Source organism: Martes martes, assembly GCF_963455335.1.
Source record: "Martes martes genome assembly, chromosome: 7".
NCBI classification, from domain to species: domain Eukaryota; kingdom Metazoa; phylum Chordata; class Mammalia; order Carnivora; family Mustelidae; genus Martes; species Martes martes.
This window is the reverse complement of record NC_137894.1, coordinates 133,758,580-134,034,500: the sequence shown is the minus strand read 5'-3', so window position 1 is coordinate 134,034,500 and position 275,921 is coordinate 133,758,580. Positions and strand designations below refer to the sequence as shown.

Sequence of the window (275,921 nt, the reverse complement as noted above, 5' to 3'; positions counted from 1 at the left end):
GGCAGAGAGGCAGGCAGAGAGAGAGAGGAGGAAGCAGGCTCCCCGCGGAGCGGAGAGCCCGATGCGGGGCTCGATCCCAGGACCCTGGGATCATGACCTGAGCCGAAGGCAGAGGCTTTAACCCACTGAGCCACCCAGGCGCCCCAGGTTTCGATTCGTTTAAGATGCTTCGGTCCCCCTTTGCCAAACTGCTCGTTTTTTAGGCGGGGACAAATGATGCAATTCTATCCTGTGAAATACGAGCAGCTCTTCTTAAACCTTAATTCACGTGAGCAAGGCTCCCATGCTAGAGCCTCTTGATTCACATGCCCGCTTTGCCATTTCCTAACTTTGTGGCTTTTTAACCCTTGGTGGTGGGGGGGCGGGAGGCTTCAGTTTCTTCAGATGAAAATGAGAGTAAGAATGGCACTGCCTCACAGGGTCGTGGTGAAGACCAAATGAATTATTCATGCAAAGTGCCAGCAACCCGCCTGCTCCGTAAGCAGCTGTATGGACAGAAGTTACACCCTAAGCCCAGTTGTCTCCAAGTTTCTGTGGATCACGAGTCCGGGAGGTGCTGGCCCCCGTCACCCACTGCAGCAGAGGCGTTGGCCGGGACTGTGGCCGTCTCCTGGGAGACCTTCCAACTGAGATAGAAGCCACAGTGTTTTTATAATCTTGTTTCAAAAGGGGCGCCCCATCCCTTCCGTAGTATTCTAGTCATTAGAAACAAGCTCCCAGTCCCAGCCTGCACTCCAGGGCAGGAGGTGACATGAGGCTGTGAATTCCAGGAGGTGCCTGCGGCAGCCATTGTCACCTTCCTTTACAGACACAGAAAACAAGTTTATACTTTTTTAAAAAGATTTATTTATTTTTATCTTTTGTATTTATAAAGATTTTATTTATTTATTTGTCAGAGAGAGAGCATAAGCCACGGGAGCAGCAAGCAGAGGGAGAAGCAGGCTCCCTGCCGAGCAAGGGGCCCGATGTAGGACTCGATCCCAGGACCCTGAGATCATAACCTGAGCCAAAGGCAGATACTCAACTGACTGAACCACCCAGGCGCCCCTAAGATTTATTTATTTTTATTTTGAGAGAGAGAGAGAATGAGGGGGGAAGGGGGAAGCAGGAGTGAGGGCCAGGGGGGCCAGGGGCGGGGCGAGGCAGAGGGAGAGGGAGAAGCAGACTCCCCACCCAGCAGGGAGCCCGAGGCAGGACTTGATTCCAGGCTCCCAAGATAAGGACCTGAGCCAAAGGCAGACACTTAACCAACAGAGCCACCCCAAATGCCCAATACTTTTGTTACTTCTACTTTGCATGTTATCTTTAAATGGTAAAATTCTTCTATGAGATCCAGGCTAAAAGAAAAAAAAATCTTCCGTTACATTCCTTGTCCCTAACTTAACTCAGTCACGTATCAGAGTAATGAACACGGGATTCTTCTCTGTCCATTCTACAGGCTGCCACGGGCCCTCTCGGGTTTTATAACCAGCATATGTTCGGCCTTTTTGGAGTACAGCCCTAATTGCTTCCGCAAACTCTCTCTGCTCCAAGCAGTAAATGCCCGGCTGCTTTTCGGTTTCCAATTCCCTTCTGATCTAGCCTCCCTCCTTGTGAGTGGTCTTTTAGCAGAAGCAGTAACCCCCCAGGGCCCCTGACACTCCCATCCCCACAGGAGTGGGGAGATTTCCCTTGTACCGCCCAGCTTCTGGCTTTTCAGACACTGCGCCTTCGAGATGCTACAAAAGCTTTTAACATGTGCATTCCTTTTATCTAATGTATCCCATTTCTAGAAAGGTCTCCTAAGAAACTAAGAAGGGATGTCCACAAAGAATGGGCTAAATTTTCCATTGTAATCCTTTTTATCATTGTGAAAAAGGAGAAACTACATCAGGGCCCAGTAGCAAGAGGCAGGTTGAGGAGATGACACCATGCCCAAAGGGTCATCTACTCTGTAGCCGTTAAAACAAAATCGTGTTGGATGGAGCCCCACGCAATCGCTGTTTCTGTAGGTCAAAACTGGTTGAATTTTAGTAATTTCCTATGGTTCCGCCTAATGGAAGGATGTTTTCTGGTATACAAATACAAAACAGAGTTATCTTCGGGTGGCAGAATTATGGGCAATTTCATCCTTAAAAAAAAAAAAAAAAAAGTTAGTTCCCGCTTTTCTCCAGTGAATACTTCCTATTGGTGCAATGTTACAGAGTCTTAAAAAAAATAGTAAGAGATAAATTCCAAGAGGCAAACACTACTCACTTATTTTTTTTAGTTAGTAATTTATAATGCATTAGGCAAAGCAGGGGTGAGGCAGCTTCTCCGCAGGGAACAGACAGGCCACTCCTAGCCAGCTGGAGGGGACTCCGCGTACTCTAGGAGGAGGGCCTAGCTTGGGACACTCAGCAGACGAGTTCCGTCTCGAAGTGACTGATCGCCGTTTGAGTCTAACTGAGACCAGCACAAGTAAAGAAACGTGCACGTCTAGGGCGCCCGGCCGGCTCAGTTGGAAGAGCAACTGACTCCTGATTTTGGAGTTGTGAGTTCGAGCCCCATGTCGGGCAGAGAGAACACGTAAAATAAATTTAAGACAAATAGTTTCAAGAAATGTGCACATTCCTCAGAACGTCTGAATTAGACACTTGCTCTTTTCTCCAGGGGCACTGGAGAAAAGTCTTCTTCTTCCGGCACTGGTCCGGGTCTTGTTGTGGATTCTCTCCCCCAGGCTCTGCCCTGGTTTAGGGCGCTGACAGATCGATGGCCAAGACCCAGACGAACCAGCAAATCCCATTTGCACGAGGCGAGCATGAGACGGGATTTATTACGGCTCTTGGGATATTTATTCTAGTTTTGTTGTTGCTGTTGTTCGATTTTTAGTTTGTTTTTTAGTTTTCTAGTCTTCCTTACCAAGTTATCGTTTCCTCCAAATAGATCCATCCCTTGGGGGAGGCAAGTGGACCGGCCGTCCCGAGCCCCCACTGAATGGCAGCCCATAGGGGGGCTGCGTCTCATGACCTTTATGTCCCATCTATGGGTAGCCCTGTGCCCAAATTTCCTTTTTCTATTTTCTTCCCTCTTTCATGTTGATGGGTTTTTTCCAAATGGGTCTGAGAAACTGGCGTGTGATGCCAATTCTCGTCTTAGAGCGGGGCATGAAACAGCCGACTAAGTTCTGTGTTCGTGGCTGGGGTTGGCGGTGGGATGGCAGGCCAGCTTTCTGGTTGGGGGACCCTCAAATGTCAAGAGCTGGAGGTCTCCTCTCCCAGGCTGTTCCGTTCTTCCAGGGAACAATCCTTTATCTACTTACTTTCCAGAAGCCAGGTGGGAAACAGAGCCCCAGGGCCTCCCTGTTTGGAATGCAGACCCTCGTCACTCTCCTGGTTTTCAGTCAACTCCACACTGTGTCTGGTGAGTCAGGAGCATCTGTGGTTCCAATTAAACCCGTCCACAGAATAACACCCCATCTCCTGCCCAGGTGAGCAGCAGAGGGTAGAATGGGGGCCCCAGGTGTCTTCTAGCTCCTTCCATTTGACTTATTCCTTATATCGGGCAAACTCTGAGTAGCTTCCGGTGCCCCGATAGCACAAACCTGGGGACTTAAAACAACAGAAATGTATTCTCCTGCAAACCTGGAGGCCCAAAGTCCACACTCAGTTACACGGGTCCCAAGTCAAAGCATCGACAGGCTCTTGGGAAAAATCCACTCTTTGGCTCCTTGGCTTGCATCTTGGCTTGTGGTCACACCGGTCCAATCCTTAAGGCCACCATCATCAAATCTCTCTCTGGCCCTCTCTTCACGTGGCCTTCTCCTCCATGTCTGTGTCAACCATGCCTCCCCTTTCCTTTTATAAGGACGCCTGTCACAGTATGTGGGGCCACCTGCACAAGCCGGGATAGTCTCCCTGCCACAAGATCCTTGGCTTCCTCACATCTGCAAAGACCCTTTCCCGGGTAACATTCACAGGTGCAGGGATAACACCTCTGGGGTCCATCATTCCACTGGTATGCCCTCTGTTCCCAGTCCTCCGTCCAGACCTTGCGTTCTTCTGTCCCTACTGCCTTTCATACCTTTTGGAAGGTCCATGTGGGGTGAAGATTTGCTTTCAGTTGGCCCCCCTCTGCAGCATGTAGCTTCCTCTGCTCTCCCAGGTCCTCAGGCAGAGTCAGACACTGTACGTTGGGTTCTAGGCCATTGCCGTAAAGCGAGCACCGCAATAAAGCGAGCCAAGTGAAATGTTTGTTTCCCAGTGCATGTAAGTTACGTTTACACCATACCAAAGTCTATGAAGTGTGCAGTAGCACGATGTCTAAAAAAAATTCATACTTTAAAAAGACTCCATTTTTTGCTAAAAAAAAAATGCTAACCACCATCTGAGTTTTCAGCAAGGCGTAATCACTGATCACAATTGCCAAAAAGCAAAACAAAACCAAAAAAACCATAATAATTAAAGATTTGAAATATTGCTGAAATTACCAAAATGCAACAGAGACCTAAAGTGAGCCAATGTTGTTGGAAAAACGGCGCCCATAGAGGCTTGACACTGGGTTGCCATAAACCTTCAATCTGTTTAAAAAAAAAAAAAAAAAAGGCGGATCTGCCAAGTACAGTGAAGCATAAGCGCAATAGAGCGAGATCCGCCCGAACTTGTCCACGGTCCAAAAATGTATTGACATCTTACGGTGGTCTGAATGCTGACATCCTGAGCCCCAAAGGTGACAGTGTTAGGAGGTGGGACTTTGGGGCGGTGATTGAGGTCATGAGGGTGGCGCCTCACGGATGGGATGAGTGCCCTTGTAGGAGAGGCCCTGGAGAGCTCCCTCGCCCCTTCCTCCACATGAGGACACTGCGATGCAGAGGAAAGCCCTGGCCCAGCCATGCTGGAACTCCGACCTTCGCCTTCCAGCCTCTGGACCGGGAGAAATAAAGGTCCGCTGTTCATAAGCACCCAGTCTGCGGTCCTTCACTCCTCTGACAGGGGGGGACTGCGGCACACTTCTCGGCAGGGGATGCACCACCACCCCCTCCTTGTTCTGGTAGGCTTACACTTGTTTTAGTCCTTGACTGTCATTTTGGATGGGTTTCAAGTGGAAATAGATATAAACATGTGTGCTTAATACACAATGTTTAGCCAAATGTCTCTCCGCTGGTTTTAAATATTTTTACAGATAGCTTTATTACTTCTTCCATTTGTTACAATATTTATTTGCTTGTTTTCAGAATAGAATCACACTAAGGACAAGATGATGGAATGCTAGGAATCACACCTCTTAGCTAAATTCGATGGTCAAAATTCAAGTCAACCTTTATCGTGCATGCATTTTTGTCTTTACATACTTTGTACCTCTTTTTCTTTTTTTAAAGATTTTATTTGTTTATTTATTTGAGGTAGGGGGGAGATGGGGAGAAATTAGAGGGAGAAGCAGACTCCCTGCTGAGCAGGGAGCCCAATGCAGGACTCTATCCCAGGACCCTGGGATCATGACCTGAGCTGAAGGCAGCTACTTAACCAACTGAGCCACCCAGGCACCCCACTTCGTATCTCTTTTAAAAGAGCTATTTTTCTGGGGTGCCTGGGTAGCTCAGTGGGTTAAGCGTATGCTTTCGGCTTAGATCATGATCCCAGGATCCTGGGATCGGGCTACTGGCTCAGCAGGGAGTCTGCTTCTCCCTTTCCCTCTGTGTTCTCTCATTCAAGTGAATAAATAAAATCTTTTAGAAAATTTAAAAATAAATAAAACAGGGACGCCTGGGTGGCTCAGTTGGTTAAGCAGCTGCCTTCGGCTCAGGTCATGATCCCAGCGTCCTGGGATCGAGTCCCACATCGGGCTCCTTGCTCCGCAGGGAGCCTGCTTCTCCCTCTGCCACTCTGTCTGCCTGTGCTCACTCTCTCTCTCTCTCTCTCTCTGACAAATAAATAAATAAAATCTTTAAAAAAAAAATAAATAAATAAATAAATAAAACAGCTGTGTTTTTTTTAAGATTTTATTTATTTGTTTGACAGAGAGATAGAAAGAGAGTACAAGTAGGGGAGCTGCAGGCAGAGGGAGAGGGAGAAGTAGGCTCTCTGCCGAGCAGGGAGCGTGATGCAGGGGTTCAATCCCAAGACCCTGGGATCATGATCTGAGCCAAAGTCAGCTGCTTAACCGACTGAGCCACCTAGGCGCCCCTAAAACAGCTATTTTCTTGTAATGCCAATATCACATCTGATAAAATTGTCAATGACTCGATCCTCTAATATCCAGGTCATTTTTCAAATTTCTCTGATTATCTCAAAAATATCTCTCACAGGGGTGCCTGGGTGGCTCAGTCGGTTAAACATCCAACTACTGGTTTCAGCTCATGATCTTAGGGCTGTGAGATCAAGCCTGTGTTGGGCTCCACACTTAGCACAGAGTCTGCCTGGGATGCTCCCTTCCCTCACCCACGCTCCTTCCCTCATTCTCTCTCAAGTACATAAATAAATAAATAAAATCTTTAAAAAAAAAAATCCTCCCAGTTGATCTATGGGAATCAGATCTGAACAAGGACCACACACGGCCCTTAGTGTCTCTGGAGTCTCTTAGCTAAAGGGGCCCCTCCCCTTCCCTCATGCTCTTGCCTTGTTGAATCTCCAGTTTTGAGAGGACACAGAAGAAATGTACTTATATTCCCTACATCGTTCCAAAATGGCTTTGAGACAACCTAGCAGAGCGCACTAGTCTTTGATAGAAGGACATGTGGGTGTGATTCGCGGGTCTCAGAATCAGCTGGGTCTTGCTCAGACATAAATTCCAGCCCCGGACATTTCTGTCCCCACCCAGTCCTTTTACTCTCACGTGCAGACTTCTTCAAGAGGCATCTGTTTTCCACCCAAGGACCTTGAGTAGTCCTATCCAGGCAAAGTTAGTTTGGGATCAAATGCTATCCAAGAGAAGGCAGAGATGCAAAATACCAAATTCCTCCCGTGGGAGCTCCGGGGCCCAAGGGATGGCTTCCCTGCTGCGCGTCCTTATGTTCCCATACAAACCACCTCTATGGAAGGAACATCCAAGGACCCTCCCCTTGAATGATGGTTTCAGAAAATGACCGAAACATGCATGGGGAAAGCAGGAGAGGGGGCTCCCAGACCTCCTCTTTATATTTGAGGGTCTGCGCTCTGTATTAGTTTCCAGAGCCGATGTAACAAAGTGTCACGCGCTGGTGGCTGAAAACGACAGAGATGCGTTCTCTCACAATTCTGGGGGCTCAAGGGCAAGATCAAGGTGTCCCCAGGTCCGTGCCCTCCCGGAAGTCTCCAGGGAAGCATGTGCGTCACGTCTCTCTTCCAGTTTCTGGTGTTAGCAAGGTGTTCCAGCTCCTTGCTGTCCCTGAGCTTATCAACGTACGGCTCCAATCTCTGCCTCTGTCGTCATGTGGCCTATTCCCTTGTGTGTCTCAGTTTTCTCTTCCTTTTTTTTTTTTTTTTAAGATTTTATTTATTTATTTGACAGAGATCACAAGTAGGCAGAGAGGCAGGCAGAGAGAGAGGGGGAAGCAGGTTCCCCGCTGAGCAGAGAGCCCTATGTGGGGCTCGATCCTAGGACCCTGAGATCATGACCTGAGCCGAAGGCAGTGGCTTAATCCACTGAGCCACCCAGGCACCCCTTTCTTCCTTTTTAAGGAAAAATATTTTAGTTATTTATTTAGAGAGCACATGCAAGCAGGTGGGAGAGGCCGAGAGAGAGGAAGAGAGAATCTGAAGCAGACTACACACTGGCAGGAACTCTGTTCAGAAAGGACATGCTGTCATTTCCCCCAAATTCAGGACAGGTCACGTGGCCAAGTCCGTGGTCAGCGGGACAGGGAGGCTTGGGGTGGAAGAAGAGAGAAGGAATCCCTCCTGGAAAATCACAGACTCTACCACATTATGGCAGTAACAACAGAGGCCATATGGCAGCAGTGTCCTTTCTGGTCTGGTTCTGGGCCAACTTCTGATCTCGTTTCTCCAGCCAGTTCTGCCAGATGCCCGGTAGCCTTTGGTAAATTCCTCTGAGGCTTCCGTTGGCCAGAGTCCGCTTCCTTGCCTTGCAACTAAGAGTCTTGAATGAGATGCAGAACATGAGCTCCCTCCGGCCTTAAACGTGGTTTGGTGGCCGGGGGCCGCGTATCTCTCAGCGCTCCCCGCCCCCACCTACCTGCTCTGGGGCTGGGACTCTGAAAACCGTACTCCAGAATCCTGGGCCCTCTGACTTTCTGACAGATCCAACCCGTGGAGAGAAAGACTGGCAGGGAGGAAGGGAGAAGGGACATTTTTGCTGTTGCCCGGTGCTCCTGTCTGTGCTGTCTTGGCAACAGCGGTCGGTGCCCGCGGATTCCTCCCGCGCCCCTGAAACTTCTCCATCCTCACAATATTCCCGCAGTGGCTGGGCAGTGCCCCTTCTTCAGGCTTGTTTTCCCGATGGGACTGATGGGTGACGGGGTCATCTCCGATCACGATCCCAAGTTAGGCACCTCCAGCTTGTGACATTGCTGGGCGTTGCCCTTGTTGGGCGGTCCCTGGTGAGAGCCCGACTCTGTCCCACATGCAGATGACGGAGGCATCTGTATCCCGAGTTTTCCCTCCAAAGCGGTGAAATTCCAGCACACCCCCTGGGCTCTGAAGGCCCCTCACATGCGGCCCTCCTCTCTTAATACCTATGCACAAAAGCCCCGCTTTCTTTTCTTTCCTGGTGGACTCTCATGGGCCAATAAAACTAGACACTCAGTCATTCCCCGCTGAAAAACTGGTTTCCCTTGCCCGGAGGGCTGGAAGAATTCATTCTTCATCTCCCACTGGAAAGAGGAGGGACATATTTGGGAATATTGGCACTGGGGTCTGTGCTGGAGGTGAGGGAGAGTCTTCCTTCTTCAATTGTATTGACTCTTTCCAAGGCAGGGATGAAAATGAAGACATTTTCAACAAAACTGACATTTCCATATTTAAAACGCTCATATGCTGCCTCAGCCTTAAACTAAGCTAAAAACTGCAAACAAAAAGTCATAAACGTTAAATGAGCAACATTAAATCAAAGTGATGGGTGGTGATTTACTGGCACTGAATCACTGTGAATCACCCGTGTGGGGGTTTGATGGGGAAAAGATGTCTTTTCGACTTGAGTTTTGTTTTGGATAATGGACCATTATTTGAATCACTGACATTATCACTGTTGATTTTTCTTCTGGTTTTGAGTAATAAACTCCATTTTAACCACCTAGTCATTATTTTAATGAGCCAATCCATTTAATCGTGTACCCTCCAAATATAATACAGAGAGAGGGGTGCCTGGCTGGCTTGGTCGGCAGAACCTGCAACTCTTGACCTTAGGGTTTTGAGTTGGGCTGAGAGCCTACTTCCAAACAAAAATCAAACCGAACAAGCACAAAATATGATACAGAAAATATTTCATAGCATTCAATGAGATTTCTTTATGAACTTTACTGCTAGTACATTCGATAGGAAGGAGATTAGAGTTGCAAAATCCATCATTTCCTAGAACCATGCACTTTTCTTGCCATCTTTCCCTATTTGAATTCTGGTGAGATGTTTGTCTTCAATGATACTGCATATTGATTCATCTGCCGTGAACATGACCTCCATCCGAATGGAAAAGCAGGTTTTAAAACTGTGAGGTGAGGAGCCCCTAGGGGGCTCAGTCGGTTAAGCGTCTGCCTTTGGCTCAGGTCATGATCCCAGGCTCCTGGGACCCAGCCTCCGGAGTTGAGCTGGAATCCCTGCTCAGGAGGGAATCTGCTTCTCTCTCTTCTTCTGCCCCTCCCCCCTCCCTCCTCCTTGTGCTCTCTCTCTGTCCAATAAATAAATAAAATTCTTTAAAAATAAGTGAATAAAATTGTAGGTGGCCCTTGGTTCTGGAATGGTCATCCAGATGACCCTAAAATGAAAACACAACATTTGAAGCTTTTAGTAGAACTCATAGACCCCCTCCCCAGGAATATACCTACAGACTCCAATTTGAAAAGCTCCACCCTGAGTTGGGAAGGGAGAAGGTTAGGATGAAAAGAGATTGCTCAGGGGCCCCATGAGCGGACCATGGAGGTGTCCCCTGCTGACTCACAGAAGCAGCTTAGGAAGACCCCAAGAGATGGAGGGAGGTGGGGGTGAGTTTCCAAGGACAAGAATAGATAGATACCTCCTATACATGTGAGGTCAGAGGTGGCTTCCTCCAGGCAGCCTGGTGCAATCCTGCCCAGAGTGGGACTCCTTTTGGAAGTAAATAACATGAGATATATGATTGCCTTTTCATGGTGCTTCCTGGAAACTTAAGATGCAGACTTCTTAAAATCTCAAAAATCAGGAACTAGAAGATTTAAAGAAATCCAGGGCAGCACAATTATATTTTATGTGAATTTGAATGATGATATCTGAAATAGTGTAAAAACATGAATAAGGCCTCATGTTATGCCCCATACATTGAAATGCAAGACCCCAGCCAATTAAAAAATTAGTCAAGAAGCCCTTAATTTGGGGCACCTGGGTGGCTCAGTTGGTTGGGTGACTGCCTTCAGCTCAGGTCATGATCCTGGAGTCCCAGGATTGAGTCCCCCACTGGGCTCTCTGCTCAGCGGGGAGTCTGCTTCTCCCTCTGACCCTCTCCCTTCCCGTGCTCTCTCTCTCTCATTCTTTCTCTGTCAAATAAATAAAATCTTAAAAAAAAAAAAGAATCCCTTAATTTCAAAACTGGCGGGACCGGGGCCTGGACTCTGTTCATGAAGTTGCCACAGGGTGGCGCCAGTTCAGCAGAAAAATTGAAATCCCTATCCTGAGCCGGCAGCAGGCGCTGTTTCAAGCGTGCTGGAACTTCTGAGCTCAAGTGGTCTCGCAAGTGCAGAGGCTGAAAAGCACATCACTGTGCTCATCGCTTTCCTGGAAAGGTCAGCTGAGATAAAGGGCTATGACGAAGGACGGTCACTGCGATAGCTCTTCTTACTTGTTTAAGTGTGAGCATTTTTGCAAAATAACGGAGGTGGTGCAGAGAGCAAATGTTCCTGGGGAGCCTGGCGGGCTCAGGCTGTGAAGGGTGTGACTCTTGATCTTGGGGTTGTAAGTTTGGGCTCCACATTGGATGTAGAGATTACTTAAAAAAATAAAATCTTAAAAAGTCCAAGGATTTTGGGTTATGGACATTGGGGAGGGTATGTGCTATGGTGAGTGCTGTGAAGTGTACACCTGGCGAGATTCACAGACCTGTACCCCTGGGGCTAATAATACATTATATGTTAATTTAAAAAAAAGGAGGGGCACCTGGGTGGCTCAGTGGGTTAAGGCCTCTGCCTTCGGCTCAGGTCATGGTCTCAGGGTCCTGGGATGGAGTCCCAAATCGGGCTCTCTGCTCAGCGGGGAACCTGTTTCCTCCTCTCTCTCTGCCTGCCTCTCTGACTAATTGTGATCTCTGTCTATCAAATAAATAAATAAAATCTTAAAAAAAAAAGGAAAGAAAAAAATCAAAGGATGATGTCAATTACACTTCAATAATAAAAATCAAAAGACAAAAATTGTTTAAAGGTTCAGTGGAAGGATGATATTATAATGGTTGTAGAATTTGGGCTCTGAGGATCAGGCCCCCAACTTTAGAGTTACTCTCATGGGAAAATTATTCTTGGCTTACTGAGTTGCAAATGATACAAGTCTCTGGAGACCCATTATTGTTAGGGTACCTGGGTGTCTCAGTCAGCTAAGCGTCCGACTCTTGGTTTTGGCTCAGGTCCTGATTTCAGGGGCTCAGGTCCTGATGTCAGGGTCCTGGGATCCAGCCCTGCTTTGGGCTGCATGCTCAGCGTAGAGTCTGCTTGTCCCTTTCCCTCTCCCTCTCTCCCTCTCTGCTCCACCTTCCCCTTCATGCTGGCCCGCGTGGTCTCTCTCTCTCTCTCAAATAAATAAAATCTTTGGGGCACCTGGGTGGCTCAGTGGGTTAAGCCTCTGCCTTCGGCTCAGGTCATGATGCCAGGGTCCTGGGATCGAGCTCCGCATCGGGCTCTCTGCTCAGCGAGGAGCCTGCTTCCCCCTCTTTCTCTGCCTGCCTCTCTGCCTACCTGTGATCTCTCTCTCTGTGTCAAATAAATAAATAAAAATCTTAATAAATAAATAAATAAATAAATAAAATCTTTGAAAAAAAAAGAAACACATCGTTGTCATTACATGTGATGGATCAGATTCTGATTCCTAGGAGTAGATCAGCTCTGCTGGAAAGGAAGCCCTGCCCTCCTAGAAAACCCAGTTCACTCCAGGATATGCTAGAAGAAACAAGCCATTTTTAAAAGTTTATTTATTTATTTACTTAAGTAATCTCTACACCAATGTGGGGCTCAAACTCACAATCCTGAGATCAAGAGTTCCGTGCTCTTCTAACCGAGCCAGCCAGGTGCCTCTAAACAAGCAGTTTTCTAGTCCCATTTCATAGTTATATTAGAGTCCCACCTGGTTTGGTTATTCACCCGTCCACCTCACAGGTGATCTCATCAGTGTCTTTCTTTCCTGCAATAGATAAGGAAGCTGAGGCTCAGAGAGGTTAATTAATTTGCCCAACACTCCACAGCTGGCAGTTTGTGGAGCTGGGATTTGAACCTAGGTCAAGCTGACAACCAAAGCCTGCTTTGTCCCTCTATACCAAGGTGCCACGAAGCTATGCCAGTGCTGTTATCTCTGCCATCAGAAATTCAGTAGGGGGACTCCCGGGGGGTCCCAGTCGGTTGAGCGACAGCCTCTTGGTTTCAGCTTGGGTTGTGATCTCAGGGTCCTGAGATCGAGCCCTGCGTCGGGCTTCACCCTCAGCGTGGGGTCTGCTTAGGACTCTCTCATCCACTCCCTCTGCCCCTCCTCTCTGTGTTCTCTCTCTCCCTCTCAAATAAATACATACATAAATAAATCTTTTAAAAAAAGAAAAGAAATTCAGTAGGAATGAACTGGTGTCTCTGTCCTTGCTGAGGGTGGAGGGAAGGCATTTCTCAAGACCATATCATTGCTTTCATAAACTGTTAGGACATTCAAAGTGTCCTTGGGCAGGATGATTTTAAAGATTATTTAAGTAGAAGTCACACCTTCCTTTCAGACATAATGTCACCAACTGTGGTTAACTGAGCAATGGCATATCTATGAACAAAACTTCGGTGATTCACTTGGAAGGTTTTATTTTAGCCGAGTCAGCAGCCTGGTCATTTCAAGGAGTCAAGGAGAGGCTGATGTAGGCAGGACAGAAAGGGTAGAGACCTGTGACAGAGCAGGAAGGTCAGAAACTACAAATTCGGGGCACCTGGGTGGCTCAGTGGGTTAAAGCCTCTGCCTTCGGCTCAGGTCATGATCCTGGAGCCTGCTTCCTCCTCTCTCTCTGCCTACTAGTAACCTCTGTCTGTCAAATAAATAAATAAAATCTTAAAAAAAAAAAAGAAAGAAAGAAACTACAAATGCTCCCCAATTCTTTGGGACATTGTAATGCTATTTATCCATCCACTAACCAAACACAAAGAAGGAAGTGAAGGCATGATATCCCGGATAACATTCATTGCCAGATAACACCAGCATCTGCCTTGTAAAACAGCAGCACTCTGACTGTGTGTGTGTGTGTGTTTTTAAGATTTTATTTATTTACTTATTTGACAGAGAGAGAACGAGATCACAGGTAGGCAGAGAGGCAGGCGGGGGGGGGGGGGGGCGCGTGGGGGGCGGGAAGCAGGCTCCCCGCCGAGCAAAGAGCCTGATGTGGGGCTCGATCCCAGGACCCTGGGACTATGACCTGGGCTGAAGCCAGAGGCTTAACCCACTGAGCCACTCAGGCGCCCCTCTGGCTGTGTTCTTAATTAAAATAAATGTCAAACGGTAGTTGGATCCCCTAAGTATGATTATAGGGGACATACACACCACGTTTTTGTTTTCAACATGCTTTTACATCTGTTATCTTAATTTATCTCTGCACAACCTCCCTGCCCCGAATAAATTTTTATTATAGCACTTATCGCCCTCTAGTTAATGTTTAGTGTCTACGTCCATCTCTCCTGCTGCTTTATGACCTTCAGGGCAGAGATCCTGCTGTATTTATGCATCTATAAAGCCCGAGCACTTGGCAAGGCACTGGCTAGGGCTTGTTTTCTTGAGAAAGATGGAAGCCCACTGGATGCAATTTAAGCAAAAAGGGGGCTCTGTTTCAAGGACCCCAGGGCGGGGGTTCAGCCACGGCTCGGAAGAACAGGAACCAGGCTGTCTCGCTGGTCCGCATCTCTTGCCTCCGCCTCCTTCCCACCTCCTCCGTGCAGAAGTGTCTTTCAGGGCTTCGCGGACCGCTCGGCTGCAAACCTGGCCGCCGGCACCTCCGGAACTTGGCCGTCGGGGACCCCAGAGCCCCGTCACTCACTGGGTCCCACTCTCTAGACTCCAGGGGTCGAGACTCTGATTGGCCCAGCCTCGGTGAGGTGTTCCCCTCTTGTCCAATCAACTGTGGCCAGAGGGGTGTGGTCCAATCGCGGCAACCGGGTTGTTCCTATGGTAACCATTGGGCAAGGGCAGGAAGGAAGGAGGCACAATTGCCTGAAAAAAGGGGAAGGGGCGGAGTAGCCCAAACAATAGGAGGCCACGTCCCGTATATACTTGGTGCTCCATAAATGCTTAGCGAGCCGGCTGGCTTGAAGTGGTGCAGGGTGCTGCCTTGTTCTAGTTGCCCAGGCACCGTGAGCTCTTCCTGGCCTCAGGGCTTCCCACCCACTCTCTCCCCCATGGCTCTTGCCCACCTGCCCCCGGCTGGCCTGCCTGAGTCCTGCTCCTCCTTCTCGGGTTCTACATCGGGATCCCCCACCTCTTCAGATGGAGTTTCCTGACCCCCTTCCAGAATATCCTGCTCAATTTCTTCAAAACACTTACCACTTTGCAGTTCCGTGTTCACGTCGGGCCTTCCCCCAAAGATTCTAAGTTCCAGCGTTCCCAGAGACCCCAATTACTCCCCCACGCTGTGGAATAAGACACGCAACGTGGGGGTCGGGGACAGCAGGGGAGTGAAGGTCCCATTAGGGAAAACTCTGAGAGATGGCAGGGAGTTTATGGTCTCCCCCTCCTGCCACCCACGACAGACCCTCAGAGGGCAGAAGGGGAGACCTGACCCCAACTCTAGCCTCCTATACCCACTGCTTGGAGAACCAGTTCTGTGGGAATCGGTGTGGGAGACCAGATCTGGGGCCAGCCAGCCTTATTTCAGCCGTGGGCTGTTCCTGGAGCAAAGCTCAGACCCCCCCGCCCCAACCATAATGTCCAAGGCAGGAAGGGCCTCTCTGCTCCGCAGCACCCTCGAGGGCTGTCTGCCTGATAGCTCTGGGAGGCTGAGCCTTCCCAGGGGGCCGAACACCCTCCACATCTCAGTCTACCAAGATGCGCTGGGAGTCTGCCCAGCACTCTGGGACCCCAGGTAGAGGCAGCCTGGAGGTTCCTTCTTCATTACAAGCTTTCCGCCAGGTAGACCCTCTCCCTTCCCCTGGGGAAACACTATCCTGAGCAAATCACCTTCTAGAGGACAGTCGGGACTTACCCAGAGGCCCAGGTCAGAGGGTCTCTCCTAGGCCATCGGGTCCTGGGCCTCAGGCCTGTTTTTCTTGCCTGCCTTATCCATCCCACTGTGACACCACGCCTCCGTAGTCCTGGGCCTACGGGGGTTAGTTCTCATTCAGCCCCCAACAGCCTAGTAGGAGCAGTCACCCTGCACATCACACTCGCCATACCAAGAAATTGTCTAAGTGCTTCATGCTTATCGAGTCCTTTCATCTTAAACAGCAAACACCCTCTGAGAACAATGGCTAGATAGACCTTGACTGAAACCCACTTTGGAAAATCTGAATGTGGACTGGGGATTAGACGACAAAAAGGAATTATTTCTCACTTCTGTGAGTCATGAAAATACTATTGTGGTTACTGTAGGGGGGAAATGTCATTTTTTTCTGCATAATGAATAATTTAGGGGTGAAATTCAACGATGGCTGTGCTTTAAATAATTCAATGACAACTAAATGAAGCAACTATGGCAAAAAGTTACACATTGTTAAGCGTAGGTAGTGGTATATGGGTGTTCATTAGACTACTGTCTCTACTTTTCTATACATTCGAACACGTTACATAATAAAGGGCAAAACATGTTTAAAAGGACATAAGTAGTATTAGTAATACCGTTTGACGGACTAGAAAGCTGAGGCTTGGAGAGGTCGGATGGCCTCCTGGAGGTCACAGAGCCTGAGGGGCGGACCCGGATGGAGCCCCACGATGCCCGTTCCAGCGTCCACACCTGGAGCATGCTCAGTAAGCCTCCGTTGAGGGTTACTGCAAACAGCAAAGGATTCAAGGGCTTTGGCCATCCCGACTTCAGCCTCATCCCTGGAGTGCATGGTCTCCTCTGGGCCCCAGTTCACACCCCTAGGGCCTTGCACACGGTTTCTGGATAGACTGGGCCCCTCCCACTCCTTGTCTCCACGAGGGGAGCCAGAGGGACCTTTCCGCAGCGTGATCCTGACCCTGGAACTACCCTGCCTGAAAACCTTCCCGAATTTTCCACCTCAGGTCACGATGCTGCTCTTGTTGTTTTATCTTTAATTTTTTTAACTTCTCTGAATAAGTCATAACGCAATTGAGAATTCAAAAAATGCGAAAGAAAATATAGTAGGAAATGATTCCTCTCCCCATCCATTCAGCCACCTGGTCCCTCTGCCTGGAGGCTGTCACTCAACCCGGTGTCCTGTGTATCTTTCCAGAGCTGGCCCATGTGTACAGACGCAAATAGGGAGGGGGCCGAGGAGCAGGACCCTGTTCTGCTCCCACTCCCACCCCACCTACCTCCAAGCAGAGGAACTCCGCTGGCCTCCTGTGTGAGATTTTATCTGACGGGGCTCTTGGTGCTAAGGAGGGGTTGAAGCCACTGACCACATCAAGGATGGCATCCCCGGCCCTTCTCCTGCCCAGCCCATCCTTCCAGCGGCACACTGTCCCCTCCCAGTCAGCTCAAGTTCTGGCCATGCCAAGCTACTGTCGCCATTGTGTCCTGCGCTTTCTTGCCTACCGCTTTGCCTGTGGTATTGTCAGAATGACTTGCTTTGGGGCGCCTGGGTGGCTCAGCGGGTTAAGCTTCTGCCCTCGGCTCAGGTCGTGATCTTGGAGTCCTGGGATCGAGTCCCGCATGGAGCTCCCTGCTCAGCAGGGAGACTGCTTCCCACCCCCCCGCCCCTCTCTCTGCCTGCCTCTCTGCCTCCTTGTGATCTCTGTCTGCCAAATAAATAAATAAAATCTTAAAAAAAAAAAAAAGAAGAATGACTTCCTTTGCTTTGCCTTTCTTTGTTTCTGCATGGTGAGTTCATTCTTTAAGATCTGTCTCAAACATCTCCTCCTGTGTCAGCGGGACCCAACAAGGTTCCCTGCAACTTTGCGTTGAAGACCCCAACTATGTATTATCTCCACCCCCACCTTGCTCGGGAGGGTCCGGAATCTGAGATTAGCTCAGCGGGGTTGCTCTGGCTCGGGGGCTCTCACGAGGCTGCAGTCAGGGGCTGGCCAGGGCTGCAGTCCCTTCTGAGGGAATGACGAGGGCAGGAGGGTCCACTTCCAAGCTCACCGACATGGCTCTCGGCAGAAAGCTTCAGTTCTTGGCCGCATGGACCTTGTCTATAGGGCGGCTCCTGACGGGACAGGTGGCTTCCTTCAGAGCAAGTGACCCAAGAGAGCGAGACGCAGGATACCCAGGTGGAAGGCGCGGTCTTCCGTAGCCTAATTTCATGTTTCGTATCATCACTCCTGCTTTATTCTGTTGGCCACACAGACCAAACCTGGTGCGGCGCTGGAGGGAACGACACGGGGGTGTGAGGACCGCTCGGTCACAGCTCCCTGTCACAGTCCCCAGGGCGTCCACACTTGGCACATACGTCTTGCCGGGCTGTCCCCACTTTGTCTCACTGTCTCACTCCCAGATCCCAAACTCTTTTTGCTGTTATTGTAGTTGTTGTTGTTGTTTTGAGAGCAGTAGTTAAATTGTACCCACTTTCCCCTTTATTTTTAGCCTCAAGTCTGGCCTGATATAGAGTATTTATTCCATAAATCAATGCTGAAAGCGTGAGTGACTGAATAAATGAGTGAATGGCCATCAGACTGGAGAAGAGAGCATGAACTATCACATGAGAAATTTCCCCCATTTTCTGCCAGTTGCTCAGAGCCCACTTCCTCTTTCTCCGAGTACTTCTCCTTCCCTGACACCCCGCGGCAACAGCGTCAGAGGGGTGGGCGCCGTGTTGGTTTAAGGCCGTCCCGGTTCCTCCTCACGGCTGACTGGGCCAGGGCCGGGCGCCTGACCCGAGCCTGACCAAGGGATTCCTTCCCCAGAGACTGAACCTGGGACCGGGAGAGAGAGCAAGCTTCAGTGTGGCTGCTTTCTGTCGAGAGGGGCCTGAGAACTGGAAATTGTTGGCAACGGCAATTCTTGGCCGCGTGGCCCTCGGAGCAGAGAAAGCCAGTCTGCCACGTGGGGAGGGACGATGCCAACGGAGGGAGGAGAATGAAGAGAGAAGGGGGAAGGCCAGCCCCTGTGGCAAATGCACCCCAATTCCTGCTCCCGGTCTGATCTGAGACCAGACAGCTCTAGTTTGGTTGGTAACTGTAGCTTGGTTCCCACAACATACCTTTATGTCCTTTTTATTTTATTTTATTTATTTGAGAGAGAGCACGCGTGCAAGCTCACACACAAGCAGGGGGAGGGGCAGACGGAGGGAGAAGCGGACTCCCCACTAAGCAGGGAGCCCACTGCAGGGGCTCCATCGAAGGACCCTGAGATCATGACCTGAGCCAAAGGCAGACGCTTAACTGACTGAGCCCCCCAGGCCCCCCTTCCCTTATGTTCTTATAAGAAATGGGGTTTGAGCAACCGTGTGCCGCCGCGGACTCGCACTGGCTCATGAAAGTTTCTGCAACATATGTCTCTGACGGCATCACAACGGTAGCTTGACTAAGGTCCCACAGCGTGTTTACGCCACAGAAAGTGGCAAATGCGACCAATCGGGGCTCCCTCACCAAGAGCTGGTTATTAAACATTTGCAAGCACGCCACTAGGTTTAAGACCATTTCAGGGGTCTCTGTAACTTACAGCCCAAGGAGTTTTTTCGGACTACGTCATCTAGGCAAACTCCTACTCATGCTTCAGAACCCCGTACATCTCCTGTGAGAAGCCTCCCCTGGTGTTTGCGAGAAGCTAGTTCTCTATGTCCTCATGGTACCTAGGAGACATCACGAGACAATCCGGAGCTCAGAGTTCCGTGACCCAGGCCAGGCGTAAATCAGACACCCCACCTAGGCAGTAAGCGTCAATTGCCTTGGAGTGAAGTCCATGTCCCTTAGCATGGCAGGCTGGCCGCCCAGCGGAAATCCCCGGCCTCCCTGCTTCTCCAGGCTCTTTCCTGCCAGCTCCTCCCCTGCCCACCCCATCCCTGCCCCATCCCTGCCCCATCCCCAGCCCTCTGCCTCCTCCACCTATATCCCAGAGTCCCCGCCCCACAAGTGCACAGTGCCCCGGGGAATGTGATAAAGATCGAGGACCTTCACCCCAGAGGAAACCACAGGCGACACATGCATTTGCATCTGGTGTCAGGAGATTCGTGGACAAATCTCTTCTTTTCTCCGAGGCCACTCCAGGCTCCCACATCCTGTGCGCCTCGCTTCCCACCAAGCACAGTTTCATCTCGTCGCCTCCAACGCCTCCACCGTTTATTTATTTTTGAGTCTTTTGCTATCCTGGGAGTTTCCCTGGGGAAGCAGCTACTATTGTCTTATGAATGCCTACACAGGTGACTGCGGGATGTCAGGTGCGTCCTGACAGCCAAGTTCTAATCGTGAGATCGGGCTGCAGCTGCAGACACAGCCCGCTGTCTAAGCACGAAGGTGCGTCACTGGGGATGACTTCAGCACGGCTACGGGGAGAAAATGCCAACCCAAGGCAGGGACACACGTGGAGAATGAGGAGCAGGGATGGCTGGAGCCCGCGTGTTCCTGGCATTGGTGGCTCAGGGTGTGGGGGCACCTGGGGCAAAGGAGGAACCATGGGAAGAGCCTGAATTTTGGGGTCCTAGAGATCCGGGGTCAGATTCTGGCTCTATCACTAAGGCTTGGGACCATGAACAAGTCACTTTGTGTCCAAGCCTCCAGTTTTCTCTTTACTGAGTCACTGTTAAGATGAAAAGAGACAACGTATGTGACGTGCCTCGGTTACAGGCAATGGTCAATAAAAGTCAATGTCCCCTTTTCCTGTATTCTTGTCACGTTGGTCCCACGCCACAAAAGCAACTCTGTCAAACTAAAGCCAAACATCATGGTTGCAGGGTCGTGGGATCAAGCCCCACATGGGGTTTCCCTGCTCAGTGGGGAGTCCGCTTCTTCCTTCCCTCTGCCTTCCTCCCTGCTTATGCACTCTTTCTCACAAATAAATAATTTTTTTTTAAGTGTATATAGGGCTCTTGGATGCTCAGTCATTAGGCGTCTGCCTTTGGCTCAGGTCATGATCCCAGGGTCTTGGGTTTGAGCCCCACGTTGGGCTCCTGCCCCAAGGGGAGCCTGCTTCTCTCTCTCTGCCTGCCGCTTCCCCTGCTGTACACGTACACACACTCTCTCTCTGTCAAATAAATACATATCTTGAAAAATAATAAAATAAATTTGTTAAAAAGGGCCTCTTTGCAGGAAGGGGCTGGAGGCACAAAGCCTGGATGTTGCTTCGACACTAGCCCCAGGTTGGGGGTTCTTTCCCCACTAGGGAGACTGACGCTCGAGTAGCTGTTCTTTGAGGGTATCCAGCCAACTCCCTTCTCACCCTCTGACCCCGTCCTCAGTTACATCTACAAGAACAATACAATTACCTGTACTATTGTGTTGGAGGATTTGCATATATTATCTCTTTTAGTTCGCAAAGCAATATTAGGGGAGGCACTGGTGTGGTCCCCATCTCACAGATGAGAATACTGAGTCTTAGAGAAGTGACAGAACCTGCCCAAGGTCACATAACAAGAGTCAAGGCCAGGACTTGAATGCTGGCCGACCAGCTCTCCTGTCCTTCTTTGGCCCTTAATTCCTCACGTCACCTTCACCTTCACCTGTCGGCCTGAGGCTTCCTGTGTTCTGGCTAGTTCTGGCGTTGTTCAGGAAGTAAAACCCCGGGCTCACAAAACATGTCAATGCCAAGATTTTTATTGTATTTTTATTTTTAAATTTTTATTCTTTTTAAAGATTTTATTCATTTATTGGACAGAGAGACAGTGAGAGAGGAAACACGAGCAGGGGGAGTAGGAGAGGGAGAAGCAGGCTTCCCACTGAGCAGGGAGCCTGATCCAGGGCTCGATTCCAGGACCCTGGGATCATGACCTGAGTTGAAGGCAGACGCTTAAGGACTGAGCCATCCAGGCGCCCCTCTGCTCATTTGCACATTTGCCCAAATGCTCCTTTTATAATGTTCACAGCATGAAATAAATTCACAGATAATGAAATTTCCTTAAGCCCATTCTTTAAAAAGAATCAATAGGATATACTGTAATTTAAAAGAGAAATAAAAGAAAGTTAACATTGAGTAATTTCACACGTATTTTTAACATAGAAATGTTCTGGTAGGGGCGCCTGGGTGGCTCAGTGGGTTAAAGCCTCTGCCTTCGGCTCAGGTCATGATCCCAGGGTCCTGGGATCGAGCCCCACATCGGGCTCTCTGCTCAGCAGGGAGCCTGCATCCTCCCTTCTCTCTCTCTGCCTGCCTCTCTGCCTACTTGTGATCTGTCTGTCAAATAAAAAGATTAAAAAAAAAATGTTCTGGTAGCAGTCTGTGTCACACAGAGGTATTATAGATGGGACATGACACAGAGGTGACGTGTTGACTCAAATTCCACAGGGATGGGATTTCCTAAAAACAGTGACCAACTCTTGGTGGAGTCCCAAGCAAAACAAAGTATAACTTTCCCTCCATAGACACGGTTCTTGGATTCCTGGAGATGCAGTGAGTGATAACTCTGTGTACCAAGTCGTTTGTGCTTCATTATAAAACCAAGTTAGGGTCCAAGCTCATATTATAGGTATATTATAAGCAGATTTTTCACCTACATGGATTTCGGTTGGAACATTCTAGAGTTGCACGAAGGGAGTTAGTCTTCATCCCTTCATCCTTCCATCTGTCTTGTGCATCCAAGAACGTCTGGTGTCCCTGACACCGGCCACCTAAACGTCTACTACTGTGCTCCCCCAGGGGGACAACCCCGGACATTTCCTAAAATGTCCTCTAGGCGTCGCTGCTCTCCAGAGAGAACCGTCGCGGGGCCTCCGTGTTATTTTTCTTGGTTTCCACCGTTCCCTGATCTTGTAGGCTACATTATTTATTTTTATTTTTATTTTTGGTCTGTGTAGTGTCTGTTTTCAATACTAGAATGTGAGCTGCAGGAAGGCAGGGCTTTGCTTCTCTCACTGATGCACAGCCAAGGCCCGGAACAGCGCCTGGCGTCCGCGGGCACTCAGGGAAGTAGGGAACCTAGGAGTCCTCTCCAGGATCACCCCAATTTCGGTCCCTAGACCTCTGCCTGCAGTGTGTTCAGGATCAGCTCAAAGAGGATACAAGATTTGCTGGCCAGGGGCGCCTGGGTGGCTCAGTGGGTTAAAGCCTCTGCCTTCTGCTCGGTTCATGATCCCAGCGTCAGGGGATTGAGCCCCGCATCGGGCTCTCTGCTCAGCAGGGAGCCTGCTTCCCCCTCTCTCTCTCTGCCTACATGTGATCTCTGTCTGTCAAATAAATAAATTAAAAAAAAAAAAAGTTTTGCAAGCCAAAGTTGACTTACATCCGGCCCCCCACTTTGTACAACATTGAGATTTTTGGTTTTGTTTTGAAAGATTTTAATTAATTAATTAATTAAGAGAGAGCGAGGGGTGGGGGAGGGGTGGAGGGTGAGACAGTCTGAAGCAGACTCCCTGCTGAGCCCGGAGCTTGGGGAGAGTTGGGGGGGACAGGGAGAGGGGCTTTCAGTCTCACCAGGCTGAGATCGTGACCTGAGCCAAAACCAAGGGGCAGTCCCTTAACCTGCTGTGCCACCCAGGCGCCCCCAACATTGAGATTTTTAAAAGTGACCACCACCGTCCCTTTCTTGGCGCAAATCATATTTTAAGCATAAGAACAACAGTCAGTGATATTCACTAGATGCTAATCACATGACCGGCATTGGTTAAGATAAGGATTCTCTTTTCTGATCTTCTGGGAAATCCCTTGAGTGAGGTCCTAGAGTTGTCCCCATTTTACAGATGGGGAAACTGAGACTCAGTAGAGAGGCTGGCCAATGTTCTCAATGCCCCTCACCCATCCAAGGGTGAGGCCTGGGCTTTGAATGCCAGACATGCCCAGCCACATGGGGAACCACCGAGCTATCTTTTCCTCTTGAAATGCTCTGGGCGGCACAGAGTAAAAAGTCTGGCTCAGGACCCAGAGACCTGGGTTCCAAGTGTTGTCTTGCCACCAACTTGCCATGTGACTTTGGGCAGGCCCCTTGGCCCTCAGCCTCCTTATCTGACCTGCAGCTACATCCACAGCCGTGTTGCTGTCTACCTCAAGGAAAGGACATTCAACTCTGCCTTGAGGAGGTCAGGGGAACCCAGCGGGGCCCAGGGGGGCCTGGAACTGGCCCAGGGGGCAGGAGGCAATGGAGCCCTTCTCGCATGGAGATAGACCAGAGGGAAGGCGGGCCGTGGGCGGGCTGGCGGGCTTCTCTCCGAAGGGGGGCCCAGAGGGCAGTGGAGCTGGGCCGGGTTTCCCCGAGTCCCAAGGACACCTGGTGCTCCTGACCGACGGTCAGAGTTCGGGAGAAAGGCCAAGGTTCACACTGCAGAAGGCAGAGAGGAGGCTCCTGGAGTGTTCCTAGTCTTAGGTTAGAAGATAAAAACGATTGAGTCCACCGAGGGAGCTGGAGGTTGGACATGAGAAGTGCTTTCTGGAAGTCAGGGTGTGGACACAGAAATGGGGAGCTTCTGGGTGAGGAGACACGTCCGGAGAGCCTCCAGCAGGAAAGGTCCTGAGGGGCCTTGAACATCCCTGAGGGGCTTTTCCTCAGGGATGACAGGAAAGAAGCCGCCCTGCCCCTCTTCCACCAAACCCTCTGGGCCCAGCGCCGCCTGGATATTTCTGGCTCTCCCAAAAGAAAACAAATCTTTACCCACTAATGTAAGCCGGCAAAATCTTTACCCAACTAAACAAACAAACCAGCTCTTCCAGGCCTTGCTTGCCCAGCTTCCCGAATATAACATCAAGGACCATGCCCTTGGAATCCAGTCCACTCAGATAGTCCCACTCCCAGGAGCAGAGGAGGGACTAACCCCAGGTGGCCGATAAAGGTCACGTTCACACTGAGGGGGCTTCAAAGATTGAATGGGGGTCTTCAGGGTAGGGTTGCTTGGTAAACTGCAGGAGGCCCAGGAAAATTGGAATCTCCTACAAAAACCAAATTTGAAAGAAGTGCAAGTTTATCCTCAGATGCCTCAGTGGCTTAGTTAGGTAAGTATCTCTCTCTCTCTTCTTTTTTTTTTTTTTTTTTTAAGATTTTATTTATTTATTTGAGAGAGACAGAGGCAGAGGAAGAGGGAGAAGCAGACCCCCAACTAAACAGGGAGCCCGACGTGAGGCTTGATCCCAAAACCCTGGGATCACAACCTGAGCCAAAGGCAGACCTGTAACCGTCAGAGCCACCCAGGCACTCCAGCATCTGACTCTTGATTTCGGCTCAGGTCTTGATCTCAGGGCTGTGAGTTCAAGTTCCGCATTGAGCTTCGTGCTGGGTGTTGGGTCTACACACACACACACATGCATACATACATACCTGCATATATTCATACATAAATAAATGAAATAGAAGTATAAGTATATCCCACAACCTATTTGGGACATACTTATACTAAAAAAAATATTCACTTTGTATTGGAGATTCAAATGTAACTGGGCTTCCCATATTTTAATTTGTTCAGTCTGGTAACCTTGGGGGCTGCATGTAAATAAATACGGTAAGCAAACAGGGGTTAACCAGAGTCCTTAAAACACTTGTCAGGGAAGGACCTCCCTGGTAATTCAGAGCTTCGGCACATGGTTCATTTACATATGAAGCCGCGGCCTCATTTGCACTAGAAAAAATAGACCCTGAAATGGCCGCTCTGAGCAGGAATCACCATTTTAAAAGCTTCCCGGGAAGCCCAAGTCAGCACCAGCCTTTGGAAATGCCTCTGACGTCGCTGCTGAAGGAGGTTGACCCGTTATTCCCCCTCTGAGGAGTTATTTCCAAGGACAGCACCATGGGGAGATTTAGGGATGGAGATGCCCAGCACGATCTCTAACATTGCTCAGACGTGCGTGGCTGTGTGTACTTCAGCGAGCTGCTTGCTCAGCCCTCACAGTAAGACCGAAAACCGGGGGAAACTCTGGAGTCCCATCTGGAGGAGTCCAGGCAGAATGGTGGGTCATTAAAACTAATGATTATTAAGGCTGTTCCAGCAAAGAAGGTTGTTTTTTGTTTGTTTGTTTTGTTTTTTTGAAGATTTACTTATTTATTTATCTGAGAGAGAGAGAGAGAGAGAGCGCGAGTGAGCGTGAGCTGGGGAAGGGGCGAGAGAAACTCAAGCCGGATCCACACTCGTCGCAGAGCCGAGGTGGGGCTTGATCTCATGACCCTGAGATCACGACCTGAGCCAAAACCAAGAGTCGGAGGCTTAACTGACGGCAACCCCCGGGCATTCCCCAACAAAGAGCATGCTTAATGAATGGGGAGAACAGGGGACAAAGCATTAAACAAAAAAAATTGTTAACCTGTTTCTAGAGAAGATGCTGGAAGGGAAATCCGTGCAAACTGTGGCTGTTCGTTTTTGCTCCCACGGTCTCTTTTTTTTCCAAAAATCCTTTACTGAGTGTGTATTAAATTTTATTATCAACGAACAAAACCAAACTGGAAAGTCTTCTCCAATCCTCCTTTTCTTCCCAGATAGCCATGTGGAATCCAGAATCTAGAGGCCTACACTGTCTGTCTCACCTACTCTCCCCCCTTTCTGCTAAACTCAAAGGAATATTTAATAAATGCCTCTTAGGTACCAGGTCCAGGCCTGCAGCAGAACAGCTGGAATCTGGAGTTGAGAAACACAGAAAGCCTACCCTGGGGGGTGTTCCGCCCAGTGCTTTTATGTAGCATCTGCTAATTACCCATGCTAGACTCCCCTCCTCAGGATGCCTTCCAGGATAGCCGCTCCTCCTGTGCCCATAGAGCTCCCCATGTAGTCATCCGATTTTCCCACTAGATCATGAGCTTCCTGAGGCCAAGGGCTGTGTCTCTTTGCTCTGACTCCCCGGAGAGTGTGATAACCTCAGGAGAGGTTTGTTTGCTAAATGAATGCTTCCTCTATCCCACACACGCTTGGAGTTCCTAGCCCACGTTCCTTTGCCATTTTATTTCTCTTAGTCAGCGGCTTGCTTTCTTCAGGCCTGGCCCCACGTAGCCTCCAGAGGGCTTCCCAGTGCCCCATAGACAGACACGAGAAAGGTGAGGCTTCCTTTCGCCTCGCCCCGTCAGCACGTTCACGTTCATTCTCCGACTTGCGTCAATCCACCAGAAGTCTCGGACAAGCAACCGGCTGATTGATTGTTCAACGACTCTATAACCGCGACTTTTTACAGGATCCAACGTAGCAGAGTTTGAGGGTAAAAACAGGCGTCATTTAAGTGTAAAAAAAAGAAAAGTGGAGAACTGACAAACAGTGTGACCATTTGGAGCAGGGGTCAGCAAACCTTTGCTGGCCAGGGCCAGATGCAAACATTTTGAGCGCGGCAAGCTGTCCGGTGCCCGTGGCAATGATTCAGCTCCGGAATTACGGTGGGAGCCGTGGCTGTGGACAAGACAGAAGAGAATGGGCGGCTGGGTACCAAGAAACCCTGATTTAGGGGACACTGAAGTCCTCATTTTGTGTCGTTTTCACATGTCATGAATTCTTCTTCTTTGGATTTTTGTCCCGCAACCATTTAAAAAATGGGAGAACCAGGGGCACCTGGGGCTCAGTCAGTTAAGCAGCCGACTCTTGATTTCGGCCCGGGTCACCCTTTCAGGGTCGTGCGATCAAGCCCTGTGTCCAGCTCGAGGCTAAGCATGGAGTCTGCTTGGGAACCTCTCCCTCTGCCCCTCCCCCCACTCACTCTCTCTTTCCCTTGAATAAATAAATAAATAAAATCTTTTAAAAAATAAATAAAAATAGGAGACCCATTCTTAGATGCTGGTCTGTACCAAAACCAGCGGTAGGCAGGGTTTGGATGCAGGGGTCAGTTCCAGCCTCTCCAGCCGCTTATTCTGACCTTGTCCTTTAGCCTCTCAGCCCCTCCGTGTTGTCAGGTGTCAGATGGGAGGACTTGGCTGTGGCCGCAGCAACGCTCCTTCAAGATGATCCTTAGGAGAATGAAGGGGACCTTTGCGTGTACGCAGTCAGGGCCTTATAAATTCCTGTGTGGTGGCTAGTTCCCTTTTTGTTTTTTTTCTCCTTCCAGCACATTATTTGTCTATTTAAAATTAGGGAAAAAACCCCATATTTTTTAAATTAAACTTTTTATTTTGGGGCGCCTGGGTGGCTCTCTCTCTCTCTCCAATAAATAAAGTCTTTAAAAAATGTTTTTTATCTTAATTCCGGTATAGTTAAGACACCGTGTTTAAAACGTTGGTTTCAGGTGTATGATGGAGTGATTGAACAATTCTCTACATGACTCAGTGTGCGTCATGATAAGTGCACTTGTTTTTTTTTTTAACCATAAAGAACACTGGGTAGCTGATTATAAATGATGATGATGATGATTTTATGACTCATTTCTACCCCCCACCTGCAACGTGCTGGGACAGGGCACTGGTTCTCAATCCCTACCTGCATCCCACCTGCGTCCAAATATCTGTGGGCTAACTAACTGACTGTTTCATTTCTTGTATTTCTTTTCTTTCTTTCTTTTTTTTTTTTTTAGAAATTTTATTTATTTATTTGACAGACAGAGATCACAAGTAGGCAGAGAGTCAGGCAGAGATAGAGAGGAGGGAAGCAGGCTCCCTGCTGAGCAGAGGGCCCGATGCGGGGCTCAATCCCAGGGCCCTGGGATCATGACCTGAGGCGAAGGCAGAGGCTTTAACCCACTGAGCCACCCAGGCGCCCCCATTTCTTATATTTCTTTACGTTGATCGCAGCAACAGACGATTTCAAGAACGGCAGTCTTCATCTCATTGCGCGTTACCATCCATGAGGCCTGCAAGAGGCCGCTCTTACCTATTTTTTGACTCCGACTCTCCCACCATGTAAGAATTCTGATCCACCGGTCTGGGGTGGGGCGCGGACAGTGGTATGTGCTTTCAGAAGCTTTTCAGTGATTCTAACGTGCAGCCAGGGACCCATGGAATCGTGTTCTGTTACAGTTGCCAGTATCTTGCAGGTCAAAGTCACCCACGGACCAGTGGCGGCCGGCCGCGCTTGCTAGAAAAGCGGGGTCCCCGTCCCCCACCTCCAGGCCCGCTGGATCTTTGAGAAGATTCCAGCGGATTCCTGTGCGCGTTCAAGCTGAAGAAGCACGTTGCTCTGGTGTCATGTGTGGCTCCCCCTTCCCTTTCTGCAAGTGACATGTGCTCCAAAGTGGTGTTTGAGAAACACGGCGCTTTCGATGAAATCCGATTTTCGACGCAAGCGGAGCGGGTCCTGGTAAAGCACCAGCAGTTGAGGACGTGGGCTATGAACTTGTTTTTCCTTCTCTCTCTCTGTCTTTTTTCCCCCTTTTTCTCTTTTTTAATTTAGGTTTCTGGTAAAGCAGTTCTCTGTCTGGCAGAGTCCAGAGGGCGGGCCTGTGCCAGGAAAAGCAATTTAGGACTCGGGAGGCCACCAGGGGCCTCTTTCCCCATGACCCCGGAGAGTGGACGTCATTGGGGCTCACGGGGCTGCCAAGGGTGGGCTGTGGATGGCATTTCTTAATATAGTTAGTCAATAGCTATGTTTTCCAAGTGCCACAGAGGACTAAAGGAATGTCACTAAATGTCTGGCATGGAGGGGACAGATGGTTTGCAGAGGGACAGTTCCCAGGCCTTGGAAGGAGAACAGATATCGTAGAAGGGGGCTTTCATGGAGACAAATCCCCACGCATGGGCCTGGTCGCTGCTTTTTTTTTTTTTTGGACCACTGTGGCTTTGGACCCGAATCTAATGGTGTGGGCAGAGAGCTAGCACGGGCCGAGGAGGCTCTGGCCTGGCCATCCTTGGAGCATGGCTTCGCTCAGCTTTGCTTGTCTGCCTTTCTCCCTCTGCCTTGGTTTGTGGGCCTGGATAAAGGGCGTGTGGCCGCAGAGAGCTGCATTTCGAAATGGGATTACGTGGGCTTGTTTCTGTATTTCCTTCCTTCTTTCCCCTGGAGGTCTTGAAAAGAAGGTTCCCGCCCTCCACCCCTCTTCCTACAGTAGCAGAGAGGAGCAGGAAAAGCCCAGCATGGGGTTCGGGCCCCCCTCTGCCACCAATGCGTGACTTCAGCGGGGCATTCGGCTCTCCAGGTGCTCTTTGGTTGTAAAGGGAAACCCAAGCTCCCCTCTTCACAGGGCGGCTGCAGAAATCCTTCCTGCAAAGTACCAGGGAGCTCTCTGCAGACCACACTGCAGGGACTCAGCACCTGCATCTCCTCTCAATGACCATTTCTCTCTCACTTTTTCTTTTTTTAAGATCTTATTCATTTATTTGAGAGTCAGAGAGAGCATCAGAAGGAAGAGGGTCAGAGGGAGAAGCAGACTCCCTACTGAGCCGGGAGACCGATGTAGGTAGGACTCGATCTTGGGACTCCAGGATCATGACCTGAGCTGAAGGCAGTCCCTCCACCAGCTGAGCCCCCCAGGCGCCCCCCAGTGACTATCTCCTTCCTTGTGTCTGCTCCCTCCCACTAGAGCTGCAATGCCGCTGTCCGTCTCTCCTACCCCACTTTTCCTGGGGGTGACAGCCGACTTTTTTTGCAACCTCTGAGGAAATCGTGGATTCGGGCAAAAATATCGAATCAAAGGAGGTATGTCACTGGGGCGCCTGGGTGGCGCTGTCGGTTAAGGCTCAGACTCTTGATTTCGGCTCAGGTCCTGATCTCACGGTCGTGGAATCGAGCCCTGTGTCTGGCTCTGTGCTGGGTGTGGCGTCTGCTTGAGATACTCTTATCCTCACCACCACCCTGTGTGTGTGTGTGTGTGTGTGTGAGTGTGAGTGTGCACGCACCTCCCACCTCCAAAAAAGGTGTGTCAGCAAGGGAATGGACAACATAATTGTGGCATATTCACCTGATGAAATAAGACAGTAAGGGTGGAAATTCTTTTTTTTTTTTTTTAAGATTTTTATTTGTTTATTTGACAGAGAGAGAGACCACCATCAGGGGGAGCGGCGGGAAAACAGAGAGGGAGAAGCACATGCCCCGCTGAGCAGGGAGCCCGAAGCAGAACTTGATCCCAGGACCCTGGGATCATGACCTGAGCAGAAAGAGGACGTTTAACTGACCGAGCCACCCCAGGGGCCCTGGGAGAAATTCATATACATGACAGTATGTTGTGTATATACATATATATACATATTCATATACACAACAGTATGTTGTGTGTATACATATATATACAACAGTATGCCTCTCACAGAGAATAGGACACCATGAGGGAAGATGCAGAGAAATCCAGAAGGTTGCCCTTTCGCAGGACAATCAATCTAGTCTCTTTCACAAGGTGAACTGGTCAAGGTCAGAAGAGATCAGGAGACGTGACAACCAAAGGCAACGTGAAGTCTCAGTTTGGATTCTGGTTTGGACAAACCAGTTGTAAAGAAAACTTTGAGAGGTAATTAGGGGCATTTAAATATGAATCGAGTTTTAGATGTAAGGAATTGATTTTCATGGGGGCGCCTGGGTGGCTCAGTGGGCTAAGCCTCTGCCTTCGGCTCTGGCTCTCTGCTCAGCAGGGGGCCTGCTTCTCCCTCCCTCTCTGTCTACTTGTGATCTCTCTCTCTCTGTGTCAAATAAATACATAAAATATTTTTAAAAAAAGAAAAAAAAAGAACTGTTTTTCATGTTTTATTTATTTTTAAAAATTTTAAGTTTTTTAAATTTATTTTTATTTTCTAGCTCTTTTTTTTTTTTTTTTTTTTTAAAGTAGGCTTCCCACCCAGCATAGAGCCCAATGCGGGGCTTGTACTCACGATCTTGAAATCAAGACCTGAGCTGAGAATGAAGAGTCACTTAACCGACTGAACCTCCCCGGTGCCCCATATTTTATATGTTTTAAAGCATCATAATGCTAATGTGGTTCTATTAGAAAATGTTATTTTAAAAAGATGCATACTGAAGATGATTCTGATTCATTTTCAGCTTGGTGAAGGTCAAGCCAACCCACAGGAGGACATTTATTTTCAACAGGGAATGGACATTTACCGGGAATCTCCTGGGTGCCAGCCCTTTTTATATTTTCTCATTTCTTTTTTTTTTTTTAAAGATATTATTTATTTATTTGGCAGACAGATCACAAGTAGGCAGAGAAGCAGGCAGAGAGAGGAGGAAGCAGGCTCCCTGCTGAGCAGAGAGTCCGATGCCAGGCTCGATCCTGAGCCGAAGGCAGAGGCTTTAACCCACTGAGCCACCCAGGCGCCCTATTTTATCATTTCTTAATAGTCATGCGATTTTCATTTTTGTAACTATTATTCGTTTAAAAAGTAATACATGTTTGATGAAAAATTCTTTGATTGCCAAACAAATATACATTATTCATTAAATGTAATACATGTTTGATGAAAAATACTTTGCCGAACAAATATACGGGGTAATACGAGACCCCTCTCACTGCAGGGACCTTGTTCTCCCAGTTCCTCTCCCCCAAGGCAACCACTGCCCATGGTTTCTTGTGCACCTTCAGAAGCAAGACAGTCTCCATCCACACAAACATACATACGGAAGTGTGGTCCCTACTTTTTTTACTTGGTGGCAGCCTGCCATCTACACCCAATTACACTTGTTTTGTTTTTGACTTAACGTATCTGAGAGAGTCTTCCACACTCAGCTGAGGGCCACCGACGATCTCCCATTGTCAAGTCCAAGGCCACCCCTCTTCCCACTGTGCCACCGGCTGACACTCTTTCCTCCCGGACCACTTCTCTCATGTGGCTCCCAGGGCCAGGACTATCCTGGTTTTCCTCCTCTTTACCTCCGTTGCTGCCTTCTCTGTTCCTCCCTGACCTCTGAACGCTGTCATACCTCTGAGGCCAAGCCTTGAACTTTTTTCTGCCTATACTCACACCCTTGCTGACCTCACCCAGGCTCATGGTTTTCAGTCCCATCTCTGTGCTGACCACTCCTGATTTTATATCTCTAGCTTGAGTCATGCTCCTGAACCTTATCAATTGGTCTACTTGATGTCCCTCAGCTGTCAGACACATGTCTCCAACCTAAACTGTTCAAAACAGGACGCGTGACATAATCCCTGAACCCTCGCCTCTCGCTGCCTTCCCCATTTCAATTGTGGGCAGATCCATTTTTCCAGCTATCAGGCCCCAAACCTCAGACACCCATGATTTCTCTCTAGTGTTCAACCCCATATCCCACTTACCAGCAAATCCCACGGATTCTTCCTTTGAGCGATATCGGGGAAAGTGACCACGCTTCCATCCTCCCCTGCTAGGGCCCGGGGCTGAACCACCATCCTTCCCTGCTAGAGTACTGCAGTGAACCTTCGCTGTGTCTCTCCATTGTTCTTACGGCCTCACCCATCTCTCCTGCACACCGCCGCAGTGTCCGAGGGGAAACCAGCAAGGTCCTGTGTTCCTTCCTTCAAGGAATCCTGTCTTGTTCAGAGTAGAAGGCGTGCATGGTGTCCCGGGAGCCCGGTGTTCCTCCCTGGTCTCTCTCTGGGTTTTCCTCTTACCCCCTCTTTTGCTCATTTTGCTCCTGCCAGACTGGCCTCCCTACTCTCCCTTGTTAACACCCAGGCCCGAGGCTATGTGAGGGCATCTGCTGTTTCTCCACCTGAGCCCTTACCCCAGATACCTGCACCACTTGGCCACTCACCTTTGTCACGTTTTTGCTCAAATGTTGCCTGCCAGTGGGATCGCCACTCAATTAAGATCCCAGTCCACGGTTTCCTGTCTCCGTGAGCATGCCCTACTGTTTGCCCGTAGCAAACAGTTTTTTTTAAAAGATTTTATTTATTTATTTGACAGAGAGAGAGATCACAAGTAGGCGGAGAAGCAGTCAGAGAGAGAGGGAGAAGCAGGCTCCCCGCTGAGCAGAGAACCCGATGCGGGGCTCGATCCCATGACCCTGGGATTCCTGACCTGCGCCGAAGGCAGAGGCTTTAACACACTGAGCCACCCAGGCGGCCCTATTTTGTACATTCTTTGTCCACCCCAGGTAGACATTTTTCAGTTTTCATCACTCTGGTGACCCTAGTGTCTAGAATAGCACAGGTACACAGTAGGGGCTTAATAAATATTTAGGGAATGAATGAACGAACTGGTATTATTCTATTTCATGATGATGATGATTTCAATGAAGTAGGCTCCACACCCAAGGTGGGGATTGAATTCACGACCCTGAGATCAAGAGTTGCATACTCTACCGAGTGAGCCAGCCAGGTGCCCCCCTATTTGATGATTTTTTTTAAAGGTTTTATTTATTCATTTGACAGATAGAGATCACAAGTAGGCAGAGAGGCAGGCAGAGAGAGAGGGGGAAGCAAGCTCCCTGCTGAGCAGAGAGCCGGATGTGGGGCTTGATCCCAGAACCCTGGGATCATGACCTGAGCCGAAGGCAGAGGCTTTAACCCACTGAGCCACCCAGGCGCGCCCTATTTGATGATTTTAAGGGCTGCAGAGACCCACTGTGGGGATGATGTAGGAACAGCAGGACGCTGGTGGTCAGCACTCATCAGGCAGGTCTGATACAGTCCTTCCTTAATTTAGCTCCTTTACAAATTTATAGTCCTTTATACATTTACACTAATTTAAACATTTTTTAAAGTTTTTATTTATTTAACAGAGAGAGAGAGAGAGAGAGAGAGACACGTACACAGTGAGAGAGGAAACACAAGCAGGGGGAGTGGAGAGGGAGAAGCAGGCTTCCCACAGAGCAGGGAACCCAATGTGGGGCTTGATCCCAGGACCCTGGAATCATGACCTGAGCCAAAGGCAGACCCTTAACAACTGAGCAACCCAGGTTCCTTTTCAACCATTTAAACTTCTTAATGATTTTCTGAACTAGGTTTGATAGTCACTCCCACTTATTTTATTTTTAAAGGTTTTATTTATGAGCTAGAAAGAGAAAGCAAGTACGGGGTGGGGGGGGTGGGCAGGAGAGACTCTCAAGGGGACTCCCCACTCAGCACCAAGCCAAGCCTGCTAGGGGGCTTGATCTCACAACCTGAGATCCTGAGCCCAAATCCAGGGTCAACGCTTAACCATCGGAGCCACCCAGGCACTCTATTTTATTTTTAAATTATTTATCTTTGGTGTCCCATTTAATAGATTATAAGACCGAGGCTCAGCCAGATTTATTAATCTGCCCATAGTCACACAGATAATAAGTGGTCACCGCAGCTGGCTGCATCTGAACTAGCGTGTTGAATTACTTGTACCGAACCGGTGCAGGATGGGTATAACCAGGACTTTCTTTCTTTTTTTAAAAAAATTATTTTTATTAACACATAATGCATTATTTGCCCCAGGGGGTACAGGTCTGTGAATCATCAGGCTTACACATTTCACAGCACTCACCATACCATAGCACGTACCCTCCACCAATGTCCATAACCCAACCACCCTACCCCTACCTCCCCACCCCCCCAGCAACCTTCAGTAACCAGGACTTTCGTAACCAGTCTACTACTAATACACACCATCTTATGGTTCTCAGATCAGGAACACCGGGCTCACAGAGGTTAGGAAGATTGCCCAATGCCCATCAGCCGTATCCTAGGTCTGAAGTCTCTATCACTTCATTGTCTCACTTTCTAAAACCTGCGTCTCCTCCAGAAGGACTGGGATTAGGAAGGTTTCCCAGGGGGCCAACCTCTACTCCTTGGCAGTGCCCTTCCTCCCCAATGCCCTCCCTCTACCACAGCTCCTCTTCCAGTTCTGGAATAATCCTCTTCCAGATGGCCCCACGACTCAGACGCACAATAGACCATTTAATCCCTTAATGGTCCATCTGCCTCCCAGAGCAAATGTAGACGTCTCCAGGTTCCGGTTTGGGTTCTGGAGTTTTCCTACTTTCACGTCTTACCTCAAGAGAGGTCAGGGATCGCCTGGGGGGACTAGGGTGACATCCATTTATCCGATCACTTTTTTTTTTTTTTAAGATTTTATTTTTTTATTTGACAGAGAGAGAGAGAGCACAAGTAGGCAGAGAAACAGGCAGAGAGAGAGGAGGAAGCAGGCTCCCCGCCTAGCAGAGAGCCTGATGCGGGGCTCTATCCCAGGACCCTGAGATCACAACCCGAGTCAAAGGCAGAGGTTAACCCACTGAGCCGCCCAGGTGCCCCTAACCGATCACTTTTTAAAAAAAGATTTTATTTATCTGAGAGGGAGAGAGAAAGAGAGAATGCGCACAGGAGCGTGGGAGAGGCAGAGGGAGAAGCAGATGCCGAGTGGGGAGCCCGATGAGGGGCTCGATCCCAGGACTGGGATCATGACTTGAGCTGAATTCGGCCGCTTAACCGACTGAGCCACCCAGGCGCCCCTATCTGATCACTTTCATGAGCACTTCTGCGCAGGCCGCTGGTAGAAGTGATTTGACTTCATCTGAAGCCAAACCGAACCCAGACTCTCAGCCAGTAGGATATACTATAGTGTTCAGACGCTCACAGTGGTAAGAAAGACAAAAACACAGTTCCTGCCCTCGAGGGGCTCACAGTGGGGGACAAGCATGAGTCAAGTAAGAGTCCAAGTGTGATTAGTCTCCTGGTCATTGAAAGTGTAGGAAAACTAGATGGTTGAGATGCCAGCAAGGGACCCCTGGGCTGAGAGCTGGTGGATGACTTCATAAGCAAAAAGGAAGAACATACCAGAAAAATGGACCGAATGTAAGGGCCCTAGGGAAGGCGGGCATCCCAGAGGCTAAGATGGTGGGGGCAGATTGAGGAGAACTCTGTGGGAGATGAGGCTGGGAGGTGGTGGTCTTGTCAAGGACTTTTGGCTTTATTCCAATTATGGCGGATTTGCTTTCTGAACCCTGTTATGGCTGAAGAGTAGAGAATAGTCTAGAGGGGACTACAGGGGGCAGACAAGGAAGGAAGGGTTGGTAGGCTTTGTGGTTACTCAAAGAGGTGCAGGAAGTAGTAAATTGAGAAATATTTGCCCCAAGGTCATGCCCCTCCCTGGGGTCAACTCACATCCAAAGACCGATCCATTGGGCTGCAGTGGGATAGGCGAAATGGTTCACTCCTTTAGTCCAAGTGGGACCGCTGTGGACGGTGGTTCTAGCGCCAGAACCCACCCTTCCACGGGATGACCAAGAACTGAACACAAAGATAAAAACCAGAGAAATTCCCATTTTTACTGGAGAGGAGGACTGAAGCCAGCACCTGCCCAGGAGTCCAGAGAAATGTGGGTGGATCCCTGGTCCCACCAGTGCATGGGGGGGATTTGGCTATACCTCCAGCAGTGACCCACTTCTCAGAACCCGTCTGCCCCTCACTCCCCAGGCCTCCTACCTCCAGAAGGACGGTGAGCCAAGGTAAGGGGGGAGGCCCCTTGGCCCTGCGTTGTTGGTCCCAACTCTCCCGCGTACTTGCTCAGTGACCTTGGCGAATTCCCTTCCCTCTCTGGGCCCGTTTCTTCATGAATAAGAAAGCAAGATGGAATCATTAGTGGCTCTTTTGGGGGCAAATCACAGAGCCATGGTGTGTAAAAAGCCTTCGTGTACCCAAGTTCTGGCGGCTGCAGGGGTTCCGGAAGCCCTGGGGTGGGGTGGGCTCTTAACTGGGCCTCAAGTTAAGAGTCCTTGGCTGAGTCACTAGCAAGCACGGTTTCTGGAGGCCTGCTGAGGACCAGCCCGTCACCCCGTTCTCATCCTCACTGGAGTCTTAAGGCAAGCATGACTTTCCCCACCTTGAAGCTCGGAGGGCTACAGTGACTGACCCAAGCTGAGGGGAGCTGAACGAGGACCCCCAGGCCGGGTCTTTCATCATGTCTCCATCTCCCCACGCCCCACAACGTCACACATTTTAGACCTCACAGCCACTGCACTTTCGCAGTGTCAAGGGCTCTCACGAGGCAGGGCTTATCTCTTGCGCTAAGAGGGAGCACCGGAGGCCCAGAGAGGCTCAGGGGACTGCAAGGTCACACAGTAAGTGCACATTGAGGTCGGAGGTGCAGGAAGTGGTCACGTGTGATCACTCCCCAAGTCCCAGTGCAGACCAGCCTCTCCTAGTTGCAACTTGGAAGACCAGCCGGAAGAGGGGTGGGGGAGGTTGTAATTAGGGGAAGAAGGCAGGCCCCTAGGTCTGGGCCTTGAAAGCATGAGCCCAAGTTTGGTCAACGAGAGTGTCATTCCTAACAACTTGGTTCTTTCTCTCTACCTCGGTTCTAGCTGTTCTCCGTTCTCAGGCCTACCAAATCTTCCTTCTTTTCCCAGGCCAGCTGAAAGGTCTCCCCCTGAAACTTGGAGCCCCGCCCCCTTCATTCATTTTTCCTGCCTGAGCCTGAGACGTCTTCTCCTCCCAAACCCGGAGCTCTTTCAAGGCTCCAAGAAGGCTGGAGGCTCCCCTGGCTCACAGGGCGTGGGCAGGGCAGGGCGGGGCCGGGCGGGGCCGGGTGAGGCAGGGTTAAAGGCACTGAGGCGACCGCAGACTTGCACTCTGAAAGCAGTGGGTCTCCTGGAAGTGTTCCAGCCTCATCTTACATGCTTCTAGCTCCCGCCCCGTCCCCACGCAGTTGAAGGGGACCCGGGGAGGCAATCAGCATCCTAAGTCTGAGAAGACCCTGGGTGTTCAGGTCACCACCCCACGGAGTCCTCCTCCCCTCACCCCTCCGCCGCCCTGGGCAGGGGTCTGTCTCCTCAATGAGATGACCTCATTGAATGTCCGCATCCGTCCCCCACCCCCCGCAACTGCAGTTCTACTGAATTACTCAGGGTGGGGGGGGGCGCTGAACACTGCTGGGGTACAGAGGTGCTTTTGATTTAAGAAACTCCCCCGGGTCAGGCAGAAAACGCCCACAGCATGACGCCTGTTGCCCCTTTAATAAGCAACGACCCCTGGGCAATGGCCGCCCTACACCCAGTCCCGCGCCCTCCGTCCCGAAGCTCACCGGCCTGAGCCCGGACGCAAACACGCCGCAAACAGCCAGGCCGGCAGAGCGCGGCGCCTTTAAGAGGCGGCGAGCGACGCTGCCCCCTAGCGGCGGGAGCTGCGGCGCTTCCTCCGCCCCGGCGGGGTCCAGCGGGCCGGCCGGCCGGGTCAGCGCGGCGGCGGCGGCGGCGGCGGCGGCGGGGCCGGGTTCGGCGGGTGGGCGGGCTGCGCGCGGGGACGAGAACTAGGAGCCGGCAGCGGCGGCGGCGGCGGAGGCGGGTGAGGATGGCGCGCCGGGCCGGGCCGGGCCGGGGGGGTGGGGTGGGGGTGGGACGCGGGCGGCCGCGTGCGCCCCGCCGGGGTCCGAGCGCGCCGGGAAGGGCACGCGCCCCGCTCGCGGCGGCGGATAGCGCCGCCCGGGGCTCGGGGTCGGGGCCCGCGAGCGCGGGCTGGAGGGCGGGGAGGAGGAGCCTCGAGGGGCGCGGGGGGTGGGGGTGGGGGCCGGGCCCGCGCCGCCGCGGCCGCCGGGGGGCGTGCGGCGCGGGGGGTCGCTGGGCTCCGGGGACTTGCTGCGGCCCCGGCCCGGCGCTGGCGATCTGGCGCGCCGGCGAGCCCCGCGGGCGGCGGGGGCGTGGGCGGCGGCGGCGGCAGCCAGTGGCACGCCGCGCTGAGCGCCGCTCCCTCCGCCCGGGCGCCCGCCCCGGCCCGCCCCTCCCGGCAGGACTGCGCGCCCCGAGCCCCGTTCCGCGTCCCCGCCGCCGGAGGAGGTGCCCGCACGCTCGCGGCGCGCGCCGGGCCGCCACACTCGGCCTGTGGGCGATTTCCTCCGGACCCGAGCTCCCCGCCCGAGGAGGAAGATGCAGACCTTTCTGAAAGGGAAGAGAGTTGGCTACTGGCTGAGCGAGAAGAAAATCAAGAAGCTGAATTTCCAGGCCTTCGCCGAGCTGTGCAGGTAAGGAGGGACGGGGCTCCGGCGCCCGGGGACCCCCGGCGCCCGGGGACCCCCGGCCCGAGCCCGGCTCAGCCTCAGCGGCTGCTTCGGGAAGCTGGAGCGTGCGGGAAGGAGCGGTGCGCGGGCATACTGAGTCGAGCGGCCAGGTGGCTGTGGTGGCCGCCGGCTGTGCTCGAGGGGAGCGGCGGCCAGGATGGGCGGTGTGGCCGGGACCCGGGCTCTCAGGTGCACGGTGACCCACCCCCGGTGGGGAAAACCCCAGCTGCCCAGAGCGCGTCGGCGGCGCAGCTAAAGGTGGCAGAGGGATCTGGGCAATCGGGGAGTCCACGCTGTCTGCCTGTGGCTGGAGGTTACTTTTGGATTGGAGTGTTTTTCTTCCTTCGTTCCCTTCGTGGAGAAGGGCGCTGTTTGTACGTTTGCGGACCACCTACTGTGTGCCCCGCGTGTGCAGCCCTTGACGCTGTCATTGCATGTCGCCGGGTTGAGCCTGTGTGCGGCGAGTAGCAATTCTTGGCATGTATGTGGTGATTTGCTGTCTCATTAGAGCCTCGCACCGGCCTTGAGAATTGACCAGGGTGGTGATTCTGGGCCACGTGTCTGAAAAGGGAGAGCTGATCTGCAGAAAGGTGGGGTCCCCCGCCTCGGCTGTCCGACTGGGGTCCCAGAGCAAGGGAGTGGCTGGTGCAGAGGAGGTGGGATAAATGTATGTGATGTAGAACGGCCTTCCTCTGTCTGACGTCCCCCCTGCCCCCCCCGTGCCCCCCCCATGCTGGTGATCAATGGTGGGGATTCATGGTGTTTTAAGAAGATCACATTTCTAGTCTATTACAGAAGCTTCCAGTCTTGGATCAGGTACACCTCACCTTGCTCTACAACCGTGGCTTTACCGCTGGGAAGCTGTTAGGTAAATCCTAAGAGACTCTGGCTCCCCAACCCTTTTGCAAAGTGTAGGTGGAATCCTTTTGTTTTGCAGTGTCTCCTCTTGGTAGATTTGATTGTTGAAAGTGTGTTCTATTTGCACTTTTGCCCCCGTTGGGTCCCCAGACGTGTCGCAGAATCGAACAATTGGGTTTCCTTATCTCCTGGTGTGCAGAGTAAGTGGCAGGTCTGAGCCGGTCACTTGCCAGCCTGTGGCACCTCCGTGCCCCTCCTGCCCGTCCCTAGGGCCTGTTGCTCCTTTGCCCTGGGCACAGCTCCTATGAAACAGCTCCTGGCTCTGCATCCTTTGGCCTGGGGATGGAGTTTGGCTGCCATTTCTCAGGCTGGCTTCCTCAGGAGAAAGCAAGCTTTTCATGGGTGGTGGGGCATGCCAAGCCGCCCGGGAATTCAGGAGGAAATCAGGAAATCGGAGGAACTTGCAGCTAGAACTTTGAAAATGGGTCCTAGGACTTTGGAACCTTGAAAAAGGACGCTTGAACGTGGCACCACAGATACACACACACACACACACACACACACACACACTTATGGAAAAAGTCCCCGAGACATAGGAGACGTGGAGAAGTCCCTTTGACATATCTTTGAAGCCCCATGCTGGTGTGAGGTCCCCGAGCTCCTCCTGCAGTCATCTCAGTCTTGGGAAATCCCAGCTAATACCTTGCACCCCTTTCTCCTGAGGTCTGTCTGTATTTGTGTCATCCTGTGTCTGCAGCTAGAGCACGAGGCTTGTCATCTGGCTGGTATGTTTTGCTCGTTAATTAGGAGCCTCTTGCAAAACACTTCCAGCCCAGACTCGGGGCTGGGTCTTGCCGCTGGACTTGGAGATGGCCTCTCCCTCCACTCGGACTCCCCCGGCCCTTAAGTGGGGCCAGAGGGGCGTGCAAGGCAAGCCCTGAAGTCAACCATTCTGGGGGAAATCCAGCGTGGAGGGTTAATTTCTCGGAGAAGGTTGTGGTCCTCGGAGTCTGGATGCCTACTTCTGGTCCTCGGAGTCTGGATGCCTACTTCTGGCCAGAATATTGGCTTCAGAGAGAAGACAGAAAGCATCTGGGCCATTCTAGAACCTCAGGAAGCCCCACTTGGGTTTTCATTAGAGCAGCTCTAGATATTTATCACTTAAGCTTAAGAAGGAAAAGAAAACACCAAGAGTTTTCCTTCTTTTATTACTTTCTGGGAGGCGCCCCCTGGTGGCCACATTTCTAGACCGGGTGCAGGAAGCTCCCTTGACGGGTTGATCAGAGCCCTTTGCTGCTGTTGTGTTTGGTGTGAATGCTGGTGTGATTTTTAGTGGCCCAAGAGGAGACATTGTCCTGTTTTTGACCTTCACAACCTGGGAGTGCAACGCTCCTGTTTTGATGGATGATGAATTGCCCGTGACTTTCTCATGAGAAAGTCCAGAAATGTTTGAAAATGGTTTGAAGCTCTGCTTGAATGTTTAGGGCAGTCCGCGCCAGAGAGGAGGGCCTGAGCGGACCAGATGGGTTGTTTAGTTGAATGTCAGGCCTTGTAAAACTCTTAGAACAGGAAGGGATGTTGGGGATCATGTTATCCAGCTCCTTTGTTGTCCAGATGGGGAGACAGGCATGAGAGGGGCAGCTTCCAAACTTCTCTTCCTTTTGTTGAACTTCTAGAACGGGCCCAGCCTGGGGACCCGGAGACCCCCACAGAAAGCCCTTTCTACTTGGGCACCCTCTTATCTTCACAGGGGTCCAGCTGCTGCCCTGTTGTCCTGGGGACACTTTTCTTTCTTTTTTTCTTTTTCTTTAGTTTTTTTGAAAGTTTTTTTTTTTTTTAAAGATTTTATTTATTTATCTGACAGAGAGATCACAAGTAGGCAGAGAGGCAGGCAGCGAGAGAGGGGGAAGCAGGCTCCCCACTGAGCAGAGAGCCCGATGCGGGGCTTGATCCCAGGACCCAGAGATCCTGACCTGACCCAAAGGCAGAGGACCAACCCACTGAGCCACCCAGGCACCCCTCTTTTTTTTTTTTTTTAATTTTAAAGGATTTTTATTTATTTATTTGAGATAGAGCAGGAGCGAGCAAGAAAGAGTGCAAGCATGAGAGGCGGGGAGGGGCAGAGGGAGAGGGAGAAGCCGGCTCTTCCCTGAGCGGGGAGCCCTACAAGGGGCTCAGTCTCAGGACCCTGGGATCAGGACCCAGGCCAAAGGCAGATGTTCAACTGACTGAGCCATCCAGGCGCCCCCTGAAGACACTTTTCCTTGCAAAGCTGAGTCGTGCCCTTAGCAAGTATGTAATGCCTTGTTCTGCCAGAGGGCATCGCATGTTTTTGGCGGCGGTAGGGGGTTGGCACCTGGGCCTGCCAGGATGTATGTCTGGTAGGCAAAAGGGCGCACCCTTCACACCCCTGGGGCACCTTGATGGGATGGCCCTTTCTGACTAGTCAGCAGATGGGCCTTTGACTCAGCTCGTTTTTCGTGGCACTGTTTGTTCCTCTCATCCCTCTCGGTGTCATCCCCCTCGGGGACAGGGCTGTGGATGAGGCTCTGGTTGTGCTCTCTTTCCTTCCACCGTCCTCCCCGCCCTTCTGCTGGTACCAGAGCAGCCTCGCACTTCCCTCACGCCCTCTCCTTGTGCCTTTTTCAGGATGCCCAGGGGGGGACTTCCTGGGGGAATCAGAGAAAACCAGTGAGTGGTTGGAAATGTTGGGGAGGTGTTTAATTTTTAATTTTTTTAAAGTTCTCTACCGCGTCTTGTGTGGACATGCTGGCCGGCCCCACCCCTGTGTTCCCTCTGTCAGTGTCGTCCGTGTTCCTCCTCCATGTCTTTGGCCTCTCACCCTTTTCTGTCCCGCGGCTGAACCTGTGCGGGGGGAGGCGGTGGAAGGTCACCGGGCTTCCTGAAACATCTCGGTATGAGCTGTGGGTGGCCCTCTGTCCGTCTTTACTGTTAGGTCCGCGGCCTTTGTCATGCGGTCCTTCCAGGCACTTGGTCTCACTTCATGCCCCCAGCGGCGCGGGGACCGAGCGGTGGGGATGCTGGGACCTGGGGAGGGTGGGGAAGAGACCGCACAGCCCGTCAGCTTTCCGGGGCCCCGGTCCCGAGGCCTCTTCACCGGATGACATGGCTTCCTTGTTAAGTCTCTTCTCTGCCCAGGTTAGACTGGGGCTTCCTAGAGCCTCCAAGAGCAGAAGGTTTGTGGGGTTCTCGCCCTAGAGAACCTTGGAGGCCAGCAGGACCGACGAGGCCTGCAGGAAATGGGTTTTGGGAGCAGTCTCAGACCACGTTCTTGTCGCGGCCTTTCCCACCAGTTCCCTCAGAAGGAACGGGGCCCCGCGTCCACTGAGGCTCAGGCTTACCGAGCATCTTCCGGAGGCTTGGCCTGAGAGGCAGCAGGTTCCGGGGCAGCAGGGCGGAGCCCCTTGCCCTCATGGAGCTGGGAGTGTGGTGTTCACAGTGACCTGGCCTGGGAAGCCTGCCAGGGAGGGCTTGGGTGCCATCAGGCCCTCCCCTCACCTCCCACTACGTTCCTTCCTTTAAAAGGGGGCGTCTCGACGGTCCCTTTCTGCCGGGATGGCTTAGCATTCTGGGCTCGGAATACTTACAGGAGATTCTTAGGGAGGGGAAGGAACACCGTTGCTAGGGTGTAGTGATGCTGGTCTGGGGGTTGGTATTGCTCTGTCTCAATGTCTGGGTGTGCCCCATTTCAAGGGTGTAGGGGTGGGAGGAGGGACTGTCTGTGTGACCTTTGCCCCAGCGCCCCGAGACTGTCCCTAGCTCAGCCTTGCAAAGAAACGCTTTCTCCCTGCCTCCAAGGGGGGAAAGCCGGACTTCCCGTGGGAGAAGCTGTCCATCTGGACAGTGCCGTCTGTGGGTCCCCAGCCTGATTCCACAGCAGACCACCCAGGTGACACTGGGCCCTCCGTGCCTCAGTTTCCCCTAGGCAAAGTGAGGATGTTCGCAGTTACAAAGCTCAGGGTCGTGTGCGGGAGAGGAGTCAGGACGCAGGGCCGGGGCAGTGAGGGCCTGCGCCTCTGTCCACGGTGCTTAGTCCTGCCGGAGCCCGCGGCTGTCCGTGAGTGGGTCAGTGCGCCTCAGCCCCCTGATGCCTCCCCAGTCCGGGATCTTTGGCATTTGTAGGTCTGGTGTTCTCGGTCTGGGCCGTTTGTGAGAGACCCCGAGTCCCACTGTGAGTGCTGCCCGATTACCCTACTGGGTGTGGGGTTTGTGGGGACGTCAGACCCGGCTGAGGTGCAGGGATGGTCCTGTTTTCCTTTCACATGGGCGGGGAGGCAGGGCTGCTGCCCTTGCCTGTTTAACACAGGAGCACGACGGTCCTTCCTTTTCTTTTCCAGAGTTCGCACATTCCAGAGGAGTTTGTGCTGGGTTTCCTGAAAATGCTGAGTCTTCAGGAGCAATTGTGTTACGATTTTTAGTAACTTCTATTGTTTCCTTTATCTTTGTGAATGATTACTCCACGTATATGATACAAAAATAGCAGAGGACTGCAAGTACGCGCTGGAAAGTCTGCTTCCTCCTTGTTCCTGAGTTCCCGTCCCTCGGGGACCCCTGCTGCCGGCTGCCCCTCCCTCTAGGTGTGCTGTGCGGAGGGGCACACGCGTGTTCTAGCTGCGGCTCATTTCACGAAACCCCGTGTCTTAGAGAAATAGCACATCTCTGCTTCATCGGGGGGCAGATCCGTATCACCTGCCTCGTTTCTTTCCTGGCCGAGTGGTCCCGCTGTCCTCACGACAGACCATGTCTCTCCCCTGCTGAGTGGCCTCCGCCGGTGGATTCAGTGGGACAGCCATGTGGGTGCCCGTGGCTCGATGAGGGAGTGTTGGGTCAAAGGGCACAGGCGGTTTACTTTTTCTGGGGCTTTCTGAAGCTGCTGGCAAAGAGAGGGGGCCCGCTAACATGTGACAGCGAAGGGGAGGGCCTGTTACCCACACCCTCCCCAGTGCAGCCCCGCGGCAGACGGTTTGGATCTTGGCCACATGCACGGGTGGGGTGGGACCGTAAATTTGTGTTTCTCTTTTGCTGGTGAGACTGATTGAGACTGATTGATGTTGTGGGGTCTCTGGCTTCCGGGCAGAGCTGAGCTTCCTGGGGCTCCAGGCTGGGCCCCTCCATTCCTCACCCTGAGGCCGTCGTGCCTCCGCTGTGTGTCCCCCGCGTGGGTTGGCAGGCTCGGGGCATTCGGGTAAATGCTGAAGTGAAGCGCCTCACGAGGGCAGTGCCTTAACAGTCGCAAGTAAATAGGGTTTCTGTTCCCACTCACGTTGTGAATTCAGCTGGTAAGCTAGCTCTTTGTGGAATGTTCTGGTACCTCCTTTTTAAAAAGTAAAATTCACTGTAGAAAGCAGATCATCGCTCAGGAGCCACTGTACAGACTCCCAAGAGGGAGACCCAGGCCTGGCGGGGTGGGGTGGCTTGTCCAAGGTCACACCGTGAGCTGTGGCTCCAAGGCCAGTATGCCCTCCCCACCCCCCGCCAAAGTCCCTTTTTGAACAGCCCTGCCTCCAGAGGTGCCTTGCAGAACAGCCCGGCCGTTCCCCTTGGGCTGTTTGAATCGGGCCCCGGGGCTTTGTCTTGCCTGCTGCAGGCCTCCCTCAGCGAGCAGCTGCCCTGCGGCCTGCACTTCCCCAGCTGGGCCTCACGGGCTGGTTTCTGTAGGCCCTTCGTGGTGCCAGGCGAGGACTGTGACAGCTCCCGGATCGTGCCCTCCCCCCACCCCGCTTCTGGGACTCAGAGGCTGGCTCTGTCCCTGTGTGTGGGGACTTGAGGACCGCTCCTCTGAGGCCGTCCCCGGCCTGCCCTGGGTGGCCGGAAGCCATCCCCTCCTGTGGGACAGGCCCGCTGGCAGAGCGCACTGCTAAGCCATCGGCTGCCCCTGGAGGGGGAATCCGGACACACAGTCAGGCGAGGTCCCTCCCCAAGACAGCTTCTGAGAGGTGCCTGTGTGTGATCTCTCTCTCTCTCTCTCTCTGAAGAGTGTGTTCTTTCTCGTTTGAGAGCCGTTCTGTAGAGGTGGAGACCTGCGGTGGTGTCCGCTTCTGAAACCCAGGGTCTCCGATGGGACACAGAGTAGGAGCCCAGAGGAGTACCTCTTAGGGGAGGAAGGAACTGACTGGTGAGTGTTGGAAACCTTTTCCGTACCAGGGAGGAGCTTCATTCCTTCATTCTTTTTTCCATTTACCATATCCTGAGCAGGCACCCGGACAGCCCCGGCCACCCCTTGCTGCGTGCTGGTCCCTGTCCTCAGGCACCCGCATGCTTGGTGGGGAGATGGTGAAGTCGGCGCACAGACGCACTTCCATGCTGCACAGTGTAGTTAGTGCCGGGCAGCCTGTGAATGGGAGAGCTGCGGCAGGGGTAGCTGCAGCCACTTTAGCACCCTGTGGTCAGAGGAGGCCTCTCTGGGGGTAATGTTTAACCAAAGAGGCTGAGAGCAGTTTCTCTGGGAGCTGAGCGAGCTCCGGGGTGGGTGTTGTCTGCTGCTGAGAGGCTACGTCCCCCCCGGCTGTCTTTTTCAGAGCCCTGGGTTCTGTGTGGACCGTGAGCAGCTGGTTTCCACTTCAGGTGGGAACAAGGAAGGCAGTAGAGTGTCCTTGGTATCCTTGTTCACTGGTAGTGTGATAGGGGGCCGGGTGGGTGGCCCTGGGACCTTCTTCCCACTTGAGGCTATAACCACGCTTTGGGGTCCCTGGGGGCCGGGGCCTGGAGGCTACGTGCTTCCCCCCTGGTCCAGCCAGGTCCAGCCTTTGTGTTCAGGAAGGAGCTGCTGTGAGCCCTGTGGGTGAGGGAAGGGAGGGGAGGCGGGGGATCCCACAGCCCTGATGGGTGAGCCCTAGGGCAGCTGATCTTTGCCCTTTCCCAAAGCTCGGGTGAGGCCTCAAGGTGGGGTCTTGGGATGGGGGAGGGAGGCCATGACAGCTAGCTGGCTTTAACACACATTCACCTTCCTCTGGGCTGGTGTTTGCTCATGTGCCCAATAAAAGAAGCACCTGGGGCACTGGTGGAAACTACATATCCTTCAGCCCACCCTGTCCTCTTTCTCAATCTCCGGAGCAGGGGTCTGGGAGTCTTCTGTCCACAGCAGTGCCCTGGTGATTCTGCTGGGAAGCCCAAACGGGCCTTTCCCTGAGTGTGTTACTAGGGTCTCCCCCAAAGCTGTCAGGCGTGTTTAATGCCGAGTTAAACAGGTGAGAAGGGGTCCCTCGAGGACAAGGCCTCTCCAGGAGGGCATCCGATTAGAAGGTTCCCCGGCCCGTCTGTCCTGGGAGCTCAGCGGGCGGTTGGCTACCTTTTGGGCAATCCTCTCTCCTCTTCGAAACCTTGCTTGCCTCTGGCTGCTGGCTAGCAGTGAAATTACATACAGTTGGGTCCTGAGGCTGGACGGTAGCTAGCTTTTGCACAGGAGACAGTCCTAGGGTATCACAGGGGTCGTCAGGCCCGGGCTGGGAGCGGGGGCAGTGGCCCGGCCCGTGGGTCCCCACTTTGCACTTTCCTCCGCACGCCTGTTGGGGTCGAGTCAGAGGTCTGCACACCTGTGGTGCCCGAGCCGTGAAGCTGGGACCTGGGCCTCATCCACACAACCCTACGCTTTGGGTGGCTGTTGTGATGGTCCCCCCCCAGTCCCCAAACCGGTGGCTCACGTCAGAGCGGAGCGAGAACCTGCCACAGGTCAGGCGCTATTGCCGATGGGGAGTCTGCCCTCCCAGGGGAGGGTGGCATGTCTCCCCGTGCCAAATGGGAATGCCATGGCCTGGGGAGGGGTGCCGTGACCCAGCTGCAAGTGGCAGAGCTGGGGTTGATGCTGGCGGCCAGTTGACTCCTGCAACCATGCCGTGGCTGCTCTGTCAGGGGGCTTTGGCCCCCAGCGTGAAAGTCGAATCCAGGTACCGCTGGGTTGACCACCATCTCAGAGGCAGACCAGGGTGTTTTTTCTGAGCATTTCCTGTGGACAGTTAACTGGGCCCAGAGGGGTGGTGGGTGGTGTGGATGGCAGTAGACGCGGAGAGCAAGACTTGCCCAGCTGGCTGGAGGTGACTGGACAGGCCTGCCTGAGCCCCGCTCTGCTGTCAGGTGGGCCTGACACAGCCACCTATCGGGCTGGTGAGGACGGCAATCCCCATTCTCCCCAGGAGGCCACTGCCCTGGCCCTCCTGCCTGTCCAGCCTGGGGCCTGGGGCCTTTGTCGAGTCTCTCGGAACCCCCAGCCTGGGGCAGACAGGCAGCCCCCACCGCCTCCCCTCCTGATCCTTTTCTGGTGTGGGGGTCCTGCTGTGTCAGTGACCAGGACCCGCCTCCCGCCTCCCCACTAGCTGCTTCCTGAGAGGGCTGGGGGGTGATAGGTGGCACCGAGGTGTGCGGCTTTCATTTCTGCCTTCCACCCTGTTTGCGTCCAGCGGTGGAGGGCTGGGGCATGGGGGTGAGGAAATATATGGGCCGCCCCCCACCCCGAATGTCTGGGGCGGGCCCAGCCGTCTTCTGTTTAAACAGCTCATTCCCTCAGCAGCCACAGGACGGTATTTACTGGGTGCCTGCTGCATGCTGGCCAGTCCTGGGTCGTAGGGACCCATACAGCCCTGAGCCCTGTGGAGCCCGCTCTGGCCCCGGGGACAGCCCCATTTCTCCTAGGGAACATTTGCTGGGCTGCGCCCCTAAGATGGGAGCGTGGTACATGGGGTGCAGCTTGTGTATGGTTCTCTTCTCTTCTCCCAGGGCCCTGTGGAGACCTTTGGAGAGGAGAGAAGGAGCACGCTCCTGCCCTCTTAGGATCCTGGGTGTCTTCATGAGGAATGTTCAGTGCTGTGGGACTGTTGGTTTCTCTCTGGGCTCCTATTTTTTTTTTTTTTTGGGCTCCTATTTTAAAAAAAATTTTTTACTTTATTTATTTTTTTGAGTAGTAATCTCTATGCCCAGTGTGGGGCTTGAACTCAACAACCCTGAGATCAAGAGTTCTGTGCTCTACCGCCTAAGCCAGCCAGGCCTGCCCCCCTCCCCCCCGCGCCCTGCCCCCCTCCCCCCCGCGCCCTGCCCCCCGCATTGGTTTCACTTTGGATGGATTTTCCCTTTGCACCTCACCCATCTTTTTTTTTTTTTTTTCAAGATTTTGTTTATTCATTTGACACAGAGAGAGAGAGAGAGAGAGAGAGAGAGCGCACGCGCACATGAGTAGGGGGAGGCAGGTAGAGGGAGAGGGAGAAGCAGACACCCTCTGAGCAGGGAGCCCGATGCGGGGCTCGATCCCAGGACCCTGAGATCATGACTCGAGCCAAAGACAGATGCTTAACTGACTGAGCCACCCAGGCGCCCCTGCGCCGCACCCATCTTATAGATGGGGAAATGAAGGCCCGGAAAGAAGATGTAGCCCCACGCTGTAGAGCTAATAGGAGGGGCAGCTTAGATTTGCACTTGGCCTTGCTGACACTAAAGTTTATTTTCTTTACTGTTCTATTCTTTTTTTTTTTTTTAAGATTTTATTTATTTATTTGACAGCTAGAGATCACAAGTAGGCAGAGAGGCAGGCAGAGAGAGGGGGAAGCAGGCTCTCCACTGAGCAGAGAGCCCGATGCGGGGCTCGATCCCAGGACCCTGAGATCATGACCTGAGCTGAAGGCAGAGGCTTAACCCACTGAGCCACCCAGGCGCCCCTACTGTTCTGTTTTTAAAGATTTTATTTTATTCTTCAATCTTTTTCTAAAGATTTGTTGCAGGGTTCTTGAAAAGAAAGGGAGGTCTGACCGTACCCTTAGAGGGCCTGTTCCTGCCTCTGTGTGAGCAGCTGGCCGGGGGGTGGAGCTCCGGGCGGGAAGGAGTTGTGCTTCCTGAGGAATCCGCCCCAGTCCCCTTGCCCGCACCTTGACCTGGGCGCAGCCAAGCTGGGGCCTGTGCAGAGGGAGGTCCAGGGCCTGCTTCCTCACTGTGCTGGGGAGGAAGGTCCCGGCTGGAGCCGCTGGGCCTCGCGAAGGCTGTCTGTAAATCGGGAAGTGCCCCCGCGGGGAGGAGGGTGCTTCCGCCCCGGGTGTGGGGGGGCGCTGTTGGGGCCCCGCTGCCCAGAGGTGCTCACTGGCCTCTGCCCGAGACCTCGGAGTCAGGGAACAGCTGCTGGGCCTGACATACCAGCTGCTGCCTTAAGGCTCTCAGTCCATACACGAAACAGAGGCTCAGAGGAGGGATCTGGGAGCCTTTTCGGGGTCCCTAGCGGGTCACTGCCGGGGTGGGATTTGAACAGCCTTCTGCCTGAGTCCAGGTGTTGGGTGTTGCTTTCGGCAAACGGACCCAGAAGACGGGAGGATGGCTTTCGTTGGGTCGGTGCTGGTTTCCAGCGCCTCGTCCTCAGTACCCTGGGTCATCAGTTTTTCTCCTTTTCCCTTTCAATTTCGTTTCGAAGTCCCGCTTGCCCAGAGGCAGGAAACTTAGGCGCTGACTCAGTTGACAGCCGCTCAGCTGGGGAGGCCGGCCGTGGTTCCGGGTGATGTCCGGGGACAACGTGTGTTTTGGTTGGTGGTGGGATTTGAACCCTGGTTTGGCCTCTTACTGGATGGGTGGCCCTGGGTGCCTTTCGGCACCGCTCTGGGCCTGAATTTCCTTCTTTTTAGGAGTTGGCCTCGTGCCTGTGCCCAGGAGGCTCTCGGCGTGCACACTTCCCCCTCCTTCCTCTGGGCCAGAAACCATCTTCGAGGGAGAAAGGGGGCTGTCCTTTGCCCCCTCACCTGCAGTCACACCTGTAGTGTCTGCCTACAGGTGATAGCAGAGTACAGGTGGTCTGGTGAGGTACAGAGGTTCACCGTCTTGGAGGAAGAATTCTCCAGAACCTTCGAGCTACGAGGTGTCTTTGCAGATGAAGATTTAGGGTTCAGAGTGGCTGGCCTGGCAGGTTGGCGCACGCGCCCTGTGGTGGCCGGGCTGGGGTCCCAGCTCCAGAGCCCATGCTTGCCCCCCTCCCCACACCCCTGCCTTTGGCCTCCCAGGAACCATGTGTGAGGTTGAGGCAGGGTCTGTTCTGCTCTGGGCCATCTGGGTCAGCCATCCCCGGCCACGATGGGCTGTTTTGGTCCTTGGGCCCAGACGGCTGGGGTCCCTCCACCGCCACCCTCCTCTGTGGTCTTTCCCATCTTTCCTCCTGCCTTGCTGGGAGTGCTGAAGGCCAGCTGTTTGGATTCTGGAAGCTCCGCTGGGAAGGGTAGGGGCGTGGATTGGCCCCTCCTTCCCCGAGGCAGCCATGTGGGATGTGGGCAGTTCTGTGGGTGCCTGTGTACCAGCAGTGGACCGGGGACTCTCCTGAGAGTGAGACCTGTGGACCTGGCCGTGTGCCTGCAAATCTGTCCCTGTTGCTGGAGGCCACCCTGGCAGCTACGTCCTCCCGTCCTCTCCCTCCTCTCTCAATCACTGTTGATAGTGACAGGATGAAGTTCATGATGAGCACTGTTGATTGGATGGCTGATTCCTACAAGCCACAGGGATGTATTGGTTCCTACAGAAACCTCAGTGCCAGCCGGGCTCAGTAATGATGACGCTCTGTAAGTGGGATCTCCACGGAGAGTTCTGGCTTCAGGGGCTCAGACGATGTCCCCGGACCTGGCCTCTCTTGTGCTGCCTCCGTTCCCAGGCTGTGTGGCTCCAGGTGAGACTCACACCGACCTTTATCCCGAGCCAGGCTATGTGCTGAGTTCCTGGCGTGCTCTCTCGTGTGACCTAAGCCCACTCCTGTCTCCTGTCAGGGGAAATGGGGGCGCAGAGGGGCTGGGGAACTTGCCGGGGTCACACAGCTAGCAGGTGGCAGAGCTGGGATTCAGACCTGGCTACGCTGGCTGGCTCCAGGGCCTCCCTCCAGCGCAGGTGCAGGTCCTAAGAGACCCAGGATTAGTTCTCATTGGCCCTGATCGGTGAGCCTGAGCCAGCCCGTTGTGGGGGCCGGTGAGTGTCCTTTTCCTTACCACACGGTCTGGGTGTGGGCAGGGTGGACCCCGCACAGGAAGTTGGGGACTGCTTGCCGAGCAGACTGTCATGGGCACTGGGAAGTCGGGGGTGGGGGGCAGGGGTGCTCCCTGCTTCTGGGTTCCTGGACCTGCTAGGGTGAGGGGGGGCTGCCTTCTGCCAGCCTGAGGGGTCACACACGGTCTCCTGGGTCAGGGCACTGCTCCTGAGAGGGGAGCGAACAGCACCCCCACAGGTCAGAGCCGCAGGCTGGGCCCCTGGCTCCGTCTGAAGAACAAACCCATGGCCAGCTGGACACAGGTAGATTCTGGGGGCCCTGGGCCCAGGGGTCTGACCCTGGGTGTCCTGGAGAAAGGGCTTATGTAATTTTGCCTTGAGGGATGGATCTTGATGGGGCTTTGGGGAAAGGCTGCCAGTAGTCCAGGGTGAAGGCTGACATCCTCTGTGCCCCGCTGTGCTGTGCGGAATGTTGGTGTTGGACAGTGTTTTGGGGTGAAACAGTCCCATGTTATGTAAACTGTTACTGATGGCCTTGTCCCGTGCATGAGGAAATGTTTAGAAGGCATCTTTCCTTCCCAGGCCAGGAGCCTGTCGCAGTTGTGAGCTCTCTGATTGAGGTTCTGGAACTAGAGGGGACCTCCTTCTGTCCTGGGGTGGGGGGGAGCGTGGGTGCTGCGCCCTTAGCTGACATCCTGGCCCTCCTGCTCCTGGGCAGGCCCAGTGCGGGAGGAAGCACCAGGACGAGTTCCGCCTGGAAGGGGGAGGAAGTGAATGGTGAGTGTCCACACCCAGGCTTGCACACCTCTGGGCCCCAATCCTGAGGGCCCCTGGCTGAAGGGCCAGGCTGGAGGCTGGGAGAAGGCTCGGGATGATGGGGCCCAGTTAGGGCTTGAGGTCCCTCCTGGTTCCATCTGGAACCAGTGAGGAAGTGGGGGCTGTTGAGGAGCCAGGGCCCGTGCAGCCCAGAGCTGGTGCCCTGCCTGGGTGTTCCAGGATTCTCAGAGGCCAGTGGTTCTTTTCCGTGGTGTGGCATCCTGAGGTGGAGAGAGAAAGGTGGTACTGGGGGAAAGCAGTGGAAGGGAGGGCGGTCCTGGGCACTCTGTTTTGCTGTGCCCACCGTGGACAGCAAGCAGGGCTGGCCTCATCTTTGCTAGCCCCCCAGAAGCTTCTTGGGACTGTGCCGGTGGCCAGAGCCCAGGTCAGGGGGCTGAGGTCTGGTTCTGCTGCTGTCTGGTCGTGGGGCATTCCTCGGACTCCTTACGTGAAGGCCCCCTCAGAGCCCTGGGAAGTGAGTCTGCGACCCGCCGCCTGCGGCTCAGCTGGGGGACCGCTGTTTGGACCCGAGCTGTCACGCTGGACAGCGGAGAACTACAGGGAAGTTCTTTGGGTCTGTTGTGGGAGGCTGCAAGCAGGGGTCATTTCAGTTTATCTGCTGATAAAAACAGAGCAGTTGAAACCAAGTTCAAGAAGGTTACTGACTTGTCGGCAAATGAAATTGCTGAGTTTTTCCCGGGTAGATTCGTATCTGACTTGTGAACGCCAAAAAAACCCTTTTCTTAAAGCCTGACCTACATGATCAAAAGTGAAATCCTAGTTATTCTGCCACACATTTGACCCTGGTCCCTGGAGGCCATGGTACCACGCTGTGGCCTCCTCCTGGGTGTGTGCTCAGCTGACACGCCAGTGTGTACGTGCATGTACACAGGCACACACATGCACACACGCACACATGCATATGCACACGGGCGCGGGCACACACACAGCCCTCTGCTTCTGTTTCCACACCAGCGATGGCCCATTACCTCTGCTCTCCTACCTTTAACTTTGTTTTTCGTTTGCTGCAGCGGAGAGATGCCTCTGTCCCCGCACGGCACCCGCTCTGCTGCAGGGCCCCTCAGCAGCCTGTCTTTGGGGTTCTGGGCTTGCCCCCGGCGCTTGCCGTTTACTGTCTTATCTCAGGCCGCTCCGGCCGCTGTAACAAATAAGCTTGAACGGCCGGCGTTTATTCCTTGTGGTCGGGAGGCTGGCAGGCCAGTTCCCGGGGAGAGCTTTCTTCCTAGTTGATCGACAGCCGCCTTCTCCCGGTGTCCGCACATGGAGGGGAGAGACGCAGAGAGCCCTCATCTAAGGGCACTCACCCCATTATGGGGCTCTGCCCTTCTAGGCTCCTCTAGCCCCAGTCTCGTCCCAAAGGCCCCACTCCTGATACCATCACATTGGGGGTTCGGGCTGCCCCATGAATTTTGGGGGGGGTTCAGATATTTCGTCCATAGCGTCTCTCCTGCTGGGGGTTGTACAATACCAGCTGCTGTCTGTCTAAGGCCGGGCAGGGCCTCAGGCCGGTTTGGTCCCTCTAACTCCTACCCATCCTACATGTGGCCCAGTGTGGGCACTGCCTGGGGAGGGAGGTGACGGGTGTGCTTCCACTAGTTGGCCTCTGAACCCAGCCCCCGCACCCGGGGCATGACCGACTTTGGGCAGGTGAGGGGTCTCCCTTTCCTCATCTGTAAAATGGGAACATCAGCACCCGATCGTGGGGCAGATTGGGGGATCAGAGAGATGATGGCTGAATTGCTGCTGGTGGTTTCCAGCACATAGTGGGCGATCTGATTGTAATTTACCCTCTTCCCCAAATCATCTTTTTTTCCCCTTCTGTCGCAAGATGAATTTTAGAGAGCTGAGTGTCGTTCCTCTTAAAACTGGTCAAAGGGAGGGGCTACTGGTGTGATCCCTTAAACTGGAAGGAGAGATCTTGGTTGATAGCCCCTAGCGCTGCACTCTTCCCTGTCTTCTGGCCAGCTGGGGTGGGGGACCAGGGCCCTTGCGGGCGGCCGAGGGTCCTCTCCACAGCTTTCCCAGCTGCCCCCTGTGGTTTCCAGCAGAGCCCACCCGCCTTCCCAGCCCCACATACCTCTGGGAGGGGCCCAGCGCTTCCTTTACGCGGAGTCCCGGCTCAAGGAAGCGATAGCTCTGTGCCGTCCTTTTCCCTGGAATTAGTTGTCCTCTGCAAAGACCGGCATGAGACATGAATGAAGACATGAGTGATGAAGACATCATGAGAACAACATTTGAAGAGACAGATGTCTTCTCCACCCCCCACACTGTGTCTTTCCTGCTTCGGGAAAGTGACAGAGCACGATCCTTTCTAGTCAGGATGGAACCGTTCTTGCTGTTGGACGTGCGTGTGGTGATAGAGTGAGCTGTCCTCTTGTTATCAAATACTTAGGTTATTCTCGCTTCCCTTGCTGGTGTAGATAATGCTGCCTCGGACATCTTGGTGAATATATTTTTTTTAAAGATTTATTTATTTATTTTAGAGAGAGAGATTACGAGCAAGCAGAGGGGAGAGGCAGAGGGAGAGGGGAGAGAGAACCCCAAGCAGACTCTGTGCTAGGCATCTAGCCTGACACGGGGCTCGATCTCGTGACCCTGAGATCACAAGCTGAGCGAAAAACGAGTCGGTCACTTAACGGACTGAGCCACACTCAAGCGCCCCCATCTTTGTGAATATCACTATTTTTCTTCCCTTTCCGATCCGTTGTGTGTAAGCGGAGTTGGGTCAGTCACCCTTGAGGCACAAACCATCTGAAGGTAGTGACTTTGAGCAGGCAGGACCCGTTGGTTTGGCTCACCCTTCGGTGGGCCGGCTGTTCAGGCTGGGCTCCCTCGGGGGTCCAGTGGCCCTGCCGTCAGCTGTAGGTCAGTCAGGGTCTCCGCCTCTATGGAGTGGCCTGTGGCTGCCCGGGGCAGTGGGGATGGCCCGGCCACGTGTGTCCTTCCTCCCGCACGCTGCCTCGCTGTGTTCTGGTCCAGGAGGCAGGATTCCAAGACGCGGTGGGCACGTCCAGGCCCCTGGAGGCTGGATCTTTTTTCCACAACTGTTGGCCAAAACAAGTCACAGGGCAGCCCCGACTCAAGAAGCGAAAATGAACTTCACCTCTATTTTTTTTTTAAAGTAATAAATGGAGGGGTGCCTGGGTGGCTCAGATGGCTAAGCGTCTGCCTTTGGTTCAGGTCATGATCTCTAGGTCCTGGGATCGAGCCCCACGTCGGGCTCCCTGCTCAGTGAGGAGTCAGTCTGCTTCTGCCTCTCACTCTGCCCCTGCTTGTACTTTCTCTGTCTCTCTTTCTTTTTCAGATAAATAAGTAAATAAATCTGTAAAAAAAGGTAACAGGAAATTCATTGACGGAAATACAGAGTCCTTCACATAAATCACCTATTTCTGGAGGTCAGGGTTGCTTCTCCTTTCCTGGAGGTCATTGCTGCCTTTGAGATTCAGACAGAAAACTGCCGAACCTATTCCTAGGAAAATACCCCTAACGATACACAGGCCGTAATATAAAGAATGCCACGGATTTTCTGAATTCAGGGTTCTAGGGATATCAGAGAAAATGTTCTTGTTTGATGCTTGTGGTATAGGTTTTCGGGAAAGAACATACAAGCCTTTTCAGAACAGGGTTTCTTACCAGATGATCCACTAAAGAGTTCTGTGGTCACATACGTTTGGGGACGATGCATCCCATGAGATTGAAAGCACATTTTATCTCTGTTTACCTTGGTGGGGTACATGTGGCTATTTAGCATTTCAGAGAAGACTTTTTGGGAGATGCTGGCAGGTACCGCTTGGTCTGCAACTTACTAGCTTTGTGACCTTTGGCAAAGAACTTAGCTCTGTGAACCTCCGTGTTCTCGTCTGTGAATGTGGGACCCGTGATACTAACACCTCGTCACAGCAGTTAGCTTGCACAGTAGATGTCCCCTCTTGACTGGGGCAGTGACGTCATTGCAGAGGGCTCCGACACAGAGAGGGTCAAGAACTGGGAACGTGTCTGCACGTAAGAGTGTGTGATCTGGCCCAGCGCACCCGCCAGCCACCCCGCAGACCCCTCCTTCTTTGGTCCCTGGCAGGTGCTCAGAGTGTGCTGTGCTGGGCATGCGGGGGGTGGAAAAGCTGGGGTCCACCTCGGGAGACCCCAGGGTGCTCATTCTTGCGGGGACTCTGTGAGGGATGAATGCCCATCCGTTGTTCAGAAAACATTTCTGAGTACCCTGCTCTGTGCCCTGGCTCTGGCCAGGTGCTCTCCGGCCTGGGCCTCCGGGCATTTGGTGTCCATTTAAGGAGAGGCTCACGTCTGCAACAGATGGGGGTGGGGTGGGGTGGGGTGGGGTGGGGGCATCAGGTGTGATCACAGTGTGTGCAGTGGTGAGTTTTGGTCCCCATTTGTAGCCTGATGTTACCTGTGTGGCCGCTTCCCTGGCTGACCTTCATTTCCTTTAGTTGGAAGAAGCGAATGTCACTCTGAGCACCTGCCAGGGCCCCCGGATCCCACACTGTTCTCACTGGGAGAGCCCTTGGGGCTTTCAGCGGGGAAACTAGCGTGAATCTGGCCGTCACTCCCTGCTGAGCCGGTGGGTGCTGTAGCACTTCTCCATGCTTCCAGGCCCAGTTTCCTGTTGTTGGTCTGCTTCTCTGTGTTTCCACGGGGACACCTCGTGCACCCCCTGGGAGAGTGTGTGCGCACAGATGTCTGGTGGTGTCCCTCCATGCTGTACCGGCCCTCGTGAGAGACCTGTGGTGGCCAGAATGGACACATCCTTGCAGCTTTAGTTTGGGGAGGAACGAGGGGGGAGGGCCTATAACAAACATGTCAGCTGGTAAGTTAAAGGGGGTAATTTTCGCAGGGACGTGAAGAGCATGGGTGACTGTCCTCAGGGTGGTCACAGAAGGCCTTTCTAAAGGAGGCATTCAGGGGTATGGCCTGACTGGTTAGAAAGCAGGTATTTGAAAGTCTGGGGCCAGAGCCTCTCAGGTAGGAGGGAACAGCACGTGTAAAGGCCCTGGGGTGCTTTTGAGCAAGGGCTTTTGTGTGTTTGTGGAGCAGCAGGGAGGAGGGCGCGGCTGGAGATGTGAGGGAGGGAGCAACAGGGAGGCGGGGGGGGGGGCCAGACTCTTAAGGGCCTTTCTAAGCCGAGATGTATGAAGTTTTATGTGACGGATGGGGGCAAAGGCTCCCATCAGATGACTGCACAAAACTGTGAATGCGGTGATTCTTTAAAGAGTTTTGGGCAGCGTTCGCTGGCGGTGGGTGGATGGCCGGAGCTCCGTGCTCGGGCGCACAGGCAGGTGGTAAGTGTCAGACGCGAATTGGCTCTCCCACTGTCCGTGGTGCCGTGCCCAGTCCTCAGATGGGTGATGGCCTGTGGGTGTGGCCGTGCCCGAAACCAGCAGTTGTCCTGGGCTGGCGGGCACCTCTGTCCCCACAGGGCCACCGGGCTGGGTCCCCTCCAGCTGCTGGTCAGGCAGGGTGCCTGGGGCAGCCGTGGAGGGACGGACTTTGCTCTTGGCACCGTCCAGCTCTGTGGTTTGGGCTGGTTAACCGAGGGTCTCCGTGCCTCAGTTTCTACATCTGTGGGGTATATATGGACCTAACCTTCGCAGTTGGGGTGTCAGTTGGAAGAGTGAGTGTAAGCCCTGTGGTTCGCTGCCTGCGTGTGTATTTGTTTATAAATATTCGAAGCAGCCCCCTGTAGCTCCTTGCAAAGAGGTGGGCAAGCGGTGGGTGTGGGCGGCTGGTCTTATTGTCGCAGGGGCAGCATTGTCGCGGGGGGAGCGTTCCTCTGGCGGTGCTGTGGGTCTGGGTGGTAGAACACAGGCACCCCCATGCCCTGGGGGCTTAGCTGGGTGGGTGGCAGGGGCATCACCCCCCGTGGAGTTGTTAGGGGTCAGGAGGGGCTCCTCGGGCAGACGGGCGAGGGTTTAAAGTTCAGGTTGTGAGCCGGCGTGTGGGAGGGTGAGACGCTGTGAGGCCGGGGGTCCTCAGGGGCTGTGGGTGTGTCAGGCTGGGGGGCAGTTGGGGACTGTGGGCACCCCTGGGAGCCTGGGCTGAGAGCATCTAGAAGGCAGCAGGATGGGGCGTCAGGGAAGGGGCACCTGCTGATTGTCCCTGTGGTCGTGGCAGGTCTTGTCCACTCTGTGAGGGGCCACGCCGAGTAGTTAGGAGCCCACCCCCCTGGCTCGGAACCCGGCCGCCCCACTGGGATGTCACTGCAGTCTGTAGGCTCCAGCAGGGGGTGACGACAGGCCCCCTCCCTCGGCTGCTTGCGGGGGACGGGAAGTCCGTGAATAGCACTTAGCACGAGGCGAGCACTTGAGGATAAAATGGTGGCATTTAAACCTGCTCCTCGAGGCTGAGTCTGGCTGACAGCCTCCTGTTGCCTCACCCGTGGGGGTGGCGCGTGGGGCTGGGGGGACAGATGAGTTTCCAGAGCAGACCGGGAGAGACACCGCCCTGCTTCTTGCTGACTCTCCGTCTCATTCTCAAGCGGCCCACGGAGCCGCTACCTTCCTGCATCTCCCCCGACTCCCTGCCCCGGTGGTCTCCTCCCACCACGGGGCTCTTCCTGGCTGGGGGAGGCAGGAGGGGACCCCGACATCCTTGGGTGTGCTCATCCTGGCACCGAACGGATGAGGAGACCAGAGGTTGGATAGCCTCTGCTGGGCCCCTCAGGTAGGAGGACTGGGGTGCCCCTACCCCGGGCCCTCCCTCCGGCGGTCGGAGCTGGAAGGAGCAACCAGGAGCCAGGAAACGTTCAGTCTGTCTGGAGCCCAACGTAGGGGATGAGGCCCGAGTCAAGTCCAGGTGGCACAGGGTCCCGTAAGCCATCACTGGGCACCTGGGCCTTGTCTCAAAGGCTGTGGGAGCCGGAGCAGGCATGTGGGCAGGGCGGCCGGAGGCCGATGTGGAGCGGTGCGGAGCACAGACCGGAGCGGACGAGGCTGGGGCTGTGGGCTGCAGGGTGTGAGGCTGCTGGGCTTGACCCAGCAGACTGGACTGCTGGCCAGTTGTGAGGACTTGCTGGGTCCTCGCTTGTCAGGGTGTGGTCTGGCGGGGGTGGCCTTGGCCGGGAGGGAGCTTGTGAACCTTGCGGTCTCCCCCTACCCAGACCCACAGCTCAGGGCCGCATTTATGCGTGGTCCCCGGGGGGGTAGGGGAGTGTTGTGTGCATTTGTACATTCACATCTGAGACGACCTGGTTTGGAAAACCTGCTGCCCCCTGGGTGCGGGTCTGGGAGAAGGAGGGATGGGTGAGGCCCAGGCCTGCCCGTGGGGAAAGTGGGCCTGCGGGTGGAGGTGCGGGTCAGGCGGCAGGCGGGAGGAGGTCATACGGGATGTGGGATGGGCCTCCCTGGCATAAGGGGCCCCATCACGACCACCCAGGGTAGCGTGGGGACTGCAGAGAGCTACTGAAGAGGGCTGCAAGGGCTGGGCTCCGCAGGGTGGCCCGTGGCACTTGGCTCTGCCCTTGGGGCTCTGGAACGGGGAGGCCCGTCCTTGGTGAAGCTTCTCCGCAGGTGTAAATGTGGTGTGTGGCCACCCCCACGGAGTCGGGTGATTAGCCACCTGCTGGGTCGGGAGATGGGCTCTGGGTCCAGACATGCCTGACTGTGGACCATAGAGGAGAACGAAGTCCTGCCTTTGAGTGAGTGGTCGTCCTCAGGGTGGGAGGCAGATGGTGTGGAGTGTGCAAGGGTGAGAGCTGGGTGAGGGGAGGAGGGTCATGGTAAGGACCAAACAAAGCAACTGCCAGAAAGGCTAGCGGGGGTGGGGGGCACCTAAGGGGGCACAGTCGGTTAAGCCTCGACTCTTGGTTTCAGCTCAGGTCCTGATCTCGGGGTCGTGGGCTAGAGCCCCACGTCGGGCTCCACAGTTTAAGACTCTCTCCCTCTGGGCGCCTGGGTGGCTCAGTCGGTTGGGCATCCCACTCTTGCTTTCAGCTCAGCTTGTGATCTCAGGGTCCAACGGTCAGGCCGTGTGTTGGGCCCGTGCTCAGCGCGGAGTCTGTTTGAAATTCTCTCTGTTCCTGCGGGCACATTGTCTCTCTCTCTCTCTCAAATAAATAAATAAATCTTCAAAAAAACCAGAAAACGGCCGGCGGGGTGTCCGCCAGGCCTTGCTGAGATGTTGCTTTGCGGGATGTGGTTTCCATGATGGGGGGCAGGTCTTGGGAGGCAGGTGTCCTTGGCACGAGGAGAGGGTGACTTCGTGCCTGGGGCTTGGGAGCTTAGCGGAGGCAGGGTGAGCCCGCTCTTCCAGCCCTCCTCCTAGATTGCTGGCTCCCTGCCCCTCTGGAGTCTGCCGGTGCCGAGGCTCAGCGGGGCCCAGGCCAGTGAGCACACGCTCCCTTCTGCTGGAGGCTGCTTGTAATGGGATGGGAATTTGGCTGGCCCGGTTGGCACGGGCCAGGACCACAGCATGCCCAGCTTGGGCTGGGTCACCCCATGGGCTCTGACATCAGCCGTGCCTAGGTCAGAACTGCCAGAGGCCCAGCTTTGTGGGGGCAGGTGGGGTGGGGATGGGGGGGCAGGACGTCTCTGGAGTTTGACTTTCTGCCTCTGTGGCCATCTGAGTCAAGGGTCTAGTTACAGTTGTCATCGAGACGTTCTGGGGTGACTGACCTTGGGTTGTCGTGCTCTGGAGGCTTTCAGAACCGTGAGACTGAGTGGTGGAGGGAGACTGCACATGGAGGGAAGGGTTGTTTTGTTAGTTTTGAGAGACGTAAATGCGTTGGAGTGGGCGGTACAGTTACATGATTCAAATGCAAAGGCAGGAAAGGATTTATGCTGGCAAGGGTCCTGTCCTAGCTGTGCCCCTTCTCCCCTAGTTGCCCTGCCCCCCGAGCTGCTCCTTGTTTTCGATCCTTCCGGGTTATTCTAGCATATGTAGAGCAGTGCGTGTCACGCGTGCACCCGCATTTCCCTAGAAGCATCTGTGCACACACACACTATTTATTTGGAAGTTTTGGTTTTCTCAGCTGATTGCACGTCCAGGCAGATCCCCGTGCTTGTCCACGGAGGACTGGGCTCCTCAGCTGGGGGCTCTTTGCACAGTGGGGCTAGATCCTTCTCTCTCGTTAGGGGCTGTCCTGGCCATCAGAGTACCCTGGTCTCCAGCCTCGGGGTGCCATTCCATCTCCAGGCATCACCGGATGTCCCCCGGGGACAGTCACTCTCGGGGCTCGTGTCTGGCTTCCAGTCTGGCTTTGTTGCTCCCCGGGCACGGGCACAGGTTTGGCCTGCTTTGGTCGCCGTTCACCATTCCCACACACCCGACCAGTCCTTGGGGGGGTGTGCTCGTGGTCGCTCAGGGTGGCCGGTTCTCTGCCTGCCAGAAAGGAGGCCCAGATGGGACAGCGTGGCTCTCTCGTGCCCTTGCTGGAGACCCTGAACCTGTCCAAACTGCCCCAAACCTCGGCTTTCTCGTTTTGGAATGGGGCTATGATAGCCCTTTCTCTTCCTGGGTGCCGGTGCGGACTGAGGACACTGGTGAGTGGTGTCCTCCCCTCAACATCCGCTGGTGTGGGGCTTGTCCACGAGTGCCTGGTGACAGTTGACCTCCTCCTGACTTTCCCACGACTTCAAGTCCCTCTCAGTCCTGGCCTTGGTTCTGTTGTGTGTAAAATGGGGGGACCCTTTGCAGTGGAGGCCCCAAGTTATCAGCCCCCCCCGCCCCCCGCCATGGCAGAGAGGAGGAATAGAGGTCAGCCGCCCAGCCAGAGCCTGTGGCTTTTTGAGCTTATGGTCCACGTGCGCGGAACTGGTCCGTGCTCTAACGAGGGTTAAATGGGAGGAGGCAGCGAAGGGTCGGGGTGACATTGACAGGCGGCTCACCGTGTGCCAGGTGTCATTCACTCCTCATGTCATAAGTTACCACCGTCATGCCCAGTTACAGATGGGGAAACTGAAGCACAGAGCGCTGCCCTTGGCTCTAGGAGGCATACAGCAGGTGAAGCTGTCCTTGTTAGGATTAACTGGCTGCTCTCAGGACGAGTCCGAACGTCACAGACCCTGAAGGCACAGAAAGAAAGAGGAGAGAGAGAGGAGGGCCTCCTGCTTTCCTGGGGCGGGCCCTGCGCTGGAGGCGGAGGGCTGGGCTGGTGCCGGGCTGGGGCTCCCAGGCGGGTGCGGGAAACCGGGGCAGCTGGGAGTGCTTCCCTGGGAGCAGGCCGGCTGGTGCTGGCGCCTTTGTTGGCTTCATTCGTTTTTGCCTGCAGGGGCCTGAATGATCTGAGCTGCCGGTAAAACACTTGTCGGGCCGATGCTGTAATCACACTGCAAGGGACACTTGAAATTATATCCACATTTGGGAAGCTAATTTGAAAGAGCATTTTCCTTCCTAATTATATGCAATCAGCCGGTGTTATCGGGGGTTCTTTTTTTCCCTCAGCCAGGAGGCCATCTGTTTTTCTCTTCCTGCCTCTCCTTCCAGCATGGAGCGGGCCACCTCCCCGGGAGAGGGACCCCCAGCCCTTGGCTGCCTGGAGGCCCCCGTGAAAGCTTTCCGTGATGACTGATGGGGGACGAGGGAGAGGGGAGGTGGGCATGAGGCCGGACTGGGGCTGCGGGGTGGGTGGTGGCGCTCGCTGTCAAGTCTAAGGCACGGGTTGGTGGAGAAGGTGATGGAATATGATGCTGTGGTTTGGACACTGTGGAAGTCAGGATTCTTACGGGTGCAAGTGCCAGAAGACCCAGTTCAGATGAGTTTAATCAAAAAGAATTTCTCGGTCCCGGGTACCAAATGGTGTAAGAATAGCCCCTCAGGGCCCCCAAAACATGCCTCCTGCCCCTGCCTCTCTCTCCCCGCACTGTGATCTTTCCTCAGTTCTTCAGCTGCTCGAAACTCTTTCCTACCTCAGGACCTTTGCACATGATGCAGTTCCTGCTTCCTTGCAGGCTTTTTCTACTCTCATCACACCACTGGCCTCTTGGCCTTTAGATCTCAGCACAGACCTACCTTCTCTGCCTCAGCCCCTTGAATGTTCTTCTCAGAGCATGTCACGTGTTGTTATATTTATTTCACTTGTTTGCATGTTCACACTCCCCTTTATGCTCTGAGTTTCTTTATGACAGGAATCCTCTCAGCTCTCTTTACTTTTGTGTCCCCAGTAGCGAAACTGTCCCGGGCACATAGTAGGTGCTCAGGAAATATGCATGAAACAAGTGAATGAATAAAAGAATACTTTGGATAGAAAGGTAGTTTTTGTGAAAGCAAGTCACCAGGAGGAATTTAGTTTAAGAAAACCCGTGGCAACTTAAAAAAAAAGCCCCCTCTGCCTGCCCCCTGCTAACTGGATTCATTCCTTTCTGTCTTGGGTTCTTATGCTGGCCGTGAGGGTCATTCCTGGAGAGCTGTCCAGCAGAAGAGCGTCTGAGTCAGGGAAGTGACTTGGATGTCTCTCAGGGTGGGGTGTCTGCCCTTTGCCTGCACTCAGGCTTCTCCCTTCTGAGGAATCAGAGCCTCCTCTTTCTGGCATTTTCACTTCTGCCCAAGGCCTGGGCTCTTGGCTTTAGGTCGCTGCTGCTGTGACACCCCTGTGGGGGTGTCTACGGGATTTTTCACGATGCTCAGGGCCTGTTGCCATGGCTTGCAGCTGCAGAGCCTGGGAGGACGGGAGCCCGAGCAAAGAAGGAGGTGGGGGCGTGTGCCTGTCACCCCGAGCAGACTCTGGGCCCCCTGAGGCTGGGCTGGCGTGTGTTTTCATGGTGCCTTTGATTTCCTGGACTCCAGCGACCTGGCCAGCTGTTCTCTCTTGTTGGTGGATTTGGAACCTTCTTAGGACATGAGCCCCACCATGTCCCCCATGTACCAGTCCCCCCCGCCCCCGATGGCGGGCATTTGGCCTCTGCGGTCACGGGCCAGTCCCCCCGCTGCCTGCTGCCGGGAGCCTGCGGCTTCCCTTGCTACTGGGCTGAACTCTGCTTCTGTGGTCCTGCTTGGAAGGTGTGGATTCCAAGTGACATTGTAGTCCGAGAAGCTGTCAGCCCTGTGGAGGAGGGAGAAACAGGTGATCTGGGGCCTGGCTGGTCCCGGCTCCATGTGGTCTTGGGACGTCAGGGCCCCTAGAAATGCCTTCTGGCTCTTTCCCCACAGGCCTCCCCCAGCCGCCCTGGGGTCAAGTGTGGAGAAGGGATGTCAGCCTAGGATCAGGGCAGTTGGCTGGGTGGGGGGCCGAGGGGCAGCTGTGTCCAGCCCAGTTGCTCCTCCAGAAATCCCAGCAGTCTCACCCCACAGACCCGCCGGACCCCCGCCCCCTGCCCCAGGTCATGGGCCGAGCCTGGTCTTTGCCGACAGGTGCGGCTTTAGACTGTGGTTCCGCTGTGGCTTACTTGGTTTGAGTTTGGGGGCAGGTTTCTTTGTTTACAGATACAGGTATAGTTTTTCCAGTTTTATCGAGATGTAACTGAAAAATAAAATTACATTGAGACCGTGATGGCGTGAAGATTTGGTGTGTCTGTGATCTGTGGAGTGACCGTCACGGTGGAGTTAGTGGACACGGCCGGTACCCCCTGTATTTGCCTGTTTCTGCTGGCGGCAGGAACAGCCCCACTCTCCGTGGACTTCGGTCATGCGACACAGCCTTGTCAGCTGTGGTCACTGTGTTACACATTAGATCCCTGGACATTACTCATCTTGGGACTGAAAGTTTGTCCCTTTCGCCAGCCTCCCCCCATTTCCTCCTGCCCCGCCCCCCAACCCCCGGTGACCACCATTTGACTCTGTTCCCACGAGCTTGACTTTTTTCCTGTTAGATTCCACAGGTAGGTGACACCGAGCAGGGTTTGTCTTGCTCTATCCAGCTTCTGTTTGGACGAGTTTCTCTGTGAATTTCCTCACTTGAAGAAACAGGACCGTCACATCCCCTAATGCAGCCTTTGAAATGACACCCCCTCTGGCCCCTGTCTCCTCCCTTGCCCTCTCTCCCTGGCTCAGGGAGAACAGGCCTGAGTAGGGGTGAGGGGGCCCAGGAATGACTGATGTTGCCAATCATTTGTTTGGGTTGTGCCGGGGCTCTGGAATCTTCCTTAAATTTAAGGGTCCCAGGAGCGCCAGATGGAGGCTCTGCCTGTTTCTGGAGTTGGGTGTTCAGTGCACCTGGAAAGGTGGGGAGCCCCGGACCTGTACATGGGGGCCCAGCAGGCCCCTGGGGTCTTCGGGGTGCCTTGTGCTGGGCTCAGGCAGCAAATACCTCTCTTCGGGGAGTGTCTGTCGCTGCTCCGAGTCACTTGGCAGGGTCTGAGGGACGGGGCCTTCAGTGGAGCCGGGTGGCCTTGGAGTGAGCGGTGGGAAGGCCTGGCCGGGCCGGGCATCTCTCGTGGGCCTTACAGTGGACCCAAGGGTCAGGAATATTACACTCCCCGCCCCCCACCCCAGCTTAGGGCCAAGGCTTCCAGGTCTGGGGCCACATGTCTCCACGGCCCAGACCCAGGATGCCTCTCCCTGTCAGGGATCCCTGTGTGGGTGTTTGCTTCTGCCCTTTGGAGTCCTTCCAGGATTCCCGAGGGGGCTGAGCTCTGGCCTCCTCCTCCGTGACTGGGGAGGCTCGGGCCGAACCTCCTGATTTGTCCCTGGCACACCTGTGGACACTTCGGGGGGGTGTCTGAGACTCGTGGGATGGTGGGGCCGTAAGAGCCTTCGTGTTGGGGGAGACGGACTAACGCCCCCCACCCCCGCCGGGTGTCTTCTGGGGTGGTGCTCCCTCACCCGGCGGAGGGGCTTAGCGGATGTGCGTGAGGGCCTGGAGGGAGGAGAGCATCCCGGACACTTGGGGGGCGCCGGCGTAACGACGCTGGTCCTTACAAGAGGGAGGCAGGAGGGTTCGAAAGAGATGGGATGGCGAAGCAGAGGTCGAAGTCCTGGGGCCCCAGCAAGCCAAGGGGTACAGGCGGCCTCAGCAGCTGGCCAGGGCGAAGGCGTGCTTTCTCCCGAGAGCCTCCAGAAGGAAAACTCAGCCCTGCCGATGCAGCTGAGGTTCCTGACCCCCGGAGCCGTGAGAGCAGACGCTCGTGTCCGGCACAGGGGCCGTGTCTGTGCTGATCTGTTACAACAGCAATAGGAAATGAGGACAGTGCTTGTCCGCACTGCCTTTCTCTCCAGGCTGGGACCGGGTCATGGTCAGAGCCAGGCTTCAACTCCCTACCCTTTGTCACGTGCTGTTGGATAAGGCCGTTACTTGACTGACCGCTTGGACCGCCACCATCCTGTAAACAGCCCCGGGGTTGGGGACATTTTAAAATAAGGTGCTTTATGGTTTAAGTTTTCTGAGATCGGGGGTGGGGAGAACCTCACCTTCCCTTTGATGGGGTGGAGGGGGCTGGGGGAGCCCCGCTCCCAGAAGCCCTGGCTTGGACAGCCTCCCTCCTGGGCACCCTCTGGGCTCAGCTCAACCAGCAATCTTTAGTAACCTTCCCACAACCCCAGCCGCCCCCACCAAATGTTTGCTCTATTCAGGGGGGCCCTGTGGCCACCAGCATCTCTAGGCAGGGCTTGTGGCGTGGGGGACCCCTCTGTTCCCAGGCCAGCCCAGGGCTGAAAAGAGAAAGCCCAGCAAATGTTTGACGGCAGTGCTGCGGGGAGCTCTGTGCTCCGGTAGTGGGCCGCCCAGCAGCAGCCCGCCCCCTCCCCCAAACTGCAGGGCTTCAAAGAACCCTCTCATGGTCTTGGAATCCAGCCGTCGGGCCAGAAGGGAGCTTTCAAGCGCAAGGGAGTGTTAGCAGCAGGATCTGGGTGGGTAGAGACGTTTAAGCTCCCCTGGAACGCAGCCCTTAAGTGTCACCCTCCCCGGTGCAGGCCCAGGACACACGTTTGTGCGGCTATTTTAAGGGTGTGTGGTCCCTGGAGGATAGGTGATAAAAACATTCCGACCTCCTTGGGCAGGCTTCTCGCTCCCCCAGTGGCTCCCAAGGAGGAAAATGTCAGTGCTGGAATGCCTTTCTCTCCTCCTGCTGTAGCTTAGTACTGTGTTCCTTAGGCTGGCTTTCAACTGACTGTGCTTTCTTGGGAATGAGAAACTGCTGTGAAGAGAACAGGGTAGCCCCGAGGCAGGCAAGGCTGACAACAGGGGGGGTGGGGTGGGGGGGTTGCTGGAACCAGCCCTTCCTGCAGCCCCTGGGGTCTCCTAGCAACCCCCCCAACCCTGCCCCAGCAATTTACGGCCCACCCCTGATTAGGAGAAAGAAAAATGACAGCACCTGCAAGGAGGTAGTAAAAGACTTGCAAGGAATTTCGGAGAGTTATTAGTATCAGAAAGTGGGAATGTGTCAAGTGCCATTGAGGCAATCTCAGTATTTGTTTCCAGATGAAAAGTTGTGGCGATTTCCAGTCTGAAATGGTGACACTTTGGATGTGGCAGGACACTCCCTGGGGTAATCTCCAGCCCACCCCTGCCTCAGTTTCCCTACCCTGAAAGTTGAGGGGTGGAGGTTTTAAACACACCTTGGCCCCTGGTGGCCCTGGCCGCTCTCCTTTCCTCCAGGAGATGCTGGGGAGGTGAGTCACCAGCCCTGCCCGTCGCCCACCTCCTGGGTTCACCAGGGAAAGCCCCTTTCAGGGACCCCTGGGGCTTGTTCTGGGTTGGAAGGAACACGCTGACTCACGCTCCTGCGTCTGCACCGTGTGGAACCTGTGAGCCGCCCCGCCTCCTCCAGGTGGGGCACCTGGTCTGGGGGAAGGTCTTCAGTGATGAGATTTGGTGACTGTCCACTCAGGGGACACCCCCCCTCCCCCCGCCCAAAGACGTATGGCCATATGGCAGCTTCCAGTTTATCTGGTTCTTTCCTGGAGCTATCCAAACAACTCAAATGTTTGTACTACCTTTAAAATTCTGTTTGTATGTTGCCTTTATATTGGGCCATTTCAGTTTCTGCCATTGTGAATAAGAGGGAAATCCCAAGTTGTGACACCATCAGTAGGTCAAGTGGGCTTCCGAGGATGCAGATGGACAGGGATGGCTCAGGGTGGGAGCCCCCTGGTGCTGGGAGACTTCGGTGTTCATCCAGGAAGAGGCCCACAGAGCACCTGCCAGGTTCAGGGTCCACAGTGGGCACGGGGTGCTGAGCTCCCAGCCCCTGGCCTCGGGAGCCCAGGGTCCAAAACCCAGCATGAGCAGTCTTCAGTGTCACATGGCTATGGGGCCACAGAACCATCCTTTCTGCTCTGGGGAAGGGGCAGGGGAACAGCCTTCAACTGGCTTGATGTCCAAGCTGTTCGTGATGCTTGAGCAGGAGTTTGCCGGGGGAGGAAGGGCATGGCAGGCAGAGAGAGAATAGTTTGTGCCAAGGCACAGAGGTGGGTCGGGCCCAGGTGTTTTTAGAAAATGGGCTCCCTCCTGGGAAGGTTTCCTGAGAGGAGGGGCTGGGGCCACCTTCCCCCCAACACCTTTATGCTGCGCCCCCACGTGCCATGGGCCAGGGGTTGTGTTCAGAATTTGGGGGCGTAGACAGAGGCCACTGGCCCTGCTTCTTGGAGGGGCATTTATCAGGCAGGCAAGGCTGCAAAATCAAACAAGCCCCGGAGGTTTGCGGCAGCAGATTGATTTATAGCTTGTCCCTAGTCCGGTGGCTCAGGCCTGGTCTCTGCACTCTGGCGTTTCTCCAGTTTAGGTCAGAGAGTCCTTTGTTTCTGGGGGTTGTGCCTTGTAGGGCCTCCACCCTGGGATGCCTGGAGCACTTCCTCTCAGGTAATACGTGAAGATGTCGGTAGGTGTTGCTAACTGTCTCCTGGAAGCAAAAAGTGCCCCGTTTGAGAACTCCCACAAGCCGAAGGGCCTCTTAACAGGTATCCTTCTGGTTCCTGGCCTGGCTTTGTGGCCACCCTGCCTGGTTTCTTTTCAGAAGTGGGTCTGGGCCAGCCCTGGGGGCCATCTGTGTCCTCATGCTCCCATGGCGGTGGCTGATGTCCTGGAGGACTGTCTGCGGAGCTGGACGCTGGCAGTTGAGAGCCTGAACTTGGAAATGACCTGGATCACTCTGTGCACATTTCATTGGCCAAAGCAAGCCATGGGGCCTTGCTGAACCTGGGTGTGTGTGTGTGTGTGTGTGTGTGTGTGCGCGCGCGTGCGCGTGGGGCAGAGGGATGCCCAGCAGAGCTTCCAGGATCGGGGGCCACCGTTACTGTTGTCCACCACAGCATTCTTAGCCTAGTTGGGGGCGGCGACACTGAGCCAGGAGGCCTCTCTGTGCTCAGTGAGGGGGCTCAGGGTCTCTGAGGAGGCTGGGAGCCAAGGGAGGTTCCTGGGAAGCTGACCTCGAGTGTGAGTTAGGTGGTGACCTTGGGGTGGCAGTCGGGGCAGCGGGCAGTGTGTCCGTCCGCACACATGGGGGAGGGAGGAGGCCCAGCTGCGGCTTCGCCCGAGTCCCGGGGAGGCCCTCTCAGGGCCTGACCCTCTGCAGGGCGGGGAGGGGCAGGAGGCAGGAGGTGGGGAGGCTGCCTGCAGGCCTCTTGGGTGCTAAAGGCCATTATTATTCCCGCCTCCTGAAGTCGGCCAGTTACCAGACTGGGCTACAAATGGCCTGGACGAGCGCATGCCTGGCTTTCCACTTGCATAATTACACACTTCCCGTTAGAGGTTTTCAGCTCTGGGTGCAGGTGCGGCTTCTTTCCCCTCCCCTCTCGGTGGGAGGGAGCCTGCGTTTCCGGGTTGATTCCCCCTGCTGTGAGTCTCCCTTGGCAGCTGGGTTAGCCTGCCGGCCTGCTTTCTGGGGCGGCCTGCCCCCTGTTGCCAGCCCTCAGCTGTGCCTGGGCAGGAGGCAAGTGACCGTGGCCTTGCAGATTGCAGGAAAGCGGTTCTTGATGAGCCCATGAGCCTCCCGTTTTGGACGAGCTTCTTGAATGGCCGCCCTGCTCTCTCCAAGGGCCTGCGGTTCTCCCAGCTGCCACCGGACTCTTCTCTCCCCGGTGGTCAGAGGAGACCTCTGGCTCTGAGCGTCACCCTCTCCCCCTTGGTTTACTTGTCTGCAGGCCTCAGTTCTGACACCTGCCCTGGAAGGTGGGCCGGGAGGCTCACGCCCATTCATCAGATGGGGAAGCTGAGACCCAGGCCCCGGCCTGCTGCTGGTTTCCACAGGGTCCTGCTCTGTGGTGAGGCAGGCCTGCCTCTTGTTGGGGTTGTTCTCCCAGAAGGTCCCGTGTTGGCCCTCCTGATGCCACCCGCAGTGGCCTCCTTGTGGCATGGGCTCGTGGACACATCTCCCTCGGGGTGCTCTGCCTCCCTGACTTCGGAGACCTCCTGCTCCTCCTGCTTTTGATCCTGTTCATTGGACTCCTTTGTCATCTCCTGTCCTCCAGCGCTGGGCTGTCTTCAGGAAGTGGTAGCCACTGTCACTTACAGAGCACCTGCTGTCGTCAGCGTGACAATTGTCTGTGACGGAAACTCAGTGTAAACTGGCTTCAGCCAATTCTGCAACTGCGGGGCTGGAGAGGACAGGCTCCGGGCCGGCTGGATGGAGGGCTCGAGCTCCGACAAGACGGTGCTGGCTTTTTCTCCTGCTGTGGCCTCCTCCTTGTCAGTCTGGCCACAGAGAAGCCACAGAGCGCTAATGCTCTTGGCCACGCTCTTTGTGCTGTGAATAGTCCCCCAGGACCTCGGGCCCCCTGCCCATCCTGCATCCAAGCAAGGTGCCAGGCCACGTGTCACCCCAGGAGAGGGTACAGCCCCTCAGTTGTTCGCGTGCCCATCAGCATCGTGTGGGATCGAGGAGGGCCAGTTCTGGAGGGCAGGAAGGCAGTACAGAGCGAAGTAAAAGAAGCCCACATTCTTAGGGTGGGCCCCAGCAGCCCTGTGGGGTCGGTGCCAGGATTCTCCTCACTTGAGAGATGGGGAAACCGAGGCATGAGGCACTGTTGGGTCTGGTTCCAGGGTCTCCTCTTAAGGACACACCTGCCTCTTCCGCTTTCACCTGTCTCCCCGATAGTATTTTCCTAGCCCTGAACTGTCTGCTCAGCTCAGTTCTCCATTTCTGATCCCCTCCTGGTACGACTACAGGCGAGAACACAGAAGAGTTTAGCCACCTTTGCGTGGCGTGGGCGCACCGTCCGCTGCTGGTGCTGGCCTGGGCCTCGGCCTGCTGTGCCCATCATCTGGTTGTCCTGTCCCCAGGACCCGGAAGGTCTGCCCCTGGATGAGCCCTCCCACCCCCATCTGGTCCTCCTCCTCCTCATGCCCAGGCTACACCTTGTTCCCAGACCTGACTGCTCCGAGTGGCCCCCGGGGGCTTGGCAAAGACCCGAATCCCTCCCAGGCTCCCACTCAGAGTCCATAGGACCAGACCTTGAGCTGGGGTTTTGGACAAGTTCTAGTGGGGGTTCTTAGCTGTCCACCCTGGTATTTGGGATCTGCCGGTGCACAGGGTAAGGGCCAGGCTGTGCTGTGACATTCTGGGCCTCTGGGGCTTCCGGCCCCTTTTCATTGCCCCTGCCCAGCCCTTTCTGTGGATCTTGGCCCCGCCCCCCCAACATCCCCAGGCACCTTTGCGGAAGGGGGTGCTCCTCCTGTTGTTCCTCTTTGACCTCTCCTCCCAAGTGTCTGTCTGTAGTTTCCTTTCATTGATATGGCCAATGCCACCTCCTCCCTGAAGCCGTCTCTGATTGCTCCCCCACCGGCCGCGAAAGGATAGTTTCCTTAAATGAGCATTTTAAATTCCTCAGGGCTGTGCTCTCCTTTGACTTCTGGCGAGGAGGAGTCCTTTTACAAGACAGATCTTCCCTTCATAGCAATTCAGCTTTTGGAAAAACAGGTTTATAATTAGGAGCCGTGGGCATAGTTCTCTGTCCAGAACTTATTAATCAGTATTTATCGAGAAAACAACAGTTTCAGAATCTGTACAAGTTTTTTCTAGGTGCAGGGTTTAAATAAACTTCTTTAATTCTTTAACTTTTATTGTTACTTTTTCTATCATTTGGGATGTAGTTTCTATGCTTATTGTAGAAAACTAGAAAATACAAGGAAATGTAAAGGAAAAAAGCCACCCATGTCTTTCCTGCTGTGGCCACAGTGGACAGGCAGTTCACGCCCTCCTGGTCTGCATGCCATACAGTCCAATAGTTAAGTGTGCTCAGAATCAGGACCAAACGCTCCCGCTCCCGGCAGGGCAGTCTTGTGGTCTCAGAAGGGCATTGTTTCAGCTCCTCTTTGAGCAGAACTTGGAAACTTTTTTTTTTTTTTAAAGATTTATTTATTTATTTATTTGACAGAGAGAGAGAGAGAGATCACAAGTAGGCAGAGAGGCAGGCAAAGAGAGAGAGAGGGAAGCAGGCCCCCTGCCGAGCAGAGAGCTGGACGCGGGACTCGATCCCAGGACCCTGAGATCATGACCTGAGCCGAAGGCAGCGGCTTAACCCACTGAGCCACCCAGGCGCCCAGAACTTGGAAACTTTTTTAGATAAATCCTGGACTCCTCTACTTCATGTTATTTTGAAAAAATATACATATTTTTAAAGATTTTATTTACTTATTTGACAGAGACACAGAGCTTGAGCACAAGCAGGGGGAGCGGCAGGCAGAGGAAGGAGGAGGAACAGCCTCCCCACTGAGCAGGGGGTCCCATGTGGGACTCGATCCCAGGACTCCGGGATCGTGACCTGAGTGGAAGGCAGACGCTTAACGGGCTGAGCCCCCTAGGCGCCCCCAGTTCATGTTACTGATTGACGATTGATTCATGCCTTTATCAGGCATTTACCTTATGCAAGCACTGGGTATGGAGGCCGCTGGAATTTTACCAATTATTTAAAAGATAATTAAAAAAAAAAAAACCACTCCTAGTGTTTGAGAATGTGTTGTTGGGTGCACGGGGCACAATGCTCCAGCATGAGAGTGTACAGTGAAACAGAAGTCTTCTCACCCCACCCCCAGCTGCCCTTGCCCTTGACCAGAGGCCACCCACACCATTTTCTTTCATTCGTTCTGGTGGTACTTTCAGATTCCTTCTGTGTGTGTGTGCAAGCCCGAGTTCTCGTGCCGGTTGATCTGAGCCCAGGCCGTGGCAGGCGGCGCACAGAGCTTTGCACCTTGCGTTTTTACATGGGGGGGTCGTCTTGGTGATGAAGCCTTCTGGGCGCGTGGGGGGCTTCCTCGTTCTTTTTATTACTGCCCAGTACTGACCACGTGTGGTTTGTGAATGGCCCCTCTTGGGGTCTTTAAGTTGCTGCCGGTCTTTTGCTGTCACAGTTAACAGCCTGAAACACCATACACGTGAGGACGTCTGTGGGGTGGGGCTGGCGGCGCTGGGGTTTTCAGGAGGAAGGGTTCATCACTTGACAGCAGGCCGTCTGGCTTATCGTCTCCTCCCTCCTCCCCCTTGGTGTCAGAAACCAGTTTCTGGACTTCGGCAATTTCAGGAGCCCGCTGCTTGGGAAGCGAGGGTTGTTGGCCTCTTGGTCCCACAGGAGTTTCAGAGGAAGGAATGAGACCCCGACAGGTTTACGTTCTCCTTTGCTCCGTGGGCTGCAGTGGTGTGCATGGGGTCCCTCCACCGTGGGGCGTGTGGCTTCCTGCCTGCCTCCCTTCCTGCCTCCCCCGCTTACACTGAGACCCTAGGGCGCAGAGACCTGCCTGGTCGTCCTCCGTGCCTCCCCTGCCAGCTCTGCTGTGCCTGCTGCTTACCACCTGGGCGTGGGGCGGCCCCACAGCGTGGCCGGCACCCACACTTCTTGAACTCTTCTGGCCTCTGCTTGCTCATCCGTGTAATGGGTCATCACTGCCCCTCCCTGCTGGGGCTGTGGAAGGCGTCAGCATGCAGGGAGCACCCGGTGCACCTTGGCCGCCCCGACTGATGGTGTCTCCCGTGTGGCCTGCTGTGGGCTGAAAGGGGACCCCCCCTCTTTTCTGCCAGTCGAGCCAGATCCCATTCTTGGAGCTCTGAGCTACAGAGGAGCTGGGCTGGCTCCTGGGACCTCAGTCCCACTTAAGATTTTCCGCCTGCCTGTGCACAAGATGACTTCTTGTTGTTTCTTTTATGTTACGGTTCTCTTGTGTTTTCAGAGTGGGAGTCCTGTTTGTTTTTTAGGACTGGGGGCGGGCGAGCTGACTGGGACGGCGTCAGATGAGGGCGGGTTGGAAGTGACCGCAGTCAGCCTCGGAAGGAGATGAGAGCCACACGCCGGGATAATCAGGATGCCATGAGGATTAACTCAAAGGGAAAACCCAGGGCCTGGCGGCAGCCCAGCACAGGCCCTTTCCGCCTGGTGCAGGTCACGTACGCACGCGCCTGCTGTCCCCTTCGGTGCCATCTGTCCTTCCCGTGGTGTGGCCCCAAGGCTTGTCCTTAGGGACTTCCCAAGGAGCTGTTCCCTCAGCTGTTGGAGATTTTTGTCCTGGATCGGGGCCAGGGGCAAAGTGAGGAGTCTCTCTGAGCCCAGCCTGGCTGGTCCCAGTCACAAGTCAAGTGGCCGTGGACTGGTCACTGTCACCGATGCTCAGGTGGAGAAGGACAGTCTGGGAGTGAGACCGAGGCTGTGAGGGGTTCCCGCTGAGCGTGCTGGTGGCCCAGGGGTGTGCTCTGAGTCCAGTCTCTCCCCTCATGATGTCATGGCAGCCAATGGGTATTGGCTGTCATTTGTTCTGGAACTGTGGAGAAGCTGAGTGATGGTGGGGACCCCAGAAAGCATCAGCCACTGGTTTTCAGGTTAGGTTCCTCGGGGCCCAGCGGCATGTCGAGGTGTCAGGTTGAGGGACGACTGGCTTGGCGTATCCCGCAGTGCCAACCGGTCTGTCCATCTGTCTTGCTGACTCAGGTAGCGGCTTCCCTTCGAGGTTCCGCCGGGTGCCGGCTCCCAGGAGGTGCCGGGAAACACTCAGGTGAGCCAACCAACAAATGCAGAGTTGGTAGGCGTCACCTCCGCGGTGTCATGTGAGGGGATGGTGACGCTGCCCAGGGGCCTTGGTGCCAACCTCCTCCCCTAGACCGTGAACCCCTCCAGGGCCTAAGCATTTGGTGTGGCCCCTGAGTGCGGGGCCAGGCTGCACACGGGAACCTGAGCTGAGCGTTTAGGGAGTGCCTGGATGCCAGGCGGGCACCCTTAGTAGGCACACAGTACACACAGCCATTGGACCTGCCATCGTCCCTGCTCTGATTTCCAGCCTTGCCGAGTCACAGCCTCCTCTGAGCACCCTGGCCTTTCTTCCCAGGAAAATGCACATGGGCATGGCTATATGCCACAGGCATTGCCTACAGACCCCTGTTCCTGCCCCTGTGCCCTGCCCCCGGAGACAGCCCATCAGGACTCTGGAACGAAGGGCCAGGATGATGGTGGTCCCAGGTTCTCGGGACTGATCTGGCTCTGGATAGGTGGGTCGGGCGAGTGTGTCATGGGTCAGGGGAAGGCTTCCTGGGAGAGCGTCTGTCTGAGTCATATCTGAAAGGCTGGGATGGAAAATATGGACCAAGGCTTGGAGAAGTGGCACAGCCCGTGTGCCCAGATGCTTGGGGCGGGGGAGGTAAAGGCGGGTGAGTTGCAGGGGCCCTTTGTGCATCCGTCGGAGAACTGGACCCTGTCTGGAGTGGGCTGGGGTGGCCATGAGATTGTGGGTGAGAGGCGGAGGAGGCAGGGTCCGGGCTGGCAGCAACATTGGCGAGGCCCATGATGGTTGAACCAGGCTCAGAGGACGCATAGGGTGTCAGTAGGGGCTAGAGATGGCTGGTGTTGTGTTAACTAAGCTGAGGAGGGTTGAAGGGTTTTGGGGCCTCCTGCAGCTTGGGAGAGTGGATGGATTGGGACAGACCCGGGAGGCCGGGCCAAGGTGTGAGACCAGATATCAGAGGAAACGGGGAGCCATGGGAGGTGATTGAGGCAAGGAGAGAGGGTCAGACCGTTGGTGGTAAATGCGGTGGAGGGGAGTGTCCTGGGGTGATCCAGGTTGGAGCTGTGCCCCTGAAGGGCTGGCCCTGAGATTGGAGAGGGAGACAGCGGCTGTGAGGAAAACAGGCAAGCTTCGGGTCTTTGTAGAACAACAGGCAAGTCCCCCTAGGAGATGACTCTTTCTGTCTCTCTGCCAAGAGGTGGTCTTGCGGACTGACGAGGAGCTCACAAGCCTTCCCTTTGCTAATGGGTCTGTTCTGGGGACTGTGCTTGAGGGATGCAGCCGTAGGCTGTCCCATCCTCCTGCCTGCAGCTGGCCTTAGTGAATGTTCTGGAAGGATGCTTCCTGCCTGCTTGAGTAACCTTTGTTTTCTTTGTTTCTCTCCACAGGAAGCGAGGGATAGAAGTGGTGCAGGTGAGTACAGACCACGCCCTCGCCATTTTCACCTGTGGGTGGGCCTTTTAGGGCTCCTCTCTCCGCCTCTCCCACAGGTGTCTGGGTGCTTGAACCCCTTCCTGAACTTCTCCCCGTGTGGAGTCTCTGTGATTTCTGCCCTGGCAGGACGTGGGTTGTGGTCGGTGGTCTCTGGGGTTTGTGGAGTTGCAGCTGCTTCGTTGGTGGACAGAGCTGGCAGGGGGAGAGGTGGGGCTGTGGGTAGGGGTGCGGTAGGCAGGGTGCAGGAGCATGGCCACCCAGCGAGCCTCTGGGGTCCTGTTGCCCCCCACGGTTTGTCTGTGTCTGCGCTCCGTCTCTGCCGAGGGAGTACAAGCCCCCCTCCTCCCCCCGCCCTGGGCCTCTGCCTTGGCTGCTCAGCCCTCTGGGGGCGAGCCCTCTCCTTTCTCGGACCATTCTTGTAAGTGGTGTCATCTCTGAGACGACGCTTGCTCCCCTGCCTTTCTCCCCTGCACCCCTAGGTCAGGCGCACCCCCTCCCTGCTGTCAGTGCGATGGCATCTGATCTTCCCTGGGGGCCCCTGGCTCCTGGAGTGTCTGGAGTCAGCGCGGGGGCTCCTGACCCCCAGGCTGCCTCCCCCTGGGGCAGACTTGGATCAGGGGCTCGTTGGCTGGAGAAGGAAGGATGGATGGAGTGTGTGCGCTCTGACGGCAGCCGCGGGAGCCCTGGTGGGGGGCTGCTGAATGAGTTCTTCCTCCGGCTTCCCTCCTTGGAGCGGGTTGAACTTGTGACCTGGAGGCTGAGGTTGGTTTTGGGGGAGGAGGTGGCTTCTGGAAGCCCCTCATGGGCTGTCGATTTTTCATCCAGGCTTATTTTGGCTCTGCAGAGTGGCGTGATCTGCACAGAGGGTTTCTGTGGACCTTAATTTCTTAGACCTTAAAAGGGGGAAAGTCAGAATTCAGGACGGGGTAAGACGCGTGCTTGCGGGGCTGTTTCTGATTGATGGGTAGTGGCAGCCGGGAGGGTTCCAAATCATCCCTGAGGTTAGCTACAGTGCTTGTCAGGGTTCACGCAGAAATTTCTGTGGGGGGCACGTTTTAGAGGAAGTGAATTCATGTGCTCACCAACACGTTACTTAAAAAGGGAAGAAATGTGCCCTTCCCCCAATACCTGATTCCTGTCCTGGAAGACCCCTGACAAACATGGTGGGATGCTCCTCCCCCTGCCCCTCCCCTCCGCCGCAGGAGGAAGGGGAGGGTGGGGGAGGGCAGAGGGCCTTGGAGTTTCAGGATGGGAGGACAACCTGGGGGGATAGCGTGTTTGCCTTCCGTGGCTTCTTGGGAAGATTTAGACTAAAACCTTTAATCCACTTAGTCCGGGGTGGAACCAGAGACTTGGAGCCATTGTTCTAGAATTTACCGGGCAGAAGAAGAGTTGCAAGATCTTCCTTGATGTGTCTGCTGTTCACTTTGGTGACGACTTCGGGGAGGAAGTGGTGGCTGGGGACCAGAGAGAACCCAACGTGGATGCTTTCCACACCCGTATCTAAAAATAAAACCCCCGCGATGTATCTCTCTGTACCTCCTCCTGGCGTCCGCCCGTGTTTGGAGAACTCGGAATTTCAAGATGCACAGAAGGATTCTTTGCAAAATTTGGAAACCGAGACTACTTGGCTGGTTTCTTCAGAAGCAGCCAAGCTTCTGTGGGCCAGATGCCCGGGCTGGTGGGCCCCTGGATGCCGGGGATGGGTGCATGCCACACCCGAGGGGGTCTGTGACTGAAGTGGGGGGAGGTGAGCATGCCGTCAGCCGGCGCCCAGGGTTTCTTGTTTTCTTGCGTCCGTTGCCCCAGTGGCAATGTCCCTTTTTGTGAGCCACTCAGTGACAGGAGTAGTGTTTTCGTACCCATTTTAGAGTTGAGGAAATGGAGGCTCAGGATGTCTCTTGGGGAACTTGGCTGGTGGTGGTGGCCTCGGAGTTTGACTGTGGGCCGGCGTGTCTCCTGAGCCCATGGTTTTTCTGCTAACCGGGGCCCCTTTGCATCTTAGTTTTACTAAATGTTCCATTTACCAAACGTTTCCAGGCCTGTTATTACCTGGGGTTTGGGGACTATTTTTTTTCTTGATACATTATTTGTTTATTTAATAGAGATAGTGAGAGAGGGAACACAAGCAGAGGGGAATGGTAGAGGGAGAAGCAGGCTCCCCGCGGAGGAGGGAGCCCGATGCGGGACTTGATCCCAGGACTCTGGGGTCACGACCTGAGCCGAAGGCAGACGCTTGACGACTGAGTCACCCAGGCACCCCTATTTTTTTCCCAAGAGCTATTATTTATTTATTTATTTAAAATATTTTGTTTATTTTTTGAGATTGTGAGAGCGCACAAGCTGGAGGAGAGGCAGAGAGAGAGGGAAAAGCAGGCTCCCCGCTGGGCAGAGAGCCTGACATGGGGTTTGATCCAGGACTCCAGGATCATGACCTGAGCCGAAGGTAGACGCTCAACCAACTGAGCCACCCAGGCACCTCAAGATTTAATTAATTAATTAATTTATTTATTTATTTTTAAAGATTTTATTTATTTATTTGACAGACAGAGATCACAAGTAGGCAGAGAAGCAGGCAGAGAGAGAGGAGGAAGCAGGCTCCTCGCTGAGCAGAGAGCCAGACATGGGGCTCGATCCCAGGACCCTGGGATCATGACCTGATCTGAAGGCAGATGCATAATGACTGAGCCATCCAGGCGCCCCTGGGCTCTAGCTACTATTAAAAAGGATATTGGAGCCCAGGGTCAGGAGCCATGACTGTAAAGTGCTGGTAAGGCCCTGCGGTGTCCTCGAGGGAGGGGAGTCCTCTTGAATGGTGAATGGTGGTGGTACCACGTGAGTGTTGACCTTGACTATGGATGGTAGTGTGCCGGACACCGACGCCACTGATTTGCTAGAAGCATCCATGGGTGAGCTCTCCTAGCTAGGGTGAGCGCACATCTCAGAAAGCAAATCGTGCAGCTCCTCAGCTCCTTCACGGGCTCGTGCCTGCGGCCCACGTGCTTGGGAAGGAGCTTGTAAACCCTCCTTCCTTACATCCTTTCCACAGCCCTCCCCCCCATCTCTGTGGAGCCAGTGTCCGTAGCAGTGACGGTCAGGATCCCCTGGGCGCATCTTTGTGGCTGTGTGACCGTGGGCCAGTCGCCTAACCCCCCAGAGCCTCAGTCTCCCCATCTGTAAAATGGGGATAATAGTTGTGCGTGTCCCCGGGGATCACATGAGGCCTAATTGAGTTAATTTGGGTAAAGCAGTGGGCACAGGGGAAGCTTGTTCTTTACATTGTCCCCAGCAGATGTGACCCTGGGGCATCAAAGGCGCCGAGGCCTCGTGGCTCCTGGTCATCATGATCCCGGGACAGGTGAGGTTTCTCTGTTTCTTGTCTTGCTACGGCATTGCAGGAGGATCTGATTTGGTTGTCACCTGATAGAACATTAGAAATGATTTTTGATAACAATGATGGTAATTCTTGGCATGTCATTTTAAAGGAATTCAGAGAACTTGTCTTTTTATTTGCTTGAAGTAGTGGTTTTAGCACTTGCATCTGTAAAAAGCTGAAAAATACAATTGACAGTAAGCTCTGCCTTCATCCATGGATACATGAAATACTTCTTAAAAATTCCTGTTCGGGGGCACCTGGGTGGCTCGGTGGGTTAGGCCTCTGCCTTTGGCTCAGGTCATGGTCTCAGGGTCCTGGGATCGAGCCCCGCATCGGGCTCTCTGCTTGTCAGGGAGCCTGCTTCCCTTCCTCTCTCTCTGCCTGCCTCTCTGCCTACTTGTGATCACTGTCAAATAAATAAATAAAATCTTTAAAAAAAAAAATTTCCTGTTTGTCTCTCTTCTGAGATGCATTTCTAATAGGGTTTAATGTTTTATGTTTAATGTTTATGTTTAATGTTTTAATGTTTTATTTAATTATTTATTCCTTATATAGTTTGTAGGGTTTCTGTCACAGGGATCAATTATGTACTAAGTGTAATTCTTTTTTTTTTTAATTTTTATTTTTTAAATTTATTTATTTGTTAGAGAGCGAGCGAGCACAGGCAGATAGAGTGGTAGGCAGAGGCAGAGGGAGAAGCAGGCTCCCCGCCGAGCAAGGAGCCCAATGTGGGACTCGATCCCAGGACGCTGGGATCATGACCTGAGCCGAAGGCAGCCGCTTAACCAACTGAGCCACCCAGGCGTCCCCTAAGTGTAATTCTAATAATAATTCAGTCCAGAAGAAAATTTCTGACAGCTTGATGGTCACACGAAATTAAAAAATTAAAGCATTTATAGGCTTGCTTTTATTATTATTTCTTTTGCCTCATAGTGAGATAGATTTCTCAGTAAAAAGCCTTTAAACATGAAATACACTGAGGGATGTGGGTTGGAAATTGGAATTTGAGGAGGCAAAAGGAACTTTTCTAAATTTCCAAGGGTTCAGGAAGGAACGGACGCTGTAACTTGAGGATGGATGACGGTGGGTCTCAAATTCCATTGGATCCATTTAAAAGAGAAACAATAACAGTTTTATTTTGAAATGTTAATATTTACAATATGTTGGAAATTACATCCTCTACAAGTATTTAAACTTATCATGAGAAATTTTCGATGTTAGCTTGCAAATGTACAAATGGATACATAGTTTTAAACATTTATTCTGGAGGCTTCGGAGTGAAGGCCATTGCTTTTGAACATTACCCCACTGGCTTCTCAGAACTAGGCTCTGAGGCAGGTACCGGCTTGGAGGGGGCAGTGTCCTGGCCCCCAGCCCATCCACAGGCCTCCCTCGGCCTGGGCCGCTCAGACTCCACGGCCCGAGCATCCACGGAGACCCAGAAAGGCCTTGGCAGTGGGCCTGTCTGCAGGCCCACCGGCCTCCCCCAGGCTGGCTCTGTGAGGCCAGGTAGGTGCTCTGATAAGGAGCATGCTCTGCTCATGTGGCACGAGAAGCCCCAAGTCCAGGGGGGCCAGAGAGTGGAAGTCATGCCTCGTGTTTCATGTCAGGGCTCAGGCAGGAGGACAAGGGGAGAGCTGAGCACAATGTGGGACAAGATACCCGCATCCCCTTCGTCCCGAGGGGCTGCCTGTGGTGACTGATGGTCGCAGGTGGCAGTTTGCCTCAGTTTCTTCCTTGGTATTACTGTAGGGAGGATGCTGGGCCCAACACGCCTCTGACTCACCATTTCGGGCCTTTCTTGGCCACTGAGAGGAGGCCCCTGGTGGCCAGCAGGTGTGGGTTGGGAACTCCGGGCTCTCCCTGCGGCAGCACTCTGCAGATCTTTCTGGGGCCCTGCTGTGTATTGGGCCCCAGGTGTGGGGGACTCACACGGGTCAAAGCCTGGCACCTTCTGCTGTCGGCCTTCTGGAAGAGATTGTTGGGTCAGGAAGGCTTCCCTGAGGAGGCAGGGTGAGCCTGGCTGCTGGCTCTAAGCCTCGTCCGTCTGACAGAGCCAGGCTGAGAGGCGGGCTCAAGCCCACGGTCCCGACCAGCGCTTCGCCTGCTCTCAGGCTGTTCTCCTCCTGCTCCTGCAACACAGAGGTTGCTAGAAACGCCCAAGTGCCGACCACGACCAGGGCACAGCCGTCACTGTCCCTCCACACAGGGAGCCTTTGTTGGGAGCAAACATGTCTTGGCCACTTGGGTCATCTGTGGCCTGGGGGGGGTGTGTGGCTGTGGGGCATGGGCCTGGGGCTCTGCTGAGGGCCCAGCAGGAAGCTGTCACCTGGGGAGCATTTTCCTCTCTGACCTGATCCATCTGCGGGGAGGGCTTGGGAGGGAAGCCTGGGAGGTTCTCCGTCCCTGAACCCCACTGCCCCTTGCTAGGGCAGCCCTGAATCTGATGGAAGGAGATCAGGACAGAACAGCACATGCCGTTGCCTGCTGCCTCCAGCCTCCGCATCCTTGGGAAGCTGTCTTGCATCCTTCCCCCTGCCTCTGGGGCTTTCTGCCGGGTGTTTGTAGAGCGCAGGAGGAGAAGCGGAGGACCGGTTGTGGGAGAGGGAGCTGGAGTTGTATTTTAAAATGCAGAGGAGCAAGCCGGAAGTGTGGGAAGTACAGCCAGCCACCTGACGGAGACCACTGTCCCCCTTCCAAATTTCTTGAGAATTCCGACATGGCCAAAGCCCATCTCTGGAGCCGCCGACGTCTCTCGGGGCACCAGGATGGGACCGAGGTTCCCCGGATTGCCGGAGAGCCAAGGGCGGGCAGCAGGCCTTCGCTCCGGGTTTCTCCAGAATGTCACGTGTTTGGGGTGCTGAGTGCCTTGTACATGCATTTTCTCTGCTTCCGGGCAAGCCATCTGGGAAAGGAGGTTGGGTGAGACCATCAGGCAGAAAGGGGAAGACGGAGCAAGAGACGGAAGGATGGCAAGAGCTGGAGACTGTGTGCTGGGCATCTGGGTTGGGGCTGCAATGGGGACTGTCCCCGAGTTCATGGGCAAGCCCTGGGGTGCTCTGAGGCTTGTCTGTTCTGTGCTGGGGGCCCGTGAGGACACAGGAGGGGACAGTTAAAGGGAGGGGGTGGGCAGAGGGTGAGGAAGGCCATGTTGGGAACTTGATACTTCTTGATGCAGGATACACTGGGCCCAGGCGCGGATGGGGAGTAAGGGACTTGAATGTCATTGCAGGCAGGGAGCACAGGGGAGCGAGGACCAAGAAGGTGGGCAGGAGGGTCTTGACGGTGAGGGGTTTGGAAGCACTGGGGCATTGGCCCTGAAGGAGTTGGGAAGTGGCCAGATTGGAGAGGGCGGCAGGGCCAGACCTAAAGAGAGCCCATGAGCTATTCTCGGGGCGTTGGTTCGGAGGGCATCGAAGGGCTTCTGTGTGGGAGAGGTGTGTGCCACAGTTAGAGGCCACGGCAGAAGATCCCACAGGAGGGCACCGGGGCGACAGATAAGACTGGACCAGAGGGTGGAGTGCTGGGTCTTCTGGAAGGAGCCTGGGGCCGTGGCCTGGGGTGGTGGTGCTGGTGGCCACGATGGGGTCTGGCTGGAATTAGTTCCGTGGTGGAGCGCTGTGGTGCCAGGTGGGAAGGCGGGGGTGGATGTGGCTGGGGTGGGGGAGGGAGGGGTCACTCTCCCGGTTTCTCACTTATTTCGGCCATGCAGCGGGGCGGGGTGGGGGGGTGCGGGAAGGGGAGCGGCTGGGGAGAGGGGGCTGGCTCACGCAGCTGTGTTGAATCCAGGTAACGTGAGTTCAGGAGGGAGCGGACTTCCTCACTTCAAGCCAGAGGGAGAGCCGGCCGGCCGAGCCATGTCCTTCTTTCCAAGGCTCACAGGTGCTCAGTTCTCTGTTGGGCTTTGAAAAATGTATTTGTTACTTGGGTAATATTTTCAGTGGTTCAGAAATTATTTTAAAAGGTACACAGTTAAAGGCGTCTGATGATTACTCCCCAGCTGGGTCCCCTCTGCCACCGGTCTGTCTCGGTGCCCTCCATAGACTTTATTTCCAGGTGATTGGGGCCTCGGAGGGGTGGATCCCTGGCGCTTTGGAGCCAAGTGTCAGGGGCTGTGGGAATGTGAGCTGCTTTGGTGTTTACTGGGGGCCTGACCTCCTTGCAGCAGAGGAGCCCGTGGCAACTATCCAGCTCCCTCCTCGTGGGTGGGGGCTTCCGAAGGCTCCAGAGTGTGGCTCTGACCCTGACCTCTGACAGCAGACCCCCAGCACCTGAGGCAGGGTGGCCATGGCATTGGGAAATGGACTCTGTGCAGAACATTTCCGCGGTCACCGGGTTCCATTGTTGGGATGCAGGTTGTCCCTGGCTGTGCTTGACCCTCGCCCCATGGAGCCCAGAGACCTGGGTTTGAGTTCCCATTAGCCTGTTTTCTGACTGTCTGTGATCCCACTTCCATCGTCTTTAAGACGAGAGGACACTTACCACGCAAGACTGAAGACCCCTGACAGAAGCTTAAGGGATACGGGTTTGTTGTCGCTCATCCTTTGTATGAACAGTGTGGTTTGGGGGGGAGGTGGGGTACAGCTCTTTGTGAGACAGTGCTGCTTAGAAAAATACATCGCCTGGTGTAAAGAACGTGGTCTGGGGGCACCTGGGTGGCTCAGTTGGTTAAGAATCCGACTCTCCGTTTCGACTCAGGTCGTGAGCTCAGGGTCCTGGCAACGTGGAGTCGGCTTGGGATTCTCCCTCTCTCTCTGCCCCTCTCCACCCATTCATGCTTGCCCTCTCTCAAATAAATAAATCTTTTAAAGAAAAAAATGTGGGGCACCTGGGTGGCTCAGTGGGTTAAAGCCTCTGCCTTCAGCTCAGGTCATGGTCTCGGGGTCCTGGGATCGAGCCCCGCATTGGGCTCTCTGCTCGGCAGGGAACCTGCTTCCTCCTCTCTCTCTGCCTGCCTCTCTGCCTACTTGTGATCTCTGTCTATCAAATAAATAAATAAAAATCTTTAAAAAAAAAGAAAAAAATGTGGTCTCTTTGCCCCACCCCACAGCAGCCCATCCAAGTAACACTTCGGGGTTTCTAACTATTGTGGATTTGAGCTGAAGTCCTTTTTAATTTATTTTTTATTCACTAATTTTTTTTGAAGTAGGCTCCACGCCCATTGTGGAGCACAACACGGGGCTTGAACTGACGGCCCCAAGATAGAGAGCTGAGCTGAGGTCAAGAGTCAGCCGTTCCACTGACAGAGCCACCCAGGCACCCCCCTAATTGCTTTTTATAGAGAGATTTTGTTTTTTGTTTTTTTTTTCTTAACTTTTGAAGGTAGGTGTTTGCATTTCTTTTTTTTTTTTTTTTCCCAAACATTGAAAATTATCTTTATTCGCATTTACTTAGGGTACTATGTGTAACGGTGTTAGACAAATGTATGTGAATATTTTTTCTAATAATGTCACCACGGGGCGGGGGGACCCTTCTGTCAGTCTGGGTCTGCTCCCCTCGGGTGCTTGTAGGAGCCGTTCAGGAGCGATGGCCTCTGGGAGGACAACGTGGGAAAACGCTCAGGAGATGCCGCTTGCTGCCCCCGTCTATGCCGAATGGTTTCCGTTCAGTCAGGTTTATTTTTATTCTTGAGTTTTTAGGCTCGCTGTCGCAAATAGCAACTGTCTCTGGGGTTGGGGCTGTCCTGTGTGGCTTCAGAGGCCTGGGAGCCTCCGTGCTGGGGTGTTCTCTCCCCAGCCTTCGACTCGCTGACTCAACTTGAGCTTGTCCTTAACACAGAAAGTGCCCCTGCCGGGGAAGCCGGGTGCTGGTATGTCCTGGGGGACCCAGGCCTCTCCGGCTTCCTGGTCCCCTCCGCCCTGGTCCCCTCCTCTACTTCCACATATGCAAAGAGATGTGAGGGGGAGCGCGGGGCGGTGCGGGGGGAATAGGGAGGGACGGAAAGGGCAACCCTGAGAGCCAGAAGCAAAGATTCTGCCTTGAAAGTTGCTGCCCAATTCAAGGGATTTAAGGCTGCTGGGAGGTGAGGTCCCCTGGGGTGTTGCTGCTCAAAGTGGGGTCCCCTGGCCGGGGGCACGTGGTCCGGAGCTGGTCAGAGTGCCCAGCCCAGAGCTGCTGAAGCCCCCCCCCCCCATGCAGCTGGGTGCAGCATGGCGGCACAGTTGGGGGGCTGCCTGTAGGGGGGACCATGACTCACTACCCCGTGGTGAGAGGGGGGTTGACGGGAGGGCCCCGCTGCACAGCCAGCACCGAGAAGAGCCGCTTCTGTCTTCCGCTCCGCCTCACAGGCCACCAGGCGTCTTGACTCATTGGCTGACAAGCTGGCATTGCCCTCCCTGATGTCATGTTTTTATCTGTGCTGTTAGACGTGCCCAGGTGTCACCTTGCCTGTGACACCTTCCCTGCTCTCCCAGCAGACCCCCCCCCCCACCATGCCCAGCTGGAGCTGCGAGTTGAGGGCTCCTTCTGGACCAGAACTTTCTTGACTCTGGGGAACGCAGGGCCTGGCCTCGGTATGTGCTCCGTCTACTGGGTGATCGGATTAAGGACTGAGATGTCCACACAGGACAGGGCATGCCCAGAGTGTCTGTGTCTGTTAAAAACGAGCCACAGATAAAAAATTCTTGATTATTCTTTTACTTATTAAGTAATACCTGCTTGTTTTTGAAATCTTGGGAAGGAAAGATAGGCTTAAAAACGAAAGGCCGGGGACATCTGGGTGGCACAGTCGACTAAGTGTCCGACTCTTGGTTTCAGCTCAGGTCGTGACCTCAGGGTTCTGAGATCGAGTCCTGCGGCAGTCTCCACACTCAACGCAGAATCTGATGGAGAATCTTTCTCAATCTCTCTCTTTCTCAATCTCTCTCTCTCCTGCCCCTCCCCCGCTTATGCTTGCTCTCATATTTATTTTTTTAATCATGTTGTGTTAGTCACCATACAGTACATCATTAGTTTTTGACGGAGTATTGCGTGATTCATTGTTTGTGTATAACACCCAGTGCTCCATGCAATCCGTGCCCTCCTTAATACTCATCAGCGGGCTCACCCGTCACCCCACCCCCCTCCCCTCTGAAACCCTCAATCTGTTTCTCAGAGTCCACAGCCTTTCATGGTTCGTATCCCCCTCCGATTTCCCCCAACTCACTTCTCCTCTCCTTCACCCAGTGTCCTCTGTGTTATTCCTTGTGCTCCACAAGTAAGTGAAACCATATGATACTTGACTCTCTCTGCTTGACTTGTTTCACTCAGCATAATCTCTTCCAGTCCCGTCCATGTTGATACAAAAGTTGGGTATTCATCCTTTCTGATGGAGGCATAATACTCCACTGTATATATGGACCACATCTTCTTTATCCATTTGTGTGTGTGTGTGTGTTTAAGATTTTATTTGTTTATTTGACAGACAGAGATCACAAGTAGGCAGAAAGCCAGGCAGAGAGAGAGAGAGGAGGAAGCAGGCTCCCTGCTGAGCAGAGAGCCCGATGCAGGGCTCGATCCCAGAACCCTGGGATCATGACCTGAGCCAAAGGCAGAGGCTTAACCCACTGAGCCACCCAGGCACCCCTATCCATTTGTGTTTTTTTTTTTTTTTTTAAAGATTTTATTTATTTATTTGACAGACAGAGATCACAAGTAAGCAGAGAGGCAGACAGACAGAGATCACAAGTAAGCAGAGAGGCAGGCAGACAGAGAAGGGGAAGCAGGCTCCCCGCTGAGCAGAGAGCCCGATGCGGGGCTCGATCCCAGGACCCTGGGATCATGACCTGAGCCGAAGACAGGCTTTATCCCGCTGAGCCATTCAGGCGCCCCTCCATTTGTGTTTTGAAGGGCATCTCGACTCCTTTCACAGTTTGGCTGTTGTGGACATTGCAGCTATGAACATCGAGGTGCACGTGCCCCTTTTTTCACTACATCTGTATCTTCAGGGTGAATACCCAGTAGTGCGCTTGCTGGGCCATAGGGCAGCTCTACTTACAACTTTTTGAGGAACCTCTGTGCTGTTTTCCTTTTCTTTTCTGTAAGATTTTATTTATTTATCTGACAGAAAGACAGAGAGAGAGGGAACACAAACAGGGGAAGTGGAGAGGGAGAGCAGGCCTCCAGTGGAGCAGGGAGCCTGACATGGGCCTCAATCCTGGGACTCTGGAATCATGACCTGAGCCGAAGGCAGATGCTTAACGACTGAACCACCCAGGCGCCCTCCATACTGTTTTCCAAAGAGGCTGCACCAACTTGCATTCCCACCAACAGTGTAAGAGGGTTCCCCTTTCTCCACATCCTCTCCAACACTTGTTGTTTCTTGCCTTGTTAATTTTTGGCCGTTCTAACTGCTGGAAGGTACTAAGTATCTCCATATGGTTTTGATTTGAATCTCCCTGATGGCTAATGATGCTGAACATGGTTTCATGTGTCCGATAGCCATTCGTATGTCTTCTTTGGAGAAGTGTCTGTTCATGTCTTCTGCCTATTTTTTGACGTGATTATCTGTTCTGTGTGTGTTGAGTTTGAGAAGTTCTTTACAGATCTTGGATATCAGCCCCTTTTCTGCAGTGTCATTTGCAAATATCTTCTCCCATTCCGTGGGTTGCCTCTTTGTTTTGTTGACGTTTGCTGTTGTTTCCTTTGCTGTGCAGAAGCTTTTGATCTTGATGAAGTCCCAAAAGTTTTTTTTTCACTTTTGTTTCCTTTGCCTTTGGAGACACGTCTTGAAAGAAATTGCTGTTGCCAATGTTGAAGAGGTTTTACTGCCTATGTTCTCCTCTAGGATTCTGATGGATTCCTGCCTCACGTTGAGGTCTTTCATCTATTTCGAGTTTATCTTTTTTTTTTTTTTAAAGATTTTATTTATTTATTTGTCAGAGAGAGAGAGAGCGCGAGCGAGCATAGGCAGACAGAGTGGCAGAGGGAGAAGCAGGCTCCCTGCGGGGCAAGGAGCCTGATGTGGGACTCGATCCCAGGACGCTGGGATCATGACCTGAGCCGAAGGCAGCTGCTTAACCAACTGAGCCACCCAGGTGTCCCTCGAGTTTATCTTTGTGTACGGTGTGAGAGAATGGTCGAGTTTCCTTCTTCTGTATATAGCTTTAAAAAAAATGACAGTGCAGAGATAATCATCAAAAAGTTATTTTAGTCTCTTCTCGTACCTTTACCTAAAATACGCTATTTGTTACTTATCGTGTGCATCTGGGTGGGACGTTTCTGTGTCTGTAGGTTCTGTGACCTTCTTCTGGGGGATGGACGAGCATGTGCTTGAGCTGTTCGTTACCTTGCAACTGACCGTTCCGGGGGCTGTATCAGTTTTCCGCGGTCACGTTGTCCCCAGTGTCTGTAACCATTTTTCTGTCCCAGAGCCTCAGGTTCTCGTGGTTTCTGGTTTGGGGCTCCGAATAGTGCTACCGTGGGTGTCATTCACATCCCGGATTCTGTCTTTGAAGTGGCGTTCCTGAGTCTAAGGCATCAAGATCTCCTGGTGTGCAGAGCCCCGTGGCTTGGTGCAGACTCGGTGGTTTACTGCTTGTAAATGCCTTGCCTGGGTCCCTGCTAGAAGTCTGGGGTCGGGGGTGGGGGGACCCAGGGATGGACGTGCCACACTGCCTCAAGGTTACCATGACTGTCCCCTGCGCTGTACTAGTCTCTGGCCCCCTGGAGGTGGGGGAGGACCATACTGGGGCAGCTCCTTGAGGCCCCTGAGCCCCTGAGGAGGGGCGGGGGAGGGGATCAAGGCAGATGGGAGCACAGGCTTGCTGGGGTTCGGGAACTTCTGTGAGCACTTTCCCGTGTTAACTCATTTCACCCCTGCAACAGTGAGGGACTGTCAGTACTGTTATTAGCATGATTGAACAGATAAACTTTTGTTATCCCCACTTTACAGATGAGGAAACTGAGTCAGAGAGAGCTCGCCCTAGTCCCTCAGCTAGCAAAGGCAGAGAAAACCCAGCCGACTGGTGTCATAGTCCATGTGTGACCTCCTGCGTCCCGCTCCCGGTTCTGCATCGTTCTGAAACCAGCGCTTCCTGGCAGCAACTTTATTGCAGTGTCTTGAGCTCTCTCCTGGGCCGGCCTGTCTGTCTGCTGTTTGAGCTGCCAGAATGCTCTTTCTGACAAGCCCCGTCTTGTCCCAACTCTGCTGCAGCCCCAGGGGGACAGGCTGATGACCCGTTCCTTGGGGAGAGTCCATGAAGCCCTTGAGACTTGCTTCCCACAACAGGGAACCCAGCCCGGGCCACTTCCTCAGGGGCACCCCAAAGCACCCCGTGCAGCATCCCAGTGTCCCTGTAGCGAGGCCTGGTCCCCCCAAACCCTCTCTGGGTGACCCACCACGCTCCTCTTCCTGCCATCTGGCCAACGCTTGCTGATCTGTCTGAGCAAGCTCACGGCCATTAGCTCCACAAAGCCTTCTTGGATGCCCCAGGCCCAGAGAGTCCCTTCCTCCCGTGGGCCCCCACACACCCCGTGAGCCCACCTCCTGGGAGCCAAAGCTCCCATGTCATGGTGTAATCACGGACTGTGGGGGCCTTTCCCCCTTCTCTGGAAGCTCCTTAGGGCCATGGACCACATCTTGTTCTTCTGGGGTATCTGCCCCCCTAGTGTTCTGGCTTACAGGTGCACCTTATCAAGAACTCTTTGGAAATCAGTGGAAAAATAATTAAATATTACAGAAATCAATGAATTGGCAGTTTCCTATCATCTTCTTCTCTAGAAATAATCGGCATGAGCTTCTCCATTGGTTTTGTATGTCTGTACTAACATATCCTTTTTTTGTCTTTTGGATCTCCAATACCTACTTAGAAACCTTTTAATGAACGTTTAATGTGATGGTTCTGACTGATGGTACCTTTGAACCAAGGAAATACAGTAAGGACGTGTTCGTATATCGTGGAAGCTTCTTAATCTGTGCCTGATGATGTATGAAGGCCGAGGCCGGCTGAGAGATCTTGGCATTTCTTTTTCAGCAACAGGGAGATCTGTCACGTAGCACCATTTTGTTTTTCAAGTTTATTTACTTATTTATTTACATAATGGCCAGACCCAGCATGGGGCGCGAACTCATGGCCCAAGATCAGGAGTCGCGAGCGCTTCCTATGGAGCCAGCCAGGCGCCCCTCGTGGAGCCCCATTTCGAAAGGTCAGAGAGTGCACGTGAGCTGGAAGAGTTTTCCTCGTTCCTGTGAAGTGCTCGCTTATGAGATAATTTGCCATTTTAACTTCTCGCAGAGAAGAACGAGCTGCTTTCATTAATTTTATAGTTTAGGAAGTTCCTCCCTTTTAGTGTTCTCTGTGCTTTGCGCTGTCTCTTTCTCCCCAAAGGAAGACTTAGTACCACAGAAGAAGTAAATCAAGGCGAGGAGCAGAGTGGGGCTGTAGTGTCTCCTGTCGGGCCTGTGGCTGTGAGCGCTCGCCAGGGTCGTTCTGAGCCTCCGGGGGGCTGAGCTTGCAGGGAAGTGGGATTCACTGCCTCAGAGAACAAGTCTGACATCCTCAGGAGGAGGAGGTAGAGCCATGGGGAGGATTGAACCTTCCTTCCTACTTGTCAGCATCACCAGTAGGAACTCATCGTCTTGATGTGGATGAAGACAGAGATTTGTAAGGCGAGCAGGAAGGTGGGGGCCTGCGCACATTCTCTGTGGGTCTCATGCAAGGATATTGTTTTGGGGTGGGGATCTCTTCCTGGCCAGCTCCCGTTCTCCCAACACCCGTCCACCTGCAGCTTCCTTGTGGAGCCATCAGGATTGGCATTCAGCCGCCAGGAGCAGATTGGCATTAACAGCAGCCTAAATAAAATCTTTACTTCTCTCCATGCCAAGAAGCCGGATGCAGGCTAACCGAGGGCAGGTGGGGGGCTCCATAGAATAGTAAAGAACTCTATTTTCTCTGTGCTACACCGTCTTCTGGGCTGAAGCTGGCCTCCTTGCTGAAGGTGGCTGCTGGAGCTCCAGCCATTGTTACATCCCAGGTCATAGGAAGGCAGTACGGGAGTAGGGCACCCCCACCTTGCACCTGAGTCTGCTCTTATTAGGTGACCTCCTTAGAAATCCCATGTTACGTTGCTGCCTGTGCCGGCCTTGGTTGGGTCAAGCTTTTTAATGCCTGGTGGCCGGTGAGCTGGAAAGTATGGACTTTCTGCGGGGCATGCTGTCTGTCCCCTCACATGGACCCGGGGTTCTGTTACTAAAGAGGAGAATGGAGGAGGAGAATGGATGTTGGGCTGCAGCCAGCCGTGTCCAGCACACTTAGGCCTGGCACTGACCCCCTGTGAGCCTCAGTTGCCTCATTTACAAACTGGCAGTAATAATGGGGCCAGCCTCGGGGTTGTGACGGGGATGAGGTCCTTCGGGGCCTGTGGAAATCAGCATGAGTCTAAACTCGTTGGGTGATCGGATAGGTAGACGAGCCAGAATAAAAGGATCTTTCTTGTTTGATTTGTTATCCCAAGAAAAGCAGCCAGAAATGTTACCGTGTGGGTCAGGCCCACCCGATTCGCTTAGAGAGGGGCCTACAGGGATGGTGTTCTGCCGTGGGCCAGTGGCGTTCCAGCTCACAGATCCCCTCCTGGCTCTGTGGCCCTCTTCTCTGTGCGGGGCGTGGGCGGCCTGGTTGGGGTTGTCATCCGGGGGCAGAGCAGAGTTGGCCCTGCCTGGGGCGCATTCAAGGGCACAGGCTCATTGACCTCCTTCCTCTTCCTGCCTCTCTGAGTCCAGCCACCATGGGGTGAAGGCGCCACCTCTGACAGTGCTCAGGCCCCCACCCTGGCTGCATAAGGCCCCTGCCCCCTTCCTGGGCGTGCTAGCTCAGCCTTGCCTGGGGGGAGGTCCCGGGAATACTGTGCACAGCTGAGATGTCACGGGTTTTCCCCACATTTTTTGAATCCGGGGCTGTGACTTGGCTCTTTCTCTCTCCCCTTGAGCCCCCCGCCCCCACCTCGAGAACTCCCCAGGGGCATCACCGCAGCCCCATCTTAGCCCTCCCTGCCAGGTCTCTGATGTCCTGTACAAGGGGCAGGGCGGGGTAGCCCTTTCAGGGACCTGGTTGCTCTAGGCTCCTTGCTTCCCGTCTACACAGGCCTGTTTTGCAACAGGAACGCCGGTGTTTCTCTTCCTGAACTTTCTGTGATGGCCCTGGAGCACACCCTATATGGAGATCCCGGGACTTGGCGGTTCAGCAGGGCGCACTCATCACTCGGCAGGAGCCGCCTGGGAGGCGCTCAGCGGTCCAGTGTGGGGGGGCGGTGGAGAGCTTTGATCAGGTGTCCTGGGGGCACGTGTGGGGGTCCCAGGCCTCTGGGCAGTATTCCCCTAGTAAGGCCGCTTCAGAGCTCTGAGAGGCCCACATAATCATTTCAAAATGCTCTGGTGTCCTTTGGCTGGGCTTCTGCCAGCCAGCGCAGGTGGCCGCAGTGACCCCTGTTGGTGCCTTCCTCCTGGGTGCCACCATCAGCGCCCCCACTGGCCGGCGGGGAGAGCCCTGGGGTTCACACATAGGGAGTGTCTTTGCCTCGCCAGTGAGCAGCAGAGCTGGGGTGGGCTTCCAGGGGCGGCTGTGGCAAAGCCAGCTCTCAGGAGGCTCCCTGCCTGGACTGAGTCGGCCGAAGGCGGCCCCGGCTCCGGCTCTGCCCCTCTGTGGCGTGCAGCTCAGGGCAAGTGGCACAACTTCTCTGAAGCTCCTCTCCCAGATGATGACAACACTGGGGAAGGAGATGGGGCGATGGTAGGGGAGAAGGCCCTCCTTAGGGGGTGTGTGAGTGGCTTGAGGATAGCAGAGGGGGCTTAGGGGGTGTGTGGGGTTGTGGGGTAGTGAGGACCGCTCAGCAGCTCTGTGGTTTTCTGGTTCCTGAGATGACCCCCGGGGTCTTAGGAAGCCCATCCCCCTATCGAATTGGACAGGAGTTTGGCCCCAACCCTGAGTCTCTCCCATGCTCGGCGGGTGAGGGCTCGTGGACCCCTGGGCAGGGGGAGTGTGGGTTTCCTGGCATGGAGGCAGCCCTTGGCTCACTGGCTTCTCCCTGCCTGGACGGTATTTTTGCTGCAAGCCCTGCCAAGTGGAAATAAGTTATTTACAGTGTTTTGACAGGATCATCAGAAGCCTGGATGGGAAAGGATGCCTTTGGGACTGAGCTAATGGCCTTGGAGTGTGGCCTGGGGGAAGGGGAGCCTGGCCTGGGGGAGAGAGGAGAGCCGCACAGTGGGGGGTAGGGGCACACTTGATCGAACTTAATAATGGGCATGAGCCCACCTGGTCCTCCCCGAGCCCAGGGCCTGATGAGGTTGCCTGCTCATTGGCTATTTCCCAGCTGACTGGTTTCAGGCTCACACTTTTATCGGACCCAGGTGTCCCCAGTCCACCTCGGGGCCTCAGCCTCCTTATTTTGCGGTCTGAGGCTTCAGTGCTATCATTTGTCTGAGGGGAACGAGGGCCTCTGCCCAGCCAGCATAGCCTCAGGAGAAGGGGTGTGCTGAGGGCAGACCTTGGCCTTGACCGTGAGCTGGTCTGTCCATGGCACAGCCCAGAGAATTCAGGCTGGGCCGTTCTTTGGCCATCCTGCCGCCCAGACAGCGTGGGGCTCCGTAGGGGGGCTGCCTGCCCCAGCTGCACCTCTGTCCCCCTCCGGCCCGTGGATTGTCTGACCCTTCGGAAGGGGTTTGAAGATGTCCTTCAAGAAGGTGCGGAAGGACCTTGGGGGCAGCCGGTGGTCCAGAGATGACCGTCATCCGTGCTTCACGAACATCCTTTGAGTTTTTTCTCTGAATGTAGGTGCGGAAGATGTATTTACGTATTTTAAACAAAATTGTTGTCCTTTTGGAATCTGCTCTCCACAAACACACTCACCCTATTGTTAGCATTTCCCCTTTTGTAAAATGTTCTACTTAGGCTTGTTTTCTTAGTGGGTGCATGATGCTCTTCCAGAACCAGAGTTGATGAGTTCTCTCCGTGGGTGTCGGTGGGGGTTGTGGCTTGTCCCTGTGACAGTGTCGTCATGAGTATCTGGTTCCGATAACACTAGGTCAAGTCTGCGATTATTTCCTGGGCTATATAAGTAATAAATCATGTTTATTTATTGTTCTTGCAGTTTATGAAAGTAATGTGTACTTCTGGGGGGAAAAAACCCAACCGTTAGAGAGAACCATGGCAAGACACCATTGTTTTGGAGTTTGTTCTTCTGGATTTTTGAATGTTCCCAGGTACTCAGGCAGCTTCGGTTTCTTTCCTGTGTATACTCTCTCTCCTCCCCCCAGCTCCTTCCCTCCTTTCCTCCTTCCTTCTTCCTTCATTGCTGAGCACGGAGCCCGAGGCGGGGCTTGATCTCACGACCCTGCGATCAGGACCTGAGCTGAAACCAAGACTCAGGCCACTTAACCAACTGCACCACCCAGGCATCCCCCCATGCCTTTCTTTCTTATTCAGGCCCCAGACGCCCCCCTGCCCCGCCCATCATGGCTGGGAGCTGGGGCCCACCTGCAGCCCTGCCCATCCGTGGGCGTTTTCCCTCGAGTGTTTCTTGACCCAGGGAAAGGGAGAGAGTCTGTGCCGGTGGGAGGTGGCTGGCCCCTGGTCCCCAGTCCTGCTTCTTCCCAGCACAGCGGGGCTGCAGGCTGTTCCCCTGGCTGGGCTGCCTACCCTGTGGGATTCCATCCCCCTCTGGGACCCCTCGCTCACAGGTGCTTTCCTCTTCTTTGCACACAGTTGCAGCTTGCTCGCTCCGGGGAAGTTCTGACTGTAGCACATAGCTGAGAGTGGGGGAGCTCCCCTGTACCCCCAGTGCTGCCTCCATCAGAGGCAGCAAGCATCGCACAGTGGTCAAGGGCCCAGACCTTTCCACTCAATTATAGGTGCCCGGGGGCTGGTTATGTAGCCCTCGGCCTTAGCCTCTTCTCCTGGAGGAGTTGTCCATCACCTACCCCTAAGGCCGAGAAGACTAATTGAGATAGAGCGTCAAAGCACTTACTCCGGAGCTTGGCACAAAATCCATGTCCACTGATCCCTGACTAGCTGCCAGTTCGTATTCAGGGAACTGGGGACTGCAGAGGGAACTTTTGAAAAGACTATCAAACCCCTCTTCCCTGGCTGCTTCCCTTGGGGATGGGGCAGTGGGATGCAGCCCTGAATTAATCCCGCTCATGCTTCCCTGATGGAATAGGCCCCGCCCAGAGCGTGGAGGAGGATTTCCAGGGTGGATATATGGGTCCCTGTCCCAGTGAATTCTGACCACGGGACGTCGAGCTAATCCCTTGTCATTGCCGAGCCTGGGTTCCTCTGTCTTTCTTGGATGATTTTACTTTACCTGGTGAGTTCTCAGACTCAGTCTGCGAGGTGGGATCTCTTTCTTCAGATGGGGAAACTGAGGCTCAGCTGTGTCACTTGCTTAAGGACGCTTCTTAGGTACAGAGCCAGCAAGTGCTAACTGCTGTGGTGTCTGAACCCAGGTGGGCTCCATCCCCATGGCCTGGGGTCTCTCTCCTCCCACTACCCTCTCCACCCCCGCCCTGGTGCTGACCCAGCACCCCCCCGCCCCCCCCGTTTCCCATAAAACCCTACAGTGCCCTTATTGAATTTTCCACTGCGGCCCTGGACCCAGCCCTCACTATCTTGCGAGGGCTTTTGCAGCAGAGCAGGGTCACCCCCATTCCCGAGCTCTGCCCCCGGCCCCCCATGCTGATGCTTGCCTGTTCCAGCCTCCGACCCCTCCAGCCTGCGCTTACGGCCAGTGAGCAGGTTCATACTCTGCCCGCTCTGTGCAGCAGTTGCACACTCGTCTCTCTGCCCCGGGTTTGTTCCCGTGGCTCTGACCCCGTGATGTTTGATGATCCAGCTGTGTCCCTGCTGAACTCCCTCTGCGGAGCCCCGGTGAAGGGACTTCAGTGTGGGGACTCCTTGCAGAGGCGTGGGCAGGATGGAGGGGCCGGAGGGGGCTGGAGAGGTTTCCGGAACCTAGCTGTGGGGTGCCGTTAGCGCTCCTAGGGCCCGCGGGGCGAGGGCCTGTCCCAGGGAGGCCGTGGTCCTGCGGAGTTGAAGCCCCTGCCCAAGCCTCGAATGGAGGGCGAACTCCCCCAGCCCCGCTGTCTGCCTGCCCTTGGATCTGGCTGGAAATGTAGGGGCTCGGTGGTCCTTGGAGGTCAGCCTCCAGGCCTGGAGCAGGGGGAGTGCGAGCAGGATCAGCCAGGAGGGGCCCGCGCCCCGCTCTCCCCTGCTGTGTGATTTGGGGGACCTCAGGGCAGAGGTGCCATCCCTGGGCTGTTGGGAGGGGAACTCGGGGTCCTCAGTAACTGCTAGGCTCTAGCGTGATGCCCTCGCTCTGAGGGTCCTGTCTGGCCCTCCCCCGTGCCTCTGTGGCCGTTAGGGTACAGGCCCGTTTTCTGTGGTCCTGTTGGTTGTGATCGAGAGGGCGGACGCTTGGAGGACTGGGACTAGGGGCTCACCCCTCCGTGCCTTCCATCCCTGGGGGTTCACTCAGGCCCCTGGCAGCATGCCCTCTGATGCCCCCTGGGACCACTGGGATAGCCCCGTCTCCAACCCCCTACCAAGGGCAGACAACCCGAGGGCCACATCAGAGGAGAGGACAAGGGGGCCTCTGCCCGACCTGGGAGCGGGAGCTGGGAGGGCTCCCGTCGGCACAGCGTGCCCAGGGCTGGCAAGTCTCCCCCACCTGTTTGATCTTGAGGCGATTCGTGTATTGCTGCACTAGAAACTCGGGTCACAGAGCCCGTGAGCCTGGGAGAGTGACCAGGGAGGCGCCTGCAGGCGCTACCAAGATGTGTGGTGCTCGTGGTGGGAGAGGGCATTCAGTCAGCGTGGCCGCCAGGCAGCAGGAGCCCTGGGCTCACTGCCTGTCACGCAGCTGGGCCGGGTTCTGGTTCCTTCTCCGTGAAACGGGCTGAGGCCCCTGATGGGATCTCTGGCCTCCCGTCTCACTCTCCCCTTCTGTGAATCTCTGACTTCGCAGTAGGCCAGGGTACGTTCTCTCCATCTCTGTCTGCTTATTTCTTAGTCTTTCATCTTGAAGACAGCCTGGTGGATCCGAGTCCGCCTGCCCCCTGGGTGGTGGTGTGTGCCTGCGAGAATTTGTTGATTTGTTTGAAGCAGCCCCCTTTGATGCTGTTTAAATAGGGCAGATTTCTAGAGAATTCGGCCAGCTCCCCACACCAGACCTCGCTCGGGTGCATTCATGTGTTGTAGCAAATGCACACATGGCTGGCTGTGCGTGCATTGTTTTTGGAGTTGGGCTGGCCTGAGTTTGTGACCTGTCTCTGACCTTGACCAGATTGGGTGACCTTGAGCAAGTCACGGTGGTGCTTGAGGCTCTTCAGGGGCTTCAAAGCTCATCATCGTGGTGGTGTTACTCGAACTTGCCCCACTGTCTCACCGGGCAGCAGGCGGGTGAAGGCCGCTGCTTTGTAAACTGTAAGGTGCCTTCTGAGGTCAGCATATGTGCGATGTGCTCTCCGCAGCAGCACCCAGCTCTGGAGCCTCAGGAAGTGTTCCTGGCAAGGCCCAGATTTCAGTCTTGAAACATCACGCTTGAAAAATGCTCGCAGGCGGTTTATTTAACTTTAAGTGGGGCAAATTCTGAAATGGGTTGTTTACTGTCCAAGCTGAATTTTTAATTTCTCATAAATTCCCCACAAATTGCTCTAGTACATCTATATTTATTGAACCTGTCAGGGTTGTTTATGGCATGGAGGCCTGGGCTCCTGTGTTTGCGGTTGTTGCCATGGGGATGCTGGGGTCTGAGGCTCTAGAGGAGAAGCCCTGCTCTGAAGCAGCATGGAAGGTTCTGGAATGGGCTGGTGGTGCGAGGGAGAGCTGTGGCTGCCACACTGAGGGCCAGCCTCGGGCCAGGCAAGGTGTTTAAGACTCTGGGTTCTATCCCACCTTTACCTCATCCCTGTCAGTTGGTCCCTCTTCCCTTGGGGTGGGGGAGGGGAGTGCACGGCTTTGGTCTCCATTTCTGTCTCCCCTACACCCTTGCTGCTCCGAGCTGAACCAGTGGGAACTGCGCCGCAGGGGTGTGCACATGCTCCCAGATCTGCCATGCAGGGAGATGGCAGGTGACCTGTCTGTAACGCCTCCGGCACTCCCATCACGGAGCCCAGAGGCCTGGACCTGGCGGTCCTATGTCCCCGCCCCCATCCTACCCCACGATCTTTCTGATCCCTCTCCCTTGCGCCTCTCTGTCCTGCCAGGAGCCGGCCCCCGAGGCTCCACACTCAGCCCGCCCCTCTGCTCCACGCAAGTCCCTCTCTGCTTGCGCTGCCTGGTCTAGCCCTCTCTCCCTGGGGAAGTAGAGGCATCACCCCAGCAAGAGACAGCCGCCGAGACGTCTCTCTGTGAGGCCCTCTCTGCTTGGCCCTGCTTTGCTGGAGCTGCCCTGCACCCAGAGGCCTCCCCTGCCCCAGCCTCATGAGGCTGCTTGCCCTGTGGCCCCAGCTCTCTCCCCTGACCGTGAGCTGGCTGGTGCTCCGCTGGCCCAGCCTGTCTTCTGGGGGCTTGGCCTGCAGCCGGCTGCCCAAAATGCTGCTGCATTAGCCGGCTCTCGCAGAGCCAAGACTTGAGCCTGGGCTTTTCCCAGGAGCCTTTACATTCCGTCCCAGGAAAGGGACATTGTGCAGCAAGAATTGGGGGGCAGGGGAAGTCTCTGGTCAAGGCTGAATTGGCTGCTGGGGCTAGGGACTGGATGGGGATGACGGAGGGGAGTCTTGGGCTGTGGGCAGGCCCCCGGGGGGAAGAAGGAGCCAAGGGGCCCGCTGAGCGGTTCCCCCGAGCTCCTGCGTGCTGGAGAGAATGCAGAAGCTCTGTTGGCCTGCAGGTGTTTTTCAAGTATCTGCTCTGGGCCGGGCAGAATTGGGACTCGGGTGGGGGGGGGGCTCTGCGGTGCACGGAACACACAAAATCCCTGTTCTCCAGGCGCACCCTGTCCCGAAGGGCGAGACACCAAAAATGGGTGGACAGGCATGTGAAGCGTGTGATGGTGGACAGGGACAGGGAAAGACATGAAGCCAGGTGAGGGGCTGGGGGTTGGTAGGGTCTTTGTCTGGAGCGTGCTCTTGTCGGAGCAGAGCCCGTGCTAACTTTGATGCCACCGTTCTGCCCTGGGTGTGTATTCCCAAGTGAAAGGAGCGCTGTGTCCACCAAGAGACAGACACAGAATGTTCAGAGCCGCGGTAGGCATGGGAGCCTCCAAGTGGACATGTCCATCAGCTGTAGAACAGACATGCTCGATGTGTTCCGTGCAGGTGTTGTAATTCTCTCGCTCAGCGAGAACGAGCCAGCAGCCGCCACACGTAAACCACGGCTGATCCCATGGACAGAGCGTGCACTTGGAGAAGCTGACCCGGAGGGGCGCTGGGCACGTGACGCCACCTCAGTAAGGTTCTTGAACACGAGAGCCTCAGTAAGGTTCTTGAACACGAGAGCTAGTCTGTGGGAAGGAAGGCAGGCTTGTGGTCACCTCTGGGGACAAGGTCCTGGGTAGGTGGGGGACATGGCAGATCCTACTGGGGCCTGCAGGGTGCTCTTCTCAGCCTTGATCTTGGGGATCATTTCGAAGATTCAAGCTGCTCCCTCGTGGTACATGTCTTCTTATTTATCATATGTTGGACAGGAATAAAATGCTTATAAAACATAAAAGACAAAAAAAGCTACAGTAGGCAGGGCATGTGAAGTTGACTTTTTTTTTTTTTTTTAAAGATCTTATTTATTAGAGAGAGAAAGAGCATGCACAAGTGGGGGGAAGGGCAGAAGGAGAGGGAGAAGCGGGCTCTCCGCCGAGCAGAGAGCCCAGTGCGGGGCTCGATCCCAGGACTCTGAGATCACAGCCTGAGCCGAAGGCAGACACTTAACCGACTGAGCCACCCAGGCGCCCCAGGTGTGCCATTTTCTGTAATACGTACCCTTGGGTTCTCTCTCAAACATTGATTCTCAGGCAGCAGGACTGAGGGTCCCTTCTCCTGAGGCTCCCTTTGGGAGAAGATGGCCCCCTTGCTGCTGACAGTAGAGGCTCCAGGAAGGAGCCTCCGTGGCGGGAAGCCGGTAGCCCCAGCAACGTCGTCCTCGCCCTTCCCGGGATTGGAGTCTCCCAGTGTTCAGAGGAGTGCAGGTTGTGGCCTGTCCCCGCCTCTGGCGCGGAGCAGGTGCTCCGGGAGCATTTGTGGAATGAAGGGGGTTTCTTTCGCAGTGCGTCCGGCCTGTGTTTGGTAACGTGGACTTGGAGAGAGAGGACTCCCTCTTCTGTTCTGTTCTCTCACTCTGGCCTCCTAGCCAGAGAGGGGGCGCGGGCAGGAGGTGAGAACACCGTCCGACTGCTCTTTCCTGTGGAGTCGGCACGGCTCCAGGTCGTACTGGCCAGCTTATAACGGCCTGTTTCTACTCTGCGTTTACTTTGTGCCAGGCCCTGTATCCCCCTCCAGCGCCCTCACGACGTCCATTACAGATGCGGAGACTGGGGTCAAAGTGGCGACGTGCGGGTGCCACGCTCAGTTTCCCCTGCTCGCAAATGGGGATTCTGGTTGACTCCAGGTGGTGGGGTGACCCTCAGGCCAGCCTTTGACGCCCTGACTTCCCCAGAGGGGGGGGGGTTAAGGCCGATGCTGGGAAGCAAGATGTTAAAAGCAGAGTTGGAAAGAATGAGCCCTTCCCCACTTTCTTCTGCACTCCTCTCCCTCGTGCATCCGTGAGTATGACTTCCCTCCTCCTGGCATCTTCTCTGATGGCTGACGACCTGTTTGGTCTTACCTGGCGACTCTGAAGCCTGGCTTTCCTGCCTCCCTTCCGAGCATCAGCCCGGGTTCCACTGACTAGGGGGGATAACGGCCGCCTGGGAGCTTGTGGGGCTGTGTATGATCAGCCCTCCAGCCCCACGGGCTTCCCCACAACCAGCACCCCCGCCCCGCCAGAGGGATAAACCTGCCGCATCATAATCACCCAGAGTCCGTACTTTTCATGGGGGCTCGCTGTTGGTGGCGACCGTTCCTGTGGGTTTTAGCAGATGTGTAATGACACGTACCCCTTAGAGTATCCCATCCTAATACCGCAGGCCATATGGTCTCGTCTAGCTTCACTGCCCTGCAAATCCTCTTGTGTTTTTTAAATACTTAAAATCACTGCTAGGGCAGCATTAATCGAATCAAGGTCTCCTGGGTGAGTCCCAAGTGTTGGCGGATGGAAAGCTCCCGGGTAATACACAAGTTGCGGCCCATCGGATGCAAGCCCGGAGTGTCCCCAGAATCCTCGGGAGGGCGTCTTCAGCCAGCTGGTGGCCTCACTGGAGGCCCTGAACCAGTGAGGCTGAGGGGACGGAGACTGTGTATCGGTGACAAGTTTCCTGGGGAGGTTGAGGCTGCTGGTCTGGGGACCCTCATCTTGGAGCCCCTGGCTTTAAGCCGTCGTGGTGAAAGATGTCGTGGGGACAAGGTGTGCCTCATCCGGAAAACCACCGAAGCTCTCTCTGAGTCCTCCGGGACATCTGGGGGAGTCTGCCTGGGTGCTCTTCCCAGACGCGCTGTCTGCCCTCAGAGTCGCGACGGAATCTGCGATGGCAGGTAGTGTGCGTTTTCTCTGTGCCCAAGCCCACGTGCTCTGGCCACCGGCCCCTTGGGGATCCTAGGTTTGGGGGGGAGGGTGGTGCTACTGGGAGGTATTACACTGAATGCAGCGTGGCTCAGGGGAGCGGGGTGGGTTGGTCACCAGTGGGGAGCCCAGGGCGCCAGTCGTGCCATCTCTGGGGGCCCATTAGCATTCCCAGCAGGACAGACACCCCCCACCCCTCCCCGCAACAAGGACAGTCCAGACCAGCCTCCATGGGTGGGGCTGTCAGCCAGGCCTGGCATCAAGATGTGAGAGTCCAGGACCAAGTAGAGAAAACCTTCAGTAGAAGTCAGTCTGTTCTGCTTGAGCTTCCGGTATCCTGATAATAAGATCACAACGATACAGCTAACATTTGGGAGTGGTTTGTAAAGCCCTTGAAAGAAAATCCCTCATCTAAACCCCAGACCGTCCCATGAACTATGGGGATGACTAGTTGTCCTGCCTTTTAATGTGGACACTGTCGGGTCACCGGGCTGCTTGTAGGCAGGGCAGGGCTGGGATTCGAGCCCTGGGGGCATTCTGCTCCCCAGACCTCTGCTTGCCTCCAGGTAAAGCCCCAGATGGGGATAAAGGCTCCTCCCCAGCAAGCTCTGGCTACCAAAGTGGAAGGCTCTGGCGCTCTCAGGGGTGGAATGTGCTAGAATTTCTTAACGACAGAGTTGTTCTTGAGATGAGTGTTAGTTCTTGGCGTTCCTCCTGAATGGTGTGGCGGTGACCACCTCCCCGCCCCCCCATCTGTGATGTGGCAGGGACTGGGGAGGTACTCGACTTCTGGCCGGGAATGCTCCTGCCGCGTCTCCTGTTTCCCAGGCTAGGGAGTTGGGAGACCCAGGGCTTTTCAAGCTCATTGGATTAGGGTTGGCAAGGGGGATAGCACAGCAGTTTCCAAACTGGGCTCTCTGAGGAACCCAGGGGTTCCTTGCAGGGTGGGGGGGGGCATGCCTGCTTTTCCAGGGAGCTGTTGCTGATCCCTTCGGTTGTTTCATTTCAGGCAGGATGTTGGGGTTCAGGGGGGTTTGAAAACTGTTGGTGTGGGGGGGACAGAGCCAGGAGGAGGCAGCAGCCGGAGCCCTGGAACCGGGGCCTGGGTCATGGAGGTGAGGTGTATGCTGAGCACTGTGGGGCTGCTGGAAACCCTTGGGAGTGGAGGCTGGCCGCCACTGGCCGGGCCGATTCCTGGACTGCTCATCAGGCCCTCTTCATTCGTTTGTGTGCTGGGCCGGCTGGGCCCGTGCTGGGCATAGGGGGCTGGTGGGGGGGTGATGTGGTTGAGAACAAAATTGCCCCAGTCCTCGGGGAGCTTCAGGGTGGGAAGACGGATTCTGGCTTTGGTGGACTTTGACTCTCTTCCAGCACCTTCTGGGCACTGTCCTCAAAGACAGTTGTAAGCTGCAGAGATGCAATGAGACCTGCTGTTGGTCCCATTTCTGCGGACAGGTCAGCAGGGCCGGTCAGCCTCGCTCACTTCCTCTCAAGACCTCGAGGCAGCGCCACCTACTGGACAGTGACGGTCACAGTGGGCTCTATGGCCGCTGGCTCGGGTGCTCCCCGGGTCTTAACAGGCCCTCACCTGACCCCATCTTTCAGGAGTTCCTGCTTGCCACACTTCTCACCACGAGGGCTTTGATTTGCCACCTCTCTGCTGGGTGGTGGAGGGGGAGATGTTACTTGTGTGAGGAGAAGCGGGGGCTAGGTGGGATCTTGCTGCACGGGTGGGGCGCTGTCAACAGCCAGCTGTAGGAGATAGCCACTTGCCACCCCGACCCCTGGTGTCAGCTTTGTTCCTTTCCGTCGTGGTGCACAGGGCCCAGGTTGCTTTTCGGTGCTCCTGGAGCACTGTCCAGAATGCATGGTGCACAAGAGTGAAGGGCTTCCTTGTACAGGACGGGGACCTGGTGGTTTATAGGGTGAGCGGGAGCGGAAGTTCTTGCCTCCCACCCCCACTGCACGGATGTGGTCAGGATCAGAGGGCTGCTGTCCTGCCCACTTGGGGCTCTTGGAAGACAAGGCTTTTACCGGTGCGAGCTGAGTTCTCATTTTACAGGCTGGCAGCACACGCGGGCGGGAGAACCAGCGTAACCACCAGGGCTTTCTTTCAAGTGTGCCTCGCGCGGGCCCTGAGTGCAGCCCGGCCTCCTCGGGTCAGCTCCTGCGGGCCGGCCAGAGCATGGAGCTTCTATTTAAGGCAGTCAGAAGCTTTTCCGCAGCCTGCTGTCCCCTGGCCTTGCTCTGCCCCAGGAAGGCTGTTCCTCGCAGGGCCTTTTGCACTCAGGTGAGGCCGAGCACAGGGTGCCCTTCCCAGCTGGGAGGGAGGCTTCACCTTCCACTCACCCCCAGCAGGCCTGCAGTCTTTGGGAAACACCGCAGTGTGGACCCACCGTGGTCTGTAACTTGACTTCTTTTCCTTTCTAAACCCGCATCCTCCCCTGCTTTCTTGGGTCATGATGAAGGTCCCGCCTCCCACCTAGGCAGCCTGCCCAGATGCCGCTGTCCCCCCCATCATCCACAGCTCATCAGTTTCCTGTCGTAGGTCCCCTGTCCCTGCCCCCCTTCCCTGGGATTGCCAGCCTCGCCTGGTGTCCCTGCCTCTTGGCCCACCCCTCGCCTTGTGGAATAGTCCTTGATGGAGAACAGCCACGCCCCTCCCCTGCGGTCCCTTGTCTTTAGGTGAAAGTCTAAGCCTTGTGCTCTTCCCGGCTGTGTGCCGCCAACCTGGCCACCTCGCCACCAGCCACTCCCCAAGTCAAACACCAGTGAACCCCCAGCTGCCTCCATCTCTGTGCCTCTGCACACATGCCCTTTGTGACCCACCTTGGCACACCCAGTCAGGCGTCTTTGCGAGCGGAAGCATTCCGGACTCCCCCTTGGGCTCCTCCCTCCTCGGGCTACCTCTGCCCCGGGCCCAGGCTCCTTGGCTCTCTCTGGGCTCCTGGCTCTTTCAGGGTGATGGCTCTCTTTTGCTCTTAACCTGTGAGGCCCTTGAGGGCAAGGAAGGGTACTCAGCAAGGAACTTGGCCTGTGGGGAGCCCTTGATCAATGATTCTTAGGTATTGGTTGACTTTGCCCCAAGGTCAAATTAAAAGCCACAGAAATGGGGTTTTTTTTAGGACTTTGCAGGGACACACAGGGACTCCCTCATTTCATAGCTTTACTGTCTGGGGAGTTGCCCTCTCAGCACTTCTCACTCTCCATCTTGCACACAGTCCCTGTTTTAATCCTGGTGGCATTGGTGCTTGACCTAGGTCTATCACGGACACACAGTTGCCTTTTCCAGAGACTTGGATCTCAGAGGCACCCGTGTCTTTCACATCTAACCTGTCAGATGTAAGGAGAAACAATAGTATTTCCTCTCCAGAAGAGCAGCTATTTGGCTCTTGTCCCCATTTCCCTGCTTTCCAGATACCCTCTGGGGATAGGGTACCTGGAGCTCTGGCAGCGGTTTTGTGACCACGAGATGATAGGATTGAGGACAGAAATCTACCACAGTAAGGATGGCAGAATGAAAGCTTGAAAAGAGCCTCCAGACTTTCTGCCTCCAGACTTTCTGTCCTTATGATGTAAGCCATTTTTAGTCACGTTTCTTTCTTTCTTCTTCTTCTTCTTCTTTTTTTTTTTTTTAAGATTTTACTTATTTAGGGGCACCTGGGTGGCTCAGTGGGTTAAAGCCTCTGCCTTTAAAAAAAAATCTTTTTTTAAAAGGATTTTATTTATTTATTTGACAGACAGAGATCATAAGTAGGCAGAGAGGCAGGCAGAGAGAGAGAGGGGGAAGCAGGCCCCCTGCGGAGCAGAGAGCCCGATGTGGGGCTCGATCCCAGGACCCTGGGACCATGACCTGAGCCAAAGGCAGAGGCTTTAACCCACTGAGCCACCCAGGCGCCCCTTCAGTCACGTTTCTTAAGATCAGACACATCTTCGCTGATTATTCTGAGCTTGGCTGATTGGCTTGTTGTTATCAAAAATCAAGTGTGCCTTTAGTGTACAGACCGGCCATCACAAAACAAAACTTTGAAGGCTGAAGCTGTGTGCCAAAGACAAGGACCCCAGTGCCTGAGTGATGTTACCACGCGTGTTGGAAGTGTAGGCGTCCGTGGGGGCTCTTGGGGACCATGTTCATTTGGATTTAATGTTAAAATCAAAATGGGACTCAAACTTATGTCACCAGGAATATTGTTTCACTTCCCAGCCTGCCTGTGTAGGTTGTACGGGGGCAGGTTGCCAAGTTGTGAGAAAATGATTGTGGGCAGCTCCGTCCCATCAGCTGGGCAACCGCAGGGATGCAAGTGTGGCTCTCCTCTTGCCCCGAGGTGCAGCCAGAGTCCCGGGGCTGGCTGGTGCTGTTGGTTCTGACTGGTCTGGTCTGAGTTTTGTGTCTCTCATATTAGTTCCCAGCAGGGGGGCGCTGCCATAACAAATGAAAACAACAGAAATTTATTCTCCACTCTGGAGGCTAGGAGTTGGAACTCAAGGGTTGGGAGCGCCATGTTCCTACTGATCCTTCCTTGTCTCTTCCGGCTTCTGGTGGCTCCAGGAGTTACTCGAGTTGTGACAGTGTCACTCCGGGCTCTGCCCCCATTTTCCCATGGTCTTACTCTCCCTGTGTGTCTTGGTCTTCCCCAGGTGGGTCCCTCATCCTAGAAGAACAGTCCACTTGGTTCAGGGCCCTCCCTAATGGGCTCATCTCAACTTGACAACTTCTGCAAAGACCATCGTTTCAAATAAGGTCACAGTCACAGGTGTCGGGGGAGGGGCCTCAGCCTGTCTTGGGGAGGGGGACACAGTTCAACCCCCAGCACCTGTCCTCCAACCAGTGACTTCGGTTTGGATGACATAATGTCCTCATTGCCCTGTCCTGAGTTACGTGCCCACCCCGGGAGTTGAGTAGGGGTCCACCCTCTAGCATTATGTGGCTGAAATGTGGGAGCGGAAGGTTCTCCAAGGGGACTAGCTCGGGGCAGGCTGCAGATGGACGCTAGGCGGGCAGAGACAGGGGTGGTGGTTGGCTGGCAGCTTGCGTGGGGCCCCAGGTGTTTCAGACTCAGCAGGGGGTCCATGGGTCTGATGCGTCTCTCCCACCTCAGCCTCTCTCCCCCCACTTCTGTTCCTGGACGTCGAGGAGGGTGAGGTTCGTTCCCTTGGGGGTGGAGGGGGCGAGAAAGCAGAGCAACAACACAGAAGCCTCTGTGGTTTACGTCCTCGCAGCTCCTGGGGGCCCGAGGCTCACGAGGGGCTGACAGCAGGGCACCCAGCACCCTCGCCGTCCATCCTTCAGGCGGCCCCCTGACGGGAGCTGCTGTCGTGGGGCCGCAGCCCAGGTTGGGTACTTGGACACTGAGCCTGGCCGATGGCGAACGGCATTTGCTGGTTTTGTTTGTTGGACTCCAGCGGCCGCTGTGGGAGGTGGCGGCCGTGTCACAGGGGCAGGAAGAGGGTGGCTGGAGTGTTTGGTCCCTGGAGAAATGGAAAAATCCCCATTCTGCCTTCCTGCCCCTTGCCTTCTAGCTGACCAGTTGTTTGGAGATAGATTTGTCCGTGCTCTCTCCCTGCGGGCTGTTGGCCCCCCTTCCCGCGCCCTCCCCCGAAGGTCTCCAAGCCCCAGAGCACTGGGAACCCCGGGCACTAAATTGTGTCCAGCCGTTTCCCCACTTCCTGTAGGCTGGCCTTATCTCTTTTATGACAGGGACACAGTTCAGAGTTTCCTTTTATTGGGAGCACATGAGGGGACACGTGGGAGGGGAAGTGGGAGCCGGGCAGAGCCATCAGCCTGGGGCCGGGGGTTAGTGCATTTCCCCAAGGCTCCGTTTCCTCCTCTACAAAACAGAAAACGAGACTGGGCCCTGGTCTGCTTGCTGGCTGCGGCTTTCCTGCGAGCCGTTTCCTGCCAGCAAGCTTGTGCGTGTCTGAGACTCTGAGCACAGGCCACAAAAAAGCCTTCAAGCGGAGCCCCTGGTTGGCCCCGAAGGGGAGGTCATGATGCTCGGAGAGGCGGAGGAGCGGGGCTCGCTGTAGACCACACATGGGTGTTCACAGCCCAAGAGATGGCGGGAAGGGGGTCAGAGAGGGCTCTGTGTGTGCAGGCGGAGGGCTTGGGTCAGGTTTCAAGGACCGAGGGTGGACCCGTCCACCAGAGCAGAGCTGAGAGGGTGGGTCCTTGTCTGGGGACGGTGGGGAGCCAGGGAAGGTGTTTGAGGTGGGGAGGAGAGCAGTTTCAGGATGAGTGCTGTGGCCCTTCCAACCCAGGGTGTAGGATTGGGGTTCGCTTAGGTTAGAGACTGGACTCTGAAATTACTTCTGTAGCAGTACAGGTTCCGGATTAGAGCGTTTAAGATGGTAAAAAGACAGTTTAATTTTAGTGTCTGATCCTTGCTAATCAGTTCTCTGATTTGCATGTAAACCGGGGTCTTTAATTGGCTTGTAAGAGCTGTGGTAGCTTTCACCTAGGCACCCTGCCTCCTTCCCTCTGCGCCCCCCTGCCCCCCACCCCATGCGGGCCTTCCTCCGAAAGGCCTTTGCTCCCTGGAGGCGAGGAGGATTTCAGGCCTCTGGCCTGCAGGTGTGCTCCCGGGGCCCCTTGAGGAGCTGAGTTAGAAGGCTGCAGTGGCCTGGCCCCTGTGGTTGCCTGCTGGCTGAGTGGCCCAGCCCCTTGAGGAACTGTGTGGCAGGTGGGTTCCAGCAAGCAAGGACAGAGGAACCTGAGGGTCTGCCCAGAGAGGAACCTGCGTGCCTGGTTATTTCCGAGAGGCCAGGCTGGAAGGCGTGATTTGGTTCAGAACACTGTGAATGCGGGACCGCCAGACCTGGGGCTGCAGATGTAGACTGTGGTCGTCGTCTGCGAGGCCGTGTGGCCTGGGCCGTGAAGTCAGGGTTCTGGTTTTTTATGGTGCATCTTAGGGTAGGAGCCATTCAGTGCCCCTTCCTTAGACCTCCCTGGCTCCACAGCCAGACGGGTCTTGGCCCTGGAGCTCTGGTGCCTGCCCTGGTCAGGGTCCCTGGAGTTGGACTCAGCGGGTCACAGCGTCATTGGATTTTTTTTTTTTTTAAGAATATATTTATTCATTTGAGAGAGAGAGAGAGAGAGAGAGAGAGAGAGCACAAGCAGGGGGAGTGGCAGAGGGAGAAGCAGACTCGCCACCGAGCAGGAAGCCCGATGTGGGGCTTGATCCCAGGACCTGGAGATCAGGACCTGAGCTGAAGGCAGAGGCTCCAACATCCGAGCCACCCAGGTGCCCCCGTCATTGGATTTTCTTGCTTCTTTCTCCTCAGCCCGGGTGCCTGAGGTGGTTCCCTCCCTACCCCCCAACAGAGCTCTTACCACCCCGCGGTGCTGATGTCCCCTGGGCCACCGTCCCTCCCTCCTGTGGGATCTGACATCCCCGTGGGGTTGGGGGATGGTCAGCATTGGTTAGTTGTCCCATGTGAATCAGTCTCAGCCCTCAGGTCCTCTGTCTGGAGGAACCTGTAGGTCACCACCATCTCAGAGTTCCCGACTGCCCTGTCACTCACCAGGGCCACAGCTCGGCAGGTGTGCAAAGGTGATTAATTAGCACCACTCTGGGCTTTGGGCTAAATTCTGTTTTGGCCTTGCTCAGTAATTCCCAGTGTGACCTTTGTCAAGGTCACCTTCATCGTGGCAGGCCCTCAGCTTCCCCACCCGCACAGAGCAGGTCGCAGATGGGTGACTTGGACGATATCTGGCCTGCAGGTGAGGGACTTGCTTGGCCCACCTGGGACTCTCACCTCCTTTCCTTTGAATTGGTGGCCCGTGTTTAAACCACTTGCCCGCAGTCCCTCGGCTGCCTGTTGCCCCACAGCTTCTGCCTTAGCCCCCAGGCCCCTCCCTCCCGGAATTTTCTTGCTGCTTCTGGCTCTGGCCTCCCCGGCTAATGGGGCAGAGGTGAGAGGCTTGCCATGGACAACCCCGAGCCAGAGTCCAGCATGGTGGGAGTGGAGGGCTCTGGGGACGAGGAGAGGGTTCTCGGGTGCTCAGAACTCACGGTGGGAGTGGTACCTGGTGAGTGGACTTTGAGACCCTAAATGTCTCAGGGACAAAGTGGAAACCAGAGCTGAGGAAGGGTGTGAGTGCTGCTCTCAGTGGGGATGGGGGACGTGGTGTGGGAAGGGCTGGGGCTGGGGTGGGGCAGCTCCCTGTGGGGCCCTGGGCAGGATGCCAGGCCTGCCCGGACAAGTCAGGAAGAGACTGTGGTTTGGGCCTGACCCCCAGAGCCATGATGGGCCACAGTAACAGGCACCTGATTACAGCCCTCCCAGCCCCAGGGCTGAGAGATCCCCGTAATCGGACCTGGCTTTAATCAGGCCCCAGAGAAGAATTCGCCTCCTCCCAGCCAGGCCGGGGCTGGCTGAGGCCCGGGTGCACATTCCCGATGGGTGCACTTTGTTCTTCCAGGGAAGGTAGGGCTGGGTGGGGTGGGACTTCCCAGCTAGCATGGATCCAGGTTGGCATCCCCGCCCCCCGTCATGGCATTTCCTATTGGTAATAGCCCCGAAGGAAAGCGTGGTCAGTGGCTTGACCGTGCGTGCGTTCCTTTCTTGCGGTGACCCCACACAGCATGCGGGCTTTTTGCCCTCTGCCGGCGTTCCTGCCTGCAGAAATCCGCCTGGCCGGCCTTGTTCTCTGCCTCCCTCAGGCCTCTCCCCGGCCTCCCCACGCACGCAAGGATGGCTCTGAATCCTGGCCTCCTGAGCGGTGTGACCTCGGGCAAGTCATTTTACCTCGCCGAGCCCCAGCTGCACCGTTGTGTGTGCCGTGAACCCACCTGGGTCAGCATTTTGGGCGAGCGCCAGGAAGTTTCTAAGACTTTGCTCAGAGGGTGGGCCTTGCTGGGCAGCCTGGTTTTCTTATCCTGGCAGTAGCCATGTGAGCAGGGCTTTGGGCTTCCAGTCAGTCCGTAGGGTTGGGGCCAGAACTTTCATTTTCTGCTCCTTGCCTGAGGCCCCCTTCCTTTCTCCTTCCGTTAGCACCTCCTGTGTTCCTGAGCCCCCCAGCACTGTGCAGCCGTCCCTGGCTCACCCCACGGGCCCCCGTTCCCCTGGAAAGGCAGGTGGTGCACAGGCCGACTTTCAGAACTTTCCTTTAAGGCCCTGTGAGGACCCACTTTGACCTGGCCCAGTTCCTAGCCCTGTCCCTGGTGAGGCTGTTCCAGCAGTACCCTCAGAACAGCCTCAGACAAACCGTTTCTGCCAAAAGGCTCTGTGTCAAGGGGGTTTTGGTGACCTGGAGAAGGAATCAGGTGTTTTCCAGAACCCCAGCACCAAGGCCCACGCAAGCACGGGGATCGAAGCTCCCTGGCTTCGGAGAAAGGGATGGGCTCGTGTCTGTTCTGAGCAACGCGTTCTGTTCATAGATGACTATTGTATCTTCAGTAAACATTTGTTGGAATTTAATATTCTACTGTCAGGCAGCAGAGTAGGAGAAACACGTGTTTCCAGTTTGTTAGACCCGTGCTTGAACCGTGGACCTGTGACTGCGGGATCCAGGGCGGTGGAAGGTTAATTTCCTTACCCTAGAGTGATGAAGTTGGGTGCACCCGCTGCGGTGGGTGTCCTGAAGGTTGAGCCGAGATTCGCAGGTGCCTGTGCCTGGCAGGGGTGTGACAGTCACTGCTGCTGTCATTGGGTAAGGTTGGCCTGTGGTCATCGGGGGCTGTGGTGGGAACGGGCTGGGTGAGATGGGGTCTTTGCTACCCAGAGCCCTTGGTCTGAGAGGTCAGCACGACATCATCGTAGAGGCTGGCTGTGTTTTGGGGCTTCCCAGTATCTGAACCTCCTCCCAGTTGACATCTGGGAAATTCTCTTCCATATGGGTCATCGGGGGCCAGGCCGACAGGGCCTTCCTTGCTCCCTCCCGTCCTGTGTGTGGACACGGGCACGTGCTGGGCGTGGGCTTGTGCCTGGGAACCTGCCAGCCCCAGACACTGCCTGGCTTTAGCGTTTGGGAGGCAGGGACAGAGAGCATCATTTGTAGAGGTCGGTGCCAGCTGGGATGGCGTGTGCTATGTGCTTGGGTTTGGGCTGTGTGGCGAGTCCTCGTTGACTGCTGCAGGACCCACTCGCCTGGTGCTTCTGGGTGCAGCCCCCCTCGCTGGGGTCCCGTTTCTGGGTGGGGATCTCCTGGTCTCAGGTTTCTGAGCCTCATAGTGGCCTTTCAGCGAGTGCCCTTTCTACTCATGACAGCCCCTGGTCACTTCTGTGCTCACAGAGCCCGCTGGCCTTTGGGATGCAGAATAACACATGCTGAGAGCACGGAGGGAGCGGAGGATGGCCACCTCTGCCTGCAGGGAAGGTCAGGGACGACTTCTTGGAGGAGGGGGCATTTGAAAGGAACTTTGTGGGATAAAAGTCCTGGAGCAGGGAGGTTGTGGGTAAGGGTTGGGCAAAGTGTGTGCGATGAGAGAACAAAATCCAGTCACCAGGGTTGCTCTTTTCGTTCCCTCACTCATTCACAGAAATTACTGAGCCTGAGGCCTCAGGGTCACTTGCCCAGGCCGCCCGGCTCTGGCCTGGCCACCTCTTTGGATCTCTTTCCTCATTGGTAAAATGTAAATGGCAGTGGTGCTTGCCTTATAGGCCTTCGTGAGGAGTGCAGGGTTGAGGACGTGCCCGGCCCATGGTCATCTCTTGGTAAAGTGAGCGCACCGTGCTCAGCTGGTGCTCGGTGCTGGGGACTGTTGGTGAGGGGACAGCCCGCCCTGGGGCCTGTAGATGGCGAGGCAGGAAAACCCAAGGTGGGCACAGAACACTCCCGCCGGGGGCCAGGATCGTGGCGGCTTGCAAGACCCCAGCTCTGTCTGGAGGAGGACGGGGGGGAGAAGATGTGTGTTTAAGGAGCTTCTGCTGGGGGAGTCCCATGTCTTGTTTAACCTCTACGACCCCCTGTAAAGGAGGTGTGATCTGAGGAGCCGGCCTCGTGAGGGTTAGTAACTCACCCTGTTCCCAAGGCCATCCAGCCAGTGGGATAGGACTTTCTAGCTGGTCCTCCTGCCTCCCTAGTAGTTCTCATATCCGCACAGACCACAGCCTTTGGGGACATGGACTTGGGGGAGAGAGAATGGCAGTGCCCCAGGTGGCCTGGGCACAGGTCATCTTCCCTGAGGTGAGAGCATTTGCCTAGTCCCTTCCAAGAGCCCTGGAAGCTCGCCAGGTAGGCCAGGGAGAAGGGGGGACAGGCTGCTGAGGCCTGAACCAGCGTCGGCCTTTGAGGGGAGCGGCACTTGGGGTGACCGGCCTGTACCCTGTTTGTGGGGGGGTGCCCGGGCAAGAGTGGTGGGCAGAGCAGTGTGGCAGAGGACCCCGTGTGCTCTGGTCAGGGACTTGGACCTCATTCTGCCATTGGTGGGAGTTGGTACAGGGAGGCTTGGCATGGCGGGCAAAGATCTGTGCCCCTCCCCCGCATCCTTGTGCCTTAGGGCTGTGGCCAAGGACCCCACATCCAGGCCCCTGCTGTCGCAGCAGGAGGCCCCCCTTGTTTTGGGAATCCCCTGGGGTGTGCCCAGGCCGCTCCTCTCTGCCCTCACACACGTCCTCCGAGTCCTCGTTCTCTGATCTGTGGAATGGCCGTGACATCACCCGTGTCTTCTCCCAGGGAGAGGATGAGGGTGAAGAACCTGCCGGACATGTGAATATGGAATTTTTTTTTTTTTAAGAATTTATTTATTTATTTGGCAGAGAGAGATCACAAGTAGACAGAGAGAGAGAGAGAGAGAGAGGAGGAAGCAGGCTCCCTGCCGAGCAGAGAGCCCGATGCGGGACTTGATCCCAGGACCCTGAGATCATGACCTGAGCCGAAGGCAGAGGCTTAACCCACTGAGCCACCCAGGTGCCCCTGAATATGGAATTTTTAAAATTAAGACAGTTTTACCCAAAAGGAACAGAACGTTGTGTGGACCTAGAAGATGCATTGGGTGTTTGTCATTGGCCTGCCATGGGGTGAGGTTCCTTCCAGCATTGTTGGGCGTGGGGCGCACCGGCATGTCCTGGGACCTCATCCAGGGAGTGGAGGGAGAGCGGGCGGGCTGCAGAGCAGGCCCTGGAGGAAGAGTCCCTGCGGGGTGGGGCTGGCGCGGGCGGAGGAGGTCCCGGAGGGGAAGTGAAAGTGCCCAGGCTCACCACCCCCCCAGTCCCACCCCGGTGCATATGGCTACCGCCCAAGCTGGGGGAAATACAGTAGCCCAGTCCGTGCAGGCCTGGCATTGCTGGCCCGTGCACCAGGGGCCGAGCTGGGAGGGCGCGTTGGGTACTGTGGAGGCTGCCCTCTGTCAGGAGGGACGTCACAGTGCCCCTTGGAGGGTTGGTGCCTCCTCTTGCCCACAGCAGGGTTCAGTGACCATTCAGGGTCTGGGGGTCTGATGTCATATACCTTGGCTTCAGAGAGGCCCACGCATAGAACTGGGGGAGGAAGATGCCCATAGAAGTCGATCCAGGAAGGCCTGTTTGAAACAAGGAGGTGGGCGGGGCGGGGGGGGGGTGTCGCAGGGCGTTTCTGGGACGCAGGGAGCCATCGTCCTGCTTGGCTGGCAGGTGCATGGAGTGAAGTAGGGGGAGGGGAGCCCAAGGCAGGCCAGGGCCAGATCCGGCTGTGCGGCCAGGCACCGGCAGGACAAGGGGCTTCAATTCCGCAGTGTCCCTACGAGCACTGGCTGCAGGAAGACACCACAGTGGCTGGCAGTGTCCGTGGATCAGGGGTAGTAACGCAGCTTCAGAGAAGAACTGAGCAAGAAAAAGGTCCCGGGTTTCAGGAATTGTTATAACCATCTTATTTTCCAGCATGACCAGGAGGTGTGGTTTTTCCCTAAATGCGTTTTTTAGGTGGTTGCTTGGAGCTGACCTATTTGTTTTCAGAAAAATGGTCGCTCGGGTTTAAACATGTACCCCCACTCTTGTTGAAAAGAGGAGTTGGGGTGCAATTTGATCCTTTTCTGCTGTCGTTTCTGATCGCGCAGTTAGGAACAACCACATGCAGTTAGGAACAACCACATGGTAAACTGTAGGAGGTACTGAAATAAATTATGCTCTACTGATCTCTTAATGTTTAATTTTGTATCAATCTTTAAATGATATTGTGTTAGAAGAATATGTCATCTCACAGGTGAATGTTTTTTATAGCACGTTTAATTAAAAAGTCAGATCTAAGTCTGTTTATGTGTGATGATCCAATTTGGGGCACAGTATATCTAAAATTGGAGGAGGTATAGCAAACTACTCTCCTTTATCTCGGAGATGGAGGAAGAATTGTCTCCTGTGAATAAGTAACTTGGAACTTAAACATCTCTTACAATGAGCCTTTGTTAATTGGATCAGGCCTTTTTTTTTTTAAGCTGCTTTACGTCATAGCCTCATTGGTGTCTTCCCACCTTGCCGGGTTTCCGCCGTCTCCACTCGGGGACACTCTAGAATCTGAGCTCCCGGGTGAGCTCCGTGTTCCATTTGGGGTTTTCTGGGGTGCCCAGTGGCATTGCTCTGTGAGGGGCTCTTAGACCTCACCTTTTGGAATCCAGGTTTTTGTCCCAAACCCATGATCTCTAACTGGGTCTGGTTGGGTCCCAGGCCTGGCTCCCTTTGTGAAGTGGGGACAGAAGGGGCGGGTGCTCTGCCGTCTGGGCTGCGCTGTCCTGGGCTGGACGTCTGGAGCTGGAAGCTTGGTGGGGCCTTCAGCTGCGCTTACCACTTCCTTCTGACAGTGAGACCCGACCTTGGGATTTCTCGAAATGCCTTTGTTTAATTTTATTTTTAAAAATACTTATTTACTGAGAGAGAGAAAGAGAGCGAGCTCACCCCTGCACGCAGTAGGGAGAGGCAGAGGGAGAGGTGGAGAGAATCTTAAGCAGGCTCCACGTCCGTTGTGGAGCCTGACTCAGGGTTGGATCTTACCAACCCTGTGATCAGGACCTGAGCCAAAATCAGCAGTCAGACACTTAACCAACTGTGCCACCCAGGTGCCTCTTGAAATACCTTAAAAAAAAAAAAAAGGTTTTATTTAATTTATTTGACGTAGAGAGAGAGAGAGAGCAGCAGAGGGAGAGGGAGAAGCAGACTCCCCGATGAGCTGGGAGCCTGGTGTGGGGCTTGATCCCACGACCCTGAGGTCAGGATCTGAGCCAAAGGCAGATGTTTAACTGACTGAATCACCCAGGTACACCTCGAAAAACCTTTAATGCCATCCTTACCAAAATTTGAATTTTTGTTAGATGTTGCTATGAATTTGACCCTTAGTATGTCTTTGGAAGGAAGGCAGGACCCCCCCCCACCCCCTCCAAACACACACACACCTTATAAAACACACAGGTGGGATTTGACCTCGGAGTGAGGAAGCTCCATTCTGTCCTCCCTGTGCTGCCAACCATACAGGGGGCACAGAGGGGGCTTTGCCTTGCTTGGGGTCAGGGTTTTGGCAGGGAGGTTTGCTCTGGTCAGGGGGCTCCCGGGGGCCCCCAGGGACGGGGGTACTGACTTTGCCGGCCTATGCTGCCGGGTAGGGAGCCACCCAGGGCGTAGGGGAATAGCCCTCAGGGGTGGCCTTGTTGATGAACCAGCCCTGGCAAGTGGGGTCACTGCCCAGGAACAAAGGAGCAGTGTTGAGAGGGTGGGGGTGGAGAGGACAGCGGGGTCATGGCGGGCAAGAGCCTGGGCGCTGTGGTTTTCCCAGCTCCACAGCAGTGAGGGCTGCGCTCCCTGGCGGGTAGGCCCTCCTCCTCCCTGCAGAGCTGCGTGTGCCTCTCCCATCTCCTCTCCCTGTGCTGCGGAGAGTTTGGGTAGCATTTCCCAGTTCTGGAGCCATGTCCTCCCCCTGCCCCGGGAACTGAGATGATGGGAGAGAGGGCAGCACGTGGTTTTTGGTCGTGATCCCGGAGCCTAGAGAATAGGGTCAGTGTTCCAGGGCCTCGGGAAAGGGAAGTAATTATCGGAGCTGGCCGGGAGAGCCCTGTGCCTTCCTCTCCAGGCAGGTGGCAGTGCAGAAAGCTGGCCAGGCTTGGGAGGGGGCGGCTCATGGGGACCCTGCTGCCTGCAAACAGCAAGGGCCTGCAGGTGCACGGGGCTGCCCCGCGGGTGTCTTAGGGGAGGTTGTGCGTGGTGAGGTCCTTGTCACATTTCTGTTCGTTCTCTTGGTGTCTTTGATTTTATCTTATGCCTCAAGGAGACATTTGCAGATTTTCTCACCCCGTCACAGAGAGGCTGTCCATTGTGGCCTTGATTGTGTGCCCTTTGGATGTTTCAGTTCCCTATCCCTGTGCGGGCATCCCGGGACCCGGCTTCCTGCTGCAGGGAGCTCTCCCCTCCTAGTAGGATGTGGACGGCATCTGTCTGGTTGTTCGTCCTGACTGCAGACTGTGAGCCCCTCGGGGAGGAGTTTCACTGACCATGCCTGTGGTGAATACCCTTCTGCACCGGTTTCTGTCCTCTCCAAGGATGCTCCTTGGTAATAAGAAACTCATCAATTACTCATCAGAGCGCTCAGGTCTGGAAACGGGGGTGGGGACACCCGAAACCGCATACCCCTTCCCACCAAGTTTTGTCTGGAATACCCAGGCCCGTTGTCTACGGCCACAGGCCTCGAACCTTTGTAGACCTTTGTGGATGCCCAGGGTCCAGGCCTTTGGTTCCCAGGCTGGCCTGGGCTTGGCTGAATCCTGGCTGTGCTGTCTCCTTGTACCGAGGAGGGTTGGATGGATGTGGGGAGTGCTGCCGGGGCCCCTGTTATCAGCCAGCCTGAGGTTACCGCTACCCCGGACGACGTCGGGAGTGCCCAGCAGACCGATGCTTCCGTTTCCGCTCTGTCGGGAACAGCTATGCCCATTTCTGCTGCCCTGAGTCCCCACCCCTGCTTCCCCCCACTGTCCTGCTCTCTCTGCCTCGTTTCCAAGGCACTGCTGACTGTTTGGCCATTTGCTGACCTCCCGTGTTCTTTTCGGTCGATCTGGAAGAGCCCCATCCTCTCTTGTCTCACTGCCCCAGCGAGCCATGTCTCTCGTGGCCGTGTCTGCGCCTGCCTGGGCTGGGGACGCCAGGAGTGCTTAGTTCTCATGCGTTGCGTGAAGGACTGTGAAGGCGTGTGACCAGGGTCCCCGAGGCCCCGGCAGCCGGCTGGTGGTGTTTGTTTGGAGGGATGGAGAGCAGGAGAGAGCTCGGCCCCGTCCTGGGAGACGGCAGAGCCCTGTGAAGAGAGCAAGGAGCCGGAGAGGGGTGTGCTCACCTTAGCGCGGGTGCCCAGGAAACATCAGCGCGGCCTGGGGTGGGGTGGGGAAGCGGGGGAGGCCTGTGGAGGCGCTGCAGCCCGAGGGGGGCGGCGAGGGCAGGAGGGCCGGTTCGTGGAAGTGGAGAGAACCGTGGAAGCCTGGGCCCCACGGTGAAGACACACGGGAGCCGCATCACCGTCTCGGCTGTAGGCGTGACACGTCCTCTCCTCCCCCAGTGACTTCGCTCCTGTGGTTCTCGTCTGAGTTCCCGGCTTGACCCTTGCTTGGTGGGTCACTGGGCCGCCCTTCAGCCAGCCACAGACACTTGCCACGTCCCCACCTCATATGGGTTCCATGTCTCAGGAGTACCCCGGTGACTGGGACGTGTCCTGCCCTCCGAGGGGGGCTGTGTAGCAGACAGATCATCGCGACCCAGGATGGTTGGAACTGTGGTAGAGCCCACCTCCTAGTTCCTTTTCTGGTGGAAAGTTCTGGAAAAGCACACAAATGAGTAGAGGTGTAACTAGGTAGAGGAGGCCCGTGGGATCCCCAGAGGGAAGGAGAGTTATCTGCATCAGAAGCAAGGTGCTCAGGAGCCTCTTCGCGTTCCAGTAAACCCAGTGGCTTTCCCCTTGGTTGGTGTGGGTTTTCCCATTTCTTCCTCTTCTGCAGAGAGGGAGGGGTGGTTGCCATGGGAACCACTGGTTGCTGCAGGCCCCTGTAGGCTGAGGGCGAAGCTGCTTCCTAAATCATTCAGCTCATGGGGGCCTGCTGGGGTGGGATGCCTAGGGAGGGCACCTGCGAAGAAGGTGCTGGGTCGGGGGTTAGGGACCTGCCAGGAATATACTAGAGTGCTTTAGGGGGCTGACCCTTTGGTAGCAGAGGCCTGTCTTTTCTCCCCGTTCTTGGCTTTGGGGAGAGGCTGCCGGCCAGCACTCCCTCCCCAACCCTTGGTGTGGCTCTGTCCTGTGTATGTACCCACCCCCTTCCTTGGTCCTGGCCACTCAGTCACTGTATATTCCTGCCTCCCCTGACCCGCTCATCACTGCCCTGGTTCTAGAGATTTCTGTCTATCCCCGTGTGCTGCCTGGAAGCCCTCCTGTGCTCTGGGCTTAGCCTGCTGCACACACACCGGGCTCTTCTCTCCCATCACAAACCCTCTGTGGCTCCTGAGGCCCAGGGAATTGACATGACCCTCTTTGGAGCCATTCTCCTCTGTCCTGGCAGGCTCCCACCTCTCCTCTGACCTGACCCCAGCCAACGCTCCACACAGGAGTGGGTTCTGACATGCCCTCTCCCTTGACAGAGCTTAGTCTCCTTCCATTTCCCCAGCAGGAGGGACTCCCCCTGCCCTGGCTCCCTAGTCCCTCACACATCCGTACTAGTGCCCTGGGCACCCTGGTTGGTGGTCCCTGGTTATGGATTATGGATTATTATTTTCTCGCTTTGCAAGCCCTGGTTCTTGTGTCTGGACCCAGCATGGGGCCTGGCCCAGGGAAAGTGCTGGGGGCTGTGGGGGGGGGCAGAGGGAGTCTGTGGCTGACACGGGGCATTAGTGAGGCTCCTGGGAAGGTGGGAAGAAGGAACTGTGTTGGGCGATATAATCTTGCTGGTTGTTACAACGGCTGTTCCTTTGAGCCATTTGAGGCTAATGCAGAGTTGGTTTTTTTTTTTTTTTTAAAGATTTTATTTATTTGACACAGAGAGAGAGAGCACAAGTAGGGGAGCAGCAGGCAGAGGGAGAAGGAGAAGCAGGCTCCCTGCTGAGCTGGAGCCCGATGTGGGGCTCGATCCCAGGACCCTGGGATTGTGACCTGAGCCAAAGGCAGCCATGTAACTGACTGAGCCACCCAGGTGTCCCTAATGCACAGTTTAAAAAAACTTGACATCACCCATGCCGGGAAACCTTTCTTGACCCTGCCCCCCCATCCCCCAGACTTGGGTCAGATGACCCAGAAGTCCTCCCCTTGCCTAAAGGACTGTAGTCATACAGGCCTTGGGACAGAATCTGTGACACGTCTGAATTTACTGATTTAATCTGTAGACCCTGGAAAAGCCTGTGCCCGGTTTTGCCCCACCACCCCGCTCTAGGAAGCTGTACCTTTCATGTGACCCGAGGGCCTTTTCACGTCTCTGCTTTCACTCTGAGTCTCTTCTGGGCACCCCTGTGTCTTGGCCTCCTGCGTGGCTCCAAGCAGCTGTTGCCGCCATGAGAGGAAACCCATGAGGCCCTTTGCAGAAGGCCCAGGCTCACCCTGCAGACAAGGGTGTGAGCTGTCCTGGCTGTTGTCACCTGTTGACCTGAGCTTAAATGCTGAGCTTCCGAGCAGCTGCTCAGAGCCGTAGAGTGCATCACGGTAGCACACAGTCTCCCTCCATGAGGCCTTGCAACTCACTGAGGCCATCATGGGCTCCTCCGGGACGTCATTAAGCAGAAGTCACAGGCATCGGGTTGCCCCCTCGACGCTGGTGTGTGCGTGATCCCTGGGGATTTCCTCCCATAGCAGAGCCAGGCTGCATTTTCTAGGAGCTCCCGTGGAGATTCAGTCAAGTTTCTAAATCTCTGTGACCTGGCCTTATTCCCGAGAATTCTCCCAGGTGAGGTGTCGCTCTCTAGCACATACGAGCATTTTTTTTTAAGATTTTATTTATTTATTTGACAGACAGAGATCACAAGTAGGCAGAGAGAGAGGGGGAAGCAGGCTCCCTGCTGAGCAGAGAGCCCGATATGGGGCTCGATCCCAGGACCCCGGATCATGACCTGAGCTGAAGGCAGAGGCCTTAACCCACTGAGCCACCCAGGCGCCCCTACGAGCATTTTTAAGTACCCACGGAGTGCTGTGCTGAAGACACCTGTTGAACTTGACCCAAGGCAGCACTTTTTCAAGCGATGTTGAGTCCCGGACTTTTCTTCTTCATGGAATATGTTTCTTTTCTTTTCTTTCTTTTTTTTTTTAAAGCTCCATTAATAGTACATCAAATGCCTGTTTGGAAACTGCCTCAAGGAATGGTCTTTTTGGACTGGAACTGAGTGAATATAGAAAGAGTACTGCTTTGGGGCTTAAAATATAATCTGTGCGGGCTTTGTAGAAGTTTGACTCAAAGTTTTCCTGCCTTATTGTTGAAGGGGTACGCAGAGAGTATGTATTTTTGGCTCAGAGAATGCTGAGCCGTTTGTGGCCTGAGCTGCCCGTTGCCATTCTGGGAGGAACGTGGAGATAAAGGATACATGGAGATGTGTTTTCCGTTGTCAGCCGAGAAAAACAGCCTGGGCTGCGAGCCAGGGTCGGGTGGGGAAGAAGGGAGCGTGGTTTGGGACGTGAAGTGGGGTTCCCAGTGAGAGCTGGGCGGCTCTTCTCATGGTAGGAGTTCTTGGAGCCAGACCCGGAGGCCTCAGTGGGATCTGGGGCTCTCATATTAAAGACTGGGCCCACATCCCTTACAGATGAGGGACCCCGTTACAGATGAGGGACTGTCTTCGAAGCATCCCAGAGTTCGAAGTTCTTACCTATAAGCCCCTAATTCCGTGGGAGCTGTAAAAATGACAGCACCTGAGTGCCGAGTATTAGTGCTTACAACATGTCCTAGGCGACGTGTGGACACCTCACTTGTGTTAATTTCCAGAGTGTTCTCTCCAAAGGGAGCCGAGAGCACCGCTCCCTGTCCAACTCCCTCCAGTGGCCCCCTACAACTCCCACCCCCCGCCCTCGAACACATTCCCAGCTCCCGATCTGGCCCTCGGAGGCTTTTCACAAACGGCCCCCTCTCCTCGCCCCCCCTCGCCCTGAGACCCACTCGGTGCAGCCTCTGCTTGGGGTCCCGCACTGGCTTTTCTCCTTCCTGGGAACTCCCTTCCCTTGGCTCTTTCCTGGGTTCTTCTTGTTCGGGTCTCTGCTCGGACGGTGCTTCCTCAGGGAGCCTTCCCTGATTTCCCTGGGCTGCTGTAACATTTCCACAGCGTGAGGCCTACACAGCCAGCGAGTTGTCCCACCGTTCTGGAGGCAGAAGCTGAGACCAGGCATGGGCAGAGCTGGTACCTTCTGGGGCCGTGAGGGCGAACGCAGTCCGTGCCCCTCCCCCAGCCAGTGTCTGGTTTTGCCCGCCTTCTGTGGGTTGTAGATACATCGATGTGACCTCCAGCTTCATCCTCACGTGACATTTCCTTTGAGTGCATGTCTGTGTCCACCTTTCCCCTTGGGGTAAGGACACCAGTCCCAGTGGATGCAGGGCCCTCCCTATTCCAGGACGCCCTCATCTTAACCGGTTGCATCTGCGATGACCCCGTGCCAAATAAGGTTGTGTCCTGAGATACTGGGGGATAGCATGTGAGTGGAACATTCTTGGGGAACACAACCAAACCCTTAACAGGCCTTCCCTGATGGGGACCCCTACCTTCCCATCATGCTCTTTACACTGCTTTTATTGATGGAATGCTTGGTGGACACCTGGGGTTATCGTGTGTGTGTCTGTATGTTTGCAGAGTGTGTGACCTAGAGTATGCAATCCTTAGAACAGGGACTTGGCCAGCTTGTCTGCCACAGTGTCTTCAGAGCTTGGGCGATGCCAGGCACCAAGGACCGACTCACAGGAGTGAATGAATGTACGCATGCCCGGGTGAATGCGCGACTGCAGGGACGAAAACGCAGCCTGTAAAGCGGGTCTCCCACCCACACAAACCGAGGTTTCGCGAAAACAAGAACCGAACAAAGGACGGTCCTTTATGTATGATTCGTGAACTGGTAGCGGTTTCTGTTCTGTTCAAACCCGAAAGAGCAGCCACGAGGGTGGCTATTACTGCTTTCTTGATCTTTTAAGGGTTTGTCAAGGGACTCGCTGTATTTTTGCATTTCCCCGTCATTTCTGCTGAAAGCAGGTACTCACCCTGGTGGCCCGCCGGGCGCTCTCCTCACCTCCGTCCCCACCGGTGCTGAGCACGCTGTGTGTATGTGAGGCTTTGGAGGGTCAGGAGGATGCCACATGGCACTGGACACCAACCTCAAGTTCACTGTCTGGGGCGGACATAGGGATGCAGGTCGGTCAGTCGTACTTAGTGGGAAATCCTCTGCAGGAAGTGCAGGGAGAGCGCGGTGGGGGGGGGTGGGCAGTGCTGGCAGGGGTTTGCTGACTGCATTTGAATTCATCTGTCTGGGAGTTCTGACCCATGGCCCCTCAGGCTGTCAGCTTTGGGGGACAGTCAGGTGAGGTGAGCTGAAGCCTGTCTGCAGGACTGCATCCCCGTCCCTGTGCCTCCTTTCCTTGTCCACCTCGTAGGTCTCAGAGGGTCAGTGTCCGGTGACTCTCTCATCCTGCGCCTTGCTCAGCTGTCGACACCTAGACACGGGGGCCCTTAAGACCCTCTTGGTCTGCACAGGAGGACAAGACTCAGGCACAGGAAACTGTGTTGCAGCCAAGGTGTGCGGCTCCTCCCACTGCCCCTTTGTGTCGTGGTTGGAGCCCCGCTGTCTCTAGTCCCCAGCATCGTGGCCCATTGGCTTGGCTAAGAACATGGTTGCTGTAAAGCCGGCAGCCTCCCGCCCCTGGACTCCACGTAAGCCATAGCCCTCTGCAAGGTGTAGGTCCTGGGCTGGGACTAGGGTGTCCACGTCACCTTGTCCCTCCCCTGGGCTTGTGTGTTTTTGCTTTCTCCATCACTCAGAGGCTCTCTTTGCTTTCTAGCCCTGCCAGGTTCAGAGCGTCTGCAGCCCTTTGGGACTCGAGAAGTCTCTGAAAAACTCTCATGGAGCATCCCCTGAGCCCACCACAGGCCTACTAAGCTTAGAGGCCTTGGGGGGGCCCAGGCCCAAGGAGGGTCAGTGTGCTGAAGGTGCGGTGGCCCTGGGGAAAGGGGTGGGTGAGTTTGTGATCAGAAATCCCTTGGGCCTGCCCCCTATTGGCAGTGACCTTGGACAGGTTACCTGGTCTCTTTCTGTCTCGTTATCTTCGTGGAGAAAGCAGCTAACATGTACTTGGAGGAGTGGTTCTGTAAGTGCTCAGTAAACGTTGTGTGAATGGCCGGGTGTGTGGATGAATGCTAGGAGCCTCCGGTCGGTGTGTGGATGGATGCTAGCAGCCTCTGGCCGGTGTGTGGATGGATGCTAGCAGCCTCCGGCTGGTGTGTGGATGGATGCTAGGAGCCTCCGGTCGGTGTGTGGATGGATGCTAGCAGCCTCTGGCCGGTGTGTGGATGGATGCCAGCAGCCTCCGGCCGGTATGTGGATGGACGCTAGGAGCCTCCGGTCGGTGTGTGGTTGGATTCTCGCTGGTGTGTGGATGGATGCTAGGAGCCTCCGGCCGGCGTGTAGATGAATGCTAGGAGCCTCCGGCCGGCGTGTGGAAGGATGTTAGAAGCCTGTGCCAGTGTGTGGATGGATGCTAGGAGCCTTCAGCCTCGGGGATTCGATTCAGTGCATGTTTTTGGCTCCTCGCAAAGCCAGGCCCTGTGCCAGGCCACGTGGGGATCACAGGGAGGAACAGGGCACAGTCCCTGACCTGAGCAAGGATGCACAGGCCGTGGAGAACTCTTCTGCAGCTCGCTGGTGGTGTAAGCATCATGCTTGGGAACCAGTGCATTCGGGAAAGTCCATTCTGAACCTGAATGGCAGTTACTGGTTGGCATCAATGGGAGAGGGCCCGGTAAAAACTGACTGAGGAGGGTCTAGGGGCACTAAGAGTAGAGAAATCTCCAGGAAGGGAGAGCCGGTGGCCTGGTCCTGGGGATCCTGCTTGCTCGAAGGCCTGCTGTAGGCCTGGCGTAGTGCTGGGCTTCACCAGCACTGTCTTGTCCAATGCTGGGGGCAGGTGTCATTGGCTCCATTTTACAGATGAGGAAACAGAGGCTCAGAGGGATTGACCGTCACTGACTGAAGGCCCAGACTCTGTCCACTGCTTCCATTTGCTCCCAGTACCAGAGAGCTGGCGTTGGACACATGGTGATAGACACCTGGGGCAGAGATTTTTGTGCCTGGATGTGTTTGTCAGCATAGACTAAGCTAAGCCACTACAACGAACATCCCCGATAGCTCAGATTTAACACAGCGAAGGTTCTGTTTCTTGCTTGTGTCACTTCCTGATGGAGGATGATGGTTTTTCCAGGCTGTAACCCAGGACTCTGGGCTCTTCTTATCGTGTGACTCTCCTTCTGGAGTGCTTGTCTCTAGCAGCGTGGCTCAAGTCAGAGATTTGAACTGTCTTCGCCTGGGCCCATAGGGCTGCAGTTTCCCATTAATGTGGTCCGATCGTGGAAAGCCCAGAACAGCTCCTCCTTCTTCTCCACTTCTCTCTGGGGACAGAGCACCGGCATCTCTAGCCAGTGGTTGAGGAGAAGAAGGCCAGGATTCCTTGTGGCTTTGACACCTACACTGTGAGCTGGGAGAATATTTCAGTGAACCCCTTGCTACTCTTGACCAAACCAGCCAAAGCAGGCTGGTTAGTGGACATGACTGAGAATGAGCCATTTCTGTGTAGGAGTTGGGGATGGGACCAGGAGGACAGCAGTGGAACCCATCGCCCTTTACAGTTGGCGACCCCATTGCTTCCTGGGTGGCTAGCGTGTGCTCCAAGACCCAGGCAACTAGTAACGAGAGTGCGTGTGCCTGTGGTTGTCCCCGCGTGCATTCTTGAAGCATCCATGTCCCAAGTGTTTGGAGCTTTAGTCACTGGAGTCTTGTTGTCCAGTCATCTCCCACATCTATGGCCCTGGGAGTGCACCCCCCCTCCATTAGCTGTGTGAACGGGGCACGTTGTCCACCTTGTCCAAGCCTTGGGGTCCTCATCTGTATAATGGGAGTAAGATTGTCTCGCCTCCCAGGTGGTTGTGGGTATGATTCCCATGCTTACAGCAACGTCTGGCACACAGTAGGTGCTCAGTGTATGTTACATACATACCGGTTGGGTTTAGATTCGGGTCTGACCCCAAACACATGATCTTTGTATGTACTGCTCACCTGGTGATTAAAAAAAAAGTTATGTAAGTAATACGTCTCACTGGTGGGAAATGAAAAAGAGCCCACACTGGTCCCCCGGATCCCCTGGTCCTACTCTCTGGAGGGCGCCACTTTGACCGGCTCCTTGTGACCTTCCTGAGATGTGCCCTCGTGTACAAGCAGCGTGCACGTCCGTCTTTTCTTCTCCCCATACGTATTGCTCTGTCCTTGGTGATCTGTACCTTCTTGGAAATCTCTCCTCAGTGCAGAAGACAGTCCCCATTCTTCTTTATGGTGTTGTAGGTGCCTCAGTCCGTCCCTCCTGATGGACTGTTGTCTCTCTCTCCCTCCTCCTTCCTCCTTTCCCCTTCCTTTACTTCCTCCTCCCCCCCCCCCCCCAGTGCAGCCAGGCATAGCAAATAAAGTAGCAATGCCTGACTCACTTGGGCTCAGTTCCTAGAATCGAACCTGCTGACCAGAGAGTGTGTGACTGACTTACAGTTGAGACCGATACTTCCAACTTGCTTCCTGTGGCGATGATTCAAATTTGCATCCCCCCCGCCTTGGGTTTGAGTCTCTGTTTCCCCACACCCCAGTCAAGAGGGCGTATTACCAATTTCTCAGACTTTTAGCCAATCTGGTGGGTGGAACGTGGTATCTTAGTGCAATTACAATTTGCTTTGGTCTCCTGTGTGATGTTTAGCATTTTCTCACACGTATGCACTTTGGAGCTGTATTATTTACTTCTCTGTACTCAAGTCTGAACATTTCTTTGTTCATTTTTATTTCTGTGGTGGTGTTTCCTTCTTAGCAATTTGTTGGAGCTCATTTGTGATGGGAGTCGGCACATACGGCAGGATACCATGTTCTCAGTAGGAAGACTCAACCTCAAACCATGAGTTTCCCCTAAGTTGCCCATCAACGTGACTTTCCCCCCAGTCCCAGTTCTGTTCTAGAAGACATGCAGAAAAAAATAAATGAGGGACATCTGGGTGGCTCAGATAGTTAAGTGTCTGCCTTCGGCTCAGGTCATGATCTCCAGGTCCTGGGATCGAGCCCCACGTCTAGCTTCTGGCTCAGCAGGGAGCCTGCTTCTCCCTCAGCCTCTGCCTCTCCCCCTTCTAGTGCTCTCTCTGTCTCTCTTTCTCTCTCCCTCAAGCAAATAAATAAAATCTTTTTTTTTAATAAATAAAATCTTAAAAAAAAGAAAAAGAAATGAGTATGACTCTCAAGAAAACTCTGAAAAAAGAAGACTGAAGAGGGGGAGCTAGCTTTTCTAGGTGTAAAACTGTATCGTACAGCTACTGTAATTAAAATAATGTGGGGGAGGACAAAAAGAAAGCCAGACCAATGCGGTATTGGTACGAGACCGCACACATTAACGGAGAATCCAAAGTGGGCAAAGTAAATGTGGGGGTTAACATAGGAAAAGAGTGGAGGCACCATTGAGCGTGTCGGGGGTCTGGATTCTGGATTTTTCCGTTCTGCCTGCCGCCAACACAGCATGCCACTGTCCACTCAACAGAGGCTCCAAGCCAAGGGGCCTGAGGCCAGCACCCCCACTCGGCAGGCGTGAAGGCCCCCCACTGAGGGCGCTGCTGACACCTGTTTAACGTCCTCACTCTGTCGCCCTTTGAACTTGACTTGAGGTGGTTTTTGCCCCAAAAGCAATCTCTAGTTTTCTACGATTCAGAATGTATTTTCCTTTTTTTGGTTCTTCATGCCCTAAATTATTTTTCAAATTACCTCGTGGTTCCTCCAAGTATTTCTGTTTTCGGTTTTTATCATTACATCTTTGTTCCACCTAGAATTTGTCTTGGTGGAAGACAGGAAGGTGTGTGTCTCCATATATGTATTTTTTCCCAGGTGGATACTAAATCCTGCCGGTGATGTTTATTAATAATCCGTCTTTTATCCCCTGTTTTCAGATGCCACTGTTCTCATATATGAATTCCCATATTTATCTTGCCCTTTTTGGAGCTGTGGGCCAGACCCCATGTGGGGGGCCCTGTACATTGCTGTGACCCCAGGTGGACAGTCCTGCCCCCAGTCCTGGTGGGTGGGAGCAGCCCTGCAGACCATGTCTTAGAGCACGTGGTGGCCACCCCAGCCCCCTGCTGTGACCTCGAGGAATGAGGTCTCTCCAGCCTGTCCATTTCCTAAGGAAAGCAGAAGGCTTAGGAACACCTGTCCTGGAGCCAAAGGGACTGGGGGACAGAGACTGTCTCCCCTACTTGCTTACTGCTTATACAACCTCAGTTGGGGTGTGTTGTGCCCTAGAATGTTCCTCTTCTCCTCTGTCCAGTGGTAACAGCCTCCCCTGCGTCCTAGGGACATCTTAGGAGTTAGATGAAATGGGTAAGGGGTGTGCTTAGCACAGCACCTCTGGGCCTGTGGGGGCTCAGGGAAAGAATTGGCCCACAGTGGAGCAGGGTGTGCTAAGGGCGGAAGGGCTCTGGATTCCCCCCTCTGGCATGGGGACAGGGAATTAAGTGGGGGGCACCACCCCCCATCCCGACTCTCCCTCTCTGCAGTCAGCCTTTGTTAACATGACCTTTGACTCTTCTTCCCATGGGTCCAGATCTGCCAGTCCTTTCCACGCTGTTTTCTTTCTATTTCACCAGCTTGTGGTTTGCGTGTTCCCCTCAGGTCAGGACCAGGCTGGTGCCTAGCACCTAACAGGGGGGTTTGGTTTCCACTGCCCTGACTCCTGCCAGCAGCTGCTGCGGAGAACCATCGCACGCTGGAAGCAGCCCACTTAGCTGAGCCACACAGGCTCAAGGGACTCATCGGGCCGATTTTGGGGCTCTTCTGGGGATGCTGGAGGACAGCCATGTCACGGCGCGGCTCCATGCAAGGTTTCTGTCTTCCAATCCGAGGGGATTGGACATTTAATCTTCCCCCTTACAGGATAAATCCCTGTTGTCATATTTCATCCAAATACTGAATTATATCTTAAAACAAAAAACAAAAAACCAACAAAAGCCCGGTCTCCACCCAGGAAGTTACCTGGAAGTTACCATTTGCTCTCATTAGCTTTCCCTCCCCTTCCCTTCCACACTCCTTTTGTTTGAACAAATGAGAAAAGAGAAACCTGCAGGGCACACTGTTAGGACTAGCGTGTGCTGCATAAAGAAACCCCAAATCTTTGCAGCTTAAAATGTGGTTGTTGTGGCTTACTCACGCCATGTGTCTGTGGGGGTCAGCTGGGGCCTCGGTTCACAAGTGCGCCGAGATCCAAGGCTCTACCTCGAACGTTGCCAGTCCTGTGCCAGCGTGGAGAGCGCTCAGGAGGCCCTGGCACTTGCAGGGGAACCCTGTGCCAGGAGGCCAGGGTTCACCGGCTCGCGGCTCTTTGGCCAGAACCAGTCACGTGACCGCACCGTGGCAAGGAAACCAGGAAGTGCATCCTGCCATGTGTCCCGATGGGCCGCTATTCCCATGATGGGTCATCTGTGCCCAGGCTCCTCTCTCATTCTGGTGTGTGTTTCTTTTCCAGCTTCGTGGGTTCACGTGGTTGGGACCCCCTCCCCCCCCACACTTGTTTCCACTAGGCCCCGTCTGCCCAATAATTCTTTAATATCTTCCGGTGTGGGTATGTCTGTTGTTACCTAGCCAGACCCCCTTTCGGGGACATGTATTCTGTGTCCTATCTTTTGTTGATAGAGCCTCAGCGAATTTCCATGGGCCGGAGGGATTTTTTCACCTGTTGATTTTTTTTCTTAGGCCAGCATCCCAGGAGTTGGCTTACTGGGTCAAAGGGTATGATTGCATTTGTCTTTTCAATCTACTCTTGAACCTGGCTCCCTAGCACTGGACAAGGGCCAGGCTTTTCTTAGTTCCTAAGAACCTGGGGTCAGCCCTTTTCTCAAGGAGCCACGCTTGCTGAGTGGGTGTAAGCTTTTTGGCTCTTTGAAATAGTCAGCTTGCAAATGCCCGGAACTTTGGAACTGTAAGGTCCGTCTGTCCTGTTATCATTTCATCAGCTTGGCCCCTCATCTTCTGGGGGAAAAAGGCTGTTCACTCTTTGGCCTTAACCAGATCGCTGTTTGTTATTATTACCCAGTAACTGGAAACCAGTTACTGAGAAATTGGGGAATTGGGTCAGAGAGTGTTGGCGACAGTCCCGCTCCCCAACCTGGGCCAGGGGCTCCCGCGGTGACAGGCTCTGTCCTCAGCCCAGCCTGCCGATCTTGGTGGCCAGCTGCAGGTGACCTCCAGCTCCTGTCCTCTCTGAGGGCCCCTTTGGGCTCCTTGGGGAACGAGAGTTGCTCTTGCTGGGGAAAAGCCTTCAGTCTGCTGTCCCCGACTTGTCTTTTGGAACCAACCTTGCTGAAAAGATGTGGCTGGTGCTGCACCCTCCAAGGCTCGGCTCCCTTCGGAAGTCTGATCATGGGGCACCAGACCCTACTTCTTCAGCAGACACCTGCTCCTACATAGTGAGGCTTTAAAGGTGGAAGATGTGCTAGTTCTGTCCCAGATAACCCAGCTCCGTGGAAAGCACAGGGGAATCCAGCCGAGTCGCGCCCACTCACTTTTCATCCAGGCTGTTTTGTCTGGACCCTGGTTGAGACCAAACTTTTCATCTAGTAACTTCCATTTGAAGTCACTGCTGAAAACATACCACACTGCAGGAGTGAATTAGGGGAGAAGGGGATGGGAGGAAAACACCAGGCACCCAGGGCACCTTTTGGCTTAGAGGTTAATTGTCTGGCTTGGGCAGGAGGAAGACCCGGGTCCCAGGCAGCTGTAACTCTGTGACCCTGGACCCATGACTTAACCTCTCTGTGCCTCAGTGTCCTCAGCTGCACCATGTAGTAAGCTCCTGTGAGCTTAGTCTGTGGCCCAAAGTAGGGACTTTATAAATGTTGACCATTACTAACAACGACAGTAAATTTCACGGTGGCAGCAGCTTTGAGGAGTCTCATGTGAGTCAGTACAAGGGACGGAGCTTTGTGAAATTCAAACTCTGGCTTGTGCTTGCACCCTGCTTGATAGAGAGTCAGGGAAATTTCCACTGGTCAGTAATAATGTGAACCGTAGGAATAAGGAAAACATAATAGCTGACATTTATGGCGTGCACTATTGAGTAAGAAAAACACACCTCCTGCCCTTGTCCTTTACTGTCACGCTTACTACACACTCAGAACACTTCCAACACCGGCTGTGTGGGAGCCCTCACCCCTGACCGGGCAGTCTTGTAACCCTAGCTGGGTGTCGGTGGCTGGAACCCAGTTCTGACTACCTCTGCCTGGAGGTAGTGTTAGGTCCCACAGGCGAAAGGCTTGGTCCCGCAAGACCCCTGCCCCCGCCCCCAGAAGCCGCTCTCAAGTCCATCTTGTCACCCGTGCTCCTGACCAGCCAGGCAGCTCTCAGTCGGAGGGTCCCAGGACCCCCTTCTCGGATTTCATTAATTTGCCAGAGCAGCTCCTAGAACTTAGGAACAATTTGCTTCCTGCTTGCTGGCTAATTATAAAAAGCTGTGATGAAGGGTCTGGTTGGACATCCAGCTGGAAGGGAGGCACAGGGCAGGGTCTGTGGGAAGGGATGCCAAGCTCCCTGTTCCCTTGGAGCGCGCCGTGCTTCAACACCTCCCCGAGCTCTGCACCTCTGGGATTTTTTTACGGCGTCTTCATCATGTTGGCATGGTTGAGCATTAACTCAGTTTTTGAGTCCCTCTCCCTTCGCTGGCGGACAGGAGATAGGGCTGAAAGCTCGTGGCTCGGCCTTCCTGGTGACCAGCTCCCATCTGGAGGCCCACGGAGCTGTCCTCAGTAGAACAGGACACGGTGCCCGCAGCCGGGGCGTCCCTCGGACTGATTCCACGGCCGTGCTGTTGCCTGGGAACAGTGAAGAGTCGGCATGAGCCGCGAGGTCTGCGGCATGTTACTTGACCGCTGTGCCTCTCGTGGGTCCTGATCTCAGGCTGTTGGAAGAACTGTATGAGCGAGTGCACGTCAGGTGCTTAGAACAGGGCCCGGTCAGGCTCCGTGCTGTGTGGGGACTCTGCTTCGGATTCTCCCTCTCCCTCTGCCCCTCCTGCCTCTCGCGCTCCCTCCCTCTCCCTCCCTCAAAAATAAATCTTAAAAAAAAAAAAAAAAAAGGACAGGGCCCGACTCTGGGTGAGTGTGCAACAGCTACACCCTAGCCACAGGGCAGTGGGTCTTCTTGCCTAGAGGCGGGGGCTGCGGGAGGGTGGTCCTGTCGCCGGGCTGGTTCCCGCGCAGCCTGGCTGTCCGTTCAGAGAGGGATGGGTTGTTTTCGGCAGCCCAGACTTCTGCAGTCACAGAACACCTCGCATCTTGCGTCCAGAAGGGATGAGCAGCCCCAGCATCAGAGGCGGGGAGCCCGTTCTCCCAGGCCCCCTGCCTCCCTGATGAGCCCCAGAGATGGTTTTACATTTCTTTCCTATCTAGCTGGTTATTGATCCCATCAGGGAAGCACGTGTGGAAGTTTGGGGACGTCTGGAAGCCTCTGTTGGGGTATCCTTGTCCTCCACTGCATACACGCTCTCTCCTCGGGGGACTGTATTAGGGCGGGCTAACTGTTCAAGCCTACAACCTCCATATTTTACCTTAACACACTCAGGATTTATTAGGTGTTCACACTATAGCACAACTCCAGTCGTGCCTGGTCCTCTAGGATCCCATTTCCAACCTGTAGATGCAGCGTGAGAGGGGTGGTCCTAGGCCTTCCCTCCCAGGGGGCCGGCCCAGTGGGTCTGTAGGACCAGCTCTTTCTGCAGAAACGGTAGCCTGTGGCCCCCCAGGCACTTTTAACAGGCACTTTTAGTTGCCCAAGTGCAAGTGGAGAATTGAATGCAGATGATTTCTGCAGCCACTCCTGCTGCCTGCATTATACCTTCCTTGCTCCATTTTTCCCTCTCCCTCCTTCTCAGGAGGCTGTTTCTAACCCCCGTGGCTGGAAGGAATCCCCCTGCTTCGTGGAATGTGCCTTCTAGTTGGTCTGCAATGTTCACTTTGTTCTTTGAAACATCAGTGGCATTTAGCACACATTCGGCAAGCTCCTCTTACCTCAAGCCACCATTCTAGGTCCTGGGGAGGCCAGGCTCAGCGCTGGTTGTTGGGGATCTCAGGATCTGGTGTGGCAGGGTCAGTTAGAGCAATGACTTTATCTTGGGAAGTGAGGTTGCAGTCGTGGAGGGAGAGGCAAAGGGTCCTGGGGCTCTGGGTGAGACCAGACAGCCATCACATCGTCCTGTTCGGGGTGCAGTGAATTGAGAAGTCTGGAAAAGGATTGAACTGTGGAGCTGAGACTTGGAAAATGAGTGCGAGGTCCCTGTGTGGACGAAGGGCTGTGGGGCCGGGGAACATTCTAGGGAGAGGGAGCTCGTCTCCCAGGCAGGACCTAGAGCGGCACGCAGCTGTATCTTGGTTCTGCTGCCACAGTGTGCTGGGACAGTCCTGTTACTGATGGACAGCCCCGAGAAGGGAGCGCGGGGGCTGTCTGTGTCTGGCACCCAGGACAAGCAGAGAATGCTTGTCGAATGAATGAGCGAGCGAGCTGCGGCAGGACGTCGTCTGAGCACTCAGTGGTGTTAACACTGCATCCGCTCTGCATCAGCCCTGCCTCACATTTGCAAACGCAATGTTCTAACCCACCCAAACAGCCCACGAAGTGTCGAAGTGTCGGGAGTAGGAACAGCCTCGTTTTATGGATGGGGAAACTGAGGCACAGAGCAGTTATATCACCTGCCCAGCCTGGGGCAGCCGAGCTGCGACGGGGGTTTCCAGGCATCTGCTGCTCCCATCTTCCTGCCCCCTGAGCAGCTGCTGGGGCTCACGGAGGTCGTCAGACACTGGCTCACCTGGGATCCTGGGCTGGGCGTGACTGGGTTGCTTGCTGCGGAAGTCAGAGGTCACATTCCAGCCACTGGGCTTTGTAGGCCTTTGTCCCAACTCCTCCCGCCCTCCCCGAGGGCCAGCCAGCCTCCTGTCATAGTCTCCGAGGGGAACAGTGGGCCCTTGTTCCCTCCGAAGCCTGAGCTCTGAGCTCTCTGCGGAACAGCGTCCAGCCTTGGCCTCACAGGGTGGCGTGACTTGGAAGCATGGCACCCACAGGCCTCCTCTGGCCAGTGGGCGGCCCTTTCATTGAGACCTCCTTGTTACTGGCTGAGGGACAGATCAGACCCCTTCTGCAGACCACAACAAGTCCCTGGGAAAGTTCCCTTTTTCTGGGGGCAGAGTGTGGTCAGAAAAGCAAAACGACAGTTGAAATGAGTTCCCTTCCGTCTGAGCTCCCCTCCCCACCCCATCTGTGACATGAAGCCTGGGCCACCAGGGTCTGCTCCTCTGCAGTGTCTGGGTTCTTGGGAGCCGGCATGCTCTCCCGTGGTGTGCCTGGACCCTGCCTGAGCCCCCCCCCGAGTGGCAGCCCCAGAGGGCCCTCCTTCTCCTTCCCAGCCAGCAAGGAGAGACTCAAGTCCCCTTGAGGTCTTTGCAGGAGGATAGACCCTTCAGGGCGAATGTGGCTTATCCGGCCGCTTGAGGAGAAGCTGGGCTGGAGAACCTTCTGGAGGCAGCAGCCACTCCAGGCAGGTCTCAGCAGAGATGCTGCAGTGACAGACGGCCAAGCCAGGACCAGACCAGGCCTGATGTGTGTCCCAAGTTGCTGTTCTCATGAAATGGTTTTACTGGCATAAAAATGCTTGGAAAATATACAAAGGGAGGTGGCCGGCTTCCAGAACTCAACTGTTTACCTTCCGTGGAATGGCTGGGAGCGTGGAGAGCTTATTTTCCAAACAGCCCCTGCTTGTCAGGTCTGTAGGCCCGAGGCCGGTGCCAGGCTGGGATGAGCCAGGGGCATCTCCTTTCCCCAAACCCCCTGGGACACATTTCTGTCCCCTCATGTCGTACAGGAGACCCAGCAGCTCCTCCCTGGAGATGTGCACACTGGCGGGGATGGGGCTTCACCCATGTGACCCAGTTCTCTGCTGTTTCTAGCTGCCTCGGTCTGAAAAGATTGGCTTCTCGTTTGTGATACCCATCACGGTGGAGCCGCGGGTACAGCCAAAATAGCTTTGCATCCGTGGCGTCTTCTGAGAATTTGCGCTTCTCTGCTCAGGGTGCCACTTCCCACTGGCTTTGCTCCCCTTCCTTCCAATTCTGTTCCTTGTTTTGGCTTGTCTTCCCCAGGAAATGGGTTTGGATGGGAACGTAATCCCGACTCCACGGGCAGAAGCAGAAGGATCCTCCCAAGTTTCTGTGTGTATTGGAGGGGAAACTGAGGCCCGGGGTGGGGGTGGGGGATGAAGAGCCAGGCTGGTGCACAGGACACCTGGCGGCTCGGCTGCCCACTCAGTCTGCAGGTGTTGCTGTTGGGCCTCCATCCAGCACCCCCCCCCCCCGCCTCCTCCCCCCCACTCCCGCCCTGCCCCTGCCCGGGCTACTTCCCAACCACCATGCCTTACCCGGTGACTTTTCTTCCCTGGCCTCTTGGTGTCCTGGTCTGTGACAGTGGGACTGTGAGGACGGCAAGCGCTGCTTCCCTTCTCCATCCAGGAGCCCTGGAGGGAATGGCCGGCTTCTCAGCTAGTCCAGCTTGTGCTGGATTGTATCCAGGCTAGTCACCCTGTGGTGGGAAGAGGCTCCTTCAGTATTATTTTGAGGTCCGTAGGTTTTTTTTTTTTTTTTTTAAGTAGGGGAAATCTCTTTCTGTCAGGCCAAAAAAAAAAAAAAAGTTAAGATACTGGTACTTTCGGAAGACATAAGAAAGCTAAGTATTGGTACTTAGCTGGTACTTTTGGAAAGTTTGATGAGACAAGAGTTTAACTAAGAGAGGATAACAAGGTGGGGGCTGGGTCAGAGCCGCCAGCGAGGTGTGGTGCGGCCCCCACAGCGTGGCAAACTGTCACCACCCCAGGCTCGAGGGGACAGGGGAGGGGAACCCTCGAGACAGTGGAGGGCTTGGGAGTGGAGCTGCCTGCTTGACGGGGTTGTCTGCTACCAGAAATACGGCGAGGGTGTGAGGACGGTGGGAGCAGACACCCGGACATCTCTCTCCCCCTGTCCCCCATATTCTCTTGTGCCTCCGTTGGCCGCTCGGCCAGAAGCCAGAGGACAGGGCGGCCAGCTGCTTGCGGCTGTAGAGCCCAGGCTCCCGGGGCCCAGAGTGGGCTTGGGGCTGGGGCTTGCGCTGGACGGCAAGCTTGCTCCAGGCTTCAGATCTGCATCTGAGCGCCTTCACTTTCTCGCTGTCAGACCCCAGGGTGAGAGGGGCTGGGATTCCAAAAGTCCGTGTTCCCCACTCTCATTTGTAAAATCACCTTTCATCACGTGGTTGGAAAATAAAAACCGTTTCTAGCTCGATGCCTACCCAGAGCAGACACTGTGATTTCTTTACTAGCAACTTGGAAACAGTCTGGAATCCTGGAGGGAGCCCTGCTTGCCGGGGGGTGGGGGTGGGGTGGGGTGGTGTGTGTGTGGGGGGGTGGGGTGGGGCTGGTGACATTCTCTGGCCTCTGCTGAGGCCACCCTGGGGGTCAGCCAGGTGCCGGGCTGGCGCCGCTGCCTCCAGGGGCCTGGCCTTGCAGCTGGTGGTGGCCGCGTGCCGGGCGGCAGACATCTGGCGGGTCAGGGAGCGTGCTGTCGGGCTGCCCGGTTGTTGGCAGGTGCTCCGGCCCTGGGGTCAGGTGACACCGACGCTCTGTCAGCCGGTGGGTCTGGCTCCCTGGGGATTCGATCTCCCTAACCCAGCATTCTTGAGAAAACAAACAGAGCCCCCTGTGGGGCAGGGCCAGCAGGGCCACCCTTCACTCCCTCACGGTTTCTGGGACGAGCCTGGATTTCAAGGTGAAACGCAAGCTGCCCGTCTCTCAGGGTGGTGCCTCTCAGGGGCGTGGGGATTGCAGCTCTGCTGAGACTGTCGTTCCGGGGGAAGAGTACCTGCCTGGGTCTCACTTTAGACCTGGCCGTGTGACTTCAGTCATTCGGCTTCGCCTCGCAGAGCTCTGGTTTCCCAACCTGAAACATCAGGGTCATTGAGCAGATCGTGCATGTCCGGTAGATGTTTTCTCTGTACAGCGACGGCACGGCGACGGTCGCTTAACCCATAGATGCCTTGGTTCCACGTGTGTGTCTTGGGTATCCAGGGTGCTGTGGGGAGACAGAAATGCGCACACAGGGCCTGCCCTGGGGGAGTTCTAGAAGCTTAGTGGGTTTGCGCCTTTTGTCCTGCTTGGATTTCCCGTGAGCGCCGGCCTTCCTCCTGCACGCTCTCCCAGGGCCGCAGGGACAGGCAGGGGTGGGTCGAGGGGAGACAGCCGGGCAGTGGGCTCAGGTGCTGAAGTTGTTCTTTTTCTCCGTGTCCCCCCCGCCTTTCCCTGGCAGCTGAACCTCAGCCGGCCAATTGAGGAGCAGGGTCCCCTGGACGTCATCATCCACAAGCTGACTGATGTCATCCTCGAAGCCGACCAGAACGACAGCCAGTCCCTGGAGCTGGTGCACAGGTTCCAGGTGAGCGGGGACGGTGAGGAGGGACGGCCCCAGAATGGCCCTGTCTGCTTCTAGAACTTCAGTTCATCTGAACCATCTGAGCCATCTAGTCCGGGGTCGTGGTCCTGCTGCTCCCAGCATGTGTGCTTGTGGGTGGGCACCTCCCTGCCAGGGCCTCTGTCTCCTTGGGTGTCAGACGGGATCCAGCCGGGGTGTGGTCAGCTCGCCCTCCGCTCTCTGCCGGGGTAGATGAGCGTTACTGATCAGAGTGCTGCCCTGTCTAGATGGGGCCTCCGCCTCCACAGCAAACACAGTCGTGGTCCATGGTTCTGAGTTGGCACTGGGGCTGGGACCCTCCTGCCTCGTGTTGAGAAAGGGACCCCTGGGGGCTGTTGTGGTAGAACAGCCTGCCCAGCTCCCCGGGTCCTGCCTTGGTGGAGAACACCGGCGTTCCCCCTCCCCGCCCCCATGCTCATTGCTTGGACCCCTGTGTGCTGGTCTCTGAGCATGGCGGCTGTTCCCTCCTCCCTGCCCCCGTCCCCCATCCCCCCACGGTCTTGACCCCTCAGTGACCCCCCCCCCCAGCATCTTGGGAGGTGCTGCCTTTGTCCCCACTGACTTGTCCTGTGTTTTCTCTGTTGTAGACGAGACCGTGATTCGTCCCCTTGAAAAACAGAGTCATATTATCAGTGAAATATAGCCAACGTGGAGGGCCTCCCTGCTGGGAGGGGATGCTTGAGCGTTGCTTTTCAGTGTGTGATAATTGGAGATTTGATGTCCTGTCCTTCTGTAGCCACACAAAGGGGACTCTCCTTAGCCTCCTTGGCCACACAGTAGCCCTCCTGCTGAAATATTTTCTTTCCCCGCTGTGTCCGCGGTCGTGACCTCAGCCTCCCTTGCTTGCTTCCCCATGGCTCTCCCCCTTCTTGGCCGGCTCTGCCACGGAGTCCCACTTCCCGTGTGCAAGCAGCCCGGAAGCAGTTGTGCCCTGCTCGTGGCCCTGCTGGTGGCCCCCTGCCTGTGGGACGGGGGGGCAGGTGCTGTCCCCATGTCTTATTCTCCAGGGCCTTTGCCTTGCCCGTGGCCCAAAGTCCCTCGTGCTTTCATAGGGCTCAGGGCCATGGGCAAGGTGCACCCAAGGCTCCTCCCTGACCTCGCTACAACTCCTGTTTTCCTATTTGTGAGACAGTATCAGGACCAGGAAAACCTCCTACAACGTTGGTCAGAGCACACGACGCCATGCCTGTGAAGTGGTTCTTGCAGTGCTCAGTAGAAGGTCAAGGCCACTTTGATCATGTGACCTCCATGAGCCTTAGTTTCCTCTTCTGTAAAATGGGGATAGTTCCTAGTTCTTAGGACGGCCAGGTTGCCATGAGAAGTGAATGTCCATGTATGTAGAGGTGCCTAATGTTTGCTGAGCGTGCAGGCATTCTGCTCCTGCCGCTGGGACTTCGAGGCGGCCGCAGCTATTACTTGTGCTGCTCTGTTCACCAGCATCAAGGGCGGTAGCTCCCAGGCAGTCCCTGGGAGTTTGGGAATGACTGCCCCGAGAGGGGGGGCTCCCATCCTTCACTTCCCGTGGTCACACCTGTGCCCACAGCCCCGGGCATGCGGTGGCCAAATAGTGAAGGAGAACTGGGTCCCCGTGTTCTGGTCTGGGTTGAAGACAAGGTTACAGGAGACCATGGCAGGGGTGGGGGTGCGGGGACGTGGGGCTTCAGGGTTTCAGCCGCTGCGTGCATTTCCCCTAGAAGCCTTGACTGGGTCCCTGGAGTCTGTCCCAGCCAGGGCACACACAACTCAGCCAGCCCTCAGATGACTGAGGTGACCTCAGTGTAACCTTCCAGCCTTGGTATTTTTGGGATAAATTTTCACTGCACTCTGTGCTCGAGCATGAAGCCGGATATCTGATAAGGCCGGGACGTTTCCTCCTTTGTGAAGAGAATAATCCTTTGGGGAAAAGGGTGATAGGCTGAGCTTTCCAGAGGCCTAGGGAAGAGAGGAGACAGCGGGGGCTGGTGAAGAGGGGGACAGAGGGGCTCCGGGTGAGGGCCAGGGGAGAGACCCGCTCGGCTACACCCGGCCTCCCTCCTGCCACCAAGTCACTGACCGAGTTGACCTGTAGGGTTCAGAGCCAGACCAGATAAACTGGCACGTGACCTTGGTCATGCCACTTGTTTTCAGATTCCTGTTTTAATATTCATGCAAGACTTTAACAAGGGGCTGTTGGCTTGGGTGGGTAGGGAGCACAGGGTCCGTGGCAGAGAAGCCAAGCCCAGGGCCTGGGTCTGCAAAGCTGGCCTTTCTGCCTTTGGTGTGAGTAAGGAAACAGAGAAAGATGGTTTGGCCCAGAAGGGGCTCATCTCGAAGGGCTTTCTCCAGATGCCGTGTTCAGGTCCCAGGAGAAGAGAGCTGAGGAAGAGGTGTTTCTGAGGTCTTTCTGACAGCCCTAAAGCGTTCTGCCCCTGGGATGCTTCCATGAAGCCTCCAGCCTGCGATGGAAAGGAATTCTCTGAGCTCAGAGGTTAATGGTTTTTTCCTGGCTGCCTTTGAGGACAGGTTGGAGGGTGTGGGCCTGGGGGGTTCACTGCAGATCACTAAAACAGGTTGCCATAGAAACCACCTCCCCAAGCCTTTTTTTTTTTTTTTTTTTTAAATATTGGCCCCAAGAGAGCTTTGCTTGGAGAATCATCAGGATGATTCAGTTGTTTTTCTGCCCTGGGGTTCACTTGGAGCCAGCGGCCTGGTGCCGCCTTGGCTCTGCCCAAGGGTCAGCTCTCACTGAACAGACCTGGGGGGGCCCTGCCCATGGAGGCCAGTGGGGTTGGGGTGGTGGGAGGGTCCCCATCCCAATGCTCAAGGGTGCTCTGCCCTCTTGATCTGTTTCCTCTGGGGAGCACGGAGAACCTTCTCACTGTGATAGCCAAGGCAACCTGGGAGGAGGGGTGGGGGGTAGTCCTCCTGCAGCCCCTTCCAGCCCCAGAATCACCCAGAAGGGTCACGGTGGTTATGTTCTGTGGGGCATGTGGGGCTGTCTAGGCGGATCTTCCTGGGGTTTTCCCTGAAGGAGCTTGGAAGGGTGGGGGGGTCTGAGTCTAAACTGACAGCTCTTCCCCATCTCGGTCAGCTAGAAGATTGTTAAGTGTTCCGGGAGCACTAGGTGAGGACCTAGCCCGGAGGCGAGGCCGATGGGGAAACCAGAAACTGCCCCCACAGCCCCCAGAGTGATGAGTTAGGGCACACACAGACTTAGTCACTACGTTTCCTGGCATCAGACTGTTCCGTGCCTTCTCTTTGCAGCGATAATGAAGACTTCATTCAGTCTTGAACTGGGCCCCTGAGGCCTGCGTGATCTGCCTGTGGCCTCCCCCCGGCATCCTCACCTTGGCCCACCCCGGCCCTCCAGCTCTGCACTCTTGCCCACCTCAGTGCCTTTGCCCCAGCCATCCTCGTGCTTGGGATTCCTTCTTCTCCCCTAGCTCTCAGCTCAGGTGTTCCTCCCTTAGGAAGGCCTCCCTGGTGACCTTTCTAAGGACACACCCACCACCCTAGGCCCTCATAAGGTTCTGCTTTTCCTTCCCTCCATTGGGAAGTGCCTGATGCTCTAGTGGTTGCTACTGTCTGTCTGTCCATCTGGGGGTTAGCCGCACAGGGGCAGAGGTCGCACCCACATTGAGCTCACCGGGATCCCCACTGCCACACATGATTCTTGCCACGTCGGAATTGTGTCCGTGTGTTTGTGAAGGGACGGGGTGCTGTTGGTGCTGGCTCGGTGCAGCGCGCCCTGGTGGGTCAGAGGAGGGAGCAGATGGCTCCAGCTGGAAGAAGGATCCAAGGAGGGTTCATGAGGCAGACGGTGCTGCCCGTCGGGTACGTGTGGGGGTGCCTCCAGGGGGTGGGGGACTGCAGGATGCACAGGTTGGAGGGAGAGGGCTTTTTCCTGCCAGGCTGTGGAGCTTGGACTTTATCCTGCAGGCCAGGGGTGAGGCGATAAGATCAGATTTCCCTGGCATGAGAGAGGCCCTGCTTCGGAGGAGGCCATTGCCAAGGCAAGACGAACTCTGAGGAGCGAGGACACCATAGTCATCGGAGCCTGGCGGTGTCTGCAGTAAAGAGAGAGCTCATGCCCCTCGGGGCTCAGCAATGCCCCCATCCTCATCCCGGTGCCCCCGGGGATCCCTGGGCTGTGACAGGCTGGCACCCATAGGCCCGTGCGTGGCAACGCCCCACTCACCTCTTGGGTCCCGGCTGGCCGTCGGATTGTGTGACGTGCATCCAAGAAGGGAGCTGCTTCCTCACCTGGTGGATGCAGGCAGGGAACGCGCGCTTTGCACGTCGGTTTTACCCAGAAGGAAGCAGCTTTGAGAATAAACCTTCAGTAGCCCGGCTCCCCCTCCCCTACCCCGTAGCTTGAAAAACAGACTTATTGAGCTGTAACTCACATACCATACCACTCACGCACTTGAAGTGTACAGTCTGATGGGTTTTGGTGTATTCGTAGATCTGTGCAGTCCATTAGGACATTTTCGTCATTTCCCCCCAAAACCCCGAATCTTTTGCTATCACCTCCCTTGCTGGCTCTAGGCAACCCCCACTTTCTGTCTCTATAGCTTCCCTATTCTGGACTTTAATGTGAATGTGGTCCTAGAATACTTGGCTGCTGTGACTTCTGCTGTCACTTAGCATAAGGCTTTCCAGGCACCCCCCGCCCCGCCGGCCCCGCCGCATGTCATAGTATGAATCGTCTCTTCCGTCCTTCCGATGGCTGAGTAACATTCCATTTGGAGACACACACTGTGTGTCCGGTCATCAGCTGACAGGTCGTTTCCATGTTCTGACTATCAGGAATGGCACTGCTGGGGCACCTGGGCGGCTCAGTTGGTGAAGCGTCTGACTCGTGATTTCCACTCAGGTCATGACCTTATGGTTGTGAGATCAAGCCCCATGTCAGGCTCCGTGCTGGGCGTGGAGTCTGCTTAAGATTCTCTCTCTTTGCCTCTTTCTCTCTCTTTTTTAAAGATTTTACTTGTTTCAGAGACAAAGGGAGAGCATGAGCAGGGGGAGGGGCAGAGAGAGAGGGAGAAACAGACTCCCCGCTGAGCAGACAGCCCAATGTAGGACTCGATCCCAGGACCCTCAGATCATGACCTGAGGCGAAGGCAGACGCTCAAGTGACTGAGCCACCCAGGCATCCCTCTCTCTCTTCAAAAAAAAAAAAACAAAACAAAACAAAAAAAAGAACCTAAAAAACACTGCTGTAAGCTCTTATGTACACGTTCTCCTTTCTTGTGGGAATACACATGGGGGGCGGGGCACCGCTGGGTCACGTGGGGGCGGTTTCCGTGGTTGGGGAACCCCCAGCCTGGTTTTCCTCGTGCGGCACTGTTTTCCATCCCCGCCAGCAGTGCATAAAGGTTTCAGCGTCTCCACTTCCTTGCCAGCACTTAATCTGATGTTGATTTTAGCGATCCTAGTGGGTGTGAGGTAGCATCTTGGAGTTTTGGTTTAAATTTCCCTGATGGCTGACGATGGCGGGCATCTCTCCGCGTGCTTCTTGGTCATCTGTGTGTCTTCCCCGCAGCCCTCCGTCTGTCTCGCGTGTTGATGTCTGGAGTCCGCGAATTGGCCGTTTTCCTCCTTCGGGCTCTCGTCCCCCCAGGGCACAGTGGTTAGGCACACTGATGTCAGAGCCTGTAGCCTGGGTCCAGAGCTCCCCCTCCACTTCTCCCTGCTGGCCTTGGGAACGTCTTCTCATTTCTCCTGCGTTTCAGTTTCTTTATCTCTAAAATAGGGGCAGGGCTCCCAGGGCTGCCGGAGGCCCGCGTGTGCTACTAACCGTGCCGGGCGCTTGTCGGTCCTGGAGCTCAGGCGGGGCCTCTGCCTCCCATGCTGGCTGTAGACTCCAGTTTCCTCTGACACTGGGGCAGGGCGGAGGGGATGGCTTTTGAGGCCCTTCCTGCGACAGGGTATGAGGACTGGCTCGTAGCACTAACAAGCGGCTCCCCGAGCCCGGCCCAGGCTCATTTCTGCCTGCGACACCATCATCGGAGGGTCGGCTGGGCCCCACTGCAGACGGGAGCTGGGGTGACGGAGCGGCTGCAGACAGGTCGTCGTGGCAGGAGGAGGAGAACCCCACGAAGCACGCTCTGGCTCTTAAGAGTTTCCGTGATTAGCACTACTCGTCACAGCTGAACTCGGAGTTCTTAGTTGTGACTGTAGTCAGCAACGCGGTGGTTCTGAAAATGCCCCCATATGACAGGTGTCCTCTGTGCCGGAAGCGGAGACGGGCAGTGACTCTGGAGGCAGGGCTGGGTGGAGGTCAAGGGACTTAGGTACTGTGCCCAGCTCCGCCTCTCACCAGTCCCCCTGCCAGGGCCTCGGGGGCCCTGCCTGCCTCCCTGGGAACGTGCCAGGATGACAGCATGGGATGGGACCTTGATTGCTGCGGCGTCCCCTGCCCGAGAGCAGCAGTGATCACCTCCGGGACCACGGCTCCGCTCTGCCCCCGACCCCCAGAAACGATTTCACAGCTGCACCGGCTCAAACCCTGTCCACTCTAGTTGTTTACTGGGCGGCCGCCAGCCTGGAGCTTGGTGCCGCACGCCGGAGGGATGGAGTGGAGGCAGGAGCAGCATGATTTTGTGGTTCTGGGCCTTCTAACCTGATTCGGGAGATAACATCTAAACCCGACAAAAATCCAGTGAGTTTCTCTTTGGGAGCAGAGCTTAGTGGCATGTCGGCTTCCCAGCTGGAGGTGCCAGCAAGGGATTCGGGCAGTCTCTGTGGAGGCCCGTGAGAGGCCACACTTCCCGAGCAGGTCCCAGCTGGCCTCATGTGCTCTGGGCACTCCGCATCTCTTATCTCATTTTGAGCAGAGGTCAGTCCCTGGGAGAATGGAATTTTTACTTCCCCCTTTTTCAGGTGAGGAAACAGGCCCAAGGAAGTTAAGGTACTTGCCTGGGGCTGCTCAGTTAGAGCACGACCGAGGCTGGATTGTCGCTCACAGTTCTTCCAAGTAGGCCTCAGAGCAGCGTTGGCCAGCAGCTTGGAGTGGGGTGGGGGAGGGCGTGCAGCGATTCTGGGTCACCTGAGGGAAGAGGTCACCGTCTGGGATTGCCTCTGACACAGCTGGGGCTACACAGTGATGAGCAGCAGTCAGCAGATGCCAGGGGAGTCAGGACTGGGCCTTGGCGGTGGCCCTGGCCTTAGAGGACAGGTCCTGGCCTGGGGTGGCCATGAGGTCAGGCTCTTTAGGACTCCTGTCCCGGCTGACAAGGCCACTCCCCCAGTGGTGGAGATGGCCGCACAATCTGCCCATTGTGGGCCCAGATCAGGCAGGGGTAGTGAGTCATTCTTTCTCCCCGCGGGGTTGGTGCCATTGAGTGCCATCGGCTGTCTGCAGGGCCTTTCCTGCAGACAGAGGAAGACCGGTTCCCTAGGCAGGCCCACGATTTCATGGCCCTGTTTCCAGCCCCTCCCCACAGAGCTGGACTTCGCACAGCCCTGAGTGGTGTGGTGGGAGGGGCGGGCTGCCCCGGAAGCCTGAGCTCTGACCCAGCTCACGGCGGCGTGTGGACCATCAGCGTTTTATGGCACAGGGTTTGAGGTACACTGGGTTTTAGAAATACTAATGATTATTAATAGTAAAGTTTTCCAAGGCTGAAGAAAGAACATACGCACGTGATTTCAGGGTTCCTTAGCTCTGACACTGTTGACGTGTTGGGCTGGACGATTCTATATTGTGGGGCTGTCCTGTGCATGGTACAATGTTCAGCGACATCTCTAGCCTCCACCACCCTCAGTCGTGACAACCAAAAATGCCTCCTGTTGCTGAATGGTTTCTGGGGGGCGGGGGGCAAATTTGCGCCTGGCTGAGACCCCTGCCTTTCTCAGAGCGCAGCGGCTCTGACGGCTTCCACGCGTAAGTGAAGCCACTCTTGTTTTAAAAGTGTGGATACGGAGGCCTTGCTGGATGCAGCTGGGTTTTGGAGATTGGGATCTCAGACCAGGGGGACTAAAGTCTCATGGGCTCTTAGTTCAACAACACCTGCATCTGAAAGGTCACCTTCTGCCATTCTCCTCCTGGCCTGTTTTGGGGCCATGACTTCCTGACTTGCTTCCGTGTTTCCCATGTGGGCTGCACGCTCACGATAAAGCCATTGTGGTTTCTTTCGCCTTTGTGCGGTCAATCACAAAGCCGCTCACCAGCCAAGCTGGCCTCTGCTGACCTCGGTCCTCCGAGGCACGAGGACCTCCCTGAGCCCCTTGCTGCTGGGGCCCGTCTCAGTTCTCTCACACCCCCCAGCTTCCAGCCCCTGACCTGGCCCATGTCTCTCAGTCTGTTCATTGATCTCCAGGATCTGTCATCACAGATCTATTATGTCATTCATTCAGCCAAGTCTTAATTGAGCGCTTACTGTGTGCCAGAAATCTTCAAAGACGGCAGATATAGTAATCAATAAGTCACATCAGGCGGACTCAGCCCCTGCCCCCCCACAATTGTATTTGGGTGTGTGTGGGTGGGTTGGGGTGGGTTGGGAGAGAGGGAGGGAATGCACACAAAACACAAGCAAGTAGAGGAAAAAGTAACACGGTCTCCAGTTACGGAAAGTTCTGGGATTAAGAAAAATTGGGGCTTGTGGTAGATGACAAGGAAGTTCTTACCACCCGGTCCTGTAGCCTCTCTGAGGAGTTGACATTTGAGCTGAGGCCTGAAAGGTCTGTTGATGGAGGGGAGCAAGCCAGGGGACAGTGTCCTTTGGCCGGACATGCCTGGAGGTCTGAGGACCCTGAAGAAGGCAGTGGGGGGCCGGGTGGGTGGATTGGAGGAACCCAGTGAGCCTGACAGCTGCGGGTTAGAGGAGGGCTGCAGGGTGCCGAGGGGAGTCAGTCCTCTTCGGAACCAGGGGTTCCTGCCGGGGAGGAGGGGGTATGTGTAACGGGCGTGTGGTGCTTGTGTGGTGCGGCAGCCGGAGCCTTCCTTCCGGAAGCTAGGAAGGCTGGGGGTTGCAGCTTGGGGCACCGAGTGCGGAGTTGAGGGGCCAAGGCATGTTTGGCTAGAGCGGCCCCTGATTTTCCCCGAGTTCAGCAGCGCTCCGCAGACCCTGCCCTGCTCCCCGATGACTCCCCCCACCCCCCACCCCGCTGACAGCAGGCTGGGCACCCTGAGTTCTGTGAGTAACACTTGCACACCCAGCAGAGCCCTGGGGAGCCTGCGGGCCCTAGGGAGGCCTCGGCTGGTTCTGGGAACTGAGAGTTCAACTCTGGCTGGAGGGCTGGGTGCGGGTGGGTGGGTGGGTGGGGCCGCCCGAGCAGGCCTGTGGCCTTGTCCTGGGAAGTGGCCCACGGCCCAAGGGCAGGGGCGGCTCCACAGCTCACTGGAGCCACCTGGGGGGTGCCTATAGGGGGATGCGGGCATGGAGGGGGAGTGCTCGTGCTCGTGGTGGCTCGTGTGTGGCAGGGGCGCACAGGGGTGTTAACACAGGTGCCTAAGGAGCACGGGGCCCAAGCAGCCGCTGCCTCTCTCTGTTCCTGACATTGCCCAGCTGCTGACTCTGACGGGTGGGCCCTGGGACTGCTGGGGCCCCGTCCGGTCCCCCACAGGGATCCCTGAATGGACATGCTAGTCTGTCCTGGTTTAGCGTCACCCTGTGAGGGGACGCATTCTGACCAGCACCCAGCCCTGGGGGTCCTTTCCCCGGCTCCAGAGGACCTGAGTAGGGCCGTGGCGCATGGGACATTCGTCGGGTGAACAGTCCAGCCCGGCCCTGTGCCAGCCTCCTGCTGACGGAAGATGGAGAGCCGACTTACAAGTTTGGTGCTGCAGTCTGGGGACGGAGAGGGAGGAACTGTCTTCCACGGTTTGGGGTGAGGGGCTGGGAAGGGCAGGGAGAAGGCATTTGCCATCTTAAATAACAGAGCATTCTGTTTACTTCCAGCCCTTTCTTCCTCAGCATTTGGGGATATGTTTTGGCGGGAGCTCATTCGTGGACTTTTCTGTCCGCCCTGTGAACAAGTTTCTCACCTGTCAGGACCACACTGTCGGACTCAGGCTGCTCACTGGGTGGCGGAGCAAGGCATGTGACATGAGACTGTCTGGGGGTGACCCAGGTGGACAGTCAGCCATGGGGGGGCAGCCGGCTCTGGGATGCGGGTGCCCAGAGGCAGGCATGCAGAGTCGCACGCCCAGGAGAACCTGCTGTCTTAGGGGTGCTCAGGCCCAGCCCTGCTCCACACCGGCACTGTCTAAGCACCTTCCCTCATCCGGAAAGGGGCTCCCCTGGGCCCTGTCAGTGGTATGAGTCTGTACAGCTCATTCTGGAGTCTGGGGCCTGGGGTTCCGACTTCTTTTCCCTTCCGAGCCCCTTGTTCTGTGACTGTTCTGTTCGTTGGCAGGGACGGGTGTGGGGGTGGTTATTGCTGGTGTTCTGCTCCGTGGAAGCTTGCTGTGCCCTTCGTGAATGTTCCAGTGTTTCTCCCACCTCATGCCTGGTCTGGGACAGCAAATTGCCATCATCTCGTGGACTGTGATTCTGGTGCATTCCTTAGGTGTGGCTTTCCCTGTGTCGTCTGTGGTTGGCTCTCACCGGTCCTGACGGACTGGTCTTGGTAACGTCAGGGTCTTCCCCCCACCACCTCTGCTGCCCAGCCAGCCACTTCCCATCTTGGTGCAGCCATCGGTTCCCCAGGGCCTTGAGCCTTTTTGTGTGCGAACAAAGATGGTCTTCCTTTCCCCACACAAAGCCATTGTTCCCACAGTAGATCTTGGAAATGATTTCACATCAGCGCTTCGGGCTGCCTCATTCTGTTTAATGGCTACATGATATTCCATTAACTGGTCTTAAATCCTTCCCTTAACCAGCTCTCTACTGATGTTTCTGGAACATGCCTTGGTAATGAAATGCCCTAGTACACGCGTCTGTGTGCACACGCGGGGAGTTCTGTGGGATAGATACCTGGAAGTAGAGATGCCGAGTTCACGTGTTCTTGGTTTTGCTGGTGTCCGGTTTCTTCCCATAGAGTAGAGCCGGTTACACTCCCACCAACCTAGAGCTAGTCCGTCATCCTCCACTTTTGGACATGCTTCTTCTCATCAGTTGAATTTGGCCTTGAGTTCTGGAAAATTGGGGGCTGTACCCCTAGCGGTAACCCCATTCCGAAGTGTTTGCTGCTGGCGCTTAGGGCCCTGGCGAGGGCAGCGTCTGTGCCAGGCTCACGCAGCCTGTCTGGACCTTGACCCCAGGCCACCTCGCTTCTGTCTGGCGCTCATGCGTTCACACCTTGCCCTTCTCTTCTGAGCTCCCCATGCTGTGGGGGCCTGACCACCCCAGCCCGAGTTCATGGGTTTAAATAACAGGTCTGAAGAGCAACCAGGCTGAGGGGCAGAGCGCATCATTGTCCTTTCTCTGGCTCTGCCAAATCATGCCAGAGGTCAGGCAGTATCTCGGTCCTTCTGGAACGGCAAAGTCTGGCACCCATGCCTCTAATGCCAGCTCTGTGTCAGACACGCTGCTCAGGCCTGTTCCTTCCAAGTTCAGCCCCTGGGCCTCGCGTGCCAATAGACGGGTCACTGCAGAACTCAAAGCCGGCGCCGCCCCTCCTCGGCTGGAGACCCTGTTGCTTTAGGATCATGTCCAGACTCCCTGGCTGCTGTGTCTCCAGCTGTCTGTCCTGCTTTCTGCCTTACGTAAACTCCTCTTTGAGACCTACGTCTCCCCGGTCATGCGGGGTCCCTCCTCCTACGCCTTTCCTTGTGCTGTCCCCTCTGCCTGGAATGCCTGTTCTCCTCGTGGTCCTCCATGCCGGTGACCCTTGGTGGTTCAGCCACCCTGGCCTCCGGAAACCCTCTCTCTTGCCCTTCTGCTTCCCACTCCGCTTCCCTCCCCCTACGGCTAGATTAGTGCCCCGACCCGTACCCCTGCGCGTTCCCGTATGGTGACAGGATCATTCCCTGCATCTCTCCGCACCTAGGAGCTCCTGGTGAGGATGGGTGGAATGCAGCCTTCCTGAGCTTGCCGAGGTACCCCCACTCCGGTGTGCACATGCACATACACACACACACACACAAGCCCGCACACATAGGGGCTCCCTCCCTTCCTGGCTTCGCGCTCTCTGGGAGGCCTCAGGCTGAGTGCTCAGACAACTGGTGAGCTCTCCAGAATAGGATGAGGGTTGATTAAGACCAAGGTGGCTGAGGACATGGCAGCCCCGCTCTCTCCAAGGAGCCATTTTAGAGAAGTTATAGATGTGGCAGGTGAGGAGGTACCTTCTCCATGCCAGGGCTGAGTCCGTGAGAACTGGGGAGTCGGGGTGCCTGGGTGGCTCAGTGGGTTAAAGCCTCTGCCTTCAGCTCAGGTCACAATCTCAGGGTCCTGGGATCGAGCCCTGCATCAGGCTCTCTGCTCAGCTGGGAGCCTGCTTCCTCCTCTCTCTCTGCCTGCCTCTCTGCCTACTTGTGATCTCTCCCTGTCCACTAAATAAATAAAAAATCTTAAAAAAAAAAAAAAAGAACTGGGGAGTCGTCTTAGCGGCTGCTCTGAAAGGTGGTGTGGGTATGTGTGGTCTTGCTTGAGCTGGTGAACTGATGTCTGTCCCTGACGCAGAGCCATTGGCCGTCTGTCATTCGTGTGCCTGTCCTGCTCGCTCACTTCCCTCCACTGTCATGGGCACATATGTCACTGTCCTAACGAGACTGGGTTCTGCTCAGGCACTGTGTATGCCTGAGGGCTGCAGGTCCTAGATTCCAGGGCCCTGAGCGATTTTTTCATTCATTTTTCTCTTCACAGCATCCAAGAATCCTAGGACTTCAGAGTCAGAAAGGATATTATAAAAATGCATTATTCCAGCCTACTTGTTTTGTAGGTGGGAAGACTGAGGTACAAATGATTTAAGTGGTTTTCAGAACTACGCGTAAAGGTAATGACAGTGTTAAGACTGGAGCCGAAACTTCTTGATGGCCTTTGCCTTAACTTTTGCAGTGTCTTAGGGTCCATGTGCTGGAACTGGGATCGGCCAGGTGCTGCTGGCTGGAAAGAGGTGCTCAGCCAGTGATTGGAAGGCTTAAGCCTTGGCTGATGGTCAGGGACTGTTACATAGGGGATGTACTGCACAGCTCAGTGGCAGACTACGTGAATGGCATCCTGTGTGGCTGGACTTGGCAGTCCTGCCCCTGGTATGTATTGGATGCTGCCACAGCCTTCTCTTGGCCCACGGGTTAGCTGCATGAATCTCTAGCCCCAGCCCTATGCCAGACCTGGCTACCTCTTCAGACGCCTGGCCCGTGATTCTCGAATAGCCATGGGTGCTTTGGTTTAGCCAGGGCCGAGGTTGGCTGCCTGGCACATTGTGTTACACCAAGACACCTGGGTCTAGCGTGGATTCCTCAGGCTCTCTGCGGTTTTCTGTAGGGTGTAATGAACAGACAGGTATTCTGGGTGGTGCCAGGAAGGCTCTGCCTGGGGGACATTTGGCCCTGGCTTCAGTTGGTTTCATGTCCATGAACATGAAATCTTGTTGATTTCATGGCTTCAGTAGTCTGCCCAGAGCGTTCGTTAGCTGTCCTGCCCAGCAAGCTTTGCTCAGCATGGGTCACGACCTCATCATGCGGAGCTGATCTCCTAGGCACGTGTTTCACTTTCTGCAGAAGCATACCATGCCTTTGAAGGTACGATTGCCTATGACACCATTTCATTTATTAGTCTTCCTCCCACCAGTCCTACTCCTTCACTCAGCAGGCGTCCACTGCAGGCATCCTGTGCGTTCAAATCCTACACATATCTTCCCTCAGTGCCATGTGGATCTTCATCCCGGAGGCTGCTGTGGGCTCTAGTGTCTGGTCATGTCATTTTGGTACTCTCCTAAGTACTCCTAAGTGGCTGTCTTCTGGTGGTGGTTAGTTTGTCTATGATCCAGGGTTGGGAACGGAAGCCAAGACTCTAACCCACTGTGGTCGCTCCTTGGGACATTTGGGACAGAATGAGCCAGGAAGGACCCTGGGGTAGTAGAAGGAGCATTTGAGGTCATGGTCTCATCTCTGCCCCTTCCCCATGTGACCTCTGGCTAGTTTCTGCTTCTTTCTCCTTTCTGAAAAGACTGGCTGGCCTAAGGGACCTTAGGTCTCACAAGGTCTGACCATCTGTGACTCTGCTTCTGGGAGAGGAACTTGGGAGCTCTGTTGCCATTTTTGCTGGGGTGCTTCGCAGCCTAGGCTTGGGTTGGCTGACTGTGAGAAAGATTTAGTTTTCTTTCTTCAACATAAATTTTAAAAGAATGCACATGAGAAATTCTGCTGTAGCTAAAATTGAGATGCCTCTCCTTTAACCAGGGCCCCCCATGCCTTGTCTTGCCAGCTAGAGGGCTCTGGAACCAGATGGCCTGGATCCCAGGAGAGCCTGGGCCAGGTACCGAGGGGCTCGGAGCCTTAGTTTCTCTACCTGTCAAATGGGGCTGCTGATGGGACCTACTGCATAGGGTTGTTCTGAGGAATGCATGTGTCCATTCCTGAAAGTGTACAACGGTCTGGTACTTGGTGAGCATCCCGGAAAAGTTAGCTGCTATCATTACCATTATTACTGTAATTATTAATAATAACTCCTTCTGGCGTCTTGCCAGGACCTCCATCACGGTGGTAAGACTTTAGGAACTGGATGCTTCCTGTCTTTCATCCACACTTGGTGTGGAAGGAGCGAGTTCAAAGGCCAGCCGTTGTGGTCCGCTGGGAGGTCTGGGCTCGGGTCGTGCTCTCAGGAAGAGTCAGAAGGAGTGAGATTACGCTGAGTAAGCCCAAGGTTACCTCTTTTCCCATAAAAGCCCGGTGAGTAATTTTTAACAGCCACAGGGAAGAACGTCAGGTCTTCCCCAGCGTCTGTTTGGTGACACAGAAATACACAAACTCTGACTCATGGGGTCTTAAGGAATCAGCCTGGAGCGTTTGTTCCGTGCATGGCATGTGGGGTTCGCCTTGGGTGCCCATGCTTGTCTAACTTCCGGAACCGAGCGATGATCAGGATTCTGAATCTCATTGGGGTTAGTGCAAAAGGCTGTTGCGGTCCCCAAGCGATCATTGCTGCGATTGGTGGTGATGGCTGCCGCGGCCCCAGGGAGGTGTGGTGGGTGGGTGCCCCCCTTTCCATCCTTGATCTACCCCGCATGGGAGGCTGGAGTCCCAGAGTGTAAGTGTAAGGCAGGCCACACAGCAGAGTAGAGGCTGGAGCAGGTCCTTGCTGTTTGAATAGTCCGTCCAGTGCTTTGGTTCATTCTTTTATCTTTTTTTTTTTTTTAATACGTTGAAGATAATACAGAAAACTGTACAGGTAAGTGAACAGCTTCATGAATTTTGCAAACCAGATACACCACCTATCTATGACCAGATCAAACAGCAGAGCAGAGCTGCTCCCTAGAGCCACTCATGGGCCCCCCACTCCTTCCCTGCCTTTGCCCGACCTGCCCTGCCCCTTCTTTCTCTTTGCATGCTCAGTGAGGATCTGCTCTCCTGCTGTCCTCTCACAAGACCTCTTCCTGGGGGTGGGGAACAGGGACTCTGGAAGGAAGGAGGCTGGAGATGAACCAACAAGTTGAATGCTCTCAAATCCCTGTTGCATCAGTGGCTTCCAGCCTGGTCCTCCCACACTGCTCCTGGCCAGCAGGATTTTTCTGGAACTCACTTCAGTCCTCTTAATTCTCCTCCTAGAAACTTTCTCCGCCTCTCCCTCCAGCCTTCAGGTTAACGTGCAGAATGCTTGGCAGGGGAACCTGGCACTTAGCTTGCCCAGCCCTACATGTGACTCCTTTTTTAGCCTTCCCCGTGCAGCTTCCTGTCCCACCTCGCTGGAGATGGAGAGTTCTGGAACGTAGGCGGGGCTCACTCTTGCTGCAGTGCTTGCATGAGATTTGCTCTGTAAGTGCAAATACTCAGGAAGCTCTCGTTCAGATAGAGGGCCTCCCAGAGACCCGGTAGAGGCTGCTCCGTCCACGGGAGGTCTGGGCAGCTCGCAGCCTCTTCCCTCTCAACCACCACCTCCTGCCCCCTGCTGGCCCCAGGCTTTGGTCCTCTCTTTCCTATTCTAGACCTGCCCGACTGAGTTGTGCACAGGTTATCCAGCACTTAGGTTCACAAAGGGTCCTTAGACTTTGTGAGAATTAAAAAGCACTTTAGCCACATAACTTGGTGGGGTAGGTGACAGGGTTGCACTGCAGAAGCTGTGGGGTTGACCTTGTAGTGGGTGGTTTCGAATCCTGGCAAAGCCCTGGCTGGTTGTGTGACCTTGAGCCGGTCACTTTACCTCGGTCAGAGACTCAGCTTTTTCATCTATAAGATGGGAACAAAAATATAGTTGTTTATGCTACAGACCACAGAGATTGCTTTGAGAATCAAATCTAGCATTTATTTTGTGCGACTGCAGCTTTGGAAAATCAGAGAATTGGTTTCTTTTGTGTACCGTGGTAGATTTCTGTGATTGCTACCTTTAGAACCTCTGTGCTTGAGCGGCTGAGAAGTTTTGTGACCTTTTGCATTCTTACCCCAAGAATATCTGGTGTGTAATCCAAGGGAGATGAAAACATTAGTCCACACATCTGTGTCCAGATGTTCATAGTAGTGCTACTCGTAGTAACCCCAAGGTGAAAACAAGCCAGAGGCCCGTCCCCTGATGAATGCATGAGCAGATCTGGTATTTCCATACGGTGGCGCGTTGTTCATACACGTGTCACGGCATGGATGAACCCTGAAAACATTACGCTCAGTGAAAGAAGCCAGTCCCAAAAGACTGCACTTGATTCCATTCGTATGAAATGTCCAGAATGGGCAAGTCTGTAGAGACAGAAAGTGGTTTCCAGGGGCTGGAGGGAATGGCTGAATTGAAGCCGAGAGCTCAAAGATGTGGGATTTTTTTTTTTTTTTTTGAGGTGATGAAAATGTCCTAAAATTAACTGTGCAGATGGTTGCACAGCTCTGTCGACGTATTAAAATCCTTGGACTGTAATCTGTAAGTGGGTAAATCACATGGTATTTGAAATCTATCTCAATAAACCTTTTTTTAAAAAAACCAAAACCAAAAACCATCCTGTGATGTAGGAGCTGCTCCGATCCCCATGTTACAGATGGGGACCAAGGCTTTTGGAAGCAGAGTCACAGGCGGGGAAGGTGGGATTCTACCCCAGTTCTCGCCGCCTCTGGCTCCCATGCATGTAACCTTTTCACAGGCTTGGCCTTCACCAAACAGAGGAGCCAGAGGCCTAGAGAGGAGAAGGGGTTTCCAGGGCTCTGTGTGGTGCTGCTGCTTCTATCCCAGCTCCCCCAACCCTACTGGAACAGTCCACTGGGCCTGAGTTTCCCAGTCCTGCCATGGAGGTTAGAGGTTAGGCTCTGCTGGGTGATGGCCTTTTAGCGGCTCGGTCATGAGCACCACGAGGTGAGGCTCTGTGCTAGGTCTCAGGTGAGTGGTGGTGTCCTTGACTCACAAAAGCTCCTAATGTCAAGAATATTTAGTTTATTTTTTCTTTTCTACTTTTGGTACCGTATCTTAAGAAACTACTGTCTGATTCAAGGCCACGAAGAGTGCATTCTTCTACGAGTTCTATAGTTTGAGCTCTCACCTCACCGGATTTTTATATTAAAGGACATCGTGCTTAAAAACGAGCATTTTCCCGGCAATGCGCACGTTGCCAGCCCGTCCTAGGTAAATGGTGGCTGCTGTTATTCAAAAATTATGGTGATGATCATTTTTATTTATTATCTTTTCCATAATCTCTCACTGCATTTCCCATCTGGCTGGCTGCCTCCTGCTCCTTAGGGAAAGATAGTGTCGGTGTTTGAATCGGTCTCTGGCACAACGAGGGGTGTGTGGGCTTGAAGAGAGAGAGGACCTGGTGACTTCACCCCTCCCTTCCATTCTGTCTCCAGTTTTTTTGTTACACAAAATTTAAAAATACTCGAGAGAAGGCTGCGGCGCCCTCCCCCATCCCGCCACCCAGCTTCACGCAGTAGCCACGTGCGACCACTCATGTTTTCTCTCTGCCTCATCTGAGTCTCTCACCATCCGCTGTGCCTGGTTACTTTGAAGCAGATTCCAGGCATCATATCTAATCTGTAAATAATTTCAGTATGCATCTCCAAAAAATGAATCACGCTTTCTAAAAGGGGGCCTGCAGTGGTTGGGGGCGTTGGACCAGAACGTCCCGTGTGTCTGAGAACTGAGGGGGCGGGAACTGGGCACGGGCACTTCTCTCCACGCCCCCATAAGGGACTGGCTGCCTGGGTGCCACTGGCATTGTGGGCTCTGCCAGGACCTGTCCACAGAGGGATGCGCCCTGCCGCCTGGGCTGCCACAGGCCAGGGGATTGTGTGGTGCTCTGGGCTTCAGCGGGAGGGCTGACCCCATCCAGAAGAGCCCTGTCGTTCTCCCCAGGTGCAGGGCTGGCCTGCCCCGCAGTCTGCTGCATGGGGCATGGCTGGGTGAGCTCAGAGACCTTGGGTCAGGTGTGGTGCCGAGAGCCCACATGCTGTCCAACCGTGAGAATCCTCTTTTTTTCAGTCCGGGTCTTGTTGCCCAAAGTAGCTCCCTGAGATGGGTTTTATTTAAAATGCAGGGGTGCCTGGGTGGCTCAGTTGGTTAAGTGTCTCAACTCTTGAGTTTGGCTCAGGTCATGATCTCAGGGTCAGGGGATCGAGCCCCAGGTCAGGCTTCACACTTGGGGTGGGGCAGGGGGGGTGTCTGTTTAGAGTCTCTCTCTCCCTCACCCTCTGTCCCTCCTGTGTGTGTGCATGTGCGTGCGCTCACTCTCTCTCTAATAGATGGGCGAGTGTTTGGAAATAAAAATGCCCATTTTTTGGGCTTTTTCTTTTTTTTTACACACCAGGAAACAGAATCTCAGAGATTAATTGCAGTTTCTTTTTCACAGACATAGGGTAAGTGCAAGAGGCAGGATTTGAACTTGGGACTTTTGCCTGCATTTTCTGTTAGATAAGAGCAAACCCTTGCGTCTGCCGGCTCATTTCCTGTCCATAAATGGAACCGCAGAGGAAGTAGTGTCTGTGGTGCCCCCTGATCCTCTCTTTGGGCTCACATTTGCAGTGGGGAAGCGTTGACTTCCTCCAGCCCAGCAGAGAGGGCTCCGGGTCCCTCCTGGCATCATCATCCCTTGGGCCTAGGGGCCGGGGGCACCTGGCTGGCCTCTGCCCCTTTGTCCCCTCCACAAATGGTCTGCGCTCTCTAGCCCTCCTCCTGGCCCCCTGATGGGGGCTGTGTCTGCTCTCCCCCCCCTTTTCAGTCTGCCTCAAGCCGGGCTGGCCCTTGGTCATGTCCATGCTTCCTTTGTAGGTGTTCCGCGGCGGGTGCTCTAAAGGAACATGTGTTTACCATTTGCCATGGAGACCGTTTGGGCCTTTCTTCTTCTGAGTGGTGATAAAATGGTACAGGGTGCTCACCCTTCCAGCAATTTGTTTGGTAATTCTAAGAGTCTTGTGAAAAATGCATGAGGCCTGTGGTACAATAGATAAGCTGAAAGGCTTGGAAGGAAATCCACTTGTGGATAGCGGGGCGATTGGAAAAACTCTTTCTTTGCCCTCTCTGTCCTCGTCCCCAAAGAGATCGTGTTTAGGAATAATTCTTCTGCTAATACTGATGCATTCATCCCGGGTCAAAAGCTTGTTGGCGCCTGCTTGTCAGATATTTCCCCCTTCGTTTCTTCTAACTTCTTTCCTTCGTGAGTTTGGCTTCAATTCATGTCTTGATGATTCGGATTTCTCTCTTTAAAGGTCGCTGCCCTAACGCAGAAAAGTACAACCAGATCCAACAACTACTTGGATACTCTTCTTGGGGCTGGGGAGTGGGGGTGGATTTTCGAGGGGGAGGAAGGAGCATGTGTGGACTTCAGGGGACTCAGTTGTTGGGGGAGTCCTGGGCCAGCCCACCGAGGTGAGCACCTCTGATACCGCCCCATTGCTGAAAGCAGGCAGCCAGCATTGTCCATAAGGCCTCCAGCAGGTGGCTTCTATGGCAGCCCCCGTGTGTGGCCCTGAAGTCTGCCTCCATAAGCACCAGTCCTCCGTTTTTTTTTTGTTTTTTGTTTTTTTTTTAAGATTTTATTTATTTGACAGACAGAGATCACAGTAGGCAGAGAGACAGGAGGAAGCAGGCTCCCCGCCGAGCAGAGAGCCCGATTAAGGGCTCGATCCCAGGACCCTGGGGTCATGACCTGAGCCAAAGGCAGAGGCTTAACCCACTGAGCCACCCAGGCGCCCCCAGTCCTCTGTTTTTTCCAGTGTAGGCTTTTAAGTCGCAGATGAGGGAACTGAGGTCTAGGGAAGCCACGTGGCCTGCCCAGGGCAACAGTGGGAGCCTGGGTTTCTTGAGTCCTGGGCCCTCACTCTTTCCTCTGCACCGGGTTGCTTCCTGGCGTGTTGGGGTAGGGCAGGAGGACGGGGTGTGGGGACAGTTCAGTGCGTTTAGGTCGTAACCGGAACAGAACTCGTTGGCCACGGTTATAGATCCAGTAAGGGGAAGCCCAGAAGGCTTTCATTCATCTGCGTGTCTTTGGTACTCTGCACGATGCCCTGGGCACCGTGACTGATACACACTTTGTCGTGTGGATGACCTTTTACCATGAAGAGAGTAATGTGATTTTATATGTATGCGGGAACCTTGGTGTCTCGTGAATGACATTGTCTTATGGCAGCGTAGACCTGGGCCAACGGAACAGTGTTGACAGCGGTTACTTGCTGATGGGGAGCCTGCTGATGGAGAGATGCAGGCACTTAGGCAAGGCTGAGGCTGGAGAGGGGAGGTCTAGGCACGGCCCCCGGCCTGAAGGCAGCTCTGGATACTCCTTCCTTGAGGACACTTCTCAGCTTGTCTTCGTGGCCCTGGTGGGTGGCAGATGTGGACTCGCCCACGTCAGCTGACAGTCTTGTCCAGTATAAGCAAGGAAGTGGGCCAGGAACTGGGGTGACTCGCTGACGGCTGCCTCTCTCTCGGGAGGCGGGGGAAGGTGGCTTGTCTTCTGTGTTTGTGTCTGTAGTATGGGTATGTGGGGGGAGGCGCCGAGAGCGTGCTGGCCCCACAGAGTTCGTGCGTGGGAGGATGGGAAGAAGGGCTCCCCACCGGCACGTAGCGGCCACCCTTCAGGAACAGAGAAGTTTTTTTAAACATTCGAAGAAAAAGATACAAATGAGCCCATAAGCAGATACTCTGGTATGAAACCCAAGGGGGGGAGCAGATTTCAGAGGAGAAGGAGATAGAAATCTCTGGCTTTGTGTTGAGAGCTCTTAAAAATGATTACTAGGAACCAAAATAGGTTCACTGAAAAAAAGAGTAATTCCAAATGGCGCTTTCTTTTTTGTTGATAAGGCTGACTTGAAAAGAAGCATTGTGGCTTTCTCCTTGGCCTTTGTTGACCTCGCAGACTGATCTTGTAGACTGGGTGGGCAGGGGAATGAATTAAGCTGGTGTGTTCATTCCCTGGGGTGGCCTTGACAAAGTACCACAAACTGGGTGGCTTAAAACAACAGGGACTTTTTCCTCTCACAGTTAAGGAGGCTCGAAGTCTGAAGTCAAGGTGTCTGCAGGGTTGGTTCCTTCTGGAGGCGCTAAGAGAGAATCTGTCCCATGCTGCTGTCCTGCCTTCCCACGGTGGCCAGTGGTCCTTGGCAGGCACGACATCAGTCACTGTCTCCGTTTTCAGATGGCCTCCTCCCTGTGTGTCTCTCTCTTAAAGACACCAGTCAATGGATTAGGGTCCATCCTAATCCTCTGTGGCCTCATTTTAGTTTGCTTCCATCTGTAGAGGCACTATTTCCAAATAAGGTCACACTCACAAGCACCAGGGCTTAGGACTCGAACAGATCTGTTGAGGACACAATTCAGCTCACAATAACAACAGCTGGCGAATGGCCTCCCTTCCACCCAGCCTTTCCTCTTAGCCCCTCTCTTGTTTCTCCAGCATTCCGTATTTTTGTTCTTAGAATCCGTGTTCTGGGGCCAGGCGGATGGTCCCATTTACTGCATCTGCCTGCCGAACTGTCATGGCCCATGGATGTGGCTTGGGCTCCTGCGGTCACAGAGGTGCCGAGGGGCAGGGCTGGGATCCTAGTGTTCCCTTCCCAGACACCTTTTGCCCAGTCTCTTGTTGAATTTTGTTAGAGACGGTAGTTTCTCATTCCCCAGGTGCCTAACTGTTATTTCCCCAGGGAGACCCTAAATTCCTTAAAGGCTGATTTGGTCACAGCCCTCCTTGTGTGTTCGCAGTCTACCCTGAAGCTAGTGGGTAGAGAAGAAGCACGTTGCAGGGGGTACCTGTGGGTCAGGGGGCCGCCCTGGGGTGGGTTTGTCATCCTGTCTTCCACACCGATCCTCGCCTGAATCCCGGCATTCATTCTGCTCTCGCCAGCCCTGCCCCAGAATCCTTATCCACGCAAGGCTCTGGGCCACTCTCCTCAAGTGTCATCCACACGGGCAGCAGAGCCGGTGTCAGGTGGGGCTTTATCCGGGAGCCAAACAAGTTGACCGGAGCCTGCTTGCACTCCTTTTCTTGGCTCTGTTCTCTCAGGCTGGTCTCTCGTTCTCAGTTCTGGCTTTGCCGGGCCTCTCCCTCAGATTTCAGGGTGACTGCTCCCAGCTGCCTGGTCCCCTCGGTGTGGGAGAGAATGGTCTTGTCCCAGCATTCCTAGCGAGAGCACTGAGCCTGCGTCTGATTGGGCAGACTTGGGTCACGTGCCCTGTTCTGGAGCCTATGGCCAGGGTGGAAGGTGCTGATTGGTCTGACCAGCATCATGTGATCCCATTGGGGCCAAGAGCATGAACGTAGCCTCCCCAAACTGTGAAGTCAGGGCTGGGGGAGGGAGGGAGGAGAAGGGGGATGGATGCCATGAGGGCATGTGGGATGGAATCTTGTGGAAAACTTGTTTCTAGCTCGGCCTCCAGCCTCCAACCAGAAGAGGTGTGTTTTCCTTTCAGGAATACATCGATGCGCACCCTGAGACCATTGTCCTGGACCCCCTTCCTGCCATCAGGACCCTCCTCGACCGCTCCAAGTCCTATGAGCTCATCCGGAAGATCGAGGCCTACATGAAAGGTAGGGACACACGTGGCTTAGCCCACATCGCATGTGGCCCACGCCTGCAGTGACAGGGTGGTCGTTGCATGGGGGTGTCTGATCTCTTTTAAGCCCTTTGGGGCAGGAAGGAGTTGAATTCCCCAGGGACACACGTTCTTGGGAGGGCCTCGCTCCTCCTCTGACCAGCAGAATTAGGAAGTAAAAGCCCCAGGGTGCTCTTCGGGAAAGAGAGCGGCTGCAGCCACTTCAAGACGGTTTTGTTTTGTTGTCTTGAACCCACAGAGTGGTGATGAAGTGTCCCGATAACACAGCGGTTAGAGAGCAGGGCTGTGTGTAGAGTAGCGGAGCAGCGGGCCTGGAAGGGGAGTTGTGTAACTGGGCAAAGGAGACAAACAGAGAGATTGAAGGGCCTTTAATCAAAGCCGTGGCGATGTGTAATGTGGCGGCTGGACCTCACGGGGTACGCTCTGTTCTCGACGTAGGAGCCTCCCGCTTAGCTGCGGGAGCTTTTCCTGCCAGCAACATCCTCTCGTCCCTGAGGACTCTTTCTCCCCACCTTCTTGGGCCCGGCCGCTCCGGAGAAGTTGGACGGCCTTCCCAAGGTGTCTGTTTTTGTGAGAAGGGCTTTTTTGGAAAGAGTCCTGTTAACAGTAACCTAGTTCTCTTTGCCTGGCTCTGCATTCCCTGCTGAGAGTTCTTGTTTAATTTTGAGGAAAGGCAGCCCCCACTCTTGCCATCCAGACCATGAGGGTGGCCCACCTGGCCCTGACCTGGGTGGTAACTTAGCCAGCCCTTGTTTCGTGTGGCCGTGGGACCGGCGGGAACGGTTTGGTTGGCCGGACCAGAGGCAGCCTGTCTGCAGGGCTCAGCCCTCTCCTTGCGCTCTGTCTTTCGGCGCTCCTGAAAGTGGGGGCGGTCACCCTCCCCATTTCGCAGACAGTAGCAGAGACTGAGAACTTAGCAGACGGGCCCACATCACACAGCCTGTGTGTGGCAGAGTCAGCATCCCGCCAGGTTCCCCCGACTCAGGCTGTCAGCTCGAAGCCCCTAAGCTTAACTTACGTGTCCGTGGCCAGACGGCCGTGGATCTAGCAAGCACCTGTCCTCACGGACCTTGGCCATGAGAGTTGGTGAGTCCTTGCTTCTCTAGGGAGCATGCCCTGTGGAAGAGCTGGGTGTTGGACCTGGCCGTCCTGGAGGGGGTCTCAGGGCCTATTCCTGAGGGTGCCTGGTGTTCAGCAGGTGGCCTAAAGCCTGGCCCCCAAGCAGCAGACCTTTCCAGCATGCCGACACCCTTTTCCCCTTGGGTGTGGAACGGTCAATGATGATGTCAGCTTCCCTTTGCTTTGCCTTCCTTCCCCGGGTCCGACTGAACTCTCAGACGAGAAGAAAGATCCGTAGGGATGTTCTGGCTAAACTTGGGTTCTGGAAAGGAGATCCCAGGAGTTGTGTGCGTTGGACACCAGCTGTGTGTGAAGGGACAGGAGATGAATCCGATCCTGATGAGAAGGGCTGCTTAGTGAGTGGGAGGAGTCGTGGGTCAGCGGCCACATCTCATGTCCTCAAGTCCACGAGAAGAGTGATGTGTACCAATGGGGTCAGGGAGGTCACCACTGAGAAGGTTTTTTCAGAGCAAAGAGCACAGGTTTTGGGGGGAGACAGACTGAGGTCATATCTGAATCTGGGCTGTTGCTGCTGTTGTGCCCTTGGCCAAGTCCTTTGACCTAGCTTAGGCCTGTTTCCTGTTAAGATGTTGATAATAAGTGGTTTGTCCTCAGGGTCTGTGGTTGAGATAACTGGGATGACGTCTGGTGAGCACTTAGCATGGGTCCTGGCACATGGCGTCACCTGGGAATGTCAGCGGCTGGCACAGCTCCCATTATGTTGGAAGGGGCTGATCTTGGAGTCTCTCTCAGTTTTCATGGGTAGAGAATCCGGGCTGGGGTCAAGGGTGAGTCTGGGGCCGGAGTGGGACTGTGCACAGTCAGGGGACAGGGGACCAGTGATGGGTTGTGCTTGTGCGTGCCTCACAGATGTTGGGTCAGTGTCAGGGACGTGGAATGCCTCGTGCAGTTGGGGACGTCATTCATGGGCACCCACTGAAGGCGTGTGAGCTGGTGAGCGAGAACATGAGCGTACATTTTAGATCAGTGAGGACATGGCCTGGAGACAGGTTCTAGTGGCCATTACCTATATCCTGGTGTAAGGGTGACCCACACAGAGCCACACGTGTGTCGGGCTGGCGACCAAACCCTGTGGGGAGAGAATCAGCCTCCACTCTGCTGGGTCCAAGAAACCTCAAACCCAGGGGTCCTCAGCTCAGGAGCTGCCTGCAGGGCAGGGGCGGGTGGCAGGGAAGCCCCCTCCGTGCTGGGCAGGAACGTGTTGACCGAACCCTAAGGCGGGTTTGGTCCTAGGCCAGCAGGAATTGTTTTGTGGGTGGGCCGAGACCGCTGTACCCTGGATTTTCTTTATCGTGCCCTGAGCCGGGCTGGCATTCTTCCAGGAGGGTGGGCAGAAGCTGGGATTTCCTGGAGCCTTTTCCTGACCCCCTCCCCACCCCCACGGCCGTTCTTATGGAAGCAGGGCTGGCTCTCGCCTGCCAGCCTCCCAGAGCTGGGGCTCCTCCCTGCAGGTGCAGAGAACCTTCTCTGGGAGGCATATCCCAGCGCTCCCCCGCCCCCGTCCTGCTATTCCTGGAGGCAGCCCAGTCAAGCGCGCTGCAAGTGGCCATAATTACCTTGTAAGTTCCGCAGACAGAGCAGCCCAAGTGACACTGCTTTAGCACTGGAAGAAGGGGCATGCTGGAGACCTCCTGGGGGTGTCGCCGTCCTTCGTGCCAGGGTGGCTGTGCCTGCCTCAGAGAGCCGGGGCAGCTGCACAGTAAGGCCGGGGGAGGCCGCCGCGGGGAGGTGCCCAGCGGTCCCTGCTCTGCAGTGGGGGTGGTGGCCTCCCCGGTAGGCGGCGGAGCACTTGGAGCAGGGGTCCACGCTCTGGGTCCACGCAGAGCGTCAGCTGTGGAGACGGGGCAGGCCCGCTGCCCGGAGCCCCCAGCTCCCAGTCTGAGTATCTCGGTGCCAGCTTGATTCCATGCTCCCAGGGTCCATCCTCTTCTAGTTCAGAGCCCAGAGGGGAGGCAGGGTTCTTTTGGTCCCTCAGACCCATCAGTCTCAAACCTGCCCATTTGCTTAGCCCTGAAGTTGCGATAGCAACAGCGACCTGAAATAACGGTGGCTTAAGTGAGATAGAGCTTCGTTTCTCTCTCATGGAGCAGCCCGGAGGAAGGACCCAGACTTCTTCCAGCTGATTGTTCCAGCGAGCCTGCTGGTCCACAGTGGTGCTGCCGAAACTCCAGCCATCACGTCCAGGGTCTAGAGACCTGCGGGTTGCGAGGGACAGAGGAAAAGGAATCCAGGGGAGATAGCGGTGGTTATCTTTTTAAGGAAAGGCTCTGACAGCCACGACACAGTGCTCGGTCCACACATCACTGGCCAGGACTGAGTCCCACACAGAGCTGCAGGGGAGTTGAGAAATGTGGATTTTATTCTGGGCCCCCATGTGCTCAGCTGAAATTGGGAGCTTTGCCACTGTGGAAGAAGGGGGAGAGCGAGTTCCGAGGGTCACCAAGTTGTCTGTCACCTCACCTTCCGAGAAGTGGGTTGCTACCTGGGGAACCCAGGGGTGAATGACTCTTGGAATGAGACCGTTCCTCCTCCTCCAGCTGGCCGGGGGGCAGTGGCCTCAGCCTGTGACCCTAGCAGTAAATTCCTTCCACACAGCAGCTCAAAGCAGCGTGAGGTCCCAAGGCTTGCAGAGTGACCCACCCCAGAGCATTTGGGCCACAGGGTTCTCTAATTGAGTGACTGTTTGTGGGCGGGGCTGTACCCCCACCCCTTAGCCAGAGGCACAGATGGCACTGAACCTGGATCCAGTTCAGACCAAGGGCAGGAACCTCCCAGAAATGGACCATTGCCTGGCACAGGCATGGGGGAGGGTGGGGGAGGCTGGGCCCACAAGTCACGATTGCCGAGCGCGCATCTGCAGGGCTCTTCTCTCCCTGCCACCTGCTTTGCTGCATAGGGCCTAGACTTTGAGATGGAAGCCCCGAGACCAGGGCCTGGCTCTGCCACCGCAGGTCGAGCGATTATGGGCGAGGCTCTAGCGGCCTCCTGAACTGGCCGAAGCGATACGAGAGAAAGCTGTGCTGTGGTTGGAGGACACAAGCTGGTGTTCTCAGCCCTGGGGGGGTGGCAGTGGGCTGTGGCTGATGGAGGGCATTAGGCCACAGGACAGAGGGCTCGAGGGACCCTTCAGACCCTTCAGGTGACGGTGGTGGGTGACGGGTGACATGTGCTCTGGAGCTGACAGATGGCCTTCGGGACACCAGGCCTCCCTGGGGAGGGAGGTACACAGCGCGGATGGGAGCATTTCTGCCTGTGGTTTTATGGGAATTTAATCAGGGCTCATTTTGGAGGCTGCTAGGGAGGTTGATTGAAAAACGGAGTCATCTAGACAGCAAGTGAAGAGAAAGGAACGTTTCTCAGAGCCTGGAGGACTCATTGCCCACAGAGCCTCTGTTGGGCGAGGACTGTGGGGTGGGAGGGCCGTGGTGGAGCTGGGGGCGGGGTCATAGGCCTGTGGGTGGGAGAGGAAAGGCTGGGGAGGGGACCTGGAGTCAAGGCTTGGGCCTCAGACCTGCCTGTGTCCCCTGCGTCGTGTGGCCTGTGCGGGGCACTTTCCTGTCTGAGCTTGCTCTGTCAGCATGCGGGTAGGTCTTGGGGGAGCACCTGCCGCATGCTGGGCGCTGCTGGGAGCACAGCACGTGTGTGAGCTGATTGTATCCGCAGCGTAGCCCGCGAGAAAGGTTCCAAACCGAAGTGCCTGTCCCTTCAGGCCACAGAGCTGGGATTTGAACACAGTCCTGTCCGTCTGTGCTCTTAGCTGGTGGTCCCTGAACCCGTGGGTGTACTGCGGCCTCCACCCCTACCGTCCCTGACAGCAGGGACCAGCTGAGGTCAAAGCCAAAGCCCGGATGGTTGTCCAGTGGGGCTCTACTGCCTGGGGACAGGTGCGCTTCCACTGCCATCCAGTGACACTCTGGGGCGCCCTCTGGTGTTCAGAAGATGACATGGCCCAGAGAAGGTCAGGGGTCTCCTTGACAGAGGATCAGAGTCCCTGTCCGCTAGAGTAACCGAGGAGCCGGGAATCCAGTCGGTTCCCTTTGAGAGCAGCCACACACAGTCATGGAAAAGAACAGACCTTGGCACTGACAGACCTGGGCTCAGTGCTCCTCATTTGACATGGGCCTCTCTGAGTCGTTGGTGCATCTGTCCCCGGGGTGGGGGGTTGCTGTCACCTCCGTGGGGGGTGGTACAGCAGGTCTGGCCCTATTCATGGCACCGGGTGTGGCCCAGGATTTGGTGTCAGAATCACACCTGATGGGGCGCCTGGGTGGCTCAGTGGGTTAAAGCCTCTGCCTTCGGCTCAGGTCATGATCCTGGAGTCCTGGGATCGAGCCCCACATCGGGCTCTCTGCTCAGCAGAGAGCCTGCTTCCTCCTCTCTCTCTCTGCCTGCCTCTCTGCATACTTGTGATCTTGTGTGTCAAATAAATAAAATAAAATCTTTAAAAAAAAAAAAGATATTTAAAAAAAAAAAAAAAAAAGAGTCACACCTGATGGGTGCCGGGTTCTAGGTGGGAGGCGTGTGGCAGAAGCTGGGAGGGGGTGGGGGGGCTTGGAGTCATGAAGGACAAGGAGGACTGGAGGGAACACACCCCAAGGCCTGTTGCTCCCAAGTCAGCCAGCCGCCAGCCTGATTTTGTGCAGGAGGCCAGAGTTTTGGATAAGCCCTCCACGAAAATGCTTCATACCTATTGAGTGAACTTCTCGGGAGGCCTTGGCTGCCTGCCTGTGTCTCCCTGGAGTGTCAGCGGGCCCAGCCCACCGTGCTAAGGCCAAGGGGATGGGACCAGGCCAGGACCAATTCCCAGAGCAGGTGGCCATGCGAGTGGCATAGCCTCTACAAGCTGCGCTGGGGATGGGGACTTTGGGTAGGTGCTCGGCTCCTGGTTTTCCTCTTGGACTTTGGAGCCTGGGGGAGAAACACCATCCAGGTTTCCAGCGACCTGGGTAGAGACCCCGTGTTCGGCCTGGGGTGGGGTGGGGTGGGGGTGGGGGTGGGGGTCTGTGGGTTGAGCGCCCTCTGCAGGCCAGGCTGAGGGAGGCACGTTCCTGGCGTCTGGGCCTGAACCCCAGCTCTGCCCTGGTGAATCTTCCTTTTGTCACCTGCCAAGAGGAGGTAGATGCCCTTCCCCGGGGGGCTGTGGGGATAATGCTCAGGACGAGGCCTGGCCCTGGGCGGGCAGCTCCTCCTCTCCTTGTCATGAACCCTCCTAGCGCAGCTGGGCTCTTCCCCTTTGGGGCGAGAGAGTGGAGCTCGAGAGAGGCAACGGTTTGCCATGTCTTCACATCGAGCTCTGAGTTGACTCCAAAACTGAGCCTTCTTCCTACACCAGATGCATTTGGCAGCAAATTCTCCAGATCCCACCCATCCCTGTGCCCTCTGCTGACCCTGGGTGGGGTCTGCTCCTGTCCCTGGCTCCATCCAGGTCGGAGGCCATGCCGGCTGCATGGGCCTGGGACCAGGGCTCCCCCTGCCACCGTGCAGGCGTCCTGTCCTGGAGGGACTCTGCATCTCTTCCTTCTTCATCCACCTCCCTACCTCTCTACCTACCTCCCTCCTCAGCTCTCAGAGGTCCCCTTCCAAGGTGAGGCTGTGTGTCGCCCCCACAGGGACCCACGAATCCTGAGAGTGTTCGGCCCTGTTGGCCAGACTCACAGTACAGACTGAAGAGCCCAGAGCACAGGGAGGACACCCCGCAGGCTCACATCTGCACACCACCGGTTCCTTCACCTTACCCCACAGGCCCAGTCCTGCTCATTCTTGTCTGGCCAGAGAGCTGTTTCCTTGGCATCCCCTCGCTCTGGCCTGCCTGCTTTGGGGGGTAGAGCGGTACCTTGGGGAACGAGCAGACCCCAGCCCACTCTTGAGCAGCCGCCGTCCTGCTGCACTCCTGCATTCCAGAAGGCCGAGGTGGGGCCCAGAGGGCAGTGGCCCCTCTTTCCCGGAGACGCAGACTCAGCTTCTGCCTTAGAGTTCTCCGGGTGCAGGCGTCCTGGTGCTGAGGCCCACGGGCTAGCCCGGCCAGGCCGGAGGGAGCAGTGACTCCCTCCAGGGGGAGGGTGCAAGTGTCCCCTTGCTCCCTGTTTTCTAGAGTTCTACCGGAAGCCAGCGTCCCAAAGCTGGGATGTTCTGACCAAATGACCGCAGGCCGGCCCCCGGCTCCCCACTCCCCACTGTTCCTTCAGGTGGCCGTGGCGTGTCCGTTGGGGCGCCCCCTCCATGCTGCGCTGGCAGTCCTCTGCCACATTCCTCACTTCCTCTGCCACGGCGCAGGACACAGGACTGGAGGCTCCGAGGAGAGATGGAGGGAATGAAGTGAGCTCTCATGGTGCCTGGTTGCAGGCCCCGCCCCCCCCCCCCAAAAGCACCCTGGAGGAGACCAGGCCCATTCTTGGAAAGAACTTTACTGTGTGCGCTCCAAGCTTCTCACTGGGCCTTCCCAGCCATTGGGACTGTAGCAGCAGGTGCCTCCCTTTAGCTGCATCTAGCTCCGCATGATGTCTCTGCATGAGCTACCTGGCTTCTTGCTCGTCTGCTGCGAAGCCCTGTCTCCTCCTGACCCACAGACTCACCCCTCCACCCCTCCTAAGGGACCCCACCAGGCTCTGATGGCTCCTGCAGGCCAGTCTTTTCTTCCCTGCAAATGCAGGGCTGCCCCTGGGCGAGTTGGAGAGCTGGACACTGGTTCTCTTTGAGACCCTACCTCCCCTTTATGGAGTTTCTTCACGCTTGTGACGACCAACGCCTCCAGACTGGAGACTCCCAGGAGTCCGTCCCCTGCTTCCCCCATCACACTCAAAGTCTCCCAGGTCCCATGTAAAAATTCTCAACGGCCCTTCCCTGAGATAGAGTAGGGCAGAGGGAGACTCAAAACATACTTGTGTTGGTCACGTTGATCAGAAGGTGTCACACACCAGTCATTTACACGTTAGCGTGAACTTAAGGCCCACTGAGTGTCTTTCCAGCTGAAAGAGATCTTGAGCTCTCAGTGCCTCTGAAGCTTCTCCATATCTTTAAAGATGAGAAAAGGGGCCCAGAGAGGCTGTAGGACTGACCCAGAACCCACCGATGCGTCCCTTTCACAGTTCCGTGCCCTCTCCAGGGGACCTGCGCCTCTGTTCCACTCTTCCCAGAAGCATTACAGGTCACACCACCGGGGTTCAGGTGCTGTCCTGACCCCTCACTGATTTAGGCAAGTTATTTCACTGTACCGAGCCTCAGTTTTCCTATCTGAGAGGGGGGATAATGACAGTAGCACCTTCCTCATAGGGTCGTTGTAAGGATTAAATGTGCATTTAAGGCATAAATACCCTGAAGCCGGTAATTCTCCCAGGGGACCCCGCACTGTGGGTTTTAGACCCCACCCTCTGTGTCGTAACCCACTAGACTTGGGTCAGTGCTGGATTTGTGCTCACCTTCTGGATTGTGGGCCTTGTGACCTCAACGGGATCCAGGCCCCTCCAGGGCAGTGCTCCCCACCCCCGTCCATCCTCCCTGCACACCCAGCCCCACGTTCGTAAATGCGTCACCTGGGTTCCTTTCCCCAAATGCGAGTCTGCAGGGTGACTGTCTTGTAGCCCACGCAGGGCTCTCGTCCTGTCTTCCTGGCTTCTTCACGTACATTACAGGTGTATTACTTGCAGTAATTTATTAGTAATGAAGTTCACCTTATACAGTTTTTAGTGCAGTTATTTATTTTTAAGTAATTTTACATTTACCCAAAATGCTGGAAAATCAGCCCGCCGAGTTCCCGTAGAGCCTCATTATGCCCTTCCCATGGCTGCATCTTGAGGTCACCCTTCCCGTGACTGCAGTACACTTCTCTGACCCGGGGACCTCGCATCAGCAGCAGTCCTGTCGTGAACAGGGTCCCCAGCTGCCCCGCTGTGACCCTTCTTCTGGTTGTCCTCTGTGGCCTCCTCGCTTCCAGGCCAGGGTCTCAGGCTGTTTGTCTCTCACGACCAGGACACTCGGAAGGGCCCTGCTTCGGCCTGGACTTCTGGGACGTTCCCCGGTGTTGCTGGATTTGGTTGACGTTCCGCATTTTGGGCAGGAACGCCACACCAGTGATGCCTCTCCCTCCTTTGCCCCTCCTGTCTCTCAGGAGGGCATGAGCTTGATGTGGAGCCCATCTGGTTAACCAGTCATTTGGTTGGAATGCTGTCCCCATTTCTCCCCGGTTCGTTTCTGTTTTTCTCTTTGTCATTGGCAGTGATCTTTTAAGGAGAGCCTTAGCAGATGTCCTGTTTCTTGTCATACTTTTACCTGGTATTTTAGCATCCATTGATGGTTTTTGATGACAGGAGTTGCTGCGGTGGTATTTGCCAAATGGTCGTTATATTGAATTTTAAAAAGTCAGCGTGTCTCTCTTCCAATGCGGACTTTTGCAGATGTTCATAGGGGACACTTCGCCGAGCCCTAGCATCATCTCATTTATAAGTAAAGGGAAAGGCAAAGATGAGAATTAAGAAGGAAGAAGAAAGGGGGATCGTGTTGGAGAAGCTTCTTTGCTGCAGAACTTTTCAGAGCCTTTAGCATGTGATTGTGAATCTTGAGTCTTCTAGAGGGTGGTGTACTGAGTTTTACCACCGAAGGTAAGACACCTTGGTAGTTTATATCCCACTAATAAGGGGGAAAGTGCTCATTAAATTGTGATACGCGGTCAATAATGATACACATCTTAATCTCAGAGATAGAAAATGAAAAACCGCATGTCTTCGAATGCCAGTAGTGGAGTCTGGCACTGTTTGACGTGTTCCACCCATCGGTCATAGGTCCTCTGCTTCCTCTTTGTAGGGCTTCTGTGAGAGCCTTGCCGCACCCAACACGCTTTAGGGATTCCCAGACGTAGGAATTCAGGATTCCCTGATTGTCGGGGACTCACGTCCCAGAGGCTGCTGCTTTGAGCGGTGCGGAATCCGTCTTTCTAGACCCTCCTCGTACACGTTACAAATACAGATTTTTGTACTTAAAAATAGAAGCAGCATCATATCGTGTGTGTTCTCATAAAACTTGTCTTTTACCCAACTTAGTATCTATCTTGCCTTCTTTCCGTGGCCCATAAAAGAAGAGGGAGATGGGTCCGCGTGGCTCTTTTTGGTGGCGGCTTAACATTTTAGCACGTGATTGAAAGAATCACCATTTACTCCATCATGTCGAGCTCCTAAGGTCATTCTGTTTTAATTGTTTTTGTTAACTGGGCTGTAGTAAGCATAGATCTTTGCATATTTCTGTTAAATTAATCCTTAGAAGTAGACTTTCTCAGAGATTCTTTTTTTTTTTTTTAAAGATTTTATTGTTTTTATTTGACAGAGAGAGAGAGAGAGAGAGAGAGAGGGAGGGAGGGGCAGAGGGAGAAGCAGGCTCCCCGCCGAGCAGAAGACCGATGCAGGGCTTGATCCCAGGACCCTGGGATCATGACCTGAGCCGAAAGCAGATGCATAACCGACTGAGCCACCCAGGCGCCCCTCAGAGATTCTTATAAACATCCCTTCATGGGCAGGTACTACTGGATTGTTCTGCAGAAAGTCTGCGCGGATTTCAGTCTTCTGTGCCCGTCTGCCAGGGAAATGATACCTATCTTAATTTGCACGGTTTCCATCCTCAACCAGATGGAACATTTCTTCATTCGCTAATTGGCCCTTTGCATTTCTTCCGTGTGTGAATCTCTTCCTGTCATTTGCCCACTTTTCTACTGGGTTGTTAGTCTTTTTGTTATCGATTGGTTAGAGCCCTTTTTGGATTAAGGAACTTGTCTCCTTGTTTAAAATACAGACTGGGGGGGAGTGCCTGGGTGGCTCAGTCTTTAAGCATCTGCCTTCAGCTCAAGTCATGATGATCCCAGGGTCCTGGGATCGAGCCATGTGTCAGGTTCCCTGCTCAGTGGGAAGCCTGCTTCTCCCTCTCCCATTCCCCCTGCTTGTGTGACACATTCTCTCTGACAAATAAATAAATAAAATCTTAAAAAAAAAAATACAGACTGTGTTTCATCGGTGGAAGCCTTCATATTTGCACTGGAGCCAAGCTGACATTTTCTGTTCTGCTTTTAGAATATGTCCTGCCAGAGAGAGCACTTTAAACATTATTTTTGAAACGTCTTAAAAAAAAAAAAAGGCTGTGAAATTTGGGGAGTTGGGGCTGAGCGGGGGCAATGAGTATCTGCCTTGGTCCGGAAGGGGCCATAAATTGTTGTACCCAGCTGCCGTGAAGCTAATCCACGTCGCCAGCAGCCGTTTTCATCAGCAGGAATGGGGCTCAGGAATGTCTGTGTCGCTGCCCAGGCCCGTGTTTGGCTCCGCTGTTCCTGGCCTTTTGGAACACCCAAGTGCAAACGGCGCTCTGGGTCTTGGAGGTGAAACAGGTCATCAGTGAAGTCACCTGGCCGGAAATGGTCACCTGGCCGGCCAGGGCAGCATCAGACCAGGAAATGTCAGATCTGTGGCCTTTCTTTCCCTCTGGCCCTGCCCACAAGCAACCCCCTGCCTCAAAATTGGGCTGATTCCACATCTTTCAGTGTCGTGTCCCCCCACCCCCACCTTGACACCCCACCTATAGCCAGAGAGCCCGAGGACTGGTCCTGGGAGGACATTGGCAGCTGCAGCAAGGCCATTGTGCCCCTCGGAGCCTCCAGGAGCAGGGTAGGGGCCGCAGCCACCAGTGGAATGTGCCCTCCGCCCTCTGTCTCCAGTGACATGGTCAAGTCAGGGATCCCTGTCAGGGCCACAGCCCCCTGCCCCCCGCCTTTGGAAGCAGACTCTGCCAAGGGAGTTTTCACTGTGCGGCCTCAGAGGGCTCTGACCGTGACCGAGAACGCCGTCAGGCCTGCGAACGTTTCGTCTCTGTCACGTTTCCTCAGCCCGTTGCTGACATCGCTGTTTCCCTGGCCCTGCCGGGGACCGACAGCTCAGATCTGACCTTGCGTCCTGAGCACGAGGTTGCTGCCCCGGGTTGTGCGTTCTGCTGAGAGGAGAGCGGTGGCCCTCTGGGGGACGGCCTGGATGATGGCTGCTCATCTGCCAGGAGAGTCCCAGTTCTGTCCCGGGGGACAGAGGGACGAGAAGGCTCCGTGTTCTTCAGCGCTCGGCATCAAGGGCACTATCTCTGAGCAGGAAAAAGCAAGCATGTCACTCTTCCATGTCCGCTCTCTTTTCTTCCTGTGCCCCCCCTGACCCGGGGGCCTTGTCACACCATGCAGAGCAGTGCTGGGCTCATGAAGGTGACCTTGGACTTTAAAATGGTAGACCTTCAAATAACCGGGCCCGTAACGGTGGTGGAGGGATGGCGGGACCTGCCACTTAATACCTACTATGGACCAGTTTCTGTTTTAAGTGTTTTGTGTGTTAACTCATTTGATGCAGCAGCTCCGTGGACAGGACTGAAGACTGTTCTTATCCCCATTTTACAGACCAGGAAACTAAGGCACGGAGAGGTGAGGGAACTTTCTCCAGGTCACACGTACCCAGGCAGCCTGGAGTGTCTGGCCACACCGTGGTGGGGAGGCACAGGCAGCTTGACTCCTCTTGTCTCCTGGTCCCTGAGGTGGGAGTAGGAACCTTCTCCCAGAAGTCCTTCAGCGGGGCCCAGAGTCCTTCAGCAGGCCTGAGGAGAGGAGGGGAGAGAGGCGTCACCTCACAGGCTGTCGTGAGGCAGTTGAGCCTCGTGAAGGCATGGGCAAGCGCGCTCTCCCACCTTCGGGCTTCACTTCCCAGGGCCTCGGTCCTTCCACGCACAACAAAGGGAACAGTAGGAATCTACCCATAGCATTGCTAGAAGACTCCTGTGAGTGAGCCCTGCAGGTGTCTGCGGTGGTCCTGGCACAGGGCCGTGTGTGCCCGCCGGGTCCGCCTGTTTGTGGAAGGCGCCGTGTCGTCAGCCTGGACAGCTTTCCACAGCATATCGCCCGTGCAGGCCTGCAGTGTTCTCAGCTCTGGTACTGGCCCTGTGTGTACTGAGGCGAGGAGCGGTCCCTGGTCCCATCAGGGGCGACTGGGTGCCAGTGGTGGGAGGCACATGTTGGGGCGTGAGCCCAGGGTTTGGGAGTGGGGGATGGGGGCCTCCACCTGCCAAGCCTCCCTCCCCCCACGCCTCACCCTGTGCTCTGTGGGAGCAGTCAGGAGACCACGTGAGGCCCGTCCACTCTCGGGATGTGCCACTTCTCCCCTCCCCTCCTCTCCTCTGCCCTCAGGGGCATTCTGGGGAGGAATACCATCCCAGCCTGGCCCTGTGCCCATTGACCTCCGGGTCCCTACCTAGTCTGTGTGGTTCGGGCCCCGGGTAGAAGGAGCCCTGGCTGGCCTTCCCTCACAGCCACTGTCCTCACTGGCCCTTTGAGGTGTCAGGCCCTTAGCTGCTCAGGGTGAAGTGAGCAGATGATCTGGGGCGGGCTTGCCCCGGGCTGCCTTTCAGGAACCTGGTTTCCCGTGGGCCGCTCCCTCTCAGCCTTGACCGCGCTCCGGCCCTGTCTGAGCCCTTCAGGGCCAGAGCCGTGTGAGTGGCTCTCTCTCATCCCAGAGGGGATGAAAAGGACACCTGTGTCCTATGCTGAAGAGTTAGAGATGGTCCCAGCTCCCGAGGAGCCCTCAGCCCCGTCGTAGGTTCATCCTGGGCCTGGGGTGTTGGCTGGACCTTAGTGAGTGACTGGTGGTACCGCGAAGCCGTATCTCGTTCGTCTCACGTGTGCCGCCCACGGTCCCAGCGCGGTCACTCTCAATGGCTTATTCAGTCCTCACAGTGGTATTGTGTGTGGTCGCTGCTGGTGGTTGTCTCCATCTTGCAGATGTGGAAACTGAGGCACGGAGAAGTGGCCTGGATTGAGACAGTGGCCCTAGGATTGGAACTCAGGCACTTGGCCCACGACTGTCTATACCCGCAGCCTCCGAGGAGCCGTGAGGATAAGGAAGCTTCTCCTGGGGCCAACCCGAAGCCCCGGCAGAGTCCCAGGTGGTTTCCATGAGTCAGGCTCCCCGGTCCCCACATCCCCAGGGCACGTCGGCTTTGAGGGCTCTGATGGTCTTAAACCAAACAAAACATACTGTTTTCGTTTCATCTCATCTGAGGCTGTGAATGGGTCTGAAGCTACACAGGATGATGTCGCGGCTGTTTGGTTCTTTCCATTCCTTTGAAGCCCAGCACAAATCCCCCCAACAAATCCAAGGGGCCCTCGGGCTACGGGGAGAAGTGAGTCACCTGCTCTTGCCTCTGTGCGTATCTGGGTCCTAGTGTCTTCTTAGAAGGACACGGGTCAGATTGGATCAGGGCCTGCCCAGAGGACCTCATTTTAACCTGTTCCCCGCTTTAAAGGCCCTGTCTCCAGAGTCACAGCCCGAGGAACTGGGGGTTGGGACTTCGGCATGTGAGTTGGGAGGAACACAGTCCAGCCCGTAACAGGCAGGCAGAGGTGAGCAGGATCGGGTTGCAGAAGCCTGGAAGGGCTTTGGACTTGGCCTGGAGTCAGCCACAGAGAGTTCTTGAGCCAAGAGCAGCCTCACTCGTAGGCGGGCACTTTGGGAAGACGATCTAGGATCTAAAACCAATGTGTGGTTTGGGTTAGATGGTGAAAAAGGTGAGCAAGACACCAGAAATCCGTGGTCTGTGGGTAGAGCAGATGCTGTGGGAGAAAATGGTGATGGGATGGGGTACCGAGAAGGAGGTGCCTGGATTCCCAGACTCCAGGAGCGCGTCGTTAAGCAGCTGGGAGAAGCCCCAGTGCTGGGCCAGGGCACTTGTTCGGTCAGGGTCCCAGGAGGGCCGGCTGAGGCCGCTGCAGCTGCCTGGGGTGAAGCTGCTGCCGGCGAGTGGATGGTGGGGCCTCCCCTCCTAGAGGGATAGGGCTTGCACAGGTGCCCCGAGGAGGGTGGTGTGTCCACAGAAACAGGGCTAACTGGTTCTCAAAGTGTCTCCAAATGCCCTTCATGCATATGGCCTCACCGAGTCTCTGTAATCGCTCCAGGAGGTGGACAGCATTGCTGTCCCATTTTACAGATGAGAAAAAGGATCAGAGAGGATCACTGGCCTGGCCCAGGGGGCACAGGTTGCAGGGACTGGGCTGGCTCTCAGCTGCAGAGTTGATGCTCATTCTTGTGGCTGCATTTTGCTTTCAGGGCCACCATTTGTGGTGACTGCCACCTCCATGCAGTCTAACGTGACTCCTCTGGCCCCATGTGTCCCAATGGACACGTTTGGGGTATGTATTTGGCAATTGACGGGCCTCCTCTTCGCCAACACCCCCACTCCTGCTACCTACACTTAGTGACCTGGGATTTAGCTGTGTCAGCTGCTTTATTTCTTGCTAAATAAAAAAGGTGTCATGTAACTCTAGCAAAGTATGAAGGTATATTCTGTAATTACGGACCATTTCCTGACTTAAAGTGTGTTTTCTGAATGTGGGGGCAGGGGACAGCTCTGTGAGGTAGGTACTGTTGTCCTCACTTTCCAGTGAGGACACTTAGGCAGAGAGGTAAGGTTGCTTGGCCAGAGGCACACAGCTCATATGAGGTGGAGCTGGGGTTCAAACCCAGGTAGCCAGCGTCCCCTGCAGAACCTGCGGGGTGCCCAGTCTCGGCAGAGGTCGACACGTCATGAGTCACCCCAATGAGGTGAACCAGCAGAAGGAACCTGTTCCTCGATGCATGAGAAGGGGTGTTCAGAGGAGCCTCCCAGAGCAGGAAGGTGGCTTGACGGGGCTTGGATGACAGCCCAAGAAGGGGCTAGAGGGAAGGGCTCCGCTGGCCAAGAGACCAGCATGGGCGAGGCTCCCGGCCTGCAACGCCAGGGCATTGGTTTTCCCTCAGCTCTTGGAAGACTGAGAGGGAACCAGAATCCCACGGCCCCCTCATCTTGTCCCGTGCCGGCTCTGTCACTGACACTCTTGCATCACACCATTTCCTACTCCGGGACAGGGGGCCCCTGGGGGTGAGGAATGGCCCAGGAAGGCAGGACAGAGCCCAGCTCTGCGAAGCTGCATGTAGCACTGGTGTGCAGGGCCCGTGTCTGAGATGGTGCCGGCCCCGTGGGAACTGCGTTTTGATAGAGGCCGCTTCTCTCGGGCCGGGGGCAGTGGGAGCCCTGTCCAGTGTCTGCTTCTTCCCTCATCCACGTGTCTTTTGGGAGTTGGGCCATGAACATGATGGAGAAGGTCCCTGCCCTCACGGAGCCTGCGTTCTGCCTGGAAGGTGGACCCGCGTCTGTGCAGCTACTCCGACTAAGGCTAGAGGGTGTGTACAGGTGGAAACTTCCTGCCTTCCCCAGGGCCCACTGGCATGGCCTCCTCCCGTGGAGGCCTCCCAGTCTTCCCAGGATGCACCTAGAATTTGGCCCTCCGGAACCACATGCTTTTTAGCGCCTGGGGCTGCGGAGGCCCAGTCGGCCGGCTGGTACTCTGAGTCACACGGTCTCTGCCGGCCTTGCCTTCAGCACGCACGGGGTAGGGATGCTCCTGTGGCCGCTGCTTCTGTCCCTGTCTGGAGTGGGGGGTGGCCAAGGGCTCCGTGTCCCTGTCTGGCTTGTGGTGACCCCGGGGCCCAGAGCCTCCCTCGCTGAGTGAGGAGGGTGTGAACGGATGGCAGCACCAGGCCCTCGCTGCTCCCGAGGGGCTGGCTTCATTATCTGGCCTTGTGCAGGTCCCGTGACACTTTGCCCTTGTCCTCGGTCCCAGCATGCGTAGACAGGGCTGGCTTGAGGACTCCCATTCTGCTGGCCAGGAGCCCAGGGCCCAGGGGAGCTGCCGGCATCACACGCTGCTCTCCAGGCCCCCGTGTCCAGAGCTTTTGCTGGTAGTGACTCCCCACGCCAGCCTCGCTGTCTTCATGCCTCCCTCACTGTTCCGGGTGGCCTGCTGGCCCCAGAGTGACCAGATGTGTGGTGATGGGGTTGTTCCCCAGGTCACCCATGGTCCTCCTTCCCGAAAGGACTGCCTGGGTTTCTGAACATGGGACTACCCAGGGCTGAGACATGCGGTCAAGATCGCCCACTGCGGGCGCCACAGCAAAGTCCTGTAGTCCTTTCAGGAGACAGTGTGGCACCATGCGGCAGGAACCCCAGAAAAAGCGATTCCCACAGACCCCCAAAGTCGCTTCTGGGAATTTGGCCCGTGGACGTGATTTGCTGCAAACACAAAACCTTACACATGAGGGACTGTCATCAAAGCCTGGACTGGTAGAGAAGAATTGGCACAAATGTAAATCCGTGACTCCAGGGGAAATGTCACTGGTCCAGTTTCCATGATAACGCAGGATCGGGAAGATACCGAAGGCAGGTGTCCAGTAACGTCAGGTTCTAGTGACGAGTCCGGTCATGATCATAGCAAAGTAGGCAAAGAGGATGCCTGTGCAGGCGAAGCCCTTCAGAGAGGGAAAGGCCAGGCCGAGCAGGGACGTACGTATGTGATTGCTTTCTTGTTTCCAAGTGGAACGAGCCCAGGGTGCAGCGGTGTGACCACGTGGTGGTGTGAGGCCTGCGTGGCAGGTGAGGCCTGGTACGTGGTCCTTTGCGCCCAGACACGCTGACCACATGCCCTGCATCTGTCCAGATGGGGCCTGGATGCCCGAGGAGCCAGCCTTGTGCGTTAGGCGCCATGGGCCCCTCCCTCAGCGGCCCAGGTCGTGCACTCAGCAAGGTTTTGTTGCGGACTTACTGTGTGCCAGGCAGTGTTCTCGGCACTGGCCTGCAGCTGCGAACCAAACCCAGAATCTCCCGCCTGCCTGCGTGGATCTAACGTTCTAGAAAGGGAGACACGCCAGCGGAAGTAACGTGCACGTCTCCTGGCATGTTCCCGTGGTGGTGTCCCGAAGCTCAGGACCACCCAGCAGGCTCCTGGCCGCCTGGGTCCCCTCCCTGGTCTGTCTCCCGCCTCTCCCCTCTGCCTGGCCCTGACTCCTGGGTGTTGTTCACTCCTGGGACCCTGCCCATGGCAGAGGTTTCAGACCATTGCAGCCCTGTGTGTCCCCCAGGGACTGCCGCTGCTCCTGGGTTGTTTTTTCAGCAGATACTGTCTGGGTGAAAAATTAAACCTGTTCAAGAGAATGGGAACTGAGGCAGGGTCCCGGTACAGCTATCCTGGCCTTCCCTGCCGCCCCCCAAGTGCCCTGCTGGGACATCTCTCGCAGCCGCGTGCGGACGGCCTGCTCCTGCTCTGCCAGCACCACACGGGGAGCATGAGAAAGCAGGTGTAGCACCCAACAAGCTCCAGGAAGCTGGATGTGACCCGTGGCCACGATGCGGCGTCTGCCTGCCCTCCCGCAGGTGTCCCCAGCCGGCCTGGCCGCTGCGCGGTACCTGTTCCGTACCAGGCTTCCCAGCCACCCTCCAGGGAGACACCGCTCCCATTTTCCAGATGGGGAAAGTAAGGCCCAGCAGAATTTGATCACTTGCCAAAGATTACGGCTGATGAGTAATTTACCCCCAGTTCAAAGTCAGGCTCCATAGTGCTCTCTCTCTTTGTCCCCCACCCCTAGCTCTGCCCTTGTCTCCACCTGTTTGTCATTGGCTTTTTGGTTCTGGGGAGTTCTCCAGCAGCTGCCTCTAGCGTGGCCACCTGGCAGAGTGGGGTGGGGTGTGACTCCAGACGCCTGGGTTCTCCGCCTTGGCCTGCCAGTAGCTTGTATGTGGCCGTGAACTCTTCCGCTTCCCTCTTTGGACGTGTGGACGCGTGGTGTGGTGGGGACTTGCTCATCTCCGAGGGCCCCCAGCTTCCCATTCTGTGATGGGGGCAGGCGGAGAGAAAAGACGGGGGCGGAGTTTCAGTTTCCCAGGGGCTAAGATTTCAGCTCTTCACAGAACACAACCCACCATCCAACTAAAAAAAGCCTCTTTCCAACTCCCGTCCAGAAATAAAGACGGTAGATAAATAAGCAACAGTGGCCTTTTCCTGGGAACCAGAAATAGCTTCCCGGGCTCCCAGTGCTGACTTGGAGCAAGAGTCTTCCTTCTGTCTGTCTCTGGGGCAACGAGCTGCAGGCGATGTGGGTTTCCCACGGCGAGCCCCTGCTGTCGTCACTCCTTCGGCCGGGCCAGTGTGTCTGCTGCCACCGAGGCATGATGCTGCGGGGACCCAGGCAGACTCGGTGTCTGAGACCTAGACGGCTGTCCGCGTCTTCCTCTCGGGCCGGGGCCAGGTCGCACAGAGGCAGCAGCACGGCCCTAAGCAGAGCCTTTGCATGGTCTATCCCCTCTGCTGGGAGCACGTGGACCCCACCTGCGTCGCCTGTGCCCCCCTACCCCCCGCTTTTCCCTTGTCTTTGTTCAGCAAGACACTCCCTGCCCTCACTCCCTACGTTTTGGCCCCCACCAGCACTTTCCAGCTGTGCATTTTACTTGCCAGGGGTTTACTGTTGGGAACGTGAGCTCAGTGAGGGCAGGCTGTGTCTGGGTGAGGTGCTGTATCTTTGTTTCCTAGCATTTGGTGGAGTCTTAACCTTTTTTTTTTTTTTTTTTTTTGCCGTTGGTGGTGAATGGTTATTGAAACCAAAAGCAGTTGTTTCTAATTTACTGTGATTTCACAGACACGCAGGATGGTTTTGGTTCCAAGTAGGCAGAAAGTGGTTCTGGAAGTTAAGACACTCATGGTCCACTGGCCCCGAGGCCAGACTGGGGTAGGCCTGGGGTGTGGAGCAGCCGTGGTCTCCTGAGGGACCGGGGTCCCTTCCCGCCTCTGCCGTGCAGGCTCGGGACTGCCTTCGCCCAGGGCTGGCCTTTTGGGTGGGGACTGAGCTTCAGCTGCGGGTCCTTCCTGGCAGGGTGCTGGGGCCAGTCTCGGTCCCGGCCTCCTCCCCTGGAGAGTGGGGGAGGCAGCTGGTGGTGCCTGCTGCTTGCGGGGTGGTCAGCAGGCTCTGGGCGAGGAGGAAGGAGCAAGACGGCGACCGTGTGCGCGTGCCCCTCTTCCTCGGCGCGCTTGGTTCTTTGCCGCCGTGGCTCTGTGTTGGGCCCGGCCTCATAACCGAATTCTGGGGTTTCAGAAAGGTGGGGGTGTCTGGCCTAATGCTAGATGTGGTCCATTCACTGGAAATGTCTCATCTCTGCTTCTCACCGGGACCCCGAGCGTCTCTGGGGGGAAGCACTCGCCTTGTCCCGTCCTCTTGCACCTTGGCCGGGCGTGGGGCAAGGGACAGGACTCTGCAGGCTTGAAGGAGACGCTGTACAGGGAGCATTTGCTCAGCCCAGTGCCCTCAGAGAGCCAGTACTTGGGGGAAGACAGCTGTTGTTGCTGCTGGGGGATTTTTTTTTCTTTCTTTTTTTAAAATTGGTATAATCCACATGCCATAAAATCCACCATTTTGAAGTACACATACAGTTCAGTAGCTTTGACTCTATTCCCAAAATTGCACAACCAACACCACTAAGTCCAGAACATTTTCATCACCTCGTAAGGAAATGTACCCATCTGTAGTCCATCCCGTCCCCCCACACCCACCCCCGCCCTGTCCCCCCATGCCCATACCCCTGCCCCTGGTAACCAGTCTCTTTTCTGTTTCAATGGATTTGCCGATTCTGGACATTTCGTATAAGTGAAGTCATATGGCGTTTGTGACTGGCTTCCTTCGCTTCGCTCAGCATGCTGTTTTCAAGGTCACTCTGTAGCGTATGTCATTTCTTTTTCTGGCTGAAGGATGCTCTGTTGAACGGGCACATCACATTTCATTTATCCACTCGTCAGGGAATGGATACTTGGATTGTTGCCCCTTTTTGGCTCTTACGAATAATTCTGCCACGGACACTCCTGGGCAGGTTTTTGTGTGGACATACGTTTCCATTCCTTTGGTTGTAGAACCAGGAGGGGAATTACCATGTCTGTAACTCTATGTTTAACTGTTTGAGGAGCCGCCAGACTGTTTACCAAAGCAGGGCACCATTTTACTTTCTCGCCAGCAGTGTCTGTACTTATTACTTCGTGTTCTTTTGCTCATAGCCATCCTCCGTAGATACGAAATAATATCGCATTGTGGTTTTGATATGCTTTTTCCTGGTGGCTAGTGACGTTGAGCATCTTTTCACATGCACTTGGGCCATTCGTAGGTCTTACTTTGAGAACTGTCTGTTCAAATCCTTTGCCCAGGGACACCTGGCTGGCTCAGTCAGGTTAAGCATCTGCCTTCAGCTCAGGTCATGATCCCAGGGTCCTGAGATCGAGTCCTACATCGGCAGGGAGCCTGCTTCTCCCTCTGCTGCTCCCCCTGTTGTACACTCATGCTCTCTCTCTCTCTGAAAAGTAATTAAATAAAATCTTTAAAACAAAAACACAAAAAAACCAAATCCTTTACCCATTTTTAAATTTGGTTTGTCTTTTTATTGTTTGTTAATAGTTCTTTATATGTTTTGGATACTAAACGCTTATCAGATGTATGATTTGCATATATTTCCCCCCCATTCTGTGGGTTGTCTTTTCACTTTCTTGACAACAGTGTCCTCTGAAGCACAAAAGTTTTTTTTTTTTGTTTTTGTTTTTTAAAGATTTATTTATTTATTTGACAGAGATCACAAGTAGGCAGAGAGGCAGGCAGAGAGAGAGAGGAGGAAGCAGGCTCCCCGCAGAGCAGAGAGCCCGATGCGGGGCTCGATCCCAGGACCCTGGGATCATGACCTGAGCTGAAGGCAGAGGCTTAACCCACTGAGCCACCCAGGCGCCCCAGAAGCACAAAAGTTTTTAATTTTGATGATATCAGATTTATCTATTTTTAGTTTGGTAGTTTATGTTTTTAGTGTCTAAAAAACCATTACCTGACCCAAGGTCATGAGGATTTACACCCATGTTCTCCTCTAAGCGTTTTACTGTTTTAGATCTTATAATTAGATCACGATCCATTTTGAATCAATTCTTGTGTATGGCGTGAGGTAGGGTTCCAGCTTCATTCTTTCGCATGTGGATATCCAGTTTTTCTATAACCATTTGTTGAAAAGACTGTCATTCCCCCCTTAAATTGTATTGGCACCCTAGTGGACAGTCAGTTGACCCCAGATGGCTGGGTCTGTTTCTGGTCCCTCCTTTCTAACCCACTGAGATGTATGTCTGTTCTTGTACCACTACCGTACTGCATGATTACTCACACTGGGAAGTGTGAGTCTTCCAACTGTGTTCTTTTTCAATATTTCAAGATTGGCTCTCATGGGTCCTTGCAGTTTTATATGAATTTAAGGATTAACTTGTCAGTTCCCACTAGAAGAAAGCCGGGATTTTGATGGGGATTGCATTGACTCTAAAGATCGGTATGGGAGTGTTGCCAACTATATTGTCTTACTCGTGAGCATGGGGTGTCTTTCTGTCTATTGAAATCTTCTTGAATGTGTTTCAGCAATCTTTTGTAGTTTTCAACATTTAGGTCTTTGTTAAATTTACTTCTTGTGTTTTTATTTTTTTAATGCCACTGTAAGTAGAATTATTTTCTTAATTTCATATTCAAATTATTCATAGCTAGCATATAGAAATACGATTTTGTGTGTGTATATATTGATCTTTTCTTTTGCATCTTACTGAACTTACTCATCTTTTTTTTAAATTTTTTTTATTTGCGCGCACACGAGAGAGAGTGCACACAAGCAGGCAGAGAGGCAGGCAGAGGCAGCGAGAGAAGCGGGCTCCCTGCCGAGCAAGAAGCCTGATGTGAGACTCGATCCCAGGACCCTGGGATCATGACCTGAGCTGAAGGCAGCTGCATAACCAACTGAGCCACCCAGGCGTCCCAGAACTTACTCATCTTAATAGGTTTTGGGTTTTTGTATGTGTGGATTCCTTGGGATTTTCTGTGCACAGGACCATATCCCTGCATACAGAGGCAGTTCTACTTCCTCTTTCCAGTCTGAATGCTTTTTATTTCACCCTCCCTCCTAGTGACCCTGGCTAGGACCTCCAGGGCGGTGTTGAGTACGAGTGGCAAGAACAGACATCCTTATCTTGTTCCGATCTCGGGGAAAGGCGTCCAGCCTTTCACCCCAGCGCACAGTATTTCCGTGGATGCTATTTCATCAGACTGAAGAAATTTCCTTGTATTCCTGGTTTGTGGCGTGCTTTTATTCCGAAGGGCACTGGATTCGTCTGATGCTTTTTCTGAGTCTGTGGAGATGATCCTCTCAGTAAAAGCTTTGTCCTTTATAGTGTTAATACGAAGTGGGCCCTTTATCTCCGAGGGAGCCGGCTGCCCAGGTCTGAGCCTCCCCAGGTACACCACATACTCACCGTGTTACTCTGGGCGGGGGACTTGGTGTGTAAACGGGGGGGGGGGGTGACTGCTTTCTCATGGGGTTCTTATGAGGGACCTTGAGTTGCTCTGTAGACAGTGTTGTCTGGCACGTGTAAAGTGCAGCTTACTGAACACTCGGCTGTGATGGGAGACGTGTGAAAGTGTGGGTGGGCTAGGGTGGGAGGGGCACCGCTGGGGGCAGTACAAGGCTAATAACCTAAGGCCGGGCTGATGCCCCCGCTCTGACAAGTCTGCTGGTGGGGAGTCTGGAAGTTCTCACCGGAGGTGGCTCGCTGGGCTCCACTGGGCTCCACTGGGCTCCGAGTCTTGCTGTGTGAGGGGATGGGCTGTGGGTGAGGCCCGGGTGAGTGCCTGTCTGCTGCAGAAGCCTCCGTGTGTGCAGGCGTTGACTGTCATGTTCTGTCGGGGCCATACGTCCGCAGCAGCAGCCTTCCCCACCCGGGCCCCGAGTCCAGCTGGGGGTGCAGAAATGGGGCCTTGGGTAGGTAGTGGTGCCGCTGAGAGCCAGCATGCAGCCCTGCCTCCCCACCCCGATTTCCCTGACTTCTCTTTTCCTGGCCTGCCCTTCGACCTGGCTCCTCGTCCTGCCTCTGTTGTTGACCGTCCTTGTGACTTGGGGCAGACCGCCCGTCAGGGCCTGTTGGGGCCTCTGTCCACAGAGACGTGGCACAGCAGTTTGAGGATTGAACGAAGGCTCTGTTGGAGGGACAGCAGCACCGTCTGCCAGGGCTCAGCAGACACCGCCCCCGACCACCCTCCCGTGGTCCCCCAGAAGCCCCGCAGCCCCGACGTCTTCCAGCCCTTCTGCGCCTATATTATGGAGTTTGGGTTTTACAGGTGGGTGGGGGGAGAGAGAAACATTTTTAACATGCCGTGTGTAATTCTTGGCATTCGTTTTTATGAGCTATACGAGGCTAGATCTTACCTTGGTTTAATGTACTGACCTTCAAGCCAGCCAAGTGGCTCAAAGTTCCTGGAGACAAGCCACAGCACTTCTTTACTTTTAATTTGTTTTCCAAGGTTTAGGGGAGGAGGGCCCCTCACTAACCCTCGGCCTTTCCTGGCCCTGTGCTCAGAAGTACAGGGCGGTCCCCCCTCCTGAGGAGCTGTCGGTCTGATCTGAGAAGGGGCCAAAACAAGGAGCAGTGATAACAAACCAGTAATGTGATGCTAGGGAGCATCAGAATACATTCGGTTATTCCACAGATCACCTGTTTGGCCCTAACTCGGTGCCTGGCACCGGGAGCATCCCTACAACCAGAACATACTCCGCTCCCAGAGCTTTTCAGAAAAACCAGTCGTGCTGAGAACCCACTGGGTGGGCGCCCCATGAGACCGGGGACTCAGGGAAGCCGGGGTGTGAGAAGGTGTTGGCAGCGGGGCAGGGCCGGGGCTGGAGTGTGTCTGGAGGAGGCTGGAGAAGGCCGTGAGTGCGCTGGAGAGAAAGGGGGGGAAGGAAGAAGTCGGCAGGCCAGACCCAGCAGGCAGCGGCTGATGAGACGTGTTCCTGAAGGGAGCCAGAGGGCCCGGGCCCTGTGTCCCGAGGCTCAGGAATGCTTGTGTAGCCTGGAGCACACGCCTCGGCTGGCTCCTCCCAGGGTTGTTCTGCAGACCTGAGAGCAGGTGTGTGCCCAGCCCACAGCACAGCGCCAGACGCGGTGGGAGCCGAGCCCGCGGCGGCCCTCCTGCGGTCACCGTGGAGCCCATAAGGCGTGTGGTAGGAGACGCCTTCACCAAACCAGAAAACGGTCACAGTTCATGGAGTGAGGGTTTGGGCAGCCGAACAGCATCCAGGTGTGAAGTCCTGTGCTCGTGAAGGCTTGGCCCCGGGAACAGCCCCATCTCTGGGTGCACGGGGTTCTTTTCTTTGGTCTTCGGGTTTGGTACTTACTGTACGTTGGTTCTGTAATCACGGAAATGTTAATAGAAAACATAATTAAAGAACACGCCGCCGTTACTGTCAGCGTGTGTGTGCGTGCGCATGTGTGTGCCCTCGCTGCAGAGTTGGGGGTGCCCGCTCGGGAGAGCGGAGAGCCCGAGGGTGGCCCAAGGGAGGTGGGTCTGTCGCAGGGAGTGGGCCGGGGGGCTCCTGGGTGGCCTGCTGACATGGACTTCTTCTCTGTCCGCAGATGACAGGATCTGCTCGCCACCCTTCATGGAGCTCACGAGCCTGAGTGGAGACGACACCATGAGGCTCCTGGAGCAGAACGGCCTGGCGTTCCCCTTCAGTGCGTGTCCCCCCCCCCCCCACCCCACGGCTCCCTGGGATGCACGAGGGCCTTGGCTGCCAGGGAGGGCTGAGCCCCGCATCCTGCCTGCACAGAGGAGAGGGGTGCGCAGGCGGCATGGGCGGTCCGGGCCACCCTGAGTGCAGATGCCGGCGGCCGTTGAGCCGGCGTGTCTCCCCAGCTCCCCCTGCCCCTTATCCCCACGGGCTAAAGGAGTTTCGAGAATTTCACCCCGTGTCTGCCAGGTCAGGCTTTGTGGGGAAATCACCTCACTGATTTCTCTCTGCTTTTCTCTCCCTGCTCCGTAGTTTGCAAAACAAGAGTGGCACATGGCACCAACTCTCATGAGGTAAGTGGGAGCTTTGACTGCCCTCTCCCCCCATTTCTCCCTCCCCACCCCTGCCCCGCCCATCTTTCCTGCTCACAGTATCTCTCTGGGAGCCCGCACCCCTGCTGCTCCTTGTCCTGCTCTGGCTCTATACACTGTCGCCAGCTTCTGCCCCATGCCTGTCCTGTCCCCGAGGATGGAAGGCGTGTGCCAGGGGTCTGCCTGCCGCCTCTGAGCCCTTGTGGATCTCCAGTTTGACCTGTCCAGGTTTGCGACCTCTGGCTTGTCAGTGTCACTCGCTGCCTGGGCGCCCGCCCTGTGCCAGGCACTGCCCTGGGCCCCTCTGCTCTCACTGCCCCCACGGATCAGCTGGCCCGGCTGTAGGAGGGCGGGAGAGGCATGGGCACCCCACATGCTAGTTTGTGGTGACTCCGCCCTCCGGTCGTTCTTTATGCCCCTGTGCACTTTCCCAGCTCCCCTCAGTGCCAGGGCAGGAATGCACACGATGGGTGTTCTGCCTCAGTGGTAGAGCCCGAGTCCCCGAGACACGCAGCCCCAGTGAGGTATGCCGAGCCATAAGCAGAGGCAGCCTGCTGGGGGAAGAGGACCAGATGGCCAGGCAAAGACGCCGTCGGGTCTTGGTTGCCCTTGCTGTCCTCGGAACCACAGCCAGGACATGCCCTCAGGGCTTCCCTCTGCTCTCACCCCTGCCATCTGTTTTTTGTACCCTCAGGGACACAGCCCGGCCTTGGGGCCTCCCTGTTAGGCACTTGGGAGGGCGCTCTGGGCAGCAGACTCATCACCCCTCCGGAGGGCCCTGTGGGGAAAGCCTGCCCTTGGGCCACCTCCCAGTCAGACGTAGTCCCTAGAACCTTAGGACAAAACATGGACAGCCCCACGGCAGTGCCCTATAGATTTCTGGGGCGCTCTTTATCCCCGGCCGACGTTTATGGGGAGACATCCATGAGCAGATGGCGGTGTGATGGGAGCTGTGGGGCAGCGGTGTGCCTCTTCTCGGGGCAGGCATGTGGGGGCAGCGGCTGGAAGTCATGGCCTGCTGCAAAGGCCAGCTGTCTCCTGGGGTTGCGGAGCCGTCTCTGTCTGGGCCCGCCTGGGCTCCGGGCCAGCGATGTCCTCCCTGCCAAGCGCTGGGAGGGATCAGGAATGCTCCAGAGCAGCCAGCGTCCTGTCGCCAGAGCCTACGTTCCCGTCGCTGGCACCAGCCAACCTTCCACCTGCCCCTTTCACTAGCACCCGGTCCCTCTGTGGGTCAGCGCCTTGCAGTTTTCCGAGTGGAAGGGTGGCCGTAGTCACTCTTAGCATGGTTGGACCGCGCTGATGCAGAAGAGCTCAGCCTGCAGGAGAAGAACCGCTTCTCTCTTCCTGAGAGAGTTCTGGAATCATGTAGACCTGGAAGTAGGTCTGGCTCTGCGCATGGCCAGCTGTGTGATGTTAAGCAGATCCCCAGCCTCTCTGAGTGTCTGTCTGCACTTGTAAGGGGGGCTGTGGAGGATAGGCTTGCGGCATGTGCTGCCGTGGGGCCTGGCATGGAGCGGAGCGCCTTGGGTGCGCTGGCAGGGAACCCGGTATGGAGTGACCGCCAGGTCACTGCAGAATGATGGGGGCTCCAGATACAAGTGAGCCCCCTCCGTGGCAGGAGTCTCAACCCTCACTTAGGAGGTCGGTGCGTTCCAGGGAGGCCTTCCTCTGTGAGTCTAGCTGTCGGAGTCTGGCTCCAAAATGTACAAGTGTGCCTCCCTGTCTCCCCCAACCCACGGTGGTCTTCTTTGGGGGGGGGAGTCCTCTTCTCCTGAGTGGGGGGCTAGGAACGGGGCCTTTGGGATTGGAATCTGGAGGCCCCCGGGGACTCTGTGTGTGCCACGGGCCGCCTGCCTTTCGGGAGGCTTTCCCGTCAGAGGGCTGCCCCCTCAGGTGGGGCACCCCCACAGCATGAGTCTGGAGGTTGGGGGGCAAGGCTCCTCACCTGTTCCAAGGGTGCCTGGGGATGAGTGCAGCGAGGATAGAGGGGACAGCCTTGTGGACGTGGTTGGCTTTAAACGGGAAAGTGAGGCTTTCTGATTAGGGTCCTTGCCTGTACCGTGGTCTCCCTGAGCCCTGCCTCTGAGTCCCCCAGCCCCAAGCTCAATGAAAACCAACTGGTTTGGGCAAACTACTCTCTTTTCATTGTACATTGACAGAGCTGTCTGTTTTGTTTTGTTTTTAAGCCACTGCAAACACACTGATTTGCTCAGAGTGGAATTACCACCGCTTCCCCCATTCTGTTAAACCACTGAGCCGGAAGCCAGAGCACCCCTGAAGCTCTCCCGTGGTAGTTACTGCTGCTGGTTTACAAGTGGGGAAGACGGAGCATGCAGCAGGTTCCCTACCGGAGCCCCCCGCGTTCTTTCCTTCCTCGGCCCCTGGGGCCCGCGCATGCGCTTACATGCACACACACACACACACACACACACACACACACACACACACACAGTGAGTGCACGTTCCATTTCCCCATGTGACCAGGATCTCTACTTCTGCCTCATGCAGCTAAGCCCCAGGAATGTTGGGGTGGTGCTCGGGGACCATGGACGTCAGGGGCGGCAGCCAGTGCAGGCGGCCAGCTGTCCAGGCTCCGTCATTCCTGCCCTGAGTCCTGGGCATCTGGTGGCTCCTTCCTGGGGCCTGTGGCCTGTGAGGGATTAGCCGTGGCCCCAGCCCCGGCAACTGACAGCCAAAGCAGAGAGTTTTCTCCAGCTACCTCTCTGCTCTCCCTACTTTAGTGGCCTACCAGATCCTTCCGGGGTAGCACCTTTGTCCCCAGAGAGTCAGGGACTGGATGCAGCATGTTCTCATCCCTCAAGCATCCGTGTAGCTTACTCCGTGTGTCAGAGGCCAAGGCTGCACTCCGGGCAGACCCAGTCCTATCCTGGGCTCTGTCGCTTTCCAGCAAGCCACTGAGTTTCTTAGGGCCTCAGTTTCCTCATCTGTAAAAGGTGCATGAGAATAGTACCCCCCCTCAGAGGTGCATTGTCAGGACAGCACCAGGTGACTCACACAAAGCAGTCAGAACAGGGCTGGGCGTGTTGTGAGTGCTCAACCAGAGGCAGCCCTTGTTGACATACAGATTTTGACTCAGAGCCTCCCAACTCCCCATCCATTGCCTTCCTCTTCCTGCCTCGCCTGGATCTTTGTGGAGGAACCTCTAAGGAGGTCATAAAGATTGAGTAATATACAATTCGGGTGCCATTCCCTGGATTACAGTGTGAAAAGTGGAGTTGTGCAGTGCACTGTCCGCTGAGCCGTACAGGGAGAGCCTGATGGTGCAGGGTTTCCAGACCGCCACAGTAGGAGTGAATTGATTCCCAGGTGTTCTCGACTCTCACTCCATTCGCCCTGGCTTGAGATTCTTCACAGAGAGTCCTCGGTTCACAGGGATGGTCCTTGGTGGCAGAGCTCTGGACCAGTGACGTGCCCCTGTGTCTAAGACTGAGTAGGTGGTGGACTCTGACAGAGCCCTTGGCCCCTGTCTCCACAGATGGCCATCGTGTTCAACCAGGAGGGCCTGAGTGCCATCCAGCCGCCCTGTGTGGTCCAGAACTTCATCAACCACAATGCTGTCCTGTATAAGGTGTTTGTGGTGGGCGAGTCCTACACCGTGGTCCAGAGGCCCTCACTGAAGAACTTCTCTGCGGGCACGTCAGGTAACCAGGCTTCCCGCTGTCTCGGGGCCCATCTGGGACAGGCATCAGCCGTCCATCCCACAGCACTTTCCCCTGCTACCCTATGTTATTTTGGAGGTGGAGGGCGGGGATGGGCCAATCTGAAGGTTGGAGTTGTGTGCAGTGGGTGAGGAGGTCTCGGAGAACAAGGTGAAACCCCATCCCACCGGGTCGTTGTAGGGGCTCCATCCATGCGAACCACTATAGGCAGCTCCCGAAGGCATCTGAAAGCTTTCTGCACCCAGGGTGCTTCCTGGGGCCCCACGCAGAAAGGAGACTCAAGAGGAACATGCTGGAATGGATGATGGGCCCTTCAGGGAAGCGAGGGCTTGGGAAGGGGCCCCTTGTATTTTGAGGGCCAGAGTGCTGGCTCCTTTATCAGGTCCCCTTTCTCCAAGTGGGGAAACACCGAGTTCCTAGCCGCTTCTGCGGCCGCTGAGGTGACCACGCGCGCCCTAAGGAGTCCTGCGGCGCTCCTCGCTGTGGGACCTCCCGTGAGTACGGGTGGGCACAGTCACCCCCACCGGGCCCCGGCTCGCAGGGGTGAGGACCGAGTCCGAGGGTTCCGGGTCCTGGGTGTCCCTCAGGTGTCACAGGGCAGCGGTATCTGCGGGATGCTGCCATCATTGCAGGCCGAGGGCTCTACGAGCTCGACCTTTTTTCATCTGTTCTCCTGACACCAGGTGACCTTTGGCCCTTTCAAAAACAGACACTAAGATAGGGATTTGCTGGTGCTGGGGCTGCTCAAAAGAATGCTCTGGAGGCCCTGAGGCATCTCTAAGGCAAGTTCTAGAAAACTTTGGAACAGAGGGACAGCGTCTTGGAAATAAGCAGAGCCTTCTAAGAGGACCCCTTGGAGGACATTTGACTGTCCTCATGTGGCTTGTTCCAGCACGCCGTGCATCCGTCTCTGCAAGGGAGACCCGCCATTGCCAGGTGCGCTCAGACACCGGGCTGTTCCGTCTTCGTCTGAGCCAACAGCTGTGTCTTCTTAAAGCCTCTCCTGCTGGGATTGCCGGTCACCATCCGCTCCTGGTAGCTTTAAGCCACTCCTCTTGAATGAAGTTCAGCTGTGCTCGTCTTCCCTTCTCAGCTGTTCTTCCCCGGACAGCTTCTTTTTTCCCATTAACACAACACAGAGAGCAGATGCTTGGTAAATGTGCGATTTTTCACTTCCTTCTGGGTGCAGACAGCTTCCCCATCCGGCGTGGGGCCCCGGGACTCAAGGCTGCGTTGTCCGGGTTTGAGACATCCCATGGTCACCCTGGTCCCAGTCCCTACACGCTGGGATGATAGAAGGACCTGGGGGTGAGAGGACCATGGTCTGTGGAGGTCTTTTTGTGTGTGATTATATACCAGGAAGAGGCATTCTTATAAATTATGGGCTGGGAGAGACTTCTTTTTTTTAAGTGGGCTCTATGTCCAGCTTGGAGCCCAACTTGGGGCTTGAACTCATAACCTTGTGATCAAGACCTTGAGTTCAAGAGTCGGATGCTTAAACAACTGAGCCACCCAGGCTCCCCAAGAAACTAGTTTTTAAAAATCCTCTATTATTTTCCTGATTTTTAAAAAAATGTGCTTTTGGAGTCTGTGGAAAATATATTACATTTAGAGTGGTATACCCTATGTAGCTTCCTTTCTTTTTTCTTTCTTTCTCTTTTTATTTTTTTCCTTACCAAAATCCCTGTGCCGGTAAAAGAAATTTATCACCAGGTTTCCTTCCCGTGCAGACAAAAAGTATCCCTTTTGTTCCCTCCTTTCCTCCTGGTTGCAAAGTGCTGGGCGAGCTTCTGTCTCAGCACCAGGAGCCCTTAGCAGCAGGGGGCGGGCTCCAAGTCTGTGTGTCTCCTCCCGACCATTCCCAGCTTGCCAGTTTTCCATGAAATGTCGGCTGGGGCTAAGTCAATGAGTAGATAAGCGCACAGAGCTAATGCCAAAATGATTATTGTGCTCAGTCAAGCCGAGTAACTTTCAGCATGTCCGTCCGTCCATCCCCAGAGCTGGACTCGTGTCTGCAGCCTTCGCGGCTTCGTGCCAGGGCGCTGGTGTGGGCTTTGTCCTCTTGATGCGGGTTTTCTTCCCGGATCAGAAGCATAACTGGGCAGTGAACCTCTGGGATGGATCAGTGGAGCAGGGGGGCTCTGGGGCTCCAGCCTCCTTCCAGCCCCCGTCCTGGCTTTCTGGTTCTCGTCCAGTACGTCAGGCCTGCAGCTTCCTCAGTCCACACACGGAGCTGGGGGTGCCTTGAGTGGGATTCTTCAGGACCCCGGGGGAGCCAGGGACACTAGCCTTCCCTCCATAACGACCGTGCTCTGTTGATTCTCAGCTCTTGGTTTTTCCCGGATGACCTCTCTGAAGTCAGGTGTGTCTTAGGGCCGGCGGCATCTTGGCGCTTGCCTCGGCTGAAATGGCAGTCAGGTTCTTGGTGAGACGGTTGGTGTTGGCCTGCCCCAGACGCATCCTCTGCCTGTGGTTCACAGTTGGGGCAGCTGCTCCCCTCTCTCCACCCAGGGCCCGGATCCAGATGGGCACGTTTCTCTGCTCCCCCTTTTGCGTGGTGGATTTACTCCTGTTTCTTGACTGTGTGGACTGGCGTCTTTATTCTGCCGTCCTTCCTGGGCCTTTTCCCCCTCGGGGTCCGTAAGAGAATGGCATCGCTTAGCACGTAGAGCTGGGCTCAGCAGACTTTTTCTGTCGTAATTATGTCCTGTTGGCCTTGGAGCAGGAACGCGGCTGCAGACAAGACAGAAGCCGCTGGGCACGGCTGCGGCCCCACAGACTGTACTTACAGAGGCAGGCCTCCGGGCTCTGGTTCGCTGACCTGTCAGCTCGAGCCTCTCCGTAGTTGCCGTGTTGCCTTGAATCTGCCGTGTGCCCAGCCCCGTGCCAGGTACTGATCCAGGAGGGCCCGAGACAGTCAGCCAAGCACGCTGCCCCGATGTGCTCGTATTCTGGCGGGAGAGAGCACGCACGTGGAAAGAAAGAATGAAAAGAGTCATCATGGCACAGATCAGGGCTCCAGAGGAAGCAGTGGGGTCCTGGGCTGCCACTGGGTCGGGGAGCCCCTGGGACAGGGCAGCCAGGGCCAGCCCCTCGGTGCCGTGGAAACGTGGATGGGATCTGGAAGAGCATCCGCCCTCCCCCGCCCCCCCCCCCGCCACTCTGCAGCACACTGACCCGTTCCCCCCGCCCAGAGATGCGTGAAGATGAGGCAGACAGTGTGAAAGAGCGGGTGGCCACTGCCCCCGACGGCCGGGTTACTGGAGCACTGGGGGAGTGAGCTGGCCATTTACTCGTTCTTTTGAACCTGTTTTTCTCATCTGTAAATTGGGGGCCACGGCACTCCTTTTCCCCTCACTGTCTCCCCACCCCCGTGTGTCTCAGGACCGCCGTGGACACAGGCAGTGCCTGGGGCCTCAGATGCAGAGTGCCCGTGCGACTGGCGTGCCAGGGCTTAGCCAGCTTCACCCTTAGAGGGACTGGGTCTCTTAAAGCTCCCCACGTCAAAGGACGTGTGACCCATTCTGACCAGTCTCGGCCTCCTGGTCTCCGGGGTCGGGGAGTGGCCGGAGGCTGCCCACATGCCCTGTGGCCCCTGCTCGGGCCGGGCACGGGTAGGATGTGAGCAGAGGATGCCCCCTGCACCAGTCCTGAACAGTTCTTTGGCCAGAGCCCTCAGGTCAGAGGTAGCTAAGGGGAGAAGCAGTCTCTTGTGAAATGATCCACATGTGTGGTCGGTCTTCCTGCCACAGGGAGCCGTTGGGTGACATGGTCTGTCCAGTTCAGCAGCTGCTGGCTCTGCCCTTCTCAGTGCCCAGTCCTTGCCTTCCTGACATAAACACTCATGGTGTTCCCTGGTGGCTCCTGTAGGCTTCCTGGCCTCCCTGAACTTGGCTATGTATGCCTGCTCTGTGTGACCCTTTACCACGCCCCCCACACCCAGCCTTGGTCTGCCACCACTGGGGACCCTTGGGGTGGGTGGGAGGCACCCTGAGTTTGGTAGGGTTGGGCCCGGCTGGGCTGCAGGCTAAATAGGTGGGCGGTGCCTGCAGAAGGCCCAGACCCCCACTCCAGCTGCCTGAGCCCCACTCTGTCCCCTGGCCCACAGGCCTTGCCACCGCTCAGGGCTCACTCTTCTTGGCTGTCAGCGCCCAGAAGTAGAGATCGGTGGGTTTGCCTGGCGCAAGTCCTGCAGGGTGTTTATTTTCCCCAGGCTCTTCCCCAGGACCGTCTCTCGTGCCCCCCGTCTGGACTGGCTCTGGTCGGAGCGGCGGGAGGACTGTCGGGTACACCGGGGCGGCAAGGGGCCTGTGTGCCTCACTAGCGGGAAGGACGCCAGGTACATCTCAGCGCCTGCCTGCTTGGCCTCCGCCCGAATCACTTTCTCATGCATGATTGTTGCAGCGTCGTAATCCTGGAGCTGGGGCGGGGAGGTCCTTGGCGATCAGAGCAGGTGCCCCCTGCGGCCTGGTCCCCCCGCACCGTGGTGCTCAACCAGGGCCCTTCCTGTCCTGAGCTTAGGGCCCTGGGTCCCCGGGGGTGATCGATGTGTCCTGGGGACGGGAGTCACCACGCCCCATCCTGGAGGGACTGAAGCAGAGGCCGCCGGGGCCCCATAGGGGCTCATGGCCCAGGACATCCCCATGTCATTCTTGGTGGGGGGGCATGGGGTGGTGAAGCTCGCGGTTTTGTGATTCTTGCATTCCTGTGCCCATGCTTCCAAGTGCTCGAGAACGTGTGACCGACCAGCCTCACTCCACGGGATGGATAGACTAACCAACTGCTTATTGCACTCATCACTCTTGGGATCGGTGTGCCCACCTGGGTGTCCTGGTGGGACTGAGGGTGTGCTGGGAGGCAGAGGTGGACCAGGAAGTATGATGTGGGAGGAGGAGGAGGGTATTTCGGGGGGCTGTGCCAGTTTCCAAAGCTTCCAAAGCCAAACAGAAATCGTTCTGTGTACTTTCCTTGGATGGACCCTACAGAAGCCCATGTTCTGATTTCCCGTTGCCCCGTGTGTAGTCGGGAAGCAGGAGAACCTTTGTGTTCTAAACATGCACGTGCCAAGCGGCTGTGTGGGCGTTTTTCTCAAGTGCTGCCCTGCAAAGGAGTTCCATGGGCAGATACCAGGAAGGGCTGGAACTACTGGATTAAATGGCATTTACTGAACCTCTTGACTTCAGGCCTTTGATGCTCCCAGTACACTGCGTTTCCCACTCGCTCAGCCCCCGCACCATCCCCTAAGCCCCCTTTCTAGTGCCATGTCCATAAGACACACTAGACACACTCTGGAATGGGCGGGAAACGCAGACAGGTTACAGTAAGATGGTAGCAGAGGTAGGCTCGCTAAGACAATTATTTTTGTATGGGAAACGGGAGCCCCGAGTGGACGTGTTTCCGGTCGTGGTGCCCTGTCTCCTTGGCGTGGGGGTGCCCGGCTCACCGGGGCCCCAGGTTGGCTGCTGCTAAGGCCACCAAGACTGTGGCTGGGATGGTGCTGCCCCCTGGTGTCAGGTGCTGGAGTCACCATCCCCGCCTTGCGCTAACTCCTGCTCCTTCTTGTCTTTGCTTTTTCAGACCGGGAGTCCATCTTCTTCAACAGTCACAACGTGTCAAAGCCGGAGTCCTCATCGGTCCTGACCGCGGTATGTGCCTTCTGCTGTGGTGACCTTCCCTCCTAACGTGGGGTGGGGGGTGCCGCTGGCGGTGGGGCTGAAGGCTGAGCTCCAGCAGAGCAGGGTGGGGGGACCAGAGACCCCCTTTCTTGGCCTGCTGCAGGCCATCACAGCCGCACCCGCGGACTTCTGGGTTCCCTCCCGAGGGAAGATTTTCTAACTTTTCTCCCAGAGTGAGGATCTCCCCACCCACCTCCCAAGTCGCGGGGAATTTGAAGACCTGTTTTCTAATCTGCCTTTTTCCTGATTTATAAAAGGGGGTTGGAGGCAACATCACACCCCGTTTTCCTTTCTCTTTCCTTGTCCACGTGAATCTAGTAATTGTTTGTTAAGGGCCTGCTAGTACCTCGGTGGGGGCGGGGGTGGCAGTTCCCCCGTGGCAGAACTTGGGGTGAGTTCCGTGAACATTGCGGCGGGTCAGGCACCGTCCGAGGTGCCCCACGGCGTCACAGCCGGGCCTCGCCACAGCCTCGAGGGAGCTGGGCAGACAGTTCCATTTTCTGGAGTGGGGAGGCTCGTGATCAGGAGGGTTGGGTGACTTCTCCAAACTCACAGGACTGTTCACTCAGGGGCCACACTGGCCCATGACCCCAGAGTGGTCTGTTCCGAAGCTGGGTGTCTTAGGAACTTAGGACTTATTCCCTCACTGGTACCTGCAGGACAGTATTCAGCCGGAGTTAGAAATTTGTCCTGGGGCAGCTGCTTCCATCCCTCTCAAGTCCAGCGGGCCGGCGGTCTCCGCTGCCCCTTGCCCCTGACCTTGGAGCCCTGGCCTGGGTCTCCTGAGTCATGGCCGTGCTGGCTAACCTGGGAGGATTTGCCTGGGTCCTCCTCCCTGTCCTAGGCTGTTCTCACCAGCAGCATCCACAGTCGGCCCCTGCCCCGGGGCCTTACTCCCCTCCTTCCTGTGTTGGGGGCGTGCACGTGTCTGTTTCATCTTGCCCCACCCCCCCACATCCCCTCCCAGCCCAGGCTGCATGTTCATTTCTTGTTTGCGTCTGGTTCCTCTGAGGAGCCAGCCGTGTGCTGAGGGTTTGACAGAGCACAGGCGTGGACAGGGACCTGGAGGGAGCACCGGTGTCCCTCAAGATGTTGATAGATGTTCCCCAGGAACAAGTGCCATGGTCAAGGAAGCTTGGAGAAGAGTCAGATTTTAAACAGAACCTCTCGGCGCCTGGCTGTGTGCACTGTAAGATGTAAGAAGCTGTTTTGTGCAAGAAAAGCTTTGCTGGTCTTCTAACCTTCAGAGACTAGAATGACCCAGTCCGCAGGGCTTCTTCCCTGAGAGGCTCTCAGTCCTTGAGTGGCCAATGACTCGCGGTTGGGGAGGGAGATGGCATTCCACAGGCTTCCCAGGACGCTATCCCTACCAGTCCCGTGTGGCTCTGGCGGCCCTGGGGGCTGCTCACTGATGCCCAACGGTCCCAGGTAACATTCTTAGATAATTACCTGCCTGCTGCTCGGCCCGTTTCTTCATCTGTGAAATGGGAAAGCTCAGAGAGACTTCTGGGCCTCCTCTCTACCTATAGGATGTGCCCCCATCGCCTTCCCTTTAGCTCCTGACTGCCATGCAGGAGGGCCCAGGACTGACATCACATGAAACAAGACAAGAGCACACACTTGGCCATACCCTTTCTGTGGGAGATGTGAGCCCCTCCTGCCTTCCTCCCTCCCACCCGGAGTCCCTCTGGTCCCCATCAGGGCCTCATGCAGGGGGCCGTGCAGGGAGCCATGGCCTAGCCGTGAAGCCTCCCTCCCCCTCTGGAGGCTGCTGAAGGTGAACCCCACCCACACCTAACTCGCGGGCCCCCATACACCAGCGTCTAGGGGATTGGTGAAGAGCGTGGACCCTGATGAGACGGACTCCGCCAGGTTTCGGACGTGTGGCCTGGGAGGCACATTGCCTCACTGAGCCTGTTTCCCCCTCCTGCCCTGCGGGGTGGTCGGGGATGCGGGGAGTTAGTGGACGCAGAGGAGGGTGACCTCCATCGCCTCCCCATTTCCCAGAGCGTCATGGTAGCCTTTGCGATGACAACCCAGGATCTCTGTGCCTTTGTCTTGTCCTAGGATGGCTATTTAGTTTAGGATCATCTAACAGCCTCGGAAGGATTTCTGAGATGCCTTAGCTGAGCTGAGAAAGTGCTTTTCTGAGCAGCGTGTTAGGAGACATGATAGAGAGCAGCAGAGCCTCCTCGATGGCACGCCTGGGTGCCGGCTCTTGGCTCCCGCATCCCCAGTGCCTGTGATTCTATTACCCCATTTCTTGGAGCGAGAAAACCAGACTCCAAAGTGTACGGGACAGCTCAGAGCCTGCAGGGGGAATGGGGCTGGGCCGAGGCGTCTGTCTGGCTCTCTCTGACTTGGGGAGGACCCCAGCCACAGATCCGGTGGCCAAGCTGCCGTGCTGGGCTGAGCCTCTGGCTGGCAGGAGTGACCTCGAGGTGGGTCCTGGCTTGAGCAGGTGCTCAGCGACAAGGGCTTGTCACAGCCAGCCTGGCACTGCCCCTTAGGAGGTGTTTCCTCTGCTAGGACACTGAGGCAGCAGGGTCATGGGCCTGGGGGCCCTGCAGTTTGTGCAGAGCTGGTGGCCGTGGCTTTCATGGGGGACCACTGATGGTGCCCTGGTGTAGGCTCCTTGCTCTGTGTGTGTCTGGAAGTTCCCTATCAGCCATTCTAGCTACCTGTGTTGGGGGAAGGACCATCTGTGCCCAGGGCTCTGTCCTCAGCCCTCCTGACTCAGCTTATTTATTTATTTATTTAAATGGAGTGAAATTCACATAACATACAATGTAGCCATTTTCTTTTTTTTTCTTTTTCTTTTTTTTAAAGATTTTTATTTATTTATTTGACAGAGATCACAAGTAGGCAGAGAGGCAGGCAGAGAGAGAGGGGGAAGCAGGCTCCCTGCTGAGCAGAGAGCCTGATGCGGGGCTGGATCCCAGGACCCTAGGATTATGACCCGAGCTGAAGACAGAGGCTTTAACCCACTGAGCCACCCAGGCGCCCCGCAATGTAGCCATTTTCAAGTGAACAGTTCAGTGAACAGTTGTGCAATCCTCTCCTTCTACCATGTTCTAAAACATTTTCACCACCTCTGAAGAAAACTCTGTACCCATGCAGCGGTCACCCTGCCTTCCCTCTTCCTCCCAACCCCCAGCAGCCACGAATCTGCTTTTCATCTCAATGAACTTGCCTATTCCGGACCTTTCATAACAGGGTCATACAATGTGTGACCGATGGTGTTTGGCTTTTTCCGCTTGGCCTGACATTTTGAGGGTTCGCCCATGCTGTGCCATTGTGTAGCCGAATAATGTTCCGTCGTGTGGAAACCGGTTTGTGTGTCTGTCCGTGCGTTGATGGGCACTTGGATCGTTTCCACCTTTGGCTGTCGTGAACGGCGCTGTGAACGCTGGCAGACAAGTGCCTGTTCTCAGGTCGTTGGGTACATACCCAGGAGAGGAATTGCTGGTCACGTGGTAATTCTGTGTCAGTTTCTGACCCAGCTTCACTTTCAATCTGATGGGTCTACCACCCTTTCCCTCTGGCCCGTGAGCCCCACAGCCGCCAGGACTCAGGACTCCGGTATTTATGGGGCACCTCCTGTAACCTTCCCCTGACGGACTTAGAGGCGTCACAGGGCCCTCCCTTCCCTAAAATGCAGGTGTGCATCTCCTCATAGCCAGGCCCATACTGTTCCCACCACATCAGCGACCAGCAGAGGAGAGAGGCCTTGTTGGTCCCATTTGCATATGAGCAAACTGAGGCACAGTGAGGCTGAATACTTTTCCCTAGGACCCCAGAGCTAGGAAGTCACTGTCAGGATTCAAATCCCTGTCCTCCTGATCCCAAATCCTTTCCAAGGTTCCCCTTCCTGGTGGCCCTTCCAGGACCAAGCTGGAGCCCATGAAAATCCATGTGTCTGTCCCCGGCTGGCTGGAACTAGAGCAGACCAGCCTTGTGGGGCCGTCCGTCTGGGTTGTTACAGGGACTGGAGGGGTAGTGCATACTAGACACTTAATACCTGCCCAGTCGTCCGTGGGACTTGGGGAGTGGCCGCGGGAGTGCTGCTCGCCACGGGTCTGTCCTGCCCCCTTCCAGAGGGGAAGGCCAGGATTTGGGGCACCCTAGCGGGGTCTCTGTGTGTGGTATGGTGTTGCACCACCCCACCTGTGGCCTGACTTGACTTCCGTGTGTGTGTGTGTGTGTGTGTGTGTGTGTGCGCGCGTGCGTGTGCGCACAGCTGGACAAGATCGAGGGCGTGTTCGAGAGGCCGAGCGACGAGGTCATCCGGGAGCTTTCCCGGGCCCTTCGGCAGGCGCTGGGTGTGTCACTCTTCGGGATTGACATCATCATCAACAACCAGACTGGGCAGCACGCAGTCATCGACATCAATGCCTTCCCAGGTGAGCGGTGGAGCCAGGAACCGCCTTCGTTGATCTGTAGACCCGTGTCCTCCGGCTCTGGCACAGGCAGGTCAGGTTGACCAGCTCCCTCCCTCCCCATCGATGGGGGCCTGGGGTCAACACGGTCCCGCTAGGCCTCAGCCCACGTGCGGAATGGGTTTGTAGCGTGTGATGAAGTTGGCGGACGAGGCCGGTGCCTCCAGCCGGGGGAGCTCCAGGCACTTAGTGGGCCCGGCATCGTTCGTCTTCCTCCCCTGGCGCTGTACTGTCAGCATTAGCCTTTGTTGGCCAAACTGCAGCTAATCTACCGAGTACTTCTAGATTCAGTGAGCTGAAAGGATCCCGGAGGGAGTACACGCTCCACGGTGTACCTGCGGGGAACCGAGTCTCCTAGGGAGAGAGGACTGATCCCAGGTCACAGGACACGGTGGTGGTGTGGCCGTGCTCCTGCCCGGGCCCTGAGCCGTGGTTCTGGGAACACGGAGCCGGCCAGTTCCCCGTGGCTTCGGCACCTGCTCCCTGCTGTCTGCCAGAGCCCTGAGCGGGAAGCCCGTCTCAGGCCCCTACAGGCTGCTGTCGTGGCCTGGCTCTGCCGTGCTCCCCTCATCTTGATGCAGCAAGGGGGCTCAGTGGGAGACAGCACCCAGCGAACCCTCAGCGAACCATTAGCCTGCAGGGGTGATGGCTGTGATGTCCCTAGTTGGTGTTCCCGGAATGAGCCCACTTTGCATGGGCGGACCCCGCGGCTGGCCCGTCTGCCCTCCCAGCTGGCTCGGACTGTCCCCCTTCATTAAGCCATGTGGAGGTTAAGTCAGTGTCACCGCCCAATGCATATAAAAACTTTCAGGGAATGATTCTTTACCTTCAGGGAGGTTAGTATCTCGGGGGAGAGCCCAAGCGTGGCCTGTGGGGAGTGCTCAGGGCAGGGGTGTGCACGGTAGCAAGGCCTCTCGCATGGGTGTGGCATGTGACCCAGGCTGAGCGGCTCCTGGGCTGCGTGCCTGATGTGTGTCCCCTGACTCAGCATGTAGCAGGGCCCAGCCACCATTGCAAGTCACTGCCCAGGAGACCGAGGCTGGCAGGACGCCACTGGCTCTTTCCGTCATTCAGTCGAGGGCCTACTGTGTGTCCCAGCTGGTCTGGACACAGGTGCAGTGTGACCACGGCTGCTGGAGCCCTGACGTCAGGGGACAGGGGCACCCGGGGACTCCTTCTTGATGTGGTGGAGCAAAGCCTGGCAGGAAGGGAAGGAGCTATCCCCTGAGGGATCCGGGAGGGCCTGGGACACGGAGGCCAGAGAGGAGCCCTGCCCTGTGGCGTGTTGAGAGCTTGGGGTTTCACTCTGAGGTAGGTGGGAGTGAGTCACCGAGGCCAGTGTTGGGACAACGGCCTGTGTTTCTCTAGTCACCCTGGGTGCACCTGCACGGAGACCTGGGTGTTGGCAGAGGTGGGGTTTTGATGAGTAAGGGACGGAATGAGAGAGACCAAGGGAATCCAGGACGTGTCTGGGGAACAATGAAAATAAATGAGGGGCTCTAAAGCAGGGAGGACATGGGCGTGAGGACAGTGAGGACAAGAGGTGGCCAGGGATTGGTGGGACAGGGGCGGGGGTGCTATGCAGGGCTGTCAGGGTGGAAGTTCTAGAAGGCTGGAGTTGGGAGGTGGTGAGAGCATGGGGCTCTGCGCTTGCGCTTTCGCTCTGTGCAAGGTCCCGAGCCGGCTCCTCCCAGCCTGTGCGGTTTGGGCTGGGCGACATGAGGGCATCCCGGGTGCACAGAGGAGGGACAGTCACTCTGAGCCAGTGTGGGCGGAGAGGCTGTCAGCGTCGTGAAGAATGAGTGTGCTGCTCCTCAGCCGTTCTGCCCGCTTATTTTTGCGGTGGGCACCTCCGCTTCCTCCCCTCCGCCTCGGGTCCCTCAAAACCACCATGTTGTTTTCTGGGCAAGTTAGATTGCGGACAGTGGAGGCCGCCCCTGCTGCTTGGCCCCGGGCGGGCTCTCCTGTGACAGGAGAGTGTCCGGGCTGTGCCGGCGGCCGCGAGGGCCATCCTGGAGGACGGGCGAGGGTCCCGGCGCCCTCTGAGGCTGGGCCGTGTGGAGCAGGGGGCTGCTGGTGATGGAGAGTGTGAGGAGCGGGCCTTTGGTCCTGCCGTGTCCCGCCATTCCTCTTGCCCCACGTGTGTCTTAGCACACCGGGTGGGTGAGTCCGCGAGACCCTGACACCGTGCCTGAGAGGGGCCGGGCGCAGGGCGTCTGCCCGTCCACTCGAGTGCGACGGCTTCTCATGCCCTGGGGACAGCTGAATTCAAGGACTAGCCCTTGGGGGCCGCCCACACCCAACTTCGAGTCTAGGCTTGGTGGCTCTAATGTGTCCCCTTAGTTACTGAGCCTCGGTTTCCTATACATCCCCGAGCACGCCCACCTCGAGTTCTGCGAGCCCTGTGCTCCCCACGCCCTGCTCTGCCCTGCGCCCCCCGACCCATGTCCACTGCCGCCTGGCTCAGCGCCCCATTATGTCTTTCCCACCCGCAGGCTACGAGGGCGTCAGCGAGTTCTTCACAGACCTCCTGAACCATGTGGCCACCGTCCTGCAGGGCCAGAGCGCAGCCACGGCGGCGGCGGGGGACGCAGCCCCGCTGAGGCACAGCAGGCTCCTAGCGGAGCAGGCGGGCGGCCTGGCGGGCGAGCGGACGTGCAGCGCGGGCCCCGGCTGCTGCAGCAACTTGATGGGCCCGGACCCCCCCTGGACGGCAGAGGCCGACGCGGGCGGCGCGGGCCCGGGAGGCACCACCAAGCTCCCGCACCAGAGACTCGGCTGCACCGCCGCCGTGTCCCCCAGCTTCCAGCAGCACTGCGTGGCCTCGCTGGCCACCAAGGCCTCCTCCCAGTAGCCGTGGAGCCCGGGACCCAGAGGGCGGCGCGGGCCGCAGAGTGCACCTGCTGGGCCGGCAGCTCCCGGTGGTGACGCTCCGACTGAGAATTCCCAGCGATCTGATTCTTCTTCCTCTTCTTCTTCTTCTTCTTCTTCTTTTTTTTTTTTTTAATTTTTAACCCGATTTTCTGATGTCATGATCGAAATAAGGGGTTGTGGAGGGGGGAGATGGCAAAGAACCCGAAGTGGTCCAGCCTCGGGGAGACGGACGTCCTGCCGGATGCCTGCTGTGCAGATGTCTTCACTGGGTTTACACTTGCTGTGTCTTCAACACTAGGTCTGAGTGTAAGGTGGGGTGTGTGTGTGTGTGTGTGTGCACGCGCATGCACGTGTGTGTGAGCGTGTGTGTGTGTGTGTGTGTGTCCATCCCCGTCTGTTCGTCTCGATGGCTGCTGTGGATCAGGCCTCGGGGACCCCAGAGGGGAGCAGGCTTTTAGTGGCTGAGCAGAGCGAGTGAGGGGTTCCTTCTCTCTCTCTTTTCTCCAAGTCCCCTGCACCCAGGCCAGGCCCTCTAGCTGTCCCCCTCCGACTGGCCGCCTCCGCAGCCTTGTGAGGAACAGGGCCTAGAGCCCCAGCCAGGTGTGCAGCTGTCCCTCCCAAGAGCAAGAGCCAGAGGGAGTGAGAGGCGCACCTGCTGTTTCCTTGGGGGATTCCGTGCAGGGGGTCTGGGCTGTGGTCCGCTTGTTGCCTGCTCCCAAAAGGGAAGGAGAAGGAAGTTTCCTGGGTGAGGCCAAGGCCGTGAGTTGGCTTCTCTCCGCGTCCAGCTTCCTGGGGTCCACCAGGCCCTTCAACATGGGTCCCGTGCAGCCCTGCAAGGGGGCCTCCTGCCCTGACCAGGCACTGCTCCCCAGGACCCAGGACAAGACTGCCTGGTTGGGAGCCCCTGGGCTGATTCTGCCTGTGCCAAGGATTTGGGCCGCAACTTTGGACAGATCACCCCAGGAGTTGCCGGGCCTCTGTGTCCTTATGTCTGATGAGCGTTTGAGCCCAGAGAACTGAGAAGGGCAGGCATGAGGCCCCAGCCCCGACGGGGCAGCCTGCTTCTCTGAGAAGCCAGCCTGATGCACCTCCCCTCGGCCTCAAGGTGTTCAGTGGGGAAGCTGCCTGTATCCGCACGTCTTTTCACACCCGCCCAGCGGGCCTGCTCCACCCTTCCCATACTCACTGTAAGCCCTAAGCACTAAGCCAGCCGAGTGTGAAGGGAGCTGCAGCCCCAGAGGATAGGAAACCGGTACCCCCTCCTGCATGAGCCTCAGCCCGGCCCCCGATGGCAGCAGATCCCCATGGGCCGCTCGGTTCCCATGGGGCAGCGGGCAGGCCACCCGCCCCTCCACAGTGAAGGGGGCTGGCCAGGGGCTTTGTCAGCCTGGATCAGGGTGAACCTGGGTGAGATGCATAGGACCCTCTGAGCATGATCTCGTGTCTTCAGATATTCCTTCACTTTGAGCAAGTCGGAAAGCCTCTGGGCTGTCCTGCATGGTCTGGTGAGGGTGGTCCCAAAGAGGCTGTTGGCCTGGGCGTTTGGAGGTACCTTCAGGCCCGGCCCAGCAGGGGCGTGGGGGTCACCCACCTTCAGGAAAGGAAGGTCTGGGTGGTGGCCACCACCGAGCAGGGCTGGGCCTAGGGGGAGAGCTGGTGCCATCAGAGCTGCCTGGCTGGCTTGGAACCCGAGGGCCCACCAACTAACCACGTTTACACGACTTGAGTGTTGAACCCCGATTATAATGTCTGTATGGCGCCTTTCCTAGCCCAACCCTGAGCCCCGGGGAAGCAGGAAAGTGCGACTGGCCTCTTGCACTGCTTTGTCTCCAAAATAAACTACTGAAATCAAACTGCATTTCACACGTGTTTACAGATGTTGCTGAAAGTTTATGCCGCTCTCCTGGTCTGTTCTTGAAATTCCAGTCCCTGTCTGCCTCAAGGACAGGTGGGGGGTGGTGCAGTGTGACCCCCGATGCCAGGCTGGGGCCCCTGGCCAGGTCGTGTTCCTGTGTAACTTAGGTCTACCCCCCCACCCCAGGGTCACATATGCTGAGGTCCAGGCCCCACAGATCCAGTAACCGTTACCCACTGGCCTCGATGCCCGTGGCAAGCAGGGTGACCGCTGCTTCCGGGGGTGGAAACTGAGGGGTGGGGTTCCCCTTCATAAAGACCTGGGAACAGCAGGTGGCGGCAGAGGGAAGGCCCCCTGTGAGAGCAAGCAGGCCGCTCCTGCCTGGGCTGGTGATCACCATCCAGCAAACACTGACCCTCTCTGATCAAGGGGTTTCAGGATCAGAGACGAGGGGAGGGGCCGTCGGTGGGGAGGAGTGTCAGCTGGGTGCACGGATGGTTTTGGGTCCTGGGACGCTCTCCACAGAGTTCATTTCTCCTCAGGCCTGGCAATTTCTGCATCAGGGAAGGAGCCACTGACATGCACCTGGCCTTGGCAGCCTCTTCCCCGGAGGCTTGCTGGTGCTGGGTCAGGGCCGCTGGGAGGGGTCTGCTGTGGTGTTTGTGTGTATCACTTGGAGCCCGCCCCACCAGAACCCCAAGGGCAGTTACAACTCTCATTGCCAAGCATCTGGGTGGTGCCAGGTGGTGGGCGTGGTGGGTGTGGTGGTGGGGGGGGTCTCAGTGGCCGGGGGTGCTGGAGGCACTCCTGATGTCAGGGGCTCCGGGAGCAACTGCCAGGGCCGAATTTTGGCTGAGGCCCTGGGTAGGTCCAGAGGGTCACGTGCAAGGTCTCTGCCCCGGGGCAACCTGGAGCCGAGGTCTGGGGTTAAGTTCTGCTTACAGGTGCTTTGATTCTAAAATGATGTGACTCCACAGACATCAGGCCCCAACCGAGGGCCGGGTCTTGGTATCTAACCTCTATCCAAAGGGCCCCGTGGAGTCTCCGGTGTGGCGTTCTTGCATTCACGGAGGGCCCTGCTGGGCGTGCCGGGCCGGAACCGCTCTGCGTAACGTGGAGGTGGACACAGCTGGAACCCTGGGGAGTCCCACGGTGCAGCCTCTCAGTGGGCCTCAGTCAGTGCTGGAGAGAACAGCCGTGAAAAAGAGTTACTCCCTACCCAGAAGCCTGCCCGTGGGCCTCGTGGAAGGTGGACGACCCACAGCCAGAAACGAGCCTTCCAGCCAGCGGGGATGCCCAGCAGTTGCCTGCCATGTGGCCACTCTGAGACCAAAGGAGACCATGTCCTCGTCCTATTCTGGAAACTCGTCTTCGGCTCGGGCACTCACACTGGCCACCGGCCGCGCGGCAGACGAATGGCTTCACTCGCGTCCCTGAGGTCTGCACCGGCTTTTCCTCCGTGCTCTAGAAAGTGATCATTCGCCCGGCGGGGTCCCCGACAGCCCCTCGCTCTCCACGGGCCTGGCCCAGAGCTGCGGAGACCTGGAGCTGCGCGCTGGCTGTCCTGAAGGCCACCGAAGCTGATCCGTGATGAAGTTTCAGGGCGGCTCCCTCCCTCAGCCAGCCTGGCCGCGCCCTGCCCTTCCCTGCCCGAGCCCCAGAGCCCCAGAGCCCCAGCCGGACGTGACTGAGGCTGAGCTTCCAGACCCGTGATGCTCCCGCAGGTCCTGCCTTCCACGAGGAAGGGCCTGTGCCTCTGCCCCTTGTTGCTGCGCAGCGTGGCCAGTGTGATCTCGGAGCGACACCCCTAGCCTCCAACACAGACTGTTCGCAGGACCATTAGGGTGGTCGGACCTGGGCACTCCTACTTCTGGTTCTGACCACGGGCCCCGCCCAGCCCACCTGGAGCCTTTTCCAGAAATGGTTGCGTTTATCTCCTTTACTTTCAGACTGGATCCATGACCGGTGGCTTGGAGGGGCTGTCCCTTCCCCACAGCCTGGCTGACCTCTTCCTCCAGGGGCTGTCTGTGGGGTCATCTGTTTTCTCTCAAAAAGCTTCTCCCATAGTGACTTCACCCCAAATCTGCTGGTTCCAGTTGTAGGGACACCTGTGCTCTGTGACCAGCGCTAATGCTCCGATCCTGTTCCCACAAGCAATAAGCGACATTGACCGGAACCCCACGCTGCCTTGTGCTTGGCTTGTGTACAGACATATGCTGTTTCTGTGCATAGACAGACTGTACGTAAGATTGCTGCTTCTGGAAAAGCTAGGAAACATCCTCTGGCTCTTTTGATGGGGCTCTGTGTTCTGCGTGATTTTTTTTTTTTATTTATTTGTCAGAGAGAGAGAGACAGCACAAGCAGGGGGAGAGGTAGGCAGAGGGAGAGGGAGAAGCGGGCTCCCCACTGAGCAGGGAGCCTGATGTTGGACTTGATCCCAGGACCCTGGAATCATGACCTGAGCCGAAGGCAGACACTCAACCGACTGAGCCACCCGGGCGCCCCTGTGTTCCACGTGATGACAACACAGGTGCCATCTTTGAGATGGGTTATTTCAGGGACAAGGTAACCCCGTGTTCTCTTTGTTTAATGGGTCGTGGTAGCGGATGTTTTGGCATCTGACCGCCTCGTGGAATATAGTGTGGTGTTGCGTGTGTTATTTCTCGAACTGTCGGGGATGGAGTGCACCCTTGAAACGTGTGAATAAATAAACAGCTTAGAGCTCCAGCCTCGGAGGGTGTCTGTCTCTGCCTCGGGACGGTTGGTGGCAGCAGTGGGCAGCCCCTCACCAGCCTCACAGGCGAGGCCTAGACCTGCCAGGACCCTTTGTTCAAAGACCTTGTTTCAGGGTGCCTGGGTGGCTCAGCGGGTTAAAGCCTCTGCCTTCGGCTCAGGTCATGATCCCAGGGTCCTGGGATCGAGCCCCGCATCGGGATCTCTGCTCAGCGGGGAGCCTGCTTCCTCCTCTCTTTCTCTGCCTGCCTCTCTGCCTACTTGTGATTTCTGTTAGTCAAATAAAATCTTTAAAAAAAAAAAAGACCTTGTTTCATCATCATCCTCGTGGTTTTATGGTCCAGGCTGCCCGAACCCTTGGAATCCTCATCACCATCTGAAGAGGAAATTATACGTATTCTCCCCATTTTACAGCCAAAGAAACTGATGTCCAGAGGTACAAAGTCACTTGCCCAGAGTCCCATGGCTAAAAAGTGCCCAGAAAGGAGTTGCTCCAGCGGAAGTAAACCTCCACTTGGCCCTTTGCCCAAATCCACCCCTCTGCCCCGAGTCAAGGGGGGAAACATCCACAGAAACCAGAAAGCCCAGAGCAGATTTATTTTTCCTTAGATAAATTTTGTACAGAATATATTACAGTCAGGAGGTCTCAGCTTTCACCAAAAGGTCAGAAGTTATTGCAGTTGTGCCCAATGGCTCTGACGGTGGAAAGGAAACTTCTAGAAAGCTGCCTGTGTCCAGAGAGAAAAGATCACCATTTAAAGTCGTGGGGGGGGGGCGTGGGGGGTGGGAGGGGGTCCGCCCTGCAGAGGGCGCACTGGGGCAGGAGTCAAGAGCTGGAGGAAAGGAGTGAGGGGGCAACGGGGTAGCTTGGGCTTGGGCAGGCTGTGTGCAGCCTCTCTACCAGAAGCAGCACCCGGGCCGTCTGGCCAGGACCTGCAAAGGGGACAACAGAGCCGGGACCACTGGCTGCCTCGGGGCCCTGTCTGGGCCGGGGGTGGGGGGTGGGGTGTCAGCCCCGCAGCAGCGCCTGCAGCTGGTGGGCCATCTTCTCCAGCTTCGCCTCGATGGCTGCCAGGCTCTCCAGCTCCTGGTCCTAGGAGAGAACACCACGGCTCCGGCAAGGACTGGGCCAGCTGGTGGGCGGCGCAGTCTGCCAGATGGGCTGTGCCGCTGGCCAGCTGTGTGGCCTCGGAAAGGCAGCTTTGTCTCTCTGAGCCTTAGGGCCTTCATTCATACCATGGGGATGGGGGATGCTGCCCTGCTGGGATTACTGAAGGTTACTGTGCACAAGAAATGGGAGAGGGAACAGGGGCCCTGACCCCACACAGCCCCTGGTGGCTTCAGATCCAGACCCGCCTCTTCCTGAATAGCTCTGGGCAGACATGCGGAAAACGATGCCTCCTTGCCCTCCAGTGCTCCTCCCAGGCCCCTCACCCCAAGGCCCAGACTGGCAGTGACCCCAAGGGCGAGGCCAGGCTTCCCTGCCGGAGGGGCTGTGGGCCTTTGGTACAGGCTCTAGGGGATGAGAGCTGTCCTCCTCTACCTGCTGAGGGTGGGCCTGGATCCTTGGTCCCCAACATAGGGGGCCTCCAGCTCTGGCTGCCAGGGTGGTTCAGGGCAGAGGACCCTTCTGGGAGCCCTGCTCTGTGCCCCAGCCTCGGGAAGATTCCAGGACCCTCTGAGCCCGGACTGATGCCCACAAGCCCATGCCCCGGGACTCGGAGCAGGAGTCTGGGAAGGCCATGCCCCCACACCCAGTCTTGACTTGGGGAGGGCGGTCTTCGAGGGGTCTCTGCCCGGTGCCAGGCTGTGGAGGACGCCCACTGGGGCCGCTTGGAACAGATGGACGGTGCTTGTCATGGAAATAGGGACCCTGGAGACTTCTGTCTTGGGGTAGCCCCCGGGGCATAAATTCGGTGATGCTGGAGCATTTGTAAGAAGACCCTTGGGCAGTGTGGAGGAGACCCTGCCCTTGTCCTGTCCACGTGGCCCTGGGGTCCCCATTTCCCCGCCCTGCAGTCCAAGCTCGCTCTGCCTGCGGAGAAGACAGGCTGGCAGGCACCTCACGGCACCCGGCTCTCTCCAGCTTCTGTGGGTGAGGAAGGGGGTGGTCAGAGGTGCCCTCACTTGTCCTGGTCCAGAGCTAGGGGTGGAGGGCAGTCTCCCGGGGACGTTGACAGATGACCTCTCCTAGCTGCAGCTGCCCAGGAGTGTTCTTCCTCTCAGGCTGCCAAGAACCTGGTCCCCACAGAGAGAGGGTTGGCACCCGGGGAAGGGACCACACCCTAATCTGGAGGGGCAGTGAGCACTGGGGCCACGGAGAGGTCCCAGCCCCCGCGGGGCCCTGATTCCTACCTGTGCACTGAGCCTGGACCACAGAGCCCTCAGGCCTCCTCCAGCTCCGAGATGGCTTTGCCAGTCTGCCACAGACCCCAACTTGTACCTCCTCACCTCCGGGGCTATGTCCCAGCACCCCAGTGAGCTAACCAAGGATCCCTGGACACGGCCAGTTTGTGAAAGCTCGTGTGCGTTCTGACCATAATAATGAAGTAAGCAGAAAGGACTCTTTACCCCCCTTTCTCAAATGGGGGAAACACAGAGGATCAGAGAAGGGCAGCAACCTACCCAAGTTCACACAGCTAGGAAGAGGCAGAACCCGGGTCTTCTGGAGCATCCGTGCCCCCTCCCCCACTCACCACCAGGTGCTGAGGTCCCACTGGCCCTGGCACTGCCCCAGGGGACAGAGGCAGGGTCTGAACCTAGGAAGGGGGTGTGCCTGGGCTGCCTGGAGGCCAGGAGAGGATGCTGCTGGATCGGCCCGCCCTCAGGAGTTTCCCAGGATGCCACCTGTTCTTTCAAGACCCCTCCTCCCAGGCCCCCCGGCTCTCTCGGGGCCAGTGGGCTCCCCCCACCCCCACCCCAGATGAGACCCTGCCAGGTCCTGGCCTTTCCAAGCCTCCTCTGTCCACAGCTCCACTCTCAAACCCGCAGAGTCCCTCTGTCACCTCCAGGGCTGAGACCTACTCAGTGCCCCAGGGATTGGCTTCCCCACCCTCTCCTGCTCCCTCGATCTGAACATTTCCCTCTCCTGCCTGGGGCACTCGCCCCTTGCCCTGACCCGCCCCGCCCCTGCCCCAGCGCTGCCCCAGCTGTGCCCGGCTCCCAAAAGCCCCCACTCCCCTCGCCCCCCGCCATCTATGTGCCTCTCTCTTCTCAGACCCATGGGGACTGACTGTGTCCCCTCCGTGGGGCAGGGGGCTGCGTGTCTACCTGGCCCACACTCTGGAGGCCTGGCCTGGGGCTGGCACCCGCCCCATACCAACCTCCGGTCTGCGGTTGGCGCTGCCCTCCTCTTCCTTCTTCTCCTCCGGGTAGCTGCGCACCTGGAGGGGCAGGCCCGCCTCCACGCTGTCCTCCTGGGAGGACGGCCTCCAGCCTCGACGCAGCTGCAGCTCAGGGCCCCCGAAGTTGTAGGCCCGGGCCCGGAAGGAGAGCTTCATGGAGCGGTCAGGGTCATCCTCCTCGTCCTCCCCCTCCAGCCGCTTCTTGGCCGTCAGCTCCTTGGCCAGCTGGTCCATCCTGCTCCATTGCTTGGCGTCCTCCCACTTCTTGGAGAGCTGCTCCTCCTCCTGGTCCCGCTCCAGCTCCCTGTTCTTCCCACCCCGGAAGGGGCCTTGAGGCGCCTCTGCCATCTCCTCCTCCTGCCGGGAGTGCTCCCGTTCCCCCTTCCCCTGGGGGCGCTGAGCCTCCTCCTCCCCAGATTTCCTGGCTCCATCGACAGCCAGAGCCTCGGACCAACCTGGAACAGCTGGTAGACAAGAGCAGGACATTGAAGGAGGGACCACCACGTCTCCTGGTCCCTGCCGCTCCCGGGGGCCTCTCTGTGGTCGTCGCTGGGACCGCAGACCGCCCTCAGGGTCCGTGATTCCACTTGGAGGAAAAACCATCTTGATAGAGCACTTTGCAAGACCCTCTCAAAGCTCTGAGGAGTGGGCTGGCTGGAGGCTGCCTCTTCTGTGCGCCCTCTCCCCCGGGAAGCCCTGATCCAGGGGCCACCCGGCTGGGGAGGGAGGAAAGGCCCTGAGAAGGCCCTCATGAGTTGCCAGGAGCTCTCATAAACCCTGGGTGAAGCTGACACTGTCCCTAGACCAGCCTGTTTCCGCCTGTCATGCTGTCCGTCTGTTCCCGAAGCCCACCCACCCACCCAGCCTGCAAAGCCCCTCTCATCTCCTGGCTCGGAGGGGAGGGGCTTCGTGGAACAGTGGGAGATGCAGGGTTTTGGAGTCAGACAAACCTGGGTTGGAATCTCAGCTTTTACTGCAAATTAGCTGTGTGACCTTGGGCAAATTACTTAACCTCTCTGAGCCTCAGTTTTCCATCTGGGAAATGGGGATACTACCTACCTTTCCGGGTTGTTGTGAAGGTGGAATGCAATTGCAGATGCGGTCCTTCTTCCCACCCTCCCCCTCTCCCTGACACACTTGTTAAGGTCTCAGACATCATACATACCCTCGCCCCTCTGGATCTCCTTGTAGCCAAGGCTTGGGTGGGGGTTAAATGCCTCGGTGGGGCCTTCTTCTTCAGGGACAGCCTTCTCTGCAGCCTCTGCGCCCTCCTCCTCTTCCTCTTCTCGCTTGGTCTGCTGCCCTTGCTCTGCATCCATGCCCTTCTCTCTGTCCACCAGGCCCTGGGGGGGGCTCTCACTGTCTTCCTCGGCCTGTGGGCCTGGGTGTTTCTGGCTGGGAAGTTTGTCTCGGGGGTCGGTGTTGGCGGCCTCCTGCTCCCCCAGGGCCTGACCGTCCTCCTCGAACTTGGACCCCTGGCCGGGCTCCGGGGAGGCCTGGGGCCTGGCTTCATCCGTGTCTCCACCATTCTCTGTCTCTTTAGGATCTCCTCTTTTCTCCGTAGCATCCTTGGAGGAGGCTTCTCCCGTTGCCTCTGCAGAAACAATAGTCAGGCCCTGAGGACCAGGCTGCACACGGGGTCTCCCAAGAGCCCGATTTCACAACTTGGTCCTTGTATCTTTTGGTTTCCATCAAGTGCGGCCCAAGACACTCATGCCAGGATTAGCATTACCCGCTCTGTGTCTGGGTTTGATCTGAGCACAATTGGGAGATGTTTCTTTCTTTGGAATTCTACTTCTTAAAGTAGGAAGTGATTAAACAAAATAAAACAAAACAAAACAAACAACCACCACCTTGAAAATGACCCCAGAATTGAAAATGAGGACATCAGCTTAATTGCTGTATGACCTTGGGCAAATATCGTAACCTCTCTGTGTACAAGGCACCAGTACTGCAACTTCGTTCTCCCTTCCACGTGAGGCTTGAGTGTCCTGCGGAAGTGCCCAATTCCTATTTGTACAGTTTCATTAAAAGGCATTTTCTGGTGGCTGCCTTTTCACCAGTGAAAATCCCTCCCAGCTCTAGAACAATTACTGTTGGACCAAGCGCTACCAAGCGCATTCCACCGTTTGTCCGGGACCCCAGGTGATGGTGTTCCCATCCCTTCTACAGAAACTCTCCCTCTGACTCTCAGACAAGTCACATGACTTCTCCATGCTCACACCCCATAAGCAGCAGGGCCTTGGATCCAAGTCTCCAAAGGTCAAGTACAGGGTGCTCTTTGCGCCGACCCACAGCTGCCTCCCCCATGAGAGCTTCCAGGTGGCCTGGATAGTAGATGTCCACTGAGATCCCTGGTCCTAGAACCTGGCCTATCCACCCACCTCCCACAGGCTAACAGCAGGCCCCGCAGGGGCCATTGATGACTGCTTCTAGGCAGGAGGATGAGTACTGGGGCATCCCCTTGATCTAGCCCGTGATCTCTTTGACCTTTAGAAGCTCTCTGGCTCCAAGAAAGATGACCCAGTTTCATTTAGTGTTTGAGATCCATTCTGGGGTCCTCCTACAACAGGACTCTCCCACAGTGTGACCAAGTCCCGGGTAGACAGGTGCTGCGTGGCGGTGGGGGTGGGGGTTCTGCTGCAATGGACTCGGAAAATCCAGCATCGAGCCTGCCCTCCTGCCAGGCCAGAGACTTCCTGCCCTGAGTGTGAGCCCCTATGGCGGGCAGGCGGGACTGACCTGGGACTCTGGAGTGAGATAGACCCAGATTCCCATCTCTAGTTACACTGCTTACCTTGGACAAGGTACTTAAGCCTCTCTGGGCCTCAGTTTCCCCATTTGTACAGGGAAGATCAAAATGATAGCCAGGTACTTTATAGTGCCTAAAGGAGGGGTCCTTGACCCCAGGAATCTCTGATCTTGTAGCTACTGTTCTGGTCTCCCACTCCCCTCCCTCTCCAGCCTCTGGCTAGACCCGCCGGCTCTGACCTTTCAGCACGGCCTGGTCATCCTGTTTCTCCAGAGCCTCTGAGAGTCCATCCTCAAAACTGCTGTGTTTCTTCTGATGTGCCCTCTCCTTGGCACCTGGTATGAGAAAAGGGGAGGGGGGAAGAGAGAAAGAAAGGGAGGAAAAAAGTCCCATTTAGCCACGCCCAGTCTTGGCGTTTTTGTGAGCGTGAAGGCTTCCATGTCCTTATCTGTCAACGGCAGGTCATGTTGCAAGCCTGCCTAACGGGACATGGAGGGGGCAAGAGCTCCAGGTGGGGGGGGGGTGCTGGCTGCCCCTGCCCCCTCCCAGCTTCCCAGCTGGGACCCATCAGGCCGCCACAGCACCTCTCCACACTCACGTTTCTCCCCTGGGGAATGAGAACAAGCATTGTCTGCCACCTTGGACAGCCACAAAGACTCAGAGGGACCCGAGGGTCCCAGGGATGGGAACAGAGAGTGGGGGTCCCTCCCCTCCTGGTAGTTAGGGGGACCCTGCAGCAGGAGATCGCAGTGACTGCTAGTCCCCTCATGGGCAATCTTGAATCAGGCAATCGCTGCTCCCCTGTACCCCATAAATCCAGGTCCTTGGGAGAAGGCCAAGCAGGTGCCTGAGCTCCAGCCCCGGGCTGCCACCTGCTGATATCCACACATCCCTCTCCCTGTGTTGGCCCCGGGCTGCTGCTGCTACTTCCTCTGACTATCCCCATCTGTGCCCAGGTCCAGACGATGGGGTCTCTCAGCCAGGCCAACTCTGCAGACGCTGCTGCGATTTCCCCACGCTGGGACTTGCGGGGATGGGAACAGATGCACCTGCCACAGTGGCTGCAGGCCAGGGAGTCTGCCCAGATTTGACCCCGGGCAGACCTCAGTTCACACTGCCCAGTCACTCCTCGCTCTGTGATCTGGGGTTCGTGGAGCTCTCCGAGCAGCAGGTGCTCACCTACAGGACGGGGCTGCTGCTTGGGAAGCCCTAAGACAGAGGTACTCGGAAGTCGCTTTGAGAGTGCAGAAGAGGGAGTGGACGATGGCTGGGTAGGTGGATGGACAGGCAGACACCTAGCTACATCCCGTACTCTTCTAACAGAAAACAGTGATAGGGACACGTCTTGAAAATGGCTCATATTGGATACACACACATCTGTGTGTACACAGACATTTCAGGACACCTCCTCTTAGAACAGTCTCTGTTGACATTATCTTTAATTATTTAAATGTAATACGTTAGTCATTCAATATTTAATTTTGAAATTATCATATTGCAATAAAATATTTAATGTTTAGCTAAAAACAAATCCCAGCAGGGTCAGTGGAGATGAAGTGAGAAGCAAGGAGGAGCCGTGGCTCTAGCCAGCACCTGCTCCATGCCGGGCCCTCACCCAGACGCCCGGCACCCATTCTCACAGGTGGCCTGGTCTGTCGCAAGGGTGTCAGAGGGGGGCTTCCCAGAGCTGGGGCAGCTTTCGTGCCTCCCACCTGACCCGAGACCAAAGCCCAGCCCTGAAGATGGGCCCGCACTTCCTTTGGAAACTGATGCGAAATTCCCGACGGAGCGCCCATGCTGGGGTAGAGGCACGGGGCCAGGGGCCTGCCCCTGATAAGCAGCCACTCCCCACAGGGCATCAGCATGGGACAGAGGCAGGGCCACAACCCATTTTTTTTTCCCAGCTTGCCAGGGAGTCTGTGCTTCCTGTGAACCCACGAAGGAATCTGTGGGTGGGCATCTGACATCAGCCTAACTCTCCAGGCTCTGCTTAAATACCCTCAGTGACAGGGAGCTCACTACCTCACAAAGTCACTCCAGTCCCAAGAGCGTCAGTGGATTTTCTTAATCTTTTAGAGAAAGACATTCTTTACTCTAAAACATGCTGAAAGTCTGGTCTGAGTTTGGGGCGCAAGCAAGACCTTGCTGTCCCCATCTACCCTTTGAGCAGAAGCTCACAAGGAGAAAGGGGTCCCTCCTCTCTCCTGGAAACCAATTTGCTCTTCAGTTAAAGGGGTCTTCTCTGCAACCTAGTCTTAAAAGTGTCCCCCAGTGAAATGACTGATCCCCAGAGATGGCGGGTTATTAGGTGAGCTGCATCTGGTCTTGGCATGTCCTTAACTTACTGTGTGACCTTGGACAAGTCACACAACCTCTCTGGGCCTTAGTCTCTTTAACTATATCCATGACAGATTGGACCAGGTGGCAGGGAGGAGCCCACCTTTCTGTAATTTCAGGGCAATAACCAAATCAGAGAGAACTAGGACCTCGCTCAAACTTCCACCCTGGTTTTCTCTCAATTACTGGAATTTACCCAGATTCCTAAGCAGGGACTGGAAAATACCTTGGAGAGCAAGGTCTTGGAGTTCTTTCAGCAAATTCTGATGTCGCAGGATTGAGAGGATCCGCTCATCTGCAATGAAGGAGAGTCGTTATGGGTGGTTTCCAGAGGAGAGCAGAGGAAGAGATTACCATCAACATTTTCAGCTGAGCACAGGGAATTTATTTTGGAGACTCCAAACCTGGGTGGTGGCCGCAAGATCGGGTCTTGAGATAGCGCTGGAGGTGGCCTCCTTCCCAAGCAGCCAGCGCATCCTTTGGCCTCAGGAAGGTCAGCTGCTGGCCGGGCCCCCAGACATCACCTGGGAGACGCCAGCCCCCAGGGGAGGTAGGGGTGTCCTGTCCCATGTGTTTCCATCTCCGTGTCTGCTCGAGGGTCTACTCCACCTGGACTACCCTTTCTTGATTTTTCTACTGATTTCTAACTTTCTCTGAAAGTCCAACCCCGGTGTGAACGGTGGAGCCCTCCAGCAGCTGGGTAAAACTTGACTGCTCAGCTGGAAACACGTTGTTCTTGCCCTGCCCACCTACGACAGTCCTTTACTCATCACAAACCTACAGACTGTCTGCCGGGTGCCAGTGGCTGTTCAGGGCTCTGGGGACATAGCAACACAACATCTCTGTCCACAGGGTGGACAAGGAGACTTGCTGTTCCGGCCCTGGTTTCATTCTGCCCGGAATCCTAGTTAATTGTGCTCCTCTCTGTTCTGTCTGCTCGTCTGTAAGCTCCAAGAGCATGGGGCTGTGACCCTCTCGTCTCTCTAGACCTCTCCCTCACTAGCACAGGCCAGGCCAGGCACTTGACCAGTGACTGTTGGATTAAATCACTGGGTTCTGCCCAAAGCCACACACCCATATCCTCACCCCCCAGCTACACGGGCCCAGCCCCTCCCACCCCCAGCCTTTGCCCGTACCTCCTCGGAGTGTCTCGAAACACTCCTGGCTGACAGGCATGGGGCTGGGCTTGGAGAGCGTGTCAGAGATGACCTCAACGATGCACTTCATCACCTAGGAAGAGAGTGGGGGCGGGCTGGGGCTGGTTTGTGTATGGGGCTCGCCGCTCCCCCCACCGCCCCGAGGCTCAATGTGCCCTGAGGGCAGATTTCTAAATAAGAATATGGGGGCATTTGCTTCTGTCTTCAGGAGTCCATGGATGCCTGTACCCAAGATAATCTGTGTTTTTAGCCAGACAATAATAGCAATAATAGAAATCCTTTATATGGTGCTTACCATGCGCCAGGCACTCTGATCATCTGTCCAGCAGCTGCCCCTCTCCTGTGGGACATGGTGGGTGTGGGTACCCAGTACCCACTAGCAAGTGTTTCTCTAGATGGGGAAGCTGCTGCTGGGCATTGAGGTATGTCTTGCAGAAGTACTTTAGTCTTGCAGATGGCAACAAAGTCAACTCTCTCCAGGGAGTATTTCTGGACTGCCCAGAGACCAAAGACCTTCCCTCGCTCTACCCTGCCTGGAAACAGGACAGGGATCCCTGTCTCCTAAAACCCATGACGTTGTTACATGCAGCGAGTGACAGCCTCACGGTCTGGCTCTGTGTTCCCCCATGGGATGAATCCTATGGCTGGACGAGGGCACACAGCAGCCACATCTGGGTGTCCATCCAAGCAGCCAGATCTCTGAAAGTTCTGTGCAGCGCCCAGCAAGGTGCTGTGGCTGGCCAACCGGGCAGCTGATAAATGCTTATTTGGAGGTAGGGCCAACTGCAGTGCGGTATCCTAGCTGAGTGATCTTGGACACAGGACTTGACCTCTCCGATTTTCTCATTTGTATGATGAGACTTTCCCAGCTCCCCTCCCAGGGTGATCAGAAACAGAAGGGAAAACACTCTACAAAGCATGATGAGCCACACACACCAAAGGAAGGATTCGCAACGTTGAACCTCCTTCAGCTGCCGAGAGCCGGGCAGGAAAGCAGGAAGTGTCAGACATGCATCAGGCGGTGCTGGTGGGGAGTGAGGGGGTGGCAGGCTGGGTCTATGGGATGCCAAAGCAACCCATCCAAAAATTCAGGATGGCAAACCCTCAAACAGTCTCTCGAGTAGTCACAGCATCGTAGGATGGAATAGTTAGTTCTTCACCAGTGGATACAGCGCTCCTGACCCCAGGCTGCTGGGTAGCATATGGGGACCAAAGTGTCTCCCGTAGAGGATCTGGTAGGAAGGACCTTGCAGCCTGCACCCTGCATCGCCCTGCAACCGGGGACCTTACACTGGGAATGTCAGATAACCACCAGGCCACGAGGACAGACTTAGGGAGAGAGGAATTAGGTATGGGTCCCAAGAATGATAAGGAGCTCTGAAGGGAAACTCCAGGTGCCCATTAACCGAGGGCCTGCTTTTCGCCAGGTGCCTCCCATCTACGATTCCATCTCTCACAACTTCCCTCAAGGGAAATACTATAGATGGAAAAAGTGGAGTCCTCTTCAGAGAAGTTAAGGAATTTTACCAAGACCACACAGTATAAGAGTGGAAGAGGCATATACGGGCCTGTCTGCAAGTAAAACACAGGAAATATAATTGAGCAAACAGAGGTTGGAATTGCTTTGATGTTCTGGGTTGAACCATAGCCTCTCCAGAATGGAAGAAAACAGCTCCTGAGAAGTGAAGGGTAGAAATTTCTCTGGGTCACAAGTGGGGTGTCTGCGAGCACCCAGAGACTGCAAAAACAGCCCCAGCCCAGACATGAATGAATTCCAAGTGTGCCCCCCAACAGAGAGTGTCTCGCAGGCTGCAGTGCCCCCCAGCTAGTATCTCCTAAGGCCCTTTCCTGGGTGACATCCCCTGGCAGCCCCAAACGGCCAGAACCCTGGGTGCAGAAGCCATAATCAAGAGTGTTTCCACTGGGGCCCTTTGGGAGATCCAGGGCTGGAGTGCCTATACGGTGGGGGTGGAGATTGCTAGCAGAGTCTTGGGAGGAAGGGACGATCAAAGAGGGAGGCCAGAACCAGAAAAGTGAAGACCGTCCTTGCAGGTCTGGGGACAGCCGCAACCCAGAACCACAGGAAGTGCCCCCCAGCAGCTCAGGCTGGGCATTGCCAGATTTGGAGGGTTCAAAGCTATAGGCCTGGCACCTTGGCCCTGAAGCTAAGGCACAGGCCCCATCGGCAGTGTACCCAGCTCAGAGGAAGCCGGGGAAGTCCCCACAGCAGGACGGCAGGGAAATCTAGCAGTCTTTGATATCTTCTTTTGCAAGCTGTCCCCAAGCTTAGCAGCCGCAGTGCTGGCTCTTGGATTTATGCCAAACTCACTCCTGCAGCTAGCTGCCCAAAACCTGACTGTGAGGTGTCCATTGGAGCCTCCTACCCACCATCACAGGACATCCCCATACCCCTTCTTACCTCGGTGTCCCCTTTATTCATAGGGCTGTTCACAGGAAAGGCTACGACTGGGGGAAAAAAAAGAGAGAGCTGGGGTGACTCTTCTGCTCTGAGGGGAGAGCCCAGTCCTTCCTGACAGGGTTTATAGGGGGCCCATTCACCCCAGTGCTCCCCCTCAAAACTGCCCCTACCCAATGAGATGCTAGGGTTAATTTTGTTTCCCTTCCCTGGCTGCTGCCCCCATGGGGATGGTCCCCAGAGGCTGCACTGAGCTCCCTAACGCTTCCCTTTGGGAAAGCTCCTGCTCTGGGGCCCAGGGGTGGGGTGGGGATGGGGGGAGCTGAAGGCTAGTGCTATGAAAACAAGGCCAGCAGCTGAGTGGGATTGGGGTGGAGAAGGAAGTGGAGAGAGGAGGAGAGACCCCAGAGGTGTGGGGAAAGAGATGAGGAGAGGGAGGGTTGTGAGAGATGATAGGAAGATAGAAGCCAAAGGCAGAAAAAGGGGGAGAGCGGGAGCAGGGAAGAGAAAGAGGCCAGAGTGGGAGCCGGCCACAGCTCTCCCATCTCCCCCAATGACCTTGGCCAGCCATGGCACGGAGCCAGAACTGGCCCAGATGCAGTCGAGATGTCGAGCCCGGATACGGGGTGGGGGCGCCAGGGGGTCCTGTCCTGTGGGGTCAGGAGTTAGGCCCAGAGAGTCCGGTCTGCGGGTTTGGCGCCGAGGCCACTCTGCCGGGTCAGCAGGGAGGCGGGGGGCGCTGTCCGCGGTGCTGAAAACTCGCCGCGCCGGAGGGGAGGGACGACCTCAGGGCAGGCAGGGGCGCCGAGGACCCTCTCCCACGAGACCCCGCGCTCGCTCACCTTGTCCGGCGCAGAACAGAAGCGCCAGGACAGCAGCGGAGCGCATGGCGAAGCCGAGGCGCCGAGCAGCTGGCGGTCTGGGGCTGGGCACAGCAGGCACCCTGGTGAGGGCTGGCTGGACGGGCGACCTCGGAGTGGGTTGTGGCGGCGCTGGCACGGATTGGGGGCGGAGGGCTCAGCTTCCCAGTCTGCGTCTGTCTGTCGGTCCACCCACGAGCCTCTCTCCACTGGGCTCTGGTACTGCAGGATTTTATATACCCCGACCCCGGAAATGACGTCATCGGGACCGCCCCAACCCCTTTTCCCACCCCTCTGGGGGTCCGGCCGCAGCTCGCTCCGCCCTCAGCCTCAGGCCTCTCGGTTCTGGTGTCTGCCGCTCACCTCTCTTGGGTCTGGCTGCGAGGCGGTTATCTGGCTTCCAGGAGGTGACAAGGGGCCTCGGCTAACCCTCCACTCCTCGAAGTTTCCCCGACTTGCTGTGTCCGTGGGCAGATACTCCCAGTCTCTGGGCCGCGTGTTCCTCCAATGTCCCTACGAGCTCTAGAGCACCTACCACGCTCCTGAGTTCCCGCTGTGGGGACGCCCCTCCCCTGATAGAGTCTGGAGGCTGGCTCACCACTCAGGGCTCCCTCAAATATCTCGGGAGTCCTAGAGAGAGGCCTCTCTCTCTCTGACAACCCAGCTTTGTGCCTTCACAATTTGTCATGGTGTATGTATGTATTAATTTGAAAATGTTTGGTCACCATTGCTTCCACAGCGCTGAGTGGGGCAGCTGGCACGGAGTTAATGCATTTAATAGATAATTATTGAACCTACCGATGGAAAGAAAGGTCAAGCCAGGGATGAATGAGTGAATCCAGGGTTCTGGCCATTGTTGGACAGCCCTGGGGGGTGGCGGGGCAGGAACAGGGGACAGATCTTGGTATCAAACCAAAATAAGAGTTGTAGCTTGGACTCATTAGCCCTAGGATGACCTTCTTGCTGCTGGTAACCCACTGTGTCTCACGTCTCTTTGAGTGTTCTCAACATCTGGGTGCTTCGTGTGTTAGGTTGGTTTCTTGGTTTGTGTCCTTCTGCCCTGGGGTCACATTGCTACTCCCAGCCTAGAGGACACACCGGAAGCCCTTTGCCACCTGAGCCCATTGCCATAGTGAACTTGGTAACTGGGCTAGGGTTTGGCATCAGTTGACATTGTCCAGAGTCTCCTTCTCGTGAGGCTCTCCCCGCTTCTGCTGCTGTTATTCCCTACTTCCTGCCCCACCCTGTGCCCACTTCTGCCCCTAAAGGAAGACATGGCAGGAGCCCAAAGGACACTGAAATGATCCTTTTCATGTATTTATTCTTTCATTCAACCACTATTTGTCTAGCACCTACTATGTGCTTTGAACACCCTAGAACAGCACTCAGCTATTCTAGGTGCTGAGGATACAGCAGTGAACAAAGAGACAAAGGTCTGATTCTTATGAAGTTTACATTCTAAAGGGTAAAGACAGGCAATGAATAAATAAAAAGGTGAAATACACAGCTGTCAGGTGGGGAAAGTGCTATGGACAAAAATGAAGCAGGGAAGGGGGATGGGTGTGTTGGAAGGGAGGGGGCTATGTTTTAAATGGGGTGGGTCTGAGAGGTCTTGACCAAGAAGGTTTGTTTCAGCAAAGATCTGAAGGTGAGGAGGAAGGAGGTTGCATGTGTCCAGGGACAGGGGCCTCCAGGTAGAGGGGATGGCAAGTGCAAATGTCCAGTGGAAGGAATGTGTCTGACACGTTCCAGAAATAACAAGGAGATCAAGTGAAAGTGACCTGGAAAATACAGCTGAATAGTAACACACAATCCATCTCAAAAACTTGGAAAATGCACAGAAATGCAGGAAAACACCATACTGACACCACCCAGAGATAGGCATCAATAATTTTTAAGTATATACAGTATTCTATAGTCTTTATTAAGGCAGCTCCCTTCGTAAAGCAGAGTTTCCAGTGAAAGACCTCAGCTGAGCCCTGACAGATTACAGGCACCAGGCCCTTCTGCTGGGGGGTCCCCCTGACTGGGCTGCAGATTCCTCTCCAGAGTACTACCCCACAGACTTACCCGTGTCCTGAGCATAGCAGCCCACCAAAATTTATTGTGTGCCACAGTTGTTTTGACTAATGTACAGATAGATTTCCTGGTTTATTTGGATTTTTGTTTCTGTTTTATCATGAGATTGAAACAAGTCAAGCTCCACTTTTAACTCTAATTCCCTTGCTTTTTCTGCCCCATCTGCAGTTTCTTCCTCTCATGAGGTCTTGAACCCCTCAAAATCATCCATGAGGGTTGGAATCCACTTCTTCCAAACTCTTGAGGATGTTGATATTTTGACCTTTCCTGGTGAATCATGAATGCTCTTTTTTTTTTTAAGATTTTTTTTATTTATTTGACAGAGAGAGGGAGAGACGGAGCACAAGCAGGGAAGTGGCAGACAGAGGAAGAGGGAGAAGCAGTCTCCCTGCTGAGCAAGGAGTTTAACTTAAGTTTAACTTACTGAGCCACCCAGCCACCCTGATCATGAATGTTCTTAATGGCATCTCAAATGGTAAATCCTTTCTGGAAGGTTTTCAGGTTACTTTGCCCAGATTCATCAGAGGGACCCCAATCTATGGCAACTCTAGCATTTCTGTCATGTATTTCTTGAATAATAAGACTTGAAAATCAAAATTACTCCTTGATCCATGGGCTACAGAATGGATGTTATGTTAACAGGCATGAAAACAACATTCATCTCATTGAAAACCTCCATCAGACCTGTGGGTGACCAGATGCATTGTCAATGAGCAGTAATATTTTGAAAAAAACAAAACAAAACAAAACAAAACTTTTTTTTTTCCTCCTTGAGCAATACGTCTCAACAACAGGCTCAAAATATTCAGTAACACCTTGTTGTAAAGAGATACGCTGTCTCTAGGCTTTGCTGTTCCATTTATAAAGCACAGACAGAGCAAATTTAGCAGGATTTTTAAGGACCCTATGATTTTTGGAATGGCAAGTACGCATTGGCTTCACCTTAAAGTCTTCTGTTGCATTAGCCCCTAACAAGAGTCAGCCTGTCTTTTGAAGCTTTGAAGCCAGCCATTGACTTTTCTTATCTAGCTATGAAAGCCCCAGATGGCATCTTCTTCCAATAAAGGCTGTTTCATCTACACTGAAAATCTGTTGTTTAGTGTAGCCGCTGTCATTAATTATTACAGCTTGATCTTCTGAAGAACTTGCTGCAGCTTCTAAATTAGCACTTGGCTGCCTCACCTTGTACTTTCATGTTTTAGGGATGGCTTCATCCCTTCAACCTCATGAACCAACCTCTGCTAGCTTCAGACTTTTCTTCTGTAGCTTCCTTACCTCTCTGAGACTTCCTAGAATCGAAGAAAGTTAGAGCCTTGCCCTGGATTAGGCTTTGGCTTAGGGGAATGTTGTGGCTGTTTTGATCTTCTGTCCGGGCCACTAAAACTTTCTCCATATCAGCAATAGACTGATCTTGCTGTCTCATCATTCATGTGTTCACCAAGTAGCATGTTTAATTTCCTCCAACAACTTTTCCTTTGCATTCCTAACTTGGCTGTTTGGCATAAGAGACCTAGCTATGGTCTATTCAGCTTTTGACATGACTTCCTCACTGAGCTTAATCATTTCTCCCTTTTGATTTAAAGTGAGTGACGTGCTACTCTTCCTTTCACTTGAACACTTAGAGGCCATTGTAGGGTTAGTAACTGACTGTTGATTAGCAATTAATTTCAATATTGTTGTGCATTTCAAAGAATAGGGAGGTCTGAGGAGAGGGAGAAAGATGGTGGAACGGCTGGCCAGTGGAGCCGTCAGAACACACACAGCATTTATGTGTCCAGTTTACTCTTATGTGGGTGTGGTTTGTGGTGCCCCCAAACAATTACTATGGTAACACCAAAAGTCACTAATCACAGATAACAATATAATAGTAATATATATAGTAATAGTAATATAATAACTATATATATATACACCTATATATAACAATATAATAGTAATAGGAAAGCTTGAGCTATTGCAAGAATTACCAAAATGTGGCACTGAGACATGAAGTGAGCAAATGTCAAAAAATTGTGCCAGTAGACTTGTTTGACACTGTAGGTTTGCCACAAAACTTCAGTTTGTAAAAAATACAGTATCTGCAGAAGCACAATAATGCAGAGCACAATAAAACAAGATCGTCTGTATAGTGTCTTGGTTTTGTATGTTGGATGAAGCATTGTGCGTGGGTGGGGGGAGCTGTAGCTCAGAAAGGAGGAAGTGAGGGGCAGAATAGAGTCAGGAAGTCTTTGCTTTTTGAAGACACTGTGGATTAGATTAGCCAACATCCCTCCCAACCCTCTTTCTGGTGGGCAGAAGTAGGAAAATGAAAAACTACATTTCCCAGACTGCCTTGCAGCTAAGGACCTGGAAATGATTTCGTTTCCACCAATCAGAGGAACTGGAGTTGGAGTCAAGTGTGGAGAGAGAGAAGGTGCAGAGCAATCATGTTGCCAGTGTGGACATGGCAGAGGTGGGTGGCCCTGGTGACAGCGTCCCTACTTGGCAGGCAGGTCAGTCCCTGATCCTAGCAGGGGCTGCAGTACCACTGGCAGCTCAGTTCTGAGGTGTGACTTTGCAAGCTGTTTCTGGAAACAGCTCACAAAAGTTGATACACTACGGTCAACTTCTCCAGTCCTCCCAAAGACTGTGTAAGCCATTTAGCGTTCTGTTCACTGCAGCCGAACCCCAACTGAAACAGGGAAATGTCCTGTGAGGGCAGTGAGCAGTTCTGACAACAAACAGCAACACCGGGGTGAGCGTGGTCAGGTGAACAGGGTGGGTGTGTTTTCAGACCCTCTTCTCTATGTCAAGGGAGAGGGACTGGTCAATGCCAGGCACATATTTATTTCCATATCCCAGACAGCACTGTTCAAATTCATTCAAACTGGGATGCTTGGGTAGCATCCAACTCTTGATTTCGGCTCAGGTCATGCTCTGGGGGTCATGAGATCAAGCCCAGGTCAGGCTCCACACTCAGCATGGAGTCTGCTTGGGATTCTCTCTCCCTATGCCCCTCTCCCACTTGTACCCTCTCTCTCTCTCTATTTGTATATATATACACACACATGTATGTGTGTGTGTGTGTGTGTGTGTATATATATATGTATATATATATATTAATTAATTAGTTAAATTTTTAGAAAACAAAAAGTCCCTACAAATTCATTCAAACTACAGACTTTATAAAGGATACCAGCCTTCAGGGTTTCATCATGGGGGTAAAAATCTCCTGGTTAATGGGGAGTTGTCTGAAGAACTGCTTAAACTCTGTGAATGACGTTGGTGTGGCCAAGAATCTAGTTCTGTTCCTGAGGTTCAGAGATGCCAAGGGATTCACCCCAGGCCACACAGCAAGTTGTAAGAGCCAAAACTGGTTCTCTGATTCTAACCGAATCTTTCCACTGCTGCAGTGAATGCCAAAGGAATGAAAAAATGTCAGAGGTATGGGACTGGCCGCCAAAATATTACCTCTGATTCCAGAGTCCGAGGGCCTACCTGGGGGTAGGGGCAGAGAGGGAGGAGAAGAGAAGGTAGATTTATATAGTGTGAACTGTGCTGAAGTTTTTTAATTGTTTTTTTACTTTTTACATTTAAATTCAGTTAGCCAACATTAGTTTCAGATGTAGAGTTCTTACATATCACTTGCATAAAACACTTGGTGTTCGTCGACGCTTTAAAAAAAAAAATCACTCTTTAGTCAAATGCATAGAGACAGAAAACAGAATGGTGGTTTCCAGGAGCAGTGGGGAAGGATGAATGGGGAGTCACTGCTCATGGGACCAACATTTCTGCTGGGGAAGATGAAAAGCTTCTAGGGATGGATGGTAGTGATCTTTGCACAACAATGTATTTAATGCCTCTGGACTGTACACTTCAAAATGCTTAAAATGGTAAATTTACATTATGCACAATTTTTTAAAAAAGCACTCTCTGCCCGCTAATGTGTGATTGTGTTGGCTGCAGAAGGCTGTCTGCTAGCCTGAAGGGTGGAGAGCAGGGGACAGAACAGGGTCCCAGTCTTGCTGTGGGACAGAGGCTGTCCACCCAGCCGGCGTACGTGGGAGCGCTCCAGGCATGAAGTCCCGCTGGGGGTGCACGCCAGGGGGGCACACCAGAGCCTCCCACAGAGCTGGTCTCGCAGGATGCTAAAGGTGGTTCCCCCAGATATGAGGCTCCCCCGATTGCTGCTACCGAGAGAGACCCCAGAGGAGGCTCCATCTGTGCCCGCTGGGAACCGCAGGCTGAGGGCTGGCCAGAGCCCCTGGCTGCTTCCCAAGCTAGCCACCTCCAACAAGGAGGCCCAGCCCGAGTTCTGCTGTTGTCTCTGGGACCTTTCATGGTCCTGGCCCACCTCCCACACCTCTCGCTGCCAGGATCTGCCCTCAGTGCCCAAAGCCTTTGAACAGAAACCCAGAAGGCTTCTCTGCTCACATTCACTGGAAACCAAAATCTCAGGGGCTTGCCCTCGGCCAGCCAGTGCCAGATGTTCTTTCAGAAATACCCCCACTTCCGCATCCCTGGGTGGGATCTTGAGGATAGGATCCTGGTATCATTTCCCTGTGGCTCCCTGAGGAATTCAGCTCCGTTCTCATAGCGGCATCTGGCTTAACCTTGTGCTGCGCACTTTATTGACTTCATCCTCTCCCTTCCTCCTTCCATCCCGTCTTCCTTCCCCACCCTCCGCCCCCACCCCCACTAGGGATTCCTGATAAACCGAGTGCACTCACATCCTTGACTCAGGGAACCCAAGCCAAGACACTGGCCCCTGCCGGCCCTGTCTGGGGTGTGGGTGGTTTGACAGCATCCAGATCATGCGCCTTGGTCCTGAGCCGCATGGAGCTCGGTGTCTTCCAAGCCTCGCCCCTTCCTGGGCCTTGGTAGATTTCCCTCCATGCCTGGTTCTGGGGCTTGACCGTTCTTTGCATTGATTTGGGGCGTGGCTCTTTAGACCCCTGTTCTAGTCGGGAAGTGTCTTGGCAATGCTAGGCCACGTCAGGGCCTCTGGCCAGGTGAGGCCCAAAGGGTGAGGGTGGGCCAAGGCCAAATCCATGGGGTTGGGGAAATCCATTGCAGCAATGGGGTGAGGAGGCGCAGAGAGCCCCGGGCTCTGGGGTCAGGGAGACATAGAGTGCTCCCTGGAGCTACCACAGACTTGCCGAGTGACCCTGACTAGCCACTTTCCCACTCTGGGCCTCAGGGTCCCCACCTGAAACCTGGCTCTGAGGACACAGGACACAGCTGTGCTCAAAGAGTATAAATGAACTCTGAACCAGAGTAGCTGACCCTTGGGCAGGTGTTGACTGTTTTACTCTTCACACACGTGTGACACAGCTGCTATCATTATCCTCATTCATAGATTGGGAGACAGATGTTCAGAGAGGTTGCCTAAACTGCCTAACACCACACAGCCTATTCAACAGCAGAGTCAGAATCTGACCTCAGGCTATCGTGTGAAAAGCCATAATGTGGCAGTTTATTGATTTTAGATGAAGAGAGTAAATACTAATATTGGCTGATAAAAGAGTAATTTGAGAATCGGAGATGAACAGTGGCTTGTCCCGAGTCTCATGGGAGAGCTGTGATGGGAGCCAAGCTCTCCTGGTACCCAGCCTTGGGTTCCTGGACAAGGCTGCTTTCCTCTGGTGGTCCCCCTGTAGTGGGACTGTGGGGATGGTTACCCGGGGCCTTTCCGGGGGCAGGGGGCTCAGTTACCGCATGCACGCACATCTGGTCTCTCTGGACCCAGCCTCTTTCCCATTAGTTCCACCACACTTGTCAGGGGGAGGCATTGGGAAGGTAAAACATTCCTCCATTCAATTATTATCGAGTATAATACTCCATTATTGAGTGCCTACTATATTCCAAGTTTGTTGTCAATGCTCAGAATATGCTAGGGAAGAAAACAGGCAAGACCTCTGCCTTCTTGGAGCTTGTGCTCTAGGCTCGGGAGCAACAACATTATATAGTAGGTTTGGAGGTGCTGATGCAGTGGGAGAAAAGGACGAGCAGGGCAGGGTAAGGGGCTTGGGAATAGTAGGGTGGGAGGGTGTGGCCTCAGCGAACACATGGTTGGGGTAGGCCTCACTGACATGGTAACTTGAGTAAGGATTTGAAGGAGTCGAGGGAGAGAGCCATTGACTATCTGGGAGAAGAACATTCCAGGTGAATGAACAGCCAGCGCAAAGGCCCTGGGGCAGGAGTATACTTGACAGGTTTGAGGCAGATCAAAAGGCCAAGGTTGCTGAAAGAGAGTGAGTCAGCAGAGGGTAGTTGGGAACGAGACAATACTGGGCCAGATGATACAGGGCCTCACGGGCCTTGGTGAAGACTTTAGCCTTGACTTTGAGGAAAACAGGAGTTGCTGAGAGAAGATAGGAGGTGGTGCGATGCTCAGGGACATTATATGGTTGCGTGCATGAAACCTAGCTAGCTTCCAGCAGCCCCGACGCCCCACTCCATCCCAGGGGCCCTGCAGAGACACGCTTCGGAGTCAGGCGTCAGGGAGAGGGGAAGACAAAGCTATTGCCATCACTTGCCCATGGTGGCCAGACATGTCCCTGTTGATGAGCTCCAGATCCCTGGGAGGGACCGGTTTCTCCTCTGGCTAGGGCTCAGGCCATCTCTATTTGGGAAGTCCCTGACGGGGGGTCCTTGAGAGCAACTTTCTGCCTGTACCCCAGGAAAAGTGGCAGCTGTTTATCTGATGGTGGGGGGAGGGGCGCTGGGGCACTGGACAGCAGAGTCAACACACCCTTGGCCCAGCTTACAAAATCATATTTTCCAAACACACAGCTCCTCCAAGCCCCTTATCAGGCCTCCAGGTGGCAAAGCCCTGTTGCTGGGCAATGTTGTTTTATCTGCAAGGTCTGCGCAGAGGCCAGTATGAGGTGATTTCATTAGACCCTCTCCCATCTGTCTCCGCAAACATCCCCAGCAGCCTCCAATTAAGGGATTGCTTTTCTTCTTTGGCAGCTGTTTGTTTTAATCTAATAAAGCGGTTTACAGGCCTCAATGTGTGGACGAAGGCTTCGGTGGGCCCCAGCCCGGGAGGTGGTGGGAGAGGTGGGGGAGAGGATGTGGGCGTCAAGCCCTGGACGTCGAGGCTAGCTCACTAGGAGCACAAGGCACAGCAGGATGGAAAGAAGGACCAGGCCTGGCCAAACTCATGCAAGAGGTCCTCCCTGTGCTCCACCTCCTTCCCGGGGCTATCTTGCCACAGGGGTCTCACAGGGATGCCTCATTCCCAAGCAGGATGTCTTCTAGGGAGACAGCCCGGGGTCAGAATCTACTGTATCCAAGGGGGCCACCACCGGGGGGTGGGTCTGCAGGGGCTCCACGGAGAAGGTGCTGGGCAAGAATTACTTAGCAGTGCGCAAGCTCCAAGGCCATGCCGAGCAGACCAGAGCAGTGGACACTAGGCTCTGGGGGGAAAGAAGGGTGAGGGTAAGGCCCAGGGCAGAGAAAAGGACAGGGGCTGGTCTGGCCATTTGGCCAAGGCATTGGGGAAGACAGGGAGGTGGAAGGCGCCCCAGTCCTAAGAACAGGGTCAGAGCAACATAGTGGGGCTTCTAGGATAGGGCCAGGTAGCCAGGACCTTGAGGGAGAGAGGAGCCCTTGCCCGGGCAACCTCCCAACCCCCAAAACCTGGCATTCGAGGGCTTCCAGGGAAGAGTCTTCAGGGACTTCTGGGTGATCCTTGTTCCCAGAGCCCCTCGCCAGCTGGGAGAAGCAGCTTAGGCTGGTAGGAGGAGCTGCCCTTCACACCGAGGAGACCTGGCCTTGGATCCCGACTTTACCCTGTACTGCTGTGTCAGTACAGCCTGCTTGCAACAGGCACTTAACCTTTCTGAGCTTGTTTCTTAGTTTATTAAATGGCCAGAATAATCCCTGCGACTTCTATGAATTTAACCGAGAGAAAATTCATTCACCAACCGTTGTCAGCATTCACTATGTCTGGGGCAGCTCAGGGACACCGAAGAAAAGACAGAAAACCCCAGCACAGCTCCTGGGCGCTCAGCATGTGTGACCATCCCTCCCTCATCCCAGGAGGCCGTCCCAGGTCCCTGGCTTCCCTCTCTCCTCCCTCAGGCTTTGTCCTCTGGTGAAGCACTTGTGTGGTTCCGTTTTGCTGCTGACAGGCTGACTGAAGCCTGAGCCTCATCAGGGCTGGGAAGCTCAACTTCTGGGAGAGTCTCAGTTTTCCCATCTGTACAATGGTGATGTTGGTAATACCTACTTCCTAGGGCTCTTGTGAGGGTTCATGGAGTTTCTTTGTCGGGCATTTTCACACGGGGCCTGGTCTAAAGTGAGTGCCAGGTCAATGTCGGCACCCACCCGTTACCGGAGAAACGTCAGGATGTGATTTCCCTTCAGGTGATTGTGTGTCTCTAATGTCCCAGACAGTGGAGCTCCCCACAGCTGTGTGTAGCATCCTATAAAGTTGACCCCTGGAGAGGGGATATTGTGATGTGTGTGTGGGTGCCCTGGAGACCTGAGGGCATGCAGATTCTGCTTCTACAGGGGTGCAGGCGGTGAGCTGATCCCCCCCCCCCCGCACTCAGACTCTGCCCCTCCCTAGCCAGTCCAGCTGAGGGTCGGGGGCACAGGCTAAGGTGTCTTTGGGGGAGCTCTGGCCTAAGGGGATGCACAGGGAGCTCCTACGCGTGTGGGACCTGCAAGGCAGCACATGAGTTTCTTACCTTCTCCAAATTCATGGCTCAGTTGGCTGAGCAACCTTCTCCCCTAGGGAACAGGCTGTTCTCTTTCCCAGCTCAGAGACAGAACAGAACTCTTTCTCCTCGTGCCTTTCTACCTTGCAGGAGCTGGCAGGGAATCCTGGGCCATGTGGGGCTTAATCATGGACCTTCCTCCTTACCAGGACCTGAGGTGCTCCAGGTGCTGGCTGGTGTCCTCAGCTTCATTCACCTGCACAAGGAGACTTCTCGTCCTTCTCCGTCTGAATTCCATTATCAGTGCTCCACCCTTATGGTCAAAGCTCTGCTCCCTCCACCTTCACCCCCAGCAGGAGGTGCCAGGCATTGGACTTTCTCAACCATTTACTCTGCAGTATGGTAGCGGGGGGGGGGGTCCATGTCAGTAGGGTGACAGGTACCAAGCATGCACAGAAATGAGGAGGTATTACTCAGGGGGAAAAGGAACTATGAAAAAAAAAAAAGGAGGTTCTGCCACAGCTTTACCTTCCAGATAAGTGAGGAATTCATACTCTCAGAAAGGCCCCTTCATGTTTCTTTGATTTTTCTCTCTTATTCCACTCCCCTCCCCACACCGGTGACTGCTTCAGCCACACCAGTCCTGACACTCGCCCACCTCCCCTGTGTCATATGCAAGTGTCGTGCTCAATACTTCCTATAAAACACATGTGATTTATACATCCCCTTTCCAAGAATGCCTTTTCTTGCCTCGTTGTCTTCCTCGGCCTTTCAGGCTCAGATCAACTCCACTCTATGCCTTTCACCCAGGAAGTGTTTTTGACCAGCCCCACCTACCCAGATCTCCATCCACAGAGACTGTTTAGCCGAGACTATCAGCACCAACGTTTGGTCATTATCAGACCATTATCCTGGGGATTAACCTTGATGCAACTATTCTGTCTGCTCAACTAGATTTTGAGGCTTTTGAGGAGAAGAACATTGCTTTAAACCATCCCCAATCCGGCATTCATAGGAACAAGATCTATGTTTTTTCATGGAGGTGAAAATATCTTCACTTAAACACTGGAAATTTGGCACGATTTCTGACAAAGTAGAAGGCTGGTTGGGGAGATATTTGGGGAGCTAGGTCCTTCCTGGACCCCATGTCTGTGTGTGTCACACTGTGAATAGTATTTACCCTGGATCCTCACTTACAGGCAGGTGAATTCAAATGATGCTCCACAAGGTCTCTGGTTTACTTGGCCGCTGTGGACGGGAGTCAGTGCCAGCCAAGCGCAGAGGCACAGACCAGAAGCCCAAGTGCCGCTGTCCGTGGTTCTGAAGCATCACCCACCAGAGATCCCAGGATGCTCGAGAGGGATCTTGTCCAACATGTTCTAGGGGTCATAGCTGAAAGATCTTATTGTTTTTTTTTTTCAAGCTTATTTAAACTTTTTATATCACTACAAAGTAATTGGAATAATGGCTATGTTTATCAGTCGATGATGTTGATTTACCTCATGGCATTTTACCTTGTTTCTAATGGTTAGATGCTTTCTACATCTAAGAAGATGGAGGGCGGGGGAGTCATGTGTCTACTCCATCAAGTCCCTCAAAATTATATTTTTAAGATTAGGGACCCTCATTACTTCATGGGAACTAATGCTCTCTCACCTTTTTGCTTCCTTTTAAAGACATTGTTTCAGCTCTACTTCATACTGACTGATCTTGGGCAGGTCAGTTCACCCATCTGGACCTCAATTTTTTTCCTTTACAAATAGTTGAAGTGATGAGGGGGTTGCAGTTGATTATAGGAGAGATACCTTTCTTTGTTGAAATGATGGCTCCTGAGTCACTGGGCTGGTCTCTCACATCTCCAGGAACCCTTCTCAAGCCCTTTATTTTTAATTTATTTTTTAAAAAGATTTTTATTTATTTATTTGACAGAAAGAGACACAGTGAGAGAGGGAACACAGGCAGGGGGAGTGGGAGAGGGAGAAGCAGCCTTCCCGCTGAGGAGGCACCCCGATGTGAGGCTGAATCCTAGGATCCTGCGATCATGACCTGATCTGAAGGCCGATGCTTAACAACTGAGCAACCCAGGCGCCCCTCAAGCCCTTTAAAATAAATAAAAAGATCTAGGACATTTCCCACATCAAACCCAAAAGACAGTTTTTTGTGGGTGGCTTCACTTCCCGTTGCTAAGAATAAGGTGAAGACTCTGCCAATGATACCCACAGTCATCTTAGAAGGACATCCAAAACACCCAGTCGCCTGTTCTTATATTGAGGTGACTTTAACAGTATCTCAGCTTCCTCTGGTGGAAGTCATGTGGTGAGGAGGATTTGGACCCTAATGTAAATGATGCACTTTATTCTGTGCATGCCAGCTCTTCCAGAGAAGATCTGTGCCTACATGGGAGGTTTTAGAGACAAAAAAAGCGTACTTATTTGGCCTCAGAACCAGACACTCCCAGCTTGGAGCGAAGGTCTCAGAGGACTTTGGCTGCTGTCATACCCCAGATAAGGGCACTCTGAAGAAGCCACAGCACATCTGGCCCCGGTCCTCTTGGTTCTCATCTCCAGAAGAAGTGGCTCAGGACAGTGGTTACACAATGCTCTCTCAGGTCGGGACCATCACCAGACTACTCAACCACCTCATCCCAGGATCCCAGTGAGAGATCTTATTCTTGAGGCACTGAATGCTAATAAATATTAAATGCCAAAGTGGACACAGAACAATGATACTGAGAAGCTAGAGAATGTTTGCCAGAGATGATAGCTGAGGCTCAAATGCATTTGTCCCAGAACCACAGGCTGCAAATGTCCTTGGGAAGTTACCTTGTGTCTCCCACAGCATCACTAATAGCAGAAAGGGAGAACAAAAGATGCACACAGAGAACTTCAGGGGTCTCCAAGCCCTGCCTTGCTTCCTAACTAAGAAAGAAACCCTGGGGCTGGGTGCTTCTCTGAGCAGAGCTCACTATGCAACAAGATATCACCACACACCTACTAGAATGTCTAAAATTAGAAAGACTAATCATACCAAGTGTTTGTGACAAGGTGGAGGAACTCAAACTCATACATTGCTGCTGGGAATATAAAATGATACAATTACTTTTGGAAACAACTTGTCAGTTTCTTCAAAAATTAAACATAAAACTTACCGTATGATCCAACCAATCCACTTCTAGGTATTTACTTGAGAGAAGTGAAAGCATTCAACACTTTTACTTGAATATTCATGGCAGCTTTATTTGTAATAGCCCTAAACTGGAAACAACCCAAATATCTACCAACAGATAAATGAATAGAAGAGTTGTACTGTATCCACAAAAAGGGCTACGACCTAGCAATGAAAGGAAGTAAACCATTATCATACCAACAATATGGATGGATGAATCTCAAAATAGAAGCGAGACAAAAAGAGTACATGCTATATAATTCCAATTATATAAAATTCTAGGGCATGCAAATGAATCTATAGTGACAGAAGGCACATTAGTGTTTGCCTGGGATGGGGAGGAGGGAACGTGAAGGGGATGAAGGGGAGGATGGATCACAAAGGGCCAAGAGAAAATTTGGGGAGGGGATGGATGTGGTCACTAACTTCATGGTGCTGATGATGTCATGGGTGTATGCATATGTCAAAGCTCACCAGATCATACATTCTAAATATGTGCAAATGTATGTCAATAGAGCTGTTTTTTTAAAAGAAGCTGGCATGAGAATATTGAGCCCACAGAGAGTACATGGAGCGGTGGGTGACTTCCAGTCCCAAGCCAGCTTGATTTTCACTGGGGGCAGGACTTATTGTCCCCACTGGACAGGAGGAGCCCCATGAAGAGCCTGCGACTCAGAGAGGTTAAATGCTGGGACTGAGGTCGTGCAGCCAGTCCAGGGTGGAGGCCATGGCAAGACCCACATTTCCTCTTCCAGATCCAGTGCTTTTTCTGCGGGGCACTGGCTGTGCTCCCGACTTAGCACGCTCTGAGCCAAGGGACAGGGTGTCCCTATCACCTGAAGATGTAATCTCCCCTCCCCACCACGCTCCTCCCCTGATAGCCGTCCCTTGGCTTGGCTTGCGCTCGTAGCCAGGAGACTGGCTTAATTTGCAGAGAGAGGCCATGGTTACAGCATCTCCCCAGGGAAGTAATAAAGAGGAGTGTGAGATAAGGGACAAATGCAGTTAGTTAATGATGCTGTTATCGGTGGCTGAGAAGGACACAGGCCAGGCTGGTGATTCTTGCCACTGCTCCAGCATCTTGGAGAGGCTGACAGGGCCACCCAGCCCAGGAGAGGGCCCCAGGGCAAGGGGTCATAGTTAGGGGGTGGGAGGGATAGGGTTAAGCAGGCGTCAGGGGTGGAGGTTGGGATGGGGGTGCCAGGCTGGGCCAAGCACCCACTTGGTTTTTGTTCCTGGCTTCTCCCCTGGCCCTGGGGACCCACACAGTACTTGGGGTCAGAGGGATCATCAGCTTTGTGCATGGATGCAAAGCCTGGTGTCTGCTGGGCCTCAGTAATCCCACCTGGGGAATGGGGGTAACAGTGGTCCCTGCCTCATGCAATAATGACCTGTTCATAAGGCTGGGTCACCCTGCTCCCACCTCCCCTTCTCCCCTTCTGGTTTATTTTCTCCTCATACTGTGCACAACAAAGATAGGATAGCTGGGAAAGAAGGAGTTGCTGGCCTTTGAGAGTGGGAGCCTGAGGTTCTAGAGAAATTTGAGAGGACATGTTTGCAGAGTGCTTACTGTGTCCCAGGCCCTGGCCTGAGCACCTCACAGACTTGATCCCATTTAATCCCCACAATGAGCTGTGAAATATTTACTGTCACACCACATCACCAACAAGGATATCCAGGCCTCTCTAGATTCTCCCTTGCCCAAGGTCACAGAAAGTAGAAAGGGACATCGGTGGGCCTCGAGCTGTCTGACTCCCAAGTTTAGGGCCTCGTGGATGAAGTCCCTTCCTGGGTTTCTGGGGTCTTTCCTTTTCTGACTTCTGCCCTCCTGGGACAGGAGGAGGCTGGGGGAGTGGCCCTGGCAAGGCTCCAGTTTCTGGTGTTCTCTGTCTGTCTTCATGACCTGGCATATGGGCACCACACACTACAGTTTACAAACTCTCCCATCACTTAGATCATTAGTGGTTCTGGCACCCCTGGGAGAGGAGAGGGCTGCTATCATCCGTACTCCCTAGAATCTTTGATGACATGGCATGGCTCCCTTCCTAGGGTCAAATGACTCTACACACATTGGATCACTTTTACTGTACAACAGCCCTTCAAAGTGAGTATCATTAGGCTCAATTAACAGATGCTGAAACTGAGTTCCAAAGAAGTTAAATAACTTGTAAGTTCACAGAGCTAGTGAGTGGCTGGGCCGATATCTTCCCCCAGGTTTGATGGACCCCCAGACCCAAGCTCTTCATCACTTTGAACTTGAATTTGAACAATTCTGTTTCAGCGAACGGTGTTAATCATTCTAGCACCTAATCCAGTCTGATCTAAGAGGGGATTATTAACCCCTGCTTTCCCCAGCCCCGCCGGGAGGCTCTGCAGTCCTTGAATAAAAGCCCAGTCCTGCCAGTTCCTAAGCCAGTCAGATAACATTCACTCATCTGTTCCTTTAGCAAAACGCGTGAGCTCGTATGTCCCAGCAACCACATCGACGCTGGTCTCTGAGTGTCCACATGTCATGGGCCCTGCTTGGAAGAGCTCACTGCATGGTGAGGAGGGAGATGAACTGGGGGGGGGGCGGGGAGAGGAACCTGCCCTCTTCGTGGGTTGCAAAGTGCACAAAGTACACTTGGTGTACTCAGTGCAGAGGAAAACTGCCTTGCCCGAGCTTTGCCATTCAGCAGTTTCCATGGATACCGGATCATAATAACTAATTAGACCAAATCAAGTGCAAATCGAGTGTCTATTTCAATCTTTGATGTCATCCCCTTCCAACCTTCTATCCACTTGCATTGATTTCAGTCATTCATTCAGCACTAACCGAACACCTGTAAGGCTCTATGCGTGAACGAATGAGTTAATGATAATCACAGCAACCGCCGCCCCGAATCCCTAGCACTCAGCCTTTATCACGTGCTAGCCACCGTCCTAAGCACTTCACGTGTATTTTTTTTCCATTGGAGATGAGAACGTGATAATGTATTTTATTTTATTGTAATTCCATTATAGTTCATGTCGTATTAGTTTTAGCACTTCCTATGCATTAATTAATTCCCCCCACAGCAGCCCAATGAGGAAGGTGCTGTTACGATCCCTTGTACAAGGGCAGAGAGGGTAGAGATTTTGCCCAGTAAGAATGGCACTGGGCAGATACATCATTGTAGGATTTCTGGGGGAGCTGACTCTAGCCAGATCTGAGAGTTAAGACCCTCCCCCAGGGCAGGCTGCAGCTGCTCCTTCTTCTTCTTTTTCCTTCTTCTTTCTTCTTCTTCTCTTCTTCTCCGAGGTCCCGAATCCTAGCATCAATATTCACATCCTTGTGCCTTTTATATGCGGCTCCATGAACACGAGCACAGCCCATGGCTGCCTCTGAGACCCAGGCCAGCAGCAGTAAGCACTCTGATTCGAGGTGCGTGGGCCCTGCCCCGCTGGCTCTTCGGATAGGAGGAGGTCTCTAAGAAACTTCGGGGGGTGGACATGGGACTCTTTCCCCCACTCTGGCCTCTTCCCACACGCAACACACCCCTTCCCTCATATGGAAGGTAAGAGCTGGGCACCATGGGGGATGTCATGGGATTTGAGCAGGACGGGGAGCCATGAGGTGGTGGAAAATAGGGGCTGGAGCAGGAAAGTCCTCACTGCTGGAGTAAGGGGGGCTAGACCCATCTGTTACAGTTCAACTATGCCCTGAGACAGGAGGGTCTTTCCCTGCACCTGTCCAGCCCCAGGGGTCAGCTCCCTTCCGAAGCCTTACCTGACTCTCCAGCCTTCACGGACCTCTCAGACCTTGCCCATAATGTCACAGACACCAAGGGAACCCTATAGATCACCTTGATGGGAAAACCAAGATCAGCCCAAGGGCCCTTTGGCCGTGACCGTCTCTCCCTGGCTCCTTTGGATACCCTATGAGCCTTCTGCGCTTTTCCGGGGACACAGCCTGGTCATGTAGTCACGCCACCTGCCTGCCTTTATCCTGCCCCTTCATATCCTCATGGGGCCATACTGAGAGAGTAAAGGTCTTTCTATGGGTGTCCCCAGCTGGAGAGCTGCTTTTGGGTTTCTTCCAGAAATGTGGGATCAGAGGAACTTGGACTAGGAGGGGCCTGCTATAAGTCTGGGGTCTGGTGCTTTGCAGGGCAAGACCAAGAACTTACCTCTGAGTTTAGATGCAGTGGCTGCTGAGCCTGGCTCTGGCGAGGTAAGGGTCGCTGATAACCCCCACTGCCACTCTGAACAGGCCGCAGCGCCCACGGCATTCTTGTCTCTGTATCAGCCTTGGCTGATGTGCAGAGAATGGTGGTGCCAAGACTTGAGCTCAGGGCATCTGCTTCCAAGGCTGGGACCCTTCCCTTTGTGCCATGTTGCCTCTTGCCACGGAATGTTCCTGGAGAGACCAGAGGCTTTAAAGACAGGGGTGGTGCTTCTGTCTCTTGAGAGGCCTGGACAGGCTGACCACAGGCGCTGTTCTAATTGACCTGTTTCTGCGTCGTTCTTTCCAGCCTTCCCCTGCCAGTGAGGAGCCCACCTCCCGGCACCTGTGGCTGCCCGCCATCCCGTTCCTGCGCCTGTGTCAGTTGGCACCACAGTGCGGCTGTTTTCCCTCATTGTTTCCCTGTGGAGGAGTTACCTCCTTCCAGATCGGGAAAGGAGGTTAGGAGAAAATAGCTCAGCAGCCATCCCGAGACGCTCTCGCCTCCGTTGTTGGGCCCATGCACGGCTGTTTGTGCTGGGTTTCCATATGGCTGTGTGACGGACGTGGCTCTTCCTTCAGCTCGGTGGTGGATGCTTCTGGTGTCCTCAGTCCCTCTGTCCCTATCAGACGGCAGCTGCAGCCCTGACCCCGGTGAACTGTGGGAAATTAATTCTCCATTAGCGGGGGACAACGGTCGGTGGCTACATGCTCTAACCTCCCATCAAGCAAGACAGTCTGGGGTGCCTTTGACACCATTCCTCAGGGCTGCCCTGGTGCGATGGAGCCCCAGTTGCCCATGTTGGTGACTGACTCACTAATGCACATCTGGTTGGCATTCCCAGCTTCCTTGTCTTGCTCCCTTGCTCCCTCACCGTGGCCTCTTGGTCTCACCTCCAAGTAAACCTTCTGCACCCAAGTCCTTGTCTCAGGCTCTGCTTGAGGGAGAAGCCAAACTTAGACCAAAATGTAAGCCAGGCTGGTGGAAGGCATGAGAAAGGGGGCAAGCCCTAGCTTGGGAGCCGGGAGACCTGAGTTCTGAACCTACATCACTGCTGGTGGGTTGAACACATACATGAAGGAGTGAAGGGATAATGTGGGTATCACTGCACCTACTTTGCTGATTTGGAACTGTGGTTGGCATTCTTAGGGCACACCAGTGTCTGGATATACACTGTCATCCTCTGATGACACCAGCCCTACTGTTGGATTGAGTGGGACCATGTGACTTTCTTTGGTCAATGAAACGTGAGCAGAGATGATGTGTTTCACCTCTGGATGAAAGCCGCTCAGAGCCAGGAAGTCCCTGTTTCCTTCCCTGCTCGGGCTGAGCCTGAAGCCATGTGTTGGGAAGAGGGTGCCAGGAGATTCAAGCAACTTGACTATGGAGTAACCTGGGGGACAGTTACCCTGGAAGTATCCAGACCGGAAATACAGATAGATAGATAGATAGATAGATAGAGATGTCTCTATCTATCTATCTATCTATACACAGAAACACACACACGCACACCCACACACTCACACATGATAGATAGATAGATAGATAGATAGACATATCTATCTATCTATAGACATATCTATCTATCTATCTATCTATCTATCGTGTGTGTGTGTGTGGGTGTGCTTGTGTGTATGTGTGTGTGTTTCTGTGTTTGTGAAATAAACTTTGGTTGTTTCGAGCCAGAGATTTTGAGGATACTTGTTATTGGAGCGTGACCTAGCTCATCCAGACTGACACACAACCTCACCCCAAGGGCATTGACAGCAGAGTGGTTGGTGGGGGGGGGGCAGGGCTGGAACCCAGGCTCTTCCTCTCAGTGCAGGCAACTCTTGTTCCCAATAGAGGCCTCTACTCGTTTCCTCACATCGGGAAGCAAGGCAGTGTGGCCAAAGTAGTGGCCATTTCCATCCCCTTGCCCTTGGTCAATCTCAAGTGAGCCCCTTAAAGGTTCTGTCCCTAATCTGCCACCTGGCCTCGGGGTTCCCCATTTATACTGAGAAGAGGTGGGATGAGGTCAGCGGCTCAGAAGCTCCCCTGCAGAGCCCCTGAGCCCACAGAAATGTCGAGAGTTGGGGCTAGGGGCTGGTGGCAGTGTTCCCTATCTTCCTCCTTTAAACAGATCAACTTCCATCACATCTGTGTGTACTTGGGGTTTTCACATTAGAGAGGATCCATTGGTAGCAATTTGGTAAATGCCGGGCTGGATGACCCTGGACTTCCAGATGAGGGCATTTCATCTGCAGACATCTGAATTTGTCAATTCCCACCCAACTGCCCAAAAGAGAAATTCTAAGGCCCTCATCCCTGACTCCCAGCCATCCCATAAATGCTTAGCTCTCCTGTGTGAACAGTACAAGGAAGACACTTTCTGTGGACCCAGCCTGTGTGCTCAGGGTGTGTGAGCGACCAGAACCCCGCGTGGCTCCTGGTGGGTTAGCCAAGCATAGAGACTCGCCTTGGACGCTTAGCTCACCCCCTTGCCTCCTGCAGTGTCAAGAGCTCTGGGACCAGGGGTCTGGAGACCTGGTTTCTTTTTTTTTTTTTTTAAGATTTTATTTATTTATTTGACAGACAGAGATCACATGTAGGCAGAGAGGCAGACAGAGAGGCAGGCAGATAGAGAGGAAGAGAAGCAGGCTCCCTGCTGAGCAGAGAGCCCGATGTGGGGCTTGATCCCAGGACCCTGGAATCATAACCTGAGCCGAAGGCAGAGGCTTTAACCCACTGAACCACCCAGGCACCCCTGGAGACCTGGTTTCTATCCCCAGCTCCATCACCCTCTTATGGAGCGACTCAGTTTCCTTTTCTGTAAAAGAAAATAGCCAGCAGTCGAGAGCCGGGCCAGCACTGTGCTAAGCAGGTGGAAAGCCGAGATCAAGGATGTGCCACGCGAGAGTGGAAGAGGGAAGGGTGGGGCTCGTGCCCGCAGGGAAAGTCAGAGCCGGCTTCAAAACCCCGTGAGACTCCGGCAGGGTCCGTTTCCACCGTGGCCATTACCATGACAGCACAGTGTTGTCTAACTGCTTATCCAGAATGTCAGCCCCATACGGACAGGTGGGTACACTGTCCGTCTTGTTCACTGCCACGGCGAGGGCAGAAGTGGCACGTTCGTGTTTATTGAATGGCTGAACTTGTCCGGTGTGGCTTCCAAGGGCCGAAAGTGCTAGGGAGGCCGCCGATTCCTCGCTGCCTCCCCACGGCCGGCAGCTCTGTTCCTCCCTCCTGCCTCTGCCCTGGACTCCCTTCGCCGCCCGGAATCAGCCGCTTCCTCTCTAATTGGGAGTCCAAGTCAGACTTCCTGCGGCTGAGGGTGACAGCTTAGATGCAGCTGATCAGGGCTGACGGAAAGTGGGTGATTAATTAGCCAGGGAGGCTGAAAGTGGGTGGTTGCTGAACTGGGCTGAGCAGAGAAACAAAAGGAATTTATCCCCAGAAAAGGAACAACACCCCCATCCCATTCCATACCCTTCATCCAGCACGAGGCACTGTGAGCTGCCGGCCTCGGCAACCCTTCTGTTGGCACCAGCAGGAGGCGGGGGTGAATTAGGGCTCGCTGCAATTAGAAGATACATTCAAGGTATGACATGGAGGGTGCTCTCAGGGTAGCGGAAGGTTTTCCTGCTTTGACCTGGGGGTAAGTAAGCAATACTGGACTGATTCCACAACCGGGAAGAGGAAACTCCGAAGCCACAACCATCTCTGGTTGTACTACTAGAAGTCTATTATGCAACACAAGGGAGGGGATAGTCCATGATGGGTCGGGCTGACCAAGCCCTTGCTTTACTCCCCTCCTGGGGACTGGTGACCTCGTCCCAGGTCCAAGACCTTCCAGCTGGATCTGCAAGGAATCAGTGTAGCAGAGCAGCCGAAAGACTTTGCTGTCTGGCAGGCATGGTGTTTGGATCCTGCCCCTATCCCTCATAGCTGACATTTCCTGAATTTTACTTCCTAAATGTGTGAAAATGTTGCCCGTAATACTTACCTCTTGTTGCAAAGATTATGTGAGGGTACTGTAGATGAAGAGTCTAGCCCGGTGCCTGGCATTCGCTCCACAAATGTCCGTTGCCGCCCGCCCCCCAACCCCACCACTCTGTGCCAGCCTCACCCCCCACCCACAGCCTGCCTGCACCTCTCTCTCTTTGTTGCCTGAAGTGGGAGCTCTGTTTTTTTTTTTTTTTCCTGTTTGCAGGGCTTTTTTCCTGACTGTTGGCCTCACCTGTGCCCTTGCCCGGGCTGTCCTCCATGGAATGGCCTTGAAGGGCCCATCCATAAGCTGGGCCCCGAGTCAGGATGGAATTCATTATGTCCACAGGCTTAATCTCATTGGACCCTCCCACTAGCACTGAGGTAGGAATTATCTGTATTTTGTAGACGCATAGAGAGGAGTTCTGCTTTCCTGAGATCCTACAGCTGGTGAGTGGTGGGGCTGGGATCCCATTTCTGACTCAGGAGACCGTATTTATAGCTGCACTGCAAATCTGCGTGTGGACGATTCAGCAAAGCCTCAAGGAGGGAGTTACTAGCTCTGGAGCATCCAGGAGGACTTCATGGAGGAAGTGACGCTCGCAGAACTCCAAAGTCTACAAGGGATTTCAGCTTTCGTGGGAGCGCACAGCCCCAGCCAACCAGCAGAGCAGAAGCAGGAGGTGGCGGCGGAATGCTGGGAGCCAGGCAGAGGGGAGAGGCGGAGGAGGGAAGACTGGTAACAGGCAGATCACTGGGGAGCCCATTACCGTAATCTGGAGAGAAGGGATGACGGCATGGAGCAGGGTGGACGTGGTGGAAAGGAGAGTTGTAGACGATCTGGGAACTTGTTGGAGGGCAGGGTGTGGATAGGATTGTTGGGGGAGGTGGGGTGGGGAGGATTGGGGGATGAAGTAAGGATTCAGACTCAGGAGACCGAGGGGATGGTGCCGTCTTATTGCTGTAATCGAGGCTTGGGGTAAATGAGGGCAGTGCTGGGCACGGCCAGGGCCACGTGGAGCTGTCCAGAGGGGCGGGACGAGCCCTCACGAGGTATTGATGCTAAAGGTGAGTGGGGGGGTGAGGGATGGAAGCTTGAGGACACTGAGGCATGAGGGACAGGTGGAGGACAGGCCACAGGTATGTTGGGCCCCTCTGCTCTCCTGACCCCACAGATGCGTCTCGGGCACCATCATCCCTTCCTATGCAGAGTCCAGGGGATGCAGAAAAGCCCCGTCCTGCTGACCTTCAGCTCCTCTCCCCAGCACACTGCACCTCCTCCCCGACTCATGATTTGCATTGGGGGCCTGGGATTAGGTAAACCCCAATCGTCCCATGCCAACAGCCAACTCCACCCCCTCTTTCCAAGTCACATGACTTTCCAAGTCACATGACCTAATCATAGGCTAAGTCCTCCCTTTCATTGGCTTCAGCTCACGAGTTGAGTTTCTGTCTTTCGCAACAGAATTCTCACTAATACATTCCCTAAGGCTGATGTCTCTTGGGGTGTCATTCTTGAGTCATAATGGGAGAGCTTTGTTGGTTTTAAAGATTTTTCCAGAATCACTCAGGCACTGATAGTCCTCGAGCTACCCGAGTCTCCCTGGGGGCATTCTGTTAGTATTAGTTATTTATAACTGAGTAACGAATTACCTTAAACGTAGAGGCTGAAAAAAAAAAAAAAAAAAAAAAAAAAAAAACGTAGAGGCTGAAAACAACCACAGATGTTTATTATCCCCCGGTTTCTGAGAGTGAGGAGGTCTGGATGGAAGCTCTGTGGTTTTGGCTCAGGCGGTCTTGGGAGCGGGCGGGCCAGACACAACCGGGGCCGCAGCCTCCTCCAAAGGCTTGAGTGGCATGGATGGTCGCCCTCCAAGGTGGCTCGCTCACACTCGTGGAAAACTAGTGGGGGCTGTTGGCAAGAGGTCTCAGTGCCTTACTCCACGGGCTTCTCCACAGGGCTGTGTGAGTGTCCTCACCGCACAGCTGCTGGCTTCCCCCAGAGGGCACGATCCAACACCATGCCAGGTTGAAATTATATCTTTTATGATCTGACCTCAGAACTCACTCACTGTCACTTCTGTGATATCCTATAGGCCACTGAGGTCAGCCTCATGTAGCGCAGGGAGGGCTACACAAGGGTGTGAATGCTGATGGGCAAGGGTTTGGGAGGCTACCTTGAAGGGTGCACACCTGGGCCACCTGTGGCTGGTCCTAAGGCCTAGCAGGCCTGCCACCCAGGAGAGAAAGGCTCACCCCCCCCCCCCTACGCTGCATGAGTCAGTCTCCTTCAGAGGGAGGTAACGCCATCTCTCCCAGTGCCATGGGGGGCTGCCTCAACTCCTCACCCAGAGGGAGGGGCCAGCAGGACCCTGAGAGGAGGTGCCCTATGGCCCACCAGCCAAGCCACACCATGGCGATGGGCTCATCTGCTTCTCTTCTGCATCCCTGGAGAGCAGAAGGTTTGCTGATGTAACTGTGGTGAGTTCTTCGATTTTCTTATCTTGCGGAGGTGTCCTGAGTGATGACAGGTGTCAGACCAGAGGGGTGGGGTTGGAGTCACATGCGATGGGACATGGGCCAGAGTTACTCCTTCTAACCCAGAGCTATGCCTATCAGCAAAGGTGCAGGACCCAGGGCTGTTTTTAAAATCTCGTTTTTAAAAATTGGTGTAGGAGGGAAAGGGGACTGTGGAGCAAACAGGCTCAAGTCTTGGCTCGGACACTAGTGGATGTGTGTGGTTAGCAGAAACGCATATTCTGATCCTCAGTTTCTGCATCTGTAAAATGGAGAGAGTAAGAGTGCCTGCTTCTAGTTAAATGAGAAGAGGAGTGTGAAAGTCCCCGCACACACCTGACACCGAGGTGACTTCCTTGGACAGATGGTTGTTAAGCTTATGTCCATGAGAAGAAGGACAGGGAATTAGAATCCTGCATAGCAGGGAGGCAGATGGGAACTCAGTGAGGGGGTTCTGCTGACGGGCTTCCTCTCCTCTCCTGCACACACCCAGGGGTTGCGGGATTTGGGGGGGGGTCCTTGTCTCTTCCCTCGGTGTTCCCATCCCACCATGTGCTGCCTGCTACATCCCTGCTGGCTCCTGGCTCCCTCTGCTCTTTCCTGCGCCCCTCCAGAGCCCATGCAGGCCCTCGAGTCCCTCTTTGTGACAGGTGCCAGGGCTCCTGGCCCACCAACAGTCCTTCTACTCTGTGGAGGCAAAAGTGCTAAATTATAGATTTTTTTTTTTTCTGTTCTCTTTAGCCCAAAATTCTTCAATGACTCCTCCTGGTGGAAGGCAAGCCCCTCCCCGGGGAAGCTGTACCGGATTCCCAAGCCGTGGGATGGAGAGGGCAGGCGGGACCCTTTTCAAGCTCCACCTGCCCCCCGTACACTCTGACCTTCCACACACCTGCCCTCTTGATACACTAGAACTAGTTGTACGGGTCCCAAATACATTATAGATACACTCTACAAGGTAACACTCCCAAATTCCTAAGCCTCTTGCTCAAGAATGCGCGAGATTCATCTCGGGCCGGGGTCTGGGCTACTCTGTGCACCTCTGCTGCCTTGCCCATTGTAGCCTGACACCGGGGACCTTTCCAGCAAATTCTTGCTGACCACCTGGAGGAGCTTCGGAAGGGAATCCTAGAAAGGCTGAGTCCTTGGTTTCCATTTTTTGGGCACTCAGGGCAGGTGGCTGGGCTGGAGGAAACCAGGGGGCCTCTGTCCTCAGAACAGATTAGGATGGGGGCTGTTGCTCAGGCTAGGGTCTTTGGGGGCAGCTCGGGGTTGGGTGGTTGGGTGGTGCTCATTAGCTAGACCCAGGGCCCGAGTGGCTCTGGGTTCCTGGGGTAGGGGTGGAGGCTGCTGTCTGCTCTGGCCCCCACTCTGATTCCGCCGCTCACAGGTTGCCTGGCAACCATTGTTCATTTCATCGCCATTGACTTTGGAAATAAAAATCAATTTCCTTCATGACGTGAGCCAGAGGGCCATATTAACCCACAAGTTCAAACAGTCCAATTTTATTGCCTGGAGATTTATGAATACGGAATGTACACAGAGCATCATTTATAATAAGAAAAGCGTTTGGGGGGGTTAACCTCAACGTCTGTCAGAGGGTGTGATTCAATTAAGGCCCCTTCTCACCCCAGAATATTCCTCAGCTAATAAAAAACAGTGATGGGGATCTTGGTGCGCCAACAGGGAAACATTCTCACAATGTAAGCGAGAAACAGTGAGCTGGTTCCAGAATAGTGTGCGGTGCGTTGTCATTTTTATTGAACAAAAAAGTGCGTGTGGGCGCACACATGTGCCCATCCATGAAAGCATTCTGGAAGGACGCAGAGCAAAATGTAAATAATGATTTTCTCTAGGGGAATGGGATTGTAAGTCATTTTAATTTTCTTTTTATCTTTCTATATTATTTGATTTAAAAAATAAAACCAGCGTGGGTTACTTTTTCAATTTGCAAAAACATGGAGATCATTTCTTTTTCCAAATGGAGAACTCCAACTCTGGGAGCTGGGGCCAGGCTGGGGCCAGGCTGGGGCCCAGAAGGAGAGCAGGAGGAAGGAAGGAGACCTGTGCTTCCCTAGGGGCAACAAGAGTCCTCCCGAGTAGTGAGCTCCCCTCTCTGATCTCTGGGGCTGTTCAGGCGGATGCTGGATGCTGAGGAGGGAACCCCCTGTGATGGAGTGGCTGGACAAGGTGCCTTCTACGTTCTAGGAGGTGGGAAAGATTGTGCCAGCTCACTGCGAGGGAGGGAGAGGCAGAACGTGGAACATCAGGCTGGGACTAGGTGGACCAGGGGCAGGGGCAGCAGAAGGACCCACCTCCTGGGACCCCTCCTCTTTTTCACCCTCCCTCCAGGCTGGTGTCCTCTCAGGCTCCCTCTTAGCTTCACACTCTATACCCTTCTGGATGTTCTCATTTATACCCACGATTCAACACCTTCTGGACGCAGATCATGCCCTCCTCTGCACACCTGAACCCGTCCTCCAGGCTACCCCCTCTTCCTAAAAGCCATGTTTGATCATGTCACCCTCTTGCCAACAGCTTTCCCTGGCTTCCTCCCGTCAGCAAAGAAGGGATGCAGATCCTATAAACCTGGTTCCAGTCCAAGCTCTCCCCACTCCCATGCATCTTTGCCTTTGCCTAAGATTCCTCCCTCCCTCGCCATGTGCCACCCTTCCTTTGTCTACAAGGCAGACTCCTATTTTTCCTTTAAGACCCATCCAAGATACCGAAGTCCCCGAGGAAGTCTTCCTAAATTCTGTAGACATTGCATATTGTTTGCTCCCATACTTGTTTGTACATTCCCAGTCACAGCACATGTTCCACCCCACCACTACTGATATTGACTTGTCTGGGTCCTGTTATTAGCTTGTGGGCACTTGAGATCAGATGGCTTTTCTGTTCCAGGTCTCAGCTCTGGGTCAGTATATGGGGACCCTCAGGAAGTGCTGGTGGGATGGACAAGTTGGTGCAAGAGGGAGGGGGAGGATGGATGGATGGATGGATGGTTGAATGGATGGATAGATGGGTGGGTGGATGGATGGGTGGGTGGATGGATGGATGGTTGAATGGATGGATAGATGGGTGGGTGGGTGGATGGATGGATGGTTGAATGGATGGATAGATGGGTGGGTGGGTGGATGGATGGATGGTTGAATGGATGGATAGATGGGTGGGTGGATGGATGGATGATGGATGGATGGTTGGGTGGATGAATGGGTAGGTCAGTGGATGGACTGATGGATGAGTGGGTGGATGGATGGTTGGTGGGTGGGTGGGTGGATGGTGGGTGGGTATGTGAGTGCATGGATGAGTAGGTGAATGGGTGGAAGGAGGGATAATGAACATATTATCCTTTCAATATATGAACATATAATTTCTCCCATCTTGAAAACGAAACCTCAAAAACAAAAACAAAAACAAAAAACCCTCCTCAATCCCATCCTCCATCCATCCACCTTGACTTCTTTTTCTCCTCTTCTCTCACCTACATCCAACTTGCCGGAATCCCATTGGCTCTACCTTCAGAACGTATTTGGAACCCAGCCACGATGTCTTACCTTCTCCACAGCTGCTCTGACTCAAGCCAGCCCCGACGACCCTGGCCTTGTGACCCTTCCTCCCACTATAGACCTTAACCCTTCCTATCTATTCTCAACCCAACAGCCAAAGTGATTCTCTTAAAACCTAAATCAGAGCCTGTCATTTCTCTATACAAAACCTTCCAGTGACCTCTTACCTCCTTCAAAGCTGAGGTCCTGGGTGCCTGGGTGGCTCAGTGGGTTAAGCCTCTGCCTTTGGCTCAGGTCATGATCTTGGGGTCCTGGGATCGAGTCCCGCATCGGGCTCTCTGCTCGGTGGGGAGGCTGCTTCCCTCTCTCTCTCTCTGCCTGCCTCTCTGTCTACTTGTGATCTCTCTCTGTCAAATAAATAAATAAAATCTTTAAAAAAAAAAAAGCTGAGGTCCTCACAATGGCCCTCAAGGCCCTGTGTAATCTGTTGCCTTCCCCACCCCATGACTTTTCCGACCTCCTCCTTCTAGATTTTCCTTGCTGCCTCCATACAACTCCCAGAACATGTTAGGTTCACTTCTGATCACAGAATTTGCACTTAAACTGTTCCTTCTGCCTGGAATGCCATGTTCCTAGATACCCATCATGCTCATTTCTTCACCTCTTTAGGTCTTGACTCAAATGTCACTTTCTTAGTGAGGCCTGTCCTGGTAACCCTTAAAACTGAAGCTCCAGCCCCACTGACAGCCCTCCCTGCACCTTCCCTGCATCATTGTTCCCAATAGCACTGACCACAGCTGTCACACTTTATAACTTACTCATCTGTTTATATATTGTTGTCTCCCTCCATTAGAATACTAGCTTCACGACAATAAAAGGTTGGAGTCTTTGCTCCTTTCTGCATCTTCGGTGCCTAGAACTGGACTCAGCACACAGTAGGCTCCTTATAAATGTGTTTGAATGAATAGTCTTTTAGATGAGGAAGCAGAAGTACCAAGAGCTCATCAGTGGTCACTCCAGTCTGGCATGATTGTATGAAATGATGTTTGTGAGTGAATGTTCTCTAAACTATAAATATTGACGATTGTCATTTCCCCCTCACTCTTAAGAATTAATATCCCGGGGCGCCTGGGTAGCTCAGTCAGTTAAGTGTCTGACTCTTGATTTTGGCTCAAGTCATGATCTCAGTGTCATGAGATTGAGCCCTGTGTGGGGCTCTGGGTGTGGAGCCAGCTTAGGATTCTTTCTCCCTCTCCCTCTGCCCTTCCACACACCCCCCCAGCCGTTTATGATTGCACATGCTCTCTCTTTCTAAAAAAAGAAAAAAAAGAATTAATATCCCAAAGAGCAGGAACTAAAATGAAGACCACTGAGATCAGCTAGTCTAACTCATTACTTTACAGGTGAAGATAAGAGATACTTACGTTTTGGAATCCCAAGTCACTTCTAGGCTCAAACTGGATGGGCTTGGACAAAACAGTTTGGACTAACCTTTCAGACACTGGCACCTCCCTGGGAGGAGCAGTCAGCAAGGCATCCAGCCGTCTTTCAATCCCTGCATCCTTCCACTCCTCCATTCATCCATCCGTCCCCCCATCCTTATAACCATCACTCATCCTTCTGTGCATTTATCCTTCCTTCTATCCACCCATCCATTCTTCCTTCCATCCTTCTATCCTTCCAACCAACCTTCACTCATCTTTCTAGCCATTATCTACCTATCCTTTCATTCTGAATCCCTCTGTCCTTTCTTCTTTCCATCTGCCAGCTCTTCCCTCCTTCTCTGCATCTACTTATCCCCCATCCTTTTATTCATTCACTTCCCAAATCATTTTTCCCAACTGTTTCCCAACTGTCCATCCTTCCATACATCCATCATTCTGCACAGATTGTCTCCTGGGGGTCCGCTATGTGCCAGGCCCTGGGCTTGCAGTTGGGGACACAGAGATCAACAAGACATCTCTTCTCCTGGGGCTGCTGACAGGGTTGAGGAAGGGGGAGTAGAGAGAGTGTGGGAAAGCACCCAGCACTTGGTGCACATCAGTACTTAGGATCTGGAGCTCTGTCGATGAATATCTCGCTAGAGGTATCTCACTGGTAAATGGGGGATCTGGCCTCAGGACCCAAGATTTGAGTGACTGTTCTTTTCACGGCCCCAATGCTGTCTCTTTCCTGAGACTAGACCGACCATCATCCACTGTAGGGAGAAAATACCAAGGGGGGAAATGCCAGGGCCAAGACCTCATGTAGTGAGGACATGATGCTGGCCATCTTCATGGTGACCCGTGACACCAGTGATCTCCGCCCAGGGAACAGTCAGGGGATAGGACAGCAGGCTGGGGGCCAGGAAGCAGGAGGCTCCACAGTGGGAGGGAACAGATAATTTATTAGTCATACAGACCAGCCAAGCTTTTCACATTAAGACCCTTTATCTCCCTGCAATTGCATCCGATCAAGCAATAGAAAGCAATTTGCTTAAGTGGTGAATTTAATCACGCTGCAGCCATTCAGAAACCACTTAACGCCTTCGCCTGCAACCCGCTCTGCTTACTTGGAAAGCACACTTCCTCAGACACATGGCTTTCCGGCTCTCTGCTCCCGGGTCTGTAGGGTGATGTGAACTGCAGAATGTCCCTCGCGCTGAAAGGCAGCTCTGAGAATCTCTCTGGGTCGGCCCTTTCATCTGAAAGAGAAGAGAGAGTGGAAACTTGGGCAAGTCTTTTTCCTCATCTCTTCCTCCCAAGGGTCCCGCGGGTCCAGGCACACCTCATCTCACAGCCGCTGAACCCACCGCCCAGACAGATGGACTCCCTCACCGGGGTTCAAGTCCTAAACTTGAATCATTTCTTCATAATATCTTCGCAGATTGCTTTTGTGAATTAAAAAAAATTTCCATTAGAGGGGCGCCTGGGTGGCTCAGTGGGTTAAGCCTTTGCCTTCGGCTCAGGTCATGATCCCAGGGTCCTGGGATGGAGCCCCGCATCGGGTTCTCTGCTCGGCAGGGGGCCTGCTCCCCCCCCACCCACCTGCCTGCCTCTCTGCCTACTTGTGATCTCTCTCTCTCTGTGTCAAATAAATTTAAAAAAAAATCTTAAAAAAATTTTTTTTTCCATTAGAGTACTCGGCTTCCTGAGTCTTTTTCCATTTTATCTTCTAATCTCTGCCGCTGTCTCCTTCCCGCACCCTGCAGCCACTAAGTTCAAGCCCACATAACTCTACCCGGATCACTGCTGCCCTGCCCCACCCCTATGATCGCTCAGTCCCTAATCTTGATGTCCTCTATTTCTCCGCCACATCATTGCCTGAGAAGTCTTTCTAGAGAACAGATCTGGCCAAATCTCTTCTCTGCTTGAAAAGCGCAACGACTCCCGTCATCCAGCGCAGTCCTGGAGCCTTTCCCTGGGGCTTCAAATGGTGGAGAAGCGTCAGGGACCAGGGAGGCACCAAATCTGCCTTTCTGCCAGATTACTCTAGAACTCACCTCCTTGGTTCACAGCCTAGCGCACAGCCCTCACCCTGCCTCTCCTCTGCACAGAGTCCTTCCTCGCGGCGCACTCTCCGCAGCAAAAAATCTAAGGACGTTGATAGAACATTCAAAACCCTTTCCTGTTCCACGCTGTCTTGTCTTCCTTCCCACCTGAAAGACGCGCTCACCATTTCCCTAACAAAATACGCACTTTCAAATGTAGCAAGCCTCTTTCTACCTCAGGGCCTTTGCCTAGGCTCTTCTTCCCTCTTCCCCCAAACTGAGCCCCTCGCCCCGGCCCTCTCTAGCTCTTCTCATAACTGGCCACTTCTCACATTTTAGATGTCAGCTTCAGGATTATCCCCTCGTAGAGGCTTCCGAGGTCAGCTTCATGCAAAGCCAAACCCTGAGTGGGGAGACGTGGGTGAGGGGTTGATTAAGGAAGTGCTGGCGTGGGGAAACAAGGCTGAAGGGAGTCGGGAAAGCAGGCTAGGCCGAGGGGACGTGCCAAGCGAGCATGTGCTCCCCGGTCTGATCCCCCTAACCTCTCAGCTGGGGGTCCTGGAGAGTAAATCACAGCTTGGAGTTTTCCTTGATTCTAAGCAAGGGGTCTGGCTTTTGTACTCCTGCAGGTCAGTCAGTGACCAGGAGTCTCCAGCCCCTGGGTGGGGGGACCTAAAACCCAGATACTTCCTCCTCCAGTGGCCCCAGGGAAGTTTTCTCTAGAAACTTCTAGGAAGGGCTGTGTGCGTGAAGCCTGAGAAGGAGAGCAGAGTTGGAGGACCGACCACAGAACCACGTGGTGGGAGCTGAGGGCATCTGGGCACAACGTCTGCCCCAGAAGCCATCTTCAACCACCCATCGGAGGGAGTCTTTCCCCATCTGCACAGTCTCAGCCCTTCTGTCTTTCTTCCCTACAGAACACCGCCTGCGTCTCATTTTCTTGTTTGTTTGCCTGTTTGCAGTCTCTCTTCTCCTGGAGGATGTGAGGGCCTGGAAGACAGGGACCCTGTCTGATTCGCCCACTGTTTTATCTCCAGGCTCGGCGCAGTGATTGGCATTAGTTCGTGGTAACAGGCAGTTCGGGCGTGGATGGATGTGTAATGGATTAATGAATGAACAGACACAGCCAGTAAGTGACAAAACCCAAGTTCAGGGCTCTAAGCCCAACTCTTTCTTTCTTTTTTTTTTCTTTTAAAGATTTTATTTATTTATTTGACAGACAGAGATCACAAGTAGGCAGAGAGGCAGACAGAGAGAGGTGGGGAGGCAGGCTCCCTGCTGAGCAGAGAACCCGATGCGGGGCCCAATACTAGGACCCTGGGATCATGACCTGAGCCGAAGGCAGAGGCTTCAACCCACTGAGCCACCCAGGAGTCTCAACCCAACTCTTTCCACTCAAGAAATCAAAGACCGAGTGAAACGATGGCCAAGAAAGGAACTGGCAAAGATAACAGAAAGGTTTTCATCTCAGAGGTTTTAATGGATGAATTCTTTCAAACTGTCAAAGGGCAAATAATCCCAAGAACATATATATTCTTCTGGGGGACATAGAAAAATGTAGAAAGCTACCTAATTTATTTTACAAAGCCAACAAAATCCTGGATAACATCTGAGGTAGAGCAAAATCTATAGACAGCTCATGAATACAGAGAGCTATACTCATTCACGGTCCTTCCCTTTGTAATAGAGACCTGATTTTGAGTTCAGCACATGGATGTCTGGAATAAATCTCTACCTTTCTCAGCAGTTAGGATTCAACTGTATATTAAGAGAGTAATCTGACATAACCTAGTGGGATTTATCCTAATGATGGAAGTATTCCAATAAAGTGTAGCAAGTATTATATAAATCATGTGGGCAAAAGCATCCAATCTCTCAGGAGATACTCCAAAAGCCTTTAGTGAAATTCAAGCCTTTGTTTTAGAACGAGAAGGAGATTGCCTTAACACGACAGGAGTAGGTATCTCAGCTTCTATGCTCGTATCACATTTTACGATGGAACATGAAAGGAATTCCCATGAAAATCAAGATTAAAATGAAGTGATCTCTGTCACTGTATCAAGTATGAAGCTTATGAATTAAAGTGGGTGGAAAAATAATGTCTTAAATGAGAGAAATTTCCCTCTCAGGCAATAGAAATCTGGACGTAGGGAATTCAGAGGAACTCCCTTGTCATCAGGGCACAGAATTTCTCCTTTTTTCCCCCACCATCGTCGTGTTTCCCCTCCATGCTAGGTCTGTACTATTTTCCTCTTGCTGCTATAACAGATTGGCACAGGCTTCCTGGCTCCAGTCAATGAGCATGTATTATTGGACCAGCTGGGGGGTAGGAGTACTCGGGAGTCTCACTGGGCTAAAATCAAGGTGTCTCCTGGTCTGGGGCCGTGTTCTCGCATTTCTCTCCTGCCCTTTCCAGCTTCCAGAGGCCCCCCGGGTTCCTTGGCTCTTGGGCGCGTCATTCCCATCGGTGTTTTCCCATCGCTTTTCTCACCCTTCTTCTTTCCCCTTATAAGGACCCTGGTGATTACACTGGGCCCGTCCCAATAACCCCAGTTGATCTCCCCATCTCAATCTTCAGCTTCACCATATCCGCAAAATGCATTTTCCCATAAAACCAGTACTCTCAGGGCGCCTGGGTGGCTCAGTGGGCTAAAGCCTCTGCCTTCGGCTCAGGTCATGATCTCAGGGTCCTGCATCGGGCTCTCTGCTCAGCAGGGGGCCTGCTTCCTCCTCTCTCTCTGCCTGCCTCTCTGCCTACTTGGGATCTCTCTCTCTGTGTCAAACAAAGAAATAAAATCTTTAAAAAAACACACACAAAAATCAGTACTCTCCACAGTCATTTCCAAAGGTGAGTTATTTGTTTGCACGTGACCGTGTTTACCAATTTATCTGATGAAAATTTCTTCTGCAACCTCTCAGACCTGAGAGGGGATAGCGCAGTTCCCTGGGCCGAACTCTTATTGATAAATAATAATACCATCGAGTGTTTACTATGCACTGGGCTCTGCGCTAAGCGCACTATCTTACTTAACCCTGCAGGCAGGGTTGTCTGTGTTGTTTTGCTGGGGAGGGAAGCTCACAGAGGGAGGGGAATTTGCTCCTTTCCCCGAAACTAAGAGCCAGGGTGGGGATTTAGGACCACGTGCAGAGAAGGAGCTCGGTCTGCAGCCGGTGGTGGCTGAGCAGGGCTCGAACCCAGACCTCCGGAGCCCCGGCTGTGTTTAAGGCTCTGCCATAACCCAGCCCTTCCCTAAGGGCCTGGGGCGGCTCTCCCCTGCGCGGGCCGTCCGGCAGCTTCTGTTAAAGAGCAGCTCCCTCTAGTGCACTGAGATCGGTTATTGCGCTAGGCTGATAATTAAGGAGGAGGGGCAAAGAACAAAGAGAGACGGGAAGAGGCAGGCGGAGAGAAGAAAGGAATAAAACCATTATCAGTCTATGTTGGAGCCAGGAACGTGCAGGAGGAGATCTGCTGGAGTCGTCTCTGAAGTCATCAAAGCAAGCAGCCAGCGTGCCCCAAGGGGCCTTGGGAGCAAACGTTCCGGCTGAGGTCACCCCGAGGCAGGCAGGTGGATCTAATCACCTTCGGAAATCTGCGAACCAAACCGGCCAGCTGCCCAGCCCCCACCCGTGGGCGTCCCCTGCAGGGTCCGACAGCGCTGCTTGGGGAGCAGGGGTGTCCCGGTATCAGGGGAACCAGCTGCCTTCAGTTCCCAGGTCAGAGAAAGGGCTGAGTTCCTCACTGCCAACCAGAGATGCCCCCTCGAGGCCTGATTCCAGAAAGTCAGCACCGCAGAGAAGGCCTGAGACCCTAGGTCGGGCTCCCCTGCTGAAGCCCAGAGAGGCCTGGGTCCCAGCCCAGACTGCTTACCTGGCGGCAGCCGGTCAGGAAGAGAGTTGGGGCTGTATTGTCCCAATCTCTTTCATCATTTCTAACCCTTTCTAAATACCTCTTTAAGGGCAATTCATAGGGACCGAGAGAGGCATCTTGGAAACAGCCTGTCTTTGATTGTCGAACACCTTTACGTCTAACCACCAGGTTGCGGGAAACCCAGGGGACAGGGGACGGAGGAACACAGGAAGACGGTCCAAAAATGCCGTCAGACAGAGGCATAACGCGGAAGCTCTGCAGGACATGACCCAGTTTCTTCCCCAAATGAATTGCGGGGGGGAAAAAGGGACACCTGATACAGGGATTTAAAGACACATCAGCCTGGGATGCCTGGGTGGCTCAGTCGTTAGGCAGCGGCCTGACGTCAGCTCAGGTCATGATCGCAGGGATGGAGCCCCGCACTGGGCTCCTTGCTGGGCAGGAGGCCTGCTTCTCCCTCTCCCACTCCCACTCCCCCTGCTTGTGTTCCCTCTCTTGCTGTCTCTCTCTCTGTGTCAAATAAATAAAATCTTAAAAACAAAAAACCCACAAACACATTGACCAAATGCAAAGCGTCCCCCCCCCACCCCGCCCCCGCCCCGCTTTGGGTCCTGATTTGAACCAGCCAGCTATAGAAAAAAAGAGCCTTTAAACATTAACTAGACATTTTCATGATATTAAGAGATCATTGTTATGTTTTAGGTGTGATATTAAGACGATGTGAAAAACAAAGGGACCTCGTCTTCTGCAGACACAGACTGACGTGTTTACAGAGGAAATTCTAGGATGCGTGAAGTCTATACTAATCCAGGAGGGGTGTGGGGAGCCCAGACATGCCACTAACTACCCGGGGATTCATTATCCTATTTCCTCTAACTTTAGGTATTTCAATTTTCCCTCATTAGGAAAAATGAAGACCCAAGAGAAGGAAAAAATACGTGATTTAGAGTCAGACCTTGAGTATTGAAGAATATTTTTTTTCCTACAGTTTCCTTTTTATGAGTGCACAGAAGAATGAGGACTGATGGATAAAATCCACACACAAAATGACACGAGAGGTGAATGTGGTTTCCTTGTCGGCGTCTCGGCGGCTCTGAAACTTGGTATTTGCTGGCTCTCCAGCGTGTAAACAGTCTTGGCTGCGGCCTGTGGGGCTCGTCAGGTTAGCTGGGAGAAGCCCAGTGTGGGTCCAACCTGGCAGCATGCCCTGGGGGCTTTCCATTGTGCACACCCCCCCCACGCCCCCACCACCCCCCGGGTTCTCTGGGGACAAGGCCTGGCCTCGGATGCCAGGAACCCACCACAGCAGACACTGATCAACAGCCCCCAGGGGCCACTGACACTCAGCAGGTGGCCTCTCGGAAACAGAGCCGGAGCTGGCCGAGGGTCAGATCCCGCAGGAAATGTCAGACCAAAACTCAAACAGGAATCGCATTCATTCTCCCTAGAGTTTGAAAGGATGGACGGGTGTCCTCGCTTGGATCAGACAACTGCACTATTTCAAAACCCTGGCCAAAAGGCTGATCGGAGGCGTGGGGAGACTGGGCCCGGGAGGGGCCAGGGGGCAGCGGGTCACCCCTTTTCCAGGCCAGGGTCTGTCTATGAAAGATCAGGTCTATTTCCTGCGGTGCGGCTGCTCTGAATCTACGAGAGAGGGAGGCCCCGAGGCCCAATAGCCAGGGATACGTGAGTGACCCATGCCCACGGGAAGAAGCACGCGCTTTGCCAGAAATCAGAGATGAAAATCATGACAGGATATCACCGGGGCCTGTCAGGCTGGCCAAACCCACTGTGCGATCTTGCATTTGGATCCCGGAGTTGGGGTTGGGGGGCACACGCTACTGCATAGGACATTATTGAAATGGTGGGTAAATTGTGAATATGAGTTAGAACATAGGATTGTATCAGAGCTAAATTGCTGATTTTTAAAAAAAAAAGATTTATTTATTTATTTTAGAGAGAGGGAGAGAGCGAGTGGTGGGGCGCGGGGAGGGAGAGGGAGAGAATTCCAAGCAGACTCCGGACGGATCGCAGAGCCTCCAAAAATTAATGGTAATTGTTTCTCTGCTTTATGTCATTTCGACTTAACGAAAGGTTGCATAGTCAGACCCCACTTTCAGATAGTGGGGGGTGGGAGGGAAAGCCTGTATACCAAAAAGTTTTTCTTAAAAATGTGAAAAAAAAAGTTACCATGAATGTTCAGTGCTGCAGGGAGTGGGGCCAGAAAACTCTTGTCCTGCCCCAGGGAGAGAAAACCACATACGGAATCTGAAGGATTAAGCAAAAAGAGCACAAAATTTGACCCAGACCTTCTGCTTCCAGGTAGTAAGCCCCAAAACATAAGCACACCTGTGTATGAAGATCAAGCTACAAATATTTTCACTGGTGCCCTAAGTGTTCAACCATAGGTTGGTTCAGTAAATGGTGAACATTCACGGAAGGGAACGCTGCGTAGTCATTTAGACGATTCTGTGGATCAGGATATAATCACACGGAGAGGCGTGTGGAATACACTAAGTGGGGAAAAAAGGTTCCAAGGGGGCGCCTGGGTGGCTCAGTCGGTTAAGTGTCTGCCTTCGGCTCAGGTCATGATCCCAGAGTGCTGCGATCGAGTCCCGCACCGGGAGCCCAGCTCCACGGGGGGGTCCGCTTCTCCCTCTGACCTTCTCACCTCTCATGCTCTCTCTCACTCTGTCTCGCTCTCTCTCAAATAAATAAATTTTAAAAAACTTAAGAAAAAAAAAAAGATTCTAGGACATTATGTTCAGTGGGACCATTGTGTTGAATAATAGTCAAAACCAAACCGAACTCTGAGTGTGTGTGAGTGTGAGTGCGTGAGTGTGAGTGTGTGAGCGTCTGGGCGTGTGTCTCCGTGTAAAGCTCCTCGAGGTCAGGAATCGAGCCATACTTACTACCGTAGTCCCCGTGCCTGGGACCATGCCCGACCCAGTGAGTGGTGGGCAGAGGTTAGTGGATGAATTAAGAGCTATGGTAAAAGGGGCGGGAGGCGGGACTTCAAAATTCCGTAATGGTGTTTCCAGGTGGTGTAAATACAGGCCATCTTCCTTTTCCTCTTTCTCTCTGTACGGTCTAAATGATCTACATCGAGCGTTGATCAGTTTTCCAGTAAATTTATTTAAAAAAATATAAGCAATTATTTAAAAAGTACTGTGAATAATTCCAAACAATAAATACAATTATTTAGACCAGTAGATACGGGGCACCTGGGTGGCTCGGTCGGTGAAGCGTCTGCCTTCCGGCCCAGGTCATGATCCCAGGGTCCTGGGATCGAGTCCCGCATCGGGCTCTTTGCTCAGCAGGGAGCCTGCTTCCCTCTCTCTCTCTCTCTGCCTGCCTCTCTGCCTACTTGTGATCTCTCTCTGTCAAATAAATAAATAAAATCTTAAAAAAAAAAAAAATCCTTTAAAAAAAAATAAATAAATAAATAAATAAAATAGTAACTACAAACTGGAAAAAAGCCGCCTTCTTCTCAGGGCCCTCGGAGACAGGCTCTCTCTGGGAAAAGGGTCCAAGTTACGGAAATGACGACATCCAAACCTCCCAGGGCATCCGTATTCCCAAAGCCCGGTCGCCCCCGAGGTAGGAGGGGCTGTGACAACAGGCAGGTCATTGGAGCTCTCGGCGGCTCCTGGGGCCTCCCCTGGGGGGCAGGTGAGGCTATGTGTGGTGTGTAGCACAGCGTGATGCCGTCAGCGCCCCTCCATGTCTGTCACGGACCTGGGGAGCTTTGGCAGGGGTGGGGAGAAGATGAAGGTCATTGCCCCCTTGGGGATGCGGAGCCTGAGGTCCAGAAGCTTGAGTCCGAGGGGCAGGGGGGCTGGCTTTCATTGCATCTGGGCCTACCCCCCCATGCCTGACAGCCAGGGACCCTCATGCACCAAGGCAGGAGTCAGAGCTGACCTCTCCCCCAGCGCCAGAGCCTGCCCAGATCTGCCCGTGGACTGTGCTGCTCGCAAGATGGTCGTTGACAAACCCCAGGCCCTGGTTTTCATGAAAAGCAAAGTGAGGCCTTTTAAAATAAATGAACACTTCATTCTTTAGAGCCGTTTTCATTTGTAGAGAGCTGAGGAGACCGAACAGGGGCTCCCACCCTCCCCCCGAGTCTCCCCCAGGACCGTTTCACGTCAGGGCGGCCCATTCGGTACAGTCCACGAGCCACTGTGGTGACCTTATTTGTACCCGAAGCCCACAGTTTACGGTTTCTTCTCTGGTCGTGGTGGTAAAACACAGGTCACCTAGAATTTAGCATTTTAAACGTTTTTAGGTGCGCAGAGAAGAGGCTCAAAGGACTTTTCACGCGGCTGCCCCTCCCCCGACCACCAGCATCCGTCTCCCAGGCTGAAAGTCTGTGCCCACCAAGCAGTGGCCGCACCTCCCCCCTGCCCTGCCCCGGCTCCCATAGGGCTCGTGTCTGCGGGTGAATCCTTCCTGGGGTTCACACACATCCCGTGCGTTTGGGCAAATGTGGAAGGACCTGTCACCACCATGACACATCACAGAGAAGAGTTTCCCCGCCCTAAACCTCGCCTGGGCCCCACCTGGTCATCCGCCTCGTCTCCCCTAACCCCTGGCAACCGCGGGTCTTTTCACCATCCCTAGAATTTTGCCTTTTCCGGAATAGCCTGTAGTCGCCGTTGCTCAGTGTGCCACTTTTTCAGAGTGACTTCTGGCGCTCAGCTCACACGTTTAAGGGATCTGGTGGCTCGACAGCTCATTTGTCTTCAGCCCCGAATTCTATTCTGTTGTCTGGATGCGCCCCAGGCTGTTTATCCCCAAATGAGGACTTTTTCATGATTAAAAAATATTGTATGCTAACTTTTAGAAATGGGGAAAAACCAAGAGAGAAGGAGGAAAAACAATCCCCATGTCATCCTGTGCCTGGAAACCACGCTGTTCGCACTCCTCTGTCAGGGCACGTGCGCGTGTGTGCGCGTGTGTACGGACATGCTTTGGGGTTTCAGATAGCATGGTATGTAACATTTTTCTTCTTTTTTTCCCGTTACTTAGAACTCAGCTCTCTCCATGTTGCAAGCTGTCTATAAGCGTCTTCTTTGGGGCAGGTTTGAAGTGTCTCCAGTATTTTCCCTTGGCTGGGGATGATGTCCCAGTTTCTTAATCATGCCTCTGTTTCTCAACCCTGGGATGGTTTTCAATTGTATGCTGATGGTAATAAGTCTATCTTGAGCTGTTGGTGCTTAAATAATTGTATAGGTACCCCCACCACTTGCTAAGAAGTGGAGTTGCTAAGTCAGAGAGTTCAAATATCTTAAAGACATCCCAGAGATTTCCTTCTTTATTTTTTTTAAAGATTTTATTTATTTATTTGACAGAGAAAGCGAGAGCGCACAAGGAGGCAGAGCAGCAGAGGGAGAGGAAGAAGCAGGCTCCCCACTGAGCAGGGAGCCCGATGCTTAATGACTGAGCCACCCAGACGTCCTGATTTCCTTCTTTTTTTAAATGTATTTTAATTGTGATTTAAAAACACATAAGGGATGCCTGGGTGGCTCAGTGGGTTAAAAAACACATAAAACTTGGGGCATCTGGGGCGCCTGGGTGACTCAGTCGTTAGGTATCTGCCTTCGGCTCAGGGCATGATCCCTGGGTCCCGGGATCGAGTCCTGCGTAGGGCTCCCTGCTCGGCTCAAAGCCTGCTTCTCCCTCTCCCACTGCCCCTGCTTGTGTTCCCTCTCTCTCTGTCAAATAAATAAATAAAATCTTAAAAAAAAAAATGGGGGACACCTTGCTGGCTCATGCTGGAGCGTGCGACTCCTGAAATCGAGGTTGAAAGTTCGAGCCCCACGTTGGGTGTAGAGATTACTTAAAAATAAAATCTTAAAAAAAAAATTCATCATCTTGATTTTTAAGCATACGGCTTGATAATGTTAAGTATATGTTCGATATTGTGAGAAAATCTCCAGAGTCTTTTCATCTTGCGGATCTAGAAGTCTACCACTGAAACGATAGTTCCCCGTTCCGCAGCTACCATCCCACTCCATGTTTCTGCGAGTTTGATTACCTTAGATGCCACATAGAAGTGGAATCAACGGTATTTGTCATTTTGTGCCTGGCTCATTTCACTAAGCATCATGTCCTCAAGATTCATTCATGTTGTTCCTTTTTAAGGCTGGATGATATTCCCTTGTATGGATACACCGTGTTTCGTTTGTCCATTCATTTGACGATGTACATTTGGGTGGATGCCCCCTTTTAGCTGTTGTGAATAATGCTGCTAGGAATATAGAGCAATGAATATGTGAACAATTTCTGTCTGAGTCCCTGCTTTCAGTTCCTCCGGGTACATGCCTCGAGGTGGGACTGCTGGATCGTATTTTTAATTTCTGGCGGAAACTCCGTCCCGTTTGCCATAGTTTTCACACCGGTGACCTTCCTATGAACTGTGTTATTAATTGTTCCGATTTCTCCACATCCTTGTCAACACTTGCTCTTTTCTGTTTTTGTTTTAAATTTCTTTTAAGAGCCCAAAGGGATCATCTGGTCAGTGGTTCCCAAAGGTCACAACTTTTTTTTTTTTTAAGATTTTATTTATTTATTTGTCAGAGAGAGAGAGAGAGAGTATAAGCACAAGCAGGGGGAGAAGCAGGCAGAGGGAGAAGCAGGCTCCCCGCTGAGCAAGGAGCCTGACACAGGAATCGATTCCAGGATCCTGGGATCATGACCTGAGCCGCAGGCAGCTGCCTAACCGACTGAGCCACCCATGCGTGCCAGGTCATGGCTTTCATTTGAGCTCATGATTCAAGAGATGCTTGTCTCTCAGACACACTTTACCAAGAATTCATTCTTTTCTCATCTCTACCCAGGCCCGGAGGTTTCCGGGGGAACCGACTGCTGGCTGGCTTCCCAGTTCGGTGCCCTCTTCTTCCGGGGTACGCTTCCTGCTAGATACATTTCCCGCAGCCAGTGGGCACCATGACTCTGGTCACAAATAAATAAATAAAAATTTAAGAAGAAAAAGTAAGAAAACAAAACAAAACAAACACAACCACACCTGACTACTGATAGCGTACTGTTGACCAGAGCCTCACTGACGACGAACAGTCGAACACGTATTTCGGAGGTCCCGTGTGTCATCTACTGTATTCTTCTCATAAAGTAAGCTAGAGGAAAAAATGTTTAGAGAATCATAAAACACATTTGCAGCGCTGTACTTACTGAAAAAATGCCACGTGTGAGTGACCCGCACGGTTCGAACCCCTGTTGTTCAAAAGTCAACATGTATGTGCCATCGACTGTGTTATTTATTCATTTATTTACAGTGGGAGACCGAGTGTGTGTTTGGATTTGCTTACAGGTGCAGAACACAGCTTCTGGAAAGGACTCAGAGAAGCTGGTATTAGCAGTTCCCTGTCTCACCCTTGGGTGGGGACGGGTGGGGGACTGAGCAGAAGGGAGTGAGGTGGGGGGAGGCAGGGGGAGGAAGACTTCCAGTTTGTCTTTTCATGCATTTTGCTGGCAGAACCACATGAATGTATTCCCTATTTAGAATTTAAATAAATACAGTGTAAAAATTGTAATAGTCTGCTTTTCCGTTTGATTGTAATTCGAAGTTCAAATACGCCCCATCCAGGCGTCTGATGTTGACTCCCTGAGCCGAAAGGTGCCGGCTGCAGGCAGAGCTGCTCAGGGCCCGAGCGGCCCAGTGGCTTCCACAGGCCCAGGGCAGCTGGGCCACAGCCCCTCGCAGGACTCCTGTCCCCGTCTGGCCTGCATCCGGCCCACGACGCCCGGGCAAGCTCCAGCCCTCCATCTGCTGCCCAAGCAGGCAAGCCGCTCACCCACTTCCTGCCAACTGAGCACCCTAATTACACGTTAATACTAATTGCCCGTGACTAGAATCTTCCACAGTCATAGACATTAACCAAAGTCACGCCTAACGAGCCTCACCGTTAATTATCAGTGCTCGCTGCTCCAGGATTTAATTAAGCCTTGGCAGGAAACAGCAATCCACGCAGGATGAGCGGGGAAAGGAGCTCGCAGAGATGCCCTCTTCCCCTCAGGTGGTCTGGCAACACTGCTCCGGTCTTCCTTCCACACCTCCGGGATTTTCCCAGTGAACAGGCAGAGAGACTGAGGATGGGAGCTCGCATTTACCCGGTGCTGGCCGCATGCCAGGCCGAACCAGACGCTGCTGCGCACTCATCGCATCTGATCCCTGCCGTCACCGTGGAAGCTGGGGCTCCACTTGGTGGATGAGGAGACAGAGGCTCGGAGAGGACCAGGGACTTGGCGGGCGATTGGCAGAGCCAGGTCTGAGTTGCAGGCTCACGCGCTTCCACGACTCGTTGGAGGAATGGTCTTGATCACAGTTTATTCTAACCTTGAACTTGTCTCGTGTTTTTTCTTTCTCCAAAGTAATCCCAAGCATTATTTCACCTTAGTCCACATTTGTTTATTAAGAAAACAAAAGGCTGGGGGCACCTGGGCGGCTCAAGCGGGTTAAGAGTCTGCCTTCGGCTCAGGTCATGATCTCAGGGTCCTGGGATGGAGCCCAGCTTAGGGCTCCCTGCTCTGCCGGAAGCCTGCTTTTCCCTCTCCCTCTCCCCTCCCTCTGTTCGTATGCTCTCCCTCACAGTCTCTCTCTTTCTCACATACTCTAAGATCTTTTTTAAAAATAAATAAAACAAAAAGCGAAAGTACCCGAAACCCACAGAAAGTGTCATGGTGGGAAGGCAATGGAGTGGTGGGTGACAGGGTCGCCTTGGTTCTGGTCCCAGCTCCGTTACTGGCAGCTCTGAGACCTTGGTCAGGTTAACCGTTGGACCAAATGACATTCACATATATCCCTTAGCATGGAGCATGGTGCCTGGGAGCTGTCACTGTGTCCTCAGCCTTCTTCTGTTAGAGCCACACCTCCCTAGCTCGCAGCTTTTCCTTCAAAGCCACTTTGATTCTAAAAACTGCCCCCAGTGATTCGTGATTCCCTGCCCTGCCTTTTGAACTGCGACAGGAACGTCAACAGTGTTGCCTTAGTTCCTCTTGTGCTGAGCCTTCCTGCTAACATGACCTGATTTTAGAAAACACAAATAATAAATACGAGAAGTGTTCTGACTATCCTCAAACTGACCAATAATCAAAGAAACGAATGCTCCACCAATGAGACACCATGCTCTCTGCTGGACTTCTAGAACTGTTCTCTTTTTTTTAAAGATTTGTTTTTATTTGGTGTTGGGGCAGGGGAAGAGCAGAGGGAGAGGGACAAGCAGACTCGGCACTGAGTGTATAGCCTGACACGGGGCTTGATCCCAGGACCCTGAGATCATGACTTGAGCCAAAACCAAGAGCTGGATGCTTAGCCGACTGAACCATTCAGGTGCCTCATCTGTCTTTTTAATTCTAACACTGCTGGTGAGAGCGCACCAGGAACTGAACTCACTTTTGGTGGGTGGGTAAGCTGGCGCTATCTGGAGGGCAATCAGCCAATTTGCAGAGGGAGTCTGAAAAGTGTCTCTACCCTTTTACCTAGTAATTCCACTCTGGGATATATTCTCAGGCACTCATTCTCAACTCAAATATATATGTATTTGAGTTGAAAACACACACACACACACACACACACACACACACACACACACACACACCCCTTTCCATTGCTGCATTATTTTGAATGGTGAAAGGATTGTCTCCAAAATACCCAGAATGAACAGAAAGTTTAAGTTGTAGTCCAACCACCCAGTGGACATATTATGAAGCAATTTAAAATGGTGGTTAGCAATTTAAAAAATTGTTATGGAACATCCTAATGTGGAGATTGTTGTTTCTAAATACTATCCATTGAAAAGAGACCAAGGGGCTTTTTGTAGAAATGGTGGAGTCCAGATCCAGGGCAGGGAAAGTTCCAGGTTAGACTGGCATATCTTGGTGTGCCAGAAAGCAAAGAAGTGCTCCAGAATGAATGGGGACAAGCGGACAGGGAAAGGGAGCTGGCTTTCAGGGGCTCGCACTAGCCAAATCTGGGACAATTTAAATATCAACAGGTATAGTGATAAGAGTGGATTTTAACACACCGAATGAAAAACAAAAAGAATTTAAGTACACAGTGGTCAAATTAAAAAAGAGGAGTGGAGGGGGGAAAAATGGTCAGCTAACAATGGTAGAAAAAGGATGACAGATTGAAAAAAGTCACCATTTTGCAATTACTGATATAAAATTTCAGGCAAGGATTGTCAGAGCATTTAAAAACCACTGTTGGGGAACAGGACGTTTCCATGGTCTCAAGGTACCACCCCACGAAACATTTATTCACAAAAAAAGGGGGAAATATGCCTTTATGATGGAGAGAAACCGTTTTAACCAAGTGATTAAATAGAGCATCACTGACATTGCATGTCTCCTGAATGACCTAACACCACCTGCAGAGTATTCGTCCCCAAAATATTAAACCTGAATCCAATCATGAGGGCAGACAAATCCATATGAAAGGTAACTGGCCCGTACTCTTCAAAATATCAGTGCGCACACACACACACACACACACACACACACACACACACCCACATCAGTGCACAAAGGACAAATGAAGGGAAAGGGAGAACTGTTTTAGAATAAAGGGATTGAAGAGAGAGATTAATCCAGTGCAATCTTGGATTAGATCCCGGATCAGAAAAAACTTACAAAATAGCATACAAAGAACATTTTTTGGACTCTGAGAAAAATGTGAACAGGAACTTGGGATACTAGGGAATGACCTTGCACAACGTTAAGTTTCTTGGATGTGTTAATGGTGTTGTTAATAGGACACTTTCTTCCCGGATCCCAGCTGAGATATCCTGGAATGAAGAGTCACGAGGTCTGCAATTTACTTTGTCATTCAGAACAAAAACAGAAAACAGGTGGGGCAAAATGTTAACAGCAGCGAGGGGATCTTGTGAAGGGCATGTGGCTTTCATTGTGATATTTCTTCAACTTACCTGTGAATTTAACATTTTTGTGCTGATTTTTGCTGATTGGCAAAAATTGCACAGGAGGTATTTATGACAATACTGGTAGATCCTGTGGTGTCATCTAAGTATTATATAAAGTTGCATAGACACGTGCATATACAAATATGCAGGTACCCATGCTGGATGGTCGTTACTTTTTTTTTTCTTTTAAGATTTTATTTATTTATTTGACAGAGAGATAAAGAGAGAGAGCACAAGTAGGCAGAGCAGCCAGCAGAGGGAGAGGGAGAAGCAGGCTCTCCTACCAAGCAAGGAGCCTGATGCGGGGCTCAATCCCAAGACCCCGGGATTATGACCTGAGCCAAAGGCAGCCGACCAACCGACTGAGCCACCCAGGCGCCCCTGGTCATTCGGCTTCTATGCCACCTGCTTCAACCTCATTTACTTTTGGAGCCCGCTCCTCCCTGTCTTGGTTCATGAGGTCTGGATGTGGGCACATGAACCACATCCACCTGTCCCTGGGGATCGGTGGGCACATGTCTTCAGTTAGTCCAACCAGAACCAATGGACACCAACCCCAGGGCTTTTGCTGGACCTACGGGGTAAAAGGAGTACTGTGTTTCACGGAGGCTGTCCAGCTGATGGGATGCGAACTGAAGCTGTATAGTCATCTCGGGGGACTAGCTTCCTATGAATCAAGCTGACACTGAAGGAGAACTAAGAAGGAAGGAAAAAGATACCAGTTTACAGTGTCCGAGTACCTGGATTTAAACGTGCCTTAAGTCAGGTGAACCTGCCAATTTCCTTGTTGCTTCTACCAGTTTGAGCTGGTCTTTGTTGCTTGTACCCAAGGTGCCCAACCACTACAGTATGGAAATGCGTAGAGAAGTGTACTAGCTTTCTATCACAATATAACCAATTACCACAAGTCTAGTGGCTCAAAACAACACATGCTCATCAGCTCACAATTTCTGTGGGTTAGGAGTCTGGGTACAGTTTAGTGGGGTGCTCTGTTCTGGGTCTTACAAAGTTACAGTGAAAGATGTTGGCCAGGGCTGTGGTCTCATCTGGAGGCTTGCCTGGGGGAAGAATTTGCTTGTTGTCAGAATTCATTTCCTTGTGGTTGTATGGCTGAGGGCCTGGGGTTTCTGCTGGCTGTTGGCTGGACACTGCCCACCCACAGTCCCTTGACATGGGGACTTCCTCAACACGGCCACTCGTTCCATCACCAACAAGGAGAATCCAGTCTGCTACGACAGCATCTTATATAATGTAATGTAATCACAAGGCTGATGCCCTACTGCCTTTGCCTTGTAATGTAATCAAATCAAGAGAGTGACATCTCATCACCTTTGCCTTATTCTCTTGGTTAGGAGTAAGTCATGGGTCCCACCTGCACTCGTGAGGAAGGGATTACCCAAAACCAGAGACAGCAGGAGGTGAGAAATCACTGGAGGTCAGCTTACGGTCTGTCTTACCCAAAGGGGATGAGGAGAACTCACTTAACAAGTGCCACACACCACTAAACACTTATTTACTACTTCCGAGCACTAAAGCATCATGTGTATTAACCCATCTCTTCCTAATTTCATGGTGGTTGTCACTGGAAAGGGGCTGGATGAGAAGGTGCTGAAAGGACACTAGAATGTTCTGTACACATTGGTGTTTGGAGTTTTTGCAGTGAGCATGGATTCATTGAAAACTATGATTTCAACTATATCCGCTCTTTCTCCATTTCTGGATCTTTCTGCATATACACAAAGGGGGAAAAAAAGACTGGAAGGAAACAGGCCAAAACGTGAAGACTCATTAATTTGGAGTGGTGGGCCTATGGATGAATGATACTTTCTTCTTTACACTTCTCTATTTCTTACAATTAAGGGATATTATTCTAACAATCAGGGGAAAAAGTCCAAGTGATCTCAATTTTTTTTAGGTCCAATTTTACAGTTAAAAATAATGCAAACCTTCTTTGTTTACCTTCTGCAGAAAGGCAATTTCCTGCTTGGGTGGCTGATGGAGTGTCTGCTCCTAGAGCTCGGAGAAATAAATCAGATGGCAGCAGGGAACACACACCTGCTTCCTCTCATGCTGATAAAGAACAATTAACTCTCATCAGAACATATCTGGCTTTGCCCCAGGACTAAGTGTTATTTGAAAAAATATAGCAGGTTTTCTCCAGCGACTAAAAGCTCCTGGAAGGTTCTGGCCAAGATGGGAAATGGAAGACTCGGTACGAGACAGTTTGGGTAAGGGGACATGTTCAGTGACCAAGGAGTTTAACCTCATGACTGTATGAAAACAAACAAGCAAAAGATCTATTTGAGCTCGTGTTTGTAACCAGTTGGAGGACCTTGGTGGGTCTCTGAACTCATCTGCTTGCAGGCAGAATGAGGAAACTGAATATGGAGGACCTCCTGTCAGAGCCAACTGACCAGACCACCCCTGTGGTCAAAACCAATAAAACACAAACACCCAACGTCCGGGCTACGCTTGCTGCAGCAAGGGAGAATGTGGGTCCGGAGCACGTCCACAGTGGAGATGAGAGGGGCTTCTCAAGGGCGTGGGCTTGTGTGGGATGATGGTGAGGGCATGAAAGAATCAGAGAAGTTCTGGGTTGGACGGTCTCAAGAAGCGGGGGCAATTCTGTGACTGAGTATCTCTTAGCGATAAGTGTCTAGAAGGGGAGTTAAAATGGGGTTTTATCTTCCGAGGTACAGCAGCAATGGCTCAGAGAGCAGCAGTGCTTGTCAGAGGAGGGGCGGTGTAGTCATTTTTGAGCTGGCCTTGTCACCATCTTGCTCTAGGAAACAAGGACAACTGGTTGTTTGCTGGGTTCTTTTCCACTTTCTCGGTCCATCCCAACGTTAAAATAAACACACTACCCAACAATGACAAAACCTAACATTTGAATACATCTTCAACTTAGAAAATGCACTCCTTACCTATGGGGAAATTCTTTGTCATTCTTTCCCGTTTCTCCCTTCTTCAATTTCTTTCCTGTCTCCAGCTTGGAGGGGTTGCTTGCATTCCTCGGCTCATGGCCCCTTCCCCATCTGCAAAGCCAGCAACTGAACCCCTCTGACTTCCGCTTCTGCCACCACATCTCCTTCTGACCCTTCTGCCTTCTGTTTCCATCTTTTGAGGACCAGTGTAGGATTACTGGATAATTTAGGATAATCTCCCTGCGTCACGATCCTTAACTTGCTTGAGTGATCGGTGTCCCTTTCGCCACAACGTATTCACAGGTTCCGGAGACTAGCACACGGACATCTTTGGGGGGCCACTAGCCTGCCCACTATAGGCACCCAGCCTAGCATCTCTTTTCTTTTTTTGGAGGGATGGGGGAGGAGGTGTTTTGACTTTGTAGAGAAAGTGGCATTTAAGCTGACGGCGGGAGGGACAGAGAGTAAACGGGGAGTGTTGTAAGCAGAGGGGGGGTCTGGAGGCAGAGAGGAGGTAATCGCGCACTGGTGGGTACGTTAGTCAGCGAGCACTAGGTTATGTTTCCCCACAACCAACCTCCCAAGTCTCAGGGTCCCACAGAAGCGAAGAGTTACTGCTCATTTAAGCTACACGTCCACTGCGAACATGCCCCATGTCTGACTGTGCCCCGCGTCGGCCTTCCAGGACCGAGGCTGAAAGAGCGGCGCCTCTCTGGGACATGCTGGGCTCACGGCAGAGGGACAAGTATGCCCCGAGCTCCTGCTTGGGGATGACACATATCCCCTCCACCCGTATTTCACTGGCCAAAGAAGTCAGTTTATAAGGCCAAGGTTGACAGGAAGTGAAATGCTTCCACAGGAAGAGGCCGTGAGTAATTGGGAAGGATAGGACTGGAAGGATCCAAGAGACCAGAGCGCAGACTGAGATGCGTGATGGGGTTGGAAGCTCAGAGGCGGTGAGGACCAGACCATGCCTGGCTCCGATGCGCATCAGTTTCCCTAGCTGGGGTGCAGGTTCCATGAGGGCGGGAGCTGGGTCTCTGCCTTACAGTCCAGCCCAGTGTCGCCCGGCCTTTTCAGTCACCGTTGCTCCCCGCCATGAAATCTGTGCCAGGTTGCCTGGTACACATGGCATGCACACCTGGGCTTTATATACAAAAACAGTACTCCCGAAAACCAACATTCCCCCCCTTGCTGTGACATCAGCCTGTTAGAAAGCATGTTCTAGCCACGATTCCATTTAAGGTTTTAATTGATTATTGAATTCAATTGACTTACACCGTATTTGTGAGTTCAAGCAAATTACTAGTGGCTGAAAAGTGTGCACGTGCAAACCTTACTACTTTGTATAAACTCAGCTTAAGCAGCACTCCTAGAGGGCAGAGGTCCAGCGGGGAAGAGAGGGAAATTTGAGATGAGGAAAGAACCTAATTACACGCAGGTGTTGCTTTGCAGAACTTCCAAAAATTGAACCTGAGTATCCTGCTTTCCGGAGTCTTCTCCACCGTCTTTCGGGAAAAGTCCATTAAGCACGACTGAACTTTCCCCGATGAGGAAAGCTCTTTGTCTGTGTGCAGTCAGGACCAGCAGGATCCTCGGGCCACCTTTTCGTTTTGTATTTTAGATACTTACAGGCTTTCTTTTTCTGGGGAATTTCTGGCAAGCTGCCCAGTCAGAGTCCTTAGCACTGTCAACATACCCGGCCACGTGGCTGCTCTTCTTTGGCCTGGTTTTAGGAACCAGACGTGCTGCATGAACGGACAGACGCTGAGCGACGGTCTCAGGGCACAGAGGGACGGTACCGCGTGGTGCTCTGCCTGGCACAGCCGGCGAAGTTCAGGGACCAGCAATGGAAGGCCCGTCGCAGGCCAGGCACTGGTCTGGGGAGGATACAACAGCGGATACAGAAGGACGGTCCTCGCCTCTGGGGATCAGAGATGTCCCAATATGTTGGGGTTTCTGAGGTCTGACCGCGTGCGACAGCAGTGGTGCTAGGCCGTGAGTCATGCCACGCTTGGACAAACACAGGACACGTTTGTCTTCATCTGTACTCTAGGATTTCATTTCATTTTTGTTTGTTCTTCACTTGAACAAACAGGAAGAGTTAACAGTGAATGTGGAGACCGAGAAGTTATGGGGGACGCGCAAGTTCATTGACGCAGTGTCCCTGCAGCTACACAGGGAAAGCAGCCCCCGGCCACGGGTTCAGCCTGTCTTCGCCGCAACAAGAAATCTACACTTTTCATCGTTTGCGTCTGGAGCCATTGTAGCCTGTGGGTTTCTGAAGTGCAGATTTTTAAGTTTTAAAATTTAGGAAAGCAATTTAAAGGAATTGGTGGTTCATGGTCAGAGGAGGTTACTAAGGAGAAATGAAAGGATTTCACATTCCAAGTCCTCCCCTCGGGCTATAGGTCACTACCACGCTGGCCCCACCGCTCTCTCTTTCCTCGCTCTCTCTTTCCTCACCGGGCCTGCTCCCATTCCAGACGCTTTGGCCTCATGTCAGCTACTGCCCAGGAAGCCCACCGGGTTTTGCATGGCCTACCCCGGCGCTCAGGCCCCGCTCGAGGGTCACTTCTGCAGAGGACTTTGCACCCCCCACCCCCGTTCCTTCACATTGTTCGTCCCAGCACTTAATAGCAAGGGTCAGTTCTGCATGTTTCGTCCGCCCTCCCACTTAAACATTAAGCCCCACCTGGGCAGAGACTTCCGTTCCCTGCTACTCCCAGTTCCTAGAAGGGACCAGCACACAGGGCACTCATACGTTGAATTACTTTGTAGCCTTATTAGAGCTTAAAATAAAACTTGACCACTCACTTTTTTCTTTGAGGCATCTTCTAAGAATAAGGCTTTGAACTTGATGTTCAAAGGTTCCTTTAAAAGAGAAAATCTTATCTTGAGGTGTATGTTTGAGTCTTAGAAGCATGAAGTCCATCTATTCTGTGTTCTTCTCACTCAGGAAAGAGTTCATAGGAACACTAAACATGTTCAGCATAACCACTAAGACATTTTTTTCCTCGGGACGCCTAGGTGGCTCAGTTGGTTAAGTGGCTGCCTTCGGCTCGGGTCATGATCCCAGCGTCCTGGGATCGAGTCCCACATCCGGCTCCTTGCTCGGCGGGGAGCCTGCTTCTCCGTCTGCCTCTGCCTACCACTCTCTGCCTGTGCTCGCTCGCTCGCTCTAACAAATAAATATATTTTAAAAAAAATTTAAAAAAAAAAAGACATTTTTTTCCTCAATCATTTCTTTCTTCTGACCAGTCACAGCCTGAAGAGACTGCCTTAGGCTGTCAGTCCCTGACTATGCTCTGTGGTTGAACAGTTCTTTACTTCTACATCCATCCTACCAAGGTGCCCACACGGGCCGTTTCCAATACAGCCAGCCTCTTGCCATAGAGAGCGAGCACCCAGTGAGGCATATCTGAATAGTCGGGGTTTTCGGCCCCACAGGGTGAGTTGGATTCTTAAGGCTTCTTAAACTGAGGCTGGACCTCCTGGCCCCAGATAGCCGATCCCCTCCTCCCTGAACAGACAGGCTGTTAAACATGTGTTTACAAACCCAAGCTTTTCCTTTGATGGTTTTGTTCTGTAGCAACAGAAATGGTAGCCTCTGATAAGCACAAAGTCTACAGAAAGGGAAATATTCTTCTAATAGGAAAACAATCTTATTTTCCAATTGATAGCTATAAATAGAAAGCAGTACAGAGTTCTGATAATATCTGTATACATACATATCTGTAATGCATGTGTATTATACAGACTCTACATATGTATAATGTCTTTAAATGAATACACTGGATAAAAAAGGAAAACAACTGGCTCTCATGCGATCCCTTTAATTAGGTCAAGGTTTCGTGCTATCTGAGGATAAATGAAAGGGAACACTTTTTAAAAATTCCCCAGCTGTTAGTGGCTAAGAATATTGAAACTGAAACTCAATTAAAATTAAAACTAAAAAAAAAAAAAAAAAAATCTTGGAAACACTTTGTCAAACTATTTCCAAAGCCAAGAAAGTGCAAAGACTGAAGAAAGATTTAGAGGCAGGAGGACACACAGAGACGGGAAGTCTGGCAGGACACGACAGGGAAGCATGTGCTGTTTTCCATTTAAGTTATGTAACCTGCTTTTAATCATTTTTCAGAAATTTTTCCAAATTAGGAGAGAGGAAAAACCACCTTTAAAAGATAGCAGCAAGACTACGCTTGTCCTTTATCGCATTTGAGATCAAACCTGGCCTCACAGCTCCACTCCGACAGGCCGCCGCACCCGCGTGGGCACTGTCGCGTACACCCGCAGTCTCTACCCCCATCTCTCGTCTCCACTTTCAGCTGATGCGGCATTTCTGCCTTCTTCATTCACGCTAAGTTGAGAAAAAGCTCAAGCATGCGTCAGATAACCTTCAAAACCTCATTTTCTGATGAAAAATAAGAAACATACACATTTCCTAGGGTATCAAAACTTCTGGAGAATTAACAGCCAATTAAAATCATGGTACAGATGTCATTAACAGAAACTCTGGTCAGGTTTTCAGTTGGGCACCGGCAGACGTCTTCAACAACATTCCTGACAGGAAGAACGACCCGCCCCTGCCCAAGATGTACATGTATTAATCACACGTGCAGACAGACCACCAGTAACCAGAAGACTAAGAATTCAGACATGTGGAGGAAAAGGAAAGCCAAAAGAGACACTGAATTTAATGTAAAGGAAATGTCTCTTTTCAGAGACTCTGGAACATTTTTGCACTGGAGTGTTTTAAAAGTACAAAGGTTGATAAAACAGATTTCATTCCTAAAAGCTGAAAGCAGGGATGTTTAGAGCTAACCCAGGGCCCAGGCTAGAGAAAAGGGAAACAGGGGGACGGTGACTGAGCGCGTAACGAGCAG

The 275,921-nt window shown here is 54.5% G+C and overlaps 2 protein-coding genes across 4 annotated transcripts; one reads left to right on the top strand and one right to left on the bottom strand.

The window, feature by feature from the left end:
- Positions 1-38,473: 38,473 nt before the first annotated feature.
- ITPK1 (inositol-tetrakisphosphate 1-kinase) lies at positions 38,474-206,169 on the top strand. Of its 2 annotated transcripts, XM_080808815.1 has the most exons (12): positions 38,474-38,535; positions 38,978-39,208; positions 77,072-77,096; positions 138,525-138,650; positions 161,579-161,696; positions 187,179-187,277; positions 187,586-187,626; positions 191,141-191,306; positions 195,538-195,663; positions 196,902-196,969; positions 201,240-201,402; positions 203,934-206,169. In XM_080808815.1, the coding sequence occupies exons 2-12, from the start codon at positions 39,114-39,116 to the stop codon at positions 204,290-204,292; spliced, it is 1,386 nt and encodes a 461-aa protein (XP_080664941.1). In that variant the 5' UTR covers positions 38,474-38,535; positions 38,978-39,113; the 3' UTR covers positions 204,293-206,169. The 2 variants fall into 2 exon arrangements, with proteins under 2 accessions (XP_080664941.1, XP_080664940.1); XM_080808814.1 differs by lacking the exons at positions 38,474-38,535; positions 195,538-195,663 and having other exon boundaries at positions 39,004-39,208.
- A 3,740-nt stretch (positions 206,170-209,909) lies between these two features.
- CHGA (chromogranin A) lies at positions 209,910-221,794 on the bottom strand (the record flags this gene model as incomplete). 2 transcript variants are annotated; one of them, XM_080809260.1, is made up of 8 exons in its annotated part: positions 209,910-209,993; positions 212,224-212,699; positions 213,410-213,838; positions 215,236-215,331; positions 217,560-217,628; positions 218,470-218,563; positions 220,910-220,956; positions 221,749-221,794. In XM_080809260.1, the coding sequence occupies 8 exons, from the start codon at positions 221,792-221,794 to the stop codon at positions 209,910-209,912; spliced, it is 1,341 nt and encodes a 446-aa protein (XP_080665386.1). The 2 variants fall into 2 exon arrangements, with proteins under 2 accessions (XP_080665386.1, XP_080665387.1); XM_080809261.1 differs by lacking the exon at positions 213,410-213,838.
- Between the last annotated feature and the right edge of the window lie 54,127 nt (positions 221,795-275,921).

Excerpts from the sequence above, each read along its gene's own strand:
- ITPK1 (XM_080808815.1), top strand. The coding sequence starts at position 39,114 with ATGCAGACCTTTCTGAAAGGGAAGAGAGTTGGCTACTGGCTGAGCGAG. Across the intron at positions 77,097-138,524 it reads GAGGGATAGAAGTGGTGCAG|CTGAACCTCAGCCGGCCAAT; the intron begins GTGAGTACAGAC and ends TTTCCCTGGCAG. Across the intron at positions 191,307-195,537 it reads CTTCTCTGCGGGCACGTCAG|GCTCTTCCCCAGGACCGTCT; the intron begins GTAACCAGGCTT and ends TATTTTCCCCAG.